This window comes from Rhinolophus sinicus, chromosome 2 (genome assembly GCF_057876585.1).
Source record: "Rhinolophus sinicus isolate RSI-liver-muscle chromosome 2, RSI-T2T, whole genome shotgun sequence".
Taxonomy (NCBI): Eukaryota; Metazoa; Chordata; class Mammalia; order Chiroptera; family Rhinolophidae; genus Rhinolophus; species Rhinolophus sinicus.
Genome location: NC_142502.1, coordinates 63197922 through 63461265, shown reverse-complemented (window position 1 = coordinate 63461265; position 263344 = coordinate 63197922). Strand labels below are relative to the sequence as shown.

At 36.9% G+C, this 263344-nt stretch overlaps 8 protein-coding genes and 1 long non-coding RNA gene across 21 annotated transcripts; 6 read left to right on the top strand and 3 right to left on the bottom strand.

Annotated features, from left to right (window-relative positions):
• Positions 1-13864: 13864 nt before the first annotated feature.
• GJB7 (gap junction protein beta 7) lies at positions 13865-22783 on the bottom strand. The gene is made up of 2 exons (XM_019743231.3): positions 22568-22783; positions 13865-14706 (listed from the first exon to the last, which is right to left on the bottom strand). The coding sequence occupies exon 2, from the start codon at positions 14677-14679 to the stop codon at positions 13876-13878; it is 804 nt and encodes a 267-aa protein (XP_019598790.3). The 5' UTR covers positions 14680-14706; positions 22568-22783; the 3' UTR covers positions 13865-13875.
• A 3868-nt stretch (positions 22784-26651) lies between these two features.
• SMIM8 (small integral membrane protein 8) lies at positions 26652-34577 on the top strand. 2 transcript variants are annotated; one of them, XM_019743310.3, is made up of 3 exons: positions 26652-26752; positions 32685-32842; positions 33683-34577. In XM_019743310.3, the coding sequence occupies exons 2-3, from the start codon at positions 32708-32710 to the stop codon at positions 33839-33841; spliced, it is 294 nt and encodes a 97-aa protein (XP_019598869.1). In that variant the 5' UTR covers positions 26652-26752; positions 32685-32707; the 3' UTR covers positions 33842-34577. The 2 variants fall into 2 exon arrangements, with proteins under 2 accessions (XP_019598869.1, XP_074189375.1); XM_074333274.2 differs by lacking the exon at positions 26652-26752 and adding an exon at positions 26759-27341.
• Positions 34578-34715: 138 nt separating this feature from the next.
• Positions 34716-52199, top strand: C2H6orf163 (chromosome 2 C6orf163 homolog). The gene is made up of 5 exons (XM_019743309.3): positions 34716-37094; positions 40533-40627; positions 42130-42237; positions 44503-44705; positions 51474-52199. Exons 1-5 carry the CDS (start codon positions 36947-36949, stop codon positions 51904-51906), a joined length of 987 nt encoding a protein of 328 aa, XP_019598868.1. The 5' UTR covers positions 34716-36946; the 3' UTR covers positions 51907-52199.
• Positions 52200-77779: 25580 nt separating this feature from the next.
• CFAP206 (cilia and flagella associated protein 206) lies at positions 77780-108741 on the top strand. 6 transcript variants are annotated; one of them, XM_074333277.2, is made up of 14 exons: positions 77781-78609; positions 79995-80103; positions 80767-80850; positions 83074-83164; positions 84497-84685; positions 85490-85648; positions 86753-86961; positions 93522-93641; positions 94831-95029; positions 96632-96772; positions 99609-99802; positions 102771-102812; positions 104368-104508; positions 107387-108741. In XM_074333277.2, exons 2-14 carry the CDS (start codon positions 79996-79998, stop codon positions 107615-107617), a joined length of 1908 nt encoding a protein of 635 aa, XP_074189378.1. In that variant the 5' UTR covers positions 77781-78609; position 79995; the 3' UTR covers positions 107618-108741. The 6 variants fall into 6 exon arrangements, with proteins under 6 accessions (XP_074189379.1, XP_074189378.1, XP_074189377.1 ...); XM_074333276.2 differs by having other exon boundaries at positions 77781-78888; XM_074333275.2 differs by having other exon boundaries at positions 77782-78786.
• Positions 108742-112872: 4131 nt separating this feature from the next.
• SLC35A1 (solute carrier family 35 member A1) lies at positions 112873-138624 on the top strand. 2 transcript variants are annotated; one of them, XM_019743282.3, is made up of 8 exons: positions 112873-113028; positions 117063-117240; positions 127591-127750; positions 127912-128064; positions 132760-132826; positions 134839-135015; positions 135459-135593; positions 137704-138624. In XM_019743282.3, the coding sequence occupies exons 1-8, from the start codon at positions 112926-112928 to the stop codon at positions 137829-137831; spliced, it is 1101 nt and encodes a 366-aa protein (XP_019598841.3). In that variant the 5' UTR covers positions 112873-112925; the 3' UTR covers positions 137832-138624. The 2 variants fall into 2 exon arrangements, with proteins under 2 accessions (XP_019598841.3, XP_019598842.2); XM_019743283.3 differs by lacking the exon at positions 112873-113028 and adding an exon at positions 116278-116338.
• Positions 135592-189897, bottom strand: RARS2 (arginyl-tRNA synthetase 2, mitochondrial). Of its 4 annotated transcripts, none has more exons than XM_074333282.2 (22): positions 189815-189897; positions 176057-176130; positions 171703-171805; positions 170295-170378; positions 163964-164061; positions 160547-160602; positions 158047-158130; positions 155279-155355; positions 151108-151266; positions 150063-150169; positions 148787-148882; positions 147237-147297; positions 145968-146044; positions 145341-145465; positions 144687-144754; positions 144495-144604; positions 143071-143166; positions 142040-142114; positions 140575-140638; positions 140041-140112; positions 139478-139540; positions 135592-136810 (listed from the first exon to the last, which is right to left on the bottom strand). In XM_074333282.2, the coding sequence occupies exons 1-21, from the start codon at positions 189848-189850 to the stop codon at positions 139523-139525; spliced, it is 1740 nt and encodes a 579-aa protein (XP_074189383.1). In that variant the 5' UTR covers positions 189851-189897; the 3' UTR covers positions 135592-136810; positions 139478-139522. The 4 variants fall into 4 exon arrangements, with proteins under 4 accessions (XP_074189383.1, XP_088651695.1, XP_088651694.1 ...); XM_088795569.1 differs by having other exon boundaries at positions 171703-171857; positions 189815-189876; XM_088795568.1 differs by lacking the exons at positions 135592-136810; positions 139478-139540 and having other exon boundaries at positions 139672-140112.
• On the top strand, positions 139956-144293 carry LOC109453529 (uncharacterized). Its single transcript, XR_012496666.1, has 3 exons — positions 139956-140155; positions 141469-141571; positions 143946-144293. It is a non-coding gene; the product is annotated as an uncharacterized LOC109453529 (long non-coding RNA).
• Positions 189898-189947: 50 nt separating the features above from the next.
• On the top strand, positions 189948-238625 carry ORC3 (origin recognition complex subunit 3). Of its 3 annotated transcripts, none has more exons than XM_074333280.2 (20): positions 189948-190058; positions 191785-191839; positions 196526-196623; positions 198086-198230; positions 200505-200609; positions 201575-201726; positions 203040-203173; positions 204832-204991; positions 206105-206218; positions 209778-209911; positions 210399-210462; positions 215492-215608; positions 216431-216510; positions 227405-227478; positions 230098-230177; positions 231129-231229; positions 234866-235007; positions 235614-235730; positions 236638-236717; positions 237235-238625. In XM_074333280.2, the coding sequence occupies exons 1-20, from the start codon at positions 190035-190037 to the stop codon at positions 237338-237340; spliced, it is 2082 nt and encodes a 693-aa protein (XP_074189381.2). In that variant the 5' UTR covers positions 189948-190034; the 3' UTR covers positions 237341-238625. The 3 variants fall into 3 exon arrangements, with proteins under 3 accessions (XP_074189381.2, XP_019598852.2, XP_019598854.2); XM_019743293.3 differs by having other exon boundaries at positions 189951-190058; positions 227348-227478; XM_019743295.3 differs by lacking the exon at positions 189948-190058 and adding an exon at positions 190084-190364 and having other exon boundaries at positions 227348-227478.
• A 1917-nt stretch (positions 238626-240542) lies between these two features.
• On the bottom strand, positions 240543-260631 carry AKIRIN2 (akirin 2). The gene is made up of 5 exons (XM_019743280.3): positions 259833-260631; positions 244993-245136; positions 242613-242762; positions 241552-241623; positions 240543-241308 (listed from the first exon to the last, which is right to left on the bottom strand). Exons 1-5 carry the CDS (start codon positions 260065-260067, stop codon positions 241298-241300), a joined length of 612 nt encoding a protein of 203 aa, XP_019598839.1. The 5' UTR covers positions 260068-260631; the 3' UTR covers positions 240543-241297.
• Between the last annotated feature and the right edge of the window lie 2713 nt (positions 260632-263344).

Here is a 263344-nt window from a genome sequence, read left to right as displayed (position 1 = left end):
AGTTAAATAAAATAATTCGGTGTTTTTCCAAAAATAACATAATTCAAAATTGCCTAAGGGATACTAAGGTTCCAAATGTTATAAACAAATCCCTACAGTTCTGGAAAACTCTGTTTATTCGTACATCCACTGTTCTGAATGTAACACGTGAAATGACTCATGGGTGAAAAAAATGTATCCGATTCAAAATCACTATTTTTTTTAGAAAAAAAAATAATATGAATTCTAAAAAGTGTACATATGATGCAGACTTTATTCATTAACGACATTTGCCCATTAGATATTAACGAAACAAATAATTCAGTAAAATATGCAAAGTAAAAAGAGTCAACAGTAAAAACGAGAATTCTCGTTATCCGTCCTTAATGCATGGCTCAGACAAAAACGAAGATTCTCGTGATCCGTACGCAACGTGTTAAGTTTCTCAAGTTAGGTCCTTAATGTCATCATAGTAACCCATGCTGTTTCCCTATGTTTGGTCACGATTACAGTTATTTCTACCTCCTAACTAGAAAGGAGCCCTTTCACTTCATATCACCATTATGTCTTGCCTAGACCACTGTAAATTCTTAGGGCTTTATTACAGGATATTCTCCACCAGGCAACTAGGTTAATTTTTTTTTCAAGTAGTATTTTTGGGGCTGGGAGGTGGGGCAGGAGGACTCATGCGTTATTTTCACACTGCCCTTTGAAGAATTTTTTTTTATTATGATTCCTGCCTCTCGAAGCAAATTCTGTTACTCTCCTTTCTCCACCCATGTTCTAGCCACATTGGTTTCTTTTGATTTTCTCAGAATGGCCAAGCTGTTTCACATTTTGGTGCCCTTGCAGTAGCTGTTCTGCTTGGAACGCTATTTTCTACTGTGTTTGAACTTATTCTTCAGTTTTTAGACTGCTATCCCCACAACTGAGTACTCGGTTACAGCACTCGATTGACTCGATAGTGTTTATCAAAAGTTATAATTATTTTTTTTTTCTGCTTTGTCTTTACCCACCCCAATCACTGAACCAAAGGCTGCACAAGGGCAGAATGCTTTCTGGTTAGGTGACCTCCCACTCTATACCAAGTGCCTAGTCCAGCACCTGGAACATAGTATCAGCAGTAAAAATTCATTGAATTCTTAAATGGGAGTTGAAGTGAACATGATTCTGACGTGTGAGAATGAGAGCTCAGAGTCTGCACAATTACTGTAAGTGTTTTATAATAATACATAATAGGGTAAGAATATGATACTGTAGTCTGTGGTGAGGGAAAGCACTTAAACACGTCCCTAAAGAAAGAGATGTCAGCGGAGGGAAGACAGAGAAACTCTGGACTAAGGTAAGCTCTGATAGGAATAGCTTTTGACGAAATGGTTAAAAACTGGTAAAGATGGAGTTTCAAGCAAACGAGGAAAGATAAGCAAGGGCTATATCACACCGTCTTAGACCTATTTGTATTGGACTTGATCCTAAGCAGTGGGTTCATTTGGGTTGTAAGCAAAATAATGAGTTTCTTAACATATGCAGTTTTAAAAGTTTACTGTGGTAAGGAGGCATTCTAGTGGGGAATTCAAGATCAGTTAAGAAGGCTGTTCAGGTCATCCGGGCAGGCGTGGGTACCATCTTGGTGTAGAGTGGTGATGGCTGACAGTAAAGTGGACAGACTTGTGAGATCTAGAGTGTTTGGCAAGACTTGATCATTGTGGATTATGGGAAAAGAGGAAAAGGGTAAAAGTTGAGAAAGTTTCCAGGGTTTTGGTTTAAATAACTGGTTGAAGAAATACCATTTACTCAGGTAGGTGAGGTTAGGAGAGGAGCAGTTTTGTGAGTGGATGGTTGCCTAGGGAAAGAGTATAGAAAAAGGCCCCGGGCTTAACTGAGTAACTTAACATCTAAAAGATTAGAAGAGAAATAGGAAAAGGTTATGAGACTAGTAGGACAAATATTTTAAGGAGGTGTGTTCAGTTCTGTCACATTCTGCTGAGGTAAGAAAGATTGTAAAGTAAAGTGATCAGTGACCCTTGCAATTGCTTAATTTGAGGAATCCAGTTTTAGGAATGTAGAGAGCAAGTGTAAACACCTATTGGAACATTTGGTTGTGACAAAGAGAAGATAGGATGGTAGCTGGAGGGTTTCATAACCAGTTTTAAAAATTTACAAATAGAGCATATTCAAGTGCCAATGAGAAGAATTTGGTAGAGAGTGATGAAGATGAGAGAAACAGCATATGTACAGCATTCTAAAGTTTCTGGCTTGGGTAATTGTGATTGGCGATACTGTTTACCAAGATCATGCAGAAGGAATAGGGTTGAAGGAAAGATGAATGTTGAGTTTGAGGTTCTTGTAGGTCATTAAGGCAGAGAGGTATAGTGATCAGTCCTTGTTTGGGGTCTGAAACTGCAGTTCTGGAATGGAAACCCCTTGAAGACAAGCATTTTTGTCTTCTGTCTCCTGAGTGTTTAGCCCAGAATCCGAGATACAGTAAGTATTTAATACATTTTGCTGGAATTGAAAGAAGAAGCAAGCACGTAGCAAAAGATTGCAGGGAGAGAACCCTGAGGAACACCAAAGTACTTAGTGGGCAGAAGAAAAGAAATTAGCAAAGAAGACTTGGGAAGGAAGGGTTAGGTGAGAAGCAGGAAAGGAGGTAAGTGTAGGGAGCGTTATGGAAGCCAGAAGAGAAAATGTTGAAGGATAGATGGTCATACCAAATAATTGGGAGATCAAGTTACAGTAAGAATAAAGCCAGCTACTAGAATTAACTGTTGGTGGCCATTGATCTTCAGAGAAGTTTTAGTGAGTGCTAAATAATGAATGTTTATTGTCCAGTTATGTTCTGTTGAATGGTGAATGAGCTAACTAAGAAATCAAAGGCAATGGATTAAGTATCTTGCTCTAAAGAAAAGGAAATTGGTCAGTACCTGGCCTTATTTGAAGGCTTTTAAAATGAGTCTTGAATATTTGTGGATTCTGGGGAGGTACTGTTAAGGAGCTTGAAGTTGAAGTAGAGGAGTATATAGAACCTGGTCCCAAGAACATGAGTAGGTGGAAGTATTAGCACTGCAAAATAGGACATTTCTACCACTAACAAGTCTGTTAATTAGAAATGTTGAGCCCCTTGTGGTGAAAAAAGGAAACAACATTCCTGCCCAACAGGATATCAAAGTGTAAATGGTGAAGGCTTGAGATGAATGGGAGAAGGAGCTAAGTAGGACATACACAAGAATCATTCATCAGCATTCAAGGCTCAGCTGAGCTTAGAGAACAACCTTGTGGCACTGTGACTGCGTAACACCTATTTCCAGGAGTGTGCCTCGGCCTGAATGGAGGAGGAAGAGAAGAGGTTGCATGGTCCTGGTATGGGTAATGCATCAATGAATTGAATCTGGTTAGGGTTAGGAAACAAAGTCAAGAAGAAAAGGGAGTGGTCAAGGGACTGGAGGTCTTAATAGTGTCAAAGGGAGAGCATAGGGGAAATATGGCCAAGAAATTGGAATGAAGACTAGGGCATTGAATTGAAGATTTTAGGAGTAATGCAGTATCTGGAAATGGCCATTAAAGTAGACAACTAGGATGTAAATAAAGGTTGTAGTTGAGAAATTTAAAGAACTTTTGGTCTAATTTATTGGATGATACACAGAAGTTGCATGTAGTAGAAAGTGATTTAAAAAGACTTGAGTGCTGAACTTCTATTATAAATTAAGAGGTTTGGCAGGGAGATTTCCAGTCTATGCGATGTATGTAAAGACTATGAGAAAGTAGCTTGAGAGTATCTGCTTGCCCCCAAACTCTTGGGAGATACAGGTCCAGTTAAGATAAAGTTGCAGAATTTAAATTTGTGAAGCAGCAAAGAACAACAGTTCTAGAGGAAACCCTTTTTAAGTAGCACAATGAGCAGGATTGGGAGGTTTACGCAGAGAAAGTCGGAGAGGAATTAGAAGAGTAAGAATGCTAAGTATAGATAGTAGAAGGGCATCTTAGTGGCCAAGAGGAAAGGTAAGCTTTGAATAATCCTTCAAGACCAAGGCTACAGTCTAACAGGAATCTGCTGTATCCAGCTTTCCCTGACCTAGGTCCCAACTATCCAATGATAGCAGTATTTATTGGCAGCTGCTATGTGGCAGGCACTGTGGTAAGACCTTTTCTTGTATCCCCATTTATTCTTAAACCAACTCATAAGAGTTTGTTGCTCTTATCCTCATTTTAGGATAAGGTGTCTTATCCTAAAGGAAGGATGTCACCTTCTGGCAAGGTGTCTTGCCTAAGGATTACACAGCATGTGGCAGAGCTGAGAGTTAAAACTGGGCAAACAGACTCTAGAGCTTATACATTCCTGATTTGGAGAGCTTAGGCAGCCAAATGAGATCACGATGGCTCAATGTCTAACTAAAATGGTGCTGTACAAATTGTTTTGGTAGCTGAAGAAAATTCTCCCCAGGTGATTAGGAAACAATATTAGGAGATAATCTGTAAATGATTCTTTCAAGACCCATATTTATTTTATATATATTTTTTGTTTACAGTTTAATATTAATTACAAAGGAAAAAATGGAACTTCCGGAGCCATGAAGGAAATGACTGTTGATGAAGGTAGGGGAACACAGAACAAAGGGCTCACTACTAGAGGTCTTAACTGCAGCTGTGTACTCTTAGACCAAAGAAGCGAAGAGAAAAGGGAATGAGAAGCGATTGTGAAGAGGTTGGATGGATTCTGACTAGCTCTCGACTCACTCTAGTCAGTGCATTGGGAGCCCTGTGATTGAAACTTGTAGTCAGAGCTTTGTTTGCTGCCAGCTTAGCTACCAGGTTCTGTGTTCCCCAAACAGCTATAGGCGTGGCAAAAGCATGTTCAATATGAAGCTGCATTTCCACAGGCTTTAGCGCTACCACACCTGGATCCCAAAGTGCACCTGTCTCCCAGGGCAGGTTGGAGAAGAAGGGGGTATTGGTGATTATAGCCCTCCTGTGCGAAGTCGTCCTTTTGCTGTGAGGTGTTCAAGAAGTCACTGGGCTTTTGAGGACACAGGTGGGTTCAGACTATTCAGGAGCAGATCGCACCAGGAAATTCTTCATTGAAAACAGGTACCTAGGAGTCATCCTCACAAGGGGGGATGCCACCCCTTTTGCCAAGCCAAAGTAGCCCCTTTCATATGGAGGCTTAAAGATGTCAGCCAACACCTAAGGATGGGAAGGGGGATGGAATATACCAAGAATCAATCTCTTACATATTTCCAGTGTACTTCTGCAATCACTGCAATCCAAATGTTCAAACAACTAAGTCATTTTGGTAGTCCTATTTGCTACCTCGAACCCTAAAAAACCTACTTCGTTTGATAAACTCATCACATTTACTTATTTGAAAATTTCAAAACCATCCTTAATTTACTAAATCTGCTTACGGCTACTTAAAACTGTAGCATTACAAAGTTTTCTCTCCAGTATATATGACCTCAAGGGAAATTTTATGATCCCGTGATGGTAGTTGAGTGTTCTTCTAACCTTATTTATGCAGTTTAATTCTCAACCCCTACCCCATGAGAAGAAGAGGAAAATTAACCCCATTTTATAGATGAGTACTGACAGGTAAATGTAATGATTTGCAACAGCAAAACAAAACAGGTCTGACCCCTGGTTCAGAATGCTTTCTCTACTGTCCTGGTGGTTGAAGATACTGCCACTTGAAAGCAGAAGGATGAAGGTGGAGAGTGTCAGGATTATACAGGGAAACTGCAAATATGGGAAGCAGTGCGATATACTTATTTCAATAAATAAGGTAAAGTACTGTTACATGTCATGGCATACATTGATGTCTTATCCTTAAAAAAAAATTGTTTTAATCTATCTGTTACCAGTGTAAAATAAAAAAACTGAAGCAATTCTAGTTGCAACAGAATCGATCCCACACCAGCTCCCTAGCCAAAGTAGATGAGCCTGAAGTACAAAAGGCAACAGCTGCTCTGCCAGAAGTGAAATGTCCAGAATATTCCATGTGATACTGACATGGGCCTTTCCAACACAAAATCATGTTTGGTTGTGTGTAATCATTGGCCTTTCAGCTGTATTCCCCCCTTCCCCCCATATCTCTGACAATGAGAGAAATCTGAGTTTTTATTTTAAAACTAGGTTGGAACCCAGCATTCCTATGGTCCCAGGGCCTGGCTATGTTTTTGGGTTTTTTTTTTTTTTCTTTCTCCTTTTCACCAACTAAGCTATAATGTGTATGCAGCTTTCCTCTGAAGTACAACACAAGTGAAGGGCAGAGGTGACCCAGCAGAACCTTCAAGTCTGATAGGTTGAATTGGGAACTCAGTGGAGCAGCAGTTACAAAGTGCTGAGCTCACAGGTCCCAGAAGGGAGGCTTGGGAAGCCCAAGACTGAAGTCTGGCTCTAGAAAGGACAATGTATAATATTTCGTAAGTAATCACATGCCATACACTGCTCTGGGCTCCTCATATGTCAACTCATTCAATCAAAACCGTAGAAAGGAAATAGTTGACATTGGAGTTTATTGTCACAGAGGTTTATTCATGTGCTTGACTCATCTGTTCCAAGAAGTCCATGTGTTCTTACAGAGTCAGGTTTGAAGGAAATGTTATATAGTCGTCACAATACCATATGTGTGTATGTGTAGACCTTCAGCAGAGAAAGCAGACATTGTTCTAAATTTTATAATCTTGTCACAGAAGAAAGATCATGTCACCATTTAGATTTGATAAAAATCTTCATTTAAATCCTGTTATTACCTTGCTTTCCCATCTTTATTAGAGTCCGTGTTCATATTGGCTTCACCAAAAAAGTTGCATACACTCCTTTTCAGCAAACCTATACATGTTCTCTATTCAAAAAATATTCAGATTTTTTTGAACACGTGTCTCTCAGAACGTATTTTTTTAATTAGGTAATTCACTTTGCTTGTAGCTGCCAGCATCTGTCTTTCTGACTTAGGGTTTGTCAGCCTTTGCTGGAAGTTGGTCTGGGAGTGAAATTGGAGGTGTGATTAACTTACATGCTGCATATAAAAGAAGTTTAAAAGTGGATATGTGTGTATAGAGTTCATCGATTTCATAGGCCTTATGTGGAGTTCAGATATTGAACTGCATAGGAGTAAGAGGCCACAAGATGGCAAACTAACACTGGGAATGTGTGTGTATAGCTAAGGTCTGGAAATTGAATGAAAAATTACCTTTCTATTTTTTATTTATAGTGGATGGGGGCTAAAATGTGGTGGTCACTTATATTTTTGTACACTTATGATGAGCTAGCTTGCCAGGTATTGAAGTACAGTTTTAAAAATTGGGAGACAACTATGCTATGATACATGGTAGGATGACTAGACCACTGTTTATCATGGGAACGGGCTAGAGCCATTTTGTATGGATTATACATATTTTTAACTTTCTCCAAAGCACCAGTCCAAAAATCTTGTTTTAACAAGAAAGTAGTCACACTGCTGCCTCTACATGCAAAGGAGACTTGGAAGTGTGCTTGTTTTAGCTGGACACATTGCCACCCCCAACAAAATCAGTTGTCTAATACTTAGTTGTCTAATACATTTAAAAAAAATAACTAGGTGTCACACAGTTGGTCATTACAGGAATACTAATATTCCAGAAATCTTTGAAACAATTTTGTACAGGAAATTTCTGGAAGACTAGATTTGGAGTTTTAAAAAAAACTCCAGATTCTTGCTCTGTCATATAACATTGGGCGAGTCACTTCATCATTTAGAATTGCAGTCTTCTCATTTGTAAGTATTTTTAAGATTTCTTCCAATTCCAGAATACTATGATTTTTTTAGTTTATTCAACATAGTTATGCTGTAAAGTTCATGAATACATTAATTGTTGCTGAGCAACTACTGTGGATTAAGCCCTGAAGGTATGACAATGAAGGAGGTGTCTCTTGTCTTCATTCAAGATGCTCATAATTTAGAGGGGGAGACAAACGTATAAGCAAACAATGTAGTGATAAGTGATACAACAAAGTGCATATTGTTATAATATCTAACATTTTTATAATAACCTCTGTGTGCCAGTGCTTTGCATGGGTCATCTCATTTAATCTCTTTAACAACCTTAGGAGATGGGTATTGTTTATCCCCATTTTACATAAAAAATTTGGTCTCTGGTAGAAATATTTGAGCCAAGCCTTGAAATGAAATTAGAATTTCTCAAGGTGGAGAAAAGAAGAATGGCATCTTTTTTTCAAAAATACAGCAAGATACAAAATAAGTATTTTACATATCACTTTAATATCGTGATTTTAAAGAAGATAAATCTTACAACCAGTTCTATGGAACTGCCTAAGTTGTTCTTGTAATGAGGTATTTTGCTATTGCACATGAAATTTGTTTTTTAAAGGTGGTTCTCTATTAATCCGATCTTTCTGTGGTATCAAGTTTATATAGTAATATAGCCAATACAAAGTCTCATTTTGCCATTACCCAATTTTTCCAAGTTAAGTTGTGCTTTCAATCTTAGTTGTAGAGAGTGCCGTTCAGTTTCAAGTTGTTGTCAGTCTTAGTGTGGAGGGCACAGCTCAGCTCCAGGTCCAGTTGCCGTTGCCAGTTGCAGGGGGCGCAGCCCACCATCCCTTGCAGGAGTTGAACAGGCAACCTTGTGGTTGAGAGGATGCACTCCAACCAACTGAGCCATCCAGGAGCTCGGCGGCAGCTCAGCTCAAGGTGCCGCGTTCAATCTTAGTTGCAGGGGGCACTGCCCACCATCCCTTACGGGACTCGAGAAATTGAACTGGCAACCTTGTGGTTGAGAGCCCACTGGCCCATGTGGGAATCGAACCAGCAGCCTTCTGAGTTAGGAGCATGGAGCTCTAACAGCCTCCTGAGCCACAGGCCAGCCCTCCAGGAATATTCTTGATTATCTCTTTCAGTGTTAGGGATCTCACTACTTTATCAGGTGATCATTTCACCAATGAGGCAGTTCTGATTAATAGAACATTTCTATATTAGGTAAAAATCTTTATCTCTTTGATTCTTTAGCCATTGGTCCTGCTTCTAAAACCTTGGAAAATGAAATGAGCTATTTGTCTTTCAAGTGTTGGGAAAATCATTCCCTATATTCTGCATGCAAACGTCCACTAACACAGGATTAAATGAACTCTTTTTTAACAGTCTCATACTGTTCGTGTTAAGGTGATGGACAGCTGAAAGTCCATGGACTTTATGTCATGAACTAATAGCAATCCTGGTTTCATGTTAAGGTTTTACATTTTGATGCAGAATGATTACTTGTTCCATTTCACCTGACTGAACAAAATTCTACTGAGTTTTTAAATCCAGTTTGGTTTCTGCCATTCAATATACTGGTCATTTCTTTTGTCTTTAGTATTATAGATATGCCTTCTGTCTTCCAAATTACTAATATGAATGTAGTCAGGACTTGGTTTTGGCTACAAGTGAAAGAGACTGACAAGGAGATGACTTCCATCAGGTAAGAGTTAAGTTGTCTGTCATGTAATGACAAACACAAAAGCACAGGGGATGAGTGGGTCAGGGCTGACAGAGCAATTTCATAATGGCATCAGTGCCCAGGATCTTTCTGCTTCTTCATCCATCAGGTCTTGCTTCCATTCTCAAAGTCACCTCCTGGTAGAAAGGTTTTCACTGTAGCTTGAGCTATGATGTGTCAGGCAGAAAGGAGTGAGGGAGCAAAAAGATGTGCGGGAGCTAGGTCAGCCCCCATTTTTAACTTCCCCGAAAACATCAATCAGTCTGGTGGTTTGGGATACAGAGGTAATTTTGCACGTTACCTCTACATGCCAAGGAGACTAGGAATTGGCTTTTTTAGCTGGCCATATTGCCACCCTCCACAAAGTCAGAATTCTATTAGGTAGGAGTAAATATAGGTAGACAAAAGACAGAAGAAGCAAGCGGAACACAAGATTTTTTCCAAGAAAGATTGAGCTTCTAAATACGAGGGGCTATGCTGTGGGGGAACAAGGATGTGCAGCGACAAGTAAGACAAGATCTTTGACCTTGGCCACTGTCATAGTTTTTAATGTCATCATCAAATTAATGTCATTAGAAGCAATCTTCTCTAAGACTGGTTTCTCAGGTGTGCTAATCTTGCACAGAAAGTCAAATCTCAAGTTACTGCACTTTTTTCCTTTGAGATAAATGTTTTATAAATGAAAGCACTTGGTAACCTAGTGATTAATACTCCTTTAGTAATGGGATTAATGATAATGAATTTAATGACATTTTTATAGGAAAAGTGGAAATTATATTGTTTAATATTTGTCTCCTCTGACCCCACTATACTGCACAGAGTTTAACAATGACTTTCTTTTTTTTTTTCTTTTAAGACTAGGAATCGGGAGTCCACTTCTTCAACTTCCCATTATTCAGTACAGACAAGTAGGTTCATCCCCAATTCTAAACCGTAGCCATTCTGTCTATCTCTATGCTGAGAGGAGGCATTAATGTCTGAAAAAAAAATTTTAAGATAAAAAATTTAACAAGTTACATATTTTCTCTGAACAACATTTTCCTTTTCCTTTTTAATAGAAAATTAAATCTCCATAGCTGGGAAAGAATCTGATACTTCACCTTTAATTACATGAGAATGTTGACCGATTTGGGTAACATCCCAGAACTCATTTCACTTTGCTTTATAGAATGTATGGGTGCATTATAGTATTTTAAAATATAATTTTCATCTTAGACTAGGAACATTGTTTAGTAGACACTCTGACATAGTGAAAACATGATAGGTCTGTGGGAAAATCTCAGAACTTTCCACAATTGCCAATGTCTTTTAACAGCTGGAGGAAGATTTGCTTTGTGAGAAAAGACCTGATTTCCTATAAAAGAGCTTCCGGTAGGTCTCAATCAGAATACCTTCCTTGGGCTTTTGTCATAAAAATTCAATTGAAGGCTGACATTTGCTTCCATGTGCTCTACCACTGCTGCTTTCCTCAACATTTTTTTATGGAGCTGTGAAATGCTCTCTCTTTTGTGCTCTATACAGTACTAAATATACAAACAGAATGAAATGTAAACTAGGAATAAGTTGGCATCACTATTTAAGGAAAGTGTTACATGCATGTGATGGGATGTGAGGTAGAAAAGGGAGAGGAGACATTATGGGCTTTTTAATTGCTTTATTTTCTTTATTAAAATTATAAGAGCAAAAGTAACGTGAAACAGTGAACAGATTTATAAGGAAAAAGTTCACCTCTCCCTCTCATACTATGACCAGTGTTGAGATCCTTCCACATCTTTCCCACTATTTGCGCAAACATGTGCACACGTGTAAAAGTTAGGGTGCTTAATGCCTAAAAAAGGAAAAGTTCAGTACTACAAGACTTTTTTTCTATTATACAGGAAAGAAACTTATGGACATAGTTTCACTAGGACTCTCAGTTGGAAGACATAAAACCCCGATTTAAACCAGCTGAAGCAAGAAAGAGGAATTTATCTTTCATGTAACTGAACTGCAGAAAGGGTAGGGGGGGAGCCAGTATCGGACAGCAGGACTGAAAAATTCAAACATTCTTAGGACTTTGCATTTTCCCCTTCCCCTCTCATCTTTGCCGTCTGTCTGTCTGAAGGAAACTGTCTTAATTTCTTTGGGAAGCTGGAACCATAGACAGTTGCAGCCCTGGGTGTTCTCTCGCACAAGCACTTGAAAAACATTGTTCTCCAGCTCCAATTAGAGGAAACCCTGTGGCCATGGGCCAAGACTAACGAGAAAGTTTTCTGGGACAAGTGCTAGGGAGCCAAAACAACTGCAAATCAGGAATGGCGTGAATGAAATTAGGAAGACATCTATTTAGTGATCAGGGAAGCCTAATGTGACAAAGTAATTTTAAAAAGACTTATGGTCGAGTAACTCCACTTTTGCTAGATGTACGTCTGTGAAAAAAGCTGACTGCCTTTTTGGGTCTGACTTTCTTCATGTCTAAGGTGACTGTCTGCTTTCTGAGCACCAGAAGGTTGTAGGGAGGTCAAGTGAGGTGACGATATAAATACAGGATACAGGAATCAGATACTCCACCTCATTTTCATTTCTGTGCTTCTTAATGAAAGTGGAAATTTTCTTGAGATACAGCTTACATATTATGCCTCTGAAGGTACATCCCAATGTCTGGCTTCCATTAATCATTGCTCAATAAATATTAATTTACTGATAAGAGAAACAGAATAAAGATGGCAAAATTTAACTATAGGTTTCTCTCAGTCAAATACTTTGGGTCTCCATTGACACAAAGACAGCCTGCAGAATGTCTCACAGGAAACACAGTTTGTAAATTAAGCTTAAAGGGGAAAATATTCCCCTTCTAGCTAAACAACTTCATGCACAGCCCTTGCTTCCATTACCTTTCAGTCTCCTCTCTCCACAAAGTGGAAAAGCAAGAAATGTCCATATCCAACCCTTCATTCTTGCTTGAGCAGAGCTTGTTGTCCTAACTGACATGAAGAGGCTGAGCTCCCCAGAAACATTTTGGCAGCAAACTCATCTTCAGACTGAAAAATTCCCTTGTTTCCATTCCAGTTCTGTGCCTTAAAGACCCTGTTTTCTAGATTTCATACCATGATCAGGGCTTCAGAAACCTTAAACCTCATTAACCTCCTATCATTGTCAAAAATAAATATTCCTTTAAGTCCTTTAACGGTTACCTGCATTCATGAAGTCTAGATGTTTTCATGTCAAATGGTACAGAGTACATGGATTTAAGCTCGTGAGTCCAGCAGTGATCTGTGGTATAAACTGAAGGAAGGGGAAAACCATGACGTCTACTTTCCTGTCTTGTCTAGGACACAGACTTTCAGACAGATTTGTGACCACTGTTGGTGACACGGTCTGTAGGCCACATAACGACACACATAACCTTCATTATGCATGAATTGTAATAAGACATTTTATGCTAAGGAGGGCAGGCCATGGAACACATGACATGATGGGTTTTAGTTAAATTTTTAATATACTGACTCTCTATTTAAAAATTACCAGTGGAGAAGAATGATTTCTGAGCTATCTTTACTAAGCAGGGTTGCAAATTCTCTTCTAAAATTGTCAGAACAAGTATATTTCACAGAATATCATACTCAGTGCAGCCGAGTAAAGATATCAATGACAGCCAAATACCACCACAAAACCATTTTTATTATGGAGAAATGCAAATATGTTAGAATATTAAATCTAAAGAAAATATAGTATACCTGTGATTTTTTTTTTAAAAAAAGGAAAGTAACAGCATAGTACACAATTACCTATTCTAGAGGGAGGGGAGATGTACTAGTAAATTGTAGGCAAACTGACATAAGATACATTGTGAATTCCTGATTATAAAAAGGTTCAATAATACGGAAATGTATAAAGTACTTCAAAGTTCTGTGGTTAAAGAGAAGTGTTAATTGTCAAGTGCACATATTCTTTCTCTAGGTCCTTTCCCGTCCCTGTCAATGTGCTGCTTTCTTTGGACCTGCCTTCCGTCATAACTCTGGAGGGATGCTTTCAGACGTGTGTTAGCTCAGGCTTACGTGCGCTATTCCCCAGTGATGTTTAGTTGGGCTGAGTGAGTGAGGTCTTGGCTGCTACTTTAGAAAGATTACCAGTGCCTGGATTGCAGCTTGGAGGCCATCACATTGGTCAGGAGTGTCACTTTTTATATTTCCCACTTAACAGGTCTAAGCACTTACAAAAATGGTGTTAGTTGGATTTCTTCAGACTAATTTGCAATGAACTATTCAAACACAATTCCTGCACCCACATGAACCCTGCAACAACACAGTGAGGCCTCTGACTCATGGGCACAACTGAGCATATCCCGGAAAACGGTTAAATTCTTCCCCAATTACATGAAGGCTAACACCCTTTGTTTTCCAACCCAGCCTCGGTCTTGCTTAGGATGGGTGCGGGGTTGCTTTGTTTAACCCTCGTGTGTGTCACAGAGCAGCTTTGTTTCACCTCGCTGGGGTTTGCTGGTGGCCGAGCCTGAAGTGATGCTGTAGCCGTGCAGGGCTGCGTGCGCACCACATTCAGCATGTCTGAGGTTGTGGCACTCACACACTGAGGACGTGGCTCTGCTAGAATATTTTTGGAGACAGCATTTAACAAAGCATTTGAGAACCAAAAAGCTCAGTTCGATGAAATTCAACACAATGCACAGGCATGAGGTGATCACCACGAAGAGTATGAAGATGGTCTTCTCAGTGGGTTTGGAGATGAAACAGTCTACAGTGTTGGGACAAGGCTTCAAATCACACTTCATAAGGTGGGGAACACTAAAGCCACCATACAGCTTATAAAATAAGACCAGGAAGCCAATTTCAAAACCAGTTTTAACAATGAGGCTGATAAGGTAAGTATACCACAGGCCTCCATCTATCGTACCTAGGATGGCATAGAGTTTCTTTCTGTGCCTTTTCTCTCTGTCCTCACGATAGGCCACATGAAGGACCACCAGAAGTGAAGGTGTGGAGACCATGATCAGTTGTAAGGCCCAAAGTCTAACCTGGGAGATGGGAAAGAAGTAGTCAAAACACACATTTTCACAACCCGGTTGTCGAATGTTGCACTCAAACTCTTTCTGCTCATCTTTCCACACGTGCTCTGCTGCCACCATGTAGACCAGCAAACGGAAGATGAACACAACAGCTAGCCATATCCTCCCAATCCCAGTTGAGTACTTATTTACTCCACTCAGGAGGTCTCTGAGGAACATCCAGCTCATGGCTTAGGCTCAAAAGAAGGCAAGATTCTGCAAAAGAAAAAAAGTTCATCATAATTCATTTCTTTCCATTCCTTTGATCATTTATTTCTACTGTCTTGATTATGGGCTTATGGAAGATAAACTCAAATTTCTGCATTATTACAACTCTGGATGTTGAGGGGTCTCTGAGAATCCCGTAGACTACGGTTACTTTCATACAAGGACATGAGACAACTGGTCCACAGATGTTGATCCCATGCCCAATTTAGAAGTTGGTGGGTCATCCCCCATACATTTCCCCATTTTCAAACAAATCCTTCTAGGTTATTGCTTCTCTCTAAGGATGGATGGGTTCTGTTGCTGACCTGGAAAGAATTAGATATGAGTCCCAATGTGACCTTGGTACCTTGAGCTATCCCTCACATGCCAGCTTGAAGTTGTACTCTGTAATTTGTCAATGTCCCTCCCCAATATTCCCTGTGCCTTATGTTCTGTATCCCATAATAGCAGCTGAGCTTGTCTGCATTTTAATAGTAAAAAGTGAGGTTCTACAATACGAACTTCCACAAACTCATGCTCCTTCATCCCTCCAAACTCCATCCATGCCCAAGTTACCTTTTTTACCAAGTTTGGAGGGAGAGATTGGTCTCCTTTTGCCTCAAGATATTCATTCCAGCTCTACATCTCATTCTTGATCTGCCTATTTCCCCTACCCTTTGATTTCCTTATCTAGTTGAATGTCATCACCAACATCCAAGCACCCAAGTCAGAAATCTCATATTCATCCTAGACTCCTCTCTTACGCCCCTTTTTTAATTGCACACCAAGTTCTGATTCCTCCTAAATGTCTCTCAAATGTATCTTCACATCAGAACTGAAATCTCACCTGTATAACCCTCCCACCGCTTCCTATTTTCAGTTTCATCTCTTCCCTTACCCTCCTCAATGCTGCTTAATTCTCTTGTACCTCTCTCCATCTCTTTTGCTCTCTTATAAAAGCTGATAGGAAGCAACGTTAATCTTTTCCATTTCAGTGACATTGTCTTTCTGGTGCTCTCTGCTGCCATCTTGTTTATTGTTGAACTCTGGTCTGGACCCTGGTTTTCGTTTGTTGGGCCTATAATATGCTCTGCACTCTGTTCAGTGCTTTTGAGTTGGTCTCTCACAACCACCCTAGAAAGTGGTGTTTTGTTTGTTTGTTTATAATGGCAGTTCTCTCTCTCTTTTTTTTTTTTTTTTTCAGATGAGAAAGCAGAATCTGAAAGATGATGCCACTTTCCCAGAGACATAAAGTAACATGCAGAGCAGGCTTCAATTCCGATTTCCATTACTCTAAAACAGTTTCTCAGCAGTGGCAGCATTGACATTTGGACTGGATAATTCTGTGTTGCAGCATCTGTCCTATGCATTGTAGGGTATTTAGCAGCATTCCTGGCCTTTACCAGCTAGATGCTTTGCACCACCTCCCACCCCCATTTGTGACAACCAAAAAGGTCTCCAGACATTTCCAAATGTACCATGGAGAAATAAGGCAAAACCTCTCCAGTTGAAAATCATTGCTCTTCACTCTCTACTATAATCAGAAGATGTGGGCTAGTGCTCCAGGTCTACCACTAAAATACTTCGTGATTCCTCAGGTGAAAACTTGGCCATTTCAGATCCTGTTTCTCATTACAAAAATTAATTACTTCTCACTTTCTTCATAGACTTAACAAAACCAGGAGGTTTAGAAAATTGGGATATTGTTATAACAGCACAGCTGTTGGAGTACCTCACATTATCTCTCACAGAGGGAACAATAAGCAGGAAGCCCACATGCTAGAGCCCTGCGGAGATGCATGAAGGTTAAAAGGTGTTTTCAGGGAAAACAAAGATACATGCACACACAGTATCTATTCAGCAGAGAATACATATTTCAATGGCCTTGGTTTCAGGACACAAACAAAAGTGTATTAAATAGAAAGGATTCTCAAATCCACCTGAAAGGTTAATGTCTCCATGAATTATTAAAACAAAGCCCCAAAGATTAAAAAGAAAAAAAAGGTATTATGTTTCCCCAGGACATGTGTCATTGGGTTTTTGTCCACGTTATTCAAGAGGATATTTGTGTAATGTTCCAAAACATTTGGAAGTACTCTCTCGGGCATATTAGAGAAGGGAGGAAGGTAAGAGTGGATACAGACAGTTTTGCTAACAGGAAAGAAGCAAGAAAGGGACTGGTGTTTGAAGAAAATCAGAAGAATATCCCTCCCTCCCAAAATATTTGATTAATGTCATCAAATGTGTCAGGATTATGAATTTCATTTGATAAATATCCATCCTATTTTGAAATTTCCTGCTGATAGTGGTTTTTCTGAGGAGGGAGGGGTGTTCTAATGTTGGTTCACTTTTAACAGAGGTGGCTTAGCCTAGTGGATAAGAACCTGGGCCCAGTGTTGGACGCCTTGGGTTCAATCAAGTCCAACTTCGTCTGTGATGATAATAGTCCTACCTCCTGGGGCTCAAAACAGAGTGACACACGGTGGCTGCTCAATAAGCATTATTTTCTCATTTTGTCATTAAAAACCATTTCTTGGTTTCAAAGTGAAGTCTTTCCAATTGCAAGTTAGGTATATATTTTTTTTCTAGCTCTGTTCCTGTGAAGGTAGAAAATAGGAATCTCCATATAATAGCCTTTTAAGCATTTGAAAATTGACATTATTAGCTCAAAAGTTTTATCTCAATAATCAGATTGTCTCTTATTTTTAATAAGGGTCTTTATCCATTTTCTTAAATCATCAAGGATTACTCCCAATTTTCAAAGAGTTTCCACTTACCAATTTGTCTATGGTTTTCTCCTTTCTCTTAAAAGTAGCAGTTAACTGCACAGGAATTCAATTTGGAAAATGCAGTTAAACATTTTCAGAAAGTAAATATTCAATATTCTTAATATCAGGAATAATTTTTGAAAGTTGCAAATATCCCTCCCTCCCAAAATATTTGATCTAAATTAAAAGTGGGGATGAGGAAAAGGTGCTGGGACAACCAGATTTTCACATGCAAAAGAATAAAGTTGGATCCCTACCTGACACCATTTTTAAAAATTAAAATGGATCAATGACCTAAATATAAGAGCTAAAACCATAAAACTCTTAGATGAACACATAGGGGTAAATCTTCATGACCTTGGATTTGGTCATGTATTCTTAGATATAACACCAAAAGCATAAGCAATAAAATAAAAAAAATAGATAAGTTGGACTTCATCAAAATTAAAAACTTTTGTTCGTTAAAGAACATTATCAAGAAAGTAAAAAAGACAACCTACAAAATAAAAATAAAAAATTGTAAGTCATGTATCTGGTAAGGGCTTAATAGCCAGAATATACTTTTTAAAAATCCTAAAACTCAACAACAATAGACAGTTTTTAAAAATGGCCAAAACAAACGTTTCTCCAAAGAAGATATACAAGTGGCCAATCCACACAAAAGGATCATAACATCATTAGTCATTAGGGAAATGCAACTCAAAACACAATGAAATATCACTTCACACTAGGATGAGTATAATTTTTTGTTTAAGTAAAATAAGTATGGGCAAGGATGTGGAGAAATTGGAACCCTTGCACAAAGCTGGTGGGAATGTAAAGTGGTGCAGCCACTGTAGAAAACAGTTTGGCAGTTCCTCAAAAAGCTAAACATAAAATTACCATATGACCCAGCAATTCCACTTCTCGATATATATACCCCCCAAAAGTTGAAAAGAGGGATTCGAAGAAATATTTGTATGCCAATGTTCATTACAGTGTTATTCTAAATCGCTAACAGGTGGAAAGAACTCAAGTTACATCCACAGATGAATGAGTAAGGAATGAAGTTCTGATGCATGGTACAGCGAGGATGAACCTTGAAGACATTATGGTAAGTGAAATAAGTCAGACACAAATGGATAAATATTGTGTGCTTCCATTTATATGAAGTATCTAGCAAATCCATAGAGAGAGAAAGTAGATTAGATATTACCAGAGACTGGAAGGAAGGAAAAATGGGGAGTTATTCCTTAATGGTTAGAGTTTCTGTTTGGGGTTGAAAAAGTTTTGGAACTAGATAGTGGTGATGGTGGCACAATATTGAAAATGTAATTAATGCCATTGAATTGTACACTTAAAAATGATTAAAATGGCAAGTTTCATATTATATATACATTTTACCACAATAAAATTTTTTCCCAAAAATGTGGGTGGAAGGAAGCCTATTTACAATATAAGGGAACGATACTGACTCGAGTAACCTGAACATTTAAGGAGAACTGTTTATGTAGGGAATAAAAATAGGGACAAAAGGAAGAATAACAAGATATTAACAATGCTTATCAATGAAAACATTCTTAAGATTTTATTCGTTCATGATTTTCTGTGTTGCCCATATGTTTTACAATAAGAACTTACAAAATTAGATCTGAAAAAAGTAAACCTAATTAAAAAAGAAAGCACTAACAAATCAGACCTATCACTGTTTCATGTGTGTATGTTTTTGTAACAGTTGGACAAAGCTGTTTGTAGAATAAATGTTTACAAATCAAGCCTATCAATATATATGTGGAGGGTCACCATGTAGGAAAATCACGTGAATCCTTTTCAGTCTTTCTTGCCTCTACATACATGTCGGTGATTCCCCAAATTATATATTTCCAGTCCACATCTCTCATCTCTGAGCTCCAGCTGCCTCCTTGTTGTCTCTACTAAGATATCATCTCGTAAACTTAAAATGTCCAAAAGTGAACTCTTGCTATTGTTTATTCCACTCGCTGCCTCCCCTTCACCCCATAGAAAACACTGCTCTTCTCAGTAAATCACACCACTATTCCACCCAAGTGTTGAAGCCAGGAACATGGACGTTGTTTTTCTCCTTCTCTCTGCCCCAAACCCCACATCCAGTCTACAAGTCCAAAGTTTCTACCTTCGAACTGTACCCTAAAACTTTTCACTCTTTTCATCTACACTGCCACCACCCTAATCCAAGCCATCCTCATCTCCTGCCCGGTATACCGTCATAGCTTCTTATCTGTCTTCCCTTTTCTCATTCTTGGCCTCCTCCAACCCATTCTCCATTCTGTAACCAGATTAACATTTAAAAATGGAGGTTATATTGTCTCATTTCTCTGCTTAAACCCTAACATGGCTTCCCATCGCATTTAGGGCCAAATACTTACCTGGACGACCAAGCCCTGCCTAGTGGTGCCTTTGCCTGTCTGTCCAACCTCATCTCACACACTAAGGCACAATAAGTTCCAGGCGTACACATCGCCTTTCGTTTCCTCCATCAGACGCCACATTGACTTTGTTCCTCCCACCTGTGATGCCCTTGTCCCCTTCACCTGAGTCAGAAGGCTTTCCCTGACTCCACCGAACTAAATTCAGTATTCCTTGGAATTCTTGTTTCTCCTGGCGTCTTTTCCTTCATGCCACTTATAACTTATAATCACATATTATTTATATGGTCAATATCTGTATAAACTGTGTGCCCTATGAGAGAAGGGACTAGGGTTGCCAGATTGAGCAAATAAAAATGTAGGATATCCAGTTAAATTTGAATTTCAGATAAACAGTGGATCATTTTCTAGTATAAGTGTGCCGTCCAATATTGGGGATTACTTATACTAAAAAATGTATTTATTGTTTGTCTGAAATTAAAACTAAACTGGATAATTGTATATATTTTGTCTGGCAACCTAAGCAGGTACCTTGATTTTCCTCTATTACACACCCAGTGCCTAAATAACAGTGCAAAATTCTGTGATGATTGGGAACACAGCCCTCTCTAATCTCAGAAACTTCTCCAGAAACACTTGGGAACCTCAATCATTCTTCTCCTTGGACCCAGCCTCTCTTTCTCTCCCTGAATTAAGTGTCACTCCATTCTCCATTAAGTTCAGCATTCCTATTTTGAAGTCCCTGCTTCCTCTAACTCCTGGCTGGACCTGCAATACAGACCATCCTGCTTCATCTCTGCAAGAAATGCACCTAGTAGATGTCCCCAACATCTTGTCTACCAACATTCACCAACACCCACTGTGGTCAGATGGTTCATCCTCCCCCGCCTCCCTATGTCTCCCGCCTCAGGCAGCCCACATCGTTACCATCCCTGTGCACTTGCTTGCGCGGCTCCTCCCTACTCTCTGCCCTGCCTCCTCCTCATAGCCTTCCACACTGTGATTTTTCTCTCTTCAGATTCTGTAGCCCTAAGCCTTAGCACATATTAGTGCATAACATGATACAACATCTTAATTACTCATATAGATTGTTTCTCCCCAGTGAACCTTATATGTGGCTTGGAGTCAAAGACCATGTTTTCTATTTGTTTTGTATCTGCCAAAGGGCTTAGTATAAAGTAGCTATGTAGTAAATATTAGCTACATTGAGCTAAAAAAAAGAGCAAAGCTGAATCTAAGGTGCAATATTCGGTCTCAAACTTTTTTGCTCTTTGCTATAGAATAAATCACTCATACAGTCTTCAAGGGCGTTAACTCTTCTCACTGACCACACTAAGAAAATTCAGCTAAAAGATAAGAAATTAATTTTCATATCTCTTTGCAGTCATATCTCATGTAAATATTGATAGGAAACACCCATTCGTTTCTATTTACTCAAATAATTCAAATATTGAACGTATTGCAACAGTACTTTTCATTATTGGCGTCAATGTTGATTCAACTATTTAATAATTTTATTAAAAATCCCAAATGGATTTGGCAAACTACACAGCCTTCAGGCCAAATTCAGTCCACTACATGTTTTGTAAATAAACTGTTTTTTGGGGAAAACAGCCATGCCTCTTTGTTTCTCATTGTCTACTCCTGCTTTCATGTTAAAAAAGCAGAGTTAAGCAGTTGCAACAGAACTGGTACAGCCCGCAAAGCCAAAATATTTACTATCTGGCCTTTTGCAGAAAACGTTTGCTGATCTCTGATATTTACATCATATTTAAAATCGTATTGGAACCAAGTTGCAGAACTTTACTTGGTTTAATGAGAAACAACACATGACAGGTTTGTGCTCAAAACAAAGGCAAAGGAAGCTATGTTGAGAGTGCAGCACGAATGAAGCCTGCGGGTAGTTGGAGTGGAGAGAGGTGCTGGCAGAACAAGCCACCCACTGACCCACGGTGGGAAAGGCAGGACCAGGGTCCAGAACCTGGGCTTCTGCAGTCTGTGTCTTATTCTCTTAATGAGTAGTGGTTTAATTTCAGCAAAACAACATATTTGTCTGCTAAATTTTAATTACTGTTACTGGTTTTGTGACATTTGATTTGTCTTTTGTAAATATAATTGCGTAAGAACCATAAGTCTAAGGATTAGCCTGTAGGTGTAAAATAATTTTAGGTCTAATTTTAGGTTTTATGTGTGTAAATAACAGTATGCTAAAAAAGTAATTTGTCAACACTGAGGGTCCACACAGGCTGTCACATATACATATACATCACTCGCCTGCTATTTTAATTTCTTGTATGAATAAAGTAATTGCCATTTTTAGAAGATCCCCTCTTAGGGGCAGTGTGAAGGTTGTCCTTAGGCCACACATAAAGGGCCACGGAAGGTCCTGGGCTGTTCTTCTGTGTCCCCAGTGTCCCACTCATTCACATCAGCCCACTCTCTGTGCTCAGGCCAGACTTTCTGACTTGGCCACAGCCTCCGAAAGCCCTCTCAATAGCATATTCCAAATAGGCAACATTACTTAGAGGCAGCTTATCCATAAAGGGCATCTGTGATGCGATACAAAACTGAAGAGCTCTATGTGTAGGCTTATAATAATTAGGATTACTTCTCTCACCGAAACATTTTGGAAAGAAGTAATGACTACCCAATTACAAGAAGTGCTATTTTCCCATTAAATAAACAGGTCCTATCATAAGAGAAATAAGCTCAACTTACCTCTTGACACAGATGTTGAGATTAAGAAGAGATCCAGGTGGTTGCTCGTTCCATTAGAAAAATCATGAGTTGATTATATTGTTTCCCTGAGAGGGAACTAATTCTTTACACTCAGGGAAATGGAGTCTAGTGGTTTCCAAGGTAGTATAAGCCAAACAGGTGTAACCTGATCATTTGTTTTGGCTCATAACTTAGATGAAAATTCTTGTGTCTCTGCTGTTTGCAATATACGTTATAAGAGAACTGAAACTGGGAAAACAAATTCAAAGCCACTCACGTACACACAGTTCATTGAACATCCCTTTTTATAAAACCTGGTCATCTACACAAAGAAGCTAGAACAATGAGAGTGTTTCATCTCTTTAAATGACTTTCCAAGGTTATTAATCAAAGCCTATCTATAAAAAAACAACAGCCCAAAGAACAATTTACGTCAGTTTTGATTAGCTTACTTTAACTTCACTATGTCCTATGCTTAGAAACCCAGAATGTAAAAAGGCATAGTAAAAATCACTTTCCCAAACCCAAGAAACATTGATAAGAGACATTTTCTCTGTAAATAACAGAGGGAGAGAGGGAAAGTATGTTTTTTATGGAGCCATGTCTAGGTGTGAGTTTGGCTAAAATTAAAGAAGCGTAGAAATGAAAAATGAAATCCTGTCTCTCTTGGAATATGAATAGCTTAGAAACAGATTTTTACATTTGGAAATCATATTAGATGTCATGAAATTTAATGCCTTCATTTTAAAGATGAGGAAACAGAACCACAGAGAGCGGCCTGCCTCAGGTCTCAGAGCCAGTACAGAAAGTGTAGAAAAGAACTGGGGCTAAACCCAAGTCTCACAGCTCTTTTCTTGGCACTGTGATAGCCACCTCCAAAGACCACGTGAACTTCAGTGCAGGTTCTCTCATACTTCTCTTAATATTCGTGACCTTTAAAATTCTTCCATGTATTCATATATTCAGCCCAAAACTCAAAGAAGAATGCAGTTTATTTTGAAAAATGTCAATTTACATTATTAGTTATATTGCTGAATGAACCTTCTCCATATCCAGTAAAGCAAACCTTGTTTGGTTTGGTTTTTAGAGAGATCCCAGGATCCCAGAATGATGACCCAGTTTCCAAAAGGTTACTCTCCTGATAAAATCCCAAAGCCTCATCTCTGGAGTTGATCAGCCCTTCGACTTTCCACTCCTCTGTTTATAATTAGCTCTTAGCAAACTTTATGCGTGGTCTTAAAACATTACCTGTTTGTGCTGACACCATCTGCAGGGACAGTGGGACTGAGCTAGCTTGTTGTTAAGGCGACCCTCAGGGTGGCCTTCCTGAATCCCCGAGGGTCCCAGCTTTCCTCTAATGTTGGCAAGAACCCAAACAAAGGTAGCATTCAATGACCCAGTGTGGCAGAGGCATGCTTTTCTAGACAAAGGTCCGAGTCCCCTGGGATCTTGCAGCACCTTGCACAGACACTAGGGGAGAGAGAAATTGCCAGGGGCAGGGCGGTCAGGAGAGGTTCTGTAGAAAAGGTGGGATATGGTTTGGATGTTTGAGGAACGAGAGGCAGCAACATGGGTGTTTCTGGACAAAGTGCTTCTGCTCAACCCTACATTTTCTCAATTACATGTATGACTCTTTCTGTGCTTTTGACAAAGACATAATTATTCCACTTCCATTTTGTTGTTTGGAATAAACAAAGACTGCAAAAAGACTACTACTATATTATAGAAATAACATCTTTAAGTCAGAAAGCTAGGGGTGGCAACAGAGCACACCGAGTCAGTATAAGCCAGAGCCTCCAAACGTCCAGTGTGTCCCCCTGGATAAACTGCACAAGGCTGGGGGGTGCAGGGAGACCTGTCATGGTGATCACTCTGTTAAGAGAGACCACAGAGTTGTGTTGAATGCAGATGCCATACGAGAACATGACTAAGGTTGTACAGGTTGACATCGTAGCTGGCTGCGGTGATGGAAGTATTAGCACTGCTATGTACCAGGAGCCATCACCCCACACCACTGTGCTCTGAAATTCACCTTTATAGTTTCACAGCATGATGTCTCTGCCAAGAGAGGTCAGGAGTCTTTTCTGCTCAGCTGAGACACAGCTGGAGCACTGGGTTTTGTTCTGGCCTCAGTAGGACCTTTGACAAACAAACATAGGTCTAAAAGACAGTGATCACGGTGGAAAGGGTGTCTCTGAACATATATAAAGAAGAATTGGAGCAACTGGGAGTGTTTGGCCTGGTGAGGCAAGGTCCAAGGAGGGAGTTATCAGAATTTGGTGTCAATTCTATTTCAAGATTTTTTTTTCAAACAATAGAGATCCAATAGACTCTGAACTCAGACAGGCCAGGGTTAGAATCCTGGACCTATTCCTTACTTAACTTTGTGGCCTTGCTCAAGATGCTCAAGTCCCCTATAGGCTCCATTTTCTTGTTTGTGAAATGGGAAAGGCACTCCTTACTACAGTGTTTTTATAATGTTCTTAAATGAAATAATAACTTCTCAATAAATTGTAGCTGTCACTGTCTTTGTCTATTAAAAGCAATACTGACCATGAGTGGTGAGATTTGCAGTTAAAAAAAAAAAAAAAAAAAAAAAAAAAAAGACACCTGAAATGAGAGATACATGCATAGGCTTGAAAAACAAACAAAAATTATCTTTTGTGCTGGGCAGCAAAACACATACGAAAATCACTTGCCTCCACATCTCAGAAGAATTGCTTTTCAGTATAATTTGTGAACATAAGGTGCCTGCATGAAGAAGGAAGTACCTGTCTCCTAACAGCAATTCTCAGTTACACCAGGAACTTGTAGGAGATTTCTACCGTCTAGAATAATTCCAAAAACACAATCAATATTACTTAATAATGACTGACGTTTGTAATATCGAGTACTTCTGAAGTTTCACGTTTTGGTAAGACAAGGTTGAAGGGCTCTGTGCCGCAACGTGCTGCTGCTTATTCTGGTGCCATGGGTGATGCATCCATCTTCTGACTAATACAGGGAAGGATTGAGGGAAAACACTCCCTGGATACAAAATATCCGAAGGGTGCAGGAAAGGTTACATTTTAACACATTTCTATATCTACCATGAGTTTTCAACATTTTTCAAATGAAAATATAAGCATTTTCTCCTTGATTTTAATCAGTTTTTAAAATTAAATTTATTGAGGTAACATTGGTCAATGACATATAAATTTCGGGTGTACAACATTATAATTCTATTTAGGTACCACTGCATGCTCACCACCCAAAGTCTAACTTTTGTTACCATGTGTTTGACTCCCTTTACCCAATTGCCCTTAACCACTGTTTGAATCAGCCCTTTCTGGACCCAGTGGTGTGACAGAGCCCTACAGACGCAGCCCTACAGTCTTAGCTCCTGGCCCCATCCAGATGCCACATCTCCTCCCAGGTCATTGAAATAAATGTAAAACAAATTACTATAACTTTTAGAAGAGAACATAGGAGAAACTCTTCACAAACTAGGGATAGGCAAAGATTCTTAGAAATGATACCAAAAGCACAAGCCAAAAAAAACCCCCAAAAACGGGTTATTTGGACTTCATCAAAATTCAACACTTTCGCTTTGCAAAAGGCCCTGTCTTTTTGATAATGGCTCTTCTATCTAGGTGTGGGAGGTGATATCTCGTGCACTTCAATATGCATTTCCCAGATGATTAGTGACGTTGAACACCTCATGTCACAAACAGCTTTTTCATTAAAGTCTAACTTATTCGGTCAGAAGATTGCCTACTAATACCAGATATCTATCGACAACTTTAAAAAATGAAAACTCAAATATAAAGTTAATTTGGCTTGAGAGAACAACTTTTACATTCAAAATCCATTTGCCAAAGCTTTACATAAATCTATGCCAAGATCTGGGCACCAGCTACTGTAACTATTTTGTTTGTTCTAATATAACGTGTATCCCAGCAAACCAACATCAGGGCGACCCCCTCCCCCGCTACGCCCACCCCGAGCCACCCCCGGGCGGGCACCGGGGCCTGAGAGGTACTGGATGGAACCGCGTCCCATCCACCCCCGCATCCCTGCGTCTCAGCCTCCGGGCTGTAGAGGCCGCTGTGGCGCGAAGACAGACGGTGAGCCCGGCCGCTCTCGCCCGCAAGCGGAGACGAGGCGGAGCGTCGCCGGCGCGGAGAGTAGGTGACCCCGCGGCAGGTGAGCGGCGGAGGGCGCAGGGAAGCGGGGACAGGTTGGTCGTCCCACCGCGCGCTCGTCCCTGGTCTTAGCGGGTCTGGCCGCCCCGCGGGCCTCACCCCCAAGGGCGTCGGACTTGGCGACATTCTGTCGAGCACCCCGAGTCCTCGCCACGTCGGGGGCGACCTGAGCCACGTCCCGGAGGTCTGACCCCACAGCGCTCATTGTCCGCCCCTCGAGGACATTCCAGGAACCCACCCACTCTGGTCGGGGCCCCCTTTCAAGGACACCTCCACCCTAAGAGCCCTTCTGGTCCTGACAGTGTGTCAGTGTCACTAAACTCTCCTATGTAGGGAAATTGTTTTCACCTGCGGCGCCGCTTTTTTCTTTCTTTTTTGTGATTTAACAGTCAAGTGTTGCCCCTGCAACTCAATGGCTGGAACTCAATAGAAGGCAGCTTCTTTTTCTGGAGGCTTCGAACGCGTGTCTGAGTACTAACCAGCGGTAGTTGTCGGTACCACATATGGGGCGGGGAGTGGACCCAAATTACACTTGACAGCCCTCCGGTTGTCCGCCACAGCCATCGTGATAACCTTTCTCCTTTTTTCAGGTACAGTCAATTCAAGAGATGGAAAGATACCTTTTTAGAAGTATGTTTTACATTAAAAACAATACAGAGTCCATGTTTTAAAATTTAAGTGATTACAATTTTGTTTATTAAATCTTGTGATAACTTGTCAATGCAGAGTCATCGATTTAGGAGTAAGGTGGGAGTGAAGTGGTGGTATAGGAGTGGGCTAGGTATTCAGAGACCAGGATTATCTCACTCTCCCATTGGCAAAGACACAGTCTCTTTGGGTCTAGGTTTCTCTTTGTTTAGAAAGGAGATTGGACTAGATGGTGAGGATGACAGAAGCTACCATTTATTTAGCATCTATTATATCCTTTTACAAATGTTATCTCATTTAATCCACATAGTAATTCTATGCAATAGATATTGCCCCTTTTATAATGGTGGAAACAGGCCCAGAGAGGTCATTTACTCAAAGACATACAGTTTATAATTACCAAAGTTGGAATTTGAGGATATGCTAGATTCCCTCAAGACATAAAGGCCCCTGATTCTATCCCAAACTTGTTTTTAAATTATTTTTAAGGTGTTCTGCCCCAGACTTAAAGTTATTTTCTTAAATATTAAGATAGTGTGGTATGTGAAACTAAAAAAGTGTATTTATATCTTACCAAAATATTTTGTCCATGTTTTAATTCCCTAAAGTCTTTTAAAAGAAAGGTTTTGATCATTGCTAAGGTTCCTTCTCACTAACTTTCTATGATTCTGATAATTTTGATTTATCGTCTATTGAGATGCTTATTTCAAAAGTAAATATCTGAAGATTAAATTTTTCCCCAAAGTAACTCATATTCTTTATATCTTGTTCTGATTTTCATGTACAGTGTAAGATGGATAGTCATGCCAATTTTATGCCAGTGAATTGTTTAATGTTAGTTGCCAAATATATCTGGGTCATCCCGCTAAGCAAAAATTTTACTAAAGGAGGGAAAACCATTCACAAATGACCGGTCCTGGTATTATCTCTGACCATCTTGGACAACCTTTCAACCTGTGCATTAACAATTCCAAGGAGGCACCATTCTCACCCATACTTTGAGGTATATGACTCTCAGAGTTGTGCAGAGGTAGTCCTTTCTCTGCGCTACCTCCTTTTCCCATCGCATAGTTCCTTCACAAAAGGATGGGCAGAAGGAAAAAGTAAACCACTTTCTACTAGTGAGGGACATATGAAGTACCGCGTTTCCCCGAAAATAAGACCTAACTGGAAAATAAGCCCTAGCATGATTTTTCAGAATGACATCCCCTGAACATAAGCCCTAATTTGTCTTTTGGAGCACAACTTAATATAAGACCTGGTCTTATTTGGGGGGAAACACAGTAAATGCAGCTTAGTTTAGATCTTTTTTTATAGGTAGGCATGAAAAATTCTATTAAAAAAAGATTACAAACAGCAGTTTATTTTGATAAGTTGACAAGGGAACAGAAATGGGTGATGGAAATATTACTTGGCCTCAGTAATCTGTATTTTTTATTTAAAGTATAGAAGGTTGTTAAAATTTATTAGTTTGATAGATGGTATAAATAAGTTCATGCAATTTTGGGAGTAGTGTTGTTCAACTCTTCAGTGACTGGCTCACAAAAGGAGCAGCAGCAATAAAACAGCTGTCTTAGACCACATCTAATAACAGAATGATATATAATGGGAAATGTTACTTTATACTTTTCCAAAATATCACAAGCAATGAAAATTGTGGTATATTAAATCTTTAAAAATATAGTGTAATAGGTAATCCCTTAATTTGTAAAATGTCCTTTCAGTAAATATTTGCAGTGGTTTCCAGCCCAGGTATTCTTTAATTGTCATTTGTGGTAAAGAGTTGAACCTATACAGTGCATTATTAAGGTGAATGTGGGTGTCTGGAGGTTGCAATATAATAACTACTACCTTGATTGCTTATTTCCTTGATTTATTACAAAGGAAACGTAGATTTCACTAAGGGAAAGAGGAGACCAAAGACTTCTATAATTAAAATTAAGTCATTACAATTCATGTTAAACACTCTTGGTTTTCACATGGTTTTTAATACATGGTTTTTACAGAAATTTCATTAAAATTGAGTTTCATAACATTCAATATGACTGCATCCGTTTAGAATTTTAAAATAGTGAAATTTCTGTTGGCTGAAATTTCTGTCTCGTTATATATATCTATATAGTTTGTATATACACACATACATAATCATATATCTGAATATATATAATTTTGGACTTCAAGTGAGGCTTGAGTCAGTCAGTTAATCCTCAGTTCTTGACACATTGTCATCAATACATAATGTACGTGGTAACTGTGGTCAGAGGACCCTTCTGTGCTCTATAATATGTATTGTCTACACCCACCTTCCCCATTACTTTGCTTTTCTTCCCAGTAAACAATTTTAAATTATATTCTACCAGGTAGCTTTATTTTAATTACATGCAGCTGTTTCTCAACACTTAAAGGAAAATGCTGTTATCAGTTTCTGGTGTGCATGAATTTTACCTTTGCATATTTGCTTTTTTGGCCTTCTTTGTATTTTATCTAATGGCCCAGTTTCGATTAGTGGTGTACTCTGAGGCTGTGATTCAGTCCTAACAACATGCCTATTGTGTTAACTATTTCCTGCTTCACATTTTTGTTTTTATAGGCCTGGCCTATTTGCAGAGTGTAATACTACCACTTTAATGATTGCTTTTTTCTGAATTTTGTCTTTCCCCAAATTATAGTCAAATACGTTATTAGCATAAGGAGAAAAAAATCACTGGCACCTAGCCTAAGCCATCTGGTGTCCAACATTTGTTACTTAAATTCTAAATACATTCACACATGCCATTTATCCTACTCTCATGGCTAAGAGGGAAAGATGAAATGCCAGCAGTTTTCATAGAAGAAAATGAAGACAATAGAAGCAGTTGATTGTTGCCACAAAAAAAGGAGAAGTAAAGAAATTTAGGTAGCATTTGTCTCCCTACATTGTTGACATTTTTGAAAGATTGAGCCAAAATTGAAATGGAAGTTAAAGGGACTCTGGGACTAAAGCAGAAGTGAATGTAAAATCTGTTTTATAGCTCTTTTTGCATGGTATTAAGAAGTTTGTGCTAGAAATGGGCACGGAGTAAGTGGAAAGCATTGGATTTTTTGCCAACCTTGGGCCTGATGAGTTTAAAGCAGGTGTGTTCTGGCTGAACAAATTTCAGACATGTCATGGAATTTTTCGTAAGTTGTATATAATGAAAAAAACCACACCCTGTTCCAGTAGAGAAAATTAGTAACTTGCATGCAGAAGAGATTAAGAAAAAAAAATGCTAGTTACAGTTTGCATGACAGTTTTAAATTCTGATGAAGTGTTTTACGAGTTGTTGCCTCATGTACATCGTGCCCTAGGTGGATTTCGCAAAGGAGATAAACAGAGATTGATGATTGCTCTATTTTGATGTAATGTATCCTGGATGGAAAAGATGAGACCGCTTGGCATTGGCAAGTCAGGGCTTCAGAAATGATCATTTACTCCCCTGTGATTACCACACCCATACACATGCCCAAAGGATGAGAGATGTATTTAATAGATGGCTGAGAAAGGTTGGCAAGAGAATGAAGGGAGCAAAATGCAATATCCTCTTGCTGATAGACGTTTGCTCTGCCCACAACACTCTCCTGTACTTGGGTTATGCACGTATTGAGTTTTTCCCGTAGAACTACACAGCCACGCTGCAGCCATCCAGGTAGGGTGTAATCTGCACAGTAAAGCGCACTGCGGAAACAACTCTCTAAATTTAGATAATGAAGGAAAAACGGAGAAAATAAAGGGAAGCAAGCCATTGGCATGATTGCTGAGATCTGGGGGTCTGTAGAGCCGTTGGTAGTAGTGAAATGTTGGCAGAAAACAGCGTGATTCCTGTGGAATACATTGAGGTCCACGGGTGTTGGAACTAATCTGCTACCTAATTGCTCCTGTCACTGGTCTCCAAACCAGTTTGCCTTTGATGACTTTTGGCTACAGAGAGCAATTTATTTAACCAGTTCCCGAGATTAGGAAATCCTAAAATGGCTGCCAGAGTGCTAACTTCCGTCAGTGGGACCCGAAAGTGATGACGATGACGACGACAGTGACAGCCATAGCATCCGAGGGGAACAAGTCCTGGGACAGCCAACAGTGAACAATTCAGAAGTCGTCACAAGTATACAAAGTGTTGAGAATCCTTCCCCTTCAAGCAGATGTTCCTGGTGAGGTGTTTACCCAATTAAGTGGTATAAATTAATATTTAGTGACCACTGCAACAAAGACTTTTGAAAACACTGAACTCATTTTCTCCATAACTGATGAAGTTACAAAAATATCGCTTATAAAAAAGTCTATAAAATGAAAGACAATGCTTGTATAAACAAAGACTCAATAAGTGTTTAAATGTGAATGTTTGACTCTTAAAACATTTACAGCATGGTAGGGTTGCAGAATTATGCCCCGCCCCCCATTTTTTTTTAAATTGTGACTAATTTCAGCCTTTCTTTGGAAGGTTTCTTTCCCTACCACCTCCCTTCCAACATCTCCCCCCACCCGTCCACCCCCAGTATTAGGTGGCAGGAATTATAACAATAAGCTTTTGCCTGATAGTACTTAGGATAGAAAAATATTCACAAAATGTAATTATTCGGGCTGGGAGAAATGGAAGCCAAAAGACACACTTAGATTTAATAGGATAGATTTAGAGTAAGAGGAAAAAGGATGTTCAGATTAAGAAGATAGCAGACTAGTTCCGAGAGTCGCCCATAGGCAAAGGGGGAGTGAAGACCACTGGTACCCTTGCTGCTTGGTTACCAGTGTTTGGGCCCGTGGAGGCTGGGAGGAGCATGAAGGGAAAGTGGGACAGGGTGAAGCTGTAGGAGAAACAGCAAAGGAATGCTAGTACTTCTCTCAGATTGGTGTCCTGAAAGGGCCGTGGGAAGGTGGGAAAGAGAAAATGGAAGGAAATAGAGAAGGGTGTGGATAACCCGCTGGCCGCTCCTAGCCTAGTACCCGCTGCACGTAAGATACAGTGTGACTCTGACAACAAACAATTCTCCAGGCGTCTGTAAAAGTAGGAAAACAACTTATGCCCACCACACTGATTTGTTCTAAGAAACGAAAAACAAAATAACCATTTTGCCAAACAAAAAGCACCATTTACAAAGTATGTCTTACACAAAATAATAAAATAATTGACTATCACTTTTGGTATATATCTGGACTGGAATTCAGGAAAAAAATTGAGTATAGAATGTTTTTTAAAAGACCACTATCCAAAAAAAAAAAAAAAAAAGAAAAACAATTGCAAAAGACAAAAATGTTTCTTATTTTATTTTAGGTAATAAATCATCATTAGTCAAGATGTCTTCAGCCCCTGAGCCTCCAGCCTTTAAAAAGGAACCACCCAAAGAGAAAGACTTTGGAAACCCAGGGCTCAGGGGAGTCCGCACGACAACCTTGTTTCGAGCTGTGAATCCAGAGCTCTTCATTAAACCTGTAAGAAATACACCCAGGATAAGAGTTTATGTGTAATTTAACTAGGTAGTCAGAAATAGAAAGTTTTATTTTCCTGTGACATTTGATTTTATCATGGAAATTTTATGTTGACTATTAAAGATTTCTGAATAAATGCAGATGGAAGGAAAATCTTAAATGCTGTTTCACTAAATATACATATAAAACGAATTATTTTTTAGGGCATTTTGAGAATCTTAATAGAAAACGGTTACGCTTTCATGGATCAACTTCCCAAGTTCCTATTTAAAATTTTAATAGTCGTATTAATTTGAAGGAAATTTTTATTGTTTGATCAGGTACTATTAAGTAAGTTAGACCTTCCATTCAAACAAACATGAAAATATGGTCATTGTTATAAATTACAGTCCCAGCCATTATTAATTCTAGCAGGTATGGTGACGGAAGCAGAGAATGCAAATTGAAACTTGTATTGCAACTCTGCACTCACACTGACCTAAGAAAAGCCCACTTGATGAGTGTGAACATGCAGAAAGGAGGGCCTGAGTTACAGTAATAAACATTTCTGTAGAGTTGTGAACATCTTTCCTATATTTAAAAACTTTTAAAATTCTGAGATGGCCATAGACAGAAGTAAGACTGGAGAGGAAAAGCAAGAGTCTTCTATGACCTCTAAATTATCGGGAGTTGAGTTAATTGAATATAGAACTGGGTAGATTATTATAATTGAAAATATTACCGTAAGAATGCTAGTGTAGTAATAAAGACTTGGTTTGTCAAGCGAAAAGTCCAAAGATATTTGGGTCTTCTCAAATTATTAGTCTTAATGAAGATTTGTGATTTTTTTTTTTTCTTTGACAGAACAAACCTGTAATGGCTTTCGGATTGATAACGCTTTCGCTTTGCGTGGCTTATATTGGTTATCTACATGCAACACAAGAGAATAAAAAGGACCTCTATGAAGCTATTGATAGTGAGGGACACAGTTACATGAGGAGGAAGACATCTAAATGGGATTAATAGTGCTGGTTACTATGGATGGAGCTATATTAAGACTCTGAAATCTGAATAATAGACTATAAATGTATACCATGTTTCTTGTTTTAGAATATGGTAATGAGAAAAGAAGATAGCAGTTGCAACCATATCAGTATAGTAAATTTTGTCCTTTCAGAGCTGCAACATTATCTCATTATTTTTCTACAAAAAGCTTCTTAATATATTTCTTTTATTAAACCCTCTTACAAAAGTACCTTGAAAATGGAAATCATTTTTGTTAATTATTAAGTTCCATATAATGAAAGTACCCAATGCTGTTAAATTTGCACAGTATTTTTAATACTTTAAGGTGAATTATTCATTTGCAACTGTTGTGAGGGTTAGTTTTGTTTGCTATTTGCAAAAGCAGTATTTATTTTCTACCTGGTATAAAACCTATATTTGTGAAGACAAAGAAATAATTGTAAATTATTGTAAAGCCGGCAGTCAACATTAAAGACAAATAGTGCTAAGAGTGACAGATAGTTCATATATTTTTGTTTTCCATTTCGTCTATTTTTGGGCCAGAATTTTATTTTAATTGAAAAGATACTCCCATTCAGCTACTAAAACACATATTAAATGAGAGAATAACCCAAAGTAACTGGAGTTTTTCTTTAAAAAAAAATGTTATACTAAGGTATGATGTTTTCGTTTGACCAACTGTTAACTGTTTCATTTTTTGTAAATAAAGGTTGCAATGATATGATAAACATAAGACCAAATGTTCTTATAGTTATTTAAAAACTAGAACTACTCAATCAATATATAAGAAGGTCTCCTTACTCTTCTGGGTTTACCTTATATAATTTAACTTTTTCTGACAGTGGTTCTGGATTGTTTCATATCTGGATATTTAACCCATTTGAATCATTGTAATTGGGGCTCATTAAATCTTATCTCTCTAATTTTGTTACAGTTATTATTACCAAGTAATAATAACTGCATAGGCAGTTTATCATAATAATGTTAAGTTTTTAATTTCCAGTACTTTATTGTTGTTTTTGCAAGATACATGCAAATGCATTTATGTCTGATTTGTAGATATTAAAGAACTTAGCTAATTGAGTTACCTACATGCAACTAAGTTAAATCGTTACTACTGAGCCCTAAATATTTTTTTGCTATGCCTCTCTACATAGTATACTTCATTTAGATTAAAATATACTTAGGTGGTATAAAATACCTCTTAATTTAAAGTATTATCTTTTACTTTAGGTTTCCCGTTAGATTTTGATTGTTAAAGAACTAGAATTCTTCTATTTTCAGCTTACACATTAAGTGTCACATTGTCATCATTTAGAATTCTAGTATTCAACAAAGTAAGTTGATACTTGGAGGGAGATATTAGTTAGGTGACCGATGGAGAGCTTATCGCCCCCAGGAGGGCAGCAGGAAGTGTGCAGCGCATCCTTAGGCTGAGTGACTGCCCCCTGAATGATCCGAGGTAGCAGCAGATTGAGTGAGGCACAGGCTGTGAAAAACAGCGTGAGGGAAGACTCACACTGAATGTTAGGAACAAATACCGAACTATGCTGCTTCTTACAGGATGGTTACACGTTATAGAAAGCACAGCGCTTGTGTGTGGAGAATGTCCAAGACTGCCTGGCTGTGTGTTGCTGTTTTCATTCATTCTCTAAGGGAAAATGCCACTTTATAAAGTCAGGGCATGGTCAGGGCAAGACATTGCAGTGTGGATTCAAGTCGTTAAAGGAAGGTCTTTTAATGCAGGAACCTGGCCCATGACGGGCAAAACTCAGTAACCATAGGTGAGGTCTCGAAGCAAGTCTTGATTAACTAGGCTGTTGATAGGTGGCAAGTGAGCTTTTCCCCCGGGGAATTCATCTGTTCTGATAGAAGAGCTATTTGCCCAGAGGAGCAAGCTGTTCAATTGATAATTGGTTTGCAGGAAGCAAGCAGTGAAATTATTTATTGGTTTATAGTTTTATCTTTCATAGGGTGACCAGTCTGTCCCAGTTTGTCAGGCACCAGGGGCGTTCTTGGGATGCAGGACTCCATCTTAAATCAAGGACAACAAATTAACTATATGATTTTAAAAACTAGGCTTAGTAATGTTGAGTGCTGACTTAGAGTAGTTTTTCCTTTAAAATATTGTGACATTTCCCAGTTTAATAGCCAAACCACATTTATAGTTAACGTGGAAAAAAACTCCCTCCTTTGCTGGTCTAAAAGAAATCAATTCTGTAAAGAAACTGTTTAAAAGAAAGTGTGGTGGGCTGAATAATGCTCCCCATTCCCGACCCCACCTCCGAAGATGTTCTGATCCTAGTCCTTGGAGCCTGTGAATATGTTACCTTACGTGGCAAAAAGAACTTCACAGATGTGATTAAGCTGAGGGTTTTCAGATGGGGAAATTAGCCTTTATTATCTGGATGGGCCTGATATAATCACAAAGGTCTTTATAAGAGACGTAGAAGAGCAGAGAAAGAAGCCATGTCACCAGGCAAGTTTGTGGAGTAAAGGCTATATGATGCAAGGTCGTGAGCAAGGGATATGGGTGGCCTAATAGAAATTGGAAAAGGCAAGGAAACAGATTCTCCCCTCAAGCCTCCAGAAGGAACCAGCCCTGCTGACACCTTAATTTTAGCCCCTTAAGACTCATTTTGGACTTCTGACCTCCAGAACTGCAAGAGAATAAATTTGTGTTGTTTTTTACCCACTAACTGTGTGATAAGTTGTTACAGCAGCAGTAGGAAACTAATACAGAAAGTATATGGGAAATGAACTGGCTGGGCCATACTCCCTTTCATTTCTAGTTGCTTTTATGAGCAAATCTTCTCTTACCTAGCAACAGTTGCTAAGTAAGTTAACAACTTAACGCTAGTGTCTAGGAGGGAGCAACTGCTTAAATCTTCCCAAATCCAGCGCTCGTGCCTTACATGGCAGAGGCTTTCAGTAACATTCTTTCATCTTAGGCACACAATCATGCTGAAGCATTTAATCCTTACCAGCCTCTAGCATTGTCCTCTCTTCCAGCTTTCTTAAATTTCTAGCTTTTTAAAAAACTGCTTTTAATGATCCTAAAGGTATTTTAACTGTATGTAGTAAAAGATCTTAAATTTAATTATGATCAAAAATCCGAATTACACAAGCTTTGTTTGCTGTGCTGTTTGTAATAAAATAATTCCACCAGCTCCTTTAGGGGAAACCTTCAAACGGATCCATGAATACAAGCCATTTAAGACACGCTTTTACACTCACAAAGATATACTGGGTAAGTGACTTGGCTGTTTTCCTTTTTTCGAATGTTTCATAGTGTGTCATTCTTCCTGTTATCTAGGCTTTTTTCAGCTTTCCTGATCAAAAAGTTGTTTGTCCTACAGGGATGTGTTGGTCGTGAGAAGAACATAGGTTGAAATCCAGCTTCTCCACTTACCAGTTAAGCCTCTCAGTCTGTTACTTAATATGTAAATAAGGTTGTTAATACCTATTTTGCAGGTTTGTTATGAGGCTTTAAAGAAATACTTGAGCTTGTTATAAAGCCTGGCACATAATAGTAAATGGGAGTTCTTTTTGTCCTTGCTCACACTCGGCCACCTTCCATACACATAGGAGAGAAAGTATCTCGAATTAACATCCTAACACCTTAATAAATGGGGGAAAAGAAACTATAACCCTTGTTGGTAGACATAAAAATAGATATATATAGATAAACATCAGAATATTTTCTATCTAGACTTATAATCAAATTGTAGTTATCCTCATCAGAGTTTTCAGTCTGACTCTGAGCCTTAGAAGAGTTTTCCTAAGGACTCTCAAAATACTTCTATGATCTGCCCTTCCTTTAACGTGGTAAACTAGTGGTGATTTAATTTCACTCCTGATCTTTGAAAATATAAAAGCTAGAGAATGGATGGTACTTTGAAAAAAGTAAAATTTAGGGGGAGATCAAATTGGAATCATCCTCTAAAAATATCAGTATCAAAACTGATTTTAACTTAGAAAATGTTTAATATGATTTATCAATTATAGTCTCTAAAGCAATTTGACTTTTTGCACCCAGGATAGTGGCTATCTATCCTTAGGTAAACTTTTATTGATTGACTCCTTACACCTTCTAGTATACCTGAATCCAAACATTAAGCAGATAAAATTAAATCTAACTAGTTAGAAATTAATCTTTTATATTAATTTCAGTGGCCTATATTTGTCATTGATTATTTTAAGTCAAAAGAGTCAGAATTCTCTGTTCTTTAGAAGTAAATTTAAAGGCATGTTGAAATGTCTGTATAAATGCTTATGACTATTACAAAAGGCAATTCAGTAGTTCTCAACCCTCGCAGTGTGCTACAGAACTTTAAAATAATTTGTGTTTACTACTAATATCCAAACAGAGACTCATTGAATTTAATAGTAATCCAACACAGACCCAATAAATTAAAACCTTCAGAATCAGGCCTTTGCATGTGTTTTTATTTTTTTTGTATTTTTACATATTGTAATAGCTTTTTATTTGGAAATAGTTTGACTCACAAGTTTTAAAACTAGAACAGAGAATCCCCATGTGCCGCCCCCCAATCCAGCTTCTCTTATTGATACCTTACATAACAATAGGACATTGTCAAAATCAGCAAATTGGTATTGAACCAATGCTATTAACTCAGGTACAGACCTTATATGCCTTTTTTTTGTTGGTCTATAGTTTCGTGAAATTCATGTAACCGTCACCACAATCAGGACATAGAACCGTTCCATCACCCCAGAGAAACTGCTTTGTGTTACCGCTTAACATCCCCTAATCCAAACACCTGGCAACCGCTCATCTGTTCTCCCTATAATTTCATCCCATTGAGAATGTTCTACAAATGGAATCATACACTATGTAGTTCTTTGAAATTGGCTTCCCCCACCCCCACTCAGCATAATGCCCTTGAGATCCATCCAAATTCTTTGTATTAATAGTTCGTTTCTTTTTTATCGTGCGTTTTTTAAAAGCTGTGCAGGGATCCTGTTGTATAATCAGGGTTGAGAACAACTAATATAAAGTATGGGATTTAAGCATAAAAAAGAGTATTAGCAGCCCACACGTGCATCACGTTTTTGTGAAATTCAGCGCATTGATGGTCCATGCTTAGTCACGTTTCTTCCTAGACCTTTCATAATGTTATCTGCAGAACCCTGAGCCTGTGCAGTATATGTCCGTCTCTACTGTAGTATTCACTGCCCTTTGTTTTTACACTCACTAATAATCTAGTAGCAAAGACTCTTAAATCAATGCCACCAAACATGTGTTTTCAGTTGCAGGTGCCAGAAACACAACTCAGACTAGAGAAACCCAGGGGGGATGTGGCACCCGGGCTTTCAGTCCGTCCATTCTTGCTCTCTTAGTGAGTTGGCCTAATTGTTTACTACTGCAGCCAGGCCTTACTCCAGCAGCTGGGAAAAGAGTACACGTGCTCCCAAATATCTCGAAACCTCTGTTAACTTCGGCTTAGAAACCCAGAGAAAAAAAAAGCTGTGTTCTCCTTACCTTACCTCCTTATATAAATAAGATCCTAGAGAAGACCCTGTTTGGCCAGGCTTGAGCACGTGCCTAAACCTGGGCCAATTATCGTGGCCTGTAGGATCGGGGATAATGCGTAATTGCCAAGCAGATAGGTAGGCTGCTGCGATTGGCCGCCCTACCCGAACAATCTGAAGTAAAAGGAAACTTTTTGAGAGAAATGGGTCCTGTTACCAGAAGGAGAGAAGAGATGTTGGGCAGACAAACATGTCCACAATATCTCATCTGTGCTTACTGCCAAGCTAGGCACTACGAGAAATACACTGCAGTATAAGACGTGCTTTGTAATTTTAGGAAGCTGATCGTCAAGACCTAATCACATGAGGAGCTAATAATGCAACAAATATTAGATGTGAGAAATGAATGGAATAAAGAATAAGTACTATAAGAGTTTGGATTGGAGAGAAAGTTCACTGTGTGTGATTTCAGCCCTCAAACGGCTCCTCATCCCCATGTGGGTCATGGGCCACCTCTGACAACGCACTCTGGTGGGAGAAGATGGAGAAAACCCTGTGCCCAGCTCAGTGAGCTCTGGGCTTGGCTCACGTCTAACCCTGTTCCTAGCTATCTGGTATTATGGGGTCCCTTACCCTCTTTAGGCTTTTATTTTCTTGTTGGAGTAAGGAGGGTATTATTATGGGAATATCATTATTTGGAAATTAAATTAGATCACTGATGGAGAAGTACTAAACTACTGTCCCATAACACATTCCACAATGAAGCAGCTAAACCCATGAAGACCTACACACTAAAGAGAGGCACGTAACGTATTAGAGAAGGCATTCTGCTACCACTTTGTGGGTGGAGATAATACTAGCACCCAGATAGGTGCTGTGAGAGCGGAGCTGAATAATGTGCCAGTATCTAGAGTATTCCCTCACCGCTCTACTTCAGAAGGACAAAATGTGCTCCTTTCTGCCACTTCCCTTCCCCAGGGGCCCACCATGTGGACTGGCTGTGACGAAGGGAACTGACTCCATCCAGGCCTAACAGCGCTGTGTGTTCCCTCCTAATCAGTTAGGAAGAAACTTACCCCTCTCATTGGTATCTTTAAAGAGAAGATTGACGTCTCCTAACTAACTCATAGTGAACAGGCAAGCCAAGAAACAGTCTGTGGATACTTGTTATTGTTTCTCTTCAAATATACAGATATTGGGGCAGATCTTCTGAATAAGGAAGAGCAATTTCAAGAGGCTGTACTCAAGGAACGTATTGCAAAAGCAGAAGCTAACGTGTGGGCTCAGGTAAAAGAATTTGAAAATCGGTCTAAATGCGTCTTTACAGTTCTTTCACTTTTTGGATGTATTCGAAACAATATAGTCAGGCAGAACTGCCTTTGAATCCTGGCTACCTGTGGACCTTGGGCAAGTTCTTCAGCTCTGTGGTCTTGGCTTCTTCTAATGTAAAAGAGGAACAGTAATACCCACTCTGTAAGATGATCAAGGGAGTTCAATGAAATAGTGTGTCTGGCACACAGTAGGTACTTAGTCAGAGGCAGACATCATCAGGAACTTCTTTCCTTCTAAATTGCCCCTGTGTGTGGATGACTCCTGTTCTCTTTATTCTCATTGGAACTTAAAAAAAAAAAAAAAAAAAGACATCTTTGTTGATAATTGTTTATTATTGCTTAACATCTAATATGTAGATATTGGATATCTACATATATCTATGTATAACACCCCTTAGTGCCTGTTTTTTCCAAATATTTCATTACGGCTGCTCTCCTTTGTACCCGTCTCCGTGCTCCCCTTCTCTCTAAAGTCCTTGATACCTGTCCTAATGACTGAGGGTCACAGGGGCCATTAGAATGTGTTGGGCTCACAGTCAGATCCCAGACACTTAACTGAAGCAAAATCTCAATCCTCCAGCCCCCACTTCTTCCAGTCATCGGTAGAATGACATAAATGACTTCCTAAAGAGAATTACTTCTCCTTGAGATCAAGACAAGCCACAGTGCTTAGAATGTTATTTCTCCGTTTCTTTATAAAAATAGACGTCATAACAAAGAATGTTGGAATTGTCCAGTATTAGTGCCAGCAAAAGCTTGGTGTGAAAGTACTTTGAAAGTCCAAAATGCTCCAGTGCCACTGGTTATATATATATATATATATATATATATATATATATATATATATATATATGCACACACATACATACATACATATATATATATAAATCTTAGTAGTCATCTATCTTTATCAATAATAATAAAATTCAGATCAATTGTGAATCATTAATTGTACACCCTAATACAAGGGAATACTTTAGAGAGTAACCTACAATTTGAATACAAATAATCTAATATTCTGGGCATTCTCGTCAAAATAATAAACTGTTTCTGAAGACCTGATGGGGGGGTAGGAATGGGGGACCTGGGGTGATCCTCAGCCTCCCTTCTCAGTAATTTCTAGCTTTGTGCATCTTTCCACTTCTCTGTATTTCCACACTTTCTGTTATGGGCACACATTACTTTGATAGTCAATCAAGCAAGAAATAAAGTGACAAAGAAAAAGACAGCCTGACATCCTGCAGTAAAGCTCTCTTGAGCAATTCCTGAAACAGTGGTGTTAGCCATGGGTTGGGGTGTGTTAGGGCCTCTGGCTGAGACCACCGACTTGCTCAGGGAGGTTTGAGATGGGGATGGAGCAGGTAGTGAGAAGCCCTGTAGTGTTTGCTGACTTTCAGTAAACATGAAAACCTGATACATTAATAAATAAATGGACTAAATGGACTCTTTCTTTCAAAGGCTGATGAACGCCAAAAACAAGCTGTGGAGAAAGCACTTGAAGAAGCAAATGCCGTGCACAAAATTAAAATTCAGATCCTGGAAGAGGAACATCAGAAACATTTACAGGTTTTTATAGGCTTCTTTATTGCTTTTTTAAAAAGTTCTTAAGTTAGTGAAAAGCTCCAGGGAATAAGAAGAAAAACAGCAACATGTAAAATCTAGATGGGTGTGTCTGGAGTTCGGTTGGGAGGCTCAGGGTTGTCGCAGAGGAGTGGCTGAACACTATGGCAGCAGCGATGGCAGCAGCGATGGCAGCAGCGATGGCAGCAGCGATGGCAGCAGTGATGGCAGCAGCGATGGCAGCATGATGAATGGGCGCAGGAGAATCCCATGGCCTCTGACACAATGAACCCACGCCTTCATTAGGCGTCAAGGCCCAAAGCAGCCACCCCTGCCTGCCTGACCCACCACATCTCTTGCCACTTGCTCTCTTTCCTCCTCTGACTGCCCTTTGGCTTCTTGAACCTGAATGTACCATGTACCTTCCCACCTCGGTGTCTGCCAGAATGTTCTTCCTGCACTTCATCAGCGTTAGCTCATCCATTATTGCTGTAGAGAAGCAGAAGTGTTACCTGACCAGCTCTGCTCTGCCACCCATACACTGTCCTTGACACCCTGTCCTCTCTTACAGCGGTCACCACCCATCACTGTTGGAATTAAATAGACGGTGTGATCGCTTGTTGGGTATCTGATCCCCACGTGACGGCAGCCTCCGTAAGGGCGTGCCTGTCTCGTTACCACTCTAGCCCCACTGCCCAGCACACGGCCCTGACTTAGTAAGTGCTCCAGCAGGGCTTAAACGAGGGAAGTGGGCTGTTCTCTTTCTTCTCCTGGGCCCTCCGACTGCATCCTTTTCCCTAAATTTGCATTTACTGCAGTGCCAAGAGGGTCCCCTGAGCCATTCTCCAGTATTTCCTGTAAGACCAGGGGTTATACAATGAGGGAGGATCTCTTTTTAACCTGTAACTTGTTTAAGCACAGGACTCTAGGTAATTAGCAAATGTTCCAAGCAGAGGCCCAGGGACTCATGATTTAGTTCCATACCTCAGCTACAAAGTCCATTCAAGGGAAAATGATGCAGAGCTATTTGTCCATGTGGGCACTGGAGGGACAGGACAGGACACAGTATAGATGTGATGATTCATGGGAAGAGGCTGGAGGGAAGTGGCAGAGATTGGCCCCAGGTTTAATAAGAACATAACTAACAAACAATATGTACATGGGCCCGTTTATTTGTTATTTCGACCATATGTCAGCTCCGTACTGGATGAGATTAAATGGACTACCTTGTGCTCAGAACACTTGCTGGCAGGAGAGTTCTGCTCCATAGTTCCTAAAGGATACTGGGACCCTCCCCACTAGGTTCCAGGAACCAGGGTCCCATCCCCCATTTCAGTTCAAAGCATAACGAGCATTTATAGCATGTGTAGTCAGGCCTGCTGTTCAGCTGGCATGTGCCAGTATGGCCATAGTAGTTCTTAAAGTATTGAGATACTCCTCTATCAGTTGATTACCACTCCCCAAGCTCCCTAATACCTTGGTCACCCTGGCTCTTCCCCATTAGGCCCCTGGACCTCCCCAGTCCAGCAATTTAAAGGGGCAACACTTTAAATTGTTACAGGGTTCTAGGACTCTGCCCCAATGTTGCAGCCAGATACACATTTTGAAGGTCACTCCTGGCATTAGGTTGTGAAGATGCCAAGCTAACTCAGATGTGATGCCTGTTTCGAGGAGCTCATCTAGTTTTTCTTTAGTTTGATTGTATCCCACAGAGCCTTCGGGTAGGGCTGATGCACTGAACACTAAAACAGAAGTCCTAAGAAAATGTAAAAGGAAAAGTTAGAGAGAGGTTGACCTTTCTAAAATATTTGTCTAAGATTGGGGAACTTACATTTATGCTGCTGTCTCAGGGACATTTTAAATATAATGAAGGAGTGATTTGTCTAAGATGGATGCGAGGGGTTACTTCACCCACCGTAGACATCAGTGCTGTTCTCAGGGGGATCCAGGGCCCACCCTGCCTTAGAATCTACTCACCTGGGAGCCTAACACGCAGATTCAACTATTTTCTCTTTCTGCGTATTCCCTTCCAAAATTATGTAAGTATTTATGCTATGTTGTGTGCATGTCTCTTGTTTCACTTAGCATCATAGAAATGGAAGTTTTCTACATACCCACAATTTTTTTAAAAACAATCAATGTTCCAAGTACACATTCAGTGATCACAAGTACTCATTTCATTAGTTTGGTGAAGTGTGATTTGCATAACCGCTTAGTGTGCCTTTTTAAATAAAGTTGTATCATCTAAACCTAGTTTTACTGTTGCTTAAGGAAATGGCAGCTAAAACCAAGCTTGAGGTTCATCAAAACATGGAAGATGAACTGAAGAGAGAAAACTTGGCTGCAGAACAACGCATGGCCCATAGAATCCAAAGGCTCATGATAGAGTGCCGCAAGGAGAAGATCCAGGCCGTGGAAAAAGCCAGGGCTGAAGAGAGACGCATAGCCCGGGAAGCAATCCAGGCCCAGAGAAGGTATTCCAGAGAACACGTTTTCAAATCAGTATCTTCCTCTGTCAAAATCAACTTGGAGAAAGGGATAAGGTTGAGGCACATAGATGGATATTTCCCAGTTTTTGTGTTTTTACATTTCTGTTATAGAATATATCAAACATAGAGAACAATATATAATATATTGTAGTATGTGTGTATGGTTTAGAGAAAAATAATAACATGAATACTCAAGAACCTACCATCCACCTAAAGGGATTGAAGCTCCCATGTATTCTTCCTCAATCACATTTCCTTCCTCTCCTCCCTCTCAAGAGAGAATTACTATCCTAGGTATTGTTTTTCATTCTGTATCTCCCGTTTTAAGAGGCTAAAGAGAGGAATCAAGAAATATTTTTCCACAACACATAAAAGTCAATATTCACATTCTTTAGCCTATATCATATACCACTGTGGATGTGTTACTTTTTGGTCTTTTTCTTATCACACAAGTAAGACATGCTGTAAATGGAACTGACATTATGAAAATATATAGAGCAAAAGTTGTTAAGTCCTAACCCACTGCTTTCCTACCCCCTCCCTGTCTCTCAGAGACAATCAATTTAAATAACGGGGTCTGTATCCTGTGACCTTTTGATATATTTGTAGCCTTATATATGTGCACAATCACAAATAATTGTTACATAAACCATATATATATGTGTATATATACATATGTATATATATACATATATACACACATATATATATATATATAAATGAATACCAAAGTACCCATTTTTGTGCATGTAATGAACACTTGATGGAATTGGTTAATTTTAACAAGACAGCAGTCAGGGGCCCTCGTGATTATCAGGACCCAGAGAAAACCCCAGTTTCCGCATGTTAAGTGAGCTGCCCAAGAGCATGTAACTGTAGCAGCAGAACAAGACTAAAACCTCTATATTTGATCTCTTAGTCTAGGACTTATCTCTTTTGCTTAGCTCCTTGACTTAACAAACAAATCTATTTGTATATAATTATCAGGTAAAATCTTTCTTATTAGAACTGTTTAGAATAGGGCCACAGGTAAAATCCTTTGGCCCTAAAGAGTTGTCAGATTCTTATTTTGCAGATAAATAAGAATGAGGGCTGTAGCTGTGGTGATTGCAGTGGTACCTCCCTTCTTGCATAGGTGATAAATCATGTTGAGCTAGAAGAGGAAGGTGAAAGAGGATTTCCGTGTAAGTTAGAGAAGGTGGTAACTCTGAAATGAGTGTGACCCAATGCAGTGGCATGTGGCGTCCTCTTCTCCCTGCCCGTCTCCACCCTCCTGCAGGAGTTCCGCCTGCCCTGTAGGAGTCTCTGGGTCTCACCGCTCACACACCGGCAGCTTCTGCTCCTTTCCTCACTCCACTGCTTTTGCTCCTCTTCCAGCCCTTTCTCTGTGAGGTTTGAATGAATGATTTTCAATGGCCACCTTTTATTGAATCAGTTGACTGGAATTAGGGAACTGCCATGCCTGTTGTTTAACTATATCCAACTAGAATGTCCATTTTGTTCACTGATGTGTTCCAAGTGCCTGGAAGACAGCCTGGCAGCTGATAGGCATTCTTTAAATATTTATTAAGCAACGGTTCAAAGTTGTTCCAATCAGCTGCGCCCACTCTGCTGCATACCAGATCTTGCCTCTGAACATTGCTAGATCCCAATGTTCTTTAGCGCATTTGCAGAAAATAATATATAGAGGAGGACCACTGTTTAGAATTCCACTGTAGACCTTTTATTTGGCTGTAAACTTTCTCTCAAGATTTAAGGATTCAGAACTCTTACCTATTATGACAAATTTGTTAAATGCGCAGAAAACTTTTTTGTGGATTGACATGATTAGATTCCAAACAGATTATCTAGGAGACACTGTACTCTTTCAGAAGTGAAGAAAGAAGAAGAAGAAAAATCTTTGCTTGGAAAGGTTCTAAGTGTTTTCTGGCCCAAAGCAAAGGCATGATTGAAGTGTCTGCTCAGGAATCTTTGTGGTCCTGATTAATGCCTAATGACAGCTACCTTTATTCAACACCAGCACATGCAAGCCCTTTTGTATGTGTCTCACTGATTCCTCATATCCCTTCCGGGGGCGTTCTATCATCCTCCATATCCTCAGGTGAAGACCCTGAGTCTTAGAGGCCAAGCAACCTACCAAAGGTCATATGGAGCGGAGGTAACAGGGCCCCATTTGAATTCTGGTCCCTATGAGGCCAAAGCTTGTGACCATACATTACACTATCCCGCTCACTTCGCCAGAGCTTGTAAAGTGCCTTCTGTGGATGTGGTCCTGAGCCCTGGCACAAAGAAATAAGGGTGTTTCCTCAACATTAAGCACGGCTGCCCCATATGAGCAGGGCTAGATGGACTGGTATGAAGAACACATAGGTGCTGGAAGTGTTCAAGGTCCTGGAAAGATCAAGCAAAGAGAGTGTGGGCTGTGGGGCGCGGTAGGTTTCTTAGAGGGAGTCAGTCTTGGGTTGGGCCTTAGAGAGAAAGGAGGAGGTCCCATTTGTGAAAGGCTGAAAAGAGTGAGAACGGAATGAGCAAACACACAGAGGGGGAAGGTGGGTGTATAATTAGGCAGAGCCAAGGGATGGTTGTGAATATTAATAACCCTGAGATACAAATGTGCTGCCGACATTTGGCCTCTGGAGGTGCCCCCCACCAACCTGTATAATGCCTGCAGCCCCAGCTTGGAGGTGTCACTGATTCTCCTGCCAGACCAGGAGGCAATAGGTTACCCGTGTCTCAGGTAGAAAATCAGAAGGTGTTTTCCTTATAAACACATGGTTGTAACTGTCCATTACGCTATCCCGCGTAATGTTAGTATTAAAATAGTACTAACAGTCCTTTAGTTCAAATGAAAATGGATTAATAGCTGACTGTGGGTTCAACAGCCAAACGGTCTATTTTCAGCATTGCTCTAAACACTTAATGTACAAATGAATTTTGGAAACAAATCCCTTCATAATTTAGGAACCGCCTATGGATAAATGAAGTGTAGGTTCTTACTGTCTTAAGACCCAGGATTGTAACTGATGGGCATAGAAAGGAGGTTGAAAGGGCGCTTAGCCTACGTGAGAAAAATGAAAAGTTCATTTAGTAGGTAGAAGGGAAGGAACAGCCATTGATGTTTTTCTTTAAACCCGTGAGCAGTATATCTTACACATTTCAACAGCCTCCCTAAAATAGTGAGAAAGAGAACAAAGAGAGGCCCTAATGGGAGCAAAGCACAAAGCAATTCTAGTATAGTTTTTCCATGCTTTGTTCCCCCACCCCCCAGAGCTTAGTGAGGTTGGATTATTATATATTAGATATTTTTGTTTAGCAATCTATTTTTATTCTCTGACAATCCATTTTATAAAATATCAGACTGAACCCCATAGATGTATATACAGACTAAAATTATTTTGAAAATAGTTCAATTTATGTCCAGCCCTGCTCTTAAATATGGTATGTATTTCAAAATTCCAAGATTATAGCCTCACAAAGTTAGAGATGGCAGACGGCCCTCACCACTTACGGAAAGAAACATAGACATTTATTTCATGCATTGCAGGCCATTGAGTTGAACCTGCCATCCCCTCTGCTGGATGCCTGCCAGGGGTGGGGGGCCTCCTGAGGGCTTCTGGGACAGGAATTTTATGGCTGGTTGAGGTAGTTGGTTCAAACACTGAGCACCTTTACCTGTCATGTGCTTCCTAATGTGGACCCAGAATATGCGGGGTCCCACCCCCATGTCCACCCTTGGTTTCCTGCTCTGCCTCTCCTCTATGCACAATGATCCCTCAAATATCTGAGGAGAGAGATACTGTCCAAGCTTTAGTTTGGAGAAAGGAAGGAAAAACCAGAAAGCACTGGTGAACCGGTTGCTTTAGTCCTTACTCATATGATGTGCTTTGTAGGCCCACTTTTGGGGAAAAGAAATGTGGGTAATTTGTATAATCGAGAAATACTTTAGATGTACCACAAGAGTTAAGTACTTTCTTATGGTGAATATTTTGCTTATGGTAAGAATCCATTTTAAGCATGGATTCTTTTAGGCTTTTATAAGGGACTAGTTTAGCTGTTTTAAGATTTGGTGCTATTTGGCACAAAACGAAATGTATTGGGGAGAAGTACATCTATATCACTCATTTATTCATTCACACATCTGGTTGCCTATTTTATACACACTGGGCACCATCCCAGGCAGGGGAGACACTGAGATGAAGGGGCACTCCAGGCCATCTGCCACCACACTCTTCATGCTCTGCCCACCACCCTCCTGGCTTCAATTCCACAACTCTAAAGAAATCATCAGAATAAAGGTCAGACATGCCCCGACCTTAAACCAAAAGAAGTGACTCCCAAAGTGTCAAAAATTCAGGCTTTAAGGCAGGCTGGAAAGGACATTTCCAAAAAAATACCAGATCCTTTTAGCAAGAAGAGATTTTGGTAGTAAAGAGTTTAAAGGGGCTATATGATATAGGGTGGGAGCTGGAGTCATCTAAGATGCACTTTATTTGAGCAGTTTTACTGTGGTCACCTCTGCTGGAGTCTTCTAGTTGGCCCCATAGGTGAGCACCTCCTCTGTGTGGGCCCCGAGACAGCCAGGGCAACCTGGCAGCAAGCTCACGCCTGCTTGTGACAGAGCCATGGTTCTGGAGAAGGAACTCAACTTCCTCCTTGGGGATTTGGGGCTGGTTCAAGGAAGCCTCCTTCCAGTTCCTTCTATCTAAGCCCCAGGGGCCCTGGGCATCACATCCACAATCTTATCACCGCCCTGAAGATTTTATAAAACAACAGACTAAATCCTAAGGATGTGTGTAGATGCTCACGCCCAACTCTGTCCATAACATCACTTCTATTAATGCCTCCTCCATTCTCCTGTGACCCTAGCTGAGAATCGGGAAGTTGGTTTTGATTTCTCTTCTTTCTGCCTCCGCTATCTCCTAGCAGTCACAAGTTCTGGCGCTATGACTTTGTAATATTTGTTGGATTTATCCCTTTCTCTCACTCTTCCTATTCTTTCTCTTTCATTCTTATTTCAGACCCTAATCATTGCACACCCAGGATATTACAAAATAGTATAAATTGGTCTCTCTGCTTTATCCCACTAAGATTCAGTTTACCCAATATCACCAGAATAACAATTCTAAAACATTATTTTTGTTGTATTACCCTCCTGATAAAAAATTTATAGTGGCCTCTTTGAGGATTGAAGCAGGTAATGGTTAAGGGTAAGAACTGTCCCACTCTCTCAATTGTGCGACACTGAACAATAACTAAATCTCTCTAAGCTTCAATCTCTTCACCTGTTACATGGGAATAATAAGAGGTAATAAATAAAAATTGTACTTGCTTCAATGGGCTATTGTTAACATTAAATGAGGTGTATGTAATGCATGTAAAATGCTTAGCACAGTCCCTGGGACACAATAAATGTTACTCCTTGTTGTTAATAATGGGTCTAGTCTCGTTGGTGGAAAAAGGAAGGAGAGAAACAGAGCAGCTAGAGAAGCTAAGGACAAATGGTGTTTACCTCAAGGATGGGAAGTCTGTCAGGTTTGAAAGTCAAGTTGAAAGAGTAGAGACAATGAGAGAGTCGCATCTTGGAGGAATTTAGAAGAAAGGCCAGGTGGTAAGTCTGGGAAAGACTGTTAGACTAGGAGGCAAGGATGCGGGGGAGGGGAGAGGTTATTAACAACCATAAATATTTGAATCTAGCATTTTTAAATTCTCAGATCTTTAAAGGTTCTGTCTATCTAGGTTAATCAGAGACATCCATCAGAACTGTGTCACACTAACTAAGAGCTGTTGCCCAGACTCAGACTGCCAGGGTCGGAGTACTCATTTGGCCACTGTCACTAATGAAGTGAAATTGGGCAAGTTACTTGACCTCTCGGAGCCTGTTTCCTGATCAGTAAAGTAAACATAATAATAGACCCACCTCATAGGGTTGATTTGAAGAATCATTGAGTTAATATATGCGCAGATACTCGTCAACCTACCTGGCATATGGTGAGAATTCAATACTCTTGGCTGCTATAAATTATATATAATTACATACATTATAACCAGAGATGTGTGAACTCATTCAGCAGTGGCTCTCAAAATGTGGTCCCACGACCCCTGAGAGTCCCTGAGACCGTTTCAGGGGGTCATGAGTTCCAAGCTATTTTCTTAATACTACTAAGATGTTATTTGCCCTTTTTACTCTCATTATCGCAGGAGTATATAGTGGCGTTTTCTAGGGTTTTATGATGTGTGACATCACAACAGATTGAAACAATATGAAAATCCAGTTTTTTCCTATTAAGCCAGAGAGTAAAGAGTTGTGCAAAAGATATAAAATTATGCCACTTTTCTTACCAAAAATTGTTTCGATTTGGAAAATATATTTTTCATAAAAGTTGTTACATTAACATTTAATGGACTTATTGATACTTTACATGAATGTATAAACTATTTCTTCGTCTTTCCCACACTGCGTTCATATTTTTCCGGCCAAGATGGACTCAGGTTCCTAAAGTCACTGTCAGACACTGGACTAGTGGCCTCTCCCTAGTCCACAGCAAGGACGTAGATGGGTGACCCTGATCTGAAAAATAGTTTTTGATTGTTAATGACTAATGCAATCGGAAAGCTCACGTCTACCAGCCTGCCTCAGCCTGGTGGCTCCTCTAAACAATACAATCAATTCTCGTACATCTGGGTGAAAGATAAAATCTTTTTGGATCTAGTGACTAATCCATTTAACTTATAAATCCATATTATCTTTTGTAGCAAGGCCGTGGAGGAACTTGTGACTGCTGGCGTGACATTTATTAAGGACCAGAAGAAGAGTGTGAACCAAATGGTAAAGAAAAAAGAACATGAAATGAACAGCTACTATTGCATGGCTGAGAGACAGAAGCAGGAAGCAGTTCAGGAAGTCCTTCAAGAAGCAGAGAAAACTCATCAGGTCACTCTGGGGAATGTGAGGGATAAACTAGTCAACACTCAGGGGGAGCTGCTGTCCGTAGAGAAACAACTGGGAAATATGACAAATTGGAAAGATTTCCTGGAGGAAGAATTACAAGAAACGAGAATGGCATTTCAAAAATACATCAACTATACATTTCCTAAGCTGTCACCAGGACATGCAGATTTTATTCTGCCAGAAAGAAAGAAAGCACCTTCCCATCTCATTATGCAGGAGAACCGAAAGGACTCTTGATCAGAAGAGTCTTCAGCTGAAATTTCACTACAAAAGACGCTGTTTGAAAGACTAAATAAAATCACTCAAAAACCATTTATTGGTTATGTGCTTGGTACTATTGGGCTGTGTGCTTTTTGATGGGAAATCAAAATAATCAAAAGCACATTCCAGGCTACAGTGAGTTCCAAGTCTTAACTCAGGAGATGGAGAGTGAGAAGGGTCAAAACTAATTAGGTGGGGGAAAAAAAACTGATTAGGAGGGAAAAACGTTTCTTGGAAGAAGTCTAAATGAACTTCTGTGTCTGGCTTTATTCGTGTTTCCATCGGACCTATAACTATGTTAGTATTTGTTGTAGTTGAAAACAAGTAAAGGGACATGTTTTTAGATTGTTCCCATTGTGGAGAGGTGTGCTGACTTCCAGTATAGAGATTATTATTTGATGAACTGCAATAGCACTGTAGGGAGAAAAGCAATTTCCTTCAAATTCAATTTAAATTCTGGGAACCCATATAAAATAATTCAGACAGGACTCACTTATATTTGCCAGTTGTGAAAGAAAAATGTGTCTTTAGAGGACAGGCTCCCTGCCTCAGGGACGGGGAGTCCTCTTGTGTTTGTCCCCAAGCACAAACGTGCTTTGAGCTCATCTCCTTTGCATCAAAATGCAGAAAACTGTTAAGTACCACGGTCGTCAGGACCAACATGTGTTATCATCCACTACATTAAAATGGAAGAAAACCCAAGTCAGAAAGACGTCGCCCAACATCTATCCACACTAATGTAACATCCTTAAATTATTCATCACCAGTCTATATTGGTGGCTTTAAAGTTAATAACTTGGAAAGCAGTTTCCAGTAAATTAAAAAGGGCTATTCTCAAGAAAGACTTAGGTGAATTCGTTTCCATTGACCAGTCTGGGATTTTTTAAGGGGAAAAGCAGCAATTTGTTTTCAGTTGCATAATGGACTACACAATCCTCCATGTTTAGCCATGTAGCGCAGGACAACTGCTGTCCATACAAACCGAGTGCCCAGGGGCTTGGACATAATAACATTCATACTACTTTTACACTACTTTTTCTTGTCCATTCTTCTCACAACAATCTATGAGATAGGCAGTGTGGTTGTTATCCCATGTTGATAGATGATAAAATAAAAACGACTCTGTACTAAGGTATTTACATGTGTAAAGCACTTGAAAAGCAGAATATTTAGTCCTCACAACTTTTGAAAGTAATTATTATTGCACCCAATTTATAGGGAGAGAAACCAAGGCTCAGGGAGGTTTAATAACTTTTCCCCAGGGCAAACAGCTGGTGACAGAATACTACAAGGCCCAGGCAGACAGATGCATGAGAGACCTAAGGTTTGGGGGAAATGAATACACAATAGCAGCAGCCAACCGTGGGGAGGGCTAGCGTGTGCCAGGAAGGTGTACACATGTGGACTCATTCATTTTCACAGCCATTTGTGAAATTAAACAGGCACAGACAGGTTACTTTCTCAAAGTCATACAGCCCATAAGGGGCAGAGCCAGTTTCAAATCCAGAGAGTGAGTCTTCAGCCTATATACTTCTTCATTATTTTTTTCAGCCTGAACATGAAGGTCTTGGTGGCTGGTTTGTTGACTCTGCAAGTGATGAGGGCTGGAAGAATGTGCTCTGTCCTCCATGTCATGCACTGTTTTTGTCTCTTCTAGAAGTAAAAGGAAGTTGTAACTAGGATCGTGGTGTCTGAGTTACTGGAGTCATCCACCAGACTAATCTGAGCACATACCACAGGGGAACAGAAGGAACTGTCTTCTGAAGGGGTCACTTCCTGGCCACGGTTAAGCGTGTTTCCTGTGGCATCAGTGACACGCTTAGTAACATGAAAAGAAAGCAGGCAACTTATTTTTGGTTTGGAAAAAGGGAGCTAGCTTCTCTGTTTTCAGCCAGATTGGAAGAAATTACATGATCCATGTTTTCAGTATTTTCCTTGTTCATACTTCAGCCCTGACTCCCACCTCCATCCCAACCAACAGTGACCGTTCTCAGGGTTTTAAAGGTAGTTTGGATGCTTCTGAGAAGGGCAGAGTTAGAGCTCTTATTACTGTCCTGATCCCAGCTTGACCCCCGGGAAGGCTTGCTGCCCACCAGAATACTCTCTCACCCACTCCCCCAAAGTGCTAATCACCCCTCATGTCAAAGGGGTGACCACAGTGGACCCTATGAAGACAGATTGACCTGATCCCAGACCCCCATTTGCCAGTCACTTTGTAGCCTGGAGTCAGCACTCGCCATGCAGGGTCTTCTTTTGGTTCTACTGTTCTCACTCAGATTTCTCTCTCCCAAGGCCAAATTGAAGAAACATCAGCTTTGTTCTTACCCAAATCCTTCACCTTGATCACTGCAACCCACATTTTTTCTAGCTTGAACGTCTCCCCAATAATATACCCTGAGAATTAAAGTGGGTGCATAATTTGCCCTAAGGAGCAGAAAAGCTAATAGACTAAAAATGAGACCTCATTCGTCTTTCCAGTATCCCATACTATGGGGCCTCAGCAGTATCTTGTTTCTTTGGCCCTGATCAGGATGACCCTGATGGATAAAAATGAAACAGTGGAAAATACAGCAATGACCTTTTATTGAGCATCTGTGACATATCAGATACTGGACTGGGTTCCGTACTAAACCTTGTCATATTGAAATCTCACAACAACCCTGTTAGTGACCTACAATTACCCTGATTTTGAAAATGAGGAAACAGACGCAGAGAAATAAAATCACTTGCTGAAGATCACACATGTTTGAGAAGCCCTTGCGTTTTCCACAACTACAGCCCATGAGCCTAATTTAGTCCCTCTATAAACACTGAGTAGCTGTCAAGGATGCACTGCTTCCAAAATATATTGAAATTATAGCAGGGCAGTTCTGAGTTATTGTGAAGATTCATAACTGTTCCAGTGGACATGGGCTGGGAGCCAAGAGTGAGGGGAACGGAACCAGATAACCTTCTCTGAAGGTGCCTGAAGAGCTCTCCCATTGCCAAGCCCAGGGATGAATTGAAGGAGGGGCGTACCTTGTAGCTCTTTCCCACCATTCTAAAGAAAGACAGTGTCCCCCTCAGGGTTCTGGAGAACCTGAGTTGCCTGTAGCTCAAAGGCGAGAATTCCAAAGACAAGCGAAAATTCGAAAATGAGGTACGTTTTTGAAATCTCAATGGGATCCTCACTCCATGGTTTTCTCTGGAAACTTGATTGAGTCTAAATTAGGCTAATTTCAAAAAGATTCTGAGTGAACCAAATTTTAGCATAAAATTAGCATAGACTTGAAAATTTTAATTCTGGTCCCGTTTACTTTGAGTATAATATCGAGAAGGCCATTGTAGACCTTAGATACTAAACTCCATATATAAATTATTATAATTGTAAGCGTTTTGGAGATGTACTTTAAAGAGAGCTCAAAGAATGTGTTTTTCTTAGTTGTGTTAGATGCTACCTGTACCGTAGGAGTGCATGTAGTTCCCATGATTTCTGATAGATATTTAGAAAGCTATGTTAATTCCTGGAGGCCATCTGGGAAATCAATCTGAAGGCCCTAAGAGATTACTGCAGCTTAATTTTCTGGAAGTCATTCCACCAAGAAAGGAACCTTGTTTTTAAAGAAAATAAACCTGTGGGCTGGGAAATAGATGCATAATATCATTAAGAGAGATCAAGAAGGACCCCCACCCCGCACCCCACCATACTTCCCACCCACCATCCTAGTTATAAAGCACAGGGTTAGGCTACTCAGCAATCCTTGGATCTTTGTTATACAGAAGTTACTCTGATGTTTTCTTTCTCTAACTTTGATTCTATTTGACCTATTTAAAGCTGTGCATTTTAGCTTTGGGGGCCTTATTTATGAGGTTTGACAATTAAGTTCACAAACTCATCCTAGAAAAAGTGCTACACACCTCGCTGCTGAATATCACTATGGTCACCTTCAAAGTACTCCCCTTGGGAAGCTATGCACTGATGCCAGGGCCTTGTCCACCTTTCAAAGCAATTTTGGAACTCTTTTTCTGGAATGACCATCAGAGCTGTCATCGTATTACCCTTGATGTCCTGAATGTCATCAAAATGTCTTCCTTTCAGTATTTTCTTTATCTTCGGGTAAAGAAAGAAGTCATTGGGGGCCAGATCAGGTGAGTAGGATGGTGTTCCAATATAGTTATTTGTTCACTGGCTAAAAACTCCCTCACAGACAGTGCTGTGTGAGCTGGTGCATTGTCATGATGCAAGAGACATGAATTGTTGGTGAAAAGTTCAGGTCGTTTTCATCTAACTTTTCACGCAGCCTTTTCAGCACTTCCAAAAAGTAAACTTGGTTAACTGTGTGTCCAGTTGGTACAAATTCATAATGAATAATCCTTTTGATATCAAAAAAGGTTAGCAACATCATTGCAACAAAGTTCATGAATTTAATTGTCAGACCTTGTACATCAGGAAGCAAACTAGTGTATATCAGGTGCTGTGTTAGATGCTCAGGTTCTTGGTACATGAAATAGATGGTTGTCCTTACTCTTACAGAGGTCAGCTAAGTGGATAGAAAGTCCATGTGTTATAATACTGTCGAGGGGCTCACAGCTCCCATTTCCTAATTCACGTTACGCTGTATTGGCAAGCATTAATATTTACCATCAGTTGCCTCCTAGCCTCACTGACATTATTGCTTAGTGCAAAGCTTGTCCATGTTAGTGAAGGAATGGCTTGATTCATATTGTGTTTTCAGCAAAGTGGATTCTACAATCTCAAGGATAAATTGTCCTAGTCCTGGTTTTAGTCTTCTCAAGGTTGTCAGGTGGCCAAGAGTAGATAGTTGTTTTACCTGTTGGTTCAGGCCAACAAACTCCTGCCTGACAAAATTCCACCTGTGGGTTCTTTGGAATACAAGGAGAATTCCAGCCTCTTTGGGAAAGGCCTCAGGAAGATATAAAGTACAATGCTACAACTGCAGTCGCCCATTCTAGGGAACTGAAGAGGGTCATGGTCATACTCTCTGGTTACACAGATACACTCAGTAGACTTTGGCCAGGGAGCCAAACAATAATGGAAGAATTGTAAGAATAAACCTCACTGTTTTATTGCTGAGGAATTTATGCGAGCTGCTCAGGCAGAATGCCACTCTCAAAAGGATTTGTTCAAGATATGTTAAATAAGACCTAAATTAATAGATATACTTTTTGGATCAGAAGACTCAATATTGTTAAGATGTTCATTCTCCCCTAATCAATCTATAGATTCAACATATCCCAATCAAATTTTTATTATTTGAACAAATAGACAAGCTAATTCTAATTTTTTTATGAAAATTCAAAGGAACTGGAAAGCTAAAACAATTGAAAAAGAACAAAGTTGGACAATACCTTATTTCAATACTTACTAATCAGTTAAAGTAATCGAGTGTATTGGGGAGAAGATAGACATATAGATCACAGAAGAGAATAGAGTCTCAACATTGACCCACATATGTAAGCAATTAAATTTTCACAAAGGTGCCAAGGTAATTCATTAAAAAAATATAGTCTTTATAGGAAGTCATGTTGGAAAAATATCAATGCAGAAAATGAACCATGATCTTCACTTCATACTGTATATAAAAGAACTAAAACTATGAGCACTTTAGAAAAAAATATAGAAAAATATAGATTTCTTCAACAGGATAAAAAAGCATGAATAATAACAGAAATTTACATGTAAAAATTCTTTTACTCAGTTTCCTTTTTCTCCTGTACCCTGTGGATTCAATTTATATGAAATTTTAGAAGCGGTAAAAGTCTTAGGCCAGAAAGGAGATCTGTGGCTGCGAAGAGCCCGGGAGCCCGGGGGTAAAAGGAGACATGGGAGGATGATGGAAATGTTCTATATTATAATTTTGATAATTATTACACACACTACTGAATACATTTTTTCAAGATGCATCTAATTGTGCACAAAATTAGTGAATTTAATTATGTATATTAGACTTCTATAAAGCTGATTTTTAAAAAATCATTCGTAATTACTCCATGTAGGAAGAAAACCTACAGATGCTCCCATTCTAGCTTCTCACTCGCCCATTGTAGCAGCGTAGTGGCCTGGGGTCTGGCTTCCTACTAGGTGTAAATCCTGGTCTACCTGCTGGTAACTGGCTGGCTTTAGACAAATTGCTCATTAAGCCTCAGGTTTTTTCATCTACAAATGGAGATAATAATTGTACCTGGAACATGGGGTCTTGGCGAAGATTCAATAGAATGCTTAGATTAAGCATTCTGAGCTTAATTTACTCTCGCACCTGAGACAAAGTACTCCAAATGTTAATTATTTTTCATGCCTACAAAGAGTGAGACCACAAGACAAACATGGTTCTGCATTTCTCATGCAGATCCTACAACCATTTATTCTAAAATTTAGAATGTACCAATTTCGTATTTTATTTATTCAGTGTTTTTATGTGTTTATATTTATTTATTTATATTTATATATGTGTGTGTGAATTATGGTTTATCTACTGCTTGTAGATTTTTAAATATATTTAGTAAATCATGGGTAGACCTCGGTTTTTAACTTTAGCCTTAAAAATTTAATCTTATGAAATGCCTGTTGACATTATGTAAAAATTCTTTTACTCAGTTTCCTTTTTCTCCTGTACCCTGTGGAGTATGTTTATTGACTACAGATGTTAAGCACTTCACTAAGCAATGGAAAGCTGCAAGATGGGCTATGTATTTCACCTGAGTGGTTGCGTAGAAACCAGTTGTGTGTGTGAATCTTTAACTCATGTGGAAAGTATGCTACAAATTGGAAGGGCAGAATCACAACATATAGTTTGAATTGGAATGATGGCAAGATTGTTTCAGGAGTGTAAGACTTCTGTCTAAAAGAAGTTGATAAAAGTCGTATTATGGTAAGTCTCTTATAATGATGATTTTGAACAAACCACTTTAAATTATGCCGTAGCATCAACTGATAAGAAACAAAATGCATAGAGTGACATCAGGATTGCTGAGGCTCAGAGCCCAGAACCGCAGCCCAGGCAATCATGGAGAAGAAGAAACTATGCTTGCCCATGCAACCAGAAGTCCAGAAAGAATTAGCTCAGACACAAAACAGGAAAAGGCTGTTTTTCAGTGATTTCAGTATGCTATAGGCAGTAGCTAAGATTCGAGCTGGAGACTATGAATGTAATAGGAACCCACAGAAATACCCCATGGTTACTGTGGTGGTGGTTGTTGGTCTTGGTCTTGGCATTATTAGCGAGGTAATGGGCAAGCTGATTCTAAATTCCAGGTGGAAAAATAAGCAGCAGGAATATTTAGGGAAATTCTGCCAATCAGTGCAGTAATGGGCACTAACTAGTCTTTTTTCACTATATGCCTTTAGAAACTGAAACAGGAGTTCTGGGGCATAAACAATAGCACAGAATAGAATTTCAGAATAAAATGTAAAGATACAGGGAAAGCTTAGGGATGCTTTCCCAAACTGTGGAATATTCCATTTTGAATCTCCTTAATGTCACTTATTAATTTAGCATATGGCAAAGATGGCATTTTGAAGTAGCGAAAAAGGGATGACTTATTCAATTAATAGTTCGGGGCAAGTGGGTAGTCATGGAGGACAGAAATCATTGAATCCTGTCTCACAGTACTTCAAAATATACTCCAGGTAGATTAAAGGTTTAAAAATAAAAATGAAACTGCAAAAGTATTAGAAGTCATTGGAGCATGTTTAAATAAATCAGATTGAGGAAGGCCTTCTATGTGTGACACAAAACCCAGAAGAAAAAGTAGTAATAAAAATGATGAATTCAACTTAATAAATTTTTTTTTTATTCTGCTAGGCCAGAAATCATAAGCAAGGCCAAAAGACAAACCACAAACCAGAGAAAAATATTTGCATTTCCTATCACAGACAAAGGGCTAATTTCTCTACTATAAAAAGAACTTCTAGGAATCGGTCCTACATAAAAATAGATAAAAAACATAACTAGGAAAAGAATCAAACATCATTTAAAGTTATGAAAAATGTTCCAATCACTCAAAATAAGAGACATGCAAATTAAAATTACATTGAGAATTCATTTTGTACCTATCAGACTAGCAAAGATAATAAAATTATAAAACATAAAATTATATTATAAAAACAAATGACTAGAAACAATCTAAATAGAACTGATTATATAAATTATGATACATCTTTCCAATGATGTAATTCCAATGAAATAATAAGCTTCTATAAAAAATGAGGGGGAAAATGTATGTGCTGATAAAATATTTCCACACTTTCCAAGATACATCTGTTGAATGAATTCATATACTGTTAAGTGAAAAGTCAAGGTGCAAATAATATGCATAATACAACCTATTTATTCATTCACATAGTCATAAAACGCCACTCCGTGCCTCCAAACCCTACAACGGTTCTCTGTTCCCTCAGAATCGAAGTCCGTCTTTACAAGGCCCTTCATTGATCCCGTTGTCTTCCTTCCTTCTTCCTGCTAGCCTTTCCTGCTCACTCTTTGCAGCCTCTGAGGTTCCCAGCACTCAGCAGACGTGTCCCTCGCCCGGAGCTCTCTTCTCTCAGATACTCTTGGCTTCAGTCTTTGTTGAAATCTCACCCTTAAAAGGACCAACCTGTGTCTAGAGTGATGATGGACACAGCAGATGCTAAAAGATATTTACTGACTATGTGACCGGTGACAGCAGAGAAGGTGGTGGGCAGTCATCAGGTTCTGGAAACATCTTCAAAGTACTCAACAGGCATTCCTGACAGACTGGACATGTAGTGTGGAAGAGAGGAGTCAAGGATGTGTGAGCAACCTGGAGAATGGGTTGCTGTGGACTGAGGGGGAGGCTGCTGGTGGAGCTTGTGGGAATGGGAAGGTCAGGAATTCTTTGAACATGTTGAATTTGAAACATGTATTAGACATCCAAAAGGCTGTCTAATCAATGTGGTCTGTAGCTGGTATTTAGAGCCATGAGTATAAATATGTTACTATTTATATAAACAAAGAGAATATATATATATATATATATATATATATATATATATATGTAATATGTATAAAGTACCTTTTTCCAGACATATACTCAAAAACTAGTCATTTTTAGTTGCCTCTTTTGGAGAGAACTGAACAGCTGGGGATCAAGTGTTGAGCATTAGTTTTCATTGTATATCAGTTTAAATCTTTTAATTTTGAACCACATGAACATATTATATTTTTAAATTAATATGTTTAAAAAATAATAAAAAAAACCTGCAAGCCACATTGTAAAATTGCTACCTAACTGTGCCTGAAAGTTTTTTTAATTGCTACAATTTTTTTAAATGCTAAGAAAAAGATAAATTATTATAGTCTCACTGCTTCCAAAGACATTAGTTGAAACTCAACCTTATATAGGATACTGAACACTTTTAAAAATTAACAAGATGTGATATCTTCTTCAACACAATAATGTATTAAATTTTAGTGTAAATCTAACTCTGTCTTCTGGAACTAATTAGTAGCAAAAGTTACATAATCCTTATTAGGATTAGCAAGCAGCTGATTTTATACAGCACAGCTGCTGGGAGTTTTGAGCACAACAGGGTCCGTAGGCATCATATGACTATGACCCTCAGAAAAGAGTCAAAGTTGTTTCAGGAATCAAAACTAAATTAAACAGCTAAAGATGAAAGTTATTTATGTGTACAAAGGAAAAACAGTACTTGATTTACCTCTTAATTATTGCTCAACACTTTCTGGGTTTTGTGTGTTGTTTAGTTTTGTTTTTTAATATAGAAAAGTACAGAGAATAATATAAGAAACACCTATATGCCCACTATCCAGAATTAACACATGTCAACATTCGGTCATTGTCTTAATCAGCTCAAGGTGCTGTAACAAATTACCACAGACTGGGTGTTTTAAACAACAATCATTGCTTTCTCACGGTTCTGGAGGCTGGGAAGTCCAAGATCAAGGCACCAGCTGATTCAATGTCTGGTGAGAGCCTGCTTCCTGGCTTGTAGATAGCTAGTAGCTGTCTTATTGTATCATCACGTGGTGGAGAGCAGAGAGAAGAAGCAAATCTCATGTTTCTTCTTATAAGAGCATGTGGGGACAGAGCCCCAGAAAGTAGTTTACAGGCTCTCGGCCTCACGTGGAGGAGTGCTGGCTCGGGTAGTAGATGGCCGTCAGCTGTGGCTGATTGGCCGTCAGCTGTAGCCAGTTAGCCAATTAGCCGCTAATATAACTGCTGCGGCTACAGAGGAGAGTGGAGGAGAGTGGAGGAGAGTGAAAGAGAGTCGTCGGTGGGTTGCAGACAAAATGGACAGCAGGTCGCACGTCCAGTGAACCCAGCCTCCAGTGAGACCGTAATGGTATGACTCCCCTACCTATGGCTCCATGGGTGTTCCTTTTTGGCCCCTCACCATATCCTGCGTTATGTGGGGAGCGGGACCAGAGACCCTGCAGGCCTCCCCGCATGACAGAGCATTAATCCCATTCATGAGGCTCCATCCTTATGACCTAATTACATCCCAAAGACCCCCCCTCCTAAGACTATCACATTGGGGATTAGGATTTAAACATATGAATTTGGGGGGAAGATGCATTTAGTCCATAGTATTGTCAAGTTTGATTTATATATTTTAATAACATAAAACATTATAGATAAAATTGGGTCTTCTTGATTCTCCTTTCAGTCCCATTCCCTTTCGGCTTTAGAGATAACCACTCCCCTAAAGTGAGAGTACATCCTTTCAGCCCGTTACACTACACATTTGTGTTCATAAATAAGATACAAAGTTTAAATAGATGCTATTATTTTGTATACATTTTTCTGCAGCTTGCCTTTTTTTCATTGACCATTAAATTTGTGAGATCTATGTTGATAGATGTCACTGTTTTATTATCTAGAGAGAAGTGAAATCATAATAATTTTTATTTATTTATTTTTCCTAAGGAAACCATATAGAATGGGAATTGGATTATTTGCTACACACTCTAAAACATTCAGGCCATAGTCCCAAACTGTCTGTCAAGTTGCCCCAGTGCACTGTAGCAAACTCTCGGGTGCAGCAGGATAGCTTTAAATTTCCAGGGAAACACAGTGACATTTATCAGAGACCATACAAATTACTACTATCAAGTTGTTTAGACCTGTTAGGTACTTATTTTGGCTTAGGTACTTCTTTTGGCCTAAGAATGCCGTGGAAGTTATTGATACATTAAAGTCGCCAAGAACTGAGGAAATTTGAGAATCTCTGCATTAAGGATAAGAATCCTATTTACCTGTGTCCTCGTCAGACCCCACTACCTGGTGTGCAACTACAGCAATTACAGGCAGAGTGCCTCAGAGAAACTGACCAGCCTTGTCAACCTAAAGCGACATCACTGATAAAAACAGTAAGTGATGATATGGAGCACCTAGAAGGAATAGTTGAGGGCGTTAAATCTCTGGGAGTCTGCCTACAATGAGTTTCTAAATTGCCTCAAATATATAGTTTTCACCAAACATGCCCTTCAGACTATGATAAAACGTAAATGTGCCCTTAGCGTTTACTTGCGCCAGGGGCAGGGCAAGAGTTGAGAGGGGTCAGGGAGGGCTATGGGTACTGAAAGGCTACAAAAGAAGAGGGGAAGGAGGCCCTCAGGCATAGTTTTAATGAATAACAAATCAGCCAGCTTTTGCTCACAAGCTGTATTTCATCTAGGATTCATCTCTTCCTAGAGACCAGGAACTCAGCTTGAGGAATGTTATTGAATACTTACCTCTGTTTCATGTCAGAGGCTAGCATCATGGGTCCTGTGTTAGGGATGCTTACATTAGTGTGTAGATGTTGGTAGGGCTGCTATTAGGGACACCCGGGTTTTCAGCAGAGGGAAAGGATGCTTGAGGAGACAGCAAATGGTGACGATGCCATTCTCCTGCATCATGGACACGTCTGCACAGATTTCCCTCCATAATCCCAGGGCAGAGGCCACCAGCTCAACTTCGTTGGTCTCTATTTTATATCATCTCAACTTAGTATTTCTTGCATCATAATATTTATTTCCATTTGAACATAAGAGTCCTAGAGGCGCATAAAAGGATTGTCATTTTAGCAAAGGTCTTAAGGATAGGTTATACAAATCTATGAAAGGAAATATGAGAAAGTTTGGGTTTGGGGGGAAATTGCTGAATTTGAAAAGGAAAAAAACATAGTAGCTTTTAAAGGAAATGGCTTTTGAATTTAACAAAAGTAATTTCTTATGTTGCCAAGAAATCTGAGCCAAAATATACTGCTTTTTCTTTCTGAGTAAGTGATATCCGTCTCTTAAAGGACCATCTGTGTCCATTATGATGTTGCCTTGGCAGAAACTTGAAGACATGAGTGGATCAGATGTCTGGAATCTTAATAAAGCACCAATTACATTTTAAAATAAACGATTATATAACCGATTTCTACTTTCTTTGCAGAGAGGGGCACTTCCAAAAAGTATCATCAACCATATTCTTTTTCAATTATCAATGGATTCAAATGTAATGTATTCCAGGATGTTAATGTCACATTTTATGACCCATTGCACAGAAACAAATAATTTGGAATATTCTGAATTACTGGAATTTGAAAGTAAAGCCAGCCTTGAGGTCATGTAATAGTTTTGCAAAACCTAAAGGCATCTTAAAGGTCAGTGTCAGATTCAGTCTTGTTTGCCTCGTCCTCATGTGATTACTGTGCCTGTGGCAGATATTTCCCACTTTCCCAGAATTATGATTTTAGGCAGGGAAACACCTCACAGTGGCATATCAATCATCATGTCATAAATGCTAAATTAAACCTGGTACTAAATAAGGAAGATTTGACTTCTAAATGGAACAAAAATATAAATGAAAACATTTTAAAACTGTTTTTTTTTCTTCAGATCTTAAATAGGGAATTTAGGCTGGAGACAGTAGGCTTGGTCATGGAAAGCCTATGGTTTGCAGTCACTGTGCTAGGTTCGTGGGAACTAAAGAGATACATCAGACAGCAGTGGGGGATGACGTATTCCTAAACAATAATAGAAACCCAATGCTAAACCTGGGGATACCCTAACGGAAGCATTAACAAAGCGGTGTGGGAGTTCAGAGAAATGTAATGGCTGGTTTTGATCCAGGCCTTGAAGGACCAGTCCAATCCTATTGGCAGATTTGGTAACAAGAAGGTACTGTAATTTAAGCAGAGAGAACCTTATATGAGAAAAGCTACAGTCAGGAAAATTTAATTTAGTATCGTACATAAAGGGGGATTGTAAGAAATAAGGCTGTTAAGAGAAGTCAGAGTTAATCATGGAGGCTCTCCAACACCATGCTGGAGAATTAGGAGTTTATTTGCTAGGTAATAACCCGATCAGGAGCATTTTCAAAATGAATCAGAGGAATATGTGTCCAGGAAAATCAGAAACTAAAGAAGAAAGTCAACCTAGTAATGCTCCAAATTCAGGATGCAGGGAGCTCTTCTGTTCAGTCAGAAGACACTTGCCTATTCAGAAAAATGAAATAGGGTGACAGCTTTTGCTGTCATTATCCATTTTTGTAATTTGGAACATTGTTTTCCAGTGGGGTTTTGAGAGGATCTAAGGATTAACAAAATGACGCATGCGAAAGAGCTTTGTGAACAATAAAGTCCTATTTATTTAATTTTTTATTCTCAAGTAACATAGAACAACAACTTACATGAATGGAAGAATGATATCACATTAAGGACATGGACTAGAAGTGTTTTGTCCATATAAAAACTGATAATAAATAACATCAGTAAGGACAAAGCGAGACAGAAGACATGGGATGGAGTAGGGAAAGGGAGAAGGAAGAAGGAAACAAGGGACGATAAGAGGAGAAAGGATGATGGAGAAAGGAAGGTAGGTTGAGGAAGACAGAGGGGGTCAATAAGAGAGACCCACGGTGGGTAAAGCGTAGGTATACAGTTAGCAGAAAACTTCAGAAGATTGCCTCATTTGTTCACTTCCCTCTGCTGACAACTTTCTCTCTTCTTTCATTACTGGCACTGTCTGCAAAGTTTTGAGCTGGGTACTCCTTGCTGCTCTCCAAATCGAGGAATAAAGAGAACCTAAGGGTTATATTTAGGTCGTGGTTCACAAGACAAGACTCTCAATGGCCTATGAATAGATAACAATCTTAGGAATTTCCTACTTTTGCAAAAGGCTTATTTACAGATATGTAATCTACTGCAAAGACATTTCACTTTTCAAAGTGCCTTCATGTCTATTACCTCCTTTGGTTATCAATCTGCCTTCTCTTCTTCACCTTCCTTTCTCCTCTGGTCATTCCTGTTTCCTTCTTCCGTCTCCCTTTGATCACCCAGTTATGTAGCACAAGCATTCTTCTTCTCATTTTACAGATCAGATGAGGTAAAATGGTTGTAGGCTCTTCCTGAGTAAGTGATATCCATCTCCCAAAAGACCATCTATGGCCATTATGATGTCACCTTGGTAGAAACTTGAGGACATGAGTGGATCAGATGTCGGGGGGGGTGAGTGGAAACTATCTTAAGTCATGATAAAGTACCAATAACATTTTAAAATCAATGATTATATAACCTATTCATGTTTTTTCTTTGGGAGGAGTACAGTTTATTGTGAAAAGAGTACTAGGCTGAATCAAAAGACCTGAGTTTTAATAGCAATAATGATATTAGCTAATAATATAGCTAATAGTTATAACAATTATAGCTAACAATTTGGCAAGTATACATGCCAGACCCTGCACTAAACCCCTTACACGTATCATTTCCTTTCACCACCACAGCTGGATGAAGTCAACACTATTTTCTGATCAGTGATGTAACTAAGGTTTAGAGAGAGTAAGTAATTTGGCCAAAGGTTTTAGTTTAGGCTCTGTATCATTCAAATTATTTACAACCCCTTTGGGTCTCATATTTCTTCATCTGTAAAATAAGGCCACTAAGATGATTTGAAAAAGAATGAAGATACAGTTTATGCATCCAAGTAAGAGGGTCTGTTACACTATGTCGGGGGTTTCTAAACTCTTTCTGGAAGGGACCAGATGCGATGTTTTCAGCTTGGTAGGCCATATCGTCTCTCAAAACTATTCTATCATTGTAAAGCAAAAGCAGTCTCAGACACTACGTACGTGAATGAGCATGGCCGTATTCCAGTCAAACTTTATGATAGACACTGACATGTGAATTTCATAGAATTATTTTCACATGTCATAAAAATATTTTTTGTCCTTTGTTTTTTTTTTAATGATTTAAAATATAAAAATCATTCTTAGCTTGCAAGCCGTACAAAAACAGGCAGGGGGATGGTTTTGGCCTACAGTGTGTAATTTGATGACCCTTGCTGTATGTGAAGATGTCGTAGGTACATATCTATGTCTACAGATTATCTCAGAAAACACTTGCATCTATAAAATAGACATGATTGATACATTATTTCTAGCTGATCAGGAAGGAAATACTTTTCAAGTAGATGAAGCTGTTTCCTCTATTTTCACCAATACCCACTGACCTTGCAGTGCCTTGTACTTTTAGTGTGTACCACGTTAGAACAACTTGCTGGTACACTTAAGAATCTGTCTATCTGGGGACTGGGTGGGGTGGATTCAGCAGAGACAAAGACCAACTTTATCCCGAAGGCAAATTTCAGGAAAGAAACTTCTAGGTAAAGCATTGTTGCCAGATTCAGAAATAGTTGGTTTTTAAATAGTTTCTTTTTAAAAGAAAGAGGATAACATCAGTCATTTAGTAATATTAATGATTAACTTTTTGAGTATCAACAATTACAGGTCCCGTTCTCCATGAGATAGGCTCCTGGCAGCAGGGGACAAACAGGTTTGGAGGTGGCATCCAGTAGAAATGATCACAAGTGTCCTCGATGATAGCTCCACCTGCTGTCTTCTCGGTGATCTCCCCATCATTAGCACCTTACATCACAGTCTCTGGAAACAAAAATGCACATCCCTGCCACACAGGCTCTGCTGGTAGGTACACAGCATGTGGTATCGTCGGGATGTCCATTCATTGTGTTGGCCTTTCTAATCTCTCGGCTATGGTGATACAAGAATTCCTTTCATTTCTTGATACCCCAACCAAAAGAGCTGTCTGTGGCCACCTACTACTGTACATGTACTATACATGTACCTTATGTAGCCGTTAGACTTATTTTGTTGTCCTGTTGAGGCGTAAGAGCAGGTCTCATTCCTGGAGGGAGTGGCTGAAGGGGAGGCAACTCCAACGGCCATCACCCTCATCTGTGATCTGTGGTGGAGGCAGGCGCTCATTAGGAAACAGAATTCTGAATTGTGTCTCACCCCACAAGGACGTCCCACCCCCTCCTCCACCCAGCCCTCTACTGGCCTGACTTTGAAGGGGAAAGGGGCCAGGCGAGTGCTCTGGTGTGGGAAAAAGAATGGAGTCTCTGCCGGAAGGAGGGTCAAGAGTCTCTTTGTTCCAGCCTTGGAGAGCTGCCCACATCTTGTAGCCAGACTGTGGGGCTCTTTGCTACGCTCTTTATTTGTTTGATTACCCTGGACTTTGATAAATTCTGACTTAAACATTCCAGCCTTGCTTCAGGATCACTGTGTTTTCAAAGCAAGCCTGTAAAAGCCGAGGTGTTAACAGGGGAGCTCAGGGCTGGCAGCAGTAACCAGGGGGTCCCCCGAGGGACTATGCAATGCTGAGGACATTCTCCCCCTTGCATCCCTGCAAGATTAGGAGTTGGTGTTCTGTGGAGAAAGCCATCTTCCTCACTATATATTCCCCCACGATTTCTAAATCACTTTGAAGATAAGCATTCTTATACAGTAAGTGTGAGACGATAGCATGTAGGTGAGGCATAGGCTGGAATCTGTGGGACTTGAAGCAAGTTACTTCATCTTCCCGTACTTCGATCTCCTAATTGATAAAATATGTATAATAGCAACTCTCTGAAACGACTTTTTTTAAGGGATTAAATAAGTTACTATATTAAAATACTTAGCACAGTGCCAGGCTCATAGTTATATTCTCAGGACAGGTTCCCTGTTATGATTAGAGTATCTTGCCAGACTATCAGCCTAATTAATGAGATTAAACAGCTCTCTTCCCTGGGTCTTCTGACTTCATGGAATGTTAGTAAACTACATTCATAGGGAAACTACTAATATCAGCCCCTAAAATCCCAGTGCTAGGCTAGGCACTGTGAAAACTTCAAAAGAATTTACAACATAGTTCTTGTCTTCTGGGTACTTGCAAACAAGTAAGAAAGGCAGATGCAGGGATTTAATCGTGGCTCCACTGCTTATTAGCCTTGGTGACTTTGGCAAGTTTTATTTAACCTCTTTAGGCCTCGGTTTCCTCTTTTGCAAAATGGAGATTATAATAGTAATTACCTCACAGGGCAAACATGAGAACTAAAGAAGTTAATGAAAGTAAAGTCCTTACAAAAGTGCTGGCACATGGGTCAATGCTAGCTCTTCATACACATCACCATGAAGCAGTGCATGCATCATTAAATGCCAACAGGAGTGGTGGTCCAAGCTGGGAGGCCAGTATGAGCTGAAGTAGTGACAGAGTCTTCATGAAGGGATAAGACGAGCTGAGGTTGCAGGCTGGGTAGGTTTGGGATAGGCAAAGTAAGTCCAGGAAAGAATAGAATTACCCAAAACATTACGAAGGAAATTGGCAGGAACGTTTGTTATTACAGACTGCCTGCTAATCCCAGCGTGCCTGAACCCTCTTTGAGAATTGTAGTGTGCAATAAACAGCTATAAGTGCTTAATGAATATTTCCTGACTTGCAAAGGAGACAGGGTATTAGGAGTTACTGCTCCCTAAAAGTGGTTTTATGTCAGCTTCTTGAATTCTACAAAATTCTTGGTCTAGATTATTGGTGCTTAGTTTATGCAGTTATGTAGTTGGAAAAAAAAAAAAGCAAGAATTTGTAGCTGTAGGATTATATTTTGACAGCAGGTGGCTCCCTGACACATAAGAAAGAAAAGTGGCACTGTGGTCTACATAGGAATCGTTTAAGTCATTTGATTAGTTGTCACATATTGTATGTCATTGAGGGTGAATTTGGAAACAATTCTTTGCATTGATCTTTGTATGAAAGATTATGTTCATGCAGGAGGAGGGAATTTCTTCCTTCTTAGGAGCTATGCTTGCCTTTAGGACAACAATCAGATTATTGTTCTTTCTGGGAATGAAAGTCAGACACTTGGCCGTACATATTCCCACTAATTCTCTCACAGTGATTGCTATTCAGCTTCAACAGTACCTCACTCACATGTGCTGTAGACATCACAAATTCCAACTTCTAACCATTTCAATATTAGAGTACAATTTTAGTAACAGCACTTACGGTGCACCAGGAACCTTTGCTTTCACAATTTCTCGAGGTTTAGACTCCACAGACCTCAGCTTCATCTCACTCAGTATAAGAAATAATAAGACTAGTCTCTCTAGCTCTTGATGGAAAACCAAGTGGACTTCCTGAAATCCATGGTTGGTAAACTCAGCTTCATCCTGCTCAGCGTGGCCCGTTGTCCCATACCATTTCTTCACTTAACTTCAGCTGTGCTGGAGCCCTCCATTGTGGGTTACTGCTGGAGAAAGTTCACAAATGGAGCTAATTAAATTTAAATAGCCTCATGTGGCTGTAGACTACCACATTGGACATATAAGTCTAATGATATAAAGGCCAGATCAGGGAAGAACTTGCATTTCATTTGAGGGGGGACTGTATTTTCTCCTGTAGGTAGTGAGAAGCCTTCAAGGGACTGTACTTAGGGAATTATATGATTAGTTTTGCATCTGGGCATGGGCAGACTGGAAGCAGATAAAACATTTAACAGATTCTGATACCAGGCCTCAGTCAGAGCATAGTAATTAGGGAAGGGAGTGGCTATGAGACTTGCAAAGAAGGTAAACTGCGCAGGCTTAGTGACATCCTTAGTATGAAGGGTGAGGGACAGAGAGAGGCAGGATTGCCTGAAGCAGGATTGGGACTGCTTAAATCATTGGGCCCACTAGTAAATCAATGACAATTCATCCCAATAAAGAATGCAGAGGGTGGGAGAGGTTTGGAGGGAAGATTAGTGTTAGAGATAATGAGCTTGAAGTGGAGTGAGAAATTCAGGTCATATATTACTATCTTCCTACTTACAGTGCCTCCCTGTTAGAGGGACAACTGAATTGAAATCACCTGATGGAGTCTTTGGCCTTAATTCGATCATAAGAAAACCGTTGAAAATGCTAAAAGTGGAATGGAGCTCTTTTATGATTTCAGCAAAACTGGAAGAAGATCAGAAAAATTGCTCTTCAGAAAAATGAAAACTTATGGACTATAGCGCAAGGTGGGTCCCTTGATAATTGAGAAAGTATTCTTTCTTTAACAAGGGTTTAGGCTGTACCAAATGAAAGTTTGAGCTTGGGAGCCTTGCCATAATGTCCCCCGTAGTGGGAAGAAGTCACGAAGATGGAATTCATTCTGGAGCCTGATCTCCAACCCCCATGCCCACCTCTGACACCTGCTCTCCTAAGAAGCCTTGTAAGCCTAGGGGTCTCTTAGCTCAGCACCTACCTTCTGAAGCCCAGGCACCATTGGAAACGGCCCAACTCTGGTTTGAGGCATGGAGGGAAGGAAAGAAGAGAGCAATCTCTCTTCCTGAGGATGCCTAAAGGGGTGCGTGGGGGTAGGTAGGAGAGCCAAAGGTATAATTAGAGAAAGATCTTCTGAAAACCTGTCATTTAAATGCCTCCTCCTTTCCCTCCAAAATTAGCATTCTAAAATCACCCTAACCTTTCAGGAAAAACATGAAAAACATCTAAAATTTCTCCTTTTTTCATTCACCCACGTCTATGCTCGCCTCCCTAAACCAAATAGTCTGGCATGACTATCATATCCCAGGCTCTGTTCGTAAGTGCTGGGGATTCCACAAATTACATTCCCTGCTTTCAAGAAGCTTATGGTCTGTTGGGGGGATAGACAAGAAAAGAGACTTCCCTAGAGTAGTGAGAGCTCTGCCAGGGGTAAGTACGATGGGGAGCAGGGATGGGAGTGACTGCTGAATGAGTAAGGGGCTTCCTTTTGGGGTGGTGAAAAGGTTTTGGGATCAGAGAGAGGTGGAGGTTTAGGACCCTAAACCCAATATTAACATGTCAGAGAGAATTTCACAGGAGATAATGGCTTTTGAAAACATGGAGGAATTAACCAGGTAAAGAGGGAAAAGAAACATTCATATAGAGGGACTAACCTAGAATATGCAAAGGCTTGGAGTAATTCAACATATGGAAAGAGCGTGGCCTGGGAGGAGGCTAGACATAGTTGTGAGAGCTGACGTTGGATGGGTGAGCTGAGATTGGACCACAAAGGGCCTTATGCCATGCCCATGAGTGGGACTGTATTCCAAGGCCACTGAGAAGCCATCACGAGGTTTTAAACAGGGGAATGACACGATCAGATTTACATTTTTGAAGTATCAGTTTAGTATAGGCAAAGTCTTGGCAGGATACAAGACTGGAGGCAGGGCGCTCAATCAGCTGGCTGCGGCAGTAGGAATCCAGGCAAGAAAAGGTAGTTGCTTTAATTAATTCTGGAGAAGTGGGGATGGAGAGAATTGAATTAAGTCAAGAGACATTAACGAAGACTTGGTTGTTAGTTAAGGATTGGGAGGATGGCTATGGGAGTGGGTGGGTAAGAGACAGGGAGTCACCTTTTTAAAAAGCTACACCGTAATGTTTTCTTCATATACAAAATACATAGGTAGGCATTTCAGTGTTTATCATGGAGGACTCCCAAGATATTTCTGATATGCTGTCCCTCCCTCTCCAGAGGTAAGAATCACTGCCATAGATGCTATAATAGCAAATATTTTTATGCTTTAGATTATGTTTTTCTGATTAGGACTATGTGTTTGAAATTGTACCTGGTTTGAGGGAAAAATAATTTTTAGGAAGAACCACTTTGCCTCCACATTTTTTTTAGAGGTTTGGAAATGATTATAATAGAATTCACTGACTGATACAATTATTTTTCATTTCGTGTTCTTATAATTTTGAGTTCTTTTATAATATATGAAAGAGCAGGACTCCATGCTTAGGTATTTTCAGTAAATGTTTCAATTTCTTCCCTAATCTAGGTTGTGAAAATCTGATCCTAAGGTCTTTTGTTTCTCTATTGACTGATTCAAGTGATGGAGAAAGAGATGGAAAACAAAGAATTGATGCTTCTGCTCATCAGTCATCTTACCTTTAAAGATAGTTAACAATCCTAAAGAAAAGTAGATTTTTAAGGGTTAGACTAATGACCTTATGAAGCTATGCTATTTTTGTGTATGAAAACTCAACCATTTGCTTTAGCCTGTCTCTTCATATCTGTGTCCATGCAACTAATCTCTCAAATGGAATCTCTCTAAGGAAGATAATTAAGAAATGATCTTGTGATCTTCTTGACTGAAAGGATGTGGGAAATTAGACTTAAAATAGTTCATGTTTATTCTCAGAGAAACTGGAATAAGGGCAACTTGCATTGTCTTGCTTGTCCACAGTTTTTTTCTCACTTCACCCTGAAAGTTCAGCATTCCTCTTTGTTATTAAGCATTTTTGTAGAGAAGGAAAGTTAAACTGGAAAAGATTGTCAACTAATTCTAAGACTCTATGACATCCATAGTGTGGAAATTGATATGCACTGCTCATATTACATAGACTAACACAATGACTGTGTTAAAAGAAAAAGAAAAAGCTACCTGTTGTGTAGCATATAGAAAACAAGAATGAGAGGCTGAAAAGCACAAGATCTGTATTTTTTTTTTTAACTTTTGAGGATTATTTGAAAACCAGAATGCAGCTCTATTTAATGATCTGTAGCCAAAAAGCATAACTAAAAGTAAAGGAGTTCTGCATTATTGTGCCTTTTATTTACTTTTTGTTACAAAGTATAACATATACAGAAAAGGTAAATGTAACATATGTACCATTGAATAATTGTAAAGTGAACATTTGTATAAACACTGTACATGCGCATTAGAGATTTTTAATCAAGAGTCCACTGATATTTGCATGAGCTTCAGGAAATCTGTGAATCTGAAATTGTACGCAAAATTAGGGACTTCATGCATTTTTCTGGGGGAAAAACCTAGAACTTTCTCAGACGCTTAAAAGAGTTTTCTTCAAATTTTAAATATCAAGTAGAGCAATAAGACTTAGATGGCTCTGTGACTGAACTGTGTAGTCTTAGGCTGGTGTCTGATGCTCTCTGAATCTTGAATCTGTAGAATAAAATGACAATAGTTCACTCTCTTGTGAGGCTGTTATAAGGAAGAGCCATTTGTTATTATTGGTGTAATAACTGTAAACTCTACTCTTCCAGATGTTAATTATATATCTCTATTTAATGGAAACTTTCTTAGTAAGGTTGTTATAATATCTAAAGAACTGCTAAATCGCTTTCCTGGATCAAAGCTGGTTTAAAAGCCCCAGTCTATCATAACAACTGGTCTGACAACACCCTATTTCCAGACTAAGCCAACCATCTACTCTTCTCACCTGCTCCTGAGCTATATTGAACAATTTCTAACGAAAGTCACTTAGCTTGGCAGATTGTTTTTACTTTATATTCATGATTGTAACAGCCAGGTGAGCATTCCTACTTCTCAGTTATGAACTGAAAATTTCTATTAAGCATACTTTTCCGCTCTCCTAGAAGACTATTTCCTATTATTTTCTCTCCAAGATTACCCACAGTTCCACTCCTGAGCATGATGGAATAGCAAGGACTGGACTTAACTGCCTGCCACAAACAACCAGAAAACTGGACAAAATATAGTATAAAACAACTATTTCTAGAAACTGGGAAAATAGCACAGCACTGAGATAAAGGTCAATGACAGAAAAGGTTGATTGCTCCAATTTTCTGCCTGGAGGCAATTTCCAGGTCACAGGAAAGTAAACACAAATAGAGTTCAGAGACCTAGCCTAGTTGAGGAGACAGAGATCACCATTCCCAAAGGCTGAGGGAGCTGGAATTTGAAGGGCAGAGTTTTGGAAAGCAGAGAGCAATGCAGAAAAAGATTCCCATAAATCTGAGTCTTTGCTAAGTACTTGGCTGTGCATGCGTAGACTGAAATTACACACAAACCAGCAAAGAACCAGCAGGGAGTTGTAAGCTAAACAATTCCCAGAACTCACAGAGATGGGCAGACATTCGAGCTCTGACCAGCCAGAATGGCTTCCCCTGGTTTTCCAGTGAAAAGCTCTGAGCAATCATTACTTAGTGTAGAGCCAAATTATCCCTGGAGTGAAGACTACTCTAGACTCATCTTAGTAAAGTTTAAAAACAGCCCTCAATGGAATAATTTAAGTGCCTGAAAAAAAAAAAAAATTCAACACTCATGAAAGAGAGACAAAAAATTTATTCACTCAACAAGAATAACATTCATACTGTCCAACATTCAACAAAAAATTGTAAACATGTTAAAATGCTCAACTCATTTGTTCTTAAGACATCAGGGAAAAGAAATATATATACCCCCCCTCTTTAGAAATGTGATAGTCCCTGACATCTATAAGCTGCTTAGTCATAGAAGTTAAGTCTACAACATTCTTGAAGATAATTCTTTAGCTTTTAGATGAAAACATTCAATAAAATGGTGCTTATGTCTTCTAGTATGACTTCTATCACAATTGGTCAGCTCTATTTATTTATTTTATGTTAAGTTAAACCCACTACTGTATGTAGATTTGTAATCTGGTGTTCTGAAGCAATATAAAGTTTGCTTTCTAACAAAACTGAGAATAATTCTCTCATGCTGCCTTTTCTCAAGGTCAGCAAACCCAATTCCTTCCCCGCCTTTTTTTTCTGACAAGGTTGTTCTAATCATTCTTTGGAGATACTTTAGTTCCTATATGTTTCTTTTTAAATTTCTGCCATGTTACAACTAGGAAAATTAGTTCTACAAAGACTGGAAGTTCAATTAAGTCATGTGAATATGAAATATATTTTCATACTTGATTTTGTCAATAATAGTAATAAAGGCAATGATAATATATAAAATTTATCAATCCTTGTAACTATGCCAGACAGTATGCTAATTGCTTTATAAGTGTTACCTCATTTTATTCTTACAACTCTATTAGATGCTATTATCTCTTTTACAAATGAGAACTTTGGACCATTGAAAGGTTTACAGATGAACTAGAACCATAATAATACTGTATAATAAGCTACCCCAAAACTCAGTGGTTTAAACAATGTTCGTTTATTATCACACATCTAGAGGTTGTCTGGAGTTAGGCTGATGGAGGTCAGGCCCAGTTGGACAGCTCTGCATCTCACTAAAAAATTGGTTCAGGCAATTCTGCTTTATATGACTTTCATTCTTCTCCTGGGACCAAAGACCTAGCCAGGTGTGTTCTTCTCATGCCAATGACACATCCTCAAGAGGGGAAGCACAAATGTGGTGGGGTCTCTTAACACCTTAGCTCTGAACTTGGCATAATGTCACTTCCACATATCCCATTGGCCAAAGCAAGTTATATAGCTAAACTCAAAGTCAAAGGATGAGGAAGGATACTCAACATAAGTCCATGCCAAGGGAATGCATGCAAGGAGACGGGAAGAATTAGGGCCAATAATTCAGTGTAGCACAAAAGGCTAAGTAATATTTCCAAAGTCATACCTATTGTAATTAGCAGTTAGGGATTGAATTTGGCTGAATGTAGCAGAAAACCTAAATAATAATGGCTTAATAAGATAGAGATTTATTTTCTCTGATGTTAGGGGAAATCTGGAAGTAACCAGTCAAGAAGACTGATATGGTTGCTCTGTGAGATCATCAGGAACTGAGGCTCCTTTTTAGATATTTGTTCTACCATCCTTATCTTCATGTTCACAATAAGGCTCTGGGACTTCGGCCAATACATTTTTATTTTAAGTACACAGAAAAGGGAAGGAGATACAAAATGAAAGGGCTCTTTTTCTGACACCCCATCCAGTGATTCCACTTACGTCTCATTGGTCGGTACCATGTCACTAGGCCATCCTAGCTGAAAGAGGGGTTGAGATACCTTTTCTTTTCTTCTCCTTTTCCCCCCAGCAGATAATATTGTCATTCACGACATAATCAGGATTAGTAAGGAAGAAGAGAATTGATTTTAGGTATGAAATTAGTGTCAGACACACCCAGGAAGTATTTCTGCCAGGATTTGCCCATTAGTTAAAACTATACTTAACAGGATGGCATTACTCTTACCATCTTAAAAATATTTGATATTCTAATTTATAAGTAATATATACTCATGAAAGAATTTTGCTAGATATTTTAAAGCAGAAATAAGAAAACAGCCATGAACTCATTGCCCAGATATAACCATTGTTAAAATTTTTCTTTTTGGTTATTTGGTCTTGTATATTTACATTTTCCAAGTTGGACTCATTCTCTACGTGTAGCTAGCCCCTTCTCTCCATTATTTTTTCTTTATTTTGTTTTATAGATAAGACGGTATATATTCATTATAGAAAATACCAGAAAAGCATAAAAATTAATAACTTAACCACAGTCAGATAAGTAATGAACAAATAAACAAAATAAATAACTTACCCTTACTTAGAGCCAAACACTACAAATGATATTGATAAATTGATTTATGCACTTTTAATATATATGTGTGTATATGAATATGGTTGAGGTCATACTGTCTATAAAATTTGCATTTGGCTTTTTAAAAATGCAAGATAAAACTTTAAGATTTTTGTTCACATTATTTGTAATGCCTGCCTAATATCTCACTTTAATCAACATTCTTTAAATATCAGGTGTGTAGAATTCTAATATTTTACTATTACATATCTTGATACTCTAAAAATCTATTTTTGCACAAGCTTCATCCACATTCCAGGAAAATTTTCTAGAAGGGGAAAATAAATAAAATCATTTTATACTATGACCTGGGTATTTTTGTGTAAATTTATTTTCCAGTAATCTGGGAATATCCTGAAGCAAAATATATTCAGTATATTTTTTTGCAATTTGAGAAAAATTACTGGCAGTGGCCCTGTTTAAAAATAAAACTTTGTTTGATGCTCTGCTTCTAATATCAGTTTAATCCAATTATATACTTTCATGTCAGTCGCGGGCCTCACGAACATTAATGCTAAAGTACAAAACCTCAATATGCCAACTCCTGACTAGTATGTGTCATTATCATGTGCTCCTTGAATATTCAGTCTTCTCTTCTGGCATCTTGGACCATCCTGTTACGGACTTCCTTTGACAACAGCACATAAAATTGAACTGTGGTCCTTTTTACTTTTGTTTTTTAATACTAGATACTTTCATAATGAACTCCATTTCTCAACGATACAACTTCTCCGCACTGGCTCCTGCCTCCCCAAGACCCTCCTTTTTTCAAACGCCTATAGGTTCCCACGCTAGCAAGTTAATACTCTTGTTTAAGAAATCTTGTGTTTGTCACTCTTAACCTTGAGGTGTAGTGAACCTGTTCTTCTCTGCCTGGGGTTTAGCCCTTTGTGTTTTTGTGTGGCTTTTAAAGTTCTTCCCGCGCATCCTTCCGGGAGAGACTCACAAGGTTGGCCCCGCCCACACCATGGCCCCACCCCCTTCGGTCTCTAGCGTTCGATCTCTATGGTTACGCGTCCGCGGCGGAGAGCGCCCAGCTGCCCTGAAGGCCGGAGCAAAGACCCCGGAGTAGGGCGGAGAGATACAACTCTTCTTCTCGATTCCGGCCAATGTCAGCCCATCCGGGGCTCCACGCCCTTGAACCGGAGGTGTACCCCACGAAAAGGCGAGAGTGGGGCGATCCAGTCTAGCCTGGTCGAGTCTTAACTGTCAGTCAGGACTCCCCCTGCCGCGCGGCCGCCGAGCCGGAACACTTGCCACTTGGGTTTGGAGGCGCCCAGCTTCGCAGGTCAGACCTCTAATTCGCCTTCCTGACACTGCTCCGCGGCGCGCGCACCCCCACGGGCCAGAATTCCGGAGATTCAGTGCTTCAGAGAGCGGGGAAGGGAAGGTACTGAGGGGCGTCAGTAACCGCCCAACGCGAGGAGCCTGACAGCGCTCGCGCACGCGCACGCGCACACAAAGACACGGACATGCGCACAGACGCGCGGCTAACAGTACTTGTTACAAGCTGCTATTTTAAGAACTTTCTTTATGCCATGTAGTATTTTAACCGCTAAATATAAAACTCAGTCCTCGCAACGACTCAGAGAAGGGGGTAGTAATCGTATCTGTGTTTTCAGATGAGGGAACCGCCTCACAGAGAAGCGAAGCACAGGCCCAAGGTCTCAGCTAGAAAGTGGTGGGGTCACAATGGATGCCAGGCAGTCTGCTTCTAATGGACAAAATGGCAAGTGCTTACCTTGCCTGAACCCTGTTAATGCTGAGAGTTAGCGTTATCTACCTGGAATTGCCTTTGTTGTTCTCTACACGCTAAGTTCCCCTGTGCTCAGCTACTGATACTCAGGAAAATCAGGCAACTCCATACCATTAAAACCTACCACTTATCTTGGTTTATAGTAAATGGAATTAATAACCAGGAGTTTGTTTTTTTTCCCCATGACGCATAATTCTCATAATATGTGTTTGTTTTTATGTTTTTAATGAAGAGCCCAAGCTCCAACGTGGATATGCAGGAAAGAGAATTTAGATGATCTCAGCAAGAATTCTTTCCCAAGACTCCTATAATATGAAAGGTCATTTAGTAAATGTGGAATAGCATTTCCTCTTTCAAGCTGTTCTCTGCTACCTATACAGATGGGGTTGGGTTTCTTGTTAATTCTATTACCACCACCACCCCCATATGGTTTAGGCTTTTTTTTTTTTTTCAATTAAAAAAAATATGATATAATGTACTTTTGGTAATCGCCATTATTTAAATAAAGAGGAAATGTTTCAATCATTTGAAGTCCCACTTGCTGTCTCTACATCAATAAAGTCCTTAATATTGATAAATATAAAACTAACCAATGAAAACATGAGGGGGCCTCAATGCTAAGTACTGAAGTTAATAAATAATATTATGACTTTACAAATGAAATAGTGGAGAAATCTAAAGAAGAAAAAATAATACGTAAATACAGTTTGAAAAAAACAATCATTGTTTTATTTTGTTAGAATGCCTCCCACTCAGGCAGAAAGTGTTATAAAGAATATCATTCGAGAAATAGGACAAGAATGTGCAGCCCATGGAGAGATTGTTTCTGAAACTCTGGTTGCTTTTATGGTAAGAATGAATATTTTTGTGAATTACTGCTTTGTTGAAATATGTTAAGCGGTGCCCATTTTCCTCTTAAAATTCTTTAATGCTTTCCTAAATGTTACTCAGTTGAAAACATTGATATCTTTGGACCAGTTAGCAAAAAAAAATATTTTTTAGAAGTCTATAAAGCATGTCAGTTCTAGATTTATAGAGAGTGATTTACAAGATCTTGAGTTTTAGAAACATCAGTAATGTCCTGTATTGGAGTTTTTACATCTATTTTAACATTTATGGTAAAATAGATGTTTTACATCTATTTTTACATCTATGTTAAACATCTGTTTTGTTTACTGTTGTAAAAATTACTCATTGCCTTGGTATCTCGATTTTGGCTTTTGATTTAACAATACACAATAATATTCAAATAGTTTACCAATCTAAAATCTAGCCATTGCTTTCAACATATTTCTCCATATAATTTTTCTAGCACATATTCAAATTTGATGTTTACTGCTTCCTTTCTTCAACCTCTAATGAAGGTGCTGATGAGCTGGGTAATAAGAAAGTCAGCTGAATCATCAACCCCTGAGTAATCAAGAGACAGTTACTTAAAAACTGAAAACATATTAAACTAATTTCATAATAATATGAAACAAAATTATTTAATGGACTCTTTCCTACTCTCAGGTGAAAGCTGTTGTACTGGATCCAAGTAATGGCTTTAACATGGATAGAACCCTCATAAAAAGTGATGTGCAGAAACTTGTTAAGGTGATTATCCAACAATTCTCAAATTTTGAAACATTTATTTGCAATTCTAAATACAGCATGTGTGTTAGCCATTATTCCCTTCAGCTCCATGAAAGAAAAACCCACCAAATGGTGGTGCAAACAAATGAGGGATTGATTTTTTCCTCATAAAACAAAGTCCAGAGGTACATAGGCTGTTTCTCCTGGCTTCCTGGGTCACTGTGGTGCATATGGATTTCATCCTATGGTAGCATGATAGCATTTCACCTTGAGGCAGGTATGGGGAGGGGGACCAGCTGGGTCTCTCACTTTCTATCCCTCCCATCTGCTTACGTTTAGTGACCAAAATGATATTGCAAGTAAGACTGGGACATCGATTTTTTTTCTTCTTTTTTAATTGAACACACCTTTGCCCTAATCCAAAATGGGGCTTTGCTAGTAAGGAAGAAGGAGTGTGATACTGGCTGGTAGCAGTGTTGGCCACCGTATTTTAGAGACATCTTGTTATTAAACTAATGTTATATTGCGAACATTTTTAACTGACTTGTCATATACTCTAAAGTTACATAGTACTACATTAAAATTCATATAATTGTTGCTTCAGCGTAATTTCTATTTTTCAATTCTAAAGGAAAAATTGAAGCCGAAGTAAAATAATTCATAGTTAGAAATCAAGTAGATGTGCCTGAAAACCAGTTTGAAGAACTAGAGAAGGCAGAAACTTTAGACATCATTAATTTTTTCATGTGCTTTAAGTTTGACTCACTGGATTTAGGTGCTTAAATATTTATTTTCTAAATATTCCTAAATGTATTTACTAAAAATTCAACATTATTCTTATTTCTCCCTAGCTTAATGATTTTAATTCCCTCCTTTACACAAAAGACATGACGCAAGTTTTCCCAAACTTGTATATGGATATTTTCTGGGCTCAAACAAATGGTAGAGAAAATTTTTACCATCCCCATTTTCTGTCACAGTCAGCAATTCACATGGCGAAGCACAGGTCTATTTGCAGATGTGAGAAGGGTCAGGAAGAGCTCTGGAAGCCTGAGCTGGGGAATATGTTAGGATGACTGTGCCACAGAGACTCCAGGATTCTCCAGGGCACCGAGAGCTGGGTCTGTGCTGATTTTAAATGTGGTACGAAACCCCTTCTTAGCAATAGGGGAAATGACTGTCAGTCAGCAATTTTATTGGAAAGCCATGGAGGAGAATCAATGAGGAACAGAAAATAAGTTTTTCTCCTTTTCAGGGGTCGAGAAGAGTTTTTCTTTTTTCCTCTAATTTAACAAAGTTGGGACAACAAGATCAATCTACTTTTAATATGACAGGAATACTAACTATCATTGTATATCATCATTCAAATGACAAAGTTTGTTTCATTTTTTTGTCAGTTAAAAATCACGTGGATGAATAATCTTTGTAAAGTCTGCCTTTAGCACGGTACTTCTCCACCTGGAGGGATCCATGTGCACAGGTTCCATAAGATGAAGTGTCTAGTTCTCACTCTTGCATTCTCCCCTCCATCCTCCCAGGAAGGCAGGGTTGGTGTTGAGGAGGTGGTGTGAGAGTATATAAAGATATAAAACCTAAGGGGTGAGACAGGGAAGAGTGGGGTTGGGGATGGAGAGGAGAGGAGAGAAGAAAACTTCAGGTTGATCATCTAATCTAAAAGGGCAGAGCAAAGCAGGGGCATGAGCCATTCATGGGGTGGGGGAAATAGGAGAAAACAGAGCAGAGGAAGACATTTGGAAACAGAGGGCAGAGCCAGAGAAATTTTGTGAGCAGAGGAGGGTAGCTGCAGCAGCTTTTCATAAAATGCATGTGACCTCCACCATCAGCTAAGAAGGAGTGTTGTTTAAGGCTCAAATAAATAGGAATGAGGAGCTCTAGAAAAGCTCTAGACAGGAGTATAAGCTTCATGGAACATTTAGCCTGCCTACACTAACCAAAATGTCAAGTATCTTGCCTTCCACCAGACTATTAGCCACCTGGGTATGGTGATATTGGTTAACTCAGGGGAAATAACTTCTCACTCAGTAAGTGTTGGTTCAGTAAATTATACAGCATGAAGTCCTCAAAGAGAAAAGTAATAAGAGACCCCTCTTCTTGGTTATTGGTGAAGAAATATCAGAAATATTGCTTTGATGTTTCCCTTTATTTTTGAAAATAACTTTAGAAAATACTTCTGATCATTTTGGAACCTATAACTAGAAACATTCATGGGGTATTCTTTTCCAGCTTTGTGTGAGTCGGCTATTGGACCGTAAGAATCCATCCTTGGACACCATTAAGATGCAAGTCTACTTTGATATGAATTATACAAGTCGAGGTAACATCTATCTACCTATTTTGATACACGTTTTAAAAAGATTCATGTTGTATTTAAGGTTACAAAGGTTTCATTTGATTGACAATGAACAACTTCAGTTTTTGGTCTATATTTTGAAATTTTTTCCAATTTTGAAGAATATAATAATGTTGGAAAGGCTAAATGAGAAAAACACCAATTCTAATTATGCCCATAATAATTATGTTTCCAAGTCTCTTGTGTTTTAACTGTCGTACCTCTAATACATAATAATTAGAAATTGAAACCACCAGTCCATTGAAGTTAACATTTTTTAATTTGCTGATTTTTCTGTTCCTTATTTATATTATTAACTCATAAAGCTTACATAGATTATGTAACTACCCAAAAGTGGAATGAATAATGGTAAATTTAAGAACATATTTACTTATGTAAATAGTTTTTTGCATACATCAGAGAAAAACTGGAAGACAAGAGAAAAAGGAAAATGAGTTCCTCTACATACTACAATGCCTCCACCCTGCTGTAATGTAACCATTGTTAACCACTTGGTAATTTTCATTGTCTGTTTTCCCCTGTATGTATTGAACTTTCAGTTATGCTACATATATAAAACTATGTATCTTGCTTTTTTGCTTAATAACAATGAAATTTTAAAGCAAAACTAATCATGGAATTGATGACATTATAATTTAGATTTTTTTGTGATTGAAAATGTTCTGCTGTTTTTGTGGTAAGATCATAGGTATGAAATGTGCATGTTTGGTATGTTAATTGTCATAATAGTAAAACGAGGTGTTTAGTTGAGTTAGTTGCAAGCATTATACTGCAGGTAAATTGTGGCTTCCACCACAATTAAGCCTAGACCTCATCGAAAGAAGAGAGAGGGATACAACTCTTGATGAAACATCATATTATCAGTAAGGCTATTGAGAGGAAATTTATCTAAAACTAAAGTAGAAATACACATAATTGAACAGGAATATTTTCACTACATTTATGTGTATATTATATGTGCTTACATATAGCATACATTTGTTGTACATATATTTATATGAGTACTGTATATGTTTATAATATATGATTGTATGCTTTCTGTTTAATTGGGAGGTTTTAGCCCTCTGATAGTAGTGTTTGATTGTCTATTTAAAGTCTTATGTGTTTGACAAGTATGCCATTTAAGTTGCTGTAATAAATCTTTCCCACTAAATATCTGTCTTGAATTTACCTGCTGGCCACTGGTTTCATGCAGTAGAATTGCAATACCCAAGCCATGTTTTACTCTGGTTCTACTTTCTTATGTGATAATTCTAAGTATCAAATATATGGAATATCGTCCTTTGTCAATTTTAGAGGAATTTCTTGAAGAACATCACCGGGTCCTGGAGTCTAGATTAGGCTCTGTTCTCAGAGAAATTACAGACAACAGAGCATGTGCTCGAGAAGAATTAGAAAGCCTCTACCGAAAGGTTGTCAGCTATATGTTACTGCGATCTGGGCTTGGATCCCCTACAGATATCAAGATTGTCAGAGAGGCAACAGGTAAAAAGTATACACAATTTCCATTCCATAAGTGAAAATATATAAACATTGTATCTTATAAAATGTGTTAAATTACAAACATTGAAGATTGAAGTTTCCTTTTCTGAACTGAAAAACAAAATCATTTTGTGCTGAAAAAAAAAATCAGCACAAATAAGAGGTTAAAACTTACCCAGACTCCTTTTACACTGTGTATCAACTCTAAAACTCAAATAGGACCTCTGGAAAGTGAATATTGTTATATTTCTTAGAGCTGTACATACCCAGGGATATATTACACCTCATTAGAGAAACACTGGCAGTATTATTAAGGGTACCAGGCTGATTGGGTAATGGGAATGAATGGAAAGGGAGACTTTGTATTGATGAAAGAATTGAGTCTGTCACCTGAAGAGGATGATGGAAAAAGACAGTTTTAACCTCAGGAAATACTTGCCTACTTTCGTACTTTAAGACAAGAAATAGGCAAGACCTCTAACCTTTCTGTGGCTTTCTTCCGTAAGAATTTTAAAGCATCATTTTTTTTCCTACTCAGACTAATTAGAAACCTTGTTTTAATGCCCATTGCCAAAAATTACTGATGGAGGCTTAATTATTAAAAATAGACACAAGGCGATGGCATTATTTCAGTAGCCCAGCTTTGATATGATAAATTGTGCTGTGTATTCTGTAATCAGGTATCAGAAACTTAAAGTCATATAAGTAAAAGACAGGCCTTTTAACTTTTTGCTGAAAGAAACGTGTGATTTAAGTTCTGATATTTTTATTCTATCATTTTGTTGTCCTTTTTGTGATTTGGTTTAGCTGCCCTACAGAGTGTTTTTCCTCAGGCTGAGCTTGGGACATTTCTAACTCTTTCTAAGAAGGACAAAGAACGCCAGCTGAAAGATCTCTCCATGCTTGTTACTGGAATTCGTTTATTTAACCGAGACTGTGGAAAGGGAGGAGAAGGCATTGATGACTGTAGGTATATCATTAGGTTAATTCTGTAAGTTATGCAGGTTTAAAATTTAACTTGCACAGTGAGAAAAATAATACCCAGCACACTACTAGCATTCTTAGATTTAAGATTTCAGTTTTGACTGTACCTTAGTTACAACTATAATGTATAGTAATTTTTCATTTTGCTGGAGCAAGACTTTAAATTTTATGTGAAAGGAATGAGGGAGCCTTCCCAGAAGCCAGCCCCTGCCCCATTCATTGAGCTTCCTATATTTTGCTCCAAATAATGAAAAGGGAGTAAAACTCAGTGATCTAAAAAATAAAAAATTACCTTGAAAAGAAAACAGTTGCTGATGCAATTAATGGAATGAAAAGGTCCAAGAGGAGATATCTGCTAATCTGTAAATTCTGGAGCATTTACTATGCTGTAATGGACTTAACACATTCATTATCTGTAAGTTTGGAAGTACTCATGAAATATTTAATCAAGGACTACGAGTAGCAGTAACTTCCTTGTGAGTTTGGTGCACATATAGGCCCACTGATGATAAGGGGTTAGTGTCTTTTACGAGATCACTGATCCTAGTACAATAGGGTAACTTACTGCATTTTGAAAACTGTTCTAAAAGTTCAAATTCCCATTCTTCATAATGTTCACTATCTTGCTAGACTATTCTGCTATTTTTTTCACTATCCTGATGAGTTTCTCAAGTTGCGCACTTCTTGTTCTCCTTCCCTTCCCCCTTCCTCCTCCTCACAAATAGAAAAGAAGATTAAACAGAAGGAGAACTAGAGTGGCTTTTCCAGAGGCACCTGGTCAATAGCACATAATACCAAAGACTATCAATTCTTTAGGTACTTCTTTTAGTGGCAAAAGCTGATGTGCTCTACTTTTTCATTATCATTCTGGCTATATCTTTGGTTTAGACCGTTTTTTGTTTTTTTTTCTCGTGTTTTTTTTTGGATTCTTTTTTCATGGTGTGGGACCCATGAAATATATACCTCATTATTATTAAAATTTGGTTGAGAAAAGGAACAAAATGCTCAAATATGTTCACTTTCTGGGCTTTTTCTTAATTCTTTGTAGCTTTTTTCATGCCTCGCTTTATATGCCTTTAAAAACAGTGCCAGCTATTCTACAGGAAGCAATCCCAGCCACCACTCAGCATATCGACTCCCAGCTTCAGATTGCCCAGGACCTGGCATACAGCTACACGGCCATCCTTGAGAAAGTAACAAAGAACCCACTCATGAGTAAGGAACTGCAGCCATATATGTTAAAAGAAACACTATATAATGTGCGACAGTATGAGATCTTCCTTCAGATCATTTTGGTAAGTTAATGTTTTAAGATCTGGCCTTTTGCATAGAATGCAACCTCTTTAGATATTATGGTGCTGAAACAGGTCATTGGTAAAGGAGGCAACCTTAATAGCGGTTTGGTTTATGTCGCATCTATTGGACCAGGAGCTAAAATAGAAATGGGGTCATTGGATTTTGACTTTAATGGAAATATATTGGTAGGAATTGATTTTCTACGTGTTGATTCTCTTTGGTACATGGTAGTATGATTGTTAGTATGCTGCAGTTAAGCAGTGCTATGTGTGTGTATGTATGTAAGTAGTACTACAGTAATAATTTACGCTCAGACCAAGTGTCTAATATATTGTTTGGCAGGTAGTTGACACTCAAATTATTTTTATATAATTATGTGTTCGTATTGTAAAAATTGGTAGACAAGATTGTTATTTCTGATGATTTTAGATCTTAGGATCAAGCCAAACAATATCTCCAAAGAGTTGGAAAATACGGTAAAGTGGTGATTTTGAACTTTTTAAAAGTAGCAGAGCCCTTTCTTTCAGACAGAAACTTACTCAGAATCCTAAAAATAAAAAATAGGTATTTAGATGAAAGGATTGGAGGGCCTTTTCACCAAGAACATACCCGTCCCCCTCCCCTGCCACCGCCCCCCCCACCCCCGCTCACCCCAGGGTCCCAGAGCACACAGTTTGTTAGCAGTGTCATGACAGCAAGCTAGATTCCCGCCAGTCACTGTTTTTGTCTTTTGGGTGTTTTCAGCATTATTGAGGTATAATTGACAAAATTGTAGGATACTCAAAATGTACAATGTGGTGATTTTACATATGCATACACTGTGACAGGATTCCCCCCATCCGGTTAATTAACACATCCAACCCACTGGTCACTGTTTACCTTCACAGCTCCTACTTTCCAGTAACCGCTAGGCGGAGAGTCAGTGAGACCGCCTTTTGTATGAGTGAACACTAATATCTTGAGGGATAGAACGGGATGTGTTCTGGTCCTTTCTTCTTTTTTCCTGGTATGCTAATGACTTGATACTACTTTTTGATGCACTTCATCTGTCTTCTTTCTTTACTGCCACTATAGAGAATAGAAAGATAAATAACCAGATGACATGACTTCATTGCAACAAACTAGGAGTGGTCCTCACAACTGACCTACTGTCTAACTGCCTTCAGAATGGAGAATTCTAAATCAATGTTCAAAACCAAATCATCCTTTAGGGTAGATGTTCTCCTAACATTGACTTGTGTAACTAATCACATACTAAGAGGATTTTAAAATCAATTTATCTTGAAGATACGGGTCCACAGGAGTAGACTTCACATTTCCTTTCATCATTGACATTTAGAAGGGATATCATAAGAAGTACCTTGGCAAACTGTCACACATGCCATAAGGATGTTGTAGAGGACGTTGTTCATTATACAGTATCTTCTCACAGCTTTCAATCATGAATGATATTATCAACTAGCTTCCAGTCTTACATTCTTATTGGGGTTCTCACCCTCAGAACTAGAGGAACAATGTATAAATGATGAGCATAGGTCCTGCAATCAGACTGCATGGACTCTAATCCTGACTGTCCCACTTACTAAATCTGTGTTCTTGACGAAGCTGCTTAAAACGTCTCTGTGCCTTGGTTTCCACATCTGTAAAATGGGGTTACTAGTAGTCTCCACTAAGGTAGAGCAGTGTCTGGCCCAGAGTAAGAGCTTAATAAGTTGGTGATGATGATGGCAGTGCCGCTGATGATGGTCATCAGTACCCTCGTCATTATCGTTAGGGCTTTAGCGATTTCATTTCGGGTAGCGGCACAAGCTGAACAGCTCTTATTTTTCTAGACAATATTTGCTGCTCATGTTATTGAGAAAGTTAATTTTCTGACCTTAACACTTTTCATGACTGTTTTGTACTAATATCGGTGAGGGTGAAGATGAGCTCTCCTAACCTCTGACTCTGTGCTGCTTAATCAGTGTTTCTTTTTGTTGTTTTGCTTTTTAACTATCCAATCTTCCCCCATCAATCTACCTTAGTTGCAGTTAAGGTTGATTATTATAGAATGGATGTTTAATGGGTTTAATCAGTATTATCTCTAGGTTATAAAATATATGAATTTATGTTTAGCTGAGACTTTTGCCTATCTATGAAACCTATGAATATTCTTTCTTTAAAAGACACCTTATTTGAATAGATATTAATATAATTTTTTGAAGTATTGATTTTGATTTAAGAAAATTTTCTTTTGCCGAAGCTACATTCAGTTTATGTAAAAATCCAATTATAGCTTGGATAAAATAGTGAGTTATTTTATTTTCTTTTGATCAGGACTTTATCAGCTGCAGTGAACAAATTCAAATATTCTGGAAGAAAAAAGGGAGGGTGATCATAGTCTTGTTGACACTTGTAGCGAAGAGAACAGAATTGTATCCTCTGTGGGCTTTTAAAGTGAGTGCAAGGCAGTAACCAAGGAGAGAAAGCCACTTACTGTATTGTGCAAGTAAAAGTTTCATTTCACACATAACATTTCTTAGAATGTATAAGATAAGACTTTTGTGGATTTCCTCCTCCCACGCTGTGTTTGCAGGGCCTAATCACAGAATACACAACGCAGGACTTCATTTTTCCTGATAATGCAAGAAAAAAATCAGTTTGGTGGAATTTGTGCTTATTTATGAGGAACTTATAAGTTAACGGGGGGGAGGGGAGAGGCATGCTGAGATCACATGCTTTCTTCAAGCATTTTTTGTCTATATTATGAAAAATAATTTTTTAAGAGAAAGTATTCTTAGAGGACTAACGGTATTAGGTTTTGTTTGTTTTCATTTTTTTTTTCCGACAGTCTCATTAGATTTAAGTGTTAGGATGCTGTCAAGTTCATGGTGGCAGTTGCAAGTGTTTCAAAATGAGAATTTTATCACTAGCAACAAAATACATTGTTTTTCTGAAGTGACAGACTCATTTCAATCACTTTCAAGAAAATAAGATAAGGCTTAAACAAACAGATAAGGCTTAAAAATCAGTTTCTTCTTTCAAGTAAAAAATGATGTTCTACTGAGTGGGGGAGGCTAGTTCAGCTCACAATTCAATCATGTAAGTGTTTTCCTCAAGAGAACTATGCATTTTAATGTGCCGTAGACGTGTTTTATATGTACTTTCCATTTCATCACTCTGATTATTAAAAAGCTGTGTCCTTAAGGATCAAGATTTAATAAAATTAATACTTTTATTGTATCATCAAAGATATTCTTAAGTGAAACAGGCTTTTTAAAAATTCAGATATAATTGACATATAATATCATAGTAGATAGGTGTATAGCATGATTCGATATTTCTATATATTGCAAAATGATCACGACAGTAAGTCTGGTTAATATCCTTTTACCACACAGTTACAATTTTTTTCTTGTGATGAAAACTTTAAAGATCTACTCTCTTAGCAACTTTCAAATATACAATGCAGTATTGTTAGCTATAGTCACCATGTTGTTACATAACATCCCCAGGACTTATTTATCTTATAACCGGAAGTTTGTACCCTTTGACTCTGTTTACCCATTTCTCTGAGCCTCCAACCCCCATCTGTGGAAACTACCAATCTTTTCTCAGTATCTCTGTGCTGAGAAAAGTATCTCAGTAGCTCTTTTTTTTTTTGGGGGGGGGGTTGGTGGGTGGCGGGGTTCTACCTATAAGTGAGGTCATACAATATTTGTTTTTCTCTGTCTGACTTATTTCACTTAGCATAATGCCCTCCATGCATAAAGGTCCATCCATGTTATCACAAATGGCAGGATTTCCTTTCTTTTTGTGGCTAAATAATTTTCCACTGTATATGTGTATATACTTGTAGCACAAATTTTCTTTACCCATTCATCCATCAATGGACACTTAAGTTGCTCCCATGTCTTGGCTATATGTAAATAATGCTGCAGTGAACATGGGGGCACATATATCTTTTCTAGTTAGTGTTTTCATTTTCTTTGGATAAATACCCAGAAATGGAATTGCTGGATCACACGGTAGTTCTATTTTTAATTTTTTGAGGAACCTCCATACTGTTTTCCATAGTGGCTGCACCAATTTATAGCCCCACAAATAATGCACAAGGGTTCCCTTTTCTCCACATTCTCAACACTAACTCTCGTCTTTCAGATAATAGCCATTCTAACAGGTGTGAGATCTCATTGTGGTTTTGAATTGCATTTCCCTGGTGATTAGTGATGTGGAGCACTTTTTCATGTACCTGTTGGCCATCTGTATGTCTTCTTTGGAAAAGTGTCTATTCAGATCCCCTGCTCATTTTTTAATTGGTTTGTTTTTATGCTATTTATTTATATGAGTTCTTTATGTATTTTGGATAATCACCCTTATCAGATATACAATTTACAAATATTTTCTCCCTTTGATAGGTTGCCTTGTCATTTTGTTGTTGATTTTCTTTGCTGTGCAGAAGCTTTTTAGTTTGATGTAGTCCCACTTGTTTATTTTTGCTTTTGTTGTCTTTGCTTTTGGTGTCAAAGCCAAAAAAAAATCATTGCTAACACCAATGTCAAGGAGCTTACTACTTACATTTTCTTAAAGTTTTATGGTTTCGAGTGTATGTTCAAATATTTAATCAATTTTGAATTGATTTTTATATATGACATCACATAGTAGTTAAGTTGCATTCTTTTGCACATGGCTGTTCAGTTTTCCCAACATCATTTGTTGAAGAGACTGCCCTTTCCCCATTATATATTCTTGCCTCCTTTGTTGTAAATTAACCAACCATATATACGTGGGTTTATTACTGGGTTCTGTATTTTGTTCCATTGATCTATGTGTCTGTTTTTATGCCAATACCTTGCTATTTTGATTATTATAGCTTGTAATATAGTTTGAAATCAGGAAGCATGATGCCTCTACCTGTGTTCTTTCTCAAGATTGCTTTTTTTGGGGTCTTTTGTGGTTCCATACAAATTTTGGGATTATTTGTTCTACATTTATGAAAAATGCCATTGGAATTTTGAGAGATGGCCTTGAACCTGTGGATTGCTTTGGGAAGTATGGGCATTTTCACATATTAATTCTTCCAATTCATAAGCACAGAGTATCTTTCCAGTTATTTGTGGGAATAATTTTACAACTATAACCTCAATATGGTTGTGAACAAGTTCTTTTTGGTAAAATGTAACAGAGTGATTGTTTTAGGACATTATCAGGAAAAATCAAGAAGTTCTGCCTACCTACTTGGTGAATAGCACACAGTAAGAATAAATGTTAGCAATTATTTCAGATTCAGCATTTAGTGAATGGACTAAATGGTCTGTGAATGGACCCTACAAACATAGCTTGGTAGAGAAGGTCTAAAGTATTTTCACTTCTAGGTGTTAAGAAATATTATGTGTTGAATGTAACTTTACTTTGGAGAACATATGCAGATTTGTTTGTGTTTTTTGTTGCTGTTGCACAAATCTAAAAAGACTTTAAGGACTGCATTTTCATATTTGATTCCTAAAACAAAACAAACATGGGGGTAAAATACGCTGTGGGGTAGACAAGAAACCCATTAGATAGGCTACTAATACTATACGGGAGAATGAGGAGGGAAGATGCTTAAAGAGTAATATGGGTAAAATTTTTTAAAAAGATGCAGGCTACATTGGTGAATAGAAAATTTCCTTAGTTAAAATACAATAATAATATTTGATATTTCTTATGAAGTAATCATTTTTGTTATTTAAAAATAGTCTAGTAAAGCGTATAGTTAGGCTTACAGATATCTGAATACACAAATGCACTTTTTTTCTTGAGTAAATGTCACCCTTTTACACTGTACTGATAACCCATACATACCAGCACCATTTCTGACCCCTCTTAGTCAGTGCAGTATAATGGCTATGAGCTGGGCTCTGGGCTCAGATGGTCTGGCGTGGAGCCATGATACTACCCCTGATTAGCGTACATCCTTGAGCAATTTACTTACTTTTCTAGACCTTGGTTTTCTTATTTGTACTTACCCCTCTTTATTCTTATACGTATTTAATATGGTGCTTAGCACATAGTAAATGTTATCAATTATTTCAGATTCAGCATTTAACACCTTATTTTCAGATTACAACTGTATCAGAAATATATTGTTTTTCTTTCAATATTGCGATATTTAAGATTTTCTACATTCTTGAATGTAATTTTTAAAAATCTTGGTATCTTGAATGTAATTTTTAAAAATCAGAGGAACACCTCATTAATTTTATCATTGATGAATGGGAAAATAACAGCTATGCAAAGCTGTGTCATAGAATCCACTTCTCAGGAATGCAATTACACTGAATATCAAAGAATAACTGTGTACATTTGAGAAAAGGTATAGCCATTGTATTTCAAAAGACTCCTTCATCCAACAATTATTTCTGGAGCACTGTTCATATGCCAGCACCATTCTTGGTGTTGGGGATACCACAGAGAAGAGAACCCCTGCTCTCAATGAGCTTACCTTCAAAAGATGTGGGGAACAGGTAGGGATTAAAACACATCTGATTTTTCTGGTGAAATTATAAAAATATTAATGCAAATTATGTTGTCTTCACAGTCAGATATAATTACTTGTGCTCAAGAAGTGGAAATGATGATAAAGCAGTTAGGAGCCCAACTGGAACAACTAAAAATGACTGTAAAATCAAAGACAGCTGTGCCAACATCACAAGTCTTTGTAAGTATTTGTCATCAACTTTGACCTTTGTAAATATCTGTAATCAACTTTGACCAAGTATATTCATGAATATACTTTTGAGTCCTATAAAATTGAGTCAGAAGTAGTTATAATTATATTTAATTACTAAAAATGTAATATTACTTTTATACAAGTTGATAAAGTTTTTCATGGTTATTTTGTAGTCCATTAGTAGGCATTTGCTACTAAAGGAAATGCAGATACACACACACACACACACACATCATATTATTACTATTGTCTGTGGGAACAAAAGTAATCCATAGTACAGTGCTGAAAATGTGTTCACAGTAGCTGTTAGAAATTGCCTTTGGCAAACAGGTGAGATAACTTGTGAGTTTCCTGAAAAGACAGATAATAATCCCTATGACTAATAGGCCTGTACTTATGCTGACTTTTCTGATTATCTACACCATCTTATGGGCAAATCTGATAGCCCCAAGGAGGTATAAGATGCATATACTGTATTTTATAGAAACTTTTGAGGCTCTGATAATTTTCTATAATCGTTCCTAGTATTTGGTTTGAAAAACCAAGAAACCAAAGACTAAGTTGTTTCACTTGAAGTAGGGCCTGATTATTTTTTATCTCACTGACCTAAATCTTTAACTTGCAGCTCACAAGACATGCCCCAGGCTATCTTGCTAGACTTTCCATGTTCTCTTGAATCATGTTTGAGACAGATAAGTCTATAATGAGTCATATTTAGCTCTTTTTTAAAGAGAAGATATTCTCCCTTTTGAAGAAGATACCGACCTTTTGAAGTGAAGCACCCGTAAATCCTTCTGCTTTCAGGCATGTCAGGAAAAAGAGGGAAGTTTTATTTTCTCCAAAGTATGCCTTTACTTCTAGTTGGAGCCACAAGGTCAATTTTGGTGGTGTCTGCTGTTTGGAAATAGAGCCAGCTGATCAAAATGCATTTTTTTCTTTTGAGTAAATTAGCTTTATAACAATCATACCAAAATAAAATGCTTTGCAATAAAATACAAATTTATTTTCTCCTGATTTATGAGTCAAATTTCTATCTAGTTTCTATTGTCTAACTTCATGAGACTTTTGTGTGTCTTAGAAAATAATTTCTTTACAAATAGTATTTCTTTTCAAGATTACAGTGATTTATAATTTTATGAAACAGTTATATTGTGAACATTTTTTTTCTCTTCCTCAGCCCATCTTCATTGCTCTTTCCAGTCTGTGGACTAGCTTTCAGGATGAAACTGTTTTGGTTAGTGTCCTCAGTAATTTAACTGCTCACCTTGAGCAATTTTTGGGCGCTCATGAACTACTGTTTCCTGAGAAAGTAATGCAAGATCTTCTTAATGAAGTGACTGTGAAAACTGATATGTATAGAATGAAAGAACACATGGGTAATAGAAATCATCCATTATTTCTTCTTCCTCTTAAAATTAGCTCTAGAATAAAGTCATTTTTTGATTTAAAAATTTCATATTACATCTTTTTGATAAAGTATTAAATATCTTTCTTGATTCTAAGATAATGTTCATTATTGAAAATGTGGAAAACAAAAAATATAAACTGAGTATCTTACTGTCCAGCAATATATTACTATCCAGCAATTACCATTTCTAATATTATGGTTAACAATGATTTTCTGTGCTTACATGTTTCTATTGTAGTCTTAGTGATTTTCATTATTGACTTGTAGTAGGAATGGATATTAATCCTTGCTACATTTGTTATAAATAAAGTTCAATTTCTTTGGACCTCCGTTTCAACCTCAGATTCAGGCTGAAATTTATAAATCAATAAATTTTATCCTTGTAAAATTAATTGAGCTTATTTTAGACCCTTTAAGAGATGCGTTGATTCTTGAAAGGCTGTCTTTATCAATAAACTTTTTTTTACTTTTTTGATCTCTCCTATCTTAAAGACAATTTAAAATTAATGAGAAATGCCAAAATAGAGCCTGGAACTTGAGTTGTTGCCTAAGTTGTTGCCTAAAAGGAAAGTTTTTTTAGAAAAGGAAATTAGATAATTTACTCTCTAAATTTACTTTTCTAATTCTATTTTTTTAAAAGTGAAAAATAAAAATGTAGCAGCAGATTCCATTCTTAATCCAGTAGTATCTGAAATCTGAACATAGAATCTGAAAACAAAATCCAAGCGAGTCAAATGCATGCTTCAAGTTAAAGCTTTTTCTATTGAGTTCACTTTATTAAAACAGCAAATCTATGCAAATTACTAAATCAAATTAAAAAGTTAAAGTCACTTCAGCAGTACAGTAAATAATAAACTCAACCATATTGGTAAGACAGTTTACTTGCAACTTAGGTTTAGACATGTTTCCCACCATACAGCAAAACTTTGTATTTACTAGAACACTATTTATCAAGATACTGTCCCAGTGAATTGGGAGACCCAATGTTCTTCTGAAAGAACTTAATTTACACTTGTCACATGTCATAACTGTTCAAGACTTTCAAGCATATCAAGAAAAAAGAGGGAAGGTTTCTTTTCTCCAATGTATGCATTTACTTTTAGTTGTAGCCACAAGGTCATTTGTGGTGTCTGCTGTTTGGATACTGAGCCACACAAAAGTGTAGTAGGATTGTGTAAGCTAAGAAACTTGGAGATCAATGTTTTATACATGCATGTGTTTATTTATGTTAAACAATTTAGTCAATTTGCTTATCAAATGTAAGTAGGTAAGCAAACCAACACCAGGAAGAATTTTTTAAAGTATAGAGAACAAAAATTGTACTCCTTGTTATCAAAATTAAGTTACTAAGAGATATTCCTTCCCTTTCTGCCCAGAACATTCTCAACTGTTTCAAGAAGCAATAGTCCTCTTGAAAGCATTTTGTCACCTAGTATAAAAAGCTACACTATCTTGAATGAAATTGTCTCTGTCTATTTTAGTCACATCGCAGCTAGTCTCTTCTCATTTCCTTGGGTTGTTTATTCTTCTCATCGAATAAAGTTTTTCTTGTCCTCCTCTTTAATTTTAGAAGACAGAGTACATCTGGTGGATTTCAGAAAACAAGAATGGCTTTTCCCAGAAACAACAGCAAATTTTGATAAACTGTTAATTCAGTATCGGGGATTTTGTGCTTACACGTTTGCTACAACAGATGGTCTTCTCCTTCCAGGTATGTCATTGGAAATAATATGTTCCTCCTCCCCCAATCTTTCTGTAAATGAAGCGCTGTCATCGTCACTTACTTATTTACTTTTTAAAACTGTATGGGATCTGACGGTGAACTAGAAAAGGAGCTACAAAGGTGACCCAAAGTTTTCGTCTTTGAAGTACTCACAGTATAATCTGGTAGACTGACATAAACAGGAAATTATCATACAAGTGGTCAGTGATGGAATGTGTATATAATGAAATATGGATCTTACGGTATCATAAATGGGGGCTGATTCACATGCCCAGTGAAGGAGTCTAGAAATGTTACATGACAGTACTAAAATGTATCATCTTTCAAAGTAATTACTTGAAAGAGCATCACTAATTTGATATGTTTATTTAAAAATATTCTTTGTCACTTTATGGTTATATTCCACTAACATAGATCAGCATTTCTGTATGAGGCAGATAACATTAAGGAAATGCCAATTTCTTATGAAGTAAAATTTCTCTTGATATTACTAGAGCTTCTCCAAAACAAATAGTAAATCAGAAATTTGTGACAACATGGATGGATCTTGAGATTATCATGCTAAGCAAAATAAGTCAGACACAAAAAGTTGAGAACTACGTGATTTCACTCATATGTGAAAGCAACAACCAACCAACCAAATTGGCATTTCCTTAATAGACACAGACAACAGTTTAGTTGTTACCAGAGGGTAAGGGGGAAAGGGATGGTATAAGAGGGTAAAGGGGGTCAAATACATGGTGATAGAAAGAGAATTGACTCTGGGTAGTGAGCACACAATGCAATATATAGATGATGTATTACAGAATTGTATACTTGAAACCACATAATTTTACTAACCAATGTCGCCCTAATAAATTTAATACAAATTTTAGAAAAAGAAAGAAATTGAGATAAAATAAGTTGTTATCCAAAAAGTCCTGTTTGAATTGGGAATAAAAAGAAGTTGGCTTAGGGCTAGAATGAAAACAGTTTGACAAGATTGTTTCTTATTTACCTTACACCATCAATCTCCTCTTGCTTTTCTTCTTTCTTTTGTGTATTTCTTTAGTTGTTATTTCACTGTTGAGTATTACTTTTTTCATTACAAATCATTATTGGGATTGTGTATAAACATACAAATGGACTCATTTTTTATGGTATTGCATTTTTCATAATGGGAGTAACAAAAGGTTTACTATGAGGAATGGAGAAAATAGTATTCTGAGGCCCCTGTAAGGGTCATTGATACTGGGGAGAAAACAAACAAGAGCCATGAAGAAGTAAAAAGCAATGGAATGTAGATGGTTTCTTTCTTCCACTTCCCTTCCTTTCTTCCCTCCTTCTCTCCCTCCCTCTCTCTTCTCCTTCCCTCCGTCAGTCCCTCCCTCCCTCCTTTCTTCACAAATAAGAATGGAAGGGAGTCTTGAGAGACACAGAGAATCATGGATGTGTGGTGATGACAGAGGTAGCGTGATGTGGCTGAAAAAGCTATGGGCTAGGATTTGGGAGAGCCCAGTTTCTAGTCCCAATTGTAGCATTAGCGAGCCTTCAGCAAATTTCATGCCTTCTGTGGACCTCAGTTTTCAAGTCAGGAACAGGAGAAGGGTCAACTAGAAGGTCTGTTTGGTCCGTTCCATCTTCCACCTACTCTGATTCTAAGAAATAGGGAGAAATAGAAAAAAATAAGGGCTTGTGGGCCTTGGGTTTCAGAATCCTCTCTGAGTAAGCCAGTTCTGACTATTTCTGTTTCCTATATTATTTTTACTTACTACATTCGTTTCTGGGCAGCAGCAACCTGCACCACCTCACAGGAATCATGTAGTACTTCCCTCCTTCCATTCAGCACTGCAGACCACATGGCTTAAATCCTAAGGTCATACTGTGGCTTCCTAGTCATGATTCTTTTCAGATGACTTCACGGACTATTGCTTACCCCTCTTTACTTGCTCACTAGTCCAGCCCCACTGGCCTTCTTGCTATTATTGAACATTTCAAACCCATTTTCACCTCAAGCCTTTGCATTTCCTGTTCCCTCTACTTGGAAAGCTCTGTCCCCTAGATAGCTACATATCTTACCCTTCATTTTATTCAGCCTTCCGTGATCACACAATTTACAATATTCACTTCATCCTTCTTCCTTTTACTATGCGTTTAACCTGCTTTATTTATTTAGTTTTCTGTAGCACTGATCACCCTCTTGCCTATGGTATATGTGTTGATTTGGTGAGAGCAGGGACGTTGTTTTCTTCTGTATCCTCAGCCCCAAGAACAGGGTCAATACATATTTGTTGAATAAACGAAAGAACAAATAAGTAAGACTGTTTTCTATATAATTCCCATAAACTATGTAGATATTTAATAATTCATTATTTTATATAGTATCTTTCCACAGTGGGAAATACTTTTTGACATGCAAACTGACAGTTTGGAAGAGATGTCCCATTTTTGTAGTTCTTACAGAATTCTTTTTAAAACAATGCTTATATAGTAGTTACTTTAGTTTAAGGAGATTTGAAAAACTTGCCAGCTGACTAAGTGACTTCTCATAAGAGATTTTTAAACATCTTATATCTGGTTAGTGAAATATTTTTATATGAAATCATGCTTTAAATATATAAATATATAAAATATATAAAAGTAGTTAATTTAATATGAATTTCACATAAAATATAATTTAACAAAATGTATAATTTAACATAGCTAATTGTAACATTTTAGCAAAATAAAAACATAAATGATAAGTTAAAAATGGAGTGTATAGGAAATGATTCTATGGGTATATTACAAACAAAGAAATCACTGAATATTTATAGCACATTCAATTCCTTTTTTTAATTTTCAGGAAATCCAGCAATCGGAATTTTGAAACATAAAGAAAAGTATTACACTTTCAGTACCAGAAGTGCTGCATATTCATTTGCAGAAAACCCTGAAATTTACATTGGTTTAATTAGAGAAAAGGCCAAAAAAAATGCAGAATTAATTCAGCTACTGGAACTTCATCAACATTTTGAAACACTCATTCCATATTCTCAGGTAAGGAAGGTGTTTTAAGAATTTATGACATTTAAAAGGATATTTAATTAAAAAGTTATATTTTGTTGTACATGGTTCCCAAGTCCATGCAGAGATAGGGTCAGATGAGGACTTTTCCAGATTATCTGAAAGGGATTCACATCTGCAGATGGAAACTAAGGAAATCCACAAAGAATAGTAGAAATGATAAGGAGTCAAACTGATGAATTCGACTGGGAAAACATGAAAGAGAAAGACTACATTTAGAGAAATAATTGCAACTACCGTATTTTCCTACCTAAAATAGAAGGAATTCAGCACAGATAACATAGGTGATAACATAAAGTTGTAAAATAATTTAACATGTTTAAATCACAAGTCTGAAAGGCCACAACATACATCTGAAGGTGTGTTTCTTTGTATGTGGATGCCTATTCATCAATTCATTCCATAGCTACTTACTGTGTGCCAGGCACTGTTCTTGGCATAGGGGATTTAGCAGTGAACAAAACAGATATAGACCCCTGCCTGCATGGCGCTCACATTCTACTGCTCATTTTCTTCCTCTTGGTCTCTCATTTTTATTGTTCACCTTTTAATTACTCTGTCTCCACCCCCCCCCCCCCACACACACATTCAGTTCCTTTCTTTTAAGCTCACTAAAATGAAAAAAAAAACCACAAAAAAAACTTGAAATACATAGTTTAAAATGTTGTTATTTTTATCAAAATTTGACTATGAAACAGATGGGTTTGGGTACCACTTACCAGGTCAGCAGGGACCCAAGCAGTGACTGGTAAGAACAAAGTGGTTGGGGAGTGGGACAGCTGTGGCAGAGAACCCTGGACGGTTCAGTTGGTGCTCTTGTTCTGACAAAGTGCTACCAGCCTACTGATGTGACACTCCTTTTGGATGAGGCAATTCTCCAGAGTTCTCTAGGTTCCTTCTGTTGTGGAGAGAGAGTGGTATATTTAGTATCCTGTATGCGGCCAAATGGTAGGCCTATAATTTTTGGCTCAACTGAGAGGTTACTCTCAAAATTTTGGACCAATTTAACTCCAGTCTGTGAGGCTTGTTGCTTACCCATAATCCTGGTAGCAGTTGCTGTTACCTGGGTTTATAATTTTTGCCAATGTGATGAATTTAAAAATGGTTTCTCATATTGTTTAATTGTACTTTTTCTGATAGCGAAGTTCAGCATATATTCTTACATCTATAACTCAGATTTCCCATTCCATACGACTATTCATAACTTTTGCCAGTTTTTTCTTTTTCTATACTGTTCTTTCTGTCTTTAACTCATTGCTTGGCAGGAATTCCTTGTCTACTGTAAGTACTAATTCTTTATCAGTTATAATTTTCCAAATGTCTTTGCCCAGTCTGCCACCTTTTAGCTTTGTCAGCTGAGTCCTTCATTGAAGACACACCTTTAATTTTAATGTAGTCATAGCTATTAATTTTTCTCTTTAAACATTGTTCTTTTTGAAGTCTTGTTTTAGAAATCCTTCATTGTCTTAGGTTATCCATCTACGTTTTCTTCTGTTTTAATTTATTATTCACATTTAGGTCTGTAATCCATTTAGAGATGAAGAATCCTAATTTTATTTTTCTTCATGCTGTGAGCCAGCTTTCCTAACTCATTTAAAGTATACTAATAATGTATAGTTTTCCCATTAAATATGATGCCACTTCCATTGTACTAACAATTTGCATACCAAATGAGCTTGTTTCTAGGTTCTTGATTCTGTTCCACTGGCCTATTTTTCTATCTCTGTGCTGACACCATACTGTTTTAATTACTATTGCTCTATAATATATTTTATTATCTGATAGGTCAAACCCTTCCCTTTGCCTTTTATTTTTTCAGAATTGTCTTAGACATGCATGGATCTTCATATGTCCATGTAAATTTATTAATGAATTTGTCAACTTTCCTTGAAAATCTTCCTGGATTTTAACTGAAATTACATTAAAATAATAAAATAATTAGTGGGGGAATTTATGTGTTTATTAGATTAGGTTGTACCATCCATAAAAAGTATCATTTGCTTAGTTTTTTTTTTAAACATCAGTAGTTTCACTAATTATGCCTTAATAAAACTCAATGGTTTTTATTTATATTTTATACTCTACCTACTTCTAAAACATAAGTGAGATCATTTTTTTGAAAAAAGCACTTATATATCAATTCTGATAAAATAAAACAAAAAGGCTAAAAAGAAAACACTACACTTGGGAAATATGTCCCACTCATTTTAAATAAATAATTTTAACTTTTAATTGTGTAATACAGAGGGTGCCAAAAAAAAATATACACATTTTAAGAAAAGAAAACTGTATTAAAATTGTAATACTCCATATATACCAATAACAAAAGAAAGATGAATACAAGTCACATTTGACTTCTGCAATTACAAGAGGTGCTCAAAGTGGTTACCATCTGTGTCCAGACACTTCTGATTATGGCAAACTGCTGCTTGAGCAACGTTGACCAAAGTGTCCACTTGTATACATATTTTTGGCACCCCTGGTATTTATATAAACCAAACGGTATGTAAAATGCATCACTGTATAAAAACAATGAAAAACAAACACCTGTGTATCCATCACTTATAACAAATTTCTCAGAGCCACCTATGTACGCCTTTCCAATCTCATTCTTTTCTCTTCTGCTCAGTAACTACTTTCTGAATTTGGTGTTATTCATTCCTTGTCTTTTTAATTTTGGCCATTCATGTATATATTCCTAAACAATATATCTGTGAAATGACTATGTCTTTCGTCCAATTTTCTGTTGGTTTTATGTCGTTTTCTTAGTGATTTGTAGGAGATGTTCTTTTTAAAATATATTTTTGATACTCATTCTTTATTAGATATATGTTGTGCAGATATGTTCTCCCAGTGTGTTGCTTATCTTTTCATTCTCTTTGTGGTGTCTTTTGATAAACAAAGTTTTTCATTTTATTGTGTAATTTATCTTTGGCATTAGGCGGCGTTAAGAGCACTGCCCTCCAACAGCCTGAGCCACTGGGTAGGCCCTTTCTTTTTTCTTCATGTCTTGAGCTTTTATGTCTTGTGTAAGAAAACCTCATATATCCTTAGATCATAAAAAATATTCTTCTAAATTGATTTTTAAAGATATAAATTTGTCTTTCACACTAGAGTCTTTAATCACTTGGATTTGATTTTTGTGTCTGGTGGGAGGTAAAGATCCAATTTTAATTTTCTTTCCATTTGAATAGCAAATTGTCCCAGATTAAATGTTCAATATGCTCTCCTTTCCCCACTGTGTCTTATATACACAGGCTTATTTTTTAGGCTCTCTATTCTGTTCAATTATTCAATTGTTTAAAATTTTCTGTGCCTATATCTTTTTATAGCTTTATAGAAAATCTTTTTTCTCTAAAGAATCTTGACTATACTTGATTCTCGATTTTTCATATAAATTTGATAATTACACTGTCAAGTTCTATAGAAAACCTTGAAAGAATTATGAATTTGCATGTCTATAGACAAGAAATTTTTGGACTCACTATCATTTATTTATAATTTACAGAGTTGTAAGATAGCTCAAAGACAATGAAAGGCTAGAATCAGAAAACCAGAAAGGTGTGCTCTATGTAGACAATGCATTGTATTCCATTAAAGAACAATTGTCCCCCTACATAACTGGTCTTATTTTCCCTTTCTTTCTTTCTGTCTATTTAATCCTCAGCTGTTCTTTAGTAACCTTCAGTACCCATTGAAGTGGGTTTTCTCTCTCCATATTTCAATGCTATAATACTTCTTATTATTTACTTGTCATTTACTTGTATAATATTGTTAATTATCTTTTCAGCATTTTTTTGTCTACCTAATTGTATCATAAGATCATTTTGAAGGTAAAAATTATATGTTAAATTGTAGGCACTCATATCTGTTGCTTGACTTGTGAAAAAAAGTGTAATCCTTTTCCCTTCTTTTTACCATGACAGAGCTCCTTAAACCTCTGTCATCCTCTCCAGCAACTTCATACCCAGCATAATCATATCTTGATTAGTGTGGAATTACTGAATACTTAATATTTGAATAGTGAGCTTCTGGGTATCCCAGCAGAAAACCAACATACTCTGTAAAACAAACAAACAAACAAAAAAAAACAAAATAACTTCTTGGATAATAATCTGGCTAAGTATGCCTAGTTTGAGTTTAAGGTGTATTCTAAAGATGTTCTGATACTTTAAACACATGTGATTTACACCCAATATTTAATAGCTATTCTAAACTTCTATCCATTTCCAACAAGGTATTCACTTATGCTACCAATTGTGAAAGCTGGAGAGGTAATGAGTGATGTTAGGTTTTCCCCTTCCAAAATCTACCTCCTACATTAAATTTACAAAATCAGGCACAAAGCCACAATGCCCAGGAAAATAAATTGCATTTAGCTTACTAATTATGAGCTTATTTTCTCTGCTGGTATTACAAGTATATCCCATGTTTAAAAATTCTTGTTTTTCTAATCTTTCGTCAGTTTTAGCTAAATAGTTATATGTAAATAATGCTTATTTATTTTTACAAATAATTACAAAACTCCATTTCTTTAGATGAAAGATGTTGACAAACATATAAAACCAATTACAAAGAATGAAAGTAGCACACAGACGGATACACACATATTGCCACCAACAATTGTGACATCATATGAGTGGAATGAATGGGAATTAAGAAGAAAAGCTATAAAATTGGTTTGTAACAATATTTTCTAAAATTACTTATAGGTTGGGAAATTTTAATATGTTGTTACTCATAGAGTTGACAAGTTAAATTATTTTTATAAAATAGTAGTTGTACAGAGTTCTTTGCTAACATAAAAATAAGCATACTTTATATTTGCCAACTTTACATTGTAAGATTGTCTTCCAATTTTAAGCATATATTGAAATTCAGTAGCATGAAACAACTCTCAAATTATACCAGCCAGTAACTAGAACAATGATAGTGGCTATCTCTTATCTCTGTCTATCTCTATCTCTATATCTCATCCCTCTAGCAATCTATATAATAGTTTTAATTTATTGTGCTAATCTATGAGGTGCTAGTATTTAAAGCACTCCCAGCTTCCTCTAAGCATTTGAAGTATACCCTTCTCTTTTCGGGACTTTTGCTGAGGAACAGAATTTTACCTCTGTTAAGTATATCACAGATATTGTCCCCTGTTATAGTCAACATGTCCTTTCCAGATACCGGGCTCTCTAGTTCTGATTCTCAGTCATCTTAATCTCAGTAGGTGCCTACCTTTAAAGTTTGTCTTTGAAACTCATCCCTATTCCCTCAATGGAATTCCATCCACCTACCATATTTATAGTCTCTTGTCATTTTAAATAATTGTTTATAGTATTAAGGAAACAAACCCTTTTTGTAACTGTAGCTTTTTCTTGGTTATTTTACCCATCTCTTTAACTGAAATAAGGTGTGGAAATAAATGAAGACTACCCGAATGAGAACAGAGGCTATTTATTCAGAGTTTGCTATAGTTAAGGGAGTCAGCCACCATCGCTTCCCTTTGGCAGAGACTCTAGGGCAGGGAGAGGAGTGGGAAAACTGTATATGAAAACAGGGAGGGCTTCAGGTATTCTCTGATTGGAGGTAGTTGACATGGGAAACTGGAGGCAGGCATCTTATGTGATTGGTTTGGTGAGCGTATTTGGCTCTCTCTGTTGGTCCTGAGTTAGAGGGTGGGTGGGCATCTAGAGAAGGAAGCTGGCCAAGTCCTGACTGTTCTGGGCATGACTGCGACAGCTACAGAGGTTGTGGTTTGGCTTCCTGGACTAGCTGCTGCAGAGACTGTGGGTCAGAGTTCTATTGTCACATAAGCTCTTTAGCCTTTGTTTGTATATTCAGTTTCTCACAGGCTTTTCACTCACCACATCATTTCCCTTGCCACCCTCTCTGGTGGCAGCTTTTCACAAAGTGCCTTGATTTCCTGGAATGAGGACAGTTCAGCTTCCTGGTATACCTTCCAGATCACTGTTCCATTAGCATTCCTATCAATTTTTCTCCTGCAGTTCTTGAAGCTCCCATCTCCCTACACTCTTTTCTATTATCTGCTAAACTCACTTGAACTCATCAGACATATACTGGCTAACACATATATTCCACTACCTACTTCTTCAGCAGCTAAGTCTATCAAGTAGCATTGATACACTAAAAATATTTAAGTACCTCTTGCTAAGTGTTATAAGAGAAGTGAAATAAAAATTCCACTCAATTGACTTAGGTGGCATATTAAGTTGGTGTTGAGATGGAAATAGGCGACGGAGAAGAAGGGAGTGACGGTTGGATAGGAGATGAGAGTAAGAGGTCACAGCACAGGTCTGGACTAGAAATGTTAAGAGAATGGGGTATTCAGTGGGGCTGAATTCCATTCTGACTCTTCTCATTTCTCAACCTCCACTTCAGTCTGATTCCCATCTGAGACCTACTTATCCCCTAGAATTGCATGATGCTGAATGCCAGCTCCCCAAGTATCACCAGTAGACAAAGCTGAGTATATTAGCTTAAAGCCGTGAGGGAAATCACCACCTCAGCAGTGTCTCAGAGGAGGAACAGTAAGGTCAGAATGTATTGAGAATTTAAAGTTTGGTTGAAGGCAGGTCTTTCAATGCCAGGGGTAGGTCGGGGGATATGTTGGGAGCTTGAATTGGATTAGGTAAAGATCATGAAAAAGCAGTCCAGCATTGATGGGAATAGCAAGGTAATTTTTGAGACAAGGGATGTAAAGACTCCCAAGGCTTAATCTATGTGTTAATGCTTGCTACTGAAAAAGTGATGCATTTTTCAGGATGTTCTGTAATCAACAGTCAAGTTATTTGCTTTCACAAGAGCCTCTTGGAATAGTAAAATTATGCTAACGAAGACAGTGGAATAGTAACGTTAATAGTAATGTAGAAAATAAGCTGTGTAATCTAATTCCCCTAATTCCAAGTCTCTCGTTCTTAATTCATATGCTCTGATGCCTTCTGAGTTTTTCCCCCTGGACGTCACCATAACCTCAGTAGCCCCTATTCTTTGTATAAGCTCCTCCTTGCTTTTCAGCCTGAGTAATCTGTTTAAGTTCATGTTTACTAGTAATCCATAAAAGCAGCAAACAAAATGTAGAATAATGAAAAATATATTCTGAAAACATCAGAGCTTTTTATATCAAAAGTCTTGGGTGAAGCCAATTTAAATAAGACAATGGAAATCTTAATTTTTTGTCTTTATAAAAATAAACCAAGAATGGTGGAAAAATTCCAAGTTGTCTGAATCTGAAAGTATAGTAATGAAGGAATTAGATTATATTAACAAATAATTGAACTCATTGTAAATTTGAAACTGTATGTTATTTCTTTGGATCCATTTTCATTATTTATTTTCCGACTTCTTGGCAAAGGATATTTATTTTCTGTTACACTCTAGATTTTTCTAATATTCTAATGTTTTGTAGAAAAATGCAATGTTGCATAACTAATTTCTTTGTGGATTGGAAAAAAATAGGTAATATGAACTGGTACCTGGTAATATTTTATATTATTTGTTCTTTAGAGAAATGTTAATTTTCCTGTGTATTCTCTTTCTACTTAGGCCAATTTGCGTAAGAAGATTACTCACTCGGTACAAACTGATCTTAGTCACATGAGAAGAGAAAATTGTTCGCAGGTGTACCCTTTAAAGGACACTAGCACGCAATCTATGAGGGAAGGCAGCACCGGCGTGCCCAGGCCCCAGATTTATATAGCTGGTCTCCGAGGGGGCCAGGCTAAAACCACCTATGGCATCAGGGTGAATTTAACAAGAGCTGTTGATGAAACCTAGTTAGAGGCCATATTTTCAAAGTAGGTATCTCCAAATTATGAACAATGGCAAATGTTTAAAAGCATCCATGAAATGTAGCTAATTTTGTGGTGCTGTCACATTCATTGGTTGTGTGAATTTTTTTGGATTCTCATATTCACTGTCAAACTGCTACAAGAAACTAAAATTTGTTTTCTGTGACACACTGTTCATTCTATTAAAATTGAAAAGTTAAACTCTGTCCATTCATCTTTTATTTGTTAGAAAAAGTTTGGCAGCATTAAGACTGAAATTATGATGCCACTTAGATATTAATGTAAGATTATTATGACTGGGATAGTTTATTTCTAAAACCATATTTAGTGTTAAATATTAAAAACGTAATACCTAGACAATAGTTTCAGCTTCATTACCTATTATTACATGTTAACATAGATTAAATTGATAATACAGCAGTCCCCCTTAGCCGTGGTTTTGCTTTTCACCCTTTCAGTGACCCGCAGTCAACTGTGGTCCAAAAATATTGAATGGAAAATTCCAGAAATAAACAATTCATACATTTTGAATTGCATGCCATTCTGAGTAGCATGATGAAATCTTATGCCATCTTGCTCCATCCTGCTCAGGACGTGAATCATCATCCCTTTGTTCAGTGTATTTACATTGTACATATAATACAATAAGATATTTTGAGAGAGCACATTCACATAACTTTTATTACAGTACAGAGGTTGCCAAAAAGATGTATACATATTTTAAGAAAAAAAAACTATTAAAATGGTAATACTCAATATATACCAATAACAAAAGATGAATACAAGTCACGTTTGACTTCTGCAATTACAAGAGGTGCTCAAAGTGGTTACCATCAGTGTCCAGACACTTCTGATTACTGCGAACTACTGTTTGAGCAACGTTGACTATTTGTGATTATTGTGACTAAAAGTGACTATTTGTGATTATTGTGACTAAAAGTGATTATTTTAATAGGCAGGTGGGAATTGACAAGAAGTTCAGTAGCAAAATAGCTATTGGAAAGGAAGAGAGAGGAAACAGAGAGGAAAAGGGAGATTATTTTTTGGGAAGTGGTGGGAAATAAAGTTAGATAGGTAGGGTTGGCATAGTTTTTGGAGGACTTTGAAAGCCAGGAAGAGAAATATGTTGTCTTCCTGTAGTAGGACATTAGAAAAACACCCAGATTCTTGAAGACTGATTGTGGGAGAGCAGTGCTGGAGTTAGGGATATGGCTAGGAAGCTGTTGCAAGAACTAGGGCATGTGATAATGATGACGTGAAGGATGAGATTTAATGAGTGTGATATAACATCTCAGGAAAGGGGAGGAAAAAATCAAAGTATGACCTCAGAGTTTCCTCCCTAGGACACCAGGGATAATTGGGAAGAGGAACTGGATAATCAAAAAAGGTAACACATTCAGACTAGAAAATTTAAGTCTAAGGGATGACAAAAATAGTAAGATGGAGTTGACTGGAATTTGAACTGGAAAAAGATGATTTGGAAGGTCAACCCCAAGGAAATAGGGATGGAATGAGGAGAAAGAGACAAATAAGGCAGAGGAGCAGTCAGGAGAGTGAAAAAAGACATAAAGGAATCTCTGTGGTCATGATAGGTTTACTGCTTACCAGCTGTGTTACTTAATATGTCTTAGCTGCAGTTTCTTCATCAGAAAAATTGGGATAACAGTGGTTCCCAGCTACTTGGGTTGTCAAGGAGACTAAAAGAGTTAACAAGTGTAGAGCACTGACATGGTAAGGGCTTTGTCACTGTTAACCTAGGGGACAGAGACTCTCCATTGCCTTATTCTCTGGCACTCCTGGCCACATTGTTCTCACTTTGTAGTTTCTAGCTCTCAGTCAGTAGAATAATTCTTGGCACAGTATAGCTTTCAGTAAATGTCTGATGACTAAACAAAACAGGATGAGGAATGAGGAAAGGTCAGTGGAGCAGGCAACTGTCGAGCTCTGCTCTGATAGAATTGGCTTGAGTGGAAATAAGATTGTAGCAAGTTAAGCAGAAAATGGTAGAAATAAGTACAGATTAGACATATCAGTGACTGTTTGGCAGGAAAAGAAAAAAATAAGATACGGTAACTAAAAAAGGAAGCAGAAGCAAGGGAGAGTTAAGCTCAAATAAGAAATGTTTAGATATTGACGATTATTACTCATGTTTAACTCCTAGTCCAGACATGGAATTTTACATTGTCTCCTTGTATTTTATTATTCTCTCAATTGTAAAATGCAACAGTTCTTCTGGCTTGCCTTTAGCAATATTATTCCACAGGAAAGGATTATTCTAAAATAACAACCACCTAGAAAATGGATTTTGGATGTTTTTCCCAATAGCAAGATGAAAGTAATATGTTTAAACTGTCATGGAAACAATTATGTTGAGATATCTGCTTTTGTCTACATGTTCTTTATGGTTATCGTTTACTATATTTTAAAACTTAACACTTTAATAATCTATTATAGAGCTAACATATTTGAATTTAACCATAACCTCCTTCAGCCTTTTGCTATTTGCTTACTGCACAGCCTGTTTGTTTAAGTTCATACTTTTACTTTATTACCAATGGATATGGTACCGGGTTTCCTTTTATATTACAGTAATACAATTCACTTAGACTAGGGTAGCTCTCGTACCTGAGCAGAGGTGGAATGAGCAGGGTATCAAGGCAAACATTGCAGCATGATAGTGACAATCTGGAATATCATTAGGGTCTCAAATGGCAGTAGAAATAGCTGCGTGAGGCACTGTAAGCGCATTGTGAGGCAAATTACCTTGTGGTTCACACGTTGAAGACTGATGCTTCTTGTACTAACCACTGTTGTACAGAAAGCTAGGCATACATAAAAGAAACACATTAAGTCATTATTTTCTCCTCTAAGACTTTGGATAATTCAGAATAGGAAAGGAAAAATTAGTTCAAACTAAGAATGTAAATATTTGCTTGGCTGGGATAACAAACAGAAAAGCCTGCTGCAAAGTTAACAGGAAATAATATTACTACCAAGGATGTGCTGTAAAGTGTTAATAATAACCCCTTCTTTTGAGTGTCTCCTTTCTAACTCACTGGAAAATGATTGATGTTCTCTACAATCATCCACTATCAGGAACCTTGCTGTTGAAATTATATCAGGAAGAATGAAGCACTGATCTTGCTTGGAGGATTTAAAGTGCTCTGACACAAAGAAGCAGCCTCACTTTCCATCCTCGGTGCAAAGCCTTCATTTAAGGGGCTCCTGAATACAACAGTCCATATATGTAGTAATTTTGTAGTTTCCAAGAAACAAGGTCCCGAGACTATTCTGCAGTCCAGATCTGATGTTGACCTCGTACATACAGCCCTGCTCTGAATCTATCAAAACACTACTTCCTTTAGTCCACTCTTCCTCTGGATCCAATAACTCTTATCTTTTCCTTTGTTCTCTGAAACATCCCGCGGTTCCTCTTGCATGCAGTTTCCCTCACTGGAATGGATCAATAATCCTGACTCTATCTGACTAAATAGGTGTTGTCCCTGTTGGTCTCAGATTAGGACAGAAAGCATCAAACTATAATCGAGGTTCATGGCCAATGAATAGAAAGTCTTTGTGGACAATGAACATTTATAACAAAAGTAGGGGCCAGCAGCATGATATGTTAATTCAACCAGAAATGCCACAAGAAATGGCCTGGCAGCATTTTACCCACCACTCTACTTGTGATCTGTGTGCGTAATACTCTTCTCCACCAGAAAGGAACCATAGTTCCTTGAAGTGTAGTGGACTGCAGGATCTAGGACACTGGAACCTCTTGTCACCAGAAATAAAAAGTGCTTCAAAAATCTTGTGCAGACTTAAAGAAAGGAGCAAGCTTACAGGGCCATATTGGGGTACTTTGAGCATCAAAGGAGAATAATTATAGTCAATTAAACTAAGTTGAGACTATAATGATACTCCAAAATGGAAAGAGAGAAACTGTACAGAGCAGTATTTGTAAAACAAAAAAAGGAATGTATGATAGAATATTTTAATTTTTAAAATTAATTTCAAGTACACATGAGTTTTTTTTGTTTAAGCATATGGACAAGAACATACACAGTAGGGAATTGAGTGATTCCACAAGTGGGAACTGTACCAATTACAGGAAGAGGTGATTAGTGTGCATAAAACCAGGTGGAAGGTGCAACAGTGTTCCAAAATGAGATTATCAAATGTCTGACTCTAGGGCTCAGGTACCTTTATAGTATTTTAAACCAATCCACGTATCTTGAAAGCCATTCATTTTGCCAATGAACTATTTCTAACATTGTTAAATGCTAATTAAAATACTCTAGTGAAAGTGGAGATTATGGCAGTAGAAGTAAATGCCTGTTGACACATTTAATATTTTTGAAGCCTGTGGGGGCAGAGCCCCAGAAAGTAGTTTACAGGCTCTCGGCCTCACGTGGAAGGGTGCTGGCTCAGGTAGTAGATGGCCAATCAGCTGTGGCTGATTGGCCATCAGCTGTAGCCATTGAGCCATTGGCCACTAATATAACTGCTGCGGCTACGAAGGAGAGCCGAGGAGAGTGGAGGAGAGTCCTCCGTCGGTTGCAGAGAAAACGGACAGCAGTTTGCACGTCCAGTGAACCCAGCCTCCAGTGAGACCGTAGTGGTATGACTCCCCTACCTATGGCTCCGTGGGTGTTCCTTTTTGGCCTCACCAAGTCCTGCATTCTTGTATGGGGAGCGGGAGCAGAGACCCCGCAGGCCGCCCCGCACGACAAAGCCCCTTTGTTATGCAAAGATTATGTAGTTAGAATGTCTGGCTAGGCAAATATAATCGATGTTAATCATGACAATACGGCCAGAGGCACAGGCACGAGACTTCTGAACAACATGTAATATAATTATATTAAGTTTAAATAAGAGCTAATAATGGAAGGGAATAAGCGAGCTGGAAGTTACAACGTTGCCCAAAGTGGTTTCTGTTACTTTACAACTTCTACAATAGCTTTTACAGGAAAGAATCACTAAGTCTAACCCCAATTCCTTACTTGCCTGCAAATCACATTGGTGAAGACTACGATTCCCAGGAGGCAACGCTCCGCTTCGCTCCTTGACTCCGCTGCCTTAGCCGGCCGGGAGTTGTAGTTTACCGGTGCCTTCAAAATAGAGTTTTACGCACTTGTTAGCAAGGACTCGGCTGTAAAGGCCTCTCCTCCCTTTGGGTCGTTCCATTTTCGGGCTTAGCTCGGATTCCCGAGTCTAATCTTAGTGCTTGGCTGGTCCGAAGACCAGCTGTTGGTGAGCGGGCAAGGCGCTCTAGGCTGAGCGGTTTCACCTCTATGACCATAGGAGGCGGTGCCCCGTGTCCAACGCAGGGAGCGCGGAGGGGGCGGGCGTCATTTTCCGCGCGGGGTTGTGGGGGAACCATGGCTGCTGCAAGAGGTGAGACTGGGGGCCGTTGGGACAGGGGAGCCCGCGGTGGGTGGTGGCGGGCGAATGTCAGCGCTTTCCCACACCTGTTGGCAGCTGAGCACCCTCGGCCCTCGTCGTGCGCCGGAGCCAGGCTAAGGCGTCGGGCATCAGGAGTTTGTGTTGAGCCGCTCCCGGCTGGGTCCGCACCGGCGCTTGTCAGGGCAGCGCGGAGCAGCCAGCCTGCCACTGCGGCTGCCTTCCCCGCGGCGGACTCTGCGCGGGGCAGTTCGGCGGCTTCAGACCGCGCCTTCCTCCACGAGCTGGTAGTGGGTAGGAACCGAATTCAGACGTGCCCGGGCTGCGGCGGACCAGGAGAGGGGCCGGGGTCCAGGTCCAGGCTGCATCCTCCCCACCCAGCGGGAGGCAGACTGTTCTCCGACCCGGCCGGGGTCACCGCGGCTGCGGTCTCTTCTGCGCCTCCTGCCCTAGGGTGGATGCTCAGAGGCTTAAGGGCACGCTCCGGGTGCAGAGCCTGAGAAGCGTCTGGAGAAAGCAGTCGTTAACAGAGTTCCTCCCACGGAGAAATGTTCCGTGTGGTTAGAGGGAACATTTTGATATTTTGGGTGGAAGGTCAGATACACCCTCCTCTTCGCAGGCATGGCACATTAGACTAATACTGTTTGATGACTAATTGCCATTTCATGAGGGTGAGTCTGATGAACTCCGCAGCCCTTCTGTTTTGCTGAGTGAGGAAAGTAAGTTAGGACGAGAGGCTGAATTTCTGGAAGATCGAACAGTAGCCAGTAGGAGAGGCTGGGCGACACCCTATTCTTTCTTCACCCTTCCGCCTGTAGAGCACTTGACTTCACCTCTCAATAAATGTTGAGCAAATATTTAAAGAATATCTTTTGCATGGGTGCCAAATTATTTTCCTGGTTGGAGAGTCTGCATTTATCATTTAAGCCCTGCCCAGGGGCATTGCCTGTAGTATCATAGGCTTCTCTTGCGCATTCTCCCATTTCAAGTAAGTCCAACTTTAAGGGCTTTTTTTTTTTTTTTGGTAGCAAGACAAGAAGTAAAGGAAAAAGATAGAGTTGTTTTGATAACTAGCAGAATGGGGACAGCAAGATAAATGATGAGCGAAACTTAAACATTGAAAGAATTAAGTCATAATCTGAAATAGTTGTAACAATTTGTGGGTTCAGGCTGTTGCTAATACATATTTGTTGTGCCTTAGTCATGTTAGAACTCTTACATGCCCACTAGAAATGTATACTCTTAACAAAAATGCAGTTACCATAGCTTCCTGGTATTCACAAAGGATTTATCTGGAACTTACTGAATTTCCAAGTTTTCAGGTATTACAAATATCGTCCCCTCTAAAATATAGTAAAATATAGCTGAAACAAAATAAATAACTTCAGACTAGAAATTTCTTTTGGGGGGCATTTTCCACACAGAAACAAATAATGAGAGGGAGCTAATGGGAACTTTGTGAGAGCAGAAAACAGTGCAGATGTTAAGGTGCCAGTGTGCCACCTCAACAATGCATTTGAGTTATGGGCTAGCTTTATAGGTACTGGCCTTGGGCACGATGTGAAGCAACATTTGCAGTGAATACATGATACGGAGTTTTGATAATACACTGAGAAAATAGAGATTTCTAATAGTTGAAATTTCATACTGGAGGATTTGTGAATGGAATGAACAATTTTGATCTAATGTTAAGCTGAATTTAGAGAAAATAGTGCTTAAAATCGTTAAGTATTTTTTAAGCGTTTTTAAAATAGTATTTCACACTATTTACACGAAAAGAAATTTATAGTCTGAAGTTATTTTGTTTCAGTTTTATTTTACTATATTTTAGCGAGGACAATATTTGTTTCTTTAAATAGTATTTTACAGATATCTAATCTTATTTGATTGCTCTTCCGTTTACATCAGCAGCTATTTTCAGTAATATAAAATCTTATATAATCACTGCAAGTAGGTATGCTTTCAAAGTTGATGACAATAATAATTATAAGCAAGACTATATTTATAGGCTATACATATTTGGTTTAGTGTTTAAACATTCACTTTTGTTTTTGGGATCAGGAACCTATATAATAGCTAAAACAGTTTTTAGTTTAGCAGTCCTGACTCTCTTATTTATGAAAGTGCCAAGAATCTAGGACATGGGTTGGCAATTTTTTCTGTAAAGGGCTGGATGTCATTTTACCATTGAAGGGCAAAAAAGTAGCCAAAAACAATTTGGAATCAAGAGAGCATGATTGTGTTCCAATAATGAATTATTTATAGACACTGAAATTTGAATTTCATATAATTTTTATGTGTCACAAAAGGTTATTTAAAAAGTATTTTTTCTAACTGTTTAAAAATGTAAAACTATTTTGAGCTTGTAGGCTGTATAAAAATGAGAGATGAGATGTAGTTTGCTCACCCCTGATCTAGAAGATGGGAAGTGCTTTCTCCTTTATTGAGTAATAAATGGTTATTGCTGTTAACTTTTGAAGTCATACAGTCTTTTCCTTATGTAGGAAAGTTTCAGAACAAAGGAAGTATTGTAGTGATCTTCATTTCCTTTTACATAAACATTGCTTTTTGGCTCAGATATTTTGGAAAGAAAGTTTAGGCATATATAAGCTCTATTTCTTCTGTTCTACCATATTACGTTTTAGTCAAGACCTGATGTAATTAAAAAATTTGCCTACAATTTACAGATAATTCTTTAATTCTCCTTGGAACATACTTACATTGAAGAACCTGTAACCTTGTAAGTTCCTGCCTTATGTACCTAAAGATATTTTGTTTGAAACTCCTATTTTATTTCCCTGTGAAAGTCGCCTTTGAATTGTGGTTAGGCTCCCAAAGCTGTGAATAAAAGCATATTTAGTGCATATTATAGTTACAGTTGCAGCCCAGTCACCCTGTGTCCCTCAGAGTCTTAACCTGGATCGTCAAAGTATGGCCCAGTGGCCAAATCTAGCCTGTCACTTGTTTGTGTATGGCCCATGAGCTACGAGTGGGTTTTACAGATGAACATTTGCAATTAATTTGATGGAACACTAACTCTGAAGACCAATGAAGTAAAATATTACCCCCAAAATAATTCCATTGTTCTCAGTAGACCTAGATTGTAAAGCATTATACTCAATTATTATATTTTTTTTGTCCAAAAATTTGTTTTCTGTATTGTTACCTAAGTACCTACTGATATTCTTGATTTTTGCCTTATGGCCTGTAAAGCCTAAAATATTTACTGTTTGCCCTTTACAGAAAAATTTTGCTGATCCTTGTGTAACCTGAGCCTGAGGATTTGAAACGTTAAGGATGAGAGGTGGGAGATGGGTAAAGAAAGTAGAAATAGTTTGAGCTTTGGGTGATGACAGTATCAGAGCAGGGTTGGGAGTGAGGAAGTTTGAGGGAGACCTGGTACCCCAGTACCTGTGGTTTTATTGAAACTGCCCTGATGCCTGAGTGATGGCTGCTGCTCAGATATATTTGCAAGCAGTTCTTCATTGAATGTTTATAATTGTATGCATGTCTTGCATTTCAAGTTTTATAGTTTCGTTCTTAATACCCTTTTTTTGTGTTATGAAAAGATTTTCTGTATTATAAAGTTTTATATTAAGCTCCACTTTTATCACTCAGTTATTCCTTTCCTTTCTGCTTTCTTTAAATTTAGAATATACATTGATGTAATGGTTTTCATCTCTGATGCTTTGCTTTCATAAGTTTGAGTTATAAAGATATGTAAAATATGTAATTTCTAACATCTCAAACTAGAGTCAGTCTGCCACGTTATGTGGTACTTGAGGCGTTCTCTGGGAACAAAGTGAAAGCCTAACCAGTTGATATTCAAAGTCAGCTGTGTTTCGTGTACACATGTTTATGTTCTTGTCATTGGAAAGCATTGCTTTGAAAAAGAATTTAAATATCATGGGTTTCAAAAAGTATTTTGTGCTTGAATTTGAAAAGCATTTTGAGGTATAATGTTGATTAACTTGTATATGCATTGATACTGTCTACTAAATAATATCTTTGTTGCACATATTTTCCAGAAAATGTCAGTTTAATATTCAAGTTATATTGCTTGACAGTGATGACACTGGTGGCTGCAGCTTATACCATAGCTTTAAGATACACAAGGACATCAGATAAAGAACTCTACTTTTCAACCACAGCCGTGTGTATCACAGAAGTTATAAAGTTATTGCTAAGTGTGGGAATTTTAGCTAAGTGAGTATACTTTTTAATTTATTAAAAGTATATTAAATATAAAATTATGTTAATTTATTTTTCCACTTAAGGTATTGCCTTTATTAGAAAATTCAAGCTACATCTTTATATGTTTGATTGCTCTAGAGCGTGTTTCTCAACTCAGGGTGATTTTGCCCTCCCCCGGAGATATTTTTGGTTGTCCCAACTTGGGGGATGCTACTGGCATCTGGTGGGTAGGGACCCAGGATGCTGCTAAGTATCCTACACTGCAGAGGACAGTCCCCCATGACAATTATCCAGACCCAAATTTCTTCACTGAGTTTGAAGAACGTTGCTCTAAAGCAGGGTTGGCAAACTGTGGCCAGTGGGCCAAGTTCAGTTTGCTATTTGTTTTTGTTGCAACAGAAACTGTATGGCTCACAAAGCCTAAACCGTTTACCATTTGGCTCTTACAGAAAAAAATTGCTGATATCTGTATTAAAGGAATATAATGATAATAATAGTTAACATGTCTTCAATGTTTTCTGTGTTAAGTGCTAGGCATTGTGCTATGTGCTGTTCATTAATTATCTCATTTAATCTTTATTCATTATTAAAGTGAGTGCTATAATTACTCCTATTTTACCTGCACAGCCCCTGAGGTTCCTCAGTGTTACACTATTAATATGTGGTAGCACTGGGCTTTGAATCTGCAACATCATATGAGAATCGTTTTAGCTAAGGATGCAGTATAAGAGGGTCAAGAATAAGGCTTTGGAGTGAGACAGACCTAATTTTAATCCTAGACTCACGGGGATTATGACTTTACATACATTTCTTAACCTCTCTAAGCTTTAGTTTCATCATTTTTTTATTGGAGAAAATAATATAGGGTTGTTAGAATTAAATAAAATCCTGTAGGAAGTTACTCAGGGAAAGATTTCTGAGATGAGGACCCGTCTGGATCATGTGGGCAGGTGACACTTCATACACGTTTCAGATGTGAGCTGGTCAAAGTGGGGAACCACTGAGTTATTGCATGTGTGTAGGCTTTTAGATGACATTTATAGAAACAGATTACATTTAAACACTTTTAAATTTCATTTAACAAATATGTATTAAGTGATTTCTACGTGACAGGTTTATAGGAGGTGCTGAATATATAGCTATGAATGAAGTAGATATGGTTTCTGCTTGCTTGGAACTTAGGTTTAGTGGAAGAGACAGAAAATAAACCAGTAAACACAAACACATGATGTGGGGGAAAAAATATTGTAAAAATGACTTGAGGAGGGGGAAAAGAACAGAAAAATAACTCGAGACCAGAAGGTGGAAAGCTTTAATACATTTGAGTTAAAATTTATCTTGTAGGCAGAGATACTGTGGCAGCCAACTTGTTCTCTTGGTGAAATCTAAGACCTTTCAGTTTCTTATTTAACAAGATTTATTTTTATGGATATTTGGTTTTCATTAGGGGTTTTTTCATTCTGGATAATGTCAGATAAATGAGAGGCCTTATTGTACTTTTAAAAGATGGTGTTCCAAAGGCAAAAGTCTCAGATGTTTAAAACTCCAGAACAGCTTCCATATGACAACTTAAGAGTTAATAAATTAATCAGATCTTAAGGTCTAACTTATTTTAAGACAAATTAGGGTTGTTGGAAGAAGAGGGATAGGGGAACACATTTCTTCTCCTTATTCCCTAACTTCCATATGGAGAAAAAAAGTGTGATTCAGGATTGAAACAGGACTGTCAAGCATAAAATCAGCTATTTTAAATTGTAAGATCAAATCGTGGTTTAGTTGTTTTGTGAACTGCTAAGAATTTTTAAAAACCAATGTACAAAAAAGCATTGAGTCCTTTGGTGTAACTCAGCAGTTCAGCTAGTCTTCTGCCAACCTACCTGTATAGATTTTTTTGTTCTATTTTGATGTTTTTCCAGCTTTGCATTATTTGGTGTATAGTATTTCTTATTCTTCAGAGTTGTTCAATGTTTATGAATGTAGTCAGTTGTAGTTTGTTTTGTGGAAACTTTTTTGGAAATCATATCGAAATAAAAGCACAAAAATTTCTAAAAATTCACTAGACAAGTCAAATAATGGTGTTGAAATAACAACAGTGTGGAAAAGCAATTACTGTACCTCATCAACCGCATCATCATCATCAATAATTAGTTTCTGTGTCTGTCAGCAGCATAATGTAAAAACTCACAGAAGAGGCTCTTCTATGAACATGTACCTCCAAAGTACACAAAAACCAGGGACAACCAGGAAAAAGTAAAGAATTATAACAGAGTTTTGGTAGTTGGCATTTCACATTATGTGGCTAACAGGAATTTGCCATAAAGAAGAATCATTTAAAACATTGAAAATACAGGGAGTTTCTAAGTGGAAAAAGCACTGGAAAAAGGTTATAAAACATGTAATACATTTGAAAATACTGGATTTTATAGTGAATATGATTTTTATGGAGAAATATGTTGGCAAATTATGTACTTATTCACAACACATTGGTGGAAACTGAATACCTGTTATTCATAACAAAAAATATTTTATTTCTTGGAACAAATAGTTTACTTTTAAGAGGATGTCTGTGAAAATGTTAATTTCTTGGAATGATAAAAGTGAAAGAGAAGGATTATTTCAACCTATGAAGTCACAGATTGATAGCTATACAATGAGATGGAAGAACATTGTAATTACTTCTTCAGCTTCTTCAGCAATATGTGATTACATAATTGATTTAATGAAACTAAAGCACAGCTATCATTTTGGGAAAGATACCCAGTGAAAACGTTGAAAGTTGGTTCTAGATCTTGAGAGGACAGTTGGCTTATAATAATTCATCTGAAGCAGTTTGAAATAGGGAAAAGATGCGTGAAATACATGGCCAGACTATGATTGAGCCAACAAGAGTGAATTGAGCCATTAAGATTTGCAGCAAATGAAATAGCCTAGAACTTTACATGTATCTTTTCTATTTGGTGATGTGAAGTTTGCCAGCAAAGTAAGATTTTCCAGATATTCTCCATGCTGTCATTTCTTTGTACACATATTAAAATTGGTAATTTTAAAAAGTAAGTGGATCAAAGGCAAATAGGATATTATATAGTTTGTCAAAAAACACGGGTTGGATGTCAGTGCTTTATTTGCTGTGATGGAGAAACTTCTAAATATCAGAAAATATTTATGAGTTGAAAATGTCATGCGTTGATTTGTTATACACAGAGGAAACTAGAATTGATTTCATATTTTTGAATTTATATTTGTCTGCAAATTCTTCACTGCATAATGTTAAACTAATTCTATAAAGCTAAAAAATATGAGATTTGAGTTTTTTTCTTTATTTTCATAGTAGAAGCAATACTTTTATCATCTGAGAGAAAGGATGACAATTCAGGATATTGTGGGAGAATGAAAGAATTATATTAGAAATAACTAAAGGTTTAGAGCTTGAAGAACCATCTCTTCAGAGAAAAAAAGTAAGAAAAACTTAGATCTTGATGATTAACATAATGCATTCCCCCATATTCCTAGGAAAATAAAGTTAATGTAAAAATTAGATAACATATTAAATTTTAGTTTGAAATTTTTGGAGAATGACAGAAAAAGGGAAAAAATGAACTATTTAAATAGAAAAAACTATTAAAGATAGTAAAAGCTTCTTTCTACTCTTTGCCTTATGATAATTACTTTATAGAGTTGGTACAAATATTATTCCAGAACTTTAATTTTATCTGAATTATGCAGAGCTTAACATCATTATAGATCACCCAATTTAGCAGTTTGTTTATTTAGTATGGTCTCTATAGTAATGCTCTTTGCTCAGTAATATGTTTAACCTTGGCTAATTGTTAAAGTAAGTACACATCATTTTATACTATGTGGAAATAGGGGCAGAGACTCTGGAAATTTTTTCAAATTCTTAGTGTCTTGCTTATAATTAATGTTCACTTACAGAGAAACATATCACTGCCACATGCAAATAATCTGTGTTTCCCTCCCTCTAAACATTTTTAGCATATACTCATGTGATGTCTATTTCAGTATATTGTTAAAAAGATATAATGGGATAGGTTCATTCATTCAATCATTCATTCATTCATTTACTCATTCATTCATTCATTCATTCATTCATTCATTCATTCATCAAGCCCCAGTTATATGCTCAACAGTGTTCCAGATGTAAGAAATATAGTTACAGACTAAATAGGAACGGTTGTGTCCTCATGGAATTTATAGTCTAGTGGAGAACCAGGTATTAAGCAAATAAATAATAAATTGGTGGTTTTAAGGATAAGTGGAGGATTCTGTAAATAAGTACAGTACAGCACCTCTGTTTGGATCGGAGGGCTTTCTCTCTGAGGAAGTTACATTTAAACCTAGACCTGAAGATTGAATAGAAGTTAAGCAAGAAGAGCAGAGCAAAAGGCAAAGGGAAGAGTGTGTTTGAAGTCCCTAAGCCCCTGATTTAAACCATTCAGTGATTTCCTAATGCACTTGAGATAAATTCAAACTCCTCCTCAGGCCCACAGGACTCCTCTTGATACCCTGCTGAACTCTCCTCCTTCATCTTGGGACCTCTCCCCTCACAACCCTCAGACCCACTAATTGCTGGTGGTTCTGTAAAAATCCAGGACTTTTCTGCCTTAGGGACTTAAGACACCTTGTGCTCTGCTCTTCTTGCCTAACTTCTATTCAGTCTTCAGGTCTAGCTTTAAATGTAACTTCCTTAGAGAGAAAGCCCTCCGATCCAAATGGAGGCGCTGTACTGTACTTATTTACAGCATTGGCAGTGATAGGATTAGAAGACAAGGTCCTTGAGCTCTAATTTTTAAATTACGAATCTTTCAGAATAATGGAATGATTAAGCAGTTTTTTGATTAGCTAGGACAAAAATAAGCACTTAGTAGCACTGTTAGCTCAGTGAAATTTTGTAATTTATTTTTTCTCTTATTTGAAATTTTTATTTCCAAATGTTAATATTTTACCGTATCGTATTCTTTCAATGTATGTATTTGTATGTGTGTGTGTATAATGTTTTCCTGAACTGTTTGAGAGTAAGTTTTACATAAGATGCCCCTTTGCCCCTAAATTCTTTAATGCATATCTCCTAAAAACAGGACATTCTCTTATATAATCACAAAATGTCAACATTGAAACATCAGTATTGATGTAATACTATTATCTAATTCCCAGACCTTAGATAACTTTGTCAATTGCCTACTAATGTCCTTTAATAGTAAAATAATCACACTTTACATCTATTTGTCACATCTGTAGCTTTAATTTGGAAAGTTCCTCCTTTTTTCATGTCTTTGACATTGTTGCAGAGCATAGTTCATTTATTTTGTATGATGTCCCCCAATTTATGTTTATGGACTATCATAGGAATGATGTCTCTTAGTGTAGCATATCATGAGATATTATCTATTTGCCCCATTACTGCTGATTTAACTTTGATTTTTTGATTAAGGTAGTGCCTGCTAGGTTTCTCCATATAAAGTTACCAATTTTCTCTTGTAATTAATGAGTATCTTGTGGAGAGACACTTTAAGACTAGGTAAATGTCCTGTTTCTCATCACACTTTCACATGGTTTTATTGTCCATTGATGTTTCCAAATGGTAATTTCCTAATTCCATCTTTCCTTGTACATTTATTAGTTGGCATTCTACTCTAAGAAGCCCTCCCCTAGCATAGATTCATAGATTATTTTCTTGTATAGGCCTGAGTCCATTATCATTCTTTATTTTGATGCTCCAGTTGCCCCAGATTTAGACAGTGGTATCGTCTTCAAGCTTCCACCTGCTTCTTTTTCTTTTTGTCTTTCTTTCTGTATATACTGGGGGTGCCAAAAAAATGTATACACATTTTAAGAAAGGAAAAAACTATTAAAATTGTAATATATACCGATAACAAAAGATGAATACAAGTCATGTTTGATTTCTGCAATTACAAGAGGTGTTCAAAGTGTTTACTGTCAGCATCCAGACACTTCTGATTACTGCGAACTACTGCTTGAGCAACGTTGACCAAAGTGTCCACTTGTATACGTTTTTTTGGCACTCCTGGTATAGACACCTGTCTATTTCTGTAGTTATGTATGTCTCTTTGTAACTATGAGTTATATATATTTTGATACCTGTAATTCTGATCCAGCACCACAGAGTTGATTATAACCTTCCCCTTTTCCGTATTTGTTCCCTTCTTCAGTGGTGATAAGTCTGGCTCCCATTATCCTCAAGATATAATACATAGTGGATTTAGAATTTCTAGCATACAGCTGTGAAAAAGCAAACCTATTAACTATAAAGTCCAGTATTTATAAGTAGTTTCTGTTTTACGTTTAGAGCATATAGTAAAAAGACTATGTTTTAGAATACTTGGGTTAATTTTCTGTTTCAGTGTAGTTTTGTAAATAATATAAAAAACTGACAGGTTTTTTGGTTTGTTTATAATTTGGGTTTTCCTATGTTTGTTGATTTTTACTTATAATTTTTAGTAATTTTTGGAATGCAAAATTATACACATTTTAATCAGAAGTTAGAACTGCAAGAAAAAAAGGGAGTGTGGGGAAGAATTAATGGATGGCTACTTTGTATCATATATGCATATACTAGTCTATACATGGGCATTTGGCTTGTTTCTAGTCTTCTGCTACTAGAAAACAAAGATGTAATCATTATCTTTTTACATACGTTGTTTTGTACATGTATGATTACATCAGATCACTTTTAAATTGAGAAGGAAATTACTAAGTCCTGTTTTGGGGGAGAGAGCAGATATGTGGATAAACTATATGTGAATAAATTGATTTTTTAAATCTTTGATGTGTAAGTTACCAATTTCTAAGTTATCATCTGACTGAAACATAAAACTACAATATTTAAAATATTTTTTTTTCATAAAACTAATTACTATAATTCACAGGAAAATTGCTGGTCACTAATATGCTTTACTAAACCCTGTCACAGCTATTAAAACTGACTGGATTAATTTAAATCTGTCATTTGTGGTATGAAGAAAAGGAAGTAAAAATTTTCACATTGTCTTAGAAGAAAGTCGACTTTTTATTGTTTGCTATCCACCATAGTTTATAAAGGCTAAACCTAGCAGGATGTGTATATGTACATATACTTTGGGTGTGTTCAGTAATAAACCAAGTGTATCTTAAATCTTTGAACTACTTATCCATTTAATCCTGGAGAAAATTATTTAACTATTTCATAGTATTATCTAGAATAATTAATGTAGCTATCAAATACATAGTGTTACAGATTATCCAGCCCTATTCTATTTCTCCTGCTGGGTTTACGTTTTGATTGCCTCTTTGTAGCCATGCTATGAGTGTATGGTCATGGGAAGGAAGGAAGTCATATACTTCATATGATGGGTTTTTTGATCCTCAAAGGACCTCATTACTCATTTTTATACCTAGCCCCCCAAGTCTTTTATGTGAGTTAACTGTATTTTGCAGATGATAAGAAATTTGTACAGAAGATTTAAATTTCTTAAGCTCACGAGTAACTTTTGCTATGTTCCATTTTGCACAGTGCCTTGGTAACCTAGCCAAGGGTTTTATGCCTCCTAGTAGTTCTCATCAGATCAGGAACTGGAAGAATGAGGCCTACTTTTGACCAAACATAGGTCAGAAAGAATTGGTTTCAGCCATTTGATAGGAAATTTGGGGGGGGGGAGGTGGCCTCCAAATCTCTCTGCAATCAACATGAAGCTTCAGAATTTCTTCAGGTAACAAAAGGTTGCACGTAGATTCTATTTCAAGCAAATTGTTTCAAGATAAAAAGCAAATTGTTCAAATAGGAAACCTAATGGGAAATACTATATTTATAAAAATAGTATGCTTTTTGATTATACATGGTCTCTTATCTAGCAATGTCATTTGTAGAATTAAATTTAATAAATTGTTTTTAACAAATGCTTCTCATTAAAATACTTGGGATTTGATTTCCAAGAAAATAAGAGGGTAGGAAAATGGAAGCATAAAAAAATGACCTTTGGTTTTTATGTTACTTTTTATAGTATATGCAAGGCTGTAGTATATTTAGCATTGATCATTTATTTTTGTCTTCTTCATAGTAATAGAAAAGGCTAGATGATTACTAGTGTTACCTGGAAGATATATTACTGTTACTTTTTTTTTAACTTTAAAAAAAAAGTTAAAGCTAAATACAAGCTTTTTGAGCTGTATATGTAATGCATATATTAGTGTAAGCAGGATTTAATCTGATTAATACTGAAATAATTTATCACCTTTAAAACTTTCTGTGTACTAAGATTCGTACATATTCTTCTTTATTATACTTCCTAAATCTCTTTACTTTCCGATGTTTTTTTTTTATTCTTGAGTTTTTGTTTTCTTTTACAAGTTCTTTTAGCATCCTCTGATAACGTTTTGTAATTTATTTCAAAATATTTTATTTGTTTTATAATATTGCCATAATTCAGCTTCTCTAATATCTGTATTAGTGAAGGAATCAGGTAAAGATACTAAGGCCTTCTGGCAGTGAAGTAGTATCGTGTTTCCCCGAAAATAAGACCTAACCAGAAAGTAAGACCTAGCATGATTTTTCAGCATGACATCCCCTGAACATAAGCCCTAATGTGTCTTTTGTAGCAAAAATTAATATAAGACCTGGTTTTATTTTCAGGGAAACACGGTAGCTCCTAAGCATCCAACAAAAAAGGAAATAGAAGAGCCAAAGACCTGAAGGTTAGTCCCTTCGGGGAACACTAATGGTTTGTCACAGTGAAGGAAATGAGTACTCAGATTGGCTGGTGATGGCTCATAGGCCCTTCTTTTTACGTGAAAACTAGAAAGTGTGGGAGAAGAGATAAGGAGAGAATAGGAGAAAGGGGACTACAGAAACCTTGATTTTTATTGCAGGTATGGTGGTTATTAGCAGTAGCAATTAGATCTTTAAGGAGCCCATATTCTGACAGGTCAAACAGTGCTAGTGATAAAGAGACCAACTCTGTTCTCTTGTTAGCCAAAATTTCATTTGATACCATTGAAGGCTTAGAGTATTTCTAATGGGTGAAGGTAAGGTGGCATTGCACATAGCAGTGGATTAAGGAAAGGATAAATGAGTGATCTTTTTGGTAATCTTTCCCTCTTCTGGATAGACTTTGTAGTCTCCCACCAGGCCCTGTGTGTTACTTTTCAGCATATAGATTTACCATTGCAGTACAGAGAAGGTTGAATTTGGCAGTAGAGGAAGATCTGTAACTGAGAGGGATACCTTTTTTTTTCTGTGGCCGAGGCCCAATTTCCTTTCTTACATAAGCATTTTCTTGGGGACTGGAGTGTTCTACAGCGGATAAGCAGAGGTAGTAGTCAATTCAACATTACGGACTTTCTGCTCCCCCTCAACATAGGTGATTATTTTTGTATGAAAAAATTCAATTTTGATTGATTGTTGATTCTAATATGTTAACCAAAAATACAGAGGCTCATTGTGACTATTGTAAACTTAGAGTTGAAACAGATCTGTCTCCCCAACAAAGTATTATGGTTCTGTTAAGGATATTGTGAGTTGCCGTTAGGACCTTTTTGATAAAGCACTTTTTTGGTGTTGATGCTTATTATAAAACATTGTTTTATTTTTGTTTTAGGGAAATAAATACGGAAACTGATTTACAATGGGCGAAATGTGAGCCAGATTACTAGTTCCTCCTGAGGAAAAATAAGAATAGTTAAGAGCATGCATAATCAGTATTCAGTCAAGTAGTAAACATTATTCATACATTATTTAGAGTTTCTGCAAAATTATACAGATATGTACTTGAGTTTTATGAGACTATGCTGAAAGATTTAATGTCTACTATACTTTATAAGCACTGAACTAATTTACAAATGATAATGACCTAAATCCCTTAATTCCTGTCCTTAGTAACTTCCATAGTTACCAAAACCTTTTTCTTTTGTTTGCAATTTAAATCTATTGTAATTAAAAACACTTTTTTTAATGCATATACAACCTGATTAATAAAAAAACAATCAGAGTAAACTTGATGTAATGGCAGTTAAAGTGTCAGGGATTCAATTAATTTTTTATAGGTAATAACAGCAATTCTGGTTTCCCTATTATCTCATTATTTAATATACTCAAAAACTCCTGGAGCTTTGACCAAAGGTTGATGACAGTAAACTTAATTATTGTCATATTTTCCCAAATAGAACTTGTAATTGTTTTTCTTTTATGCAGTTGTTATATTTCTTTTAATCTAAAATTAGTTGAAAATTATAAAAACAAAATAAGTTTGCTAAATTAATATAGCTAGTCTATGTGTGAAGGAATCTTATCAAAAGGATGCTCTTTAATTTTCTTCCTTAACTCCTTCTCATTTCCCTCTTTTGTTTTCAAAGAGAAACTGGTAGTCTGGGTAGATTCAAGACATCTTTAAGAGAAAATGTCTTGGGGAGCCCCAAAGAACTGATGAAGTTAAGTGTGCCATCTTTAGTATATGCTATTCAGAACAACATGGCTTTCCTAGCGCTTAGCAATCTGGATGCAGCAGTGTATCAGGTAAGTGGAGTAAATAATGAAAAGCTCAGAATCTTAAAAATGTTTTTATGGTGAAATCATTTTTATAAACCCTTTATCACATTATCAGATATTTTTCTCGATAATGCTATTAATGATACCAGAAAATGTTAACTGAGTTAATTAATTCATTGTGTTTCTAGGTGACCTACCAATTGAAGATTCCCTGCACTGCTTTATGTACTGTTTTAATGTTAAACCGGACACTTAGCAAATTACAGTGGATTTCAGTTTTTATGCTGTGTGGTGGAGTCACACTTGTCCAGTGGAAACCAGCCCAAGCTACAAAAGTCATGGTAAGAAGCAAAATGCTTACTGTAACTGAAATAGGAAATGTCCTTCTGTCTTAGACACGTCAGTCACATTCATAAATGTAGCATGACTGTATTTCTGATTGAAAATAATCTTTGCCCTATAGATAGGCTTTCCCCCCCATTATTAAGGATAATGTAACCCATTGTCTTCCTTTTTAGAAGGGAATGTGCATAAAATGTTAGAGATGGAAGGTGCCTTAAATTAATGTCATCCATCCCCTTCATTTTATGGATGACAAAAATTGAGGTCCAAAGAAGTAAAGTAATTTGTCCAAAGTTACAGAATTAATAGCTAACTCATGACTAAAATTGTGCCATTTACTACACTGTATACATTCAGAATCTCTAGGCCTCTTTTAGACATTTTCTCAGAAACACTGGGCAAGATTTTCTCCATCTAATTTTCATCTCCCCCAACTCAGTTTTTTATCCTGTTGCACATCCTGCCATTGTGATAGGGATTACAGGGGAATAGTGTTTTTACTGATAATTGATAACTAAAATAGGGCAAAAAGTGTCCTTTACTTATAACTTAGTTAGGAGTTAAGTGTTAAGGTACATACCTGATTTTTTAAAATGTCATAAGCTTTATTCATTTATTTTCCTAAAGAGCAGTAGGAAGTGGAACTCTAGAGAATGACTTTCTGAAAGTCATGTTTCCTTCTACAATTGAAGACTTCTTTAATTTCTAAAAAAACAAAGTTCTCTTAGGAGTATAAGGGCGGCTGGGGATATAAGGAGAGCTTGTGAAAATAGGAATTCAGTTCCTTTTTAGGTATTTTCTTTCTAACCTAGTAGAGATATTTTTTCCCCCCAGAAAATGAATTTCACATTAATATTTATTGTCTTCACATGAGGTTTAAGCATGCTCATATTCTTGGTGACATTTCAAAACACTGATTAAATATGCACTGCACATTTAGTTCAGTTGTAGACCTGCAGAGAAATAATTTGTTGGGAAGTAAGGCAAATATATAATTAAAAGTTAAATGTGAACTTTAAGTAACACCTCACACCATTGGAAAAGGTGTTAGGTCCACCTCACATATGTAATGTATGTGAAAAGTTTAGAAAGCTAAACTTGGATCCCTCTAGAAAGTTCTTTCACATTTTAAACAGACTGCAGCTTCCTGTAACTGCCTCTCATTGTTCTTTGTTCTTGTCAGAGTAACTCAAATTGCTAACTCCTGTATATCCTGAATTTTTGTGCAGTGTCACATCCCCACCGTCCAAGTTTTTTCTTCCTCACTGAGACAACCCTGTCAATTTCTTTCTATAATATAGTTTCTAGAAACTTCCTGATCCTTGCCTCTTTCCCCAGTGCTTCCTTGTATTTCTCTCCTGGATGCATTCATCTGTTACTGTCCTCAGTATGTCCTCAAACTCTTTAGATATTGACTGCGCAGTGTGAGGTGTAATTTGCTCATTACCCCCTTTATTCTGCATACTAGAGACTTGTTAAATCAGCATAAGGTTATATTATTTGGGGTTTTTTTTGGAGGGAAGAATATCCATTCTGTAACTGATTATACAAAAACACATGTAGCTGTTTCACACAAATACAGTTTATCTCAAATGTGTCTTGTCACTGGGCTTTTTCTAAACCAAATGCAGGATGTATTTGTGTTTATTAAGCTTGTTAGCTTTGGGTCATTGTTCAGGCCCTTGAGGTCTTTCCAGTTCATATCCATTATTAGCTTTTTCTTTGACTATTATGCTTCCTACAGATTGGACAAATACGTCTTCTGGGTTGTCACCTGAAACTTTAGACAGGACAGGACGAGACTTCTGTGGCTATACCATTAGACTTCTCTTTAGCTGGAATTTTTGTCTTGTTTAGTAAGCATTTGTTACCTTTCACACTTTTTGTGGGTGAAGAATTTGAGGGTGCCTTAGCTAGGTAGTTCTGGCTTGAGGTCTCTTAAAGGTTGCAGTCAAGATACTGGCCAGGGCTGTTGTAAACTGAAGGCTTGCCTGGGCCTAGAGGATGTTCGGAAGGTGGCTCATTCAAGGCAAGCTGGCGATGGTGTTGGTCTAGCTTGATTTTGCTGTATGAGCCTTCACTCAGCTGTGAATAGAATTACACTGTTATCACTAAATTTCTGTCTCGTTCACAAAACTATTATGCAAGTCTGTCAGATTTCTTGCTAAACATTATATCTATGGAATTTCCTCATCACTTATACTAGGAATCCTTTCAGTAAGGAAATTTGGTACGTCTCACTCTTAGGTAAGCCATACTGTTTTCAAGTGATGACCATTAAACTTCTAAGTTCTGTAAGTCATCTGTTGTAGCATTTTGCTGATAATCTATAATAACAGTAACAGCTACAATCGCTTATACAGCACTAAATAAATACCAGTAATGTTCTAAGTGCTTTATGTATATTAACTCACTTATGCCTTCAACAGCCACATGAAGCTGGTATTGTTTTTGTTTCCATTTTCAGATGAGGAAACTGATAGGCAAAGGTGGTGGGTAATGTGTCCAGTCATGTTGCTTGAATCCAGGCAGCGTGGCTCCATAGCCTATGCTCTTGATAAGTGTACTGGGCTGCCTTCCAAGTCCCAAGCAGCCGTCTATAATTTCTCTATAATTTCTGTTTTTCTTTCCCTCTGCCTTTTTGAAAATGAGGACAGTATTTACCCAATTCAAATTTTCTGGCATAGCTTCCATTTCCCATTATCCCTCAAACTATTATTATTATAACTATTATTCATAGTTATCAGTATCTTGATTTGCTACTGTTCTTAGTCAAGATACTTTTGAATTTATTATATTTAGTTAAGTATTCTCATAATAGCAAACCAGATGTCTTGGACTTTGGTTTTATTTTAAATATATTTATTATTCATTTTAAAAATATTCAGAGAAAATGGAAAATAGATTTGGGTAGGTCTTTTTTCTTGCCATCTAACATTACATTGTCTAGCCCAAGAAACATCCTCTTTTCTTCCTGAGCTAAACATACTTTTAAAAGCCTTCTTTAATGTTTTAAAGTATTTTTGCAAGCCTCTGCGTATTTCTAATTTGATACTAAAACTCCTGGTTGGATTCCCTTTGGTTATGTGTACTGCAGTTCTTTTGTACATTCCTATGAAATCAGAATTCACTGAAGATGGTCTTGATTAGTAACACTGATTTCTTTATGTATTGTTTTTGTACTCTTCACCAGAATCTCGTTCTTCAGAACTTCTTATTCCTCTGGAACCATCTTCTTATTAGCTATGGAGTTGTAACTCGAAATTTTTTTTTGAATTTTGATTTATTCAAGACTGGAGTCCATGTCTCTTTAACTGTGCCATGCTTGGCTGTTACTCATGCTAAAATGACATAGTGGCTGTTTTCTCAAGTTTCCATCATTTCCACTTCATCATCCAGAAGTTTCTTATCAGTCAGAATTAAATCCAGAGAAGCAGTGTCTAGCACCGTTTTTCCTAACTGTAGAGAGATTAAACTGGCAGAAAAGCAAGCCAAGAATTTATCAGATACTAGTTTTAGTAGGTTGAGCTTCCTAGCAGTTGTTGGGATAGGTGAAATTTCACACCATTATTTTTTCCTCATCTCTGTGCCAGTCTTGTAGTTTGTATTAGGAAAGCATCCATGTTTATCAAGTGTAGTCTATAGCAGTGGATCTCAAACTTTAGTGTACATCAGAATCAACTGGGAGGTTTCACAGATTATTGGGCCCTATCCCCATAGTTTATGATTCAGTAGGTCTGGGTGGGGCCTGTCCATGTTCATTTCTAACAAGCTCCCATGGGACACTGCTGCTGTTGGTCCAGGGGCCATACTTTGAGAACCACTAGTCCATGATATCTTCTATTTCTCTTTTTATCTTCATGCAAACATTTTAGACCAAGCTTTCTTTTTTCAGGTACTTTACATGAAGTAATACTCTCCTTATTTATTTTGAACAAGGTATGTGCTTGTCCTATTATAGTCATGCATCTCAACTCTTTAGTTTCAGTATTCCTACTGAGTGTATTTATCTCTGCGGAAAGACTGATGAAAGCTGCTGAGGGTTATAGGGAAGAAAGAGGAAATAAGTTGCGACAGTAGGTTGGAGCCCATGTGCGTGCGTGTGTTAACACGGTATTGTGGTTACATATACCTACGTGTCAGTCTCTCCCAGCCATGCACTATTTAAACACCAGAGCTGTGCATCATCTTCATCTTTATTCATTTAATATGTAATACAGGACATGTGGCACTAGCAAGTATGCTGTTAGTACTTCATACAAATTCAATGAAGTAGGAAATCTTAAGTCATTACTTCATCCTGTAGGTGACACAGAAAATATAAAACCAGTTAAAACTGTTACCATTGCTGTGATCAATGCTGTATGGGCCTGAGGTGGGGTGGTGACAGAAGTTCAAATTCAGAGGTAGGCTGACTATGCAAAATTCTATGCCAGGGTGCCCGTTGTCATTAGGAAATAGGAACATGTTATATTAAACATTTACTATGGCTGCGATTTGAGGGACACATTTTTAACGTTAGTGCTGTGGTTAATCTCTAGATGGCCTTTTGTCTTATTCAATAGAATAGCTGTGTCTGATACGGCACATACTTTCGGTAGAAATGTTAACACAGACTTTTGCATTCTATTTGTTGTCTTGGATGAATTCTGTTTATTACTTACTAAAAATAACTTAAAACATTACTATTGCAGGTGGAACAGAATCCATTGTTAGGGTTTGGCGCTATTGCTATTGCTGTATTGTGCTCAGGATTTGCAGGTAAATCATAAAAGCATTTTATTCTGTTATCAAATTAAAAAGAACTTTAAATAGAGATGTAATTTATCTTGTTTTATTATAACAATTTTATTCACATTTACCTTCTTGCTTATAGTTTTGTGTCAGCTGTTTTTCTAGTAAAGGTAGTGTTTATTTAACTCAGGTCAGACCCCAGTCCTTATCCATACTCACAGTTATGTAGGAATATACTTGTCACCCTTGACCATTCTTAGTCCAGCCAAGAACCCAAAAGTACAGAAAAGGACCTCTGAAAATGGGGGAGGTTAGCCACAGAAAGTTCTAGTACCTCTTTCCATTTTCCTGGAACTGTCACTATCCTCAGACTAGATTCTACTGCTTTTAGGGTGTTAAGTCACCAGCTCAGAATCTGTTTTTCCCTGGTAACCTCCAGTTCTTCCTCGGCTTCAACAGATTAGGAAGCGTGGAGTAGGGGAAAAAAGGGCTGGGTGGAGAGTACCTCAGCAAACTTAATATATAAAAGTAACAGCCAAAAAGGGAGGGTCAAGAACCAAAATCTGTAACATCAAATAAACAAGGAAGTTTGGAATCATGTGTCGGGACAAGCAATCTTCCCCTCAATCAAGAGACAATGTATGAATATTAAGTGTAACAGCAGAAATGAAATGTGTTTTAGAAATAGTTCCAACAGAAGAAACAAAGTTCTTTTTTGTAAAGAATATATTCATTTTATATATATATAAAGAGTATATTAGTTATATGTCTTTATTATTTATCTTTATTTGTGTTATTTCAAGAGTTAGGACTATTTTTATTTTTGACTAAGAAAGTAGACTGGATATGGAAGGAAATACTGCTTGTAAAAAGATGTTTGATAAGGGGAAAATCTAAATTTGGGAATATACTTAATGATAGCACCATGCTAAACTTTCATTCTTAGGAACCAGCAAATTAGAAACAAAATTGAATTACCCCAAAAATAATATACTATTTGATTTTTAGCACTATTTTGAACAGTTTAATGTTTGTGTCCAATATTCTATCTAGTTCAACTTCTCAATACACCATCAAGGAAATGATGGATGGTTTAATATCCTTCTGTGCTTGGAGTAACTGAGCACTCAGTAGTTACGTGGTTTTCCCAGATAGGAAATTCAAAACTAGAAATAGCAATAGCCATTACATGCTTATTCCCATTCTCTGGCTCTTTCCAACATGTTTGTCAAAAACCATCTTGTTTTTCATTAGAGTTTTTAGTGGATTAGTACATTAGTGGAAGTTTCGAAGTCTCTAACATAGTGTTTATAATTAAAATCTTTAATGTTCTTGTTAAACATATTCATTTTAATTATAAAACTTATAGCAGTGGTAGGCAATTTTTTTTTTTGGGGGGGTGGTTTCATGTGTTCTTTTGGAGTATCTGACAAAAGCTATGGACCCTCGACTCCAGAAAAATGCACATGCACACAAAATGTATTTCTCTACTTAGGGAGTTCTTCGTCTTCCTGACATTGTGGAACCTGCTTTAAAGGAAAATGGCTCCATTCAGCAAGTTTTATTTAAGTTTTATTTTGGTTGTTATTACTTACTTTTGAAAAAAATCCCAAGTGGTGATTATATAGGTTATTTTGCAAAGTTGGGAGTATTCATTACTAGACAGATATTATAGGGGTATGATTAAAATAATTAACTCTAATAGCATAGTTTTCCAGCTGACCAAAACAAATCTTTTATGGGTATTAACAGAGATTTTGTGATCTGTCTTACTGCTATAATAAAGGCAGAAACTGTTCATAATTTAAGAGTCTTTTTAAATGTGGGTTAGAAAGTTCCCTCTTGTTATTAATTCTATGTGCTCTATAATACAAATTGGTAATGTTCAGTATGCCATGTGTCACAACCAACATAATAAATGTGCATTTAATGTAAAATGTGTTTGTTCCCCAAATCATTATATTGTTATCTCCAGGTTATTGTTCTAAGTGAAAGACATTTTAAATTAATTTCATATCTGCATGTCTAATTTTTTTCAGGAGTGTACTTTGAAAAAGTTTTAAAGAGTTCAGACACTTCCCTTTGGGTGAGAAACATTCAAATGTATCTATCAGGGATTGTTGTGACATTAGTTGGCGTCTACTTGTCAGATGGAGCTGAAATTAAAGAAAAAGGATTTTTCTATGGTTACACATATTATGTCTGGTTTGTCATCTGTAAGTATCCAGGAATTAAAGGTTCTGGGTAGACTTTTTTAAAGAAAAGTTAGATGTCCATTTTAAGCATTTGTGGCATTTTGAAATTGTTCCTTTGATACTGTGAACACCAGTTTGAAAATGTAATTTTGGTTTTATTGACTTACTTTTGTGGCATAGCTGTCTCAAAGCAATTTTGCCTTCACAATCAAGAGCATCTAATATGTTAGCAGTAAATGTGTACAATTTAGCAGTCAACCACATAGCCCTTTGGGCATCTGAAAAACAATGTTTTATGGGAACTACTACTCAATTTTAGTATAAACTCTCTCAGATGGCTGCTTCTAAGGAAAATAGTATTTTCCCAGGTAAATTACGGTGGCATCGCTGGGGATGAAAAGTGCCTCACCATCATAGTGTTTCATTTTGATTGTTAAGATTTTCTTTCTTTCTATAACCACAAGTTCTTGCAAGTGTTGGCGGCCTCTACACCTCTGTTGTGGTCAAGTATACAGACAACATCATGAAAGGCTTTTCTGCAGCTGCTGCCATTGTCCTTTCTACCATTGCTTCAGTGATGCTCTTTGGATTGCAGATAAGTATGTCTTAGTTTGTACTTTTACGTTAACATGGAAAAGCTTCTTACTTCCTTGATTCATCTTTTATTAACTGTGGCGTTGGTCATAGTGTTTACAGAAATCCCTAGTTTTGTTGTAACATTCTGTACGTGCAGCAGTTCACAGTTGTGTGTCATGTGGGTCAACAGTACTTAGGTTGTTTAAATGGTCTAAGAGCTTAAGCTGAGAGGTGCTCTTCTGTGCATAGGAGAGGCAGCTGCTCAGTTACTAGAAAGAGCTTTTTTTTCCTTTTTGCAGTCAAGGCCTCCCTGTTCCCCAGGTGTTAGATAGATACAAGGCAACTTAAGTGCTTCAGGGTGAATATAGTATGATGAGGTACACAAGGAAATAAATACAAGGACTTTAGGAAATGATTACTTTCAGCAGTAGAATAAACTAGACTTTTTATTTTGGGGAAATAACAGAAAAGTTCTTTCATTTCCCCCTTAGTTTGTACCTTCCTGTTTTGGACTTGGGTTCAAACTGGTTTTGAAATCACAATTCAAATATAAATTTTCTTTTATAAAGATCTTTGTTTCATTTAGTAAATAATTAATACAAACTTCATTACTGTAGAGGGCATTCTGGCATTGCCACTATACTAGTCCTTTTAATATAATTTTCCCTCACTCACATCCAGCATTAAGTTGGCTTCTGAATTATTTAAACAGTAATGTTAACTTTTCATGGTGCTTTTATGCTGTAATGACCCTTTTATTTACTGATCAATTGTGCCATATATTAACGCATGAGGAAAATTTGTCAAATATCTATACTGAGTAAAAGTAACAGACCTGGCCTATGTTTATATTTCATTTTAAAATTGACTTTTGTTAGAAATGCAAATGGAGGAATACCAACCCTGTAGAAATCTTAAAAAAACATTCTATAGTATGGTTCAAATCTTACCTGTACCATTTATTAGCTGTGCAACCTTGGGGAAGTTACTAACCTGTCTCAATTTCTTCATCTGTAAAATGGGAATGGTGATACCACCTATCTCCTAGGGTTGTTTCAGATTAAGTGCTTAGCACAGTGCCTGGTACGTAGTAAGTATTCTGGATAAGGCCAACCACTTACCATTTCAGTATCAGGTATTTATAATCCTCCTTTAGATATTTTTCTTGTCTGATTTGGGTGAACTTTTAATTCTAGTTCTGATCCATCCTTATGCTCAACAAATCCTTAAGATATTGCTCCTAAGGAACATTTGAGAACAGTGTAAAATTCTTTTGTTCTGTCGTACTTATGGTCAAGGAAATGAATTAGCAATCTTCCAGTTAACTATTTAGGCTTAATTTACCCTTTTCCCCTTTTTTGAAGGCAAAGCTAGTCTTTCCTGGTTAGAGGTGAACTAAAAATGATAGCTTGATGTCATTTCTCTGCATGCCACTTTTAAAGCTATTAAGACTAGGCCATTGTACTCTATATAGAATATGGTTCAGTTTTGAATGGAATATACAGTTTTGACATAAGTACTTATTTATAAAGTGACTGGTCATTTGGACAAGTTGTATTGTAATTCAGTTTTTGTCCTTATTTTCAGGATTAAGATAAAAAAGACAAGGCTAGCAGAAAATGGAATTTTACTTAGTAAATCACCAGCTCTTCTATTTAGATATCATCAGTGGTTTGAACCATTGGTCACCTAACTCTGAATTTTGCTCAACTACTTCTGCTCTAAATTTTCACAGGTTACTAGTATCATGGAAAGCCACATTCCGCTGCTTTTTCTTTTAATCAGCATATAGGGAAGTTAGTATGTTCTTTGTCAGTGGCCTAGGACACTGGACTTAAAAAGTATATAGTGTTCTTAAAAAGTATATAGCCAGAGATTGTCACTCCCTTGATTTTACCTTTTATTTTTCTGGCTAGAATTGATGATTTTTCTAAACCTTACCATCATAAAAATTGAACACATAGATTTACTTATTTTTCATATTACATTTCATTTTAAAATTGGCCTTGTCATAAATGCAAATAGAAGAATGGTGTAAATCCCCAATTGAAAGTTTTCAAAATTTTAAAATTAATCAGTTATTTAGTTTTAAGGACACAAATACAGATTACGCTTATTTTGTTTTCTTTTCAGCACTCACCTTTGCTCTGGGAACTCTTCTTGTATGTGTTTCTATATATTTCTATGGATTGCCCAGACAAGACACTACATCCATACAACAAGGAGAAACAGCTTCAAAAGAGAGACCCAGTGGTGTGTGATTTCTGCCTCAAAAGAGATTTCTACTAAGATTAAACCATTTGCATTAAACTAGAGCCTTAAGTAAAACCAGAAGGTAGCTTAAACAAACAAAACCAACAAATTAACTGTGTGGTATAAGAATTAAGAGGAAAGCTACCTGAGTGAATTGCTATAAAGATTTAATGTGACCTGTTTGGGGTCAACCCATTTTGTTTTAGAATGAAGGAATTTTATTACTGTATATATAATGTATATAAAAAGCTTGGAGATGACATGGTGTTAAAAAATCCTGTGAGGCTATAATATTCAAGTAATGAGGTTTGGGACAATGTTAAAGGTTAAAGTGCCAAAGCCATTTCTGTACTAACTGTTCTCTTGTTCAGGTACCAGGGGACGAAGGACAACCCTCCTTGTTCTCCAGTTCATGTACAATATTTTTGTCCCAGCAGCAGTAAAGACCTAGCTCTTTTCTTACAAACGAGAGGCAAAAACAAGACGGGCTAGTCAGAAACAAACTGAATGTGTAACTTCTCAAACTGAATCTATTTTGTAACTCAGACAATGAGTTCTGGGTAGTGACTGAGTACTCCTTTAAGTGCTGTATTTGTGCCATTCATTGTCTGGATTCGTATTTCTTTGCTGTTAGATGATATACTTTTCTTCAAAAAATATTTCTAATGTCACTTTTGTACTTTTTTTTATAAGGTATGTTTAACTGTGGGGCTCTCAAATTGTGAAATTTCTGTTTTTAAAAAACATTTCTATAATGTTAATGGGGAAATTCAGCAATAAACTTTATTTATATGAAATCTATTAGATCACTTTTTGTATTGTCGATATGACCATTAAGATAATGTAAAAAACAAACAAAAACCCCCAAACATTACATTTAAAATTTTCTCTGTTGGAATTATATCAGTTAGGGTATTTTGGTTGCAAACAGGTCCAGCTAGCCTTAAGCAAAAAAAAAAAAAAATTAAAAAGAGCTTATAACAAGGATTGCAATCAAGACTGTAGGTCTGTAGGTTGTGGGGATTAATGAACAGTCTTTTCGCGGATCTGCTTTTGGAAAGACTTGGTTCTAACTATCTCTGTCCTGTCATTTCACTCAAGATTCTAATACTGAGGAGGCTACAGTAGATCTGGGAAGAGTAATGTTTCTCCAAAAAAGTGGAAAAGGATATTGGACATGAGAACATGCCCCAATTGTACACTTTTATTCTATGGCTGGTCTGCGCTAAGGAAATCTTAATGATACTGTAAGTAGAAAGTTAGCATTCTGGAAGCTAACTCACTTGTAATTGAGACTGCATGGATGAGTCTCTTTTTAGGACTAAGAAGGTATACCATACTAATATAAAACTATGTTTATTCAACTAGAGAAGCTTTGGTTCATGCTAATTTCCTTCTCTATTCATAAAAATAGATTGTCGTTGGTATTTAGAAGACTTCTAGTAGCAACATTTAAAATAAATTATAGCAGACCCAAATGGAAATGCTGGCAGAGGACAGCTGTACTGATAGCACATCACATCCTGCTCACGTTACCCAAACAAGTCACACAAAATTACTTTACCAATGTGCAGACACATGAAGGAAATGGTTTAAGAAACTCCATTTCAAATTGTGGTTTAACTAGTTTTACAAAAAGATCCTAATACGATACCTGTACAGTAATTCCTTGTTATTCAAATGTACTCAGTTTCCAAGTTCACCCAGTACGAGTTACCTGTATATATCAATGAAAAGAGAATCACAGCTCTTTTCTCTGGGAGTAACTGTCAGCTGTCTTGGCAAAAAGGCTTAAATTGGTCTCCCTAAATTTATTCAGAATTAGCCATCATTACAAGAAAATTGAGATTTTTTTTTTCTCATCAATTTTATTTGATGAAAACATTAGATAATCTCAGTTATAAAATAGTTTCTGGAAAGACATTGTAAGAAACCTCAAACTAGGGTTTAACTCTAATCCTTATTCCCATTAGACCACAATGAATCTTAAAAGATTAAACATAGCTTTACAAAAGTCTGTTTAGTACTTATTGACTATGAGGAAATTCAGATGCTTTTTTTTAAGGATAAAGATTTAATAAGTTGATAAATCACGTAGACAATAAAATATAGATTCTGACAATAGTTTAAATTCTAAACAGCAAGACATAAGACTAGATAACTAGAATTCATTTAGCATTTAAAAAGCATTTTAATGAGAAATTACATCCTACATACAGGTGTTATCCCAAGAAGTTTCATTCCATTGGCTAGGACAGAACGGACAGCTCTGAAAAGATGAAGTCTGGCCTACAAAACAAAGAATTCGATTCAGTAACAGGCTAACTATAAAGTGAGTAATAAGCATGTTTTTAAGAGTAATTCTAACTTTCTTCTAAATTAAACTAGGAACAATATCTCAAAGTGCCCTAGAGTTTACTGTAGGCAAGGGAAGACAAATTCCCAGTATCCTTTATAGTAAGAGTGGTTGGTACCCAAGGGTTGGGGAGTGGGAGTGACAGTATCATTATCTAGTACACTTCAGATAAGGGGCACTCATCACTCTAACACTTGATGTAGAAAATGTGCTTCACAGTTTAGAAACTATTCTAAACCCTGACTGTTACAACCCAATCCTAATTATGACCTTAAACTATAAGTACATTGCCATAGTTAAACAACAGAATGCTATTTTAGAAACATCTACAAGACTCAGTAATGTTAGTTTGAGGATGCTAGAAATTAACACAGAAAACACTCAACGTAACATACCCCGGCCACGTCAGGAGGGCTGTCTTTTATGTGCAGTGTTTTGTGTGCCACAGCTGCAAGATGACTGAAACGGGAAGAGAGAAATTGCAATTAGGATCTGCAGTAATTTTCTGTTGTAACGTATAAGGTTGATACCTAATCTTACTCCCTCAAATATAAATAAATAAAAGCCTTGACCCATTAAAGGATGTATCCAGAATTGGAAAGTTAAGACTAGAATTCACTGCTTTTCTTTAACAGGCAAAGTAAAACACACTAAACTCAAGCTTTAGATTTTGGTCCTGGTTCTATTAATACCAGGTGACAAGTTCTTAAAATTTTGATTTTTCATTGTTGATCTTATAAGTATAGGAGATTCCTTTCTAAGAATGAGTTTTTCCTCCTTTAGGTTTCCTTTAAGATGAAAGGTATAATATGGCCTGGATTCTCCCCTCTGTGTGGTGAGGAGGCAGGGGAGGGTTAGTCATCAGTCCACTCTGCACACACTGGCCACTCTTCTTTAAAGCATCTTTTCTATTTAGGCACGACAGCAAGTAGAACAATGTGTCAGAGAAATGATGCTTATGATATTTGTTTCAATGATTAAATGACATTTAATAAGACTTTCTGGCTTCTTCATCCCTATCCAAGTGGAACTTAAAGGGGAAAAAAATCTTATTTAAACCTGAGGAAGACGGTAAAAAGCTGATTCAAGAAAACAGTTCCAATTAACCTCTGATTTCAGTAAATCTTAAGTAAAAGCAAGTATTTCCTTTCTTGAATAGCTTTATGGGAAGAACAGCTGTTGCTACAGAAGATAGAGTCAACTTCTATTCAAAGTTTCTAGAACAGCTAGCATGAAATTTCTATCCAAATGTTACTGACTCACCTTCCAATTCATTCTCTACCCTCTAGCTGATGAATTTTTCTGTTCCTGTGCTTAAAACCTTTTTATGGACCCCCTCTACCCCCGGCCTAAAAATAAGATGAAATGCCTTACTTAGTACACAGCAAAAAGGTGTGTATATGCTTCATTTCCTACCTCTCCCAGAACTATGCTTGTGGTTCCTTCAGTATATTATGTTCTGGCTCAGCTCTGGCTTTTTTTCCTCCCCTGCGTCCTTGCTTCTGATTAATATCTACCCCTTTCCTTTAAGAAGCCCTCTTTGATCGCTCAAGGCTGGGCTGAGTACCCTAAACTTGTCTCTTATGCCCACTCTATCCTAACACCCACTGTTCGGTAACCATCTATGATGAGGCTGTTGCTTCCTACTCACTTGCCTGTAGTGACTGTACCTTATGGCACTGAATGAATGAACATCAATTGCTAATTTGCAAAGATGAAGCAAAAATTCCTGTAACTTAAAGCCCATAATTATTTTTAGGCCGAGGGGTTTGTTTATAGGAAGACTTTAAAGAAAGGTCCTTTGTCAGGTCAGGTCTCAGATGTCTTTTAACACCTAAAAATCGCCCGATTATAAAGTACCTTAGAGTTAGAAGGTAGCTGACAATGTGCCTGGGCTGAAGGTCCTGAGATGATCTATAAAGCACCTCGTCGAACCTAAAAGAAAGATGACAGGAGCAGTTGGCAGGGGAAGACTCTGCACCTATTGCACTAAGATGGCAAGACCAAGACCTAGGATGTAAGATTGACTTGATATCATTAAGGGTAGAAAATATCTGAAAAAGACCTTGTGTACATTTGAAGGTAAAGGCACATTTTTCATTCTGACAAATTCCTTGATGGCAGGTGCTTTCTAAATCATCTTCACATCCCGTAGGCTTAGCCCAGAGCAAGGACTCAAATCATGGCTGTTAAACTGAATGTAAAAAGCCTCTTAACCATGTTTAGGAACATACTTTAGAAGCTAGCAAACCCCTCAATGCCAAGAAAACCAGGTTGGCTTATTTTCCCTCACAAAGTAGCCAAATGTGAGTAAACTAACTCCTTCTGACTCCAGGAACGAACCACTAACCATATGTGGCAATCAGAGAAAACTGCCTGGTTAACCACTCACATCCCTTCCAGAGACGGATCTCTCCTGACAGGCCTGGCTTCACCAATAAGGCTTGTGACAGCTCCAATGAGTGGTCTTTTGCCCAGTGTGGGGACACCAGACAGATGTATATTTGAGACTATGAAGTGAAACTGGAGGCAAATGAAGGGACTTATGGTCTCAGGGAAGTTGCACAAACACAGGGATTTTCCTTTACTTGTCACAGAGGGTGAGAAGATCTTTTTAAAAACTAAGTGGTTATGCTTTTACCAGGCTTCATATTCTCATACCATAACCTAGAGGACGTTAGGCACCTGGGCTACTTCAGGGGTGGTGATATTTCTAAAACCTAACGCCTGACCGTGAGCGTGGCCTCTGTGCACTTACAATCAGACGTTTAGGAAAGTGCTGTCTAGAGGCAGGAGGCAGGACTAACTACTGGCTTGTTCACTCCAGTGGTCAGCAAACCGCCAGCAGTCATTTCACTGAGCGGAAGCCGATTAACACCAGAAAACCATACCTGAGAAGATGCTGGAGAATTGAAACAGACTGTGGCTCTTGTAAACAAGCAGTGTTGAAGTCATTTAGATAACCACATCCAAAAGTCTCTTCCAAACTGTTATCCAAAGTTTAAAAAGAACAAAGGAGCAAACAAGTCATTCAAGGAAACATAATTTCAAGTGATGAACACCATCTCACAATCTCACAATCCACAGTTGTGCTCACCTCAATATACAGTCACGCCCCAGAATGCCAGTCAGCCGTGGACCACATATAGGACGGTGGGCCCATAAGATTATGATGGAGCTGAAAAATTCCTATCACCTAGTGACGTCCTAGCCGACCTAACGCAGCACACACATTACAAATACCATGTGTTACTGTTGCCTACAGCATCCAGTACAGTAACATGCTGTATAGGTTTGTAGCCTAGGAGCTGTAGGAAAACAATTTGTCACCCCCAAATTTGTCTACTTGGCATAAGGATTATTTAGGCTGGTTAATTTTAAGAGACAGCAGACACTGAAGAAGCTCTGAAAGCCAAGTAGAAGTTACCCTTTGTAAAAGACATTTACATTTGTAAGGGTATCTCCATGCTATACCAGGAAGATGGGCATGACCTTACTTCTAGAAACTCTCATCAATGCAAAAGCCCAAGACTGAAATCTGTGTAACAGCCTTACCATTCTTTACTGTGCTTTTCCTTGTCACCTCCCATAACTGACTCTCCACCCCCAACATCTTTTGTTTTCAGCTGGAGATGGTAGTTAAGGTGGTAGCTATAGCCACTTTGGCGAATAACTCATTTTTCCTGGGTCTCTCCCATGTATACAGGAAGGTATTCATGTTACTTAAACTTCTGATTTTTTCCTGCTAATCTGTCTTTTATTACAGGGATATCTCAGCCAAAAACCCAGAAGGGTAGAGGGAAAATGATTTGTACTCCCCTGCAGAGCAGCAGGCTGTACCATCTAGCCCAGGCGTGTCATGGGCCGTACCATCTCAGTGTGTGTCAGTGCACGCTAAGGTGTCCGTGCAGTGACGAAGTCATGTAATGGTGCATTTCTCAGAATGTATCCTTGTCGTTCAGTGGCACGTGATTCCAGTCCTAGACTTTGAAGCTAACATTGTTTGACCTGATGCCTCAATTTTTCTTAAATCAGTTTCTTCATCTGAAAATGGAGTATATTCTTTAGCAGTGTTATTCTGAGTACTAAATAAAGTACACAAGACCATTTCTTACATAGGTGCTCAATAAATAAATACTTTAAAAACCCCACAGAAACCAAACATAACGGTCCACTGTACTTTAACCAGTCTTGAATATGAGATGTCTGAGAAGCCCAGAGACCAGGGCCTCTGGTTTTAGGACCACACCAGCCAAGCCCCGACCCCCCCGCCCAAGGGCAGCGTGCCCAGTGTTCGCCTGTGGCCTCCTCTCACCTGTGGAGGCGTGCGTGCGTGTACTGCAGGAAGACGCCTGTGTCCCCACGACTTTGCAAAACACGATCCCAGCTGAACTGATAGTCAGACAAGAGTAAACCTCTGAAGTCCTAAAATGACAGTAAACCTTCAGTCCTGGGATTTGTTCTAGTACCAAACAGAAGGGCTGCAGAGGAAGCAGTTGTGACAGACCTGAATAATGAGCGCTGCGAGCCCGACCCTCTCTGCAGTCTCCTGTGGGTTCTCTAGTTCTTTGGTAGCTGAAATAGATAAAGGCAGTAACCTGCATGAAGCTACAGATCTAATCAGGGATTTAAGGGGAGATAGAATCTGCCGAAAATGGATGCTGGCAGTATCAAGAACAAGCAGGTTCACTGTAGGCAATTTACTTTCCTAATTTGGGCTAATTAAGCTTTGACAATGACAATTCCCCTGCCTTCATTAAAAGAGAAAATACACAAATTTATTTTTCTTGTAAATATTCTTTGTAAGACAATAGATATAGCTGGTACTTATTTTTTCCAAGGCTGAAGGTTAAACAAAGCCAGAGGACTTGTGAATTGTTTCCAGTTATGTAATAACATAGGACCTTCAAATAACCACTCCAACAGTGGAATGACAATCTGAAGCGGTCCATGAATAGAGGCCCAGGGTAATATTAACTCAGATTATTGAACTGAACAACACCCGAGTAGCAAGTCTAAAAATTCTGGCACCTCTAATTAATGCAAGCTATTTTTGACAAGGTTAGTGAAAGTTCAATGGAGGGAAAAAATCACATGCAAAAAAGTCCAGCAATATATAAAAATAGCACGTAAGTTACAACCACAAAAAAAGTGAATTCACTCTTAACAGAAGCCATGTTCTGTAGCATCCTTAATCGAATCTCATTTAAGACATCTTCCAGAAAAGTAACATCTCCTCTTCGAGTCTTCATCCCTTGCACTACTCCAAAGGGCACGTGCTGGCACCTGAAGTGGAGAGGGCATTTAGTTAACCGAAAACTAAAAATGATCTGGTGATCAAAATATAGAATGACACTTTTAGAGAGCAGTCTGAACTTCAACTTTCCTAGAGGGATTTTAAAAAATTAATAAATTGAAATATGATGTGATTTGTAAGCCACAAAATATGTTAAACACTCAGCTTCATTTTCTAGAGATAATCACTAGCATGTGATTAAATTCCTAGTTGCCTCTAAGAAAAAGAGACGGAGGCTAAGAATTTTGAACATCAAGCCACTGCAAGCAGACATCTAATAATAACACATTTATCAAATGTTTATAAGCTAGAAATTAAAAAAGCCAGGGCATAAGTGAATACAAAAACAAATCTGCTTTTGCACACAAACACTTTGAAACGAAGAAATAAAGTTTCAACGAGCATCTTCAGAAACCTGTTACACTTTCGGACTTGGCTGACCTAACAATTAATGATCCAGAGGCAGGCAATGAAGAACCATGCAGACAGTACCTTTCTGCCCAGTCATACCCCATGATGTGCAGCATCTGGAACACTTGCTGAAAATGCTTTTTTTGCCCTTTATCTGTCTTGAGAAAAATGTATTTAAAATAAAAGAACAGTGGTAAATTAATCTACAAAAATAGGTTGGACATGAATCAAATTAAAATACTTGAGTTCTGACAGACTAGAGTCATTGTCAATTGACATTTTAAATAAATACACAAAGAGGATGCCAGTAGTAGAATGTTTAAGCTGAGTGCACTAGAAGAAGGAAATAAGAGCTGCTACACTCCACTGTCAGGAGGAAATTGGAACTTGAATGTTCTGAGCATTCTATTTAAATTCCTTCTCTCTCAGCTGTTATGACCTTCATCTCCTAGGAGGCTAAAGGTAAGCTCTAAGAAGATACTTAAGGGCACCTTTTTTTTTTTTTTTTTTTTTTTTAAGGGGAAGTGAGGTTGCACATGGAAAGGAAGGTAAGAAGAGACTAACTGGCAATAAAAGTAACAAAATATTGATACAACAGTTTGGGTGGATCTCAAGGGCATTCATTATGCTGAGTGAAAAATGCCAATCTCAGAAGGTTACCTACTGAGAGTCCATTTACACAACACTTGCAGTGACAAAACTGTAGTGATGGAGAACAGAACAGTGGTTGCCAGGGGTTAGGGTTGGGGAGAAGGTACTATTAAGTGGTTGCCATGAGGGAGTTCATTTTATAATGGAACAGCTCTGTTTTCTGAATGCAGTGATGGTTATGTGAATCTACATATGTGATAAAATTTCATACACACACACACACCCACACACACCAAGACATGTAAAAATTGGCAAAATTAACTAAGGTCTCTTCCAATGTCGGTTTCCTGGTATTGACTAAGTACTATGGTTATGTAAGATACCATCTTTGGGGGAAGGCTGGGTGAAGGTTATATGGAAACTATTTAAAACTTCCTGTGTCTTAAAATATGTAAAACAGAAAATTATTTTTTTAACTGCATTATAGTGATCTGTACATATTCATTTCACATAACCATTTTCCTGATTTGAGTAATTTTGTTTTTACTATGAAACAATCTGAATTTTTTCATTTTAAAGGGTTTTTCTTTTTTTTTTTAACATAGTGGTTGCTACCTTAAATACACTTAATATTGAATTCTTTTTATAGCTTGACAAAATTATTTTTCCATAGTTTTTCAACATGGCATCTAATTTCTATCTTTGCAGTTTTCATGAGCTAGGGATCATAACCTTTTGTTCTTTATTGTGATTACTTACCACATAAATCATTGTATCAAAATTATACTTGTCCATTCGATCTATAGCAGCTGCAAGATCTCTGAAAAAACGGCCATAAATTAAGAGTTAGTGAGCAGGTGTGGGTAATAATTTGTTTTATCTATTTAATAGTAATGAGTCTTTTCTAATTAAGAATGTTTATTATCCCATAGCTTGGGGTATACTATGCTTATATAATCCCAATGTCATACTTTGATACAAAGTAAAAATAACAAAAATAGCTTTGGGAAAAGCAATAATAATAAAAGTGCTGTGAAAAGATTTTAAAAAACATAAGAGCTCTGGGACAAGTAGTAATAACTAAAATAGCTCTAGGCAAACGTAGGTAACCGTAGGTAAACGTTTTAGGACTTGTTAATTTAAAAAAAAAAAAAAAAAACCTACTGGAAAGAATCACCTAATGGTCACTTATGTGCAATACATTCTCTTAAAGAACATACTTAAAACATAGGTGATATAGTAGCTAAATAAGTATCTTCTAGCTATTCTTCTATTATAAGTGACACAGCCTATTTTCCCTTGGTCTATTTTCCCATAATCAGAATGAGGACTGACAATTCTGTGTATGTAAGATGGTCTTTAAAGAGTGAGAACATCACTAAGCCAATATGGCCACCTTCTAGTATACATTTCCTGCCAACGTGCAATTGAAAATATGGTGAAATAGTTGATTATGAGGTATCTCAGTATTACAGTTTATAGAACAATGTACTCAGCTGTGAAAATCCTATGATGTTTAACTGTAAATAGTTTTCAGTCACTTTTCTGATACTAAATCTTTTCAGGAACTATGACTGTCAACAAACAGAAACCCAATAAACATATTTGGAGTGATGATGACAAGAGATTTAGAAATTAGCATTTGGTAATAGTTTTGAAGCTAAAATGATTATTTTAGCGTTAATCCTAGAACAAAGAACATGAAGTCACATGAGGTGTGACAATTAAGTTCGCGAACTTGTTGCAACAACGTTGCTAACCCTTTTTGATATCAGAGGGATTATTCTTTATGAATTTGTACCAACTGGACAAACAGTTAACCAAGTTTACTATTTGGAAGTGCTTGAGTGAAAAAGTAAGACGAGCTGAACTTTTCGCCAACAATTCATGGCTCTTGCATCACGACAATGCACCAGCTCACATAGCACTGTCTGTGAGGGAGTTTTTAGCCAGTAAACAAATAACTGTATTGGAACACCCTCCCTACTCACCTGACCTGGCCCCCAATGACTTCTTTCTTTACCCAAAAATAAATAATGAAAGAAAGACATTTTGATGACATTCATGACACCAAGGGTAATATGATGACAGCTCTGATAGCTATTCCAGAAAAAGAGTTCCAAAATTGCTTTAAAGGGTGGACTAGGCGTTGGCATCAGTGCATAACTTCCCAAGAGAAGTACTTGGAAGGTGACCATAGTGATATTCAGCAATGAGGTACGTAGCACTTTTTCTAGGGTGAGTTCGCGAACTTAATTGTCACACCTCATATACACATTGTAATGTTGACCTTCACATTAGATACAAACCTAGTAGCATAGAGAGAAGTCCCATCACTTCGCATTACAGTACAAATTGAGGAGGGGTCACCATTCCCAGAAAGATCCACTACAGCTGTTCCTTTTCTAGAAATGCAAAAAGGTAACTCTGAAGCAACATAATAAATTAAGACCTTTAAAAGTGTAATATCTATAACATTATCTTTGGCAAACCAGAAGCTATTTGTATTACTTAAGTAGCAATAAGTAGTGTAACCAACAATGAAGAAAAACAAAATGGAATCTGACCATGAATCTATTAAGATTGGGCATGATGTAATTACTATTTGGTTATCCTATCCTTTGAAAATCTGTAAATATGGATAAGATACTTAGATGTCTTTACCATAGCCAGTTGAAAAAATGAGATTTCAACTGCACTTTAACATGAAATATCTTCTTCTAATACAAGCTATTATGAAATTCAATATTGGGCTAATTTTTAACATGCTAGAAAATACCCTTGAGTAATAAAACCATGGAATCTGTTATTGTCTTTCCTACCTGATCAAAAATTAGAATTTGTATATGGCAATCTAAAAATTTACCGTAAGGACATGACTGACGATGTTATGAAACACATTCTCTGTCTTCCGTATAAGGATGACAAGAGAAGCTGCTCTTTGGCACTATGGAAAGTGTCTAAATAACTCGTTTGCCTGGGCATTACAGATGCCTGGGGTCCCTATGGCTGGTATTTCTGGTGGTTTGGCTGACAGGCAGCTCAAGGCTAAATTAGAAATCTACCTTAAGCAAGGACACAAAACCACCGTTTGCTATATGGTGCACTAATATTATCCCTGACTTAAAATTGTTTTCTCTGCCCTTGCTTCCTGATTTCCTCATTTTACTCTTTCAAAAGCTTGTCGGTCGTAGTGTACCTCTTTTCATAAGCTGCCTTAAATCCTGTTTTGAACAGGATGGGATTTTTTTAAAAAGGCAGGGCTGAATGAGAAGATGTGAGTTCTATTTCCATTTCCCAGTTACACCATTATTAGTTTGTGTGGCCTCAGGGCATGTCACTTGTAGTTTCTGTGCTTCAGTTTGCTCATGTGTAAAGAGCAGATAACATCCTTTCTCCCAACCTGACCAGAACTTTATGGCAGCAAAAGACAGCATGTGGGAAAGTACTTTGGACAGTGAAAAGCAGTATAAAAAAATGCCAGTAGGTTGCACAGCACATTCTGCTGTCCTTACTGAGAGAATATATCAATACCAATTTCATAGAACAGCAAGACTTTACTAAAGAATAGTAACCTGATCATACATTGTTTTCTGTAGGAGTCCTTTACTGTCCAGCAACTTTAAGACTTCTTGAGATTTTTCACGATAAAATGATTCTCCTGAGTATTCATCAAAGTGTACTCCTAGACGCTAAAAGGGTTCAGAAACAAAAGAATGTTACTTAAATGCCCTATTAAGTTTCCCCTGAGACAGTATAGGATGTTGTACAGTCTGTCACACAGATGGGGAAATAAGAATTAGATCAAGTCACTCCTCCGCTCTCACCTTCTAACGGCTCCCTCCACACCAGTCAAATCCTCACAATAGTGCTGTGCTGTCCAATATGGTAGTTGCTACGCACATGGGGCTTTTCAAATTCAATAAAACTGAAAACTTAGTTTCTCAACCATACTACTCACATTTCAAGTGCTCAACAGTCACACATGGCTAGTGACTATGCTATTGGACAGCACAGATACAGAACATTTCCATCACAGCAGGAAGCCAGATTGGAGAGCCCTGGAAAATGTCCTGTATCACACCCCAGCCTACAACCCCTTCAACCTTCTCTCCTACTCTTCTTCATCTTGCTTACTTGCTCCAGCCATGTAGGTGTCTTTATTAAAACTCGCCTCATTCCACCCACAGACAGCACACCTGATCTCTTCCTCTCTGCTTCAGTTTTCTTCATAGCATCATCACCATCTAACAGACTAAATACGTTCTTGTTTGATTTACACTGTCTTTGTTTAATTGGCTCTGTCTCCATGCTAGACGGTAGTCCATGAGAAAACTTATTATATTCACTGTTATATTTTGCCCATGCCCTTAAATGTTTATTAAATGAACAAATGTATAGCCATTACACATAGGCCTAAGTATCAGAATGTTACCTGATATTCAGTCTGTGAAGTTCACAGGCTTCCAGATTATTCATAGCTCTAACTTTCACCCCAAGAACAACATTTGAGTCCTAATTTTCAACTCAGTGCCAAATCTATTCTTAAAATGTGAGCTTCAGAAGGAACTTGACTGCCCAGCAGTACCAGTCAAGAGCCCCACAGGAGAGCAGGAGAGTGGACGGGTACCTTGTAAATCCGAATGTACTCTTCTATGCTTAAATCCCGAAATTTTTGCCACAGTGCAAGTGCTTGCACATCACCCAGTTCCAATCGCTGGAAGAACTCATGTGCTGATTTTGCCACATTCTTATCATCTGCTGCTTCTTTATTAACTTGTACATAAACCTAAAGCACCAACAGTACGTTAAACAAAAAATATTAGCCAGTTATCTTCAATAAGGAAAAGAAGAAAACAAAAGATAATCCTGAGAATTCTCATTTAAAGGTTACCCAACTGCCCTCATCACAGACTGTGTGTAACCTTTTTTCTTTTTTTTTTGCCATAGGCCATTAGTGAACCCTTCTCCAAATGCTTCTAAATGCATTAGGATTACAAAGGAAATAATTACATTGAAATACAGTTATCCAAATATTTTAAAATTTATGATACAGTAATGAAGGAAAATGCTAAATTTCTAATAGAGGTTAGTAAAAGTAATGTGTAATTTTTCTTCTTATCCAAGTTTACAGTCCCTTACGTTAAAAAAGCCTGGCTTCAACTAGACTAGCATGTCTTTTTTCTTTTTTTCCCCCAGTCATTATTATTGTTGCAACTTCTCTGAGCAATGGTTGAAGAGAGTAGGATGGTCCAATTTGGTAAAGAAAACGCCAAAGGATGATTTAGCAGTTGTTTTAATGAAAGATGTTTTAACTGTGCTCTAAATCTGTGAAAGACCAGTAAAACAGGTGATCTAGGAAGACCCTGTGGATAGTTAGCTTGATTACACTCCCAACTGGGACTCCTGAGAACTGTGTAGAGCACTCACTTTAGAGCGTTTTTGCACCACCTGTCTTGGCTGGTTTAATTCTGCACCCACCCAAGGACAGGAGTGGAGTTGGGTAGCTCCTTAAGGGCTCTTCCAGTTCTAGGATTCCGTGTTCACAAGAGTTGTTCATCATTTTCCAATCTCCAAAATGCAAAGTTAATCATTTTCCAGTCTCTAAAATTATAGCTCAAATAGTATTGAAGTTGGGCATATGGACTATAAAGATTTGACTTATAAATTGTAACTCACTTCCAGAGTGAAACATGAATGATAATTTTACTATCCTCATATTTTTTCCAAGAAGCTATTCAAGTAGCATGAAAGTAATAAAAATTGGCAAGTAAACTACCAAAAAGTGCAAGGCCTCTAAACTTGTACAGTACTGTCATCAAAATGTTGCAGAAGCAAGATGTGGGTAGAAAAAGTGATTTTATTGCTGGAGAATACACTGGACAAGTGGAATGTGATTTATACCCACTAGATACTACCAACAAAAGGGACAGGGCATTAAACATCTGTCTCAAGGTGTTGAAGGTATATCAAAATGCCTCACTTTTCATAGATGGCTTGTGTTAATTACTGGAATGGCAGAATTCAATGAATACATACTCCTAAATAAAGGTGAAAACTACCTAATATTTTTTTTCCTCTTTAAAGTATGTTGTGCAGAAAAGAGTTATATATAGTCAGCCTGAAACTGGTATTCTTAAAACGTTCTGTTCACAAGGTTAGCCCTTGGCTGCCATCTTGGAACTTGGATTTGGGGAATGTTGCCACCAACCTGAGTGGCTCTGTACCGACATAGTTTGTGCGAACAATATGGTTTATGCTCAACACCTGCTTTCCTCCTTGGAGTTCAGAATTTTTGTACATGCTAAGCAGAGGGTGCCTACATGACCCTCCAATAGAAACCTTGGGCACGGAGCATCTAAGGAACTTTCCTGGTCAGACAACATCTCATGTACTGTCACAATTTGTTGCAGGAAGAATTAAGTGCATTCTGTGTGGCCCTACTAGGAAGAAAGGACTCTAGGAAGCTGGGGCCTGGTTTCCTCCAGACTTCACCCCATGTGCCTTTTCCCTTTGTGGAGTCTACTTTGCACCCTTTCCTTGTAGTAAATAATGGCTCTGAGTACAACTATATGCCGAGTCCTGTGAGTCCTAGTGAATCACCGAACGTGGGTGTGGTCTTGGGAGACTTGACACACATTATCATAAAAAATGAATTTCCATGTGGTCCTATGAGTAAGTCCAGCATAAGTCAGTTAGAAAAGAGAAAGATGATTTTGGTTAGGTATAGGAATACTGAGGGAGTCACTGTAAGACAGTAAATTGCAAATTTCTGACTTTTGAATGACCTATCCATTGACAACTGCTTAATACAGGCATAACCTTGGCGATATTGTGGTTCAGTTCCTGGCCACTGCAATAAAGTATTACAATAAAGTGAGTCAATCTTTTTGCTGATGGAGGGTCTTGCCTTCCATTTGTAAAAAAATGCAACTGTGAAGCACAATAAAATGAGGTGTGCCTACGAAGCCCAACTTACAGGAGTAAAGATATACTATGTATTATTTGTGATTCAAAACCTTGCTCTCTCTCTCTCACACGCACACAACTTATAAGCAAACATACACAAAATATCCTTATTTCCAGTAAAGATTTTAGTTCTTTTAAATCTAGGACTCTAAACTCAAATAGTCAAACATTTAAAAACCTAATATGCATTCAAACTACTGATAAGAATAGTTTTAGAAAAAAACCACCAGAATCTTTTCCCTTTCTTAAAATTTAAAATAGAAATAATTGAAACAAAACAAAACATAAAAACCCTTTCTACTACTTGAAGAATCTTGGCATTTCAGCAATTTGTAGGTATAAACGAAACATTACTGAAAATCAACTAACACTATCAAAATAGAACAATAAAAAAGCATTAATCAGCACTTAACAATCTGCCTGTAAACGCACAATATAAAACTGTAATTATTAACGTTTATCACTGTTTTAGAAAAGAAATGCTTTTTCCTAGGTTTTTAATTCTAAAATATTTAAAATATTATGGGCAACAAAGATTTACTGTTCAAGATTAAATAAAAACTTTTGCAGCAGGGTGGAAGAAAGGTAAGAACAGTAACTCTCATATGTGAAGCTGTAATACACTCTAATAAATTCTTTAAAATGTTCTCTCAATGACACAAGGTCTCCAACCAGGCATTTATATTTTCTGCACCATGGGTTTTCTCTGTGGGCCTGAATCTGATGAAAGGTTCACTAAGCTTGTGGTAAAAAATACTTGCCATTATTCAGTTTTAAAAAATAATACAGTAAAAATTCCAGACACTAAGGTGGCATGCTTTATTTATAGACAACCACAAAGAATTATTAATTTTTAAACTCTTGCCTATCAATAAAACTCTTAATGGGAAAGAGAGGAAAAGTCTTTTGGTTAATATTATAAATCAAAAGTAGGCACTTAAAGTGCAGTGTAGGCATAGACTCAGGAGGAAATTATAAACTTTTAAAAGTCTAAGAATTAGAATGTGTTTTTGTTAAATATAATTACAAAGTCAGCTGCAGGTTAAAAACCATTTAACAAAAAGAAAAATGATGAAATGCTCTTTGTGGCTTTGGCTCGAGAAGTGAGGCATTACTTGGCATGCTCTCTTCCTCACACACAGGCATACCATCTTCAGTTTGATCCCCAGCTCTGTCCCCAACATGGCTGACACTGTATCTGTATTTCTTCTCGTGAGGCCCAGATACAGCACAGATTAACAACTGGGACAATGAAAAGGGTATACATCCCTGGAGATTAACTGGACAGGAAGAGTTTTATTAATGAACTCCCGGAAGGACTGAGGACAGAGAAACAAAGGAACTAATGAAGCAGGATAGAAAGGAGTTCACATTAGGCAAAAGCCAGGAAAAGAAGCTGAAAGATAGAAATGAAAAAAGCACATACAAATTCAGAGAGAACAAGAGGAAAAAGTATATACGCATGTTCTTCAAGTCTAAATGACTTTTAGTTATTACCATGAAGAAAGCTGCAGTACACAGCAACTGACAAATATTGAGAAATTTCTCTCTGTGCTGAATTGTTATCCTATGTGTTTACTCTAAAATGATTCTATACATGAAGATATACCATCCCAAATCAACTAAAATAGTAATAAAAGAACACTGGATTTGAAAATTAAAAGAACTCCCCAATAAAATAAAAGCAACATCTTCAATTATTTTGGTTTCTTGTTTTACGGAACATTTTTTAAAACCTTTGGGATTAAAAATGTGTTACCAAGCTGCATAGTACTCTGAAAAAAAAAAAAAAAAGTTGAAGCATTTTCTAATATTGTTTCTTGCCAACTTACTTCAAAGAGATGCTGTAAAGGATTGGACTGGAGTTTTTCCTCATAGCCAAACAGTTGGAAGCCAGTTCCCAGAAGACCTACCACAATAATCCATAAATGAAAAAATGATAAAATGGAACAGTAGAGAACAGTCATGGAGGGAACAGGTATAGTTCTATAGAAAGATCAATATCCACAATTATGTATCCTGAGAACATTGCGAAACATATGCTATCACCTTCCGCTACCCCATAAATTGACACAAGTCAAATTCAATACGACTGAAATAGATCAATCACTGAATTTAGTCTCACAGAAACCAACAAACTATGAGCTCATCAAAGGCAGGGTCTAGGACTAATTTATCTTTGTACCAACAGTCCCCCACACCTCCTTAGCAGACATAATATAAGCATTTGTTGAGCAGCTATTCTGGGGAAGACATCATGCTGCTCTAGGCACTGGACACTCACAATCTGTGAGAACAAGCTGATGGCAAGTGGTTTCAAAACTTTCTTTTTAAACTTGCAGAGCTTAAAACAAAACGAAGGTAGGAATTAGCTGGGTACTATAATAGTTCTTAAACAACTGAATTAAAACAATAATAGATGAAACTCAAAACATCCCTGATTACTTCTCCCACTCAAGGTCACCAAGCAACAAAATTCTTTTATATGGCCATTTATTTGTCTCTTATTTGTCAGTGATATTATTTTAGTCTTTGATGATAAGTTCAGCATTCAGAGATAGTGTTAATTTGAACCTTTTTTAAAAAAAATAGTAATTGAGGTTTATAAACTAGCAATGAAAATTCCTAGTATGGACTGTGACTATTTATACTCTAAAGATATTTTGCTAAAAGATGATCACAGTTTCAGTTTGAAAGAACATCTACAGCCTGGGACCAAAAGCAATAAAAGGTAGTTTATTTAAAAAAACACAATGTGTTTCTACAACTATATCAATTACCGAGCTTCAGCTCTGAAGGAGCTATTGCCATTGGCCTTGCTGGTGTACGTTTTTCTGTGCAGGCTCAGCAGCAAGAGGGATGCTACTGCACGCATGGACATACAATACTCGGGAGCTTAGACAGGAACTAGAAGGATGCCTGAAAAATGTACCAGCTCTATTCACTTGCAAGCAAAGGCAAATGTGATTGTGATTCAGGGTCTTGGGAGTAGAGTGAGGAAAGATGCCCAGAGTGTTCTAAAAAACAGAAGTAGAAAAAGTAAAGGCCAATTCCATTTAACATTCCACCTAGTATTTTCCAAAAACTAATCTCTGCTTAGGAACTGTCTGCCAGCTTTCAATAGGGGATAGCTCAAACAAAATTAAAACTCTTCAGCAATGACGGTTATAATGGAAATGTTGACAGATCATTAACCACTGTAGTCCTTTAGAGAAAGACAGCTGTAATAAAATCCTGCAGCTAAAATTTCATGAATACCATAATCACATATTTGCTAATGCCTGTGAAATGCCTAAATCGGTCAAACTAATACAGAGCTGACGCTACCTATTAAATCTGACTGCTGAGCCTACAGCCTAAACCTCTGGCTGCCAGATGTTGTGGACTGCAGGTGGACTTTTAAAATGCAGGGTGTGTTTTCTGATTCCTCACTGTGAACAGCGAGGGTCTAAACAGGATTTTAATTAACTGAAAAGATAATATTCATAAGAGAAGGTCATGATAAAGGTCTTTTAAAAGCTCTGATTTCATTTCACATTATTGGTGAACTTCAGCACTGGCAGCGTACACTGCACTTTATAGAAGCTTTAAACTATTACCTAGCCTTTCGTTTGGATTAGTATTGTAAAATACTTCCTAGGACAGTCATTCATCATTTTGAGTACCTCTTATGTGCCAAGCCCTATGGATACAAAAATAATTCAGACACAGTCCATGCCTTCAAGGAACATACCATCTAGCAGGGAGAGAAGCACACAAAGAAGAATACAGTTAGACAGAAGCCTACTTGAGTAGAGCTGGGTACTAGGAGCTTGGTGATGTGAGAAGCTGGGCAAGGGTGTGTCCATGTGTCAGAGTGCTTTACAGAGGTAACACTAGGGCTAGATCTTAAAACACACGTAGTAGGCCAGATGTTTTTAAAAGTTTGTATTTTACATGCTACCAATCCTTCACTGCCTTAGCGTCTTCATTTATCCTGTCCTTCCACACCTTGATTATTGGTATGTATGAACTCGGAGTGGTTCTGACTAAACTCATGACATTAGAAATAATTTGTGGCACTCATCTGCCTGGGTCTCATTCCTCTCTTTGCTTTCTGACCACCCTACCCCACCCGCCACTGTACAGTTTAAAGGGGAGTCAAAGTATCCCACTTTATTTTTCCTCTAGGCCACTGGCCCAGGGTAAAACAACAGATCACCCTTCATGTAGGATGCCCAGGGAGGCTGGACTTCCCTTGTTTTAAAAATGGCAGGGCTGTGGTTGAGAGGGGTATATACAGCTAGACTTACTTTCCCCCTGTATACTCACTTCTACACTTAACTCACAAATGTAAGCTACTTTTCTTTAATAAAACCACAAAAGCCTGTATTTATCAGGTGTTGCTCCGAATGTGTGTAGTCTCCTCTCCCAAATTTACGTGTGGTGAGAATTCCCCTAATAAAAATACAAGGTTTATGCAAAGAAAAACATTAGGAAAAAAAGAGGCATTACTTTATCTAATGGGATTCTGCCTATATTCTGTCCAGATGATCAAGTGACATAATATTAAAACATATTAAATTTAATAATGAAATGAAAAATAAAATCTCAAACTTACCAAACTGCATGCCCCAATCTCCAAGGTAATTTATTCTGGTTACTTGATGTCCTAAAGCTTCTTTGAGATTTGCTATGAAATTTCCTAGTAACCAATAAAATATACAGTTTCTCATTTTTGTTATCCATTTTGGCATAAGAACCATGTGCTTCTCTATTATCAAAGTATAACACAGAAAATTCTTTTGGCAAAATTTACCAACTCAAGATTTTGTTTTTGTTTTTCTTACTAAAATATTCATTATTATGTTTTCATCTATGCTATAGAAAGGAAGTAAGGAATTATTTTGGGGGCAGTTATTCCAAAGAATCTCACAATTTTCACAAGAACAAAATTTTCATTAACATTAATGGGAGGTGGGAACACATGTTAAAGTAATTGCTACTCTAAGTTAATCCCAAGGACAGAAAATAACAGAATCTCAGTAATCACCAAGAAATAATTTGGCTGTGCCCTGAAGAATCTGAGCTATACTGTTTTTTGTTTTGTTTTGTTTTTTCTAAATAGCTCACTTTACCTTCTTTCAAGTACTGAAATCCATCTTCTCATGCCTGCTCCCTAATAGCACACAGCAGTCCAAAGCTTTCACCTCCCTGAACTGCTGATACTGGTTTCATATTCAACATCTATTCCATTCTTCTAGTGTGCCCGCAACATACTACAGAGTCGGGAAACCTAATATTTACATTTCCCAAACTCTCTTGCAATTAGGGGTCCAGAGGTCATTTAGGTTTGGGCAATCATACGCTGTGCACGAGATTTCAAAGGTGGAAAGGAAGGTGGAAAGGGAGCTACTTTTTTTTTCTGACAAGCACAGCTGTGGAGGCTTTGTGTATATGTGTGTGGCATTACTAATCGAGGTCCTAGTGTGCCATCATGTGACCGACCTGCAAGGTGATTGAAAAATTGGGTACGAGGCTGCCTCTTTTGCCAGTATGAATTCTAGAAGGAATGGCAGGACTTGTGGCAGTTTCCTGGGCAGCACGGTTCTAGAGCAGTGCTGAAGAGAGTGCAAAAAAGGTAGAAGCTCCCTTGATGACCAAGCTCTATGGTACAGTTTTAAGAGTCATTTTTGTCAGCTTAATCCAAAGCTTCTCAGCACTCCCAGCAACTTCGTAAATGCTTCAATGTCCTATAGTGAATCTCTTCCTGCTTTTATTAGAGTAGATCTAGTTTTCTGCAAATAATATGCATCTATGACTTCAATATTGCAGCTAATTCTCTTCCAGCTTCCCTACTTCTAGACTTTCCCACTCTATATAGTCCCAGCAACAGGAACCACCTTCTTCAGATGGTACTCAGACTATTCCTATTTTTCCTTAGCACCTTATTATTTTACAAATCCGACTAAGAGACAGAATCAGCTTTGGAACTGACTGTTTACTTTCCAATCGTAGCTATGATACTTACTAGCTATGTGATTTTGGAAAAGTTACTTTTGATATCTGAGTTTCCTCATCCATAGACCAGAGTTAGCAGTACTTACTACTAAACAGGGCTGTTGTAAAACTAATTGAGCTAATGCATGGAAATACTTAACATGGTTAAGTAAATTCTCAATAAATATTCTTTCTTCCTGGTCCAAATATTATCTTATCAACCATTACACAATTTTATCATGCTCTACCCATCACTTACGTCTACACTTTTGACTTACTCATGTAGCTTTTATGATACAGTATATTTCTTATTTTTCAAGTCTTGTCATTTCTTCTCTTAAAATGTTGCTTGAGAACTTTGTATCAATGAGAGCTGATTCTAGTTTAATAATAATATATGGTACCAAGTGTTGATTTCTCCAATTCTTAGAAGTATTCAAGTATGGATTAAAGGGCTTTCTCTTAAGCATGCAATAGACAGATTTCTATATCGGAAGATAGATTAGATGAGATAAACTTCAAAGTCCCTCCCAATTCTAATATTATACAATTCTAATTGTATAATTGGGCTGTATTATATGTTTAAATACATGGAAATTGTAAGTATATACAGTGAAGCATTATAGCTATCAAGTATGATAGTAATCTATTAGAACAGTGTTTCAATTTCCAGTCTTGAACGTTCCAGTCAGCACTCACATGACATGAGTTTTTTTTTTTTAATTGAGATATAATTGATATGTAACATAGTTTCTTTTTTAAAACAAAATATATGGACAAAAAATTGGGGGGATTACTATCATCCCAACATAACTATTTTCATTTTTGCATCTTTTAGGTCTTCTCCATATGCATACATAGTTTTAAAATGTTAAAAACATAAACATATCAGTTAAAACCGGTTTCTAAGTTAATCTTTTGGTTTTGAAACAAATTTCTTTTTTTCTACTTCTAAACCAACTTTTCCCATTTCGTGTAATATTTAATTAGTATCAAAGCTCATATAAATTTAAACTTTTTTGTTTTTTGCCCTGTTGCTATTTAAGCATTAAACCATTAGACTGCATTATCAAACACTGCCCCCAGAGCATGTTTAGTATTTTCTGTGAAACAACACTTACCTATGATGGTAGAACGTAAATGTCCAACGTGAAATTTTTTGGCAACATTAGGTGAACTGCAAATAATTGGAAACGTTATATTCCTGTTCTAAGAACAAAAGTTCTAAAACACACTAGGTCATACCTCCACAGTTTAACACAATTAGGGGACTAAGGTCTTTGGTAATTTAAGGCAAAAATATGTTAAAAATTAGAAATTTAGAGAAGATAAATTAGAACTCAAAGAATCATCCTTAGTGAAACTAATCCTGTGATTCATGAAGCAGTACCATACACAGAAGTGGCACACTTAGTAAAATCACGATGGATAAACAGATGAAGAAATTCAGAGAGATTGTTTTGACACAAGCAACATTTATTATAGGGAATTAAGTTTAGTGCACCAGTTCACAAACCATTTATCCTTTTAAAAATTATTGAGGACCCCAAAGGAATTTTGTTTTTATATGTAGTATCTATCAATAGTTACTGTATCAGAAATTGAAATTGAAAATATAAAAATAATCATGCATAAAATTTCCCAGAATACTCCGAAATCTGATCACCACTCTAAATTCTCAATCAACACCCTTATCACCCTCTGTGTGCTTGAGAAGTTGTAATCAATAATTCAACAATAGAAAAGGCTTCTATAGCACTCAATACCTGAGTTACAGTTTCATGCACTTTACATGCATTAACTCCTTTAATACTCTTAAGAGGTGTGAGGTAAGGTACTCTCATCTCTTATTTCACAAATGAGGGAACTGAGACAACAAACGTGCAGTATCTTGATGACTGTTGAATCTGGGGGATGAGCATATGGGACTTACTTACACTGTTCTCTGTTTTGTATGTGTTTGAAAATTTCATGAATTTTACAATATGAAAAATATAAATTAACCAGAAAACCAGAAAAATATATAAAACACTGGTTTTACCAAACTGGACAGTGAAGGACTGTGATTCCTAAGCGAATGAAAGCAAACAAGGACTGCCTTAATAGCAAATCGGTGAGCTAAAGCAGAAAAATGTATAGCATGAAATGTTTATATGAGCAAAGCATGAAATGTTTATATGAGCAAAGTTTCAAATCAATAATCTAAAGTTTCCCTTTAAGAAACTAGAAAAGGAAGACCAAAACCGAGAATAATATTGATAAAAGCAAAAAAATCAATAAAACAGAAATGAAAGAGAGAGAAAATGTTCTATACCATTAATTGCAGTGGTTGTTACATTACCTGTACACCTTTGCCAAAACTCATCAAATTATATGTTGAAATATGGTGAACTGTATTGTATTGTATGTAATTATACTTCAATAAAGCAGATTTAAAAAATTGACAGAATACTGTGAAACAAAAATTACAAACCAGCCCTGGACATCCTGGTATTAAAGGAAGATAAGATACATTGTTCAGTGAAAAAAGCAAGGAGTAGAGCAATGCCTAATGTGTGATTTGTTCATAAAGCCCAGAATATCTCCAGGTGAGTAAATAAGACCTAGTATTGGTGAATGCCTATAAGGAGAGAACGGGGAAACTGGGATGGGGAGTAGACTTCTTTTTCACTGAATAGCCTTTTGTAATCTTTTATTTTTTTAAACTAGGTATTTATATTATCTGGTTTAAGTTTTCACAGAGTTTTTGTAATTTTTCTCTAGGAATATAAGAACTGAATCTATCTAGGTCTTCAGCCTTGACAAAATGTTGCTTAAAATCATCAATTTGCCATTCTCTGGCACCATATTCCTACTGGAAAGGGAATACAATAAAATGGAAAACACAAATTCAACTCCTCTGGCAACTAAAATAACCACAGTAAATGAGTTACAATTTGGACATCTTACTGGGACTTGTAAAAAATTACTTCATGTAATTTCCTCAGTTTGTAAGAAGAGACAAATATTATTGCTGTTATTTTCCAAATAAGAAAAGAGACCAGAGAAAAAAAGCTGTTCCATTGAGATAACTGAATCTGTTACTAACAGTCAGAGCTGGTACCCTGATCTTTTGGAGTCCCATTTTACCAATCAGAGATCCTCAAATTAGTTTTGTGAGAACACTTCACATTGGGAACAGCAGGAAGTGGAGACTCCATAGGAGTATTAAAACAGTTTACTTAGGAATCAGTCCTTATCATAAACAGATACCTTTACCGAATCTTAGATGACCTGCCTTTTCTAAGAACACAAATGAATGTCAGAGGGTACAAATGCGGAATCCGCAAAACCCTCTCACCTCTGTGATCCAGGTGCTAATCATAACTAAGTTGAATTGTTATCATCGTAAATTATAATGAGTTAGGAAACCTGAAATCATATTTATCGTACCAATTTTTAAACATCCTCTACAGAAATATAGACTTAAGAAAACAAAAGATTCTAGCAAGTTCTATCTTTCTAACTGGTAAATCAGTTCATTAAATCTCTTCTTCAGCTTCTAGGAAGGCAAATTTAATATCTGATAATTTTCATGAGCTGTCAACCTGTAACCTGTACTCTGAAAGTGTTTCCTTTCCTTCTTTGGCTACTTAAAAACAGTTCAAATATTAGACAGTTGTATTGATAGCATATCAGAAAGTTATAATGAAGACTATTTAGAGGCAGATTAAAACTTCAAACTATTTCCCGGTAATTTTTTAAATTATGTATTACAAATACTACAAGGCTTTGTTTTCTGGTAATCACATTACTTAAAAATTCTTAATATGGCAGTCACCATTACCTCTGCTTTAAGAGTTTAGTAATATTAAAATAATTCCTAACATTTCCAGCAGTTACGGTGTTTCCCCGAAAATGAGACCTAGCTGGACAATCAGCTCTAATGCGTTTTTTGGAGCAAAAATTATGTTGAGACCCAGTCTTACATTACCATATAAGACACAGTCTTATATTATAGTAAAATAAGACCGGGTCTTAACATTAATTTTTGCTCCAAAAGATGCATTAGAGCTGATTGTCCGGGGAAACGTGGAATCTAATCTGTGTATAAAATGTACATTCCTATTTTTATTTGTTTTGCTGACAGTTTTCTATAAAGTATATTTTTACTAAGTTCACGTGTGAATAATTTTTAAAAATTACAGTATAAGGTACAAATGTAGTATATTTAATAAACTGTTAACCAAAGCAAAAAAAAAAAAAAAGTCTAGTAAAATGAAGAACTCGTTCTTCTAAAAAAAGCAAAAAAGTAACTGTTAAATACTTAATTCTGAAAGAAAAAGAGCCCATAATAATCACTAGACATTGTTTTGCTTGGAGTCCAACATTTTTTATTCAGGGTTTAATGATCAATTCACTGTGAATTTAATAAAATATAATCTCACTGGTTTTCAATTTTTCCACATGTAATTTCATGAGACCTCAGATGATAACGGCAATATACTTACCTGACCAGCCAGCTGACTAACCAACACATAAGATGAGTAGGCACTCACCTGAATTCAATCACGATCTTCTTCTGGGAAAGACCAGAGAAAAGCTCACTTTTTAATCCATATTTTGAGCCATCTTTGATTACTTGTTGTAGCACTGTCTGAAAAGTAAAGGCTGGGATTTAATAATAGGAAAAAAACCCTGCAATTTTCTTATTTACTTTGTTATTGAGAACTAAGTGTTGCTAATTTTGCTCCATCTAATTGATGGAACTGAGAATTTCCCAGCACTGTCAGCAGCATCACCTTCCATCACTAACGCTACTCAGAGCGCTAATAATGTCTACATTATATATATAATATATATATAATGTCTACGAGTGAATGTCTACAGGGGCTCTGTTCCCCTTTATGCATCATGTCCAGGAACCAAAGATGTAGATATTTTACAGGTGAAGAAACTGAAGTTTAGAGAGGTTAAGTAACTGCCTAAATCCCACAGAAAATACTAACAATAAAACCAGAAGCTACATCGAATGTTTACTGACTGCAGACTCTGTGTGAGGCAATATTCTAAGCATTTTCTATGTATTAACTCATTTAACTCTCGCAATAACCCAAAGAGGTAAGTATCATTTTTACAAATGAGGAAATAGAAGCACAGACTGGTAAAGTAACTTTCCTAAGGCCATACGGCTATTAAGTCAGACAGCAAAATTTTCTTTTACTCCATAGCTATGTGTTAACCACTGCATGCTGCTGCTACTTTTGCAATACTAATGATCACAAGTAATGGCAGAAAACAAAAAATTATAATTCAAATGCCTATTGGCTAGATTAAGTAAAAAACAAGCAATTCTCACAGAAACTGCCAAAACATAGTCCAGGTTAATTTTTAACACAGAACTACTGTATAGTTCACAAAATTCATACTTTTTTATTTTTATTTTTTTACTAATGGTGATGATTTATATTTATTTATTTATTTATTTATGGGTTAGGGTTTTGAATTTATTGTGGTAGACTTTTATTTACTCTAATATTGATTTTGCTTCTCAAACTGGATTTTGAGTCCTAAATATGTAGTTTCTAATGTGAAGAATTTCACTATCATAAGAGTTGGTTCAGATGGTCACTTAATGACAAAAGCAGAGAAGAAAGCAGGAAGTTGCGAAGCAATACTGTTAAGAAGCATCTACAGAGTGTTAGGTTTGCGTCTAGATGCTTTTCTGTTATCTTTAAGCCTCACAGTCTTAGAGGTGGGCAACACCTCCCACTGAATAGCTGCAAAAACCAAGGTTCAGAAACAGCATGTATCTGCCCAAGGACACCGAGAAAATAATATTCTGCTCCCTCACACAGCACAGGAGGACACAGAGAGAAAGGATTAATAAATACAGAGACAATAAAGAGAACAGTGCCTGCCACACCTTAGGGGACTATTAAATGTTAATTACTTCAAGAATGTGAGCCACAAGAAGATTGCCAATGGAGAGGTAAACATTAGTGAGAAGAAATTCATACGCAGATTATTCTAAAGTTAAGGTCTACCCATCTTTTTCACTTTCCATGCCTTTTTATGTAATGGATGGTAGGCTCCACAGACAGTTATAGCAATAAATTTGAATTCTCTTCAACAAATGACTCTCAGTTTGCTGATTTCTCTGGCACAAACACAAAAGCAACTTTAATAAAGGACTCTCTTTTATGCCCCCACTTCCAAACCTTTCATTAACAATTTGACCCACCTGCTACCTGGAGCTTTTTTTCTCTACTATTTCACTGAGAGTGCTCTCCAAATCAAAATTCTAAATGCTAAACCTAATGTTTAAATTTTGTTTAATATATTACTTTTTATGAATATTCTTTTTGTAAAATAAAAAAAATTAAACAATTAAGGCTAAAGAGTCCCTTTTGATCATCTGCCCTAACTCTGGTCCCTTCCCACTTTCCCCAGGAGTAACCACGTTTCTTCACACACCATCTTAGCTGATGACTACTCTCTTTTCCTTGCAATTACCCTCCCTCCTTTGGTTGCAATGACACCACTCTCTTCTTAAGATTTCAACTACTACTTACCTAACAAAATCTCTCCAGAGACACCGACGGATATGCCCAACTCAGGACTGGACGTCTCTCTAAAGCACTTCAAATGGAATATACTTCTCTTCCTTCTGCATTCTCCATTTCCATGAACTTTATCCCTAGCTAACCATGTCAGAAACTTAGGAGTTCCTAAAATTTACCCTTTTCCCTCCATAACCTCTATAAGCTATCACCTATTAGTCACCAAGCCCTGAACATGCTAACTCCTAAATATCATTACAGTTATACGCCCTGCCCTGGTTTAGACCCTCTTCATCTGTCAGGTACACCACTACAAAACAACAACCACAACAAAGCAATAACACCTATCTTCTTATATGATATATATATTTAATCAAGTCTATGTTCCTTCAAGGATTCCCTATCCCTCAAAGTTTTAGCAATTAGTGATTTGATTTTTACTTTACAGGCATTATCACCTTTACATTTTTTTGATTTTGAGAAAGTTGATTTGTTAAAAGGCACACTACAATACCCATAAAAAACAAAACACACAAATGAAGACTGTTAGTTATTTTTTTGCAATAATATATAGTTGGCTCTTAAACAAGGCATGGGTTAGGAGTGGCAAAGGCCACACAGTTGAAAATCCACATATAACTTTCGACTCCCCCAAAACGTAACTACTAATAGACTACTGTTAACTGGAAGCCTTACCGATAACATAAACAGCCAATTAACATATTTTGTATATTATATGTATCATATACTGTATTCTTAAAATAAAGCTAGAGAAAAAAAGTGTTAAGAGAATCATAAGAGAAAATACATTTATAGTGGTTACTGAAAAAAAAAAAATCCAAGTATAATTGGACCCATGCAGTTCAAGAGTCTTGTTCAAGAGTCAAATGTATAACTAATGAAATGAAATAAATTTCGTCTGGCCCAAGCTGTCCTCTCTGCCTGGAATGCCTGGCCTTATGTCTCCCAGGTATATTCTTCTTCTTCATCCCAAATTCAAGGTTATCTCCTCTTGCCACAAGACAGACTTATGTGTACCTTTCTTTACACTGGATTGAATTTTTATACATGCCTTCATTATATTAGTCATCACACTATCGTACCCATCACACATTATACTGATACGCTTTTCTTTTCGATCATGAGCTCCTTGAGGGCAGGATCTATGCCACTTTATCTTCAGATTTCAGTTAATATAATCCCTGGCAAATAATAAGCAGGAGGTTTATTAAATTAGTGGGCACACGGGAGAAAGTTGTTAATTATAGAATGTCAGTGAGCTAGTCAAGTTCCCCGATACTCCAATAGATGAATAAGACTAGAGGCCCATCTATTCATCAATATGTATGTCTAGCTATAAGACGTACTCAGTAATGTAAATATAGATACATAAAGAGTTTACAATCAGAAATTATATCTTTCAAAGGTTTCACTTTTTGAAATACTTTAGCAAATTAATGAATATTCCAACTGGCTGGTACTTTTTGTTTGTCTATCACCATCAAGTTTTCTGTGGAAGATTTTTGTTATTTTATCTAACTCTTTGTTGGATGCTATTTCTCTACAGCCCTCAACAGGACTTCTAACTAAGCAAGCTACCACTACCTATTTGTCTACTCAATCCTTTGGTCAATAGTAGAAAAGTATTTAATTCTTCTCTCTTTCCAGGTGTTTAGCCAACTGGCACTACACATGATTTGAATGTATCCAGTACCTAGTGGCTTAAACTTAGTGAAATGATGAGCTCAATTACGGCAACTTAAATTAGTATCTCCTTTTCTTTTTTTCTTAAGTTTTGGTAGAGCATGCAAAGTTTAACTTGGCAAACAAAAAATGCATGTGTACATGTGAAATAAAAATGATGTTATCCCCTGTATATTTCTAAGGCACACCTAAAAAACAGGATTTTGTTTGCCTTTTTCCTATTTATTTAAACTCATATTTTCTTTCCCTAAACTGAATTAACTATTACTTGAATTAATAGTTTCTCTTGAAAATCATCTGTACACTACTGACAGGTGCAATTTTGGTACCAAAGTGATAGTTCTTCACAATATATGAATTGGTCATATCTAGCTTTGAAAAATGTATTATCTAGTCCAGAGACTTGGCAGCATCTACTGACTTTAATTTCCCATTTTAACCTCCTACCCTTGAGGAGGATTTATATGAAGACATTTCCAGCCATTATTAGTGATCCAAACTTAAGCTAACATTTAATCATTCCTGATGCTGCTGGTGCTAATTCAACTGGAATGCATGAAGAGATACTGTTTTATGCAAGGTTAAGTTTGTACATGTTAAGCAATGACAAATTCGTAAGTTTCTGCTTGAGGAGTAAGTTTTGAACATAGATCACTGGCTCATGTCAATCTTGGTAACTTTACAATGTAAAAATAAAAAGTTTTATAATGGTCCTAAGAAGGGTTGACTTTTTCGCAATATGATCTGAAAAAATAATTAGACACGCAAATGCCACCATTTCAGGCCTAAAAATAATGGAGCCAGATGTAGAAGAAATTAGACTTTGAGCAAAAAAGATTTATAATTTAAAAACTGCAACTTATAACACAAGAACATTCAATGCCTCTCTTTCAGAGTATCAGTGTTCACTGCTCTAGGATATATCTTTACTTTGACACTGAGCAGGGCTACTGTGAGCAATTTGTTCCTTTAACAAAATTCATACTAAGATCCTGATCCTCAAGGCCACAATGAAGATAGGATTTCCATGTGAGAAAGAGTAGCTGGACCTCAATAGCTCTTGTCCCTATGTTGTCAATTGAGAAGGATTTGGAAATATTTTTAATAAGCAAGCAAGTAGTCATCCTTAAACTAGAGAAAATCTCAGTTTATTAATTTTACTAAAGCATGAAAATTCATGGCCATTGAAATTTTAAATTATTAAGTAAATATATGCCTTACCTTGAAATAAAAACCACATCTCTTTCACCTAAGCTGGCTGTAAAGGCAAACTCCATCTACCATAGCACATTTCCACATCTCAAGGAAAATTTAGAAAGTACAATATTGCTGCCTGTCAAGTGGCTTAAAGTTTGGTGGGCATTTTGGGTGAGCTGCATTTCCACTTCCACAAAAACTGAGACAGCAACTGGAAGAAAGAGTCACTTACTTAAAAATGGTAAATTAGACTCAGTGGTTTGCTAAATTAGCATGAAATGTTATCAAGAGCCCAGCAAGTTGTAGACACTTTTTCACAAGCTCAAAACAAATTTCCTTCTTATCTTTGTGACTGATTTTGGTTAACTAATTTACGTTTAAGTAAGAGTGAAAAAAAGCTAAAAGAAAAAAGTTTAAAGATCTAAAGATATACATAAAATACTAACTCTCCTTCAGTTAGAAACTATATTATTAGAAATTTTGGTTTTACAGTTATTTTCAATTCAAGACTGCAGCATTTACTAAGCCTGACCAATTCAATACTGGTGTGTAGTTCTTTTTAAAAAAATAATAGACCAAAACATGCATTATGAGAAATTTTCAAGTTCAATTGAGATGAAAACTCTTAACAAAAGATCTCAAACCACTGCCTATGCAGGATTAAGTGTCCTCCCTGGTCTCACTCACGTGAGACCCAATTCCTCTATGCGATTTCCCCAATCACTCCAGGCCATCCTGACTTTTTCCATCTTTGATCTTTCTTATGCTTATTGTACTGATCATACTTTTTTTTTGTTGTTTTAATATTTATTGTTTTATTAAAGGAAGAAGTTGTCTTATAGTTTCTTGTATAAATCTTACGCTTTCAACAGATTATAGACTACCCCAGAGCAGGAACCAGCAGTACCTTTCTTATATTCAATACAGAGTCCATTAATTCATTCAACAATAGTTATCTCATTCCTACTGCATGCCAGGCACTGTGGTAGGAACGGGGGATCCAACAGTGAGGAAAAACAGAAACTGTAAGTACTAATGGAAATTAGAGTTTAAAGGGCAATACGTGTTAATCAAATAAAATGTAAAATAGCAACTACAGTAAAGGAAAAATATATAGTGCAATAAGAACATATAAATGAAGGTCAGAAAGGCACTGCCCAGGAAATATCAAGATTTGAAGAATAAGCAGGAGTTAACTGGGGTGCCACTCCAGGCAGAGGTATTGGAATGTGCAAAGGTTTTGAGGCAACAAGAGGCACAATAAATGTAAGAACTACATTTGTGTATATATATATATATATATATATATATATATATATATATATATATATATATATATATATATATATATATAGTGGAAGAGGGAAACCACTATAGCTAAAGTAGAGAGTGAAGATGCAAGAGCTGAGACATAACCCATTCTTACCTTTGTTAATAGTTCTCTGTTTATTTTGAAATTTACAGTTCCTTGACCAGTGCTGATTTCACTCACTACTGTATCACATTTTAGCTGAAAAGATAACAAATCAAGTACAATAGGTTATGTTATAAAATGGCCTACTGAGAGTTGTAGTTCTAATATTATCAAATTTTCAACTGTGCAAAGGCAGCAGGTGCATCAACTCTCTGTCATTATTTCTGGACCTGGGCCTTAGCCAGTCCCTTCAATTCTATCATTCCATTTGGGTAACACATTTTCTTCTTTTTCTGACTAGAACGCTATTCTGTATTCCTATCATTTTATCACCCAAATTCTCCATCTAACATGGAAGAAAGAAAGCATCACTTTACCCCCACTCTACGCACACTGAGCTGCACAAATTCTTTTTACCTCACCCATCTTTTAAAAGAGCCACAGAACATGACAGTCTGCCGGAGCCTATGTTAAAGCACTTGCACCAACATATAAAATGTAAATAATTTAAATATGTTGCCTTCAGTGAATAGGTCTTAAAATTTTAACCAACTAGACGTTCAAATCACCTGATATACCCATGGAACTTGAAGAGCCACCAGTTTTTATTTTGAGACTAAATATTGTAATTAGGATGATTCTACTCCTGGTGTAGTTGCTGATAAAAATCTGGGGTGTTTTATTTTGATCAAAGAAATATTTACTAAGCTACCAAAGCTCCTTGATCATACTCATTCTTTAAACATTTTTTTCTATGATAGTGACTTTCATTGTTCCAATTCTTCAGTGTGTCCAGACACCTCTTCTGTATCATATGTAATAACCTTACTTAAAAAAAACAAACAAACAAAAAAACCCAAAAACCTTGTCTACCACCTGCCTTTTCTGATGGAATTACACCAACAATTTAAATTTGTTCATTCTCTATAGTCCTCTGAATTCCTTTTAGATACCAAAGCCATCAGAGACATCAAAGAGGTTGATTAAATCATCTAACCACTTCTACTCTGCAATCATGATTCTATTTACTTCTAATCATTTCTCCTCAAATTTTAATGCTCCTCTTCTCAGAAACTCATTTTCAAAAGTACAATCTACTTATCAAGCTTCTTTTCCTAAATTCAGAAGTCCATCCAGCTTCAATCTGTAAATTTAATTAACACTTCAGTCCTTCTGTAAGTACTTAATCAAAAAATTGAACAATGTCAGCTCAAGAGGAATGCTTTATAACTAATTTGAAAAAATCATCCTAATCTTATAGCACATAGCTAAAACGAATTTAAATTGTATTTTCCAAGGTGCCTTGAATAAAGAAACACTATTAAATTCATTATTATAGTTGAGATAGCCTGCTAAGTATTTTTTTTCCTTTAAAATAATGAGTTTATTATAATGTCAAAAAGAGATAATGTTAAGATACCTTTTCTGCCAGTCTCATGGCTTGAACTTGAATATCTGGTCTTGAATGGTCATTGCAGTTCTCCAATAAAGAATCCACAGAAAGCTGAAAATCTGCTACTTCTCTAAAGACAGACGTTGAAATAGGAAAAAGCTGCTGTTACCCTGAAAACGTTACTGGTGTAACAAAAAGACTAATCACTATGAGTTCTCCACATTGACACAATTTTATCAGAAGGTGTTATGCTTTCAATATACAAAGCAGTTAGAAATATCATCACCTTGTATTTATTTAGAACTTTACCTTTTATTATCATCTTACAAAATTCTTCCTCTCCCATTACCTAATTGTAAGTTTATATCTCTGTCAGCTAGAGCAGCCACTTTGGAAAACGTTAAGACTTGACATGTTAGAAAGTGAGCACATGATTATTCATTATGTTATTCTCTATAAATTTTTCTGTAGGTTTGAAATAGTTCAAAGCGTAAAAAATTTTTTTATTGATATACAAACATCTACATAATTACCCACACTGAACATCTCCTAAAATTTAATAAGGAACCAGACAGAGGATGAGACCCTATGGGCTGAGTAAGTGGGTTGAGTAAGGAGGTCTGTCTAGCCCACTGTGACTGACACAAAAGGATGTATTTTAGAGGGGTCGAAGTGATTGTTCTTACCACTCTTGAAATTTAGAGACATACCTAAAAAATCCTGTGTGACTTTTGTTTAACAACCCATTAAAGAACCTAGTCAACAATGACCATTAAAAATTTTCCTGGGCTTTCATCCATTATCCAGCAACCCAGTGTGGATTACACTTACAAACCCAAACTCATCTACTGAGGTTTAAGCTGTAACTACAGACCCAAGTTCATCTATCAATCACTGTCTATGTGATCTTGGGCACGTTGCTTAAACATCCCTTGTACCTCAGGAAAAGAGTGATAATAATGGTACCTACTTCACAGTGTTGTTGAGCAATTAAGTCCTGGTTAAATAATACTAATTCTAGTTCTGATGTTAAAGTGTACCAGTACTAAGGCCTGGAGAATTATTCTGTCTGTAGTTCTTCCTGTATTGACTTGGTTGGCAAACTATACTCTGTTTTTCTCTAAGACTATTCTTTAACAATTACATGATAATCTAATTTTCTAAAGATTAACTTTAATTGTGGAAACTCATATAAGGTTTGAATGCATTTTTATTTTTATTTATTCTTATCAAAGGACTAATAGCTTAGTCAAGTATTTGTGGCAATAATGTGGGAAACTGAAGAAATTTAACAAAATGAGAATAACAGAATTAACACACAAACACAGATTTTTAAAAATAAAAAAATAAATTAAAAGTAATACGATCCATAACAGTATTAACTGAAACGATACAGATTTGAATATACCAAAGATTAAACTATGATTTTTGACATACAGCTAGGACACTTTGTAACAGGTTTACTATGACCATATGCCTATAGGATGGCTCTCAAAACATCTAGGAAACACAAAGAGGTCACATGATTTTCTATAGAGTTTTTAAAAATTATGAAGAGTATGAGGCACCTTTAATTTTATTCTAGACATGAATAATAAACTAGTTCAATTGAATTTAAAAATTTTATTATCGACAGAAATCACAAATATGTCTAATTAGTTCAATGTTAGGAGGACAAATTTTAAAAATCACCCTTTTGGTCTATTAATAGTGATTTACAATAAAGTAGGAATATTTAAAACATGAATTCTGAAATTATGTAAAGGGTTATTTGCCAATAAGAAAGATCAAAAGGGAAGTAAATGATTTAGGGTGGTGGGGGATCAACTAGACTTGACCTACTTTCCAATTTTCACTTTTGGGAACTTTTAATTATATACTCACAAGGAACTTTGGCTTTGTGTATTTAAAGAGGTAATACTTAGCCATTGTTAAAAGTGATATTTACAAAAAAAAGAATGATGTCAAGGGAAAAGGGTTCAAAAATCATATATACAGTAGTTTTATAGTTATGTTTTTTTAAAGGCTGCAAGACATATTCAAAGTGAAAATGTAAAAATACACCAACTTGCTAATGTCAGTTGTCTCACTGCAGTAAAACTAAAGGGAATTTTTTTTCTCTTCTTATTCTTCTGTATTTTCTTGAATTTCCTTAAGATTATATTTTGCTTTTGTGATAGAAAAACAAACTAATTTAAGTGGACTGGACTTATCAGGGGATCACTTCATAGACTGTGTAGCTATATGACCAAATGCGCTGTACAACTGAAACTGAGGTAGAATGTTGTATGTCAACTATAAGTAAATGTGTGTATGTGTGTGTGTGTTTGTGTGTGTGTAGTCATGGGAGGCGGATTATAGAATAAGGAAGACAGTCAATGGTATTGTGACAGTCATATAAGATGTCAGAGAGGTAGTACTAGCTTGGGGGGTGGATTATCACTTTGTGAGGGGTGTGAATGTCTAACTATTACGTTGCTTTGTGCTCCTGAAATTAATACAAAAAGAAAAACCTTAAGAGACATAACATCTACACTATGAAAAGCAGTAGCTGTCAAAATAATCCATTATGAAGACGGGTGGTAGGGGTACAGATGTGTGCTAACGCTAGTCAGTGATGGGCACGGGGGAGGGGGGTCATTAGACTCTTCCCTTTACCTTAATACTGTTTACATTTTTAAAAAGTATAAAAAGCAATAGCTACTTTCCCACTATTTCTGAGGACTGGTTCTTGTGGTGTTAGAGTGAAATCCCTAGACTCAAGTACTCCTGATTTGTAACAAAATTATTAATCCTCTCTACTATGATTAGTATTAAGCAGGAATTCCACCATAGTTGAAAATATAATTGAGCTAGAAGATCTGAGCAAATGCTTCATATCATATTAAACAGGCTACATTAACAAAATTAATATTTCGTAATTATTTCGTAATTTCCTGGCACTTAACAGCATTTTAGAATAAAGTTAGAAATATAGGACAGTTAGGCTTAGTTTCAGTACTATAAAGGACACCTGGGTTTATTATGGCAAAGCACTGGAGATTCCCTTTGTTTTAAATAAATTTAATATATAGAATTTTAGACTTGTAGCCTAGAAAAATTTTGAGGTCCTCCCCAATTATTTATTTTCTATAAACCAAAGTGTTAGTATTTCAGATTGTTAAAGTGGAGCTGCCCAAAGGAGCTCCAGACAGGAGGAAATCTTATTCAAAAGATGGGCCAAGACAGTTTCATGGCCTTTGAAAAATGAAATAAAAAGAGCTATTCCCATTGTTATGCAGAATGTCACAGATTTTGTGAAACAGGTAACTGGTTTCGAACATTACATCAATGCACATGTAATTATGAGGTCCCCTTGGTCAGTGGTTGCCCTATTCTTGGAACACAATAGAGAGGAATTCGCAACAGGCCATTTTAAAGATGTTCTCTTTTACAAGGTCATATGTAGCTTTTTTCTTCCTTTTCCACTTATCTCTTTGTCCTATTCTGGGATAATCTTTATCTTAAAATCCTGACAAAGTTAAGGGGACAAAACATAAGGACATAATGGTACTGATGATTATATCTTTACATCTTTCTAAAGCTTAGGGCTTAAATGCCTACTCTGTAACTAATTGCTTGTCATTATTAACTGAGTGAGAGGGTCTTTTATCCAAATATTGAAGTTTTCTAGCCAAATGGTAAACAAGCATCATTTAGAATGACCAAACTCACAAAGAAATAAATATTTCCCTGCATTCAAGAAAGCAACTATCGGTTTTATGTAGTCCTAACCGACAGTGCTCTATCACTGGAAGTCTTCAGACAGAAACAAACAAAAAACTAAAAAATAAACCACAAAAAAACCTAGTGGGTAAATATTGTACGATGGTATTCAGGCATCAGATAGGTGTATAATCTAAGAGTCCTTCAAAAACCCCGAGATCCTAACCACAGTTCTTTTATTTGCTGTTATACAATTACATTTGAACCTCAATCCTAATTCTTCTTAAAGACAGCCATAATAAAACTATGCATAATTTATGCATAGTTATTAGCATAAATAAGTATTAAAACAACATGAGCATACTAATATAATCTGCCATGTCAGAGTACGTAAAATACAGATTTTAATTTTATTATTTTTGTCAATGGGAATAACAGTTGTAGTTATTAGCATAAACAAATATTAAAACATGAGTATACTAATATATACTAATCTGCCATGTCAGAGTATGTAAAATACAGATTTTATTATTCATGTCAATGTGAATAATAGGCTAAATTACATTTTATGATTAATTTCAAGGACTACTCTGTAAATTAAATAGTGACAATTTTTTTTTTGTATGTTGATAAAGTTAGTAACGTTTTAGATTGTTACAAACATATTATACTTAACTCTTTTCTCGAAATCGGAACTGCAGATATTGATTTGATCAAGTTTTCTGGTGGAAGATCCAGTACTCTGGAAAGCTAAAAATAAAGAAAAAAACAGCAAGATTGTTGATATATTTGTTCCAGATTCAATGGAATACTACTCAGCATAAAAGAAATACTGAGGCACTTAACGTAAAATGAGCCTCAAATGCACCATGCTAAGTGACAAAAGTTAGCCTCGACAGGTGATACAGCATATGATTCAATTTTTGACATTCTGGAAAACCCAAAACTGTAAAGATAAAGACTTAGATCAGTGGTTGCCAGGGATTGAGGGTGAGTTTGACCCATAAGTAACAAACAGAACTGTTCACCAAAAATAAAAAAATAAAAAAAATAATTTTATATTTATAAATTTAAAAATTAAATTACTTTTTACAAACAGAGAGGGGATGAATCACTGAGGAACCAAAAATAATTCATCTTTATTCATTCATAAAGTATTTACTGAGTGCCTATTCTGTGCGAGGTACTGTTCTAAAAGTTGGGGGTATAGCAATAAACACGAGAGACAAAAATCTCATGGCACTTAAAAATAAACAAACAAGCAAAACAAGTAATGGGAGAAAACTCTGATCCCCAGGCCCTATCAAAGATTTACTCACCAAAACAGCAGGGTGGAAGCATTTGTATTTTTTAAAATTTCGCTGAATGATTGTAATGCATAGCCACAGTTGTGAACTACTGCCCTAATCAATTTTTTTATTGAACAATTCTTACATGACAGGCATATCTTCATGCCTTAATTTTTCCTTAAAATAATTCCATGACTTTCACACTATTATAGACTTCATTTCATGAATGATGGACCTAAAATACAGAGAATTTATGTAACTTGTTTAAGTGGAAAAGCTGGGATGTGAACACAAGCTACCTAAAACCAGAACCTCCACTCAACCCTTACGTCATATATATATATATCCTTTCAATGAGAAATGCATAAAAACAAAACAATAAAATAGCAGTACAGCTATAATGAATTTAAAATTGCGTTCATCTTTCTTCCCCGACCTCCTCATTCCTTATGAGGCCTCTACAACGGACAAACCACGGCTGCTGAGGGATAAGGAAAAGGGAGAAATGGGGCAAATAGGAAAAGTAAAGAATGTAAGAAGAAATCTTCAGAGGTGTTTGTAATTATTTAGGAGAGTAATAAAACTAAAACCACTGCCTCCTAACTAGTAATATTTACTCTCATATAGTAAAACAAAATCATTTGTTGAATTTCACAATCATTTAAAAAAAAAGTCAAAACTTATTGACCTGGAACTGTCATTTATCTTTAAATACGTTCTGCTTTGATGTAGTATATGTTGATTTTTAAATTTAAATCTCACAGAACAGTCTATGTATAAATTCTAGTCTTTAGGAACGGCATTACTATATCCCCCACAAAAATGTTATTTCTTTAGGATATTTTCCCAGAAGTGTATAAATATTGCAAAGCATTTATAGAATAAAGGCTATGACAGTTCATGTTTATACTACATAATGTTCCTGCAATATAGATGCACCAGTAATAAAGGGCACCAGTAATAAAGGTTCTATTATAATTTTTCTAAGGAAATAAAAAGGATTCAAATTCCAGTTCCACTTTTACTAGCTATGAGTCCTTGGGAAAGTCATTTTACATGAATTAGCTTAAGTTTTCACATCTGACAAATGGGGTAATAAATCTAGTAAATAATAAAATAGAGCTCTTGTGAGGATTAAGAAAAACATGTCATACAATAAGGATGTAATAAATATTATTTCCTTTTTCCTTTAAGAGGTTTTATTTTGAATATAACATCTCCCAAACTTACCCATAACCACTAAGATTTTCTGCCTATCTTAAATATAACTAAACTTTGCTGAAAAAAAAGTGATATAGGTAAATTTTAAACCATTTCAGCTGACAAATTAAGTTGTGGATTTAAGTCATAAAATCTTCACATTCAAATGAACAAGACACAAAAAATTCTTTCCAATATAAACTAAAAACGATTTTTTAAATATTTATTTCTCTTATTATGACATCTCATTTGCTCCAAAAAGTTTCTTAGGGGGCTTAAAAACAAAAAAATAAAATGGAAGTATAAAATTATACCAGAAAACCCAAGCTAAAGACAATTATTATGTTTCTTGGAAGCCAAGCTACAAAGGGGATATAACTACACAGCATGTTTTACCTAATAATAAATCCAGCAAGTCAGCAGGAACAAACTTTTCCTAAAAGTAAATTCTAAGACCAAGTTATATTCACATGCAGATTACCAACACCAAAATAGAAACTATTTTTAACAGAAGTCTTACAAAGGCACAGAAACATTCTTATATGATGTAAATTTAAAAACCAAAATTGGGGGAAAGAGGGAACAGGGAGTTACTGTTTAATGGGGACAGTTTCAGTTTTGCAAGACGAAAAGAGTTCTGGAGATAGTTGGTGGTGATGGTTGCATAACAATGTGAATGTACTTAATGTCACTGAACTGTACATTTAAAAATGGTTAAGATGGTAAATTTTATGTTATGTATCTTTTCCCACAATTAAAAACAGGCACAAGAGCCCAAGGGAGCAAATCCCCCTCTGAGGAGTCAGCCCTGACACAGCAGCTCATACACTGGTGCAGCCAATACTCAGTCAGTCAGCTGGGGAGTCATCCCACCCATTGACATGCCCAAAACAATCAAGGCTCAACTACAACAGGAGAACACCCACAGCACATTCAAGGGACACTCCTAGAACACAGGAGAGTAGGTAGACTGCACTATTGGATCACACAGGGCACATACTACATAAGGCCACCCAACAAAGACTAAATGACCTAGAAGATCCACCTAACACATAGAAGCAAACACACAGAGTCAGCCAGAACGAGGAAACAAAGAAACATGTCCCAAATAAAAAAAACAACAACAGGAGAAACCTCCAGAAATAGTACTAAATGAAATAGAGGCAACCAACCTACAGAGACAGAGTTTAAGACACTGGTTATAAAAATGCTTAAGGAACTTATTGAGCATTTCAGCAAAGAGATAGTAAGCATAGAGAAGGGCATAGAAACCATAAAAAAAGAACCAGTCAGAAATAAAGACTACAATAACTGAAATGAAGAATACACTAGAAGGAACCAACAGATTAGATGAAGAAGAGGACTGAATCAGCAATTTATAAGACAAGGTAGCAGAAAACACCCAATCAGAACAACAAAAAGAAAAGAGAATTAAAACAAAAACAAAAAAGAAGATAGTTTAAGGGACCTGTGGCACAACATCCAGTGTAACATTTGCATCATAGGGGTACCAGAAGGAGAAGAGAGGGAGCAAGGGAGTGAGAATCTCTTTGAAGACATAATGACTGAAAACTTCCCTAAGCTGGAGAAGGAAATAGACATACAAGCCAGGAAGTACAGAGAACCTCAAACAAGATGAACCCAAACAGGCCCACACCAAGACACATGAAAATTAGAATGGCAAAGGTTAAAGACAAAGAGAGAATCCTAAAAGCAGCAAGAGAAAGACAACTAGTTACTTACAAGGGAGCTCCCAAAAGACTATCAGTGGATTTCTCAACAGAAACTTTGCAAGGCAGAAGGAAGTGGCAGAAAATATTCAAAGGGAAGAAAAACAAGGACCTACAACCAAGACTACTCTACCCAACAAGGCTATCATTTAAAATTAAAGGAGAGATAAAGAGCTATCCAGACAAGAAAAAGCTAAAAGAATTAACTACCACCAAGCCAGTATTACCAGAAATGTTAAAGGGAATTCTTTAAGCAGAAGAGAAAACAAATAACAAACAAAGATCAAATATATGAATAATAAAATGACAGTAACTATGTACCTGTCAACAATCACTTTAAATGTAAATGTATTAAATGTTTCAATCAAAATACAGAGTAGCTGAATGGATAAGAAAACAAGACTCATACATATGTCTACAAGAGATCCACCTCAGATTTAAAGACACACATAGACTGAAAGCAAAGGGAAGGAAAAAAACATTTCAAGCAAATGGAAATGAGAAAAAAATCTGGAGCAGCAATATTTATATCAGACAAAACAGACTTTAAAACAAGGACTTTAATAAGAGAGAAAGAAGGACATTACATAATAATAAAGGGATCAATCTAACAAGAGGACATATCCCTAGTAAACATCTGTGTACCCAACAGAGGAGCACCTAAGTATATAGAATATTGACTGACATAAAAGCCGAGATCAACAGTAACACGATCATAGTAGGGGAATTTAACACCCCACTGACACCAATGGACAGATCTTCCTGACAGAAAATCAAAATCAACACGGAAACAGCAGCCTTAAATGACACACTAGACCAGATGGATTTAATTGATATTTTTAGAGCATTTCACCCCAAAGCAGAATATATATATTCTTTTCAAGTGCAGATGGAACATTTTCCAAGCTAGACCACATGTTAGGCACAAAACAGTCTCAATAAACTTAAGAAGACTGAAATCATATCAAGTTTCTCCTCTGACCAAAATGGTATGAAATTAGAAATCAATTACAAGAAAAAAAACAAGAAAACACAGACACATGGAGGCTAAATAATATGCTACTAAATAATGAATGGGTCAACAAATAGATCAAGGAAACATCAAAGGATACCTTGAGACAAACAAAAATGAAAATACGATAACCAACTACTATGGGACACAGCGATAGCAATCCTAACAGGAAAATTCGAAGCATGCAGGCCTACCTAAAGAAACAAAAAAATCTCGAATCAACAGTCTATCTTTACACCTAAGGGAACTGGATAAAGAACAGGAAACAAAGCCCAAAGTGAGTATAAAAGAAGGAAATAATAAAGATCAGAGTGGAAATAAACAAAATAGAGACTAAAAAAACAATATAAAAGATCAATGGAACCAAGAGCTGGTTTTTTGAAAAGAAACAAAATTGACAAACCTTTAATGACACTCATCAAGAAAAAAAAGAGAGAGGACCCAAGTAAATCAGAAATGAAAGAGAAGTGACAATGGACACCTCAGAAATACAAAAATTTTAAGAAAATACTACAAGCAACTATATGCCAACAAATTTGACAATTTGGAAGAAATGGATAAATTTCTCGAAGCATACAATCTTCCAAGGCTGAATGAAGAAGAGAAAATCTGAACAGACCAATTACTACTAACGAAATAAAATCAGTAATCAACAGGCTCCCAACAAACAAAACTCCCGGACCAGATGGCTTCACAGGTGAATTTTACCAAACATTCAAAGAACAATTAACATCTATTCTCCTCAGACTATTCCAAAAAACCAAGAGGAAAGAAGGCTCCCAAGCTCATTTTATGAGGCCACCAATACTGATTCCAAAACCAGACAAAAAAAAGACATTACAAAAAGAGAAAATTACAGGCTGATATCCCTAATGAACATATATGCAAAAATTCTCAACAAAATATTAGCAAACTGTATTCAGCAATACACTAAAAAAATCATACACCACGATCAAGTGGGATTTATTCCTGGTATGCAAGTTTGGTTCAATATCCGCAAATCAATTAATGTGATACATCACATAAACAAAATGAAAAATAAAAATCATGTGGTCCTATCAATAGATGCAGCAAAAAGCATTTGAGAAAATCCAGCATCCTTTTATGATAAAACGCTCAGCAAAGTGGGGATAGAGGAAACATATTTCAACATAATAAAGCCCATATACGACAAACCCACAGCTAATATCACACTCAATGGGAAAAAGCTAAAAGCATTTTTTTGAAGATCAGGAACAAGACAAGGATGCCCACTTTCACCACTTTTTATTCAACACAGTACTGGAAGACCTCGCCACAGCAATTAGACAAGGAATAAAAGGCATCCAAACAGCAAAGGAAGAAGTAAAACTGTCATTTTTTGAAGACGACATAATACTATACAGAAACCCAAAGATTCCACCAAAAAAGCTATTAGAACTGATAAATGAATTTAGTAAAGTAGCAAGATACAAAATTAATATTCAGAAATTGGTTGCATTTTTATGCACCAAACACAAACTATCAGAAAAAATTAAGAAAACAATCCCATTTACAATTGCATTAAAAAAATAAAATACCTACAAGTAAATTTAACCAAGTAAAAAACCTCAGAAAATTCTAAGACATCGAAGAGAAATTAAAGAAGATAAAATAAATGGAAACATACACTATGCCCGTGGATAGGAAGAATATAAAATGTCCATACTACCCAAAGCAATCTATAGATTCAATGCAATCCCTATAAAATACCAATGGCATTTTTCACAGACCTAGAACAAATAATACTAGTATTTACGTGGAACCATAAAAGACCCTGAATAATAGCCACAGCAATCCTAAGATAGAAGAACAAAGCTGGAGGTATCATGCTACCTGACATCAAATTATACTACAAGGCCATAGTAATCAAAATCACACAGTACTGACATACTAGGTTGGACAATTAAGTTCACGAACTCATCCTAGAAAAGTGCTACATACTTCATTGCTGAATATCACTATGGTCACCTTTGAAGTACTCTGCTTGGGAAGCTATGCACCAATGCCAGTGCCTGGTCCACCCTTCAAAACAATTTTGGAACTCTTTTTCTGGAATGGCCCTCAGAGCTGTCATCCTTGATATCCTGAACATCATCGAAATGTTTTCCTTTCAATATTTCCTTTATCTTCGGGTAAAGAAAGAAGTCATTGGGGGCCAGATCAGGTGAGTAGGGAGGGTGTTCCAATACAGTTATTTGTTTACTGGCTAAAAACTCCCTCACAGACAGTGCTGTGTGAGCTGGTGCATTGTCGTGATGCAAGAGCCATGAATTGTTGGTGAAAAGTTCAGGTTGTCTAACTTTTCACGCAGACTTTTCAGCACTTCCAAATAGTAAACTTGGTTAACTGTTTGTCCAGTTGGTACAAACTCATAATGAATAATCCCTCTGATATCAAAAGGTTAGCAACATCATTGCAACAAATTCGCAAACTTAATTGTCAGACCCTGTAAATGCACTTTTCTTTGTACCAATGTTATGTAATCAGCGATCATGATCTGGTTAAAGCGAATAATTTAGCAATGATATTAAATGGGACTAGATCCACCCACTAGAGAAGTTGCAGACTTTATTTCACCTGCTCAAGTTGTTCTTTTTTCAGTTTGAATTAGTTGCCAAATAATATATGGAAAGTAAAAAATAACACTGGATTGTGTGCATCTGCATCTGTAGTATCAGTCTCTGGAAAATTTAAAATCAGAACTCAACAATCTGGTGTTACTGCTTTATTTCTGAAATGAAGATTTTTGATATTATTTCTAAACCTGAAGTAATTCATATTATTTTGATATTTCTAAACATGCTAATTTTCTGATGATTAAACCCCCTTTTGATACATCTAGGATTATTTTATCTGAGAAGTCATCATTTCTAAAAAAAAACAAAACAAAAAAACAAAAGTAAAATTTCAAAAAAATAAAGGACCATGGGCCCTTCTTGAAAAATCTATTTATAAAGAAATACAGCCAATTAAGCCATGCATCAGGAAAAGGATCGGTGGGAAGCATCTCATCCAATATAAAATGAATAGGGGACAAGTAGTATAGATATAGTTAATAAATAGACTTTAAGTGTTACAAACTTTGAGTGAAAAGGTTACTCAAACAAATTAGGAAAGGCAGAGCAAAGTTATATCAAACAGGAGTGCTAATGTCCCCCTCTCTGTGGCAGGGGTTGATACTGTCTAAATTGGAAACATCAAGATTTTAAAGAAACACACCAAACTGGAATGTTCTTCACAATCTCTTTCCTTAGTTGTGGAGGACTCATTTACCAAATACATCAATAATTCTTTGAATTGCACTTTGGTTTCTTTCTCTTTCATTAAATTCAAGCAAAATTGTTTAGTACATTTTACTTAAAATAGCATTTCAGTTATGGGTACATGGGGAATTACAACCCTACTGTACTTTAGGCAGTTGGACATTTTCCATCATAAAACCTTTAAAAAAGCAAAGGAACCTAAAATAAAAACTCATTACAATACAGCCCCGCTTTTATAAAAAAACATTATCTGTCCAGTCTTCCTATCTCCCTCCCTTCTTTTTTTTTATCTGTATATCTGCAAAGAAATATATCTAAAAAGAAGGTCAACCTATTAATGATGATGATTATTTACAGGGTAATGGATAACAAATAGGTCCCCCAAATCAGAAAGTGATGTGCAAAAGGGGGTTCCAAAATATTCTTTCCTCAGAATTCTAATTTAACGCAATATTTATTGAGTGTATACACCGTACCAAACACAACCCTCAGCACTACATATTTATTAATTCATTAAATCCTAATGAGGTAGCTAAATTTTCCAGATTTTACAGATGAGGGACAGAGATCTTACATACCTATCAGAGAAGCTGGTTTTAAACCCACATATCTTCCACAGTCAATGTTCTTAATCATTATACCAGTGAATCCCACACTTTGCTGCACATTGAAAAGACCTGGGGATCTTTACAAAACACTGATGCCTGGCTTCCGCATGCAACGATCCTGATTTAATTAGCACAGGGTGTGACCTGGGCAACTGGATGTTAAAAAGTTCTCTGGTTGATTCTAATGTGCAGTGAAGTGTGGGGACCACCGCACTACGCTTTTCTGCCTCCTGGCCGTCCTTGGTAAGTGGTTAGCAAGCCTGGATAAACATCAGAATCACCTGATGATTTTTAAAACTTCAAAGCCCCTACCCCACCCCAGGCCAATGCACCTGGGCTTAGGTATTTTTTAATGCTTCTCAGGTATTTCCAGTCTGTAGCCAAGGCTTGGGAACCACAAGGCTTAGGGAGACATCAGCTGCCCTTCAGGTTAACAATCAGCGTCCACCTTAGTGAGCGTTTTTAATTAAAGGAGTATCCTTCAAATGGGTGGGGCACCAAAATAAGAAGAAAAAAATGTTAAGAATCACTGGCAAGTGGTCAAATGCCAGAGAGCATGGTAAAAATTGACCTATGTTCTCATAGGTTCAGTTATTCTAGAAAGAATGACTTTCTTCAACTGTCTCTGAGATTGTATTTAGTGCATTTTCTATTGAGAACGTGGCCTATGGGTTTCCTTAGCTACAGGATTTTTCTTTTTTCCCCTTCAGATAAAGGTGTTTCTACTGGCATTAGGCTTCATCCAAGACTACCACAGGTATAATGTAGAATATAATAATGGCTAATATGTGTTGAGTGCTTACACTGTACCAGGTACAATTCTAAGCCTTAGATTTGGCAACCTAAGGTCAGAGATTCTAATAGAATAATCTTTAGTTCCCAGGATACCCAGCATGAGAAAGCACGTTAATTAAGCAGCTTGTGGGCAGCACCCAACCATTCCTTTCCCAGGCAAACACAATTCCTAGCCCTAGTAGATCAGTTTAGCTCTAGACAGGTTCTAAATTCAGTTAGGAGCTTAAGTTCAAGATCAAAGTCTCTGGTAATCACATAAGAACCCTAATTCTGCTAACGAAAAAAGATTCTTATGCTTTAGCAACGTCATGCCAGGTGTCGTGCGGGGTCTCAGCTTCCGCTCACCACACAAGAACGGAGGACACGGTAAGACCAAAAAGGAACACCCACAGAGCCATAGATGGGGAGTCATACCACTATACTCTCGCTGGTGGCTGGGTTGGAGTAACAGGAGACAGGAGCCACACGTTCCACAGCCTGCCGTCCGCTTCTCTGCCAACCAACCACCCTGCCAACGTAGCCACAGCAGTTATATCAGTGGCTAATGGCTAACTGGTTACAGCTGATGGCCAACTAGTCACAGCTGATGGCCATCTACTACCTGAGCCAGTACCTTCCATGTGAGGCTGAGAACCTGGAAACTGCTCTCTGGGACTCTGTCCCCATAATCACTCTTCCAGATTTTAAACTGTCAATTACACTTGGTTATTCCTCTCTTTTGACTCTGTAACATAACCAGGTCCGGTGTATATGTTTGCTGCCAAGACCCGAGGCACAAGCACTCCCACATTTGCTGAACCTTTCTTCAGGTGCTGGTCTGGATTTGCTCAAAGACTCAAACAGGCAGCGAACAAGGTAACAACTGACACTTCCAGGGCCAGAAGAAAACATTCCAAACGATTTGGAGGGCAAGTTATTATTACCAATTATCTATAATGAAAGAAATTCAGCATGGCTCTTGTCGTTGTGGTTTTAAGCAGAACTGAACACTGGTGGGCCTGTGAGAGTGGGTTAGAAGTGAAGTACACAGCTAGATAGTTCAGTCACGCCTGTCATTCACTTGAATGTGGATAAATATCTCCCCAACATAAATATTTCAGTTTAGGACTAGAGGACAATTGGTCAACAAGTTCAATTGCTCCTTGAGGCCACACCTGAAACTGACAATAAAACTCATCAGTAGTCAAGGCCTGTCTTCTATTCACTGTTAGCAATGCATCTCTATCAAGTTATGTAGATATAAAGTAATGAGAAAGAGAGCTTCAGGTCACTCAAAATATAAACAATTACATGACAATGAAATGTAGTTTGTGATCCTGGAAAAAATATTGAAAAACAACAAAACGGGAACAAACTATAAACTAGATAAAAGCATGTCAATGTTATGTAAATCTAACTATAGTGTGGTTATATAAGATACTGGGAATGGAAAAATAGAAAATTACAGTGTGGCTAGAACCTACAGAAAGAAGGGGTAGAGTGGTATGAGTTGAGGTTGGGAAGAAAGCTGTTAAGTAGTGGGAGAATTTGTGTAATGTAGTTATAAGTGATATGATTTGACTGACATTTTGAAAGTCACTTCTCTTGCTACAAGGAGAATGGAGGGAGAGCAAGAATGGAAACAGAAAGATCCATTAGAATGCTGGTGTAAGCAGTTGATATAGGTGCTACTGGTAGCTTGGTTTGGGGTGACGGAAGGGAAGGGCAGTAGCGATGGAAAAGAGTGGATGGATTCAAGATATTATTTTGAAGATAGAATCAACAGGACCTGCTGAAGTGGGTCATCAGAGGCATACTCTAAATTTCAGTTATGTCTAAATGTTGTGGTTCCACGAACATAACCATGCTCTCCCATGTGTCTGTGTCTATGCACATGCTCTTCTGGGAGTATCCTAACCCTCCCCAAGCTGTCACCCTACTCACTTGGTACACTCCTACCCATTCTCCTTTCAGGACTGAGCCCCAACATTACCTTTTCCACAAAGCCTTTCCTGACACTTAGAAGTTCTCTTCTCCATATTCCCTTAGCACTTCACATATGCTTCTGCCATAGTAGTTACAGACTGCACTGCAATTATTTGTTTATGTATGTTTCCCAAGTTAGGCTGGAGACATGCCAAGGCAGAAATTATATTCTATTCACTTTCAATTTAGGACTCGTGATAATGCTTAGAAAACTGTAGACTCATTAATCAAAATTTGTTGAACACATGTGCCATTTCATGTAATACATTCATTCCTTCATTCCTGAACTAGCAAAAGCTCCTCATTTGTAAATGTAGGTGTTGTGCATATTTTTATTTATGCTCATTTCAGATCAACCCTCAATGACTCCATATTTGGAGAAATACATATTTGCTTAATTTATGTTGTCATACAAACTTATTAGATTCTGTTTAATGATCAGATTGTTCTCCTTGCCCTCATAAACTATAAACAGCATAATGTATAAGAAGGAGGTGATTTTGAGGTTAGATCTCTGTTCATAAACCAACTTCAATTTACTGACCAAGTGGCCTTGGGTAAGTTATTTACTCTCTCTGGATCTCAATTTGCTCAACTGTATAATAAGGTTAATATGTCTGTCATAGGGTTATCATGGGGCCCAAACGTGAATGTAAAGTATCTAGCCAAATATACACTCAATACACATTAGTCCCTGGTTCTCCAACTTGCCTTTTTTACACAGAAGCATACAGCCTTTGCAAAACTAAACACAAAATGTTTCTAGCCATGGCACTTTCTTTACTTAAGGGCTAACAATGGACACCACCTTACCTTCCCCACCTCCCATCCCAACACAACACAACTTGTGACACTGAGGTCCAAAACTACCTACCCTGGACATAGTTCACTGTCTACATTAACATGACTTTATTATTTCGTCTTCATTAACATAACTTTACTATTCTAGGAGACTCCTGCCCAGATAAATATCTTGATTATTCATTACAGGAACTACCTGAAACATCTATCAGTTCTTCAATACAAAGCATCAACAGTTTATGCCTAAGATTCCTTGCACTCCTCACCTTGCTCTTTCCATCAATCTAAATACTGTTAAGTATCCAATCCTAATCAAGTCATCTCCTCCACTCCCCTGCCCTCAGCCTGTCACTGAAAGACCACCTTTAAACCATACTTCAAATCCTCAATAAAATCTTATCTTGCCTTCTCAGTGAGAGACACTACCAAAATTCGGTTGAGGTGGTGTTCTCCCTTACTCCAGTAGCCATAAACTCAGCTTTGTCTTATCAAAAGGTCTGATGGTGATATTTGGGAAGCTGACATCAGTCAGGATGGTACATCTACCGTATAAGCATAAAGACAGGCAGAGGGATTTCCCCACAAAAGTCCAGCAATATTCTAAAAATGAACTAAGGGGCATTACATGCCAAGCAAAATATGTCTACTAATATGCCCATTAACAAAAAGGAAATGAGTTTAAGACCACAATAAAGTTTCACCGCAAAATTCCAGAGGTGGCTGATGCATTTTAAAAATTATTTTTGATGTAATCTGATGTTACAGTGTTTTTAATCCTTTCCTCATTACAGAGCTGTTCAAAGAAGCCTCTGAATCAAAAAAGCAGGGTCTCATGTTATCTTTGGAGTTACCAAAGGTAATGGTAGGGCAGACAGAAAAAGTGACCATAAGAGAAATGACCAGTTTTTAAATTAGATCTTGTAAAATGAAAATTCAGATCCACTGTCAACTTCACTAAGTGTAAAGAATACTGGAGAGTAAAGAAATAAAATGGAGTAACTATACTCAAGCTGCTAAAATCAAGTAGGCTGAGGTATGAGGAAACAATTCTATTATTGCTTTCATTAGCCTGGGAACTTAACAATTTCCAACTTTCCAGTCCTGCATCAGTGCCTAGATATACACCAAAACTCTAGATAACCCTCTGATTATTTTATGAAGGCAAAGGATGTTCAGTATCAAGACCACCTGACAACTATTATCCAGACCACTGGCCACCTAGAGGATTATCATCTCTGACCAATCCCGAGGCTAAGAATTCAGGGCTAAAGAACCCTCAGCGTTTCCTTCTTCTTCAGAACACTCTGGTTATTGTTTAGTTGTATTTTCGGTTTACGAACCCTAAGACCCTGGAATAAATCTTTATCATTTATTAATTAGCCAAAGCCTCCGGATTTCACTAGGTCAATACTAATTTCTATAGGGTCTACCGGTAATCGTGGCCCAGTGGCTTTCCACCCAGGTAAAGCATACGAAGCTGTAGGGTGGGAAAGAGTGAGCGAAGCAACATGTGCCTTTTAAAGTTAACTTTTCACTCTGAGAAACTGATTTGGGCCGCAGGCCGGACCCTACACCGGCTTTGCTTTTTAGCAGCTGAAGCATCTCCAAAGGGGGAGGAGGCGGCAGAAATAAACAAGGCTTCCTCAGAACCCGCCCTCTCGCTGACTAAGGACCGGCCCGCGGCGGGGAAATGGCTTTGGGGTGCAGAACTCCGCAGGAACCCTCCTTTTGCCAGTTCCCAGGTTGGTACCTGACAGGCGATGGACCTGCGGAAGCCGCTCGCCATGTCGGGCTCCAAGAAGCGTGTCCCAGCCTCCTCTACAGCCCCGCCTCCGCGCACCGGAAGCCCGCCCCCGGAGGGTGATGACAGCCAATCAAGAAGCCCAGTGGACCTCCACTAACCTCTGCCCTGTGCCGCGAGGGAGCGCGGGAAATCCCAAGCATCTGGAATCCCGCGGGCTGTGGGGACCATGGCCACCTCCTCGGTGTCCAAGGTACGTGGGGGCGGGCGCAGTAGGACTCCGCCGCCGCTTCATTCCCTTTTGAGGAAGAGATGAAGCAGAAGTTACGCAGGCCTGGGTGTCCCGACGCCAGGGCCGAGATGAGGCGTCTTTGCTCCAGGTCCAATTGAGGCTAACTTTACTTGGGGAGCCAAGACGCGCACCTGCCTTAGTGTTGTGGCTAGGAAGATTTTTAAGTTCTGGTTTGTGGAGGTCGGATGCTCGAAGGATGTATCCCAGTGTCCCTTCCTTTTTCCTCATAAATATTTATTGTGCGCCAAGCCCGCCGTTAGGTACCAGGTGAGAGTGTTAAACAAATAGACTCCGTTTTGCACTCAAGAAAAAAAACGAAAAACCCACAGATAAACTGGCCATAAATTGTGATAAATCTTAGCAACAAAGAAAGTCCGAAGTGAGAGAACAGAAAAGCGACTAGAACCTAATCTAGATTGCCGAGGGTCAGCGAAGGCCTTTGGAGAAAGTGACATTTTAGCTGAGATCTGGAAAATGAGTACAAGTTAGGTAAAATAGTGGGGGGCTGGGGGTCGGTTCCAGCATAGAGAATGACATGTTCTTTGGCCCAGAAGATAGAAATAAAGTGATATACCGGGTGCCTGCCAAAAAAAAAGTATACACAAGAGTTGTATTCATCATTTGTTATCCGTGTATTCATCATTTGTTATCCGTACATATCGAATATTACAATTTTAGTACAGTTTTTTTCTTTTCTTAAAATGTGTGTACATTTTTTTAGCACCCTCTACTTGCACTGCTGTTTTTAGAACTCTCCTGAAATCACTTTTTCTAAGTATGTTTCATTTTCCATAGAAATGACAGTCTTAAGAAGCTGTCCATCATGCATCACTTTAGGATTGTTAGAATAAACATAGGATGGGTGGCTTGAGGGCTTTGTATCACTAGTCAAATAATAACATGAAAACTAAATGTAGCTAGGAAATTACCAGGAAAATTACTTGGCAAGCAGTCATTCATTCTGTACACTGATTGCCTAATATGTAGATGTTAACACTGTCCTAAACATTGGGGAAATGATTCTGAACTAAATGCAGAATGTGCCCTGAAGATGCTTACAAAGTACTTGGGAAGACAGACCCTAAATTACTGTGATATTAAGTGAAAGTGATTTAAAACAATGCAAAAGATACTCAAGTACTGTGAGTTCTTAGGAGAAGGAATAATTCTGACTGGAGAATTGGGGAAGGTTTCCTAGAGCAGGTGGGTTTCAGTAGAACGGTAATGGGTAAATGAATAAGAGTTATCAGATGAAGAAAGGTGACATGATAGCCAAAATGATCCATTTCCCATCACAGTTGAAGTTACTTGGAGTTTAATTAAATAATAAATACTTCTCTTGAGAGAGCATCACCATGTTTTATCTTCTTGTGTAGTATTAATGTTCTCTAAGTTTTATACAAATGGAACATTTCTGAGTTTACATTTCATCAGTTTTTATTTTCTTCTTAGGTAAGGTCACAAAGAGCAAAAACAAAGATGAACATCCTGTGGGAAGGAGGAGAAAGAAATGGACAGTCCTCATATAGAAGATTTTTCCTTCTATAATTTAGATAGAAAAGAGATGATTTCTTAGCACTTTAAAGAAATACCATTTTAAAAAATCTGCTTATCAATAAAATACTTGGTTAATAGATTTATCTGCTCCTTGGCTACTTTGACTTTATGCTTTCTTTCTTTTTTATAGGGTTGCTTTGTGTTTAAGCCAAACTTCAAGAAAAGAAAGACCTCTGTGCCAATAGGTAAGATGTCTTAATATCAGATTTCTTAGTTTTGCTCTCTAAATCTTGAATTAGTAATTGAATTTATTAATTCTTTTGGGTAAGCTTGGCTTACTTAGTATGTTGATGTAGCAGTTATGTTCCAAGGTATAGGTCAAATGGATAAGTGTACATCCCAGGGTTCTAATCTAAAAGGGAATACAAATAATACCTTCAGAAGGCAAACTGGGAAATAAATTTCCTTCAAAACATATGTCATCATTCTTTAAAAGAGAGTGTCTTAAAAATCTCAGTTGCTTCCTGAGCTGAGATAGGAGGAATCGACTGCAAAAGGGCAGCAGGGACTTTTTCTTGGAGTGAGGGAAATGTTCCCTAGATTGAGGGCTGGTTACATGAGTGTATACTTTTGTTAGAACATATCATCTGTTAAAATGGGCACATTTTATTATTTGTCAATTATACGTCAATAAAATTAAATTATGAAAAAAGATACTGTCTTCACTGTCTTCATTCAGGGTATTGTTTAGTGAGCAAGTTAAAAAGACTTCAAACAAATCACAATATTACTGTCAGAAAGTGTTAATTGCACTGGTTCTCAATTGTGGCTACAGATTAGAATCACTTGGGGAATTTAAAAAAAATTATTTTCCTGATATAAACATAGATTCACATACAGTTGCAAGAAAGAGGGTCAAGAATTCACCTGTACACCTAGTTATCCCCAGTGTAACATTTCGCATAATTATAGTCCAATATCACAACCAGGAAACTAACATTGGTACAATCTATTGATTTTATTCAGATTTCAACTTGATGAACTTTTTAAAGATACCAATGTCCACACCCCAACCCAGACCAATTGAATCAGAATCTCTGGGAACGGCACCCAGGCGTTGGTATTTTTTTTAAAGCTCTTCACAGGCTGATTGAGTATTTCTACTCAATATTCAGCACTGTGAAGATTAATTCTGATGGAAAAATTATGATGTGGAATTAAACATACTCACTCATACACTAGTTTTAAAAGAGAAAAACTGAACTATACCGTTGTTTGACTAAGGAATAAGTAACTTGAATATCTAATAGAGTTTTTCTAAATCATCACATACTGGCCTTAAGGTATTATTAATCTTTCAGTTTGAGACCAACTAGGTAAGAAACCTGTGTTTAAGAGCAAATAATAAAATAGTGGTCCATATTGAGGGGAGCAGAGGGTGGGAGGTATGACTTATGATAACAGTCTAGTTTCTCATTAACAAGAGAAGAAACAGTGACCCCAAGATTCACACCCTTACAGATTTAGTCTCAAAGACACCTAAGATTTTGTGTATTCCTTGTTCTCCTCACCCTGAAAATGAAAAGTGACAGTAATGGAATTGGAAATAGTGAACAAAGAATAGCTACATTATAAGTGATTTTATTTTAAGTGATTGACTTACAAACATAATTTTTGTTGTTGTTGTTGGAGATTGCTAAACTTAACTAGAAATAGTACATTTTTAGAGACAAGTCAAGATCTGTTCCCCCATTAACCATGAAGGATACATAACATGAAATGGTTTCTGATATTATCAGCAATGTCATTGTAACTAATAAAATTGCTCATATTTATTGAGTGTTTATTATGTGCCAGACTATTCTAGCACTTTATGTGTTAATTTGTTTAATCCCCTCAGCAAACTATGAGGAATATATTATCTCCATTATAATATATGAGTATTCTTAGACATATAAAAAACTTTCTCAGTGATAGTGCTAGTATGTGGCAGAGCTGGGATTTGAACCCAAACTGTCTGATTCTAGAGTTCGTAGTCTAATCATTGCTTAGTACCTCTCAATACAAGGTGAATTTTTGCCTTAGAAGTTTTTGTGTTGAATTTCAACTATAATTTATTAAAATTTGTTTAAAGTTTTTAGTATTAGTAATCCTGATATGTATAATTTGTACAATTTGGATTTTGTTTTGAAGTACATTATATATTTTTTCATTGTGCTAATCTAAGACCAACAGATACTGTTACACATATGAATATCTTAGAGGAATTGACCCTGATTTTAAGACAGATGGAGCAGGAATGAGGAAAACATATCTAGATTTTAGCACTTGCCTTCACTGGCATCAGTTCTTGAAACAAGACTGCCTGAAGAAGTAGGATGTGCTCTGCATTGTGCCGCCACCTGTCCCCTGACTCGGAGACACTTAGGTGTATACTTAAGAGAAGACTGGTAACTCTCCCTCCTCAGTATTCTGGAAAGAGGGATGGGGAGGGAGGGAGGGAGAGAGACAGGGAGACAGAATGAGAATAAGAATGAGAGGGAGGGGAGGAGGGAGACAGACTGGCACTGGCACTGGCACTATGGGCGATGTCACACTGTGAGTAGGAGCAGGAGGGAACCTGGCAGTGGGGAGAGCTTAGATTCTTTAGCTACTCTTAGTGCTTATTTATTTTTTACTTACTTGATCGATAAATAAATGAGAGAAGTTAGGGGCCGGCCCGGTGGCTCAGGCGGTTAGAGCTCCATGCTCTTAACTCCCAAGGCTGCCAGTTTGATTCCCACATGGGCCAGTGGGCTCTCAACCACAAGATTGTCAGTTCAATTCCTCGAGTCCCACAAGGGATGGTGGGCAGCGCCCCCTGCAACTAAAAATTGAACACGGCACCTTGCTGCTGAGCTCCTGGATGGCTCAGTTGGTTGGAGCGCATCCTCTCAACCACAAGGTTGCCGGTTCGACTCCCGCAAGGGATGGTGGGCTGCGCCCCCTGCAACTGGCAACGGCAACTGGACCTGGAGCTGAGCTGCCCTCCACAACTAAGACTGAAAGGACAACAACTTGAAGCTGAATGGCACCATCCACAACTAAGATTGAAAGGACAACAACTTGACTTGGAAAAAAAAAGTCCTGGAAGTACACACTGTTCCCCAATAAAGTCCTGTTCCTGTACCCCAATAAAATCTTTTTAAAAAAAATGAGAGCAGTTATGGTAACAGGTTCAAGTGTCCTAGTGCTTTTGTTTCCCAATGTCTAACAATTTTGTTTTTTATACATTTTGATGCAGCATCATTCAGCACATAAAGAATCATGTCTTGATTTGCCACTTTAACATTTTATGTGATTTTACTCATTTTCAAAGTAAAATGACTATTCTATTTAAGGCTGCCTTGTTATTCTGCTTTGTCTCTTAGTGCTTTGTCTCTTAGTAATAGTGTATCGCCTTTTTTGTTTACATTTTATACTATAACTGTGTCTATCATTTTACGATATAAGTTCAATATATTCTAAGCCTTTTGATAAAAGTTAAAAATCAATGTTTGCCAAAAACTCTGAGTCAACTATGATTCGCAAGAAAGTTCCTTAACATGAAAGACAATTCTATTCCAAACTATCAGTTAACATTAAAACTTGGTGGTAGAATACTAGTGAAGTCAGGAACAAAATGTGTACTTTCACAATTATTATTTAATATCATGAAAGTTTGGCTGTTACAAGCAAATACCTAGAAGTAAACAACAAGAAATATGAAGGAATGTAGAAAACTATAAGGAATGTAAAATATTTGATTAAAGGAAGAGATCTGTGATTTTTTGGATGTGAATTTTTAACATATTAAAAATGTCATTTCTTCCCAATTCGATCTACAGATTTTACTTTATCCAGTCAAAATATTAGTGTAATTATTTTTGAGAGATGACAAACATTAATGTAAAAGAATGGCTCAAATTTTTTGGAAAAGAATGGCAATGTTTGGTGGTGGTGGGAGGAAGACCTGTATCTATTCAATATTAGAATGTGCTAAAAAGCAACAATAATAAAATAGTTCAGAACTGATATGGGAATAGAGGTGGATTCAGTAGAACAACTGAAATGTTCAAAAATAGTTCCAAGTGTATATATAAGTATTTAGATAATAAGGACATCTCCAATCAGTGGAGAAGTTACAGATTATTCAATAAATGAGTGTCTTTCAAACTGAAGGTTATATATAACTCAAGTATGAGTCATGAAATCAATTTAGTGGGTCATGAGAGTTTCAAAAAATAGAAAACATTTGCTGTCATAGATAAGGATAAGTACTGTTTTGTGAGACTGTTCATTTCTGTTATAGATATGTGTGTTGGACTATGATGTAAAACGCATTCCTTAATGTGGGTCATGGTTGAAAAAGTTTGAAAACCATTGCAATAAACGGTATTTTGATAAATGGCTAACCATTTGGAGGAAAACATCCTAAAAGTACATAAACTAATACAGACAGACTAAAAGGCTCGGCTAACCTATGTCAATCGAACAAATGAACAAGAATAGTAGTAGTAAGAATCATTTAATAAAGGAGAGCTCAAAGCACATATTTCAAGTAAAGTATACAAGGCCTTAGGATAAGAGCAAATAATGAAAATATATTAATAATAAATGTATGTACCTTAAATAAAAACTGTTAGAAATTCAAAAGTAAATGATAGAAATATAATCTAAAAAGTAAAATGATATTTTTAATCTTACAGATACAGTTAACACAGTAAGAATATAAGATACATAAATAAGTCAAATAATATAAAGGATATTGAACGTTACCTGTCCTCAAATATATACGTATATATTTTAATACGTATAAAAAAATTCAACCTCATCACTTACTGTGTGACTTTGTACAGATTTTCTAACTTTTATTATGTAAAAAAGAAACTGACATTTCTTTCTGTTTTCAGATGAGTATTTTAATAAAGGGAAAAATGAGTCTGAGGACAGTAAGCTTCGATTTGAAACGTATCAGTTGGTATGGCAGCAGATGAAATCTGAAACTGAGGTGAATACTTTTTGTAATAACATCTCTATAATACTGTAAATCATGTTTGTTGCCTCCCATCTTGCTTTCCACCAGTTTCAAGAGTATTGATGAAATATTAGTAATGTTGGTTAAGCATAATCTGTGTGTACTGAAAAAAACCCTCATGTTCCAAATATTAAGCATAACTTCAGGTGCTGGAACATATGTTTATAATGATAGCTATTTTGCAAGGGGTTCTTTACATGTCCTCACACCACTGAAATGGTGGTACTCTTTAAATTATCCATTAGGTTACACAAGAAATCTAGCTATTTCTAAACTATTTCTAAACTACTTCACTCCCTCATCCTCATATCCAGTTACCATGTTCTTTATATTCCAGCTCTGAAAAATTTCTTCACTATCCTTAGCAAATTTGTAGCTCTAGGGGTAACATCTTGAGTGGACTTGTTTTGTTTGAGCAACAGTGGTGTTTTGTTTTGTTTTTTAATGCCTTTGGGAGGGTTATTTTTTTCAAGTTGATTACTGCTTCCAAGCATTCCTGATTGCTGTACACCTAGTGACTTTGCTCATTCATGTTCCATCAGACCCTTGAAGGTATTTGAGTTCGTGGTTTCCTTTTTATTTCTTAACCTGGATTGTCTTATTCTCCTCCTAACTGATGTCTCTGCTTCTGATATAAGCCCTTCAGGTCCGTCACTAGTCCCTGTGGCACCACTGGCCAAATTAGAAAAGTCCTCCCTTTGGGCAGGCGACAGGGGTTTTCCAGCCCCGCTACCAGTACAGCCTCTCTGCTCCCCTCAATTCTGGCCTTCACAGTGCTGTCAGATTAACTCGTCTTAACCCTGATTTAATCATGTCTCTACTTCAGATCCCTTCAGTGGTTCTCCCCACAGGATAAAATCAAAACCCTTTAACATCAAATATATATTTTCTTGGTTTAGCCCGTTGCTTATTTGTCCAGTCTCATTCCCTACCGCTTCTCATGTTCTGTATGCTTAGCTCCATCTGTGGTTCCCCAGATGTTTGGTATTTGCCGCCTCCATTCCCCATTCGTTCTGACTTTCTTTTACTTACCATCACCTACTCTTAATGCTTTTGATTCCTCAGCTGAAATTAGATGGTCCTTACTTTTTGTTCCTGTATTATCATAGCACTCCACACAATGTATTTTAATTGGTAAGTGTTCTTACTCTTTTTCTTTACTTTTTTAGGGTAGAGACTGTCTTTTTATTTGCAAAGTGGTTAGTCAGTGTTTGTTGAATGAATAAATGAGATTCCATAATGAGGGAATCCAAAGCTCTAATCACTGGAGATTTAAGGAAAAAAAATTGTTTCATCATGATTATATTTCATTATGATTGTAATTTCACATATAATCTTTGGAATTGAATTTATGACAATTTTCTTTCCCAAACTTGGAAAGACTCATCAGACTACTACTACTACTAAGCCATAAAGTTTTGTGTGTTCTGTATAGCGACTGCAAGAGGAATTAAATAAAAACCTGTTTGACAGTCTAATTGAATTTCTGCAAAAGTCTCATTCTGGATTCCAGAAGAATTCACGAGACTGGGGCTATCAAATAAAACTCAGAGAAATTCCAACTGCTGCTCTTGTTCTAGGTATGTCCGTGTGTGTTTGTTTGTGTTTTTGAATTGGTGGTTTCGTTTTTGAGAATAGTGGGGAATAACCTGTTCTGATAAACCTGTTCTGTCTCTTCCATTTACAGAATTTAGCCAATTATAGTTTGTTAGACATACTTTCAAAACCAATAAAAGTTCCTTACACTGAGCATGCATCTGTAAATTAAAAGAAATTGAGCTGGGGTTAACTAGTACCTTCCTCAACGTTTTGTCTGAAAAGTGAAGGGAAAATATATTTGTGTTATTATCTTTTCCTTAGTATTTTATGAAAATATATGAGATTTGAATTTGGTAATAAGGAAACTACCAGTATGTTAATAGATTTGATGTTTATACTTTTTTATCATGTCTTCAGTGCAAATTACTCTATGACCTTAATTTTATTTCCCTGTCCTTAGTTTTTCAATCTTGGATTGTTTCATAATGTATTAATATTAATTGCTTAGAAGGAAGTTTGTATGAATTGTATATAAATTGCTTTCAGACTGCAGGTTGTAAATTTCTTAGGTACTTAAATATCCATCATTAATATCCCATTTTAACCAAACATCTGGATTGCAGGATAATGGAAAGTTTACTTTGGAATATTAGCAAATTTTCTTCATTCCTTTTGAAAAGAAAGTTGAATTTATTTGGATTCCTAATTTTTCATTGTACTTCCAATTTTATATTTATTCAGAATTTGTTATACTAGTAGGCTCTGAGATAAGAAATTAATTCTTGTGCCTAATGCTGCCTAATACTGTTCATTACCTACCTGATATTCAGGGCAATATTTCTCAAACTTTAACTAAAATAACCTTCAGGGGATCTTAGTAAATGTAAATGTTCTGTTAATAGGTCTGAAGAAGGGCCTGAAACTCTAAATTTCTGCCAGGCCTCTAGCTGATGCCCATTTTGCTCATCCCAGGACCATTCTGAGTAATAAGACTCCCCGGGATGATTGTTGTAATGCTGTGGACCAACTTTTCAGTGCAGTCTGCCACTGAATTAAAAAATCTCTTCAGTTTATGGATGAGAAGCTGAGGCCCAGTGATGGCTGGCTTGTATTGATAGGTGCTTTCTTTCTCTATTGCCATGTTATAGCAATTGGAGATGGATGGGAGAAATACAATCAAGAGGGATGGCCTGATAGATTGTTGTGAGACCACTGTTTAAATCCCTTCTCTGCCTACTGCCAAAAGGAGAAAGGAAGCTAATGGAAATCATATGTTTCAAAGTCGCTGGTCTGAGAACAATTTTCCAGTTAAAGACATTGTTGATTATCTCCTTTCCAATAGAGAAGCCCATTGTCTTAAGGAACATAGTGTTAAATAGCTTATAAAGTCAGTCAGACAAGATAAGCCAGTGTTTTACTAACCTCCTAAATTTGTTCAGATGTTGTGTCACAATCATAGACCATAACGCATGCTAACAATACCATTTTGATAACTTGAAAATCTGTACTCAAAGATACTTAAGCACAGTTGCACATTTTCTGTTTTCTAAAAGTTGTATTTCTGTTTATTTATTTATGTATATGTCTATGTTAAAACAGCCCACCAACATTTTTATTTGTTGGCTCTCCTAGAAAAAACAAGCGTTGCCTATGGGTGGCCTGGATGATTCTGAACCTTTTCTTTTTCTTCCAAGCAGCTGAAGTTTTACAGTAGCAAGTCTCATGTAGTTTCATAATGTCTGCCGCTGTCACCTGTCTAAGTCCCAAAGCACTTTCTAAAAATTATAGATTGTGATGGTAGGGAAGTTAATAGAAATTTTTCCAAAGTAGTAAGGAAATTTCCACACAACTCTGATAACTGTATGGAGAGCACAAAAACTAAAACTACTTTACCTATAATAATATATGTACTACTGTGATCATAAATGGTATCAGTGATTGGATTCTCCTCAGTTGTTATGTCAAGGTCACAGAAAGGCTGGAATCCTTCGCCCTTATTTTTGAATAATTATTTTAAAGAGCTTTTTATGGATGTGACAAAGGAATGAGATTATTCCTAAGATATTTTCAAGGGTCGACTACACATCCCCAGTAAATTTTTTTTTAAGGAGAAATTGTGCTAAATATCTTTCCTAACAAATAAGTGTAGTGTGTGCCTCTAGATATCTATTGTTAATAGAGATATGTTCATTTATACAGTATATTTTCTTAGTTTCTGTTGTTAATCATGTAAAAATATTTTTATGTGGCATGTTAAATAGCTTTTGTTATTAATAATAAAAATGATGGTGTAATATTGATGTATAATCCCACAGGAGTGAATGTAACAGATCATGATTTAACATTCAGAAGTCTAACAGAAGTCCTTCAGAATAATGTCACTCCATATGTAGTTTCATTGCAAGCTAGAGAGTGTCCAGGTAAAGTATAAATGCTTTCGTAGCCTTGATGTGATGTTACAAATCTCTTCAGCCCTCTCTCTCTTTCGTTCAGGCTTGCTTTATCTCTTTTTATTTGTGGAAAGAGCATGGCACTACATTTTTGGCAGGGTGAAGTTTAATGCCTCCCAGAGTAATTTTCACTATTGCAGGATTCTGCCACTTCTTGCTTTTTTATTTTGGTCCCATCCCTGCCATATCAGCTTCCCTGCCAACGATAGTCCAGTCATTTTAAGTTTAGGACAGGGAACTGAGAATTGAGGAATGGGGAGTTCTTATTTAGCTCAAGAGAGAATAGACTACATAGGCTCATATGTACAGCCTAATTATCTTATTGTCCCACTTTGAAAGGCCACCATGGTAAAAATAGTCCATTATCAGAGCTAACCTTGGGTATCAGAAGCCATTAAATCATAAAGGATGTGGCTACTAATAGAGTAAAATTAGATTTGGACTGATATAAGGGCTTTATGTGTTTATATTACTTCCATGTTCATAAACTGATTGAAATTAAGTAAAAGCTCTTAGGAAATCTTTTAACATGACTTTAAGGAAGATTTGTAATCAGTAAAATAACTTACGTAACACTTTTTGATCTTTTTTAGGCGCTTTACAAACCTTTTGCTGTCTAGAAGTAATTTAAATAAATATTATCCTAATAAAATTAATAGTTTTCATGTTTATACATTTGCTTAGGTAACACTTCTGTTTAGACCATAAACATAAACTTTGGCCTCATTAGTCTGAATTAATGAAATTTAAATTTAAATATCAAGGAGAGGATACCAATGAACATTAATTGTTAATATGTTAAGTGATATGTTAGTTAAGTATAGAAAAACGCATTCTACCCAAATAATGTAATGTACTGATCAAGAAGTTTCAGTTGTTTTAGGTTTGTTTTAAGGGGACATAAGTAAGCTTTTCTTACCTATCGTATTCTGCAGATGTGAAACATTTTTTACAAAAGTTGGGCTCACAGTTAATGGACTGCTGTATAGATGTGGAATCCAAAGAGGAGGAAAATGTTCAGATCACCCAGAAAATGACACATTGTTCAATGGATTTTCTTTCCAGTTGGTATATGAATGTCACACAGGTAAATATAAACTGACAGTTTTCTCCCAGGAAATTGGCATGTGATTGAAGAGGCTTAGAATTATATTAAGCGTAGCACTGGTTTGTTCTGACAGGGATATGCTTATACAGCACTAGCTGTTAATTTAATAGTAGCTACTTGTTTTTCCTAGGGCTACTAGAGTTTAAAAAGTATTCTCTTATCAGTATGCAGCCCACTTCCTGTTAAATGTTTAGGTTCTTGCAAGGTCATTTTGTTTGTGGGAGAATGTCATCTAGTGACAAAAACAGCATCTGGAATTGGTTTTGCTGCAGACTCTTATCTCTGACATGACTATAATGTTAATATATTATCTCTGGTGCCTCGATATTTGCTTTTGTACAGTAGAGCCAGGCTGCCAGTACCCATTTTCACCTTCGTCCAATTAGAACTAAATCTATATCTATATCTATGTCTATGTATAGCCATATATAGATATACACATCTATATATCTAATTTGTTCTATTTAGAATATTTGGGGAACACTCTTTAAGTAAAGTATATTTAACAAACAGATAAATAAAAATAAGTTCCATTCTACCATGTTAGTCTCTGGTGAAAATGAGTAACCTAGGTGATTCATGAGTAACTGCACCATAAAACCATAGCCTTAGTTTGTAATGCTGTATAACCATATAGTATAGGAAAAAATACTGTACTATGCTATACTACGTGCTGACATTTTCTGAAGAATGTATTTACTGAAGTCATTGTAAGTGCAGTTTCATTCTGCTTTGTATAAATGCTTATTATATCTTAATTTGATCCAGAATTTTAGATTTTGTAGATATCAAACACTACATGCAATTTTTGTCAGAGATCTTTAAAATATTGGGATTGGACCAGGTGATATTTAAGATCCTTTTCAACTTAAAATTTGTCAGCACAACAGCAATTAGTGTTATCAATTATGCTTTTTAATTAAAAATATTAGTTCTCAACTTAAAGCAAAGCAAAATATGACATTCTACTAATGGAAAAATCAATTTTATAGAGAATGTTCTCTTGTCCCCATGCTTTCCCTGTCATTGTCTCAATAGCAGAAAATATAAATATGTCATATGAATTATAAATTTTCCTGAACCTTTTTCTTTTTGGTTATTATTCCCATGTCAGACACAGAAAGATTTCTGCTAATAACTGTTAGGATGAGTTTCTATTTACTATGTGGGAAAAATAAATGAAATAATGTTACTGTGAAATGTAAAGGGAGATATATCTATATGTGACATTATGGCCTTGTTTGGGTGGTAAGGCTTACTTTAAACTCCTTTTTTCCACCATGGCTTAAAAGAAGACAGACCCAAAAATACCAGGGAAAAAGAGGACTTCTTCTAGCCAATGGCATTCTCCTCCTGTTGTGCTTATCTTAAAGGATATGGAAAGCTTCGCCACAAAAGTACTCCAAGACTTCATAACTATCAGCAGGTAGATGGTGTATCACCTGGCTTTTGTGCAAAATTGTTTTTATTAAGAACACATACAATGTTTAACTTAAAAAACCTTATTTTTCAGAGAAAATGAATGACAATTTAATTTAATTTTAATACCATCTGGATGGAAACCAAGATGATTTCAAATTCCTTATAATTGAATGCTCAAAGACCTCCTATCAGATTTTCATTTGCTTTTTGACCAAAGAATGAGAATCAAAAGACAAAAGTTAGCCCATTTTTGTTTAGCATGATAAGGCAATTTAAAATATAGTTTCTCTTCCCAAGGTTGTCTGTCTCTTATTTGCCCATTAAATGGATAAACTCCTACAAGTTGAGATATTTTTGTCCGGTCTTATTTTCTGATACCTATCCACCCTTAGAAGTTCTGAGTTACATATAGTTTTACTGAGCAAGAATATTTTCTGAATAATATTATCTTATGTAATATTTCTAGTGAGAATCTACTTCCAAGATCTCATTGGATCTTCAAGGCAATCCTATGAGATTCAGAATTGAAGTAACTAACACTATTTTAAAATCCAGTGACATGCATTTCCCATGGTACATTTTTTAAGATACAATTTATTTTGTTTTTTTCTGTGTTAACCTTGCTTAATAGTTATGGCTACGTTTGCCTTAAAGCTATATTGTGTAATAATTTACTAATACACTTACAGTTATTTTAATAATGTCTTTGTCCCCCCCATTGAAACTAAGCTTTCTATTCTAAGACTTCTTAATGCTAACACTGCACTGCTTAACATTGCCGGGAAAATGCACAGTACAGGATAGTGATAGGAAAACTACTTTTTTGGAGATCAGATTTGTAACTACTTTTACCATCAAAATTAAGGAAGAACTTAAAACAGTAACAGAGTCCAGGCACTTTACTCCTACCGTGGTAGAACTGCATACAGCTGGAATACTGAAAAGCAGTAGTTAACAGGAGGGAACAAGCAAAATCGTCAGCCATAGTACATAGGACTCTGGCCTGCTATAGTTCTCAGAGTACTGTTTTACATTTCTCTTCCTACTGGTAATGCTGAGAATCAATCACGTCCAATAAGTTTGCGTGAAGAATGCAAGGATGTAACATTTTTTATTAACGTCCTTAAAAACCATCTTAATGTATACGTAAGAAAAGTTTTCTAATTCTTAGCTATTATGGCTGGATCACAGAAATGATCTGTTAGAAATGTCCATAAATAGAATAAGTTACCTTGAAAATCAGTGAACTTCATGTCATTGAACTCTTAAAGCATTGGCTGGATATCTAACTGTGAGGAAGAATGTAAGTAGGACTCAAACTTTGGGTGAGAGGTTAAATTGAATGGTATCTGAAACCTCTTCTAATACTTGAGATTGTATAACCTTAGAGGGAGGCAGTTGATCTCTCTGGAACTCCGTATTCTTATACAATGAGAGGAACCATAATAGATTGATTTCAGAGTTGGAATGTTTGGGATATAACTATTTCTATGTCACTTTGTTAGAGCAGTTAGTGACCTAGAAAATTTTAGTATTTAGAAAATACTCCTTAGCGTTGTCTGATAAAATAGGCATTAAAATAAAGGTTGTCTTATTTTGAAATATGTATTGAGATATATTTGCTAAAGAAAGCCCACTTTTGTATTTTCCTTTGAAAACTAGTCAACATCTACATGAATTTCCACTAATACTTATTTTTGGAATTGCCACATCTCCTATTATCATCCATCGGTTGCTTCCTCATGCAGTATCATCTCTATTGTGTATAGAACTATTCCAATCTTTGTCTTGCAAGGAGCACCTGACTACGGTACTTGATAAGGTAAAAAGAAAAAAAATTTACCAGTGATAATAAGATGAAAAGAAAACTGCTAAGAATAGATTATAAATATAAATGTTAATGATAATTTTCTGCATCTCTGAGTATGATATTGAACATATTCTTTCACATATTTTAATATTTTTATGTATTGATTTTTATAGTAGTATAGTATTGCCTCTGCAGATAAAATACAAGATTTATGAAAAGAATGATATTTATCAATCAGTTATTATTCAATGGAAAATTGTAAGTTTTTAAAATAAATTTTTATAGAATTTAGTGACTTCCTGGTAACAGTAACAGTATTTTGACTGTTACATTTTGTATTAAATGATTAGAAATTTTTAGTAGACTCTTTCCTGTCATGCCGCTCTTAACTGAAAATAAATACTACCATTTTCCCAGGCCTTAGCTCTATATTTCTACCCATATAGAAATACAGTTCTTTAGTATTGACCTTCCACAAATTGTTGCTAGATTCAGCTCCTTTATGGTGTTCTTTATGTTGCTATATTATTTAAAGTTACTTGGTTGTGGCCAGATTCAGTTGGCCTTCTATAACAATGCTTCTGTTTAAAAAGCCTAGTATGACTTCATGTTTAGATGTACAGTCTTCACTATAGACCATTGAAAATTAGCTGAGTAATACAGATTCAGCTATTTTATAGTTTTTAAGTAGACATCAGTTAATTTTGGGTTTCTCATTTAGCAGTACATAATGTGTTACTCTTCATTAATGTGCATCAGTAGGGATGAATAAGAAATCCTATCAGATAACAAGAATTGCCAAAGCCTGCGGCTTCTTCAGTGGCTTCTGATGGTAGAAAAGGAGTTATATATTTGATAGGCAGTATTTTTTTAAATTAGGAAATGAAGGGAGGATGATGGATGTCTTTGATTCTGAAGATATAGTATGAATACCTTCTTTTTGTTATTGTTGTATTAATTAATTTAAAATTTTGGTTGATATTTGACCTAAAAAAACCTAGCTACTTAGAGCTTTCATAGTTACTGTATTATACTGTCATTCTTTGCCTCATTATTAATACTTCATGTTTATGAATAGTAAAGACTAACAAGGAGTGTGTCCTACCCCCCATTTTTCTCTTTCAGCTACTTCTTACAACTCAGTTTCCCTTTAAACTAAGTGAAAAAGTATTACAGATTCTGATCAACATCTTTTTGTATCATGATTTCTCAATTCAGAACTTTATAAAAGGACTTCAGGTAAGAAAACACTAATGGGTTTAAAAATTCACAAGCTGATTCTAAATAATTTGCATGTTATTTCAAACTGACTATTTAGTGTGATACTTAAGGCATTTTAAATGACAAAATCTAGAATAAGTAAATTCAAGCTATATTATTCTAGGTTCTACCATTGCTTGGTTACCTTGCAGCAAGAATGTAGAAAATATATTAATTAGATATCAAAATGAAAAAAGACCTCCATTCCAGTGCTTCTTAACCATTTTGTGGGGGTGGAGGGAGTAAGAGACCTTTTTTAAAAGAATCTGGTGAAAGCTAATGGACTGTCTACCTAGGAAATGTTATATATAAAGAGTCACCAAACTTTTTCTGTAAAGGAGCAGATATTAAATATTTTTGGCTTTGCATGGTACAGGTGGTCTCTGTTGTGTATTCTTCTTTTTCTTATTTTTAAAAAATAATCCTTTAAAGATGTAAAAAAACATTACTGTGCCGTACAAAAATAGGCTGAGGGCCATAGTTTGCTGTTCCCTGAACACGTGTGTGTGTGTGTTCATTCATATTTATTCTCATATGAATGCATTGGGAGTGCTTTTTCCACTAAGGTTTCATGAAGTACCAGGAAAAAATTCACGAATTTAGCTTGATAACATATGTCCTAAACTAAAACAGGACCCCATTCTTCAGTTGTTTAGAACTGAATGTTATTTTCTTCTCTTGGCAACTACCTAAAACACCTTAACAAAGTGTAGTCATTGTAAACACGTGCCAAGTGTCAAGTTGATTAAAACCTATATATTAGTAACCTTCGATACAGAAGTGCAGTATGATAATACCTTATATTTATGTAGTGCCTGGAAGATTATAAATTCTCATATATTCTGATTCCACATAAAACACTGTAGTGATCTGTTATGGCTAATATGTGTCCTTTTGTTTTTAATTTAGATGTTTAACAAAAAGTATGTTAAAGCAAGAAAATATTATTTACCTTAGCCATATGTGATATTAAATGATATTAAGGTATAACAATTCCTAATTTACTTCTCATTCATTTCATTTATTCATTTATTTACTTATAAGTATTAATATTTATCAAGAGTCTGCTGTAAGCCAAGCACTGTGCTGAGCCCTGCAGAAACAGAGCACAAAGAAATCTCTGCCTTCAAATTGTTCACTGTTTAATGAAGGAAGCAGAAGAGTAAACCTGCATTTACCATTCTGAGTAGTCAGTGGTATGAAAGAAACATCCCTGGAGATTCTATAGGAGAACAGAAGTGTATCCTGAGGAAGAAGCGCTAGCCAGGTCAGAATTGGAAGAGCATTCCAGGCAAAGGCAACAATAGAGGGAGAGAGATCTATCAGAGGGTAATCGCAGTAGTCTAGACAAGATACGACAAGGGCTAAACTAAGGTAGGATAAGTGGGACTAGAGAGGAGGAAATAAGTTTGAGGATAAGATAGAATCAATAGAACCTGGTGACTAAGTGGCTAATAGGATGTGTAAGAGAGGAGCATAAGCGACAGACACACAGGTTCTAGCTTGGCAGATGTATTAGAGGTTGGTACCATATATTAAGTGTACATGTTAATATAAATGAAAGAGTCAGTTTGTTAGGAAAGGATGACTTTCTTTTTGAATATGGTTAATTTAGGCTATGCTGGACATAAAGATTTGGCACTCAGGAGAAAGATCTGGACTAGAAATAAGATTTATCATTAAAAGTTGGTGGTTGAAGTAATATAATGAGGATGAGGCGTGAAGCAGAGGAGTGAGGAAAGGACTAAGGGCAGAATCCTAAGGCAAAGTGACACAAGAATGAGCAATAGAAAAGGAGACAAAGCAAAAAGGAAAGCCAATAGAAAGTAGAGTATCAATGAAGTCAAGAGAAGAAAAAGTTGCAGGAAATGGAGACTGTAGTCTCAAATACCACTGAAAAAGTGAATGAAGAAAATGACATTAACCAAGTTACTTAATCTCTCTGGGCCTCAGTTTTCTGATCTGTAAAATAAGGGGCATCAGATTAGATGATTTTATAGGTTCCTGAAAATTTTCTAAGCACCTCCTTTGTGCTAGGCACTACTAAGTATTTACTTTGTTTTATTAATGTGTATTATTATCCTCAGTTTTGCACATGAAAAAGCATGCTTAAGTTAAGTAGGTTGGCCAAGGTCACATAGCTAATAAGTGGCAGAATCTTTAGACCCCATTTGTCCAATTTTCCTAAGTATAAGTGGGAAATGTGTGTAAGTCCTGATTTCTTACGAGGTAGAATAGGGCATATAATCATTCTGTGTATGTTGAAGTCCTTCCCCCATTAGATAGTAGATCAGTTAACCAACTTGTTAATTGACCCAGACATTGAGAACAACTTGGACAAAATAGTTAAGTGATACTGGATTCTTATCCCATCTATTACTCTGCCATAACTCGTGACTTGCTCCCATTCCTCCCCTCCAGCAAGGCCTTTGCCATGTTTGATTTTCACTTTTATGTTTAAAAAGTGTGTTAACATTGGAGTAAGTATTATCACATTAATGTAATTGGAAAATATAAGTAAGAAACAAGATTATGTTAATATGTGCAAAAATAATTTAGCACTTGGCATGAACAGTTGCTTTCTATTTTCTACTTGCTTCTAAGTTTGGGTGGTGCTTTGCCTTACAGCTTTATACTTTCTCCAAAATGGACTGTTTTGGACTTCAACCTAGGTATCTGGTCCATAGCTCTATAGGCTCAGAAATTCATTATCAGTTTACCAGGAAGAATCAAGCTCAGATATCTTAAGAGTGGTATATAAAGTAGCATGTAAATATTAATTTGTGATGGAGAATGCTATTTTTGGTGATGGAAGTATGTTTTGTCTGCTATCTAGGGAACTGTCTCTCCAGTATCAAGATATCTAGAAAAACCAAGCTGGTCATGAGAAGGTTGCTTAGAGCAGAGATTTTAGCATTTGGAGAGTCTTATGAGATATCTTACCAGTTATGGTAGAATCTGGAAAATCATTCTCCCTTGTCCTGTGGAGACCACTGCATTCTAGTTACTAGAATACTTATTCTATCAGATACTGTACCATGTTTTCCTTTGTGAAATAAAACTGCATTTAAAAAGATACATTTTCTTTAGCTATTCCTCATTTTTCATTATTCTTTTTTATCAGTAGGCCAGGCTTCTACCGTTGTAGCATTTTCATTTGTTTAGCAAACCAGTTTTCACATTGACTCTTTTCTTACGAGTTTTGGGCTACCAGTTAGACCCTTAGGTCACACCCCAGTCCTTTCCCCTTCACATTTACTGTTGTTGTAAGTGAGTTGTTCTGTAGATAGCTAATCTGTCCATTTATATTAGTTTCTTTTAGTTTATACTTCAGAGATGATAATTTTCTGATCTTGTCTACAAAATGGGAGCCCTAAAACATTAAATATATATAGTCATTTATGCACTGCAACATTGCTAAATGTATCAGTGCCATAAATACTTCTGCTATTAAAACAAAAAAAAATTGAGCAGACATACGGCAGAAGAATTACTGCCAAAATATAACAAATACATGTAATCTTCGCATTTCTTTCAGCTTTCTCTGTTAGAGCATTTCTGTTCCCAGCCCCTCAGTGTTCTGTGCTGTAATCTCCCAGAAGCCAAGAGAAGAATAAATTTTTTATCAGATAATCAATGTGAAAACATCCGACGTCTTCCATCATTTAGGAGGTAAAAACAGAAGTACATGTTTAACATATCTTATAATAGAGTTTGGGGCAAAATAAGGGATTTTATATCCAGTTGTTTTTGAAGTGGGGAAAAGAAAAACAACCTTTTAATATTTTTTGGCGCAAATTAAAACCCTTCTGTTTTTAATTGTGGGATTTCTTTGTTGGATTTGAAAATTGGGCATAAAGAAACATTTTTACAAAGGGGCATAATTTGCAGATTCTCTAGAGTTATTTTTTATAAATAGCATTTTCTGTTTCTGGAGTTTCTGGCCTTTGTTTATGATTAGACCCCTACACTATGAAGTGCAGCTGATTTAAGGAGTTAAAAATTACCATTAAACCATGACTGTCATCTTGAATTTATTTTTGAGGAAACATGAAAGATTGTGACCACCAATTGAGGCAGTTCTTTCCCCCCATATGCTATTCAACTATTTAGAATGTTTAATTTTCTCTTTTTGTGTATGGGATGGTGAACATTTTAGGTACGTGGAAAAGCAAGCTGCAGAAAAGCAAGTTGCACTATTGACCAATGAGAGATTTTTGAAGGTAGGAATGTGGGTGTGTTTGTTTCAGTTTTATTCCTTTTCTTCTTCATGAAAAAGAATATGCACATACCATTTATTGAGTTAATTTTATAAATCATATCTGTACATCCTAAAATGCTTTGCAGAATGAAGTAGTAGGTCTTGATAATCATATAGGAATGTTACTATTAAGGATGACACAAAATCTCACCTAAGAGATAAGATTTTTTTTATTGAGAAAAAATATTAACTAGAACACTAGGTTTCTTCTGTGGTCTATTTTGAAAACAGTTTTTAGATCTCAACTTTCTTTCCACATAGCAGTTTTGGAATCTGCAGGCAATCTCACTTTAATGATCTTTTAAAGGCTGTCATAAATAAAAGCACATAGAAGCTATGCAGCTTAGGGACCCACTGCTAAGTGGGTATTGATTTGATATGAAAAAATGTCATTATATTTTGATAATATAATGCCAGGAAAGAAGTAATGAACTTAGAATATGTACACTGTTCTGCTACCTTGTTTTGTTTTGCACTTAATCTTAGAAATCATATCAGTACTAAAGAGTGGAATAGTATTAAACAAATGTACCTTCATTTTATTTAACAAGTCCTTTACTGATGGACAATTAGAAACCCATAATGTCACACTTGTTTTCATACTCTTCATGCCTTTTTTAGGAAAAAGTTGTTAGAAAATTGTAAAAAAGTTAAGATGGCATTGAAGTTAAGCCCTGGTTCTATGTGTGAGTTTTGCTGATATGTACTATTTTCAAATTTTGAATAAATGAATGTTAGTTCCTAGAGGGCATGTATTCTCCATAGTTCTAAATCCTATTTTACCTCCTTTTTGTTTTAATTTAGGTATAATTGACATACAGCATTACAGTGAAGAATGGCTTTTATTCAACATTATTTGTAATGGAGAATCCACACTGGGCTATAATGTAAAATCACTTCTAGATTGAGTTTAATGATCATTGTAATAATCTCTGTAACCTTTTCAGAGCAGTATAGGAAGTCCTGAAACCTTAATGCAGGTTATTTTGATAAAAGGAAATTTAAGAACCACTGGAAAATGGATGGGTGCATGTTTACTGAGTCTTTTAAGATTAGATAGATTAGCTGTCTGCTGAGTGAGCTAGTTGCCAAGTGCATTTCCTGCTATAACTTTCTGTCAAGAGTGTATTTTCAGAAGCCAGGAATAGATTTTTTAAAGAGTACCTTTAACCATTGAGATGACGAAGAAAAAGAATGTCTAGGCTGATCTGTTATAAAAATAGCCTGACATTTATCTTTGCTTTTCAGTAACTGTTTGTGTATTTTCTATGCATTTATTTATACTGTGTTTGTCCTTGTTGCGCTTAGCAGCCCTGTTTCTTATTATTTGTGCCATATTCATTTTAGGATTGCGTGTTTTGTCCTTTAGAGGCATATTTTCTTGAGACTTACATAGTGAGAAATATGACGGCGCAGAAAGATTTGTACCCTACCCTGAAAAAGTTATCTGCAGGCTACCTGTTGAATTCAAAGAACAGAAGATGTCTATGAAAAAAAGTTAATGTGTCTGTTGATTTTTCTAGTTTAGAGTGAAAGTGTCTTTCACTATTTTATTACAGTGCTGTGGTTGGAGACAGCTGATTCGAAAGGATGTATTACACATTGACTGGCAACCCAGAGCCTAATATAAATGTGGTTTTTTTTAGGTCCATAGTGTTTTTATAAAAATCTGAGTCAACATTTACAAATTGAGAAAATTTACATTACAAATTCAAACTTTTTTCCTCTTTTGAAAAATTAGTAAATTTGGCCCACATTCATCAAGACAAGCAGTTGCTCTTATTTAAAAGAGTGACTGAGTATTGGCCTTCGTTCTGAATGCACTTCCTCATTCAACAAATCCTCTCTGAGTGCCTTCTTTGTGTGCAAGGTATTAATCAAGGTACTGAGAACAGAAGAGTGAACAAAGACGAAACCCCTGCCTTCACGAAGCTTACATGCTATCAAGTTAAATATGTAAATTAGCTATGTTAGTGATCATTGCTAAGGAGAAAACAACGAAGGAGAAAAAGGGAGTATGAAGTTCGTTGTGCATGCAGAGTGGGATTGAAATTTTAAATAAGGGCCTCACGAGAAGGTGAATTTTGACTAATGACTTAAAGGAAGTTATAGACCTTGCCATTCAGGAATCTGGAGGAAAATTCCAAGCAGAGCAACAGCAAGTAGAAGAGCTGAGGTTGGAGCATGTCTGGGCAGTTTGAAGAAGAGTGAGGAGGCTGTTATGTATTTGTTCTGTTTTTCTTATAGCAGAGAAATATTTCTGTTCCCGTATCTGTATCAAAGATCAGTAAAGACCAAGAGGTCGTCAGAAGAAAGTGTACCTGTTTCGGAAGTAATGACTTCCTAGGCAGTGTATTTCTGTTGAAATACACTTACCATAATTATGTAATAAAACAGTGGCAGCTATGACTAGAATACAGAAAAGATGCCAGAGGAAATATTTAATGACCAGAAAACAGGATTACTATTTCAACAGGTTTTGGTTTTGCATGTTTGTAGTGTGATGCTGCTGTAATTTGTTAAGTGGGAAATTTTCTCATATATCAAAACCTTTTACAAGTTTGAGTTTACAAAAAAGGTGTTCATAAAATGCATTAGGAGTTATTAGTCTGGATAGGTAAAGGCATTTGCAGATGTGTATCTCGGTAAGACAAAGAACTTAGAGAACAGATTACATGAAAAAACTGAAGTTAATCATTTGTGATGTTTTCTGCTGCAGCTGATAACAGATATAACAGTGGAATCTTATATGGAGATTAGGTTCTAAAGTCAGCACATAAGACAAAGATCTGGTATGGTCAAAATGACTCTTGAAAATCCCTTTGAAAGGTGACAGATCTTCTCTCATTAAGTCCAACATAGCCAGTTTTATTTGCAGTGTTGGAACCAAAACTCGTTTCAAAACTCAGTTGAGCATCAGATGAAATAGTCTGCCATGCTATATGAACAAGACAAAACGTTTTTTAAATGCTAGAATTCCACTCAGCCCAGGGATGTAATCACACAGTTAAGAAGTATAAGGGCCCAAGACCATCTAGGAGAAAAACGTGTTCATCTCTCTCATCTCACACTCTAGGGCAGGGTTCCTTGAGTGTGCAGCATTGCCCATCATGTGTAAAGAGTTGATTTTCTCTCTTCATCCAAGTAAATTGAACATGTCATTCAATTCTACTGTGTCACTCGGTTATATGTACAATATAGTTACTTCACAGAGCAAAAGTAATAGGTAGTGCAATTATCATGATGTATGATTATTGTTCAGTAATAGATTCCTTTTTCTCCAGAATATTCCCCCATATAAAAGCTATTTAAGCTCACATCAAGGCAAACAATTACTGACTGTATGCAATCTCTGTTATAGTTTACAGTAAACGTAGAATTAAAAGTGTGCACTTTCAGTGGTGGCAGAAGTACCCTTTGTACTGATAATACTTGTATAGTGTTGGTAGGAGACTTAGATTTTTGAAATTACTACTTAAATACTGGGAGGAAAAACATTTTGATATCAAAAGCTTTTGTTTCATTTGCCCTAGGCTTTCAGATAATGGCCATAGGTTGCTGACCAAGGAATTGATTTCTAAGTGAGTTAGAGTTTAGGAAAATATACCAGCTTTCTTGCTTTATGTAGATTAGATTTACTTGAATTTATTGATACCTGAGGTATTATTTTCTGCTAAAAATAATGGCTATCTGCAAAATATTACTGAAAAAAAAAAAGCAACCCAGTAGTTAAAAGTTTTTATTTTCTTCTTAGAGGAGAAAAAAATTTGCAGACTGTGTGTTTAGACTGAGTCCGAGGTGTTTCCAGATTTGAGCCTGAGAAGCCACAGCCCAAAGAACACAGCAGGCACAGGTTTATCGAGGCTTACAGACCAGGGAGAGTCTCCGGTGGCAGCCGGTCAGAGGGTAGTGATCCGCCCGCAGGCAGAGAGGAAGCAAGGTTAGATAGGCACAGCAAAACAAAGAGCATTCCATGGGAGAAATCATCTGGCAGGCCCTGCAGGCTGCTGTCAGGTACACAGCGTCCCAAGAAGCCAGGAGACCTTGAGTGCAGCCAGCTGATCTGCCTGTGGGCCAGGTCCCTACACCATGCCACCGATCATAATCCTCTTAAGAAAACATCATGGAAGTAAGCAGTTATGAAAGTATTTGAGACCTGAAAAATGCTTGCTAGGATGCAGTGTTTTAAAATGACTTATAAGCTATTTCAGAAGGTTCTAGAAAACAATGCTCCTTCCCTGCAAACCCCCACCCTACCCACAAAACCTTTTGAAATGATTTGTGAGATTAGGCAAACCATAGGTTTCTTAAAGACACTATCTCCCATATCATACTTACTGGATTCTAAATTATAAAGTTTGTTGGCTTCAGATTTCTCTTTTTCACTGTCTTTTTTCTTAATTGGTAAAGTGAAGAAAACCAATACATACTGGAGATTATCAACAAAAGGCAGAATCTCCTGTGTTGTTTCTTCTACAGTGTTTCTTTCTTCCCTTTCAAACACAACTCTAGCAGTACTTTTAATAAAACATACATCATAAGTGGAACCCCAGCAACTGTTAATTACGTTGGTACTGGGCTCTTTGGGCATCTTCTCACCTTCCTGATGCCAGTGAGGTAGAGTAATGGGCCTATTTCACTGTGGCACACACCAGGTGGCTGGTGCAGGCAGGCATCCAACAAGGTGCTCTTTTGCACACTTGTATTTTGGGGAACCAAGTTATTGTAGCAATGTTGTAGGTAGGAGGAAATTAACTTACAGTATTAATTTTGGTGTGTGTAAAATACCACCAGACTTGATACTAAATCAGAAATATCTAGCCTTTATCCTTGGATTTTGTGTGCATCATAAATTTTCAGAATTAAGGAGGTTAATTTGTAATTTTGAATCTTCTCATCATTTTCCAGAAATTATATTTCATATCCATGAAATAGATTTTATTATATTTTTTAAATTACTGACTTTCATATGTATTCTGTGATTTTTTTAGGAGGAAACACAGTCATTACTAGAAAACCTGCATGTTTACCATACAAATTACTTCCTAGTTTTGAGATGTCTTCATCAGTTCACCTTTTCTCTTCCCAAGTGCCCATTGGGTCGACAGGTAACTAAAACTTCCTCATTTAGAATCTATGAAGTCAGGATATTCGTAGTTTCTTGCTTTGACTTCAGTAGCATTCAGGCATCAGAATTTGAAATGGATCCAAATCTTGCAGTGAGTGCAAAATCTAAATCCCTTCCAGCTGTACACATTACTGGTCATTTTTTTATTCTATGGCCACAACTGGAAACAACCACATGAATCCAGTGGTGTTACTTCCCCTATAATGTATTTGTGCTGAGGCATTTTAACTTTATTTAATAACTTTTCATCACTTAAACAGAGAGCTAATCCTCCGTTTTTCCACTGAAATGGAAAAAATCTGTTTGAGGATGCTTAATGGTTAACTTTGCATTGCAATAGGAACTAAAACGAAAGCAGTACTTCTACTCCTTGCAAAATTGTGCTCTGCTGGCCTTTGTGTCATACCATAAACCTATGAGCCATCTGTAGACTGGATGCTAATGGAAGAATTCTGTATCCCTAAATCTTTGCTTCCTTTACTCAAAGGTTTAGAGAATATGTAAATGACTTCTGCCATTAAACCTTTTTAATAATCACATTATCATTTCTATCATTTTCTTATTGCAAAGTGACCAGTGATAACAGCCAGTCCCAATATAGCCTCATTTTGCTTTTACATAAATGGTGTTCTCATAAAGCCTGATCCATGTGATATATGCCATGTCTGTTGTCATCTAAAGAAAATGGTTGTTTTTAATAACATTAATTTTATGTCTTGAACGTTTATGATTTTGCACACTAGTAGTGTGCAAACTTAGTCCATTGCTTCTGGCTCCTTACAAGTGTTCTGCTCACTTACAGATCAGAGAGCTGTACTGCACATGTTTAGAAAAGAACATATGGGAATCAGAGGAGTATGCATCGTCCTTGCAGCTGCTAAGGTAGTTTGGTTTTTTTCTTCTTAGTCTGCTCTAAGCCTGCCAATAAGTAACACCTTCCTCTAGACTTCTGCCTGCCAAGGAGTTTCTGAAGTAGCCTGTTGTGTCTAATATTTATATCTGTCTTGAATTTGTGTTTATAGCTTATGGTGTTTTTAATGTAGCAACCATCCATTTCTTTTCTGCTTTTACCTTGGTTTTGAACTTGTGATTTTTAAAGTAAAACAAATGTTTGTTTAATGAAATATTAACACTACACAAGGAGAACGTAGTGATGAATAATTTCAATCTAGCCAACTTGATGTCATGGCACGGAAAGGAGTCACAGAAAGCAAGCTCAGCATGGCCCTGACCTAGTGGGGTGGAGGAACAGCGTCACAGGTGAAGTACATCCTGTGAAGGAGGTCGCTGCTGACCTTGAGTAGCAACCTCAGGTAGGCAGTGGCTCTGATGCCTTCCCCCACCTGAGCTGGCCCTGACCACAGTAACATTGGATCTTTCATAAATTATCTAATTTATATGAATATATAAGATATCTGAGAGTTATTATCGGATATCAAAGATCAGTTATCCCTGACAAATGTACCTTTTAAAATTATAATCATTTGTCTTTCTTGGCTTTAATTCTTATATGTGTGGTGGCTTTCTAGTTTTCCATTACTTGGACAGTAAGAAAAGGAAAATCAAATGTGAGTTAAGTTTCTGCACATAGTCTTATCATTTTCCTCAATGGATATAAATGATTATATGAAAATATCATAAAGAACTCTGAAAACTGAATACTTATGAAGTCTTGGCTTCCTCTGGGCTCACAAGAAAAGAACAGGTGGGCACAGTAGGAGGAAAATTCACATTGAAAACACTTTAAGTCCAGAGACTTAATAATACAAATGTTAGTGATCTAGCAGGTGCAGCTTAAGATAGGAAACTAATTTTATGCTATCTGGGAAAGTAACTCCACGTGGAAACTAGATTGCTACTGAAAAGCTATGTTTTATTTCATTTTATTGAGTGTTAATGAAAGATTTCTGTGTATTTATATACTTCAACTGGACTGTTTCTGAAACTTCTTTTGCTTTCTGCTCAAGTTAACATACCTATCTCAAACACTCAGTGGATTCTTCTTGCTGGGTTTCCTCTTTAACCTTTGTGGTTAGTGATTAGCTTCCTTCTCCTGTTGGGTATTCCCAAATTCACGGATTCCTTTATCAGGGAGGGACTTGTTCCTTTCCTTCTGCATCTCCCTGGCACTGATAATCTTGGGGTACAAGTCAAGAGTGAAGAATGCCAATTCCACACTAGGGTAAGGAAACACGAGCAATGATAATAATGGTGACAGTAGTAACCACCGTATATGAGGGCTGGCAGTGTGCCAGGCGCTGCCTCAGGCGCTTTCAGTACATTTTCTAGTCTAGTAGTCAAGTACACCTTTGGGCAGATACCATTAGCTACACTTTACAGTTGAGGAAACCGAAGCACAGATAGTGTTTAAGTGATTTGCCTGAGCTGTTAGCTGTTGGTGGAACTAGGATTCTAATCCAGGCCTGACTTCAAAGCTCTTGCACCTTCCACTATTCTTTGCCAAGATCTAAAATATGGATTTAGGGATCTCAGTCAAGCGGAAGCAGTCAATAGAAAGCAAAGTTTCAGTCATTTTGCTAAGCTGAGATCAGAAATAGGAATATAAAACCACTAAGGATCAAATATAGCAGCTACAGCAAGGACAGGTAAGAGTGGGCTACAAGAGAGTAGGAATCTGGGAACATTCAGACTGGATTTCTTCTTTTCCCCTTTGTAAAGAATAGAGGTCGACGAAAAGTCAGGGACACTTGTCAGCTTAGACATTCTCAGTAGGAATCATTTGAATTTAGGAAACCAGACATTCTCATCACCTGTCTTCAAACAATTCAAGTCATGAGAGAAAATAATAAAATGATCATTGAATGTTATTTAGAAAGAAAAACTAAGGTACTATTAGAAACATAGTCTAGTAACATTTCCAATTTTAATTATTTTTCTTAAGTACCTCAAAGGCAGTATTTCTCTTGAAAAATCTCTTTGATTGTTTAAGTAACCATAGATCTACTTGATGAAATAGTTTGTGGCCATTACAAAGTACTTAATTCCTAATATTTGTATGGAATCACAAAAGCCCCCAAATAGTCAAAACAATCTTGAGAAACAAGAATACAGGTGGAAGCATTATGCTTCCTGATTTCAAACTATATTACAAAGCAATAGTAATTAAAACAGTATGGTATTGTGATAAAAACAGACACAGATGAATGGAACAGAGAGCCTAGAAATAAACCCACACATATTTGGGCAATTAATGACAAAAGAACCAAGAATATACAATGAGGAAAGAACAGTCTCTTCAATAAATTGTGTTGGGAAAACTGGACAACTGCATGCAAAAGAATCAAACTGAGCCTCTATCTTACATCATATACAAAAGACTTGAACATAGACTTGAAACCATAAAACTTGAAGAAAACAAGCAGTAATCTTGACGTTGGTCTTGGCAATGACTTTAACTTTGACACCAAAAGTAAAGGCAACAAAAGCAAAAATAAACAAGTGGGATTGCATCAAACTAAAAATGTTTCTGACAGAAAACCATCAACAAAATGAAAAGGCTACTTACAGAGTGGGAAAAAATATTTGTAAATCATATATTTGATAAGGGGCTAAATCCAAAATATATAAAGAATACATAAAACCCAATAGAAAAAAAATCTGATTAAAAAATGGGCAGAGGATCTGAATAGACATTTTTCCAGAGAGGACATACAGCTGGCCAACAGGTACATGAAAAGGTGCTCAACATCAGTAATCATCAGGGAAACACAAATCAAAATCACAATGAGATACCATCTCACATTTTTAGTGTGGCTATTATCAAAAAGACAAAAATAACAAGTGTTGATGAGGATGTGGAGAAAAGGAAACCCTCATACATTGTTGGTAGGAATATAAATTGGTGCAGCCACTATAGAAAACAGTGTGGAGGTTCCTCAAAAAATTAAAAATAGAACTACCATATAACCTAGCAATTCCACTTCTAGGCATTTATCTGAAGGAAATGAAAACACTAACTCAAAAAGGTATATGTACCCCCCATTTTTATTGCAGCATTATTTATAACAGCAAAGGCATGGAAACAAATGTCCATCAGTGGATGAATAGATAAAGAAAGTATGTGTGTGTATATATAAATATTATATATATATATATATATATATATATATAATTATTATTATTTAGCCATGAAAAGAAGAAGAATTTGGTGCCATAACACCAAATTCGTAGATAGAACAGATAGGTGGTTGCCAGAGGCTAGGGTGGGGTGGTGGCAAAATTGGTGAAGGTGGTCAAAAGATACAGATTTTTTAGTTATAAAATAACGAAGCCCTGGAATATAATGTATAGCATGATAACTATAGTTAATACTGTGTTGTATATTTGGAAGTTGCTAAGAGAGTAGATCTTAAAAATTCTCATCACAAGAAAAAAAATTGTAACATGCATGGTGACAGATGTTAACTAGATTTAATGTGGTGATCATTTTGCAATATATACAAATATCAAATTATTATGTTGTACACCTGAAATTAATACAATATTATGTGTCAGTTATATCCCAATTTTTAAAAAAGTATTTACAAGGAATTTGTCATAATTTGCTAAAATGTTTGTTACATATTTATGAGTGGAAAAGTCCTATAGAATTTTATATCACAGCTATTTAAAAAATGTATGCAGCAGACATTGATGTGCGCGTGGGGAGCATGGGGGTAAACCTTTATAATGTGTCCTAATTTGACGTGCGTACACTGGTTCTGCATGTGTTCTGTAACTTCCTCTCTTGAGTCAGTTCTTAGAGCATGAAGACCACAACCCTATACAGACTATGAATTGGTTAATTTTTCACTCAACCAAATATATAAGGATGTATCTAAGTTAAAACACCATTTGGGAATAGGAAGTGGTAAAACTGCTGCTAACTCAGCAGTGAGCTAGGTGAGTACACTGACTTTTCCTGATCAGCTATGAAAGACCTTAAGAGGAAAAATTTACCTTTCTATTGAGAGACTCTCTAAACAGCCAGCTAGAAATCAAACACTAGATCAAGAATTTTTCAGACTTTTGAAGTTCTAAAAACCTTGCTTCAATAATGAGGTTTTAAGGGTTGATCTAAATCAGAGTCCTCAACTTATCAGAACATGATGGGTCAGCTGGACCTGCAGAGTACTGCTCCCTCACGTCTGTGCAGTGGATTGCTCTGGCAGCCATTCTTGGATTGGGGATAGTAAACAGTGTGCCCCCTTTCTTAGGGGAATTTATTTTGCCTCCCCATCCCATCAGTTGAGAATTACCCATCCAGAGTTAGCACATTTTCTTCCAAATAAGAAAACCAAAGCCAGAAACATTGAATGACTTTCCTGCAGTTGGCAGAGATGAAATTTAAATCTGAACCTTCAAAGTTCAGAACATTTTTCAGCCCTATTCCAATTATTTGAGAGGTGGTATAAAAGGAAATTTATATGGGTTGTGGCCAATAGTCCATGTTCAGAGCATACTCAAATTTTTAAAATGAGCCAGCAAAGTATTCTGTAGGTGCAACCCCCTCCCCCAATCCTGACGCGAGTCATTTTGGCACAGGCTGCAGCCATAAGTGAAAGGAGCCTCAGTGTCTAGTATGCTGATCCCAAGTGTAACTTTATGAGCTTGCTACAGAAACAGATTTGTAAATTGAAGTTGATTGATAGCTGAAGGCATTTACTTTATACTGAAAGAAATTATTCTAATTTCTGAGTAAGGCTTTTGAGTTAAACAGTAATATATTAGCAGGTCAGCTCAGCTTTCATTGAGTTGAAAAAACATGACCCAAGTAATAATATTAACATTTGATCACTTTAGCTTACTTCAAAGACACTGAAGATTTGGAATCTAAATGATACAGCTCCACAGTCTGAGATGCCTCCTCAATAGCACTAATCTAATTTTTGATAATCTAGCTTTATCCATGCAGAAGCTTTGAGATTACACCATTAAAATATTCTTTCTTTTAGAACAGGAATTGCCAGTCCTGAGTTTATATCCCATCAGGTACCTCCACAATTATCTGTTGGCTTGTGGAGAAATCAGGCAAACAGCTAAATTGTTGCAGCTCGTTTTAAAGCAAAGGATGTTGAGAGTCCTGCTTTTAGAATAATGGTTTTCAGGCTTCAGTGTGCCTAGGAATCAGCTAAGGCGTATTCAAGGTGTACCTCTCTGCCCTTTCTTCAAAGACTCTGAATCTGACTCTTGGGAACCTCAATGTGATGGTCAGCAGGATTCACCGATTCAGCATTTAACAAGCAGGCACTCCACCACGTTTGGACGGATAGTCCAGGAACCACACTTTGAGGAAAACTGTTCTAGAAAATAAAGAGGAATAAGAAAAGGGTACAAAAAAATTGAGGAAGAAATGAAGCCATCCAAGTAAAAGAGAAGTCTTAGTTGTAGAGAGAGAAGCTGAATGACTTTAGGCAATTGATCTCAAATTGATCTAGTCTAAAACTGGACTAAGGTATTTCAGCACTAATAGTGAGCAGTGCTTTATTTTATCTCCATAAACCAAAAAAAAAAAAAAAAATTCTGAATTTGTAGTTTTAGGTTTTCTTTATTAAACAGTTAGTGCCCACTACCACTTTTCTGTTAGTAAAATGAAAAAGTAGCTAAGAAATACTAATTTTAAAAACTCAGCTATAGCTACTTAAACTAAGTTTGACAACGTTTTTTTCCCTGTGAACTCATGGTTATACTTTTATAATGCATCAATAACATGTATCTATTTTCTCTTACTAAAATGGTTTCTAACCATGTGATAGAATTAACTTTATTTATTTTGACATTCAAAAAAGGGCATGGTGTTCCACAGTGGGCACCATGATTTCCAGGGACTCGCCAGCATGAACCAATTTGAGAATTGACAAACTGTCCTTCACTAAGGCCTGACGTCATGAAATTCTTTATCAGTGCATGGCCATTGCCTGGGTCATCCATTCAAAAAATGTTTTTCTGTGCATGATCGGTGGAGCCACTGATCTGATGGCAGAGACAGCCCTGAGTCTGATCTACAGTGAATTTTGGCCAAGTGAGAGATTAAAGTGGACAAGTGGACAGGCAATTACAGTACAGAGGAGTAAGTGCTGTAATAGGTGAACTCTTGGGTGCTAAGGAACTAATAGACTGGATAGTTACTTCCATTTGGTAGGTCAAGCAGTTTCTTGGAAGGAGTGGTATCTCAGATGAAATATCAAGCCTTAGGGGTAATTATGCATATTTTTGGTTTCTCTTTCACTTGTTATGATCATAAATGATTGCTTTATCGTGTTGTTTTTGAAGAAGACAGTCTCTGTGAATGTTTTCTTTGTAAGCTTTTTTTGTTTTCTTCTAGTCTTCACTGATACACTTGCAGGTTTGAGTTTTTGAATATTTTTTGAAGCTGTATTGTAATGATGTCTGTGGAGAGCTTGAGAACTCATTATTCAGGAGATCTTTGCATTAGCCATGGACTGACCAGTTTCTCCTTAGGGCCTGTTCTCAATCAGACGTGTATATAATAATCAGTACTTAACCAGAAATGACTGGCTTTCTGCACAACGAAGCAGAACACCCCATTGCCCTGCAGGGTGATTGCTTTTAATGATTGCTAAATGATTCTCTTTCTGTCTTAGTCAAAGAAACATTTTTTTGACAACCTATAAAGCTTTAACACATTCAGTATCACAAGCCTTTTTCGGACCATGTTCCTGGTAGTGATATAATCACTTAATCAAGTTCCTTAAAGATAAATAGCTCTTTTTCCGCATTAATGTGACCTATCTTAGATGTGTTTTTCCTTTTTTTTTCAAAGTACTCTAGTGTGGTGGCTTTTAGACTTTATAATTCAAATATTTTCTTTTCAGTTTTACTCTGTTTCTTTTAAAACAACATGCTAGATGAAATCCACAAAAATTCGAAAGCATTGTCACACTATCTTCAGTTCCTCTCCTCTCATTATCTCTCTAACTGATTTGCTTTTTGCACATTATCAAAACCACTTTGATCAAGGTCACCAGTGACCTCCATGTTCCTAAATCTAATGGTCAGTTATGTGTGGCATTAGTTAAGGTATTATCAGCATTGAGCACAGTTCATCACTCCTTAATGACTTCCAAGGCCCAGCCTCTCTCGCTTTGTATCCTAACCTCACTGCATGCTCCTTCCTTCTCAGTGTTCTTTGCTGGTTTCCCTTCTCCATGACGTTCTGACATGACAGTGCCCCCGTGTGTAGTCCAAAGCCCACACTTCTCTCCTGCGTGCCAGACTGTTATGCCCATCTACCTGTTTAACACCTCCACTTGGATATTTGATACACATCTCAGATTTAATATCTTCAAAACTGAATGTCTGATCTTCCCCCCTGAAACCTAGAATCTTCCTGCTGTCTTTCCATCCTTCTGATTGTTCAAAGCCGAAAGCCTGGGTTCTGCCTTCAAAATTATGTCCAGAATCAAACCTCTCCTTGCTACCTTCCCTCACTGGCACCACCATTGTCCCAGTAACCATCATCTCTCACCTGGATTACTGCAATAGCCTCCTAACTGGTTTCCTTCCTTCCACACATGCTCCCCTACAGGATTTTCTCAAGATAGCAGTCATAATCATCCTTTTCATATATGTCAGATAATGTCACTCATTTGCTCAAAACTCTCTGTTAATTTCCCTTTTCACTCAGACTAAAAGCTACAGTTTATACGATGACCCTACATGATCCAGCCTTTCTCTGAATTTATCTCCTGCTTGGTCTCTCTCTTTCCACTTCAGTCACCTTGGCCTCCTTACTCTTTTTGAATATGCCAGACATACACCTACTATGGGATCATTGCATGTTTTATTCTCTCTGCCAGGAAAAGCTCTTCTAGATATTGTATAGCTAACTCTCATACCTCCTTCACATGTTTCTTCAAATGTCATCAGTGAGGCTCAATAACCATTTTAAAATTGAAAGTTACCCACAACCCCCTCCCCCGCACTCTCCCCACTATACTCTGCTCAATATTTTTTCATAATATTAATTTTAACATGTATAGAAAGATGAGATAGTATTTGTCTCTGTGCCCCACCCTACCCCTGCCCCTTTTAGAATGTGAGTTTCATGAGGATGGATTTTTGATTCATTTGAGGTGTACCCCGAATGCCCAGAACAGTGCCTGGTGTGCAGTAGGTATTCATTAAATTTTTATTGAATGAATGGTTTCATGACTTACTAATGGTTTCAAACCCATTTTGAAAACCCGCTTTGAAAAATGCTTGTCTAGTGGCTAGAGTCAATCCTTAATTTTTTATTTGGGATGATACATACTCGTATAACAAACTTTTCAGGATAAATTTTTCATTTTTTAGTTGTTTCCAGCTAATTGTGCTTAGTTAGTTTTGGTTTTGTTCAAAGCGTTGATGTCACTCTAATAGTAATCTAAATGTAAAGATAACATTCCTTTTCTGATATTATCCCTTGTGTTATATAATTTTTAAAGCCAGTCATCTACTGTTAGCAATTTGTACTTCCAGATATTTTTCCACGCACAAACATATTAAATAATACTCATACAGTGTTTCAGAACTTGTATTTTTAGGATTTGTTTTTTTTTGTTTGTTTTTTTTCATAGTAGTTACTTGTTTTGCACCTAATATTCTACCATAGACACTGTATTGTGAAATGCAGTATAGCATGGTCAGAAAGAGCATGGAGCTGAAGGCAGACTGGGTTCAAATCCCAGCTTTGCCAGTTACTAGACCTTGGACAAGTTACCTAAGTTTTCTGTGCCTCTATTTTCTCGTCTTTTAACATGGGAATAATAATAGTACCTACATCATACAATGTTGTGGCGGTAAAATGATGCCTGGTTCATATGTGTACATATAAGATGTTTGTTGTCATAACTAGTATTACTTCATTATTTATCACTGCTATGTAATATCCCATGTTTTGAAAGTAACATTTAATCAGTCTCTAATTTGATGCCTATTTAGGTAGTTTCTAATTCTTCACTGTTACAAATAGTAATCACCTAGGGTTGAAAGTGTGTGTTTGCACATCTGTATAATTATTTTCAGAAAATAAATACATAGATACAGACTTTTGGAGTCTAAAATATAAACACTATTGTACCCAGGTATACTTGTACCAACAATGTATCAGTATTTGTTTCCCCCACACTCTTACTGGTGCTGGACATTATCAGGCTTGAATATCTTTCTTTGTTTTCTTCTAGTATTTTAGGATTGATGAAGTAGTTCTTTCCCCTACTTCTACACCATACTCACATTTTTATTCTATCTGAAATATATTGAGGTAATGATCTATTTTTTTCAAATGAGTTATTTTCAGTACCTCCCATCTCTTCCCCATTGATTAGAAATGCTACTTTTTGTGTCATGTACCAAATTCCTATATATACCTTGATCTCTTTCTAGACTCTTACTCTCTTTCACTGTCCTGTGTATTCCTATACAAGTACCATCTGATTTTAATCACTATAGCTTATACCTTTGATATATTAATAGCCCCACTACACACACGGAAGCATGCACACATTGTTCTTCTTTTTTAGTAACAATTATTTGTCCAGATAAAATTTAGATAATTTTCCTGAATTTTAAAAAGATAGTCACTGGAATTTTGTTTCAAAGTGTTAAAAGTATAGATTAATTTGGAATGAATTTGTATCTTTACAGTACTGAAGGTTAGAACTTAAAATGTCTGTTTATTCAGGGCTTTCATTTTTTAAATATGTTATACACTTGTTATAACGTATATTGCTATGTATTCTATGGTTTTTGTTGCCAAATTTGTTGTTCTTTTTTCTGTTACAAAGTTTTAATATATTTGTTATATATACATGTAAGGTATTAACGTGTGTACACACACAAAAACACATACACCTATTTGTCTTATATCCATATACCCTTTTATACTCTTTAACACTTCTGCAGTTCTCTTAGATTTTTGACCCTTACAGTCACATCATATGCAAATAATAAATTTCATCTCTCTAATGTTTATACCACTTGCTGCTTTTTTCTTAATTTGTCATAGTGACTGGACTCTTAAATGATGTTGAATTACTGATGATAGCAGGCGTCTTTGTTGATTCTGTGTATGTATATATAATTCAATTAAAATGTTAATGATTTTATTGGTTGTATCACATTATTATCTCTAATCAGACTTACTTAAAGGCTTATTTTATATTAAACCAAAGAATACTTGGGAAAATGTACGCTCTTTTCCTACTCTGGAAACAGTACCGTTTCCCTGAAAATAAGACCTAGCCGGACCATCAGCTCTAATGTGTCTTTTGGAGCAAAAATTAATATAAGACCCGGTTTTATTTTAATATAATATAGGACTGGGTCTTATATAAGACCAGGTATAATATAATATAATATAATATAATATAATATAATATAATATAATATAATAATGAATATAATAAATATAATATAATACCGGGTCTTATATAATATAACATAATATAATGTAATATAATATAATGTAATATAATACCAGGTCTTATATAAGATCAGGTCTAATGTAAGACCGGGTCTTATATTAATTTTTGCTCCAAAAGACACATTAAAGCTGATTGTCTGGCTAGGTCTTAATTTCTGGGAAATATGTTAGTTACTAATAAAGAATTTATACTATCTTGTTTGTTCTGACCAGAATTATTTACTATGGAGATAATTTTTTAACTATATTAATTTTGCTGTTATATTACATCTCCTGTCACTGATTCTGTTCTAGGATGTTGGCAAAGGATGAACTGACGACCATACTTCAGAAATGTCTCAATGTTTTTAGGTCTTCTGAAAAGCAGCTTGGCAACACAGCAAAGAGAATAGAGGAGTTCCTGGCCCAGTTTCAGAGCCTTGATGGTGAGAATATAGTATCTTGCCAATTCTACGGACTATGATAACCATTTAACTAAAATAACATGGAAAACCCCACATTGTGATGTATTGAGAGATGAAAGGATAAAGTAGTTCATAGTATCAGTATACCAAGCCTCAGAATATCACATCTTGACAGTCACAAACAGGCCAAATGGTTCTCTTCTAGATTTGGTTTAAACCATGAAAAACATCAAATGGGCCTAGGAAAAAGCAAATTCTTTCTCCTGATGGACAGTTTGGAGCACTTACCTTAAAAACAAAAATTCAAAAAGATTGGAGAGAGTAACGGCATCATAATTAAGGACTCCTTTTAGATGTTGTTTTTTTCTTGAGCATTTCATCAAGTTCTTTGTAGAGTTCAAAAACACTGCATAAATCATCTGTAACCCTGAAAAATTAATACTTGTGAACTGCTTTCACAGCAGTGAGGCTCATTGCTATGCTGATTACCAAACTGTGCATGAGGTTTGCTTTAATCAGATTTGCAAAACCTTGACTCTTTCAGTGTAAATGAACTGAGGCCCTCCTCAGTGCTGGACGGTTGCAGTTCCCTTTATCTGCATAACCCCCACATGATGATTTCTATTTGCTTACTGCTGGGGGTGCCTCACTGTGTATAGGTAGCCGTGCTCTGTTCTCTGTACCCCAGGACTTTGTTCTCATGGGGCACCACAGATACCGATCATTAACTTTTCTTGGGCTCTTCTCGTGCTCTGTTTCTAGCCCCAAAGTATGCTACTCTTTTGGTGAAACAAAGTAAGTGTACATCTTTTATTTTCCCCTATTTAGGGAAATTTTTAATGGAGTTTGGGGAAAAGAGGCAGATTGAATAATGCGTAAGCACATAGGTGGACTAGACATGGCATGGTGAAACTATTTTACTTGGAATGCCTCATCAGGCCTTTCTATGTTTGACAAGTGTTCTTTTGTCTTGAAAAGCCTTTGGATTTAGGAAACTGCTTTTGCTGACATCTTTCCATATCTCTCCATAGCTGCAGTGCTGGGCACCTGATGAGTGCCTAGTCAATGGAAGGTGAAAGAGAAAGCTTGTCTGACTAGAGTGGCATGAGCAGGCCGAATGAGGGAGTACTCCCCCACGTTGTGTGTACGCATCGTTCTTTTGCAGTATAGCTTGAGTTCAACTACTTTTCAAAAGGGCTGGAAATTGTTAATCAGAGAGGTCATTGAGTCCAGCTATCACATACAGAAACTAAAGCCCAAGAAGAGAAAGAACTTGCTCAGGATCACCAGCTCATTGTTTTTTCCTCACATATTCAGTTTTTAAATATCCCCAATTGTGGTCACTGGGACAGTGAGGGGCCACCCTTAAGGACATAAATAGGGCAAAAGACTTAGAAGAATATAAGGTAAATTAGGTAAATGTCAATCTTTTACAAAATTGGACTCAGGGATTTTTGTAAAATGAATGCAAATATAATTTTAATTATAGCTCATGTAACATAAGCTAATGAACAAATTCTGTGATGTGCTAATACCAAATAAAGCAATACAGCTTAATAGAAAGGTTAGAGGTTAAGATTAATAGTGTAAAGAACAAAGAATTTTACAAATTGAAGCAAAACCAGTGTCATGAAGAAATGTCTGTGTTTCTCTATTTTCAAAAGTGACACATTGCTAATAATAAAGTGAAATTAAAACCCCTTATGTTAGACAAGTAGGAATACTTGACTATACACTATCCCTGGTTCCTTAAGTTATTATATATTATAGTCTGGGTTTAAAATTAAGTTTGGAGGGTTAAGTAGGTGAGAGTGTCATATGAGATTTATTTTTAAGTCTCTGCTACATGCTAAGAAATAGGACAAAGAATTTATTAAATATTTTAACCTCAAATTATATCTTTCTGGATCTAAGAATTAGCCACAGCAACAAAGAAATGTATTCTCTGAGTACAGTGCAGCTTGCCCAGCTGCATCCTGTCTGAGATTAGGCCAGAGGACCATGTGAGTGAGGGGCTAACCTGCCCTGCGCCAGCGGAGGGCAGTGGGGCCTCGTGCTCCCCAGAAGCACAACTACACCTTTTACCAGATACGGTTTTCGTTCCCTCTGCTGAGGAGCCCTGGTGCACTTGGTGTTTTAATAGATGATTTCCGATCTTTCACACACTCCACTCATCATTACATAGCATTTTGTCAAAACTAGTGCATTGGATGCATTGGAAGGTTGAGACCATACTCCCCAGGGTGTAGGTGTGTGTTGTTTACAGTCTTGGCATAATCAAAGGAATACAATTTAAATTCATTTTTTAAAAGCAGTTTATAACAGTGCAAAGATCTGGAGCTTTTTGCTGTTGATGTGGTGGGGGTAGGGGCGCGGTGTTATTTGTACTTTTTTTTTATTGTGGTCACCGTTTTAAAATTCAGTAGCTGGTTTTTTTAAGACCTCTCTGCAGCATAACTTATGTAATATTTGTTTACATTCAGTTTCTGGAAGAAATCATTTATCTAATGGACCCTTGATCCCCTGCCACATTGAAAAAAAAATAGATGAAACTTTATTTCCCTTGGAGTAATAAAAATGTTGATTCTCTTGACTTGAATGGATTTACCCTAGTTGCTGTGTATTGCTTTTCTATTAAAGCACAAGCTAAAGAGGAAGAAGATACTTCGGGGTCACAGTCAAAGGGGCTGCAGAAGACAGACCTCTATCATCTTCAGAAGGTCAGGTCACTTTTCTTTCCATTTGCATCCTGTGACACTCCCTTTTTTTGGTGTGTGCTCTAGATTAGCTCTGCCTGGATGTTTTTATTTTCCTTTTTAAACCACAACCAGGAAGAAAGCAGACTTTATAACTCACTTATAAATTGAACATCCTGTTTATCCCACTGCCATCTTCATTCTCCATGTACTCAGTCTGGAATTTACTAGTGAACATGGATGGAAACTGTTCTGTAGTCTCAGAGAGACAAAGAAAATTAACTAGCAATAAAGGAAAATGGGAACGTGGTTGCAAACATGAATCCAATTATTTATCTGATGTATTTGTTTTTCTGTTTGATCAAACTGAAACATGCAAAAAAGCCTAACTCTATTAGTTTTAGATACTTTTCTTGATTTTTTAAATGAGTGTTAAGCACAGAGCAGAAATTGAGCCACAGTATACCCACTATAATCTTTTTCAGATAGTTCTAACTTTAGAATCTTGGTTGTCAAAGTAAAGAACCTTCTTTGTATAGCATGATATCAGGTTATGATAAATGTAGAGTAAAATTTCAGTCTAAGCAAAACAAAACACATGGAACCTATTCTGTTAGTATGGCAAAAAGGCAAGGTTTTGTTGTTGTTGTTCTTGTAAGCCCTCTCCTGAAATGAAGTACGTAACGGGTTGTGAAGAATGAGCACTATGCCATATAATAACTTAGTAATGCACTGCCCTTTTCCTCTTTCCCTGAAAATTCACTTGATATATATTTGAAGCAAAACACCTAGGAGGAGAGATTCTTTCCAGACTTTAAAAATAAAAAATAAAAACAACCCATTTTAATCCGGTTCTTTCTTTGCACATTCTCTTATGGAGAGGGCGTCAGCTGCTTCTGCCTGAGCAACAGAGTACCTTCTTGAAGGGTTTCCTTCCTCAGAATCACCAGAAAAGGTATGTGCTTTCATCCACAGGCCTTATTGGAAATGAAGGAGTTAAGAAGAACAAGTAAGAAGCCAACCAAGTTTGAAGTACTTAGAGAAAAAGTTGTGAACTTCATTGACAGTCTGGTGAGGTGAGTCTGTTATTAAGAGCTAGAAATCAGGCTATTTTCCCAAATAACACTGGTGTGATAGCTGTCCATAGCCAAGCCAGGACACTGTCTCCTGAATTAGGCTTTATGCTTTTCAGGTCCCTCCTTCCAGCTAAGAATTGGAATTTTGATTCTTTTTCCATTCTTATGAAGATGTCTGGTTAAATGACTGAGTTCATTCTTTTACTACCAGTTCAAGAACACAGGTTTAAATTTGATTAGTTCATTAGGCTGGGACAGGGAAGAGTGGTGGAGGAAACATAGTGTTTCCTCTTTCTAAAAACAAAGTGTTTGCCCTGCACTTTATCCTTTATCTTTGCTAGGAGTGTGCTGGACCTGGGCCAAGCCCCGGAAGCAGAGCAGACTAGCCACAATGTCCTGTCTTATCCTGATTAAAGGACTTCTAATTCTAAACTACGTATACCAGTACAACTCATTATCAGCACTAAATTCATGTTGAGAAATGTACTCATAGTAAATTTGTAAGTCCAGCAGTCCTGCCTGTATTTTAAGATGATTCCTTTTGGGGAAACCCAAGTCATTCTGATTCGTGGATTTCCCCAAAGCTAGCTTTATGTGGTTGTGTAAGACCACCCACCTAAGCTGCCTTTTAGGCAATTCGGACATGATGTATAAAAACATGAGAAGTGTGAAAAAGAAAATGATTTAATAGTTAAAAAGTAGGGAAAACTTATTTATCTTTGCTTATTGTTTTTTAATGGCAGTTCAAGCTCAGCAGCAGGCTAGTCACCGAATAGAATCAAGTACTGAAAAAATAGCAGCTCAGTTATTGAAGACTAAGGTGATAAATTACCTGACCGTCTTGAAAGTGAAAAGTTCCATTTTCTAGGACAGTGTGGGGGCAGAGTTATTGTTCCTCGTCAGTGGGGAGAAAATACTGTCATGAAAGCGGTCCAAATGATCAACCAAGAAGATTCAAGTGAGAGAAATGTGTCATATAAAAGTGAGGCCATGCAATATTGCTGATCTACTAGCCAGAAACGACCTTTTGGAATTCAGTTAACCTTGCCCTACCGGCTTTCCTGTTTTTATGGTTTCTAGGCCTAAGTTCCTGACTCTTCCCTTTTATCAAGTTGCTAAAAATGATTTTTCAGTGTAATTTAGCATAATTTCTAGGTCAAATGTAGGGTTCCTTTCCTTTCAGAGTTCCCACAAATCCCAAACTGGTGACTCTAGGACCAGACAACCATTCCCCTTTTGTGATCTTTGACCTAATATACAACTTTGTACCTTTCTTAGTAGTTACTGAAATAAAGCTGAGCATGACTGAAATGTGTTGTGGTGAAATCACATTTTCCATACTAGGATTTACTGTCTTTACCAAGATTGACTATCCCACGAGGGAAGAGGTTATGATTTGTAGCATGTTAGAGCTGAAAGGGACCTGAGGAGTCACGTGGCAGCGAAAGCCCAGAGAGGCTCTGACTTGTGGAAAGTCTCTGTATGCTGACATCTGTCAGAAGGCCCTCCCCATTTCTCCATACTGTCCCCAAGGACTGCAGCACAGATGTTTGAACAAAGCTTGGAGTTCTGGAAAAAAGATGTCCTTTAAAGAGAAACGGAAGCAGTAGACTCCAGGAGGCAGGGTTCCCAGTATACCATGATCTGCTCTTGCTGAGACCACTGAGAGCTGAGACTAAGTTACTGTTTTCACCAAAACACAAGCTTCAACTTGGTAGCCTTTGTTGGTACTGAGGGATTCTACAAATTCCCTTAAAACCATCTCTCTTTGGCTTGTGAACTCTGATCTGAATCCAAAATGAGCCTCCTGCATTGCTCTCGTGCCAGACACATTGCTTGTTTCTCTCACAGCAAAGAAGTTGCAGAATGTATTTATTTATCAATCTCCAAGTTTGTGCTTGGACAGAAATTCTAATGTATGATTACTTTGTCACTGTTGTTGTTCAACTAATGTAGCCCAGTGGAAACAAAATACAGGCAAATACTTTGCCCCTAATGGGGATTCTTTGAGGATATCCAAAAAGGCCTTTTGCCTTGGGAATTAATTGAATTTCTAAAAATTAAAGATGTTGAATTGAAAAAGGAGAGAAGTACAAATGTGAGACACAGTTTTTTTCTGAAATTGACTATCTGGTTGCCTTGTTAGATTTCCAGTCCTTATTACATAGCAGGAACTTCAACGGGGTCTTTAATTATTGGGGAGAAACTGCCTGAGGTTGGTGTGGGAAGAATTTATGGTCAGAAGTTACAGATGGGAGCCAGCCAGCCAGGGAGGCAGTGAGCATCACAGAAATCCTGAGGCTACAGCTAAATTAACTTAATGTTGAGTAAGATGTTGGCAGTACTTGAGGTATAGAATGCTAGTCCTCAGGGCCAAGTCAAAACTGTACACTCTTTGCAAATGATTTTATTCGGATTGACTCTGGAGGACAACCTCTAGAAGTGGAATGAGCAAGAGGCCAGGAACTCCTGAGACAGGGAGGAGAGATGTGCGCAGCTAATATACTCTTCACCTTCTCTCTTCTAAGCCACCGACCACACGGGGGGAGCAGATGTAGAGGGATTTTCTAGGCAGTGGTACCCTTTCCAGAAGGAACAAGCCAGGACAGGACACCAGGAAGAAGTGGGTAACTTCCCTGGGGAGCGGGGGGGTTAATGCTGTGTTCTACCCGCACTGGTGGCAAAAAGGAGCTGATACAAATCTGTCATGTGGCCAAAATACTTGAAGCCCAGGACTGGACTAAGCCCCAGGAATCTTTATAAAGGTATGTGAGTTTACTTTAATCAAGTTAGTGACTTGTTACTCCATCTTTGGGCTGTGTATGCCAAAGCTTTCCCCTTCCAATTTGCTTCCCTCCAGGCCACTAAAGACCAATGTCACTGTCAAGGTAGAAACCAGCTAATGGGCTCATTATACATTCAGTGAACTTTTTAATGCTTTATTTTTTAAGTTCAGATTTCATTAAAATTGGTTTGTCACGTAGCTCATATATGAGAGAGGAATCCCAAGTCACAGTAGTTTTAATAATTGAAATTTTAATAAACAACTTGCTTGTTTTTTAATACTCTGAAACTAAAATTTAGCGTTTTCTGCCTTCCAAAGTAAAAAGTAATTCTACCATATAAAAAACAGGTATCATTTCTATGAGACAGTAAGACATTTTCTGTGATCCAGAAAGAATTTCCTAAACTCTGAATTCCAGACCTGAGGTTTGTGTTTAACACTGCCAAGAGTGAAACATTTGCTATGGGAAGGAATGTGGATATCTCAGTTTTCTAAACAACTTACATTTAGAGAGTATTCATTAATACTTTAAGAAATTCTACCTTAAAAGATTTTGAGCAAAAATGTAATTTATGTACATTTGTTCCTAACAGTTTAAATTAGAACTGAAATATAGTGTCTTGTACTCCAGAGTCTGGAAGTTTCTTAAAACATCATATGGAAGAGGTACAATTCCCAGTGAACCTGCACTGGGTTTGGTATTTGGGTTGTTTCATTTGTTTGTTTTCGGTTGTTGTTGAATTTGGTCTTTAAGTATAAATTGCTGTCTTCCACAGAGGACTGCCAAAAATATTATATTGAGATTACACCTGTGCTTATCTAAAAGCTGCTCCCTGACTTGGCTCTTTCAGAGAACACCTCTTGCCTCCAGAGACGCAGCCTCTACACGAGGCGCTGTACTGCAGCGCTGCCCACACCCTCCGCGAGCGCCTGAACGCTGCTCCCCGCATGGCTCTCCACACCGCACTGAACAATCCGTATTATTATCTCAAGGTAGGTAGCAGTCTTTGGGAGTATATATTATAGTCTCTGTGTGAGAGATTTTGTTTCTCAAAAACCATGGATTTCATCTGAGTTGGAAAACACTGATGGTTTTTGTAGGGGTTACGATCTGCAGTTTTGACAAGTCTTTCTTTGAGAGAGAACTTACAGCCTTGATAATGGTGTGTTGGTATTTATTAACACAGAGAGTGATTGTTAGAATTCAGATAATTTTACATGTTGGAAATGGCATTTTATTGAAGTCCAAAGAATTCCATAAACTTTTTATGGAAACCAGAAATGCATTACGGTCTCAGAAATTAATGTTATGATTAAAATGAAAAAGAAATTAATAGTTTGATTAAAATGAGAACTATGCTTGTCTTCTGATCCTGGGAGTATTCCAGTGATGAGGAGCTAGGGGGATTGTGACCAAGACCTGATCCTAAACAAGCACTACTAGCTAACTGCTGGAGAGTAAATGCACCTCACTAAATAAAGGAAACCAGACTCCTGTTACTGGCTTATTAAGTTTAGGTTAGGGGGTTTATTAATGTCTGGTTTTGTTCCTTATCATTTTCCTCAAAGGTACTCATCTTAGTTTACTGTTATTTTTAGAATGAAGCACTGAAAAGTGAAGAAGGCTGCATTCCCAATGTCGCCCCCGACATCTGCATAGCATATAAATTGCACCTAGAGTGCAGCCGGCTCATCAACCTTGTGGACTGGTCAGAGGTAGGTCGGGGAAAAGAGCAAGCTGTGTATTTGTCTACCATCCATGACAACTTTCCTGCCATGTCTTTAAAAGTACTTTTGGTACTTTGGAACTCATGTTTATTTCAAGTCTTGTCTTTTGTTTGGAAAACATAAATCACCTCATACTTTATGTCCTCCAGAAAAGCAGCAAAACTGCTCCACAACCCCTCCCAGGCCTTGCATTCTAACCCCACACGCCTCAAACCAGCCAGTGCTGTGTTCCTGCCAGGTCAGAACAAGTATGGGATCTACCCCCCGTTAACAGCAAAAGCTAACAGTGTAGGTCAGTTCTGTTATTCTACAGAATAAAAAAGTGTATTAACTAGCATTTCCCTTATTGCATAAAAACATTGGAATAACTGCACAATAGATTTAGCAATCCGGAAGTACAAAGAATACTTGGCAAGGCACTGGACAACTGTTCTTCTTTATGATTAGTAAGTCTTCTTTCCCTCACAATATTACAAAGTTAACTCTGTTGAACAAGGCCCTTTTGACAGATGTTTTTTCATCATTTAAAAATATTCATAATTGACTGCTTCCAAGAAAAACAGGCATTTTCCTGGGGTATTGGAGGTTGGGGAGTATAGGATAGAGCATCCTTTACTGTTCAGCTCTGACTAGTTTAGTTTTCTCAGCACATTTCTTAATTCTCTGAAAATAAGGCTATTCAGAAACCATGCTGTTACCATTTAATGTGTACTTGATTTAAAGTGATCATCAGTGTAGTTTTGAGAATCTGAAATTTGGTGTTTAATTTTTTAAAATGTGCCAGTTAGCAGCAGCAGCAGTTCTTGACCTGGGTTCATACAGAGCCATCAAGTGCAATTAAAGATCTCGGGCAATGGTGGAGATTTTTATTTTCTTCTGTCTTGTCTCTCAAAAGGCTTTTGCAACAGTTGTGACAGCTGCTGAACAAATGGATGCAAATTCTATGACCTCAGAAGAAACAAATGAAATTATCCAGTATCCTTTAAAAACCATTTCTATAATGTCTAAGAATATATACAGAATGTTTATAATTTCCCCAGATCTACATTAGATTTATAGAGCATGCACCAACCAACTTTATTACTTGTTAATATTAATCATACCATCCCAGAATAATTCCTTTCTAAATATTTATTCTGAATTTAATCTAAAATATTTGGTCTAAAACGTATCAAAGACATTACAGAATTCACCAAAAATATGCAAAACTGTCATTATTGAATTCTCTATTTCTGTAAGGTTATTTATTAATGTAGTTTTAGAAGGGGGGGGGATTTTCATACTAGAAAACTTAGAATTAGATGAGCATTAAGCACTTTTCTATTTGTGTCTTAACAGTGAATTCTAATTACATTTAACATTTTCCAGTAAGGGATGTAGTTTAGCGTATATTTGACCTATATTTCAGTTTACCAAGTAATGTTTTAATGTTGAGATTTGAACCCCTTTTTGTCAAACTACAACATGGCCAATTTCCTTAGCTAGCCTCCAGTGCTCGGTTTATTAGAGCTGTTTCTGAACTAGAACTTTTAGGATTTATAAAACCTACCAAACAGAAGACTGACCATGTGGCAAGGCTAACGTGGGGAGGCTGCTAGAAAGCAAATGAATGAAGCCAGAAGAACCACACTTAAGAGACCGTCGTACTTTCGTGTCACTAGAGGAAGACTTTTGGAGAGGAAGAAATTCGTAATCCCTGTGTGATGTTTAACCAGAAAGCAGACTGCTAAACCCAACAGGAATGTATCAAAACATCTTTGGAGTACTTTACAGTCCAACAAATAACATGCTTAACGTTATAACTAAAACTTCACATTATCACTGTAATTTTCATATCATTACTTTGTTCCTGAACATAGTGTGTAAATGTAATACATTCTCTTATCCAGGAATATAGATTATTTGCAGTTGATTTAATAGTACTCATTTCTGCTCCAAGACATTTTGGGAAAAATCTGATATGGACTGGATGTTAAATTAGGGAAGTATTGTTTTAAGTAGGATAATGGTACCTAAGATATATAGAACCATCTCATTTTTAGGAGCTGCAGCTTGTATATGTTGTTTGAAACAGTTAAATATATACACATAAAGCAAGTATGGTATAGTAACTAAGTGGATCATTGGACTGTTCTTTCAACTTTTCTGTTTTAAAGATTTCCTGATTAAAGTTAGTGTAAAAAAGGTGGGGGAGATTGGAAGTTTAGAAAATTCTTGAGTTTGCGCTAAAGGTTATTATAGAGCAGAAAAACAGTAATGGAGCCTACCGTTTCCCCCAAAATAAGACCTAGCCAGACAGTCAGCTGTAATGTAATGCGTCTTTTGGAGCAAAAATTAATGTAAGACCGGGTCTTATATTAATTTTTGCTCCAAAAGACGCATTGGAGCTGATTGTCCGGCTAGGTCTTATTTTTGGGGAAACATGGTAGAGGGAGATTATAGGACAAAAAGATTTTTAATAGCATGTTTATTATGCTTATGGGAATGAACTAGTAGAAAGAAAATGGTTGCAGGAGAGAGGACTACTGGAACTGTCTTTGAATGAGACGAGGATTTGGATCTAATTTTCCTTACCTAGGGCAAATGTAGGGACAGAGAATTGCTGGTGCCATGTCTTAGTAGACTGGGACAGGCTGTTAGGTCCTTAGCAAATATTCACTTATTAACACCAATTACTGTGTAATTTTGAAGGGAGTAGGAGAACCCAGTGACAATCACTTCCAACCCTAGCTCCTTGGATCACCTAAGGAGCAAATTAAACAGATTCCAACAGTCTTCCCTTCCCCCATCTTCTAAAGCAGTCTCTGGGGTAGAACCTGAGATCTTTCCTAAAAGTTCTCGTTAATATTGCTGATGCAATAAATGTGTCATTTGGAAACCATTTTCTATAGGGATGTAAGTTCTTGCCATTGGCCAAAGATGGTTTTGATACTTTAAACCTCCAATACATTTTTCTCAGATTGCCTATGCTTATTTTTTCTCAAAAATACAAAGAATTACACCTGGCAATGTGCCCTTGTTAATCAGGGGTTTATTGAACACATCACAGTAACCGAAGGGCTGTACCATACCAGCACTTGTCTTTTAGTAAAAGAATGACAACTGTTTATTAAAATCAATTCTAGGGATGTTTGGGAATTCAGAATCCCTTAGGCAGCTAATACAATCTTCCTTACTAAGGTCATGGGTGGTTAGTATTTGGACTAGAGTCATCAACTATTGAGTACATCTAATTATAATTAAATCCAAGAAGTTACCCACATTCTTTTTTTCTGGAATTACCTCACACACTCCTTAAAATCAGTGAGTAGCCCATAGCTAGGACTTTTTGGTAAGGTGATAAGAAATTTGGCTGTGGAGGAAAGTCTTGATCAAAGTTGAACCTAGAATTAAAACTATATTACAGGCATACCTTGTTTTATTGTGCTTTGCTTTATTGCACTTCCCAGATCCTGCGTTTTCACCAACATGGAGGCAAGACCCTCTGTCAGCAGCAAAATGAGAACTCACGAAGGCCCAGATGATTAGCATTTTTTAGCAATACAGTATTTTAATATTAAGGCATGTGTATTATTTTAGACAGTACTATTTTACACTAAATAGACTACAGTATAGTGTAAATGTAACTTTTATATGCACTGGGAAATCAAAAAATTTATGTGACTCACTTTTATTGTGATACTTTATTGCAGTGCTCTGGAACGGAACCCACAATGTCTCTAAGGTGTGCCTGTGGCTCCATTCAGACTGGTTTCCCTGTTAGTGTACCTTGTATAAAAACCAGTTCTTTTATAAATTTAAATGTGAATATTCACACATGCTCATTTAAAAGAATGTTCATTATTAAACCTTTACTGGGGGTTCAGAAGGGGTAAAATGTACTTACATTTCCCTCTACACCCACTCCTTCATACTTCAACTTACTACTTGCATTCTACTAAAAATGCTATCCCACTATACCAGTAGTTCTCAGCTGAGGACTGTTTCCTCCCATTTGGCAGTATCTGGAGGTACATTTAGTTGTCACAAATGGGGGGGGTGGGGGGGGGAGGTGCTACTGGCACCTAGTGGTAGAGGCCAGAGATGCTGCTGAGCCTCCCACACTGCACAGGACAGCTCCACAGCCAGGAAAATCTGGCTCCAATTGTCAGCAGTGTTGAGGTTGAGAATCTGTTTTAGGCCATTAAAACCAGGTAGAATTATCCACCTTATTTATGGCCACCCTGTGTTATACAAGTGTTTCTCAAACACTTAACTGGGCACATAATTATTTGAGGAGTTTATGAAAGCCCTATACCTCTTTTTGGCCTTGTTTTAAACAAATAATTGAGCTATAATCACCAAAGTTAAAAAGGAAAAATCACTTTTCTTTCTTCCACAAATTAGGTTTCATATATATATATATATATATATATATCCCAATATATTTATGATTGGTTTAATTAGTGGAAATATACTACTAGATAGAACTCAACAAAAGAATTCATTGAAGCATTTGTGCTCACTTCATTATAGGAAAGCTATGTTTGAAAAGCATGTATTGAAAGAGAGTTAAACGTGCTTTTATGTATCTATCGTCCTTAAAAAACAAACAAACTTGTATTCTACTGATATTTGAGGTAAAAATTCCACAGCTGTTAAAATTGATCAGTTATATAACATTGTATTATGCAATCAAAAGAGAAGCAATTTGGAATCAGATTCAGGTTTTGAAAATAGCACTTCCTTAGATTTGGTAAATGAAAAGATTGATTTTTAAACCTTATTAGAAAATTAACTTCATTGATTACTAGAAAATGCTCACATTTAAAACACTGGCTTTATTCAAATACTACCCATCTGTATATTAAAAAACAAGCAGGTTAGAAGTAAATGTTTTATTCTTCCAACTAAATTCCAGTACTACAAGGGCAGTAAAACAATGATACACAGGGGGGAAAAATGCAGCAATAAACATTTGTTAAAAAGACTGATAGAATAAATAAAAACTACAGAGAAAGAGAAGGAGAGAGAGAAGAAGAGAGAGAGAAATCATATAAACCCATTCTGAAACCCCAAGAAGTCCTGGAATACAGAAATGCCCTCCTCCACTATTTCACAGGAAGCACTGTAGGCTATTTGCTTGATAATGTCCTGGGATTACATTCTAAATTATTAATAACTGGTTACATCTTGGTTGTAGTGCACAATTAAAATCACACTAACTTCATCTGAAGTGTCATTCTACAGTTTTATTTACACAACCAGTGAAGGGCATGTTCTTAGAATACCAGCTTTAATCCTTTTCAAACATATTAATATAAGAAGCCAAATTGTAATGATACAGCAAATGAGGCCACTGGTATTAATACAGGTAGCAAAGGTCCACATCCAGGTTGTACTGACATCAGGGAAATTTCCAAAACCAGTTGCTGCCTAAGAGTGGTTGCCACTGACAAAAGCTTGAAATAACCTGTATTCACAGGGGGGTGTTGGCATTGCTGCGTGTCATAATTGGGACCTCTTGCAACAACTCAACAAGGAACAAGGCAGCCCACAAATGCAGAAAATGTGATTCATGAAACATCTAAAGGGGGAGAAAAGGAAAATTAGTGCAAAGTCCAGTTCAAAATTCAAACACATACCAGATCTTTATCCCTAATACTGCCCTACGTATTTAAGTAACCAAAAATAAGCCTTAGTAAACTTTGCTGCCTATTTCCTCGTTTTGTTTAATTTTCTTCTTGGGTATGAAGATAATTATATATTATAGTAAATGTCTTCTCCTTAAAAGATTGTCTTGTTTTCAGTTCATATATACAATACTTACAACTAGCAGGCTGTTCTCCATATCGTCGCATTATTTGATCATGTGTAAACTTCACAAATGCATCATATTGTTCTAGAAATAAAAGGTACATGTCAATTATATGACTTGCAAAATGCCCTCTAATAAAATAAGAGCCAGATAAGCTCGGAAAAATACAACACGTATAGTGAAACAATTCTAAGCTGGCACTTATCACACAATAATAGTATATCAAATGGAAACCAACATTTTAGTCAAAATCACACCACCTCATAGGCTGCATGGGGATTATTTCTTAATCTATTGAAAATAAAAGGCTTGGAGGAGAAAAGGTATCTTTCTACTCTGAAAGTTTATTATAAGTGGTCTATGAAAGGCAATTTATTGCAATGAGAGGAAATAAGACACCAAAAGCTAAAAAAATGACACACCCAAAAACATACACCTAAAACGTAATCAGATGCCACAGAAGATGTTACATATAACTAAACAAATTCTCTTGCTTATATTAGCACTTTGATTTAACTCTTAAGAATCAAACAACTTATACAGTATTGATATCCAGTAAAATCTGTGCCATAAAAATCTGGAGGGGAATTCTGATTAAGTTGCCATACATAACAAATTTTATTTACTGCAATTAAGTTACCAAATTTTACTAAAAAATTTTTTTGAAATAAGACTTGATACACTCAAGTGATGTACATAGTGCCAGTTAGGTTATTTCAAGTTTCTAGACTTATGGCAAAGTTATGAAACACAAAATCCAAATATCCAACCAAACTGAGGTAAACAGTCAAAAAGTCAAGTTTTTAGCACAGGGACATCAAAAGAAAAATCTAGTTCACTAATAATACTGCTGCTGATCTACATGGCTAACAAATACTATGTCTTGAGGTCACTAAAGAGGGCCATGAGTGAGCTACATAAATGTTCATTTCCTTTCGTGAACTGAAATTCTCTGGTTCTTGGAAAAAATATTGTACCAGTGTACAGAAAGTAATTTAAATGACATGAAGTATGCGTGGGAAATAAGGCATTTCTTACGGTGAGTTTCTGGGGGACTAGAGATAATCTCATACCTGCAAGTTTTGTGTTCAGTATTTCTTCATACTCTTCTCGAACTTTCTCTTCACGTTCTTTCAACAAACGTTCACAGATCATCCCAACCTGCCGTAGGGTGAATAAGGGCTGCTCTTTTTTTAACGGTGAGGATGTTTCAGAGGAAGTCCCTGTGTAACATGAACAGCAACAAGAGGCACCTGATTTAGAGCTATCCTAGCAAGTGTCTTCTAACACAGGAGGTGGCATTTGCATCTTTTGCTTGTGACTGGAAAAACATAGCAAGATGTATACAATCAAATATAAAGGAAAAAGTCTGAAAGGGAGTGGAGAAAACTACAAAATAAAAACAAAAACTTTATGTTTGTTTGTATTTTGTAGTTTTCTCCACTCCCTTTCAGACTTTTTCCTTTATATTTCCTTTATAAACAAACTTAAAGTTTTTGTTTTTTTATTAGGGATACTAGTCAGGAGTCCACTTTGTAAAAATAAATACTGAGAATATATCCCATAATACTCAGTATTTTGTGGTTTTAGAGTCCTTCAGAGTCCAGAGATTATTAATCTAACAGCCACTTGGTATTATCAGATGATACTAAATATAAAATATTTCTTCAAAATGCATTCTTCTTAAAGTATTACTTAAGGCATTCGATTTCCCAAAAACATTCTTCCTTTCTCAAAACACCTGAAATATATCTTTTTGAGAACTCGGGATTAGGATAGCCATCCATTATGACAGCCATTGCTGCACACATTCCTGCTTTGTGTGTCTGTCTCTGCTGCAGCCCTAATTAGTCTTTTCACCTGCTCTTTATAACCTGCCGTGGCTGGGACCAGTTAACTAACTATGCTGGTTAGAGCTGTGATTATCACAAGAATAGGGTATACCGGAGCTTTATTACCAGCCAAAGTAGTCCATAACTACCACTAAGGCTATCTTTTATTTACTTTCAAATTCCCAGCTTCATTGAGGCTACCAGTTAATTGATCTTCTAAGAAATAAACTGACCAATGGATAATGATCTTCATTTCCTGCTGATATAGTCTAGTCTACCTTTACTTCCCCTTACATTTCTTTCACCCACTTACTGTATTTTGCCGTGTATAATATGTACTTTTTGCCTAAATTTGTGAGGGAAAAACAAGGATGCACATTGTATGTGGGTAGTACTAATTCCGTATCTATATAAATGTTTTTAATTCTTTTATTTATACTTATGAGTTAAAAGTATAACTCCAGAATCAGTAACAATATCTGTATGCAAAATAATACCCTAGAATATGATCATCGGTTTTGTTGAACTTACGACTATTTGTAATTACGAAGAGTTCTTGGCCTTCTACGATGCATAAATGTTGTAAATTTGTTACAGGTACATAACATTTCTTGTACCTTGTATCTGTGCTTGTGTTTTGTAATTTGTTATATAAAATTTCTTGTACCACAATATGTTGAAAAATAAATGCTAAAATTCCTTTATAATGCAAAAAAGAAGTACCTAAATGTAAACAAATAAAAATTTGAATTAAAAGATAAAATGAAAGATTTCTTTCCTGAAAGTTTGGGCCAGAAATGTGGGTGCCCATTATACACGGCGAATACGGTATACCTGGCCTCCCAAATCGGCAGGAGTACTGTAGAATTTAGTTTTGAACAAGTTCATGTCTCCTAATCTAACTTTATTTCACTGTTTTATAGCCTTTGCATGTTTGTTTTTGGCTTTTTTTTTTTTTTTCATTCTGGCAAGTTTTCCCATCCCTGTAGGCAACTACTGTCACAAAACAAACTTTTGCTGAGAACTTTACTAAAGGTAAGAGTACTTCTGATGGCTCTTTTCCAGCAAGAAACTTTACTTCCCCTTCAGTTCAAATAGCCCTCACTTTCCTGCCCGTTTTTTTAAAAGTATATTTGCAAATTACTCCCTCCCACAAAAGGTAGGTAAAAACAACATACTCTCAAAGAATCCATTTTTAGGAATCCTAACAGGACAAGTGCATGAGGGTATATGCACAGGGACATTTTTGTAAATAGTGTGAATCTAATGGTTACATAGTTATTAGAAATCCATAAAATGGCATAGTATTCAGCCATGGCAAGGTACATGTATACCTAACAGACAAGCACACGGTGTACTGTTACTTTTTTTTTTAATGGAGGATGCATATCATAGCACTTAAGGAAAGTCCACTTAGGGGATTTTATATACACGTGGCTGTCTTTCAGTAGTGAGAATCCAGACAGCAATTACTTATTTTGTACCATATTTTTAAGAGATCATGCATTATTTGTATTAAGTGTTTAAAAAAAAATCAAGCAGAGAAATAGGAGCTTGACTGAATAAAGGATTACCTGTTCCCATACTAAATAACATTTCCTTTCACTTAGTTTATTGTTACCTGGTGAAGCTGGTCCACTGAGGAGAAATGCATGTGGCTGTGCATCAGAAGTACAACATGGATCCGTCTGTTGGAAACTAGCTTCTAAATGTCTTCTCTTCTGCATGCGTTTATACTCTTGTTTTATGTTGTACAGAATTTGTTCTAAGAAAAAAGTTAAAATTTGGCAAGATAAAACTTTCAAGTTTAAACAAAAAAAAGGTGGGGTTTCCAACAATTATTTAGTAGAACCAATCTACTGAAAATACTCTCTTCAAATAATATCCAGAAAACTGATGTTCTGGGAGGGATAAATTTCAGCATTAATAGTGGGCACTCATTTAGAAACAGCACATACACACGACCTGAGATTCAGCTATTCCACAATACCATTCTTTTTGAGCACGGATTAGCAAAAAAATAAGTTTTTTCACCCCATGTAAAAATAAGGGGAATCTGTGAACTAAAACATACAACTTAGGTTCTTTAACAGTCACAAACTCAAAGGTCATTTATTCACCACATATAGAACTATTAAACTAACAGGCTTTTCCTAGACCATAAATATTAGGTTGGTGCAAAAGTAACTGCGGTTTTTGCAATTGTTAACCTTTTAAACCACAATTTCTTTTGCACCAACCTAATAATTAGAAGTGGGGAGGGCTATGTATATACAAGCACATGCCAGTGAAAAGTGACTGCAGGTCAACAAAATGACAGAACAGATGGGAACTAAAAAATTATACATTAAATGGTCATAACCATTAATATTAAGATAAACAGAACCTATGAATATTACAGCATTAACAGTAAAGTTTTGTTCGGAATCTTGGGGGTACAAACCCATGTAAAGTGGTTGCTACATTACAGGGACTCAGGAAGAACCACTACACCACAGATCCATTATCTTCAACCACAATCATGGAATCGGGTAAAATTATTGAGCACATCCTTTAGGCCAGTGTGATTCATTTTAGAAAGATTTTTAATTCAAAACAGTTACCATTTAGCTTCTCCAGGAAATCCCTCCCTGAGGTTCCTTGTAACAGTGATGAGATGCTACAGGAACTTAAACCCTTGTTTATACCAATTAGACTATGGTGAAACTGGTTTCATTATACATCATTTTGTGTAATGTTGTAGAACCTATCGGTGACATGAAGTGAGGACTGACTGTACACCCTAAGAAGTTAACAATCCCAATCCAAAGTTTAATTTAACAAAAATTTAAAGTTATGGTGGCAACTAACAGGCAATAAAATGATTCATAAATATAATGGAGTGTAATTTTAACAATTCTACAATGATGCATTAATTTAAAAATGAACTAAAAAAACTCAATTGAAGGCTAAAGATTTATGTGAGAACAATCCTTTTTTAAAAATTAATACTGGTGGTTTTCTTACGTATATATTTATTTCTCATGTCTCTTTTCTCACTTTATGTTGTTTCCCTAGCAAGAAGAACTTTAGGGCTTTTGAGACACAGAGGCTCTAAGGGGACATCATCAATCAGTCCCTTAAACATTTTGATTTATGCCATTTCATTATTTTAACTGGAAAAAAAAGGGAAAGAAAAATGGCAAAAGATACACCCATTTATGATTCCATTTATGTAAATATAAATACTATGTGTAAATAAGCCTGTTTACATATACATGAGTGTGCATCTTAAGCACAAAAATCACACATTGGAATGATTAACTTTCAGGTTGGTTTTGTGAGGGATGCTTTAGCTATAGTTAATATTTTTCAGAATGTTAACACATTTGTTTAAAGTTATTTTCAGGGCTGGCCCGGTGGCTCAGGTGGTTAGCGCTCCATGCTCCTAACTCCGAAGGCTGCCGGTTCGATTCCCACATGGGCCAGTGGGCTCTCGACCACAAGGTTGCCAGTTCGATTTGATTCCCACAAGGGATGGTGGGCTCCGCCCCTGCAACTAAGGTTGAACATGGCACCTTGAGCTGAGCTGCCGCTGAGCTCCCAGATGGCTCAGTTGGTTGGAGCGCATCCTCTCAACCACAAGGTTGCCACTTCGACTCCCACAAGTGATGGTGGGCTGTGCTCCCTGCAACTAGCAACTGGGCAACTGGACCTGGAGCTGAGCTGTGCCCTCCACAACTAAGACTGAAAGGACAACAACTTGACTTGGAAAAAAGTCCTGGAAGTACACACTGTTCCTCAATAAAGTCCTGTTCCCCTTCCCCAATAAAATCTTTAAAAAAAAAAAAAAAGTTATGTGCCATTTCTTTCTATTCATTTGAAATAGTTTGTAATTTAGAAACAAAGTTACTGGTGTGAAATAAAACGGCTGTCTATTGAACAGTTAAGCTCCTTGATAGAAATAGGTTTCCTAAGATTCACAGAGGTGTCCAATAAAACTAGTGCAACATCCCATACCAACCTTGACAAGCTCACATATTCTTATTATTTAATAAAAGAACTTTCAGTAGCAATATTCTAAAAGGTTTCAAAGTAATGATGGTTTGATCTCTGACAGACAGCAATCTTCATTCATCACTTTCTGCTCCAAGCTACCATCACCCTGATCACTCAAAGCATCCTAAAGTTTATTCACAACCAGAAACTTCAAATGTACTAGCAGAGTAAGCTGACTGTAGCATCTTCTGTATGACCTGATTCTTAGATCGCCACACAACTGTTCTTCGGTTATTTTAGTTTTCCTTTTGCTTCACAAAATCAACCAAAGCACAACTAAGATGTACCAAAAGAATAGTTGTAACAAATTTAATGTGTTCTTTTAATAGTCGCAAAAAATACCTAGCCTACCATTGATTAAATTTTTTAAAAATTTAGCTTCATAAACCATACAATAAGAGGCATCACAAAAAGCTAAGGAATTGTAAGACGTAATTTACAAATGAATCCACCAATTTAAATGTATACTTCAATGAGGTCTGACAAGTGCATACATAATCTTGGAACCACCACAGCCATAATAAATAACTTTATTACCCTAAAAAGTTCTCTCATGCTCCTATTCACCACTGCCACTGCTACTCATCTATTGTAACTATAGTTTTGATTCTTCTAAAATTTCATATAAATGGAATCATAAAGAGTGTATAGACTTTTGTGTCTGATTTCTTTCACTCAGCAAAATGCTTGAGATTCATACATGATATTATTGCATGAATCAGTCATTCCTTTTTATTAATGATTATTCCATTATGTGTGAAATACTCATGAACTTATCCATTCTCCTTTAATGGATTGTTTCCAATTTGGGGCTATTATGAATATTCAAGTACAAGTCTATGGGTGGCCAAATTTTCAATTCTCTTGGGTAAATACCTATGAGTAGAACTGGACAGCCTGATAATATGGTGCATGCATGGCTTTACTCTAAATTGCCAAACCACTTTCCAGAGTAATTATACCAGTTTGCATTCCCACCAGCAATGAATGTTCCAGCTGCTCCACATCTTTGCCAGCACTTGGTATTCTCAGTCAGAGCTGAAGAATTTCGCGTGCTATTGCCTGCACTGCTTTTTACATCGAATATGATGCAACTATGTCATCTAAGCCTCACTGTGCCCTCAAATGCTCTAATAGTGGAGATACACGATCAACACTGTCATGCAGTGACTGGTCCAATTCAACTTGACCAAGATCTCAGCAGCACAAGTAGCAAACAGCTAACTGGAAGCCTCAAGCTCAATTTATCTCAGTGCAGAGGTATAAGCAGTTTTGAAGCTGTAACTCAAGAAATTTCCCAAGATTCAATTCAATACCATAACTCACATTTTAAGCTCAACCTAGATACTTGCCTGACTGAAGCTGTTTCCATACCAGCTAAAGGCCTTCCATCCATCTACAAAGTTAGTCTTAAAATACTTAAATCAAGCCATCTCTTATCAAACTAGCAAGTGACATTTTATTCCCAGTATATGAAACATCTGACATTGTGTTACCTACACAAGTTATGGTCCATTAAAGAAAAAACCAAAGCTTCATTTATATGATCAGTTGCACATTTCAGTTTTAATCATGCAGCCTTCATACTTACAAAGCACAGACCCAAATTTGCAGCAAAATATGTGGTTATCTGCATGATAATCTACACCACAAATGGTTGTATATCACTTTTCAAAATCCTAAAAACTACATCACTTTTACCACAGAATACTGCCAAGACTTTTCCACTGTACTGTGCTAAGTGACAATCATTACTAGCAAGTTCTATGACTAATGGCATTTTCATTCCCAAATCTAGTAAATGCCACTGAGATTGAGGAGAATAAAACTATTCTTTAACAGATTATCAATGAGCCAGCATTTACTCCTTTGGGATACTAAAAAAACAAAACAACCAAAAATCTAGGTAAATGTGAAAAGAAAAGGCCTGGCTTGACACAATATTAAGCCTACTTCCAAACTGTTTTACTCTTCTTAGTTGCCAATGATTACTTAGAAAGCCTGGATACAATGAGTAAGATCAACAATATAAGCAGGAGAAAGCAGCTGATAGGATAAAAACGTAACTGAGCTGATGTTAAGAAAAACAGCATTAAGATGGGACTGAGAGCAAAAGGAGGAATATGGATTTAGAAGAAACTAAAAATATGTTTAAAGGGAACCACAAAATTGGGAGAGGCGAGGAACTAAGTATCTTTTTTTCTAGAGTCCATAAAATGTCTTAAAAATCTGTGACATGTGACACTAAACTTTTGGCCTAGAACTGTATAGACTTACTGTTTTCCTACTGATGTCATTAGTAGGCCAAACATCAAGTTTCATTACAGTTTTAAGTATAAGACCCCTTTTTTCCACCTTATATGCTAAGTTTTCAATGGCATATCATTTTGAAAAAACAAAATGAAGTTCACTTCAACAGATAAACAATGGGGTTAAAATAAATCTTCAAAGTCTGTCAGTTCTAGGCAGGAACACAAATGAAATGGAAAACCTGTACACAAGTAGAGAAAACCTGCAGTAGCCATTAAGACCTAAAACTAACAAAATGTTCCAAGTAAGACCAAATCTAGAGCTCTGAACTACATACTTGACATTTCCATGGCTACTTTATAAATTAAAATACACAATTAAGAGTTGCTATGGAGGCCAATCTCTGTAAACCGACTATTTTCCCATAATCATCTGTTCAGAAACTAACAGTTCTTATGTTCTCCTTGAAGGAACCTTAAGGACAATGTTGCTATCTAGCCATGAGCTATCTAAGGAAAAAGAATGTGCTTTAACATTATTGCTATGTACCAGGGACCTGAAACCAAACTAACACGACTGTGAACTTATATCTAGTTTTACCTTCTACTTGAATTAATATGAATCCTAATTAGCATAATATAGCTGGGCACAATTATATAAACATTAGGGTATTATCTACAGTACTTCAAAAGCAACTGGCTTAGATTTTAAATTTACATTATATAGTATTTTACTGTTTAAGAAGCATTCATTTAGTTCCTAGAAGAGGAAGAAACACTATAATCACTATAGGTCAAATTCTATTATTTCACTAGTACTATAATAGCCAATGATTATTAGGTTGGTGCAAAAGTAATTGCGGTTTAAAATAATTGCAAAAACCACAATTACTTTTGCACCAACCTAATATTTGAAATAAATGACTCAATTAGTTAAAATCCTGCAGGTCTAAGTATAAATTTTACAAATTAGCTGCACCATGGGAGTCACTAGCGCAGAGCCCAACAACACTCAATCAGCAGGTGTCTCCTCCCTGACATCCAAGAAGTTTCACGCTTCTATTTTATATTACACTAGATTCTAAAGGGATATGTTAACACTGTTGATTTTGCTGTTTAGCTTTATACTATCTGCAAGTATATCCTCAAATTGCTTATAAGCTAGAAAAATACAGAATAGTAAGAACCAAAAAAGCAATCAATGGGGAAGAAGAAGGGGGAAACTGAACCACCCAAAACCCAAAACATGCATGTTACAGAAGACATTTGGTGCCAAGGCAAGAAGTCCAGCCTGGGACTTCATGGTTAAATTCCAATTAACCACGGCCACGAAGGCAAGGTAAGGTTTGTAAGGACAGAGAGCAGACTCCCTGAGAAGGACTCCAGGGCATTTCAATCAAGCTGAAGAACAAGCCTGTTTTCTACAGCAACTTATTTATTACGATACACAAAACATATACCACCCCCCGCCCCCACAGCACACTGATGATTCACAGGCTAACATGTTTGGCTTCAACACTCTTTTTACAAACAAGTGTGAATTTGTGGCCAACATTTAAAAGTTGGGTGATTTTACATTAAAAGTAAGGTTTTTGTTGGCTGTTGGGGGTGGGGACTGAATATGGTAAAATTAGCTAAGAGTGGCTGCTACCTTTTGGGCCTAAGTTCTCAAGTGCTTTTAAACTTCAAATTCACATGTCAATCACCTGGGTTTTTTTTTTTTTTTTTTTTTTTTTTTAAATGAAGACAGAGATGGCGCCTCAGACTGCATTTTTAATAAGTTTCCAGGTGACAGTAGCAAGGTTGGAATTCATTGGTTCCCACCTAATTTACTTCACTCATTTATATTATTTGCCTGGAACTATGGGCATTTAAGTTTCTATGCCCTGCTTAAAACAGTAACTCCTCTACTATGGCAATTAAAAAGAAAAGTGCTTGGTTTATTTATTATTGGACATACCAGGAAATGGAGGGGAGGAGAAGCAGTAACAGCAGAGATTATTACAAGTACAAAAATATTAGTTCATTTTCCCACCTTCACTTGCATGGCTGTAGTTCTGTTGTAGACACACTCCTCCCTAGTAGGAGTATAGTCTGTAAATCAATTTAAATTTGACCTACCTCAGGAGACTCATTACGTGACATTAACATATATATATATTCATTTTTCCTAACACCAAATTCATATTATGTAATTATTATTTTTATTTCTGCTTTAAAAAAGCAATTAAGACTACCATTCACACCAGAAGGCACTGATTGGGAGCCCAGACATCTTTTGTTTATCCCATACATTTTGTAAATTAGTTGTGAATATTTAAAAGTCAACAGATTTCACAAAAATTCTTACTGCGCTGGAGGGAGGGCTACTGGGAAGCTCTGACAATAAAAGGTCCAAATTCCCCATGGCCCGAAACTGAGAGGAGTGGTCTAAACTAAAGATGTAAATTGAGTCATCTGTGAGGGGTACTGAAGTCAGAAGCACGCATGTGATTGCTCAGGGAGCTATTAAGCTAGATAGGAGTTGAACCTAGAACTAAGGAACTCTTGTTTGATAGTCAGATGAAGACAGAAAGCAGCCAGTGAATGAAGTGTTCTTACAGAAGGGGGAAAACAGTATTTAAAAAAAAAAAGAGTGGGTGGAGCGGGTTCTCAGTGTGCTGTAAGAAAGGTGAACAAGATGAGGACTCACTGTGTGCTATGCAAGTCACTGGTGACTAGACAAGTGGCACATAAATACAAGAGTAGGAGTGAGTTGAGAACCCAAGAAATGGAAACAAATAGACTATGTGAAAGCTTTTTGAATTTGTTTTGAAGTGGAGGAATCTGGATGTCTGCTGAAGGAAAATGAGCATGTTTTACTTACTTTATAATGCAACGCTTAACAATATTTAAAACTAAAAGCAAAGGTCTGGCTGAGAGAGAAAAATAGTCAAGAGGATAATGTTCCTTTGGAGAGAAGTGGGATCCTTCCCTCCCTATGTGAAGTGCTTTAATTACCTCATTTAATCTTCCTCAATACTATTAATGTAAGTGAAACAAGTAGGCACAAATGTTGGCAGTGTTTGGTGCTGGGAAAAATTAAGAAGCTGCCATTTAATGGCTTCTATTTTTTCTGAGAAGTAGAAGGCAAGGGTATTTATTCACTGAAATGACAGGATTGCTAGACAGCGTAAAAAGTCACATTTGAGATGGCCCTATTGTGACAGTCTTCAGTACTCAGGGGCAGGAAAGCTCAATCATCACAACAACCCTAGGAGGGCGATACTACTATCACCATGTGCATAATTTTATAGAGGAGGAAAACGAAGCTCTGCTTCAATGTCTTCTGAAAGGTCACACAGCTGGATTATGGCAAAGCCAACCCTGAGCTCAGGGCCTAAACTCTTAACATCTACTCCCCTCTCACGTATTGTATTGTATTATATACTACACACACCTAGCCAGTATTCCACAGGTACCTCAAGTTACAATAAAGCACAACAAGGAAAGCCAATTTTTAAAAAACAGGATGCCAGTTAGAACAGGTGAATTACTACCATGTATTATTGATACTTCATACTACGTAACTTCAAATTATGACTGTTAAGAAGGTAGAAACCAAATCGGAGGATAATTCTCATCTACCTACAAATTTGAAACTATTATCACTGGCTATAACAGAATAATTAAAAGAAATCTTCTTGTTACATTCAGATATTTACGTAAGGGATGCTTCAAGAGTCTCTAAATTGCCTCGACATAGGCTAGGCATCTATATCTAACCAGAATGTTTTACTGGTGTTTTGAAAGTAAGGAAGTATTCTAAACTGGTAGATCAGCCTTGCCATACAGGACTGATTACAATGTCAGCCTCTGATAATGTACTATTTTCACGTTGGGCCATGGATGGATTGTTATTGGGTTCCCCTGTTCTGTCATAGCACCCTAAAACCTCCTGTACTTTAAATTAATTATACTACTTAGAAAAGTTTTTCTTCCAGAGAATTATATTTTAGTATTAGGAACAAGGCAATCCTCTATAAAAATTAAAAGGCAAACAGTAAAAGGGACAGTAAAGTTTTAAAAATTGGCTTTCTGCAATCTTTCAAATTCTACTCTATATTCTATTCTTCAATTGCTAGATCATTGCCACAATACTTATTAATAAAAAAAGAAAAAGAAACAAAAGAAAGGAAATCAACTCTTCCAGGTTCCTCCCTCGCACCTTTCTCCTTAGTTTGATTTTTAGAGGGAGTTTTCTAAGAATTAACATTAATGAAAATGAATTGTAACTAAAGTTAGAATACACATCATAGACTGAGACAATTTCAGAAACAGCCGATAAACAAAGTTCAACATTCACCCAAAAAGAACCTTTTTCTTGAAGGTTTCAAAAGTAGTAAATGTGTAATTTAATCAGTATTCCAATCTCAATATTTAAGCTGCCAAAGGTGAAAATAATGCTAATGTGGATAAATGTCCACACGGAATTAAAATAGGTATATTGATAAAGCATAAAGATTACAGTATTTTTATACAAGTTTAGCTAGCTAATAAAAGTATTAGCAGTGGCAACTCTATCAGTCTCTAGAGAGACTTTCTGTCTTTGCCTAACCAGCACAGTATGGGGAACTCAAATGAGGTTCATAAAAGCTGAAGTGACTTCTAGAGTAAGTATTTAGATTTTTTAATAATGTTGAGAAAAAACAGGTACTTGCATAGACCTAGAAATGAAAAATTAAGTCAAATCCAAAAATTGTATTAATAGAAACATTACAATTTTAATAAAATCAGAATGTTGCAAAGCACTAGTACATTTCAGGATGATCTGGCCTATGACACTTGTGACAAAAACTTATGACTTATGGTTTTTAAAAAAAGGGAGGAAGAAATTAAGTTATATTCCAAGACAAACTACAAGTATATTATGAGCTGTTTTTCTAGTACTGGAATGTTAAAAACCATTACCACCATCCCCCAAAAAAGCCTGTCATCGCAAGAAAGACTACACAATCTGGCACACTGCAAAGTTCTGATCAAACGGCTCAAAATAAATATCAAAGTTAACGATTTTGACATACAGTAGAATTTTAATTTACCTTCAAGGATTATCTCCCTGCTCAATAAAGCTGCTGCAACATCTTATCACATGAGAAATTTGCTGTAAATTAAAATAATTCAATTCTTTTAGAAATAAAAGATCAGAACTTCATAATATAAAATACTGTCTCCTAAAAGTCTTTAAAAATGTGTTTTTTCAAATGAGCAAATCTCTGAAAAAGGTAAAAGCCTTGTAAATGGGGCTATTTCAAATTTTATAATGCACATAATCCATGTTTACCATCATTGCCCAGAAAGATCAGGGAATACTGAGACATATACTTCAAGTGCCTTAGGAAAAGCATTGTTCGAAGTCTTAAACTAACTGCTGTATTTATTAACACTACCCATTTGTCTGAGTCACAATTTAAAAAACCATACATTGTCACAAAAAAAGTCTTTAAAAATTGGCATAGATGAGAGGGGTAGAATTGAAATTATGTTTTTTCAAAAACTGCATCATCTCTAAGAACCTTGGGAAATGCCAAGGCTTACCTAATTCACAAATACAATAAACATTTTTAAACTTTATTTGTGATAAGGCATTGTAACTAAGAGAGAAGGTATGGCAGATAATAACAACTTTGGAGTCATGTTCAAACTACACAAAGATTCATATGACCCACCTACCCCCTCAAAATCCATGGGCGTTCCTGTTCACGATCTATTTGCTACAAGATGGATCACATTGCTCGGGTGTGTTTAGAAGTGGAGAAATACTGGTAAGCTGAGTGCTAGACTCCCTACACTCAGCAACAATATTAAAGATAAATCTTTCAAACGAAATTCATTTGTGAAGAACTCTTCTGCAGATGCCAGACTGGTTCATATAGGCTTAAGCAAGTGTATCACCTACCTACTGTTTTGAAAATAGGTAGTCTTCTCAAAAGCAAGAAATTAACCATAGTTTCAAGTATTCATAAAGAACATATTGTGAGTCAACAGTACGAGTACAAATACCAAGACTGCAGGGACCATAAGTTGGTTAATTTAGTCATAGGTGCTTGAAAAGACCCACCCCAACACCATTTTCTAGGTTCACGAACCAACTATCCAAGAGGTCCAAACTTAACCCATGCTATTATTCTGAAAGTTATCAAATTTCTTTTCAAATAGGAAAAACATGGAAAACTAGGCCCTTCCACTGAATCTCGTCTCATCCTTTCAAAAAAGCATTGCTATCACTGTGTCTTCCTGGGTCTATTTAAATAAACTCTTAGGAAAGACCTACCTCAGTAACACATAGTATATTTTTTTTCCTATAAAGCCATTCAAGGACTGAAGACACCTGTTATTCTCTTTTACATCTCATATTATGTCTCTGTGGCAACAACGGTAGCGAGTAGCATCTATACCTAAAGAAGGGCTAACTTCTCTCTGATCTAGCCATATTTACCCGATGTGTTTCTGTGCTCAAGTTAGGCTTCATTTTTCTACTTTCAAAACAAAATAGCTCAATAATGAATACAACTGGATTCTGCTTTTAATGGCCATAAACTTACAGGATTCTTAAATGCATAATTCATAGAACCATAAAATAACTGAAGCTACATACATAGCGCTAAATAAAATATCAGGTTTAAAATCCCAAGTACAAAGACCATTAAAAAACAGTTTATTTGCCAAATCCACCGAGAAACTAGAAGCAACTTAACAGCTGTCTAAATAACCACAAAATATTAAGAACACTTCTGGCTCAATATAAATGACATCTGAAGTGAAATGCTGCCTTCTCCAATAGAATCTCATTTGTTTGCCTAGAACCATTTATACTTCATTTAAGCCAGCTGGTGTCTCTGTTTGCTGGCATGCATCAATGTCTATTGAACAATCTAAGTTCCTGTAAACCCTTTCCCGTTCACAAACTGCAATTTCCATTTTTAATGGCAAGTTTCCAGCAAATACAATGAGTTCCTACAATGGAATTTAACTCTTCATCCAAAACCCAATTCCTACGGTGGCACTGGTAATAAGACACAAACAATGTGTACAAAAGTGCCTACCAAACTCAAACAGGAAGACAGTCACAGAAGTGGATCCACATTCACCATTCATTCATTCACTCACTCATTACACAATAATGAAAAACGTGTTGGATTTAACTATCTCTTGTAATGTTGTGTGGTATTTTGGTTTTATTAAAATAATTTTGTTTTTCAGGACGGCATAATGATCTTTTGGTTAATGGTAAAATTCTGAGATGTTTCAAAAACAAATGGATAGAAACCTTTGAATCTTTTTAACTATCTTACCAGAATGAGTGCTGACACAGCTGCTGGAGGCATTCATTTCCCCAACCACAGTCACTGCTTCCCCTCCCCCGACACACACACTCCTCCTCATCATTCACTTTTTCTTTTCCACATCTATGAGTACTATAAACTGCTGACACCCCAGACCAGGCATAAGCAAACTTTTTCTGTAAAAGACCAAACAGTAAATATTTGAGCTTTGGGAAAATACAGTTACTATCATAACTACTCAACTCTTGTTGTTGTAGCCTGCAATAGACAACACTTTAAAAAAAGGAAAAGAAAAAGAATGGGCATGGCTGTGTCCCAACAAAACTTTATCTGCCAACGCTTTCCTTTTTCCTGGTAAGAAGTTGCAACAGCTTGAAAAATACTGATTCAAATAATAGGCATCAAGTCAAACTTTGGAATCACCTTCCTGGGATGACTAAAATAAACCAGAGTTTAAAACAGATGTCCACGTTCCTGAGACTACTAGTAAAGCCACAACATGGCTTCATCTACACATCAGAAGACACTATAAGTATCCAGAGAACAATGACAAAATAATAAATTATATACATGCTCTGAAAAAAATTTCACTTCAGGACTTTAGTTCTACATTGTTTAAATTACATTTGAACTCACAGAAATGAAAGGAAAACAAAGAGTTTCCGCGGTAACAATCTCAATTTGGTAAGTCACTTTCCATTTACAACCTAGATACTTATTTCAGCTAAAGGATATAATGGTACTCACTTTTGAAAAGTTTAAGAATCACCACTGTTAAGACATAAATCTAAAAATTAGGTGACTGGAAAAATTATTCCCAAGTTTGGTGACAGGAAAACTGGGAAGCTCTTTGATAACCTGCACAACACTGCAGCTCCCATTATGACATTATAACAAAACCATACGGGAGCATGTCCAAAAGTGGCCATGTAAACACAATGCCAAATTACATGAAAAATGTCATTCAAAATTAGTTTTAAAAGGAAATTTTAAAAACTTTTAAAACAATTCAAAACTTTTAACAATTTTAGCTTCTTTTCTCAAGTCAACTTTTTATGTTAATATTCAAATTAGTTGTATTAGCTAAATAACTTTTAACAAATTCAATAAAAATCAGTTAACAGTGATTTTAAGAGTTCAGGATATATCAAACTTCCCAGAATAGATGTCAAAAACTCCTTGAAGAACAGACACAGCAATAATTTGAAAAATGTGAATTTGAATTAGTAGGCTTAAACAATTATTTTACTACCCACTTAACTGAAATTTGAGATAACGTGAAGCCATATGCATTAGCCAATGCTACAAATATATCAATGAAATGACAAATTTGCAAAGGATTACAATTCTTTCTGAGTAAGTTCACTTTAAAGTGAGGACAAACGTTATAACCCCTGACAGGTTTATCATATATGCTCAAATCTCTTTTAGCATTGAGATACACTTTAAATCCTAAACCTAACACTGTATTAATTCACAGGGTAGACTGAAATTTATTGCTGGTTAGCTGGAGCTATTTTTAAGTGTCCTAATTAGTTAAGTACAGATTCCATGGTATCATTTCAATTTTCAATGATACCATTTTACTAAAACGACAAACTCGCTACAACTTTATAACAGTATATCCTTAAGTTAGATCAAATATTTAATAGAAAAGAAAGGTAGCCCCATATATTTGGGGAAGGATATTTAAAAATTTGACCTGAAAAAGACACAAAACTAAACTAAGTCAAATCCAAATGGAAGTTACAGGGTGGTATGTATTGCCCAGATTGTTTTTTTTTTAGCTAACGATAAGAAAATATCTACATCAAGCTATGAAAAGGCTTTGTCTACAGGTCATATTATTACCAAAGGCTCACACACAAAGGAAACAGGTTTATCCTACCAGCCCACAAAAGCCTATCCTAGGACTGTGCCAGGGGCACACAAGGATTTTCAGAGTATATACACTGGGCATACACACACATACAGTACAAAGCAGCCAAAAGGCATTTCCCCAGTCACTTTTAGAAAATGTTTCAAGATGAAAAGCAAAAATAGTTTGAAGTCCCTTGGAATCTTGGGTTAATTTCTTTATTATTCTCAAGGCCTAGGCTTTCTCCCATTACTTTGTTGGGCAGAAATAAAGCACTTCCAACTAAAAGTAACTGCTCAACCCCAATTTTCAACAGAATTTGCTTTTCGTTAAAAGTTCAAGTTTCTCAAGGTCCAGACGTATAGTGTGATCACATTACAGGACTTGGGAAGAGCATTTTCTTTGTTGTTGACCCTGCTAGGGAAACAGGTCTTGACTCAGCCAAAGTGGCGTTCTTGTGGGTGATTAATGACAGGCCTAGATCTCGCCCCAGTGACATCCATCCACACCCCCCCCACCCCCTTCTGTACTAAAATCAGCCATGTCTGAACTGGAGGAGGGGCTGCCGCCTTGCCTCAAACCACCCACTCCCAGAGTTAATAGCTGCAACCAATCGATTCGAGGAGACAGACATCGATATTCGAGTGAAATGTGACCCTTCTCTCGCCTAAATTTATGAATAATATCGCCCTCTCTGATCACTTCCGCTGGGGCTCTCCAGACTACGGAAACACTCAATTCCAGTCATTCGGCCCAAAGAAAAGGATCGTCCTCTTCCCCACAGTACCCGGCAAGGCACAGCCCCTACCCACCCCACCTCCCGACCCCCGCCTCCTTCACATCAAGACATTTCTATTGTGTCTCCGAGGCTGGAGGAGCTACTTTGCTAACAACGAGGACCAGTCCGGCACCCCCACCCCAGCGGCCGCATCCGGCGCCCCGGAACCCCCGTCCTCTCGCCCACCCCCGCGGGCGCGGGGCCGAGTCCCACCTGTGGTGAGGCGGGAGGAAACGTCGCCGAAGGGTGACGGCTCCATTCGGAGATATTTCTGCGGCGAGGCGGCGGCAGCCGAGAAGGAGGCGGCGGTGGCCGCGGCCGCGGACGACGGGGAGCAGGCGGCCGAGGTGGGCGCCGACAATGGCGCACATCGTCTCCGCTTTGGGGACGCTGGGCTCAGCAGCGGATCGAAATCCAGAGTCCTTTTCAGAGTGGCTCCGCACGCCATGGCCGGGGCAGCTGAGGTGCCGGGCTCGGGTGGAGTCGGGAAGGGTGACGGGAGGGGAGGACGAGGGAAGAGGGGACTCGAGGAGAGCCTCACCGACGGGCTCAAGAGCAGAAAGGCGACTGGAGGAGCGCCGGTGAGGAGAGGAGAGCCGCCGCCGCTGCCTCCGCGGCAGGGGCAGTGGCCCGGGCCGGTACGGGCGAGAGCGGGAGGGGCGGTGTCAGCAGCTCACGCCAGCCGCATCGGGGGGGCTCTTCCGCCTCCTCAGGCGCGGATCCCCCCGGGAAAGGCTCCGGCCGCCCCCGCCGTCCGTTCGAGCTGTGCGCCGTGCCTGAGGCGCTCCTGCGCTGAGACCGGCACCCTTCGGAAGTCGATACCAGCCCCGTGAGGTGTGAGGCTGGAATGCGACTCCCAAAACACTCGAGTAGGGTCCGAAGCTTGAGGGCGCCGGTCGATGAGGAAAGATTGCAAGGCGGCAGCGGCGTCAGGAGCCCTAGCGAACACGTCCAGCCACTTCCCCCTCCACCGTACGACTCTTCCACCCGCCGCCGGCCCCAATATGGCGTCAATAACAACGCCGCCGATTCAAATCCTGCGGCGTCAGGGCGCGTGCGCATAGCAGTGGACAACCCCCCAAGCGTGCATTCTGGGAGTTGTAGGTTTTCACTGCCGGGAAGAATCCGCGTGAAAAGCGGTTAGGGAGGAGTCACGGAAACTACGACTCCCGTCATTCAAGACATGCGATTCCGAGTTCCGGGTTGGAATTTAAATCCCCCTACACGGGTTGAGTTTAAAAGGAACTAAGCAAAAGAGGAAAAAAGAGCAGGCTGTAAGAGAGTGGTGGAGAGGAAGGCGAGCGAACCGGTGGGGTGGGGAAAGCAGGCTTAAAAGACCTTTAAAATTGAGGACATAGTTCTGATATCGCTCCCACAGTGATTTAACAACCGGGAAATAGGAAACTAAGTCAAGCTCACCGTGCAAGACAGATTAATTTCCGTAAAACGAATGCCAAAACAAAACCTGTCACATTATGGGGCTAGGAATTAATAAGATTATAGAACCTATTTAAAACAAGAGAGAACAGTAATAGTATCAGATTACAGGATCCTTGATTGAATTCGATGCTTTTGCCCTTCCCACGTAGCTGCTTACATCCAGTTAGTAATTCTGCAAAGCAGCTTTACCGTGTAAATGAATAGAATTTGAACGACGTACAGAACCAAATTGTTTTGCTTTGGATAAAAAACGAGTAATATCAGAAATTATATTATTTCTGTTGAATATTGGTGTATACGTTGTGAACAATAAAAATTACATCAACAGACATAATGAAATGAGTCTAGGCAGTAGATATTGGATCCATTTTGTAAGCAGAGAACATTTTTTCCTAAAAATTGTACTTTTAATCAGGTACCTAAAATAAGAATCAAATATAGAATTCATAAAAAAAGTGATTTGTGTAATAAACTGTCACCAGTCCTTTGCCTATTGAAGCTATCACCAGCCCAATACAAAACTAGTTATGTAAAATCCATTTTATGAAATAGCATCATTATCAAATGACCTTAGATACCAAATACTGACTTCCAATGCTTATTTGTTCCTGTCATTTCTTCAGTAACTAAAATATTTTTTAAATGACTTTGTCTAGTATTCTTTACACAATTTTTAGAGAGTAGTTCAACATATTTATTCTTGTTTTATAGAATTGTTCAAAACCTCAAAGATCATCATCAGTCTTGATCACAATGCTTGTGTCAATAACTAAGCTGTACTAATTTTAAGATATTATACTGTTTAGAAAACATCTTTGGAAAACCAGTATTTAATGGAACAGCAGCTTAACTAAGACACTTAATAGGTAAATTTTTACTAAATTCTAAACACTCCATGAAATCTACAATAAGGTGAAATTAGCAGAATATATATATTTTATGTAAATGAGTAGGAAGGATAGGTTAACACATGGAAAACAAGTAGTAAAACATTTATGTTCCTGGTAAATATTTTCTGAAATTAAGATTTGACCTTAAATTATAGAACTTACATCAGAAAGGGAGTGTTATAAGTTGAATTGTGTTTCCTCAAATTCATATGTTGAAGTCCTAACCCTATGTATCTCAGAATGTGGCCATATTTGGAAATAGGGTCATTTCAGATGTAATTAGCTAAGATAAGGTATTACTGAAAATCCAATATGACTGGTATACTTCTAAAATGGGGAAATTTTAACACAGACAGACAGAACACCAGGTGAATATGAAGGCAGAAATCTAAGGTGACGAGTCTTCAAGCCAAGGAAAACCAAAGATTGGCAGCAAACCACTAGAAATTAGGAGAGAGGCATGGAACAGATTCTCCCTCATAGTCCACAGGAAGAACCAACCCTGCTGATACCTTGATCTCAGAGTTCTAGTCTCCAGAACTCTGATAAACAATAAATTTGTTGTTTAAGCCATCCAGTTTATGGTACTTTGTTATGGAAGCCCTAGAAAACTAATACGGGGATTGTGGTTAGCATATGAGTTAGACTGAATGGTTTGGAAAATTAGGGAAGAGTTGTATGTAAAGGTTGTAGGGGGTATCTGGTAAACTTGACATTTTAGTAATAATAGTTGCCCATTTGATCACCACCGCACAGCATATCTGCATAAGGCTCTCTGTTGTGACTGAAGAGTGACAGCACGGGGGCAGCCTCCCCTTCTACCAGTGACTAAGGAGTCTGTTCAGAAGCAGAGGGAAGCAAGGGGAATCCATCTTCATTCTCCTGTGTCTTTGCTCAGGATCTCTGCTCCACACTTTTTGCCTGACTACTTAACCTTTAAGACTCAACCCAGGCATTAACTCCTAAAGGAAGCCTTCCCCCAACACTTCAAGGCTGAATTTGCTTTATAGATTTAGAGAAAGAGACACCTATCTGCATATCTTCATCATTACCCTTACCACATCATAATATAATTGTTCACGAATCTGCCTCTCCCACCACTGTTATGCTCTCTTCAACAAATACCCATTGAGTATTTCTTAAACATTTTTAATCACCCTATCCCCCCAGTAACCCACATTATTCTTGTCCCTTAAGATAGGTATCTACTAAAATATTATAGCAACCCTTTTAGAGTAGAAGAAAGATGAAGAAAAAAAAAACCTAAGAAAATATTTCTTAGCTCAAAATAAAAAATAAAAATAATACTTGCAAGCCCATAAATCTTAACATAGTTTAGAATTAAGTTTTTATTTTGTTGATCAGGAGGAAAAGAAAAGCATATTTAACACATCA

Coding starts and splice junctions, on each gene's coding strand:
- CFAP206 (XM_074333277.2), top strand. CDS start 79,996: ATGCCTCCCACTCAGGCAGAAAGTGTTATAAAGAATATCATTCGAGAA. Junction 95,030..96,631: donor TAGAATGAAAGAACACATGG/GTAATAGAAATC, acceptor CTTTAATTTTAG/AAGACAGAGTACATCTGGTG. Junction 99,803..102,770: donor CACTCATTCCATATTCTCAG/GTAAGGAAGGTG, acceptor CTTTGGCATTAG/GCGGCGTTAAGAGCACTGCC.
- AKIRIN2 (XM_019743280.3), bottom strand. CDS start 260,067: ATGGCGTGCGGAGCCACTCTGAAAAGGACTCTGGATTTCGATCCGCTG. Junction 245,137..259,832: donor TTCCTCCCGCCTCACCACAG/GTGGGACTCGGC, acceptor CTTTTTTCTTAG/AACAAATTCTGTACAACATA. Junction 241,624..242,612: donor ACTGAACACAAAACTTGCAG/GTATGAGATTAT, acceptor TTTTATTTCTAG/AACAATATGATGCATTTGTG.
- C2H6orf163 (XM_019743309.3), top strand. CDS start 36,947: ATGATCAAAAATCCGAATTACACAAGCTTTGTTTGCTGTGCTGTTTGT. Junction 40,628..42,129: donor AAGCTAACGTGTGGGCTCAG/GTAAAAGAATTT, acceptor TTTCTTTCAAAG/GCTGATGAACGCCAAAAACA. Junction 44,706..51,473: donor GCAATCCAGGCCCAGAGAAG/GTATTCCAGAGA, acceptor TATCTTTTGTAG/CAAGGCCGTGGAGGAACTTG.
- ORC3 (XM_019743293.3), top strand. CDS start 190,035: ATGGCCACCTCCTCGGTGTCCAAG. Junction 198,231..200,504: donor AACTGCTGCTCTTGTTCTAG/GTATGTCCGTGT, acceptor ATAATCCCACAG/GAGTGAATGTAACAGATCAT. Junction 230,178..231,128: donor ACCTCTATCATCTTCAGAAG/GTCAGGTCACTT, acceptor TTTCATCCACAG/GCCTTATTGGAAATGAAGGA.
- SLC35A1 (XM_019743282.3), top strand. CDS start 112,926: ATGACCATAGGAGGCGGTGCCCCGTGTCCAACGCAGGGAGCGCGGAGG. Junction 128,065..132,759: donor CCCAAGCTACAAAAGTCATG/GTAAGAAGCAAA, acceptor TTACTATTGCAG/GTGGAACAGAATCCATTGTT. Junction 135,594..137,703: donor GCTCTTTGGATTGCAGATAA/GTATGTCTTAGT, acceptor TTTTCTTTTCAG/CACTCACCTTTGCTCTGGGA.
- RARS2 (XM_074333282.2), bottom strand. CDS start 189,850: ATGGCGAGCGGCTTCCGCAGGTCCATCGCCTGTCAG. Junction 164,062..170,294: donor ACAGAGAACTATTAACAAAG/GTAAGAATGGGT, acceptor TTTACTTTTCAG/ACAGTGCTACAACAAGTAAT. Junction 145,466..145,967: donor GGGTATGACTGGGCAGAAAG/GTACTGTCTGCA, acceptor TCTCCACTTCAG/GTGCCAGCACGTGCCCTTTG.
- SMIM8 (XM_019743310.3), top strand. CDS start 32,708: ATGTCTTCAGCCCCTGAGCCTCCAGCCTTTAAAAAGGAACCACCCAAA. Junction 32,843..33,682: donor CAGAGCTCTTCATTAAACCT/GTAAGAAATACA, acceptor TTTCTTTGACAG/AACAAACCTGTAATGGCTTT.
- GJB7 (XM_019743231.3), bottom strand. CDS start 14,679: ATGAGCTGGATGTTCCTCAGAGACCTCCTGAGTGGAGTAAATAAGTAC.